This window comes from Podarcis tiliguerta (genome assembly GCF_965153285.1).
Source record: "Podarcis tiliguerta genome assembly, chromosome: 3".
Classification (NCBI taxonomy): Eukaryota; Metazoa; Chordata; class Lepidosauria; order Squamata; family Lacertidae; genus Podarcis; species Podarcis tiliguerta.
Genome location: NC_139536.1, coordinates 44950045 through 45238402, shown reverse-complemented (window position 1 = coordinate 45238402; position 288358 = coordinate 44950045). Strand labels below are relative to the sequence as shown.

The following is a 288358-nucleotide window of genomic DNA, read 5'->3' as shown; positions in this document are numbered from 1 at the left end:
CCAGCAACTTCTGGAATGCACCATTCTTGACCAGCATGGTTGCTGAGTAGGGCACAGCCCTACCATTAGGCAGAATGAGGCAACCACCTCAGGTAGCTGATTCTGAGTGGTGGAAACTGTTAACTGTTTGATTTATTGTTGCATTTCTATCTCCCAGGGAGAGATGCTCGTGGAATTTTGCTGACTCAGGTGCCAAAATAACTTGGCCAAAATAATTTCAGACCTATGCACCTTGTCCAGGAAAGGGTGGCACCATTACCTATTCTGGGGAATGAAATGTCTTGGTCTGGTCCTGCTGCTGGGCAGCTAGCTAGGCTGCTCCATTATTGTGCCTCCCCTCTGTTTCCCCTACTGACCATCTTTCTACCTGAACAAAACAGTATCATATATCAGGTAAACCTAATGCAAGGTCAAGTGCTAAGAAATCTGTCAGCCTGTCGGCTCTGGAAACCCCAGTTATCTACTGGGACAAAATGAGGAAAGTGACTGGCTGTAGTTGACCAAAAGGCAGAAAGCCCAACTTTTAGCATTTACATATTGCTGTTGTTCAATGGACTGTTTTCCTGTAATTGTACATTTGTGTTTGAAATTATTTGGGAAGTATCTGTGAGGGTGGCAATGGGGAGGGGAGGAATAAAAAGATTGAGGGAAAGCTCAGGGACATTGGGGGGTTTGGCAAAAAATAACCTGTGCAATACCTGTTGCATAAACATAGTGCTTACTCATAACCAAATCACGTGACCCATTTTATGAGCCAAGCTGTGAGTGACTTCACTTGATGCCCAGATGCAGGAAATTACTCTAGAATAACTAATTGGTGGGATATTTTAGACTTTGCCTGTGGCAGCTCATGGAACAAATCAACACACACTCTTGTGAATTGGGCAGCAGTTTGGGTGCCTACAGGGTGCAGGCCCGAAAATATATACTAACACGGGGAAAATATGAGCCCTGGTGAGCTATTGTGTTCAGTAAAACCTTCCCAACACTTCACCTGTGATATTGTTTCATAACATTTGTGTGCATGCATAGCTGTTCCTGTGGAACAGAAACTAGAAGAGAGACAGTTCAAAAATCATATGCACATTTGGCTCAGTATAAGTTTTATCTCTTCAGTACAGGCTTAGGAAATGCAAAGAAGCAGTTTTAGTGTCAGTGTGAAAATATCCCAAATGTTCACTATGACAAACAAGGTGCTCTAGCAGGAATGAAAGCAAGGCAGCCAGTGTAAACATATCCATGGAAAAAACTTTCTAATGAAGCAGATGGTAACTTTCGTAGCAGGAATGGCAAACCTAAGGCTGGGGTGGGGAGAGGGCAATTGTGACCCTCCAATCCTCTCCTGCTCTAGCCCTCTGGACTCCCCCCATGGCAAATCCCCTCTCCAGCCACACGCCCTGTGTGGCATCCTAAAAGCCATTGACACCACAGGGTGGGATTGTAGCCTAATATTTCACTCATATGAATTCTGTTTTGATCATCGTATTTGGAATGTCTCAGAATAATTCTTTCTTTATTCATTCTCTCATATCCTTCTTCCTCCTCCCCCCTCCCCCAGCTCGACAAAAGAAGTTCCAAAAGCCGCTTAAAATGTCCAGTTCAAAACTCAATTTACCAAAATTATATTTCACAGACAAAGCAAATCAGCAGTCTGAAAGCCATAAACACAAGACTGGGAAACAGCAAGTCACAGCACAAGCTTTTCTGAAGAAGGAAGGGAAGCTGGTTCACTGGGTTGAAGAGGGGAAGGAGGATCTTGAATCCTCTCGCTAATGGCAAAGCTAATAAAGGTCTGCCAACAGCTGTTTTCCATGGAAGGTTGTCTTGATCCAATGTGCCCAAAAAGCATGAGCCTTTAACAGTGCATTTGTCTGCCTCAACACAATCGTTGAAATGTTTGCCTTCATTATGGCTCCATCAAAACAATACAGAATTAAGGGGGGGGTGAGTAATGTCAGCCAGCTATTGTCTTCATAGGTACAGCCCTGTTTTTATGCCTGCAAACACAAAACCTGGGCTTGTCAGTGAACTGGTGAATTGGCAAATAAGATATCCAACACCTTTGTGCAACATCTGCTAATCCAGGTGCAGAATACGGCATGAGCCCTTTGTTTGTGGATCCGTTAGAGAGAGAAATGCAAAATCACAATTAAGCAATATGTTTTTCTCAGCCTCACTCTTCTTCCTTCACACACACACTTGATGTCTGACATCTCTCTGTTAGCCACTCCTCCTCTTTCACATCCCAGCTCCTCGTTTTCTTTGATATGTGGGGGCTGCATTCCTTATTCCCATTTATCTGGGAAGTTATTCCCACTGAACTCAGCAAGACTTAATTCCGACTACAGTGAATGTGTTCAGTAGGGCAAGGCTGCCAGCGACAAGCAACATATCCGTCAAGGTTCTTGTGCTTTTAACAGAAACCCAGCAAGTAAAACTTTGTGTACCACACTGATACAGTGATAGGAAAGCTTCTCTGGATAAAAGGATACTGTCACGCTCTTGTTAAAGGCACAAGATCCCTGTGATGGCGGGGGGGGGGGGGATGCTGGAAAACCCAGGGGAAGGAGATAAGCCAAGTAGGTAATCCAAATTTATCACCTGCAAGAACAAAATTCCAAATAGTGTGTGCCTGCGTGTGGGTGTGTATATAACAGCTTTATCAAAGCCACCAAGTCTTAGCACCTCGTTTTCTGCAAATCTCAACACCTTTCAAGCTTTTGTGCTGTTTATCAGGAGCAATAACTCTGATCCAGCCCCTTCTGGGCCTGTGGGAAAGGGCAGCAAGGCTCCAGGATCTGAGGATGGGAACGCTGCAGATTAGGGGCAGCCGAGGCGCAAGAGTGAAGGGTAAGGGATAGGCCAGTTGGGGTTGTTATTCCTTCTCCCTGGCCACGTCTTCCCCCCTTGTTATTGAGCAATGGATTTGGATGGTGTAGAGAGTAGCTTCTGCATATGAAAATGGCATGGGAGTTATGGAAAATGACTGAACACAGCTGATGAGAGTGGCCTCACACCTATAGGCTGCATTCTATATTGTTTACCTGTTCAGATACATATGAAATATGGAAATAGCAGGAAACAGAGAAAGACCTTTATTTGGAATGCCCAAAGAGCATTCACATGAACTTCTAATCTCCTGAATACATGTGCTCAAGAACACCCACAGACCTTCACAACTATTGGCTATATTTCTTGCACAGGTGGGTAATGCAATTCAACAGCAGGTTGGTCACTCCTGTTGCCATGACATCTAGTTGGGCCCCACAAGGTGGAATTTGTGAATCACTGATCCATGCTTTGGCTACCACTGAGCATAGGTTAGAAATCTGCACGTTTACTCCCTCTCACCTTTTCTTCCTTTTGCCCCTTCCTTCCCTTTCTTCTCCCCACACCCTCAGATGTCATTTAGATCGTAAGCTCCTTGGGGCAGTCATTTTCGCTTATTATCCCATGAAGACTGATCACACTGCAATAATAATATCAACAGGACATGTAAACATTGGTATGTGCTTTGGTTTAAGACCTACTAGCCCCCCTCTCCATCCCCCCATATGCATTTCTGGGGGTTCTTCCACCCCCGGACATTTGGGGGACATGGAGGTGCACAGGGGAGGAGAGGGGGTAAACCTCATTGCAAGCAGAAGCCCTTGAACAGGGCTTCTGTTGATGGGTGTCATTACTTGAATTTTGCCCACAATAATAATTATTATCATTATTATCTTTACTGTTTCCTATGTAGGCATTATTAAATTAAACAATTAGATAATTTAAGGAGCTCCACCCCCACCCTAAACACAAGAATTGAGTTCTGGAAAACCTTCCCTGTAATGACAAGTAGAAAATATTATTTCACTTTTCCCCCAAAGAAAGTTAAGGGGGTGGTTTATTGAGAGGTGATGAATTCCCCTTGTGGAAAGGAGATTTCTGGTAGCAGATGGCTCTTCAATTTAACTGACAAATATGTAACTAGATGCAGTGGACAGAAGCCAAAATAAACAAATGCATGCGAGGCATGAGGTGTCTAACAATTAACAGTCAGGGTAATAACCTGCCTAGGGATATGATGGATTTTTCCCATGTTCAAAATCGTTATAAATTGATATCTAAGGGAAATGCTGTTCAGCACAATTAGATTTATTTTCTTCATGAAGAAGAGATTCTGCATATTGTGCTGAAGTTTTGGAAAGCTATCTTCTTCGTATTCTTTTTATTTTATTGCATTGGCAGGTCAACGTTCTGCAAACCGAACATTTCAGCATGTGTTTGTAAACTGCCCCAATCTTAAACAAAAAATATTGGCAGAAGCCAACTGTCCTCAGAGAGAGGCATGTGAATAGCATATTCTTTGACATTAATTGGACCAGCAACAAATAAACAGTGAGTTTATAAATAGTAGATTTTCATGGTGGGGCAGTGAACCATTCTGCAAGCAAGATGTTGCAGCCCCTGTGACTTGGCAGAGCTCCATCCAAGAATGGTATTTATGTATATATCCTTATGTATATTATGTATATACCCTGGTATTTATGTTTATATCCTGCCTTTCCTCTGAGGAGCTCAGGGCAACATATATTGTTCTTCCCCTCTCCCTTAAATCCTCACAACAACCCTGTGAGGCTGGTTGTGCTGAGAGATAATGAATACTCCAAGTCACCCACCAAACTGTGTGGCTGAGTTGGGATTTGAATCCTGTCTGACGAAAACTCTAACTGCGACACTGCACCAGTTCAATGGGAAATCTTGAAATCTTGGAAATCTTAGCTTCACTGGCCCTGATCCACAGATGCTCATGTGCAGAAGCAGGCTATAGGAACAAGCCTTATACTGGGTTTGACCACTGAACCATCTACCCAGCACTGTTCACACTGCCTGACAGCAGCTCTTCAGAGTTTCCTACAGGGATCTATTCCAGCCCCAGCTGAAGATTGAACTGGGACATTTTCCTTGCAAAGCAGATGCTCTATGCTATGGTCAGAGATGGAAAAATCTGATAATTTCTGTTTCCAGTCTTAAACTCAATTCTACACATTTCTGTATCAGTTTGAAAACTTTTTTAAAAAAAAGGCCTCATGAAAATTCATCAGCATGTTAGTGTGCATTTCTCATATTATACAACTTTAATGCTCCACTGCAAAATTCAGAAAACTGCAAATTTCAAAAGATAGGTGCTTTTTGGTTCATATATTATTTCAGGAAGTATAAATTAGGTAGCTTCACATTAAAATAGGACCTGACCTGAAACATAATTCCCACCCCCAGTTATATCTATGTGAATGCTCCTGTGTGCGAGGATCTGTGTGTGTGCCCCCAGCAAACATTTGGACAGCACATTCAGAACACTTGGTGAATGCAGAGGGGAAAGGTGGCCTGAGATGCAAGCTGAACAGGCCTTGCAGAATGAGTGTGTAGAGTTAATTCAGAAGGTTCGTGGTGCAAACAAACCCACACAGTTTTTCTTTTTTCTGCATACAGTCATTATTCTCTCTCTGCGTTAGTGTGAACACACAAATGCTTATAACGCGGAGTCTGAAGTAGAAGCCAGCTTCATATATTAATTCCCCTTGCGGGATTTGGATTAAAAATGTGTTTCTCCATCCAATTTACAATAAAATATTTTTTTCAGAGGCCTAGCCCCAAATGCTATTGTTCCCAGTCCTCAGTGTATACAAGCAAAGTTGTTCAACACAGTAACAGGGCAGGAAACTTGGTATTTTAGCAGGCAGATGGATACATTGGGAGGCTATGTTTTGTTATTAGGTATTCATTTGGTATGCAGAAGCAAGAAAATGAAAGCACTAGAGTTTGACTTCCTACTTTTTATGCTTTGTCTTCATTAATGAAACAATGTTTATGAGGAATCATGAAGACACCTCATGGGAACAGGCAATAATATTAATGATAGAATTCAATGTGGCTTTATAAATACCAGAAACATCTTCATTCAGATCATGCCAGGCAGAAAGAAATAAGGAGAGAAAGAGAGAGAGAGAGAGAGAGAGAGAGAGAGAGAGAGAGAGAGAATCCAATGCAATGCTCCCACAAGCTCCCAGAGGAGAGGAAACACACCTGTATCATGAAGTTTTTAATGTTTGATATTTTACTATGTTTTATATATGCTGCTGTAAGCTGCCCAGAGCGGCTGAGAAACCCAGGCAGATGGATGGTGTATATATAATAAAATTACTACTACTACTACTACTAATGCTACTACTACTACTAGCAAGAGACTCAGTTAAGGCAGAGTATTCCTTTTTCACTATCACATGCAGTTGAGCAAGATCTAGATAAGCCTATTCTCTTCTTTGTAACAGTCAGTCAGTCAGTCAATCAATCAATCAATCAATCAATCATATTATCTTACAAACAGTATGTCAAGGCATATACAAAATGTCTTGGAATCTATTCATGGGCATTTTAAATAATACTAACTGTGACCTTCTGTGTGTCTCCCCACCCTTTGGAAATAATAGGGCTTTGGAGAGAATGTGAAAGAAAAGGTTAAACACCACCAACACCACCCAGCTCCCTGATCAAATTAGAAGCTACTTCCGGGTGAAGGGGAGAGATCCTTTTGGATATGAATTATAAACCCTTTAATGAATCTTTTGACCCTCAGAAAGAAGTGCTTGAGGCCCTAAAAATATGTTCTATCATGCTACGTTTGGGTAAACTGAACAGAAGTATACACTGAACAGAAGTATACACACAGCTTAAGAGGCTGTTTTAGCACCTTTTTTCATGTTGTTGCCATGATTACAGAGGCAGCCATAGAGGACCAATTGGCATAGAGGGAGAGATTGGCCAAGCCAGCCCATAACAGCTTCTGAACAAGAATCTAGTGCAAACTCAAGCCTCCCAAGTCTCATGGGTTAACTTTCAAGAGGCACCAAGAACTTTCAACATAGCTTTCAGCTTAAAGGGACTTAAGGTGTTGCACAATTTTCAAAGAAAACATGCCCCTGAAATGCTGCCAAGTAAATAATGGAAGTAGGTGAAGCAACACAACCACCTGGCTGTCAGAAGTGCAAGGTACTCTTTCTTTAGTAATAATAGAGCAATCACAAAGTTCTCAGCAATGCAAATAAGGATGTCTGTTTAACAGTGGAGTTTTGTTTTTTTAATCTATCGAGAACAGACACGTCAAAGAAAGTGATAGTGCAGGATTGCCCTGCACCCTTTTCCTCTAGGTATAATCCCTTAAAAACCAATCCTTGCCAAGGACAAGTATTGCACACACTCACACACAGAGAGATAATTAAGTGGGTACTTATTAACAAAGTGAAATGAAGCTTGTACTTTAAAGCAGCTATCCCATTTTCTAGTGTTTCAATTGGAGCCCAAGCTGAGGTGAGGCGATGATGTGTTCAGTGCTGAGTAGATAAAATAGAGGTAGATTTTAAACTTGGAGAACCTCAACCCAGCCAAGCCAGCAAAACATGGGGAGGGGGCTGGAAAGGAATCCCAAAGCGTATATTTCATGCAACAAAATACAATGGTTTGAATCCTAGCTTCCATTCTCTAAATGGGACAGGGTCCCTGCGCGCGCACACACACACACACACACACACACACACAGCACCCAAAAATCTGGGGATGCTGTTGTCTACCTGTCAGGAGCTGGACAGAGGAGGAGGAATGGTAGAGACTGCCTCTCCAGCCTGACCCTTCCAGGGAGGAGGAAAAGACAGTATAGATTTACAACAGGGGTTTGAGGGAGGTGGCAGCTCAGAGGCAGATGAGGGGGAAAGTTGGGAAATAATGGGAGACCCAGAGCAACAGCCAGCTGACACGTTGTCATTAGAAAGTGTTCCAGACCCTCCATCTCCCAGAACCTGGCAAGCCTTAAAAGTAGGAGAGCAAAGAGCTCAAAGACAGAGGGCATGTAGCAGCATCCATAGGAGATACGATGAAATTGACGAATGAGGAAGTGGGAGAGATGGGAGGGTGGATAATCACTCGGGACAACATCATTGTCCAAGAGGCTGGGTTCTATAGCCTCTCTCTGTAAAGACTGAAATAAAAAAGGACTGTAAGAAACTTTTCCTTGTCTTTATACTTTCCTGGGCAATCAGCTGGGAGCCACTGACAGCATCCTGACACTACCTGGCTCTTTACCTGCTGTTTTGTTATATCTATCTATATCATCTATCTATCTATCTATCTATCTATCATCTATCTATCAATCATCTATCTATCTATAGCTCTCTATCATCATTATTATCATCATCATCTATGTTTTAGTGAATGTTCGTTAATGCTTGAATCCATGGACAAAACATTTTCCTTAAGTGTATGCACACAGCTAAACAAACACCGATGTGCATGGGAACAATGGACCTCAGTTTCCAGAACTTGCAGAGTGCAGGGAAGTAGTAATTTAGGGGAGGGGACAATGCACAAGCACATACAACCCATCAAGCACCGTCCACTAGTATGAATGGAAAACTTGGAGGGAGATTTATATTGAAAGTGCTCATGTGTCGATAAAAGTGCACAAAAGCACATATGGAAAAACGGGAGCTGTGTGACTCATATGGGCATTAGCACCCTGGTGTGTATACAGCCTAGGTATCAACCCTCTTGATGCAGGCAGACACAGGACACCAGTTACCTTTCCCATGCGCCAATTTATCAGGCACCATTCAGAGGTATGCACACTTTCCCCTTTGTCTGCAACTTGGCAATAATGGTGGGCCCAAGATGCGGAATACCCACACACTCTCTTTACAAGTACAGTGGTACCTCTGGTTACAAACTTAATTCATTCCGGAGGTCTGCTCTTAAGCTGAAACTTAAGCCAGTGTGGTGTAGTGGTTAAGAGCGGTAGTCACGTAATCTGGGTAACCGGGTTCGGGTCTCCGCTCCTCCACATGCAGCTGATGGATGACCTTGGGCCAGTCACAGTCTCTCAGCCCCACTCACCTCACAGAGTGTTTGTTGTGGGGGAGGAAGGGAAAGGAGAATGTTAGCCGCTTTGAGACTCCTTAAAGGGAGTGAAAGGCGGGATATCAAATCCAAATTCTTCTTCTTCTTCTTCTTATCCTGAGGCGTGCTTTCACTAATGGGGCCTCTGGCACATGATTTCCGTTCGCATCCTGGGGCAAAGTTCACATCCAGGAGCAGCCACTTCCGGGTTAGCAGAGTTCATAACCTGAAGCGTTCGTAAACAGATGTACCACTGTATGACTGTTTATCACCATTCTTGCTGTTAGAGGGGAGTGCTGCTCCTCTGTAGGACTACAGCTAAGTACTACGTCCTGAAATGTCTGAGTTAGCAGTAAAAATATTTGTTTGTCATAAAGCCATGGATATAAACATGCAACTTTTTTTTCTGCTGAGCTATCACAGTCAAGCATTTGAAGTGTGAATAAACACAGAATGCAGTTATTGCTGGCACATTGTGCTGAGCTCCAGCATGGAATGAAACGTCAGGAAATATTGATAGAAATGGGCCATAGGGGAGAAAGCAGACTTAAATTCTAGGGGGAAATGTTGAGGCTTAGGGTCACTTTCTGGTGGTTTCCCTTCATTAATGCTATTGCAGGGCATTTCTTGACAGAAAGGCATCCTTAAAAAGTTAATAGCAATTCTTAGCATGGATACAGCATTTCAAAGTACAGTATTCAAAGAGCTCACAGGGATTGCTTTATTTATAATCTCTACATCAACCTTGCAAAGTAGGCCAGTATTATTATTCCGCCTATAGGAGATGGTGAAATGAGTCTGAGAAAGTGGCCCTCTACAAATGAGCAATACAGGTAGGAGAGTCAGGATCATCAGTCAGTGTGATCTTCAAGATGCCTGACTTCCAGCTTCCCAAGTACATGTCTACACAGAAAAACAGCTTCTTCTTTTCAGCAGCCTCGTTTGCTTTGAGCATTCCCCCCATCCATTCCTCCTTGTTCTCAGAAACATAAAGGCTGGTTATTTTATTAGCTTAGTGGTTTACCAGTTTCCAAATGCTGCTTTGCATACTGTTCCAACAGCTTACACAACTGGGAAATCTTGAGAGAAGCTTTATGACAAGACTATTCCTCACACCATGGCTATCAGTGCCTGGTAAACATAAGATGCAGCTCCCAACAGAAAGAACCTCTTTAAGTTTAAAACATGCAGTTTGAGGTATTCTTATCTAACACTTCTACTTTTATTCAAAAGTGTCAGTTATTATTGACTTAAAGAAGATTTCCCTTGATCTCTAGATGCAGTCCCAGCAGAGGTGTAAAATTACAAAACATGCAGCATGTGGAAATATGGGCTGTTAGACCTTTAAAATATAGCCTTTTAAAGTTGCTTTCAAAGCTTTCCCTATAGCACGGAAAAGACCACACAGCTTGGTAAGTTTAAAAAAATGGTTTACTTACAAACTTTTCAAAAGTCAGATTCATGTGCTTTTCCATATAGCAGCAAGAAAACACAGGCAGAAAAGCTTAGTTACAAAACTTGGTAAAATGTTTCTAAACAAGTGGCCTGGGCTTGTAGTGATCAGTCCAGACATTTTCTCTGGTCAGATTCACATGGTGGAAGAGAGTGAACAAATAGAAATTCACTCATCAAGAGGGGGCATGACCTAGTCAAGTCTGACAAAACAGTTTACAATATGGTTGTAACCCCTTCATGCATTAACTAGAGCTAAGCATGCTGGTTATATAAGGGAAAGTAGGTACGATGGAAATTATATCAGATACAAATATTCAGTGCGGCAACCAAGGGTGGGAGACATTTTTGTGCACTCTTAGTGAATGTCTCTCCTCAGGACTTTCTTCGCCAACCCATGTTGTCATTAACTAACATTTGCTAGGCCTTGGGATTCATCTCCTAAATATGTATTTAAGGAACACAGTTTTTCCAGAAGACTTGCAATTCTAAGATACATAAATTGCAGAGCTGTTCTTCCTCCTTCCCCTCCCCACTTGTCCAACTGGGATTTCCTCTTTCAGGTCACTGTAATATGTTTCATTCTGAATATTGTCTGAATGGAAATTAGCTGTCTGTACCACATATCAACTGATGACTAACAGATGTCCAAAGTCCTCCTGACAAATTTAACTTCAGAGTTCAGTTGGAAAGATTAAGATAGTAGGTCATAAATCATGTCACTCCACTGACAGGACAGGAAGAATGCCAGTTTACCTTGGTGAGGAGCTTGATTGTAAACATGTCACTGTGATTTCAGAGGCCACACATTGAATCATGCCTTCGATATTTTCCTGGGGGCGATGCACTGAACCACAGGAAACTGAATGGGCCCTCAGTCAGTGCTGTTAACTCTCCGTGTGGGCACAGAATTTAGGACAACCCATTGCTTTAATAAATACGTTGTAAAACGGAAGAATGAAGCCATTGATTAATTCAATGGGATTTTAATTCAACACTGAAAACATTATCCAACTCATTTTACAAGTCATTTGATCTCTATAATGGTGGCCCCTGAGAATTCCAGCTTCCTTAAGGACCACAATATAAGGAGGAATACACTCCTCTTGAAACAGCATGAGCCTTTTAATTTCCTGTATGCAATCTCTCATACTGTTTCTTACATTATTCCCCCTACCTCATTGTTCTGTTGCATTTTTTAAAAAAATAAATTAATGCACTCTGCTGGATCTTTCCATATAATTGCCCCCACTAGGATCTTGTTAACTAGAGAACTTTAGGTAACAATTAATCACGTAGGAAAGACTATAAGGCTGTTGCAGTTTTTTAAAAAAGTGGCACTGTCTGGACCCATTTCCACAACCAAATAACAAACTCACTCCAAATCCCTTATTTGTTTTTTACATCAAGAAGTTACACATAGAATGGTAGCAAGCTGAATAAAAGAGAATAAAATATCCAGTACAATTTGGAGCTTTGACCAAGGGCACAAACATGTGGAAGACAACATGTATACATTACCAAAGCCTGAGGATCGGGGTGGGGGAAAGAGACTTGTTCAGGGGAAATTGAAACTAAATTGTGGGTTTATATATTTATAGCAACTTATTTTCCTATATCTATACGGAGGAGAGAAGGAGCGCAGCACTTACAGATGTGTGCTTCCTTATGTGACAAGTAGGGATGGGGAGAAATTCAATTCAGTTCATGGTTAAATGTGGGCTTACCTAATTAACACCTTCCCACACAATAGGCCAACCAAACTACAGCCATCCTTCAAAATTCATGCTCCTCTGAATTTTGCAATACAGTTCTCCAGGCAAGTAATGTGTACAAACATGAGTATGTGAGGGGGATGTGTGCATATAAATACATACATTAGTGAAAATAAGATTTTAAAAATGCATTATAGTAGGCAACATTGCTTACAAAACTGTGTGTGTTAGAAGGATTTCGCACTAAACTGCTGATGAATTTTCATGAGGACTTCCAAAAGAAATTCACAAACTGATGTGGAAATGTGGAGAACGGAATTTAAGAATAGAAATATGAGAAGCCTGAGTGAAACCCAAATTTACCAAGTCCCTCAAGAATGGCAAGTCCCTGATCTCCTTAGTTCCTGCAGGCATTTCCTGTGCTGAGGCAGAAAGAAGCAACCAAGTGTGATAACTGACTAACTAACAAGCAAGCATAATTCCTCTGGGCCTGGTACAAACTTCTAAAATGGATACCTTTCCTATACAAAAAGGTAATGCCTGTTATGAAAAATTAGAGAACGCTTAGCTTCTTTTGTTTCAGCTCCTTTCATTTCTGGTTACCTGAGTTAGAATCATAGAACTGTAGAGTTGGGAAACACCCCGAGGATCATCTAACAATGCAAATATTAACAGTGAAAACTATGTAAAAACAAATTCTAAGATTGGGCTAAAAGTCTCCACTTTAAAAGGCTCTTTAGTAGGCGCCAAAAAGACCACAGAGGTGGCTGCCTATCGGATATGTAATGGGAGGGAGTTCCAAAAGGGAGGTGTCACCACACCAAGGGCCCAAAGTTGACATCGTCTGGAACATACCTCCTGATGTGGTGGTATCTGCAGAAGAGGGCCTCTGATCAGCTGGGTAGCAAGGTAATTTTATAGATATGAGTCTGACAAAGCAATATAGCATATTTGTATATTAATGGGTTTTTCAGAGAAACAGAACTGAAAGGAAAACCCTCCCACCACTTTTATGAACTACTTTGTAAGCATCTGCTTGCTGTAGAAAGCATGCTCTGGAATGGTTAGAATTCTACCAGGTTCATTTTGCAAGGCTTTGCTATGTGCCCTTAACACAGACGTGCAGTTTTTGTCTAATTCCTCCATCCCTCCCAGGAGTGCTAAGTATCCCACCACTGCCACCACTCTTCTGTCCTCAATTTATCTCCTTTCTCCAGACTGCCTGGAGGCCCTGCACCACAGGTTTATATTGTCTGTTATTATTTTTATTAAGAACGATGGGGTATTGGGCAGGTAGGAGACCCCCAGAAACTGACAAATGTGATGGACATGTCTGGCACATGTCAACAAAAGGAGCAAGAAATACCAAGTGTGGCCCAGTTTCCAGAAATTCTTAAAAACCTGCCACTTTCTCTCTTTGATTTGCTTATTTTACAAGTCCAGAGAATAAAATATGGGATGCTTCACAGCAGCTGCCCCAGGAAATAATTCACTCATTCCACTACTGCAGACTTAAAGGAGAAATAAAACCAGCAAAGGGAGAAAAGCCAATTTCTTTCCAAAAGATCCTGTTTCCCAACAGCTTTAGCAGGCTCTCGTTGAAAAGAATGTTTTTTGGCTTGGTGTCTCTCTGATTCTGGTGGTTTAGCAGAGGATTTTGGAAAATGCATTTCCTCCATTGCTGGCGGCTGGAGCAGATTTATCCTGCAGGCCTGACTTGCCATGTGCTAAATAATTATTCAGGCCTGCAGGGAATCTGAACACATAAATATTTACTTCATAAAAGAGATTCTCCAGACAAGAGGCCAGAGACAAGTTAACTCTGGGTAATCGTTTATGTTTCCTTTTCTTTAAAACAAACAAATTATTATTATTATTATTATTATTATTATTATTATTATTATTATTATTATTATTATTTTAGGTTGCCAGAAACTATATAAGAGGGACAGACATATTTCTTTATCCCAAACTCTTCCTATAATGGAGGGTGTTTTGTTTTTGTTTTTTTCTTTAAGCAACAAAGAGAAATTGCCTTTTTTTCCCTTTGAGTTTTTGGAGTGTGGGCTGTCCCATTGATAGGGACATCTTTAAACATGAAAGCATTGGAACGCTTTGGAATTTTTATGTTGCTCTTGTCTTCACAACAAACCTGTGAAGTAGCTCCTAGTTATTCCCAGGCTCTCTATCAGAACCCACTCCTCACTGACCTGCTTTGCACTTCTCTTCAGTACTCTTGCTTGGTGAGAATGTGTTATTGCCTTGTGATATACAGTGGTACCTCTGGTTATGAACTTAATTTATTTTGGAGGTCTGTTCTTAACCTGAAACCGTTCTTAACCTAAGGTACCACTCAGGCCTCCCACTGCGCAATTTCTGTTCTCATCCTGAGGTAAAGTTCTTAACCCGAGGTACTACTTCCGGGTTAGCGGAGTCTGTAACCCAAAGTGTTTGTAACCCAAGGTGCTTGTAACCCGAGGTACCACTGTAATTAATTCTGCTAGCATGAATGGAGAACGGAGGTAGGTGTGTGTTTGTCTATGGGTGTAGAATTCCCCGTGAAGATGCACTGATTGTTAAATCACTCTGGGAATTGTAGTCTCTTAAAAACTCTCAGCACCCTCAACTAACTACAGTTCCCATAATTCCCTGTGGGAAGCCTCAGCTGTTTGAAGAGGTGTCTTAGTTCTTTAAATGTATGGTGTGAATGTGGCCTTAGTTGTACAGCTGGAAAAAAGAAAAGATGCTTCAAATTCAATTTTGGACTTATTCCAGGTGCTTTTTGGAAAGAACACTGACAGCGTGAAAACAGGCAACAGCATCCAAAATTACTGGATATGTACTCAGAGGACATTGATTCTGTTGTTTTTAAAGATGTATTGTGACACTTCCTGTATTTTTTTTGTCAACAATTAGGACTTTATATCATCAAAGTCTCCCTCATAGTTGGTGATTTAAATTGCCATGTTTCCAATTGCTGAGACAATTCTTAAACTGTTTTTAACGTTTCCCATATTGATGCAATGAGTCAAAAATTAAATGTTTTGCACTTTGTTTCAAAAGCATTTAACAAGTTCAACAGTTTTCGTGACTGAAAGTCCTGTACTACAGGATGGTACTATGACAGGTTAATCAATGATTTTCTTAAAGAAAATATTGAAGAAATCACATAAATGTAATGAATATTGTATGAAAATCTTTTGAGTGTTCATTCATTTTGTTCCTTTAAATAAAGCTTATTTTCGGGTTGAAGATAAGTGTTTCCTTTTTACCTCTATATATACGTATATCATTAAGAAGAAACAAAAAATACTGTTAAATAATATAATAGTAAGAAAGATAGCCCAACTAATCATTATGCGTTTAGCTCCATCGTTTAAGACACAGTCACAGTCAAGATAAAGATTGGTCCTCAGCAAGCCTGGATCAAGGGATGTATTTGGGCTCTTGGCAGATCATTTCCACAAGGCATTTGCAACAAGGTGGGAGTGAGATTAGGAACCATGGGAACTGACAAATACTGAGTCCGAACAACAGCCCCTCTAGCTCAGTGTTCTCCCTTAGCCCAACCTGGAGATGCCAGGAATTGAACCTGGAACCTTCTGCGTGCTAATCAGATGCTGAGCTCTGGCTGCTCCTTGAAGTTGTAAGACTCTGACCCTATTGCTGCCATCATTTGTTCTTGAGCTACTCAAATATTTCCATTTGTGAGGTCTTTATGGGAATGTATTAGCCATAAGCTAAATAAGACCAATAAGGGACATGGGTGGCGCTAGGGTCTAAACCACGGAGCCTCTTGGGCTTGCCAATCAGAAGGTCAATGGTTCAAATCCCCATGACGGGGTGAGCTCCCGTTGCTTAGTCCCAGCTCCTGCCAACCTAGCAGTTCAAAAGCACGTCAAGTACAAGTAGATAAATAAGTACCGCTCTGGCAGGAAGTTAAACGGCGTTTCCGTGCGCTGCTCTGGTTTCACCAGAAGCGGCTTAGTCATGCTGGCCACATGACCCAGAAAAACTGTCTGTGGACAAACGCCAGCTCCCTCAGCCAGTAAAGTGAGATGAGTGCCGCAACCCCAGAGGCGTTCGGGACTGGACTTAACTGTCAGGGGTCCTTTACCTTTTTTAAAAAATGAGACCAATAACCACACCACATCTGTGGGTAAAGAAACCCACATTTAGTATATGCACTCGTGGTATATTCATTTCACTTTGAAGATCCATTGGGGTGCTGGTTTGCATTGGAAAATGTCCTGCTATTATTCAGTGCACAGATTTCCCAGACAAGTCAGAAAAGGCTTTGCAATCGGATAGATGACAAGACTTAATACTTTACATGGAATGTTTTGTTGCATGATCCATTTCTTTCTCTGCCATAAACACTGATGACTATAACAGAGAAGGCATCACATCCCTCAAACAACACCACACAAACCCCACAAAAAACACACCATGTAGTATCAGAACAGGAAGCCTCTGGTTTCACATTCAGGCATTAAGATTTCAGCTTGCAAAGGAGATGGTGCCATGCCATGCATATTTCAGTCATGTGTCTTAAGTTTATCACTCACTGATTTGTGCAGGATGGGAAGATGATTGTTTTCCAATATTTTATTAGCCATAATTTCCTAAAATACATGAACAAGTTATACTCAGATGTGGGAACCAAAGACGGGATCCAAGTTTAGATCTGTGAGCATCATGTAGTCTCACCACCAGATGTGTAACATTGTAGATTAGGTTATTCCCTAGGAGAACTATTGGAAAGGATAAGAGTACATCCACAGGGGATGACATAATGCATTGAGATACAGACAGGAATGACATTTTGATCCTCTGCTCTGCTAAGCAGCCCAGTGCCAATAGCAATCAGTGTTGCCAAACAGCAATACTGAGATCTGAACACAGAACATTAATCTTGTAAACTAAACTGTGTATTTATCCTGATATCTGCGGCTGACTTAAGCGACTGCACACAACAATGTAAATAACAGTAATAAGGGGTGGGAGAAAGGGCATTGGATAATGTGTGTCACCCACCCTCATCCTCTAAGTTCACAACAACAAATGATTAAATTATAACTGCATCTGTGCGTGATGTAATATGGGGCTGCTTCACTCTTACATGCCAGAATACAGATCAAGCATTCTTGTATCTGCACATTCATGGGGGGGGGGGGACGACTAAGTGTGATTTATGGTAATTGCATGACCCCAGCATCTTCCTGTTCACAATGGGATTCTGCTTGTAACATTAATTGTAACAAGACTTACAATAACCATTGTGAGATCTTTATCTGTGCAAAAAACACCACCAACATGGTGCCTAATTTTCTGTCCTCCACCCATTGTATGGATGAGGGACTGCTTTTGACATGCTGGTGCCCTCCTGATCTCTGCTGTCGGAATGAGGCTAGAAGACTCTCTGTGTTGCTGAGACTACATTCCTTGCATTCTCTACTGCCCAGCCAGCACTATCCTGTGTTCCTGCTTGCTATGCTGGCATCTGCTAGACCACAGTTAGGCTGGTCTTACATCTGTGTAGTAGTCCGAAACCCTATGTCGTCTCAACAGCAAAATATATAGCAGAATAAAACTGGTAAGTAACATGACACTCCCAAGCAACATTCCCACAACAACATCCACGAATCACAACATTGCACCAACAATACCTATGCATAGAAGGGACCAGTCAATGCACATTGATGGCATAACACACCCAGGATAGTATGCATATCCACAATACACAAGGTGGTCAAGGAGACATCACATTGTCTCTGACTGTACAAATACATTGGTGCTGTGCACCAACTGACAGCAATATGGTCTTCCTACTGACTATTTGTTGCTTCTGCTTTGTGCGGAACGCTTATTGTTTCCATTTGTGTACTTGGCTTTATGTAGATGCAACTATAGGTATGGTTATGAGTGACTAGAGTCAGTTCACACTCTTTCCTTATTATGGCTGCGATGGTGGATAGGCAGCAGGTGTTGATGAAACGTGAATTGGACAGTCCAGGGTTAGGTTGCCAATGAACCAGGAAAAAGATGGTATGTCCAGCTTCCTCCCCCTCCTTTTGTGCCAGTTGCCATAAAAGAAAGGTTTGAGGCCATTTCCTTCTCTTTGGTCAGCTTTTCTTAAAAAGAAAGAAAGCTGTATGCTGTAGATCCTTTTGTGCTGGCCTTCTTTCTTCTATCTCTGCCTTTAGATCTGTTTGAGGCTCTGTCCCTGGACCCAAAGAAACTCGGCTCTAGGGCCTACCCAGGGACGTATTTCACAAGTCGGCAGCCCTAATCCAAGATTGCTTTAATGGTGTTCCAAGCAGCTTTCAGTGTCTTTGATGGAAAGGCAAAACAAAAATATTTTTAATAACACTATTTCTGAGAACGCATTGGCAACCACATCCTAAATTGTGCTGCTAGCAAGTGGTGGCCTATTTCTATTTTAGCCTGATCTTTACCATCAAAAGAATCTAGGAAGAAGAAGGGGTTCTCATCTTGAAAGTGCCTCCGGCTGAGCAGCAGAGCCTATTTTGGATGCCAGAGCTCAGCTCTAGAACACGTTAAGTAAAAAATAAAGCAGAGTGTTTCACCTTGGGTTGAAATTTGCTCTTTTGAGGCTAGGTGAGTGTTTATTCCTGGAAATGTGCCAGTTACACAAGATTAACCAGTGTTTGGCTTAACTTCATAAGGCAAGTAAACAATTAGGGTGGGGAACAATATTTGTATGTGTTCCTCTTATGATTTCATTCTTACGCTCCTCTGTGGCTGAGTCTCATGCTGCTCCAGCAGTAACTAAATCATAAAATCATAGGCTGTTTGTGGATCACCTCTGACATCGCTACCCTCACACCTCATTATTTTTAAAATCAAGCAGTATTAAAAAATATGAATTCCCCCCCCCCCTATATATGGCAAAGATCATGGCAGGCATCCATGATGTGTTATTTGCCTTCCTTGTGAAGATCCCACAATGGTGAGCCACTGATATCACAAAGGAAAGAGCAGGTTCTTGTCTTGCCTTTGGTTGACTTTGGCCATATTGTCATCCCTAGCACATGTTCGACGGCAGAGCAGTTGGACGGCACACCTGGCTGTAGGCTGCCAACAAGTAGTCAATTGTGCAGCCTGACACTGCAAATTCTGTGCTGTAGCTTGCCCATATCCAGACTACCTTAATGAGCAAGACTGGTACCCGGCCTTCTTTGGTACCCAGGATGACATGGGCTGCCTTTTCCCAACTGAGCTGCTGCTTGAGACAAAGGTGGTGGTGATACAGGGATACAAATGTTGGTTGATGTCCTGATTCTTTTGAACCACTGGTATGAATGAGCAGGAAGAGACTGCGTCTGTTTGCAAATACATTTATATAGACGCCATGTTCCTGTAGTAGGTGAATGTGATTTTATTTTGAGAAGCTTTTGCAAGCCACCCTGAGAGTTTCTCAAAGCTAGACAATGGGATATAGTATTTTTAATAAATAAGAAATAATTGAACGTATTATCCAGTTCCCCACATATTTGGTTGGCTCAGCAAAACTGTCCCATCAGGCTGGTCCTATGGAAGAAGAAGAAGAAGAAGAAGAAGAAGAAGAAGAAGAAGAAGAAGAAGAAGAAGAAGAAGGGGAAGAGGAGGAAGAGGAGGAGGAGGAGGAGGAGGAGGAGGAGGAGGAATTTGGATTTGATATCCCGCTTTATCATATAAGGAGTCTCAAAGCAGCTAACAATCTCCTTTTCCCTTCCTCCCCCACAAAAAACACTCTGTGAGGTGAGTGAGGCTGAGAGACTTCAGAGAAGTGTGACTGGCCCAAGGTCACCCAGCAGCTGCATGTGGAGGAGCGGGGAAGCAAACCCAGTTCACCAGATTACGAGTCCACCACTCTTAACCACTACACCACACTGGCTCTCTATGGAGTGAAGCTGCTGATTCTGAGTGTCATGAAAAGGCAGAAAATTGCTAATTGTTGCCTTCCCCTCACTCCCTGGCTAAAGCTGAGTCCTTAAGAAAAATCTCATCTGAAAAGCAAACATTAGTAGGTCAGAACACACAAGTCATATACAGGGTGCAGAAAACATTTTTAGTATGTGTATGTTAGAGAGATGCTGAAAATTACCCAAGCCACAAAGTTCAAATCTGCCTCAGAATGTTGCCAAAGTTCATGACACTTGAGGTCTGGATAGAGCCAGTCTCTGTAAACAACAAAAATAAACCCTATTTTCATTTTCTCTCTCAAACATGTTCACCATAATCTATTGAGCGAAGACAAACACCAAAATTCAATGAGACTTCAATTTGAGTGTATAGCAAAAAAATCCACACTGAAGAAGAACATCTGAGTCCTTTACAGCTGCATCAACATTATCTGTAAAATGGCATGACACCAGTTGAAGCTTTGGCAATGAAACCCAAGTCCCAGAGTCAGCCAAGGTCTGGAATTCGGCCATTTCCGAATTCTCATGTAAAATGATGCTGCCATCTTGCTTACTTTCCACTGAGGTTTCCCACAAATTAACAGCTGTAGCAGACTCTTGGAAAACATGAGCTCTTTCCAAGCCTTTCTTCTTTCAAATGTGTCTCTTCCCCCCCCTCCCCGCTCCTTAATTTCACTTTGCTCCATATGGAGAGGGAGAGAGGAGGAGAGAGAAACGAAATCACAAATAAAAAACAGAATATGGGGGTGGGGGAAAGCCTGGAACAAACTTCTGTTTGTGTTTCCTTGGGGGGGGGGAGAGAACCCAAGAAAAGTGTGTACAGAAAGGTTGATCTCCTCACCACCACTATCTCATAGTATAGAAGACGACATAACCAAACAAAGATATTTAAAGGATGTACTTTTGGGGGCATTCTGTTTATCTGAGAATGTGTTTTAAACATGGTCAAATTCCCATTAAAACCAAGAGCTAAATTCTCACTTACTGTTTAAACCCTAATATTAGGCCAAAGTGACATGTTTGAAGAGCTTTAATCTATATACTGTATAATGAAGTACATTCCTTTTTAATGGTGTTTTATGTTCTGCATTTTTATTAATACTATTTTGGTTCTAATGGGCACAGTAACCCTATTCCGAAACGGACTTTGGACATGCCTGGTAACCGTTAGAGCCACTTGGATGATTACACGGTAATGACAACTGTCACATTAGAAGTACATCTTTTGTCCTTTTCGGACATTAGAGGGCTTTCATAAACATGTGAAGTGGGGGGGGGGGAGAGCTGCATGACAACAGCAGGCTCCTCCCCTGCCTAGCATTATTAACATGCAAGAAAAGAGCCCTAAGCTGTCCTAGCCGACAGGTGAATGTATGATAAAGAAAGAGAAATCTATCCCAGTTAGGAAACTTTGTGACAATCTCGGAGAAGCGGTGAAAAAGGTCAAGTGGCCTTTAGACTGAGCTAAATTCATTGACCATTCTCTGAGTCTAACCCAGGGGTAATCAACCTGGTCCCTACTGCCCACTAGTGGGTGTTTCAGGATTCCAGGTGGGCGGTGGGGGGTTCTTACGGCACATGTTACTGCAGCACTGGTGGGCGGTAAGGAAATTTTACCATCAAGAAAGATGCATTAGTGGGCAGTAGGTATGAAAAGGTTTAACTTTTTTCAGGTCAGGCTATGAATCTCATTGATGGGATTTTGCATGAATTTTCTACAGTCATGGGCAGCTGTACTATCAAGAGCTGCTGGGATCTGGGGGCAGCAGATCACTGAATCCACTGAGTTGCAGGTGGCAGCTTCTCAGCAAAATAATATCACATTCTGGACTGACTGTACCAAACCAAACTGTTCACTGGATCCTCCTAGGCTGATAGGAAGGAATATGAGAGTTCCTGTTCTAGTTAAGTTTTGCTCGGATAACAAAGTATTCCTGAGCTCTGGTGTGGGGTTGCATCCTTTGGTTGTCCTTCAGTCCAGGCTTGCTTCTTGGTCCTGGGTGTCCACTAATAATAGACTTGCTCTTCAGTCCTAACTAGCTTGGTCTATGGCTCCTGTTTTTTGGCTGCTCTGCCCCAGGTGAGTATTGTGTTATGTTGTCCCATAATCTCTGCATCAGAATGGTACACAGTAGAGACAAAACTCTACTGAGCTGAGAGTATCTCCAGGACGAAAAGCACACATTATGCTTAATAGGAGTGACATCAACACCATACATTTAAAGCACATGAGTTTCCCCAAAGTATCCTGGGAACTGTAGTTTACCTCTCACGGAGCTACTTTAAATGTGCTTTAAATGTATGCTGTGGCTGTGACTAGGACATGCCACTAGTGCAATAAATCCATTTCTTGCAACTGTGTGAATATTTAATATATATGAATTGAGGAATCAATGCATTTTCTCAATAGACTACTGAGCGTATGGGAGAGCAGAGCACTGCATTACTTTGCTTATGGAAAAATCAACTGAATGAAGTCAAGGCCAGTTGTTGTTTTTTAATTTTAAAAAAAGTAAATTTGGAAAGTATAGAACCGGGTCATCCCACCCATTTGTGCTATTTAAAAAAACAAACCATTGCATGTTTCAGGTATTCACAAATCCAACATCACTAGGAAAGAAATGGACCGTCAAAAATGCTTTCCAGATGATCACAAAACCCAACATGATTATTTCTGGCATTTGGTTTTGTCATAAAGTGACACTTATTTTGTCAACCAGTCTCAAGCAAAACTGTGGCTCTGCCACTTAAGGACCTGTCAGGCAGATACAGACTATTCATTTAATTTTTTATAAGGCCTTTCTAGATCTGACCCTGTTTTGCCACACCAGACACCCACAACTGCCCTTCCTGCCTGTTCTGAATTTGTGACAGGATGACAGGAATTCTCAGAAAGGTACCAGTCAATTTGAAGACTCTTGGGATAGAGCTGGAGTTATTTGTATGAAGAATAAACTTTTGTACCTTAGCTGTCAAGAGCAGTCAGGTTCTTACTGTGGCAGGAAGGTAAACAGCGTTTCCATGTGCTCTGGCACTCATCACAGTATCCCGTTGTGTCAGAAACAATTTAGTCATACTGGCCACATGACCCGGAAAGCTGTCTGTGGACAAACACGGGCTCCCTTGACCTGAAGTGAGATGAGTGCCTCACCCCATAGTTGCCTTTGACTGGACTTAACTGTCTAGGGGTCCTTTACCTTTACCTTTTTTATGTTTACTAGCAGGTAGGTTAGGAGGGACGTGGGTGGCGCTGTGGGTTAAACCACAGAGTCTGTGGTTCGAAGGTCGTGGTTCAAATCCCTGCGATGGGGTGAGCTCCCTTTGCTCGGTCCCAGCTTCTGCCAACCTAGCAGCTTGAAGGCACGTTCAAGTGCAAGTAGATAAATAGGTACCGCTCTGGCAGGAAGATAAATGGCATTTCCGTGTGCTGCTCTGGTTCGCCAGAAGCGGCTTAGTCATGCTACCCACATGACCCAGAAGCTGTACGCCGGCTCCCTCAGCCAGTAAAGCGAGATGGGCGCCGCAACCCCAGAGTCGTCCGCGACTGGACCTAATGGTCAGGGGTCCCTTTACCTTTACCAGGTAGATTGCATAAATGAACATGATTTATAGTTAATAAAATGTTCTTTTAAAAATAAAACAGCAACTAGTAATAAAAGAACACTGTTCATCTCAAAGCATGCATATAATCCCAGGTCAACATATCCCTCCCCACGGCCATCTTTGGTTGCTTTTCGTTTGTAATTTTCTGTATATGTTCAAAGAGTAGCTGTTAAACTTTCACTTTTAAAGCCCATAATTGTATAACTGATGAACAACGCTATTCATCTTTGCATTCCAAAATGCTGTAACCTTGCAAAAGTTACAATATTTGTAGTGTGAGTTGTACCAACATACCTGAAAATCCATATTGAAATTGCTTCTTTCCAAGCTAGATATTTAAGATTAGGGCACTAAGTTATTGAATGAGAGAGGAAGCTACTCATGCAATGAGGTTCTGCTGAGACGCACAACATAAAAACACAAGACAGAAACACAAAATACAATTTCTCCCTCCGTTGTTGGCATCCGTCTGTCTCGAGAGACAATGGAGTGTGCCTCCGGGGTGAAGTCAAACCACTGTGTTAGCAGCACCCAAGCAGCACCCTTTGGCGTGGAGGGGAAAAACTGAATGCAGGTACACAACATGAGTGGAATGGGCTGCAGTCAGTAAGAGGTGGTAAGACAGTCTCATTTACGCCAACAAGCCCCTGAAGTAGAAATACATCACATTTCGCAAAAGTACTTATCAAATGCTTCCACACTGAGCATGGGCTGTATAATTACCACACTTTGTTCATTCGCTTTTTAATGTGATATCTACTAAAGCTGGGGAAGATGCAAGGATTTGTTCCAAACGTCATGAAACTGACCAAGTAATTAAAGGAGAAACAGTTTCGTGAAACTGCCCAACCCCAGTTCTCTTTCTCCAGAAAATTCCACTGACACTTCATGGGCCTGACTTCGGATTGGACATGCTTAGAACACTTTGGTTCATTCCTGACTCCTTCTTCTTTTAAACTTTTTAATAAAAGTACCTTTGGGTTTGGTTTGGGTTTTTGACCCAATATATATTTCAAAAACTACTGTTCAGGAATAAGAATACTGTTGCGTGGAGTGATACACTGTGAGGTAATCTTTTTAACAAGTCTGCTTCAGTTGCTACCTTGGAGTTGTTGAAGAAATGATCCACCCACTCTGTAGAAATTTGTTTTGGTTTGTAGTTATTCCACTGCTGTCTTGGGTGTAGCCAGGGAGGTACAGGGGGACAGATGCCACCCCCAAATCAAGTAAATAAATAGAAAAACTAAACTAACTGACCAATTGCATCGCAGATATCTTGGTTCTGCCCCCCCATAAAGCCTGCCCCCCTAAAATAAATTCTGACTATGCTAAAGTTGCCAAACATCCATGAAAACCTGGACATGTCTTCTTTTGGGGGCCAACAGGCCCATCAAGGAGGATTTTTACATTTTAAATGAAATATCAATTTTGGGGGATCAGGCTCAGGCACGGGCTGATCTGCATGCCATGGCTGCCAGGTGGTTGCCCCTCATGCCCACACCCAGGCACCTCTTTCCCTGGCTTGGGCTAGCAGCGGCTAGGGCCATCCTCTTATTTGCTCTTCAAGATATGGCAACCCATAACTGCTGACCACTATAATGGTGGCCTCCAGTGAGTGGCAAAGGAGTTGGCCATTTTCTTTGCAGCAGCCATTTTGAATTTCCCAAAATTTAAAAAAGAATCTTGGAGTAGGTGTTGCTGAGAAAAACAACATGGCAGCCACTCCTATTCTTCTCCCCGCCAAAAGAAATTCACCTCACCCTGCTGAAACAAAACAGCCAGTTTAAAGGTGGGTGAAGCAGCCATGGCATCTGTTAGCATCAGCATCAAATCATTGTTTCCTATATTCCTCTTTGTTACCTCTTTTCAGACTGCAGTAAATCTACCACTTTGAGAAAGAATGGTAGACTCATATAATCTCTGGAGGTGTAGATCTCATAGACATGTAGGGCCCCTTTCTCACTAACACTGAACGCATGACAAGTGAGCATCTCCATTCAGGAAGGACAGGGCTGGTAGGCACATTCCCACCATCCATCCCATCCCATCGCATCGCATCGCATCGCATTGCATCTCCACTGAACATGCAAGGGGGTTTATTTGAATGGCTAACAAAATGAGCTCTGCTGATTGAGGCCTAAGTCAAAAGCTATGCCTTTTGAAGTGATCAGCAAATCTTGCCATAGAAGCCTTCTGGAACCACTTCAATCTATTCTGTCAAGGAAAACTCATTCGGTCAATAAATAATGCAGATAGAGGAGGCTCACTCCTGCTTGTGCATTACAATATCGCACTACAAACCTACCTATCAATCATTTACACTTTTCTACCACCTTTCAGGAAGGCAATTTGGGAGCACTTTACAGGCCTTGCTGTCAAGCAACCAGCTAAAAGAAAAAGTGAAATGGATCTCAGGACATTTAATTCACAATAGGAAACAATCCAGCCCTGACAATACTAAATTCTATTGCAACACTAATTTTATTCTACAGTAAAATCTATTGCAATGGGGATTGAGAATCCATGGACTGGATTCAAAGTAGAGCAAAACTAAACATCGCATCAGCGCAAGTATTTCTCCTTTGATGGTGGAATGTTCTCCCCCTCTCCTCTCCCCACATCTCCTAAATCTGATTGGGGAGGGTCGCCCTACACTCTGGAGCAGTTTGGAGGATGGCAGAAGGGGGATTCCTTTGCATGATTGCAGAATTTTAGCTGAATACAGCCCAAAGTCTTTATCAGCCCAAAGTCTTTATCCTCTTTCACATACTGTGTTTGCAAAATTTCTCAAACTTGTGTTTTGAGATAAATCTAGCACAGGTGCTATTTGCCTAAAATTTGGAGAAGAGCGTAACCCAACTGCAAGTTCCATTCCATTTGAGTTCTTTACTTCAAGAGGAGAATCCACTCCTTCTTCATCCCTACTCCAAGCATTCTGTTCTCCACCTTCAGGCTGGAAACGAACCCCATAAAAAGTATCCAAGTAAACATGGTAAGTGGAATCCAATTTGACATTGATGTGAGTGATTTTGTATGCAATGTACTTTGCAAAGAGCTCCTGAGGGTTTCTGCAACTCCTCATGGAGGCTAGACTATAATAAGCCCTTCATTACGTGGAAGAGATCTTCTGGACAGCATTATGCAGACACAATGTTGGTGGAAAAGTAGACTCTTCTTCCCACTGTCTTTGCCACAAGATAGCCTCTAAAATGTGATCTGGCCTGGGTTGGGTTGGAATGGTCTTGAGTCTTTCCATGAACATTCTGTGAATCTAGCCATTTCTTTGCCCCAAGTCCTTATATTACAAGGTGCTGACGGACACTTGCCAGTGGGAAAGGGTATCGAAACAATAATGTCAACCACATAAGACATCTCCCCATTTCAGAATCTGACTAGGCTTCAGCTGCTGGTGCCCTTCCACTATTCGGATTCTGTTCTTAGACTGAGGTAAAGTTCACAAACCAGGACACTACTTCTGGTTTTGCGGAGTTCGTAAACTGAATCATTCATAAACAGGATGTTCTTAAACCAAGGTACCACTGTAGCATTATTATCATCATCTTCATTATTTTTATTTTTATTTGTGATATCATAATGATGATGATGATGATATGGGTGTCTTTTCTCTCAGTGCCCTCATCATGTTAACACTGCTTGCCTTCCATGCAACGGGATGAAGGAGGAATGCATGATACCCAATTTATTTTCCTTTCGGGACTGAGCATGAGCTGGTTCTCAACCCACAGTCTGTTATCTTTTGCTCACACAGCCCTTCTGAACTTAAAAAGGCTGTCATAGATTGTGTGTGTTCCCTGACTCATAGGGAAGTCCCCGTGGGGTTTCAGCTGCAGGCTGTTTTAAGCAAACCAAGCAATATAGTGGAATCCAGAGGGGGGAGGAATCTTTACAAAGTGGGGAATTTGTACTCTGAGGGCAAGGTTTCCTCCTTCTGTCTGACATGTACTCTGAAGGAAAGTATGATTACAGCCACACCACAGGTTTAAAGTGCTTTGACAATCAAGATCTCTTCCCATGCAACTCTAGGAACTGTAGTTCTGTGTAGAGGTCCTAAAAATTCTCAGAACAAATCTCTTTTCTTATCACATCTTTGGCACTTTTGTGCAAGGGCACTGATCAACTTCAGTTGTGCAACCTGAATTTGTCTGCATGTGATTGAATCCCACCAGAAAAGAGTGACAGTCAGGAAGCATCCTGAATGTCTACACTTTAAAAAAAAAATAATTCGGTAATATTTCTCCTCAATCTTAGGGTTACCATATGTCCTCTTTTTCCAGGACATGACCTCTTTTTCATGGGTATGTAAAATGAGAGTCATCATAGAGATCTATAGTTAAAAGTAGAATTTGGCAAATGTGTCCTCTATTTTGCTCTTCAAACTATGGCAACCCTACCAATCTGAGGTTCACTCCTCATTAGCAGACTTTCTGTTTACACAGGCTAAATCTTTCACACATAAAAATCCAAAATGAAAACACTGAAAAGCAACTGGCGCCTTATGGAATGACGAATAAAAAGTCAGTTTCATAAACACTCCTGCTTCTATATAATACATTTCTATATTCCTCAAAGCTATAGCTAAGGCCATTTGCATGAAAACAGAGCCTTTGTTTATTTAGCATTCAACTATTACTGCTGTTCATTTCCCACCTTGGGTAATAATCCCTTGAGTGTGACATCACTATCATCCCCCCTGCCCCCGGAAATTATTATGAAGTCACCAAGAAGGGATTAATACTGAAACTGAGAAGTACCGTATAGCACAAAATAATTATTAGATAAAATGTACTTTTTACTAGATGGGAATTTTCTATTTCTCTAACTATGCACCCAAATCCATGTGGGGACCATCAGTATGTAGGAGGGTTCCAGGCATATCCTGGCCTAGTTGCATAAGAAACCACAGATGGGTGCAGCGTACACTATAGTCACAGGGTATTTCAGCTTGATCCAGATGTTGAGACTGCATATGGAGAACTCTGGTTGCATCCACACCATGCATCTAAAACACATTTAATGCAAATTTAAAGCACATGGCTTCCACCAAAGACTTTTTTTGTTAAGGGTGCTAGGAATTGTAGCTTTGTGAGGGGCAAACTACAGCTCCCATGATTCTTTAAATGTGCTTCAAATGTGCCTTAAAGGTATGGTGTTGATGCAACCTAAATTATATTTATAGCTCATTTTTCCTCTAAGGAGGAGGAAACTAAGCTGTTCAAGACAGCATATACAGCTTTCTCCACCCTCCCCATTTTATCCTCACAACCACCCTGTGAGGTAACTCAGGCTGAGAAAAAATTCCTGGTCCAAGGACCACCACTGAACTTTAGGACTGATTGGGGACTTGAACCTGGCTCTCCCCAACCCTTGTCTAATCACTACACCACACTGCTCTCTTAAACGTGTCTGTCACATGTTTTGGAAATGAGTAGAGGTTCTGACCTTAATTTCCTTCTGCTTCGCCCTCCCCATCAGATGTCTGGTCAACACAATTGCCATTTTTTGAAGAGGGCTCCAAGGGCATCTATGCACAGTTAGGTGGGTCCATGATCTGTAGCATTATTACCTGGGTGTTGTGGCAAAACAAAAAACAAAACAAAAAAAGATATTTGTTCCAGGGTATTGCATTATAAAAGTGAGAAACAAATGAGATGCAAATAGATATAAATGCCATGTTTTCAACATATATAAACTTCACTTAGTACCTTTGTTTCTTCTCTTTCCTTTTATGTATGTGTGTAAAGGTAAAGGTAAAGGACCCCTGACAGTTAAGTCCAGGCACAAACGACTCTGTGGTTGCGGCACTCATCTCACTTTACTGACCAAGGGAGCCGGCGTTTGTCTGCAGTATTTCTGGGTCATGTGGCCAGCACGACTAAGTCGCTTCTGGCGAAACCAGAGCAATACATGGAAACGCCGTTTACCTTCCCGTCAGAGCAGTACCTGTTTATCTACTTGCACTTGGCGTGCTTTTGAACTGCTAGGTTGGCAGGAGCAGGGACTGAGCAACGGGAGCTCACCCCATCGCGGGGATTCAAACCGCCAACCTTCTGATCGGCAAACCCTAGGCTCAGTGGTTTAGACCACAGGGCCATCCGCGTCCCTATTTATGTGTGCATGTAGCCACAAAAACATCCTTTCTTAAAATGTATCGGCTCAGTAAACACCGTTTCAAGAAAGTGGCCTGCAATCATTTGCAAAAGCCTGGAAGATCCCCACAGAATCCTGTTAGCGTGTCAGAGCTTCTAAAATTCCATTGAATCCCCAACCTTTGGAAAACCACTGACTGAAGGCTATATATAGCAGATGGTCTTGAGATTTCAGTAGAGTTGCATCAGTATACCAGAGTAGGATTTGGCACCAATTATACACACAGACTCTTTTTACAGCCTACTTTGTAAAATAAGTCTGAGGTATTATCTTACAGGCCTACCCACCTCAGGCCCCCGACTGCCTACTGCGCTTCTGTACACTTGTGCTTCATTCATTACATGCTTGGCAGCCATTCTTGTTGGTATATTTAAAGCATTATAAACAACTGCCCGATTCTGTACTTGAAGCAGGGCCTCAGGCTATTTTAAGGACACAAAGTATTTATTTAATGCCAATAATGACATGGGTAGTATCACATGACTTTTATACACATGGACATCTGCTGGGGTTTTTTCAGAGCCTAGATAGTACCGGTCCAATTGCAAATTGTGCCACTCCCATTTAACCTTACAAAACATTTTATATATGATAAATGTACTCCTTTCTTTGAAGATTGGCTTATGTAGCATATGGTTCCCAATTAGTCTTCCCTCCACTTGGTCTATTAGTTCAATTAGCTTCTGCAGAGGCCTTCAGACAACAGCTCTGGAGTCTGCTGTGGGGTTTCTTCCATTATTCTGCACTCTTAAAAAGACCAGTGTACTATGCAGAGAGAAAAATCTTCCTGATTCTGTTACACCAAAGAACTGCAAACACTTCCCATTCTGTCATACCTCAGGTCCGAAAGCTGTAGGCAAATAGTTACTTGCTCAAGGCTTTTTTTTTTTTTGTTTTCTTGGCTAGATAGGGTATTTCTCCCTCAGCTTTCCATTAAAAAGGTAACTTTCAAGATGGTTTACAATAAAATATTAAATAACAATATAAACTGTCAAAACTGTCATGAAATATGAAGTGGTTCATGCCATTGAGTGCCTTGATGAGTTGAGTTCATTGATCTGGAGTGTTATTGGGATGCCAACTGAGAGCAGAAGAGAACTGATGTAGCTAAAGGAAACCATATAGGAGTATATAGGAGTATAATGTCTCATTTTGGACTCATGCCACATACCCTCATCTTTCCTTACTCAAGCAAAACCAAATGTTCAAGACTGCTATTGCAATCCCTTTTTATTCTCTTATTTCCCATCTTAACCACTGCAACCCAATATTTTTAATTTCTTTATTTAGAAGACCAACAACACAGATCATGGGAGTTTCAAGGTGAGTTGCAGTCTGTCACCAAAGTTTCCTGCTTAAGAACAAAGCAGAAAACTTTAATATATGCTGCAGGATTTGCATTTGTGCAGATTTTGTTTGTGATTCAAAGAAATAAACTTGTCTACCCCACAACCCCTCTTCAAACATAATGGGATGGCAGCCCTAGCACACAATTCATCCTCTAGGCATTTGAATTGAAGGAGACCATTCCTATTTTAGATGAACACACCATGGACTTCTGCAAATTCTTTCTTGGGTAAAAAATTATGAGCTGAGATTATTTATTTAAAACTTCCAAATATTGGGAGCAAACTAGAAACAAACTATTGGGCAGGGTTCAACTAAGTTGTTGAGCCCCTGCACTCCCCAAATCTACTTCGGAGGGTTGTGGGAACTCCCAGAACAGATTTAGGGGACACAGGAGGAAGGGGTAGCCACATTGTGCAAGCACACCTTGTTCCATTCATGCACTTTACCACATTGAGTTCCACCCCATTGCTTGTTCTAGTCAGACTGTGTGTGTGTGTGTATGAATATTTAATATAATGAAATGGGTTGGTGGTGTTAATCAGATCTGCAAATAATTTTCAGACAAGCATATAATCCTCCTTTACACCAATCTGGCATGCTACTTATGAGTAACAATGTATTTTAAGCTTTATTTTTTAGCATATATGATCATGATCAGAGTCTTGTTTACATTGGTTTAGTTCACTGTCAGCAGGAAAACAATGGTGACTATTTTTCTTGGATTTCACACGCAATCCTATCCCACATTGCACTTCCTCCATAATGAGTGTTATTTTACAGGATACTTTTGATTATCTTGGAGAGAAGTCCCCCCCCCTTTCATTTTTAACGAGAATTATATCAAAGCTGATTATGTTGGCTGCTTTCACTTATTTTTACTGGATATCTTTTTGTATGTGTATCAGACTCAGAGCTAAGCAGCCCCCAAAGACAGACACAGAGCTATTGTTGCATGCAGCGTGCATGACCACTATCCATGCAAACACAGGCCATAGGGTGGGATCGATTCTCAAAAAGGGCTGATTAGCTTGAAATGATTCAGAATCCACTCACACAGATTTAAAAGTTCATCATAAATTTCCAGTGATCCTAGGTGCTCTGAAATGCAATGTATGCCCCAGTGCTGATCAGTTGGCAACTCTATTTTGTGGGATTTTTTCCTTCAAATTTCCAAAGGACAACTCAGCCTAATGAAGCACTTTTCTATCATACTGATTTCACTGTGTGGGTTTTAAGCATGTGCTTTAATTCTCCCACTAAAAGCAATGATTACCATACAATATTTGAAAATGCTACTACCCCTACAGGGGTGGCTAAGCCGTGGACCTACTGGTGTTGCCATACTGCAACCCCCATCCCTAGCTATTGGCCAGACTCACTGGGGCAGGTGGAAATTTTATTCCAACACTAGGAATACAACAGGCTTCCCATCCTTGTTCTACAGTGAAGATTGCTAATGTTGCACCCACGAGTGCAACAGCACCTTTGAGGTCTTCCTCCAGCACTCATGTAGCCTCTGAACATGTTTACCCACTGCCCTCTTGGCCATAAGATGGTGAACATGGTTACCTTTTTCCTCCTGACACTCCTTCCTACTTCCTCTTTGAGTTCTCTGTGCTTTTCAAGGCACCAATTAATTTTACTGAATTCAACTCTTACCCTGATCCCTTGGGAAAGCCAAGTGTGCTTATGTACACAATCTCTCTTTCCATCTCTGAGGTGTGGGCTCTTTCATGGTGGCAGCTTTGAAGGAGGAGATTGGTGCTGCTCCAAAGGATTGTGGGGGAAAGTCTGGTGCAGAATGGACAGAGGGTGTGGTGCCCATGACACTCACTCAAAAATCCAAACATAACCACAGGCTTTAAAAGGTTGGTGGCCTCTGTGGAGTCTGCTGGTTCCTGTTGTACCACTGAAACAACAAACATCAGGTATGTACCACCTTAGAGAAAGGGAAATCCTTTGGCAAGCTCCCTTACTTATCTCTGCATCATATTTGGTTTTACTCAAGCTGTTAAAACTATTCTCTGTTACTTTTGCAGAATATGAAAGAAGATGAATAAGCAAGGTAAGTCATAGCATTGCCTCTCTAGCTATTGTATGACTCCATTATTTTTGGAGTCATCTAGGGATTTCTCCTTTTCTGTGTCTTTTCCTTAGGAAAATCCACCTCAAGAGCTTCCCATCAGCCTAAAATAATGCCTACAATAATTCATTCTAAGGGTCATTGTTGTTTTGCTTTACAGAAATAAAACAAATGGTTCCTTTTGCTTTTCCTTAAGCACTTCCCCCAACCTAAGACATTAACGTGGTGTAAATCTTCAAGGTCTTCCACCCGCCTGGGTCTCTAGACACTGTTAAATTAGACACAACTTCCTTGTTTTCTAAGGGGCAAAGGGGTCATATGCAAATATGTGTAACAAAGCTGTGACTTTAAAAATAAAGTAACTTGTTCAGACTCATACCCAGGAAATTTGGCAGCCAGGATAAAACTACATCTGATGCTAGTCACTTAGCTATGCCTTTAAGTGCATGGCTGGGGTGTGTGTTCAAACAGATAATGTTGCAGAGAGGGTGGAGTGGGAGAAAATCCAAATCAGGACCCTGGTGTGGGAGCTAAGAAGCCTGAAATTTGCATTACACCACCCCCTCCAAATCCCTAACAAATGGGACTTTGTTTGGGGAATCACAATTGATGGTGTAGATCTCCAATATGAATCTTTATCACATTCTCAGGAGGGCAAAGGGTTAAAGTTCCCCTATTACCCCCACCCCCGCGCTAGGGTCTTAATCTGGATTGGAACCCCCACACTAGCTGTGAAAGAAAATTATAGCAGGACAGCATACAGGTGGAGAAAATGCCTGGCCTGAACTTGTTCCCACAATTCTCCTTCCCTAAAAATGGCAAGAAGGGAAATGGAAGCCCGCCCATTCAGGAGGAACCAGGAGACTTGAGGAACCAATTGGCGCCATGCTGGCCTTATTTAAGAACTCTTCAAGGTTTCTGCTCTCCTCAGTCTGAGCAACAAGTCTATAAGGATGGTTCCGACTGGCCTGTCTGCTAGAACCTGGTCTCCAGGCTGTTGGGACCACACTGTTAGACTCTGACCCCTGTCATTTTGAGCAGAGGAGGCGGGAGAGGTACATAACCGCTATGTCATTTCCTCCAAAACTACTTTCCCTCTCTTGTGGTTTCACATTTCGCAAGAAAGAAGGTAGGTAGGGATGATGTGGTACACTATATAGCTGACAGAGAAATCTCACATTTCCACTTACTGTATACTTCTTTGCTCAAAATCATAGCCTAGTGAGGCTGCTTTTCCATTTAAAAAAAAAAAAAACCCTGTCAGAGCTTCATTGCACACATTTATGCATAATATGCCCACATGTGCCTCATCCTCACAACAATTAAATCATGTCTTTCTTCTATTTTCGATAGGGCTCCTGGCAGTCTGGACCTTGCTGCACCACTGCATACATGGACAGAACAAAAAGGGTAGGGGGCAAGTGATGTCGAAGAGGGACAAATAAACACATCCCAGATAAACATACCCACTGGTATGGACGGCAAGTGGTAAAATAGCAATGGCAATGGTTGAAGAAAGCAATGTGTGGAAGCCAATTAGTGCCAATTATACATGCAGTGGCCGCTCCCAGTCACTAGTCTAGCAACCACATGCTGGATTAGTTGCAGTGTCCGAGCTACCTTCAAAGGTATTTGGGGCATATTGCAGTAGTCGAAGCGGGAGATAACCAGAGCATGCACCACTCTGGCAAGACAGTACGTAGGCAGGTAGGATCTCATTCTGTGATTACCACTGTTCCCTTCCTTTTACAGTGATTGGAATTCAGATCCTTTACTGATTATAGATGTGCAAGAAAATGCATACAAAACTCTCTTTCTCTTTCTTACACACACATGCATGTGCACATGCACAAACCTCCCGCAGTAGCATCAATGAAATTTACTCAGAGTCGCATAGTGATTCCATGCTCTTTGTTGCAGATTGCAAAACAGTGAGTGAATTTCCCCCCAAACCTCAGGCTTTATATACATTATTTACACAATAAGTCCCATTTGATTGTCTGATTCTGCTTCCCTCCTGGAGCCTGATTGGGCTTCTCCTGCAGGCCAATCAGTTGTTGCATTCTAGGATCCTACTGGCCTAACAGGCTGATTAATTTCCTCCTGGGTTCTGATTGGGCTGCTGCTGCAGGCCAATCAGGTTGTTGCATTCTAGGATCCTACCTGCCTATTGTTTTAGGACCCAAGCTTGGTACATAACAGTCAAAGTAGCTGTGCATACTAAAGGAGAAAGTTTTCTTCCCATGGAAGAGTTACGATATTTTAACATATGGCCCTGATAATGCCTTTAAGCCTCTTTAGCTACTTGGGCTAAACATGTGGATGTTGTTAAGGCGGGAAAGAAAGCGCAGGCTGAAAAGCAATTTCTACACCAAGCATTCACATGTAGCAAAAAAAGGTAGGACTAGTGTAGGTTTTACATTCACACTACAATATTTAAGCTTCATGTATGAAAGAAATGCCCTTACTGCTTGACATGTCCATAAATAACACAGAGCTGAAGTTGATAGCATACACTTCTGTTTTGTCTGGGATGGTTTTCCTCTGCCTGTCAGCCATCCAAACAGATGGGCTTGGCCACTGTCTCTGCAGTGTCTGCCACATTCAAATACACAAACATTGTTTTTGTTTGTTACTATGGTATGTATTTTTGAGTTTTTATATTCTAAATTGCCCTGTGAACCTCAGATGAAGGGTGCTATAGAAATTCATATATATATGAGAGAAGCACTGAGGTAAACAATTGAACTTGAGATTTACTACATGGTGAGTCAGTTCAATGGAAAACTATGAAAAATACTGTTCTAGAAAGGACAGTGCCCTGCTTGCTTCAGGAAGAAGGAAAACAGATTTGTCAGGCAACTTGCTGTTTTATTAACAACATAACAATAGCCTTGTGAAATTTGAGAAAGATCTGGCATTCTCTCTCCAACAGGAGGTAGCCATTTAAGTTCACAAACAGGTGACGGCATCTTCTGTTATTTCTCTCCAGCTTCTTGTAACCAGGGATATACTGCATCTCAGTGATGGACCTACATTTTGGTGTCCCTGAAGCTTGAAATGCTAGGAGGGGCCCTTCACAACCAGCAATGAGGTCTGAGTAACCAGTGTTCTCTCCTTCAGTGGGGTTGCTCCACAATAGATATCACCACAAATTTTCCACAAGTTTGCATTTTTCAGTATCCACTTAAGTATTTTCATGAACTCACTTTGTTATAAGGGGGGGGGGATAACAATAGCCACAGCAAAGCAGCCAACTTACTGCAACACTCCACTTTCCAACATCTGTGCTACTGACTCTCAAACTTTGGGATTGTTGAAATATACACAACAACAAAAAATAATCAATTTGAGTCATACTAGAACCTAATTCATAATAGGTATCAACAGGCCTGTCTTGCATACATTTGTCTAATCCTTAAGGCCATCTATGCTGAAGGCCATCACCACTTATGTGTTGTGTAAAAAGAAGCACTTCTTCGAAATCTCTCCTGGATGTTTTGTGCCATGAGGAATGTTTCTGTCAAGGGTAATTAAAAGATAAAGGACGGTCTGTTAGTCCTGGACTGTTTCAGTAATTTGCATGGATGTTGTCGTGTACCTGTTCTGTACCCTGAAAAGCAGAGTGAAGAGAGTACGGTAAGTTGACTGACAAAGAGGAATATCCAGCTTGTCACAGCATTGTTTGTTCATAGCAACGGTGTGTGCTTTGAGCTGCCATCCATGTCACAATGATCCATTTTTCCATGCCTTTCAGAAGACGTTGGCCAAGTAGCTTTCACAGGAACTTGTCAGTGCACCAGACACTCAAATAATTTGGCACGCACTGAGATCCCCAGCAGTAGCATTTAGATTACTCTGGTACAGTGACATTAACCATGTACTCCAGAGCATGAGGCTTATTCGTGCATCTCAGTTACAGCCCGGTCAGGCTGACGCTCCTTCCCGTCAGACACGAAAGGGCAGAGAACTGTTTGCATACTTAGCCCTTGGCCCTGAACGTATTTGTTGCATGGACTCCAAGGGACTCGTCTGACTCAGGCGTACTTTCTGTTGGCAAGAATGCAACAACACAGAGACCACAGTCCCCTCTCATCTGCCCAGAACAGCCCTGGAAAAACTTCACAGTTGCCAGAGTGCAGTTCAAGAGATTCACTCCATCTTTTTAGACTTTACTTTTAAGCAGGAGACATAGTAGCTGGCATTTCTCCTACCCATTTCTCTTGCACACATCCCTTTGTCCACACTATTAGTACATTTGTTGTTGTGAACAGGACTCCAGGCATATTGTTTAACAGGTAGTTTTAAACAGCAGTGCAGTAGAACAGGGGCGCAGGAGAAGGAACCTCTGGGGGATTCTTCCAGAACAAAATTAATGACATCATTTGCTGGAGTACAAGGGTATTTCAGGCACCCTCCTTGTCCTGACAAGTAAATGAAGTGGTAACAGCTTTCAGGTTCCTTTTTCTTTTGATGAGGTTCCTGCTTCACACGCAGTTTTAATGATAGAACTTCTTTGCAAGATGGTTGCATTTCTAATTAAAAGCTCAAGCTGTCTGAAAAGCTTTCCTTACAGCCTGGTTTAGATGTCACGATAAACCATAGTTTAACTATGATTTCACTACTGATAACTAAGTTGTTTTAATGAGGTTGTTTTATTGCATATTCTAATCATGGGTGTTTATTTTTTAAAGTTTGTGCCACTGGATGTGGCTACAGATTTTTAATCGCTTTACTAAAAATATATTAATAGGAAATCACAGGCTTGGGATAAAAAATCAGTCTATGCAGCAGTACAGCTGGGCTGTTTGTGCAATGTGCAAATGTGTTAGGTTTTTTTAAAAAACAGAGCAAACATGCTTAAATTCAAGATAAGATTTATGGTCTGGTTTAGCCGAGATGCAGTGTTTGTTTTATGCATACCCATTAATGGGTGTTCTATTCTACACACATGTCCTCCTCCTCTCCATGTCTGCAATGTCGATAGTAAGAACAATCCAAAGCATTAAATGTAGTCTAAGCCACACTTCCTCCCTCGAGTGCTAAACTGCAGCAAGCAGAAATCATTAAAGTGGGATGAGGGGGAGAAATGACTCTTGGCTTTGTCTGAGCCCTCCTGTCAAAGTTAGTCTACAATCTCTGTGTCGGATGGAAACTATTTCCTTTCCACAAGCTCTAAACTTGCAGACAAGGTTTCCTGCTTTCCTGTTAGTGCCTCCACCTACCCAGACAGCTTTGACACTTTTGACTTACTGATCAGTTATTTTCTACCACAACTCTACTGAAAAAAAAGTTTGTGTGCCTCCCTAACAGCTGACTAAGCAGTAAAACATGCCCTGTAAGTGAAGGAAGCAAATGCAGGCTGCCCTCTTCGACAACTGACAAATGTTCTTGGTCTCAAATGTTTCAGGGCTTACTGTTACATGTGTAATTTCTGCCAGATGGACGAGCCAGCATTTCACTGAGCTAGCAACAGATATATTCTATTCTCTGCCCCGCAATTTGGGAGGGGAAATGTGTGTGGGCTGGTGAGAGACCACAAGGCACATCCTCTGCAGTGCTGTTGTACTGATCATTAAGAAGGATAGCTCAGTCGACAGAGAATGAGACTCAGGGTCGTGGGTTCAAATCCCACATTGGGCAAAAAGATCCCTGAATTGCTGGGGGTTGGACTAGATGACCCTCTTGGTCCTTTCCAAACCTACAATTCCATGATTCTGTGATCAATTGAACTTTGGCAATGTACATATCCTGCACCAAAGTATTCCACTTTAATGACATGAACTGCACTGCCTTCTGTGAGAATATCAAAGCAAGGTGAAGCAAAGTAGATCAGGCCAAATCCTCCCCAGACAATCATAGTCTCCACTCCCTAGTCTGCACCCTTTTTTCAGTGTCTTTCCGTATTACTCCTTCTTGAAAAGGAACAGGGAGATTGCTTCTTCCATGCCTTTTAGACGGCATCACAGTGCTGGAGAAAGGGACGAGGCTTCTCTCTCACCTGCACATGGAAAATCTGAATTCCTGGGTCAAGGACAGTTGCACGCTGGAAATGTTCTGAAGCCCAGTGGAACTGCAAGGTTCACAGTCATTTGAGTAATCATGGTCCCAGGGTCTGCATGTCCTTCAAAGCAATGTTGACATTTGTTCAAGTAGCCAGCTACCAAATGGTTATTATTTAAAGGAGTGGTACAGTCTGTGTGAGGCCAGATTCAGATCTGAGGGAGCCCTGAACAAAATATCCTCTGATGGTGCTTTTCCTCTGTTTGGTGGGCCATGGTGGGCTTACCAGCACTCTAAGCAATACTTGGTAACTGGGCCTGGCCACCCTTTACATTTCCCACAATTCCCAGAGCAACACTAGGCCAGGGGAATTATGGGAAATTAAAAGTACAGCTAGATCCAGCTGACTGACATTTCCTCAGAGTGATGGGTTGGGGGTGGCGTTAAAAGAGATGCACAAGACAGGCATTTGTAGTCTTCTTTCTTCTTTGGTGATCACTTGTAGCCAAGTAAGATTGCCTTCCATGAACACGGTCTTAACAGTGAGTCTGTAAGTGTCTGTGGAGGCCAGTTCTGGATCCACATGTCCTTCCACAGTGGGGACATAGGTTTCTGGGTGGGAGTTGATCACAGTGAGGGTTTGCCAAACGTGTCTTCCTCTTAGCTTATTTCTCCTTTTTGCCCTAAGTTTGTGCTTTTTCAAAGTCTTGGTAAAAGCTGGAGCTCTCGCAGGCCAGTATTTCCCAGTTATCAGTGCTTATGTTACAATTTTTTAGATTTGCCTTAAGATCGTCTTTAAACCTCTTTTGTTATCCACTGGTATTTCACTTTCCATTCTTGAGTTGAGAATAGAGCTTTGGAAGACAATCATCAGGCATCCAAACAACATGACCTGTCCAATGAAGTTGATGTTGAAGAATCATTGTTTCGACACTGGTGATCTTTGTTTCTTCCAGTACACTGACATTAGTTCCCCTGTCTTTCCAAATGATGTAAAAAAAAATATTGGAGGCACTGTTGATGGAATATTTCAAGGAGTTGGAGATGGCATTTATAAGAGGTTCATGTTTCACAAGCATACAGTAAAGTTGGTAGTACAATAGGTTTTCAAATGAGCATTTTGGTTTCCTTACAAATATCCCAATCGGGAGAAAGTTGAGCTCACAGATGCTGGATGCTGGATTTCCGCATCAGTGTCGGCCCTTGTGGAAAGATAACTGCCCAGGTAAGAAAAGTGATCAACACTTTCCAACTTTACATCAGTAAGTTGGATTTGTGGCATTGTAGTGGGGTTGTTTTGTGCTTGTTGGTGCAGCACTTTGGTTTTTGGGATATTGAGCGATAGGCCAAGTTTTCCATAAGCTTCTGCGAAGATATTTAGGATGGTTTGGAGCCCATCCTCTGAGTGTGCACACACTACATTGTAATCAGCATACTGAAGCTCTATGACGGAAGTTATGGTAACCTTACTCTTTGCTTTCCGCCTACTCAGATTAAAGAGCTTTCCATCTGTTAAATATATTTCTACCCTGGTGGGGAGTTTCCCTTCAACAGAGTGTAGGATCATGGCAATGAAAATAATAAATAGAGTTGGGGCGATAACACATCCCTGTTTAATGCCTGATCCCACTGTCAATGGTTCACTTTGAGAGCCACTGTTATCTGTGATAGTTGCTATTATGTTATCATGGAGGAGCTGAAGGATGTTCACAAATTTATTTGGGCAGCCAATTTTGTAAGGAATCCTATGCTGGGTGCTGATGCCAGTTCTCTGCATGTAAGAAGTGTTCAGGCCCAGGCACTGGTGACAGTGTCTCTGGTGCCCTAATTCTTAGAGCTTAGATCAGTTCTAGGAAACCAGGGGAAGTAACTCAAAGTAGCTACATCTTTGTGGCTTCTTTGCATAGTTGCAGCTTAAGTTGTAAATAGGACAGGCTGTACTCTCTATATACATGAAAAACACATCCAAAATCAGCACAGAGACACGACATTTTGTGCCCAGAAAATGCTTCGTAAATGTACCTCTGAGTCATGAAAGTGATTCCAAATACAACATTTGGTTATCCTAGACATTTTGGCAAGGCCAGAGATAAAGGAGGACAAAGGGTCGGGGTGGGAGGTTGACCACGTGGGAGAAGAATGGAGGAAATAGGAGCAGAGGGTCAGGAAGCCATGGGTGGTGCAGGGAGTTACCCAGAACATAACTTGGGTTATTGGAAACTGTCCATTTGCTTTTGATCCTTAACGTGACCCTGCCCATATGTCTTTTTTGATTAGGGCAAGGAACTTTCTCTATTTAAAAAATGACAATTAACTGAGATGCTCAGAGCACATCTGTGTTCAGAGTCTAAACTTCCTTCGCACTGACACACAGAATGACACATGAGCATGCTTGCAATAGTTGGAGCTTCCACTCTAAGCATTATTCATGCTTCAGGTTGAGCAATATCAGACACACGTCATCACATCTTGTTTTGTGTTTAACAGTATATAGCTCTTGGTTATCTAATCCAGAAAAGTCACCTTCTTACCAAGCCGCTAGTAATTGCTTTATTTGTCGCATGACGCTTAACAGCGTCTGAATGGATTTGGATTTGCAGTCCCTGAACCAATTTCACCAAGGTTTTGTGTATTGGCAGTCAAGGCATATAAAAAGTGACATAACCTGGGAATGAATCCATGGTATAAGACATATCTAAATTCCATCCCAATTTTCCTCAGTCTTGAGTGAAAAGGCAGCATTACTTCCCATCAGAATAATAATTTTGATTTGAATAGGGTGATTTGATGAATAAACATGAAACATAGCAGGGATAACTCAGGAGAGCATGAAACTCTTCATCTCAGGTTCATGGGTTCAAGTCCCACATTAGGCAAAAGATTCCAGAGCCAGTGTGGTGTAGTGGTTAAGAGCGATAGACTCGTAATCTGGGGAACCGGGTTCGCGTCTCCGCTCCTCCACATGCAGCTGCTGGGTGACCTTGGGCCAGTCACACTTCTCTGAAGTCTCTCAGCCCCACTCACCTCACAGAGTGTTTGTTGTGGGGGAGGAAGGGAAAGGAGAATGTTAGCCGCTTTGAGACTCCTTAGGGTAGTGATAAAGCGGGATATAAAATCCAAACTCTTCTTTTTCTTCTTCCAGCACTGCAGGGGGTTGGACTAGATGACCCTTGTGCTCCCTTCCAATTGTATAATTCTATGATTCTATGTTATAGATGAGGAAGTGTGCCGTGGTTCCAAAGAATACGCAAGGGCTTAAACTGGTGAGGGGGAGCAGGTAGACACACGCATACCAGCCAGCCTCCATCACTGCTGAATGCACCAGGCATACCCTCGCCACACTGAGGGCCTGAAAAGAGCTGTGGGGAGATGAGAACCAACCGATTTTTCAGTCACTATACAGTGGTACCTCGGGTTACAAATGCTTCGGGTTACAAATGCTTCAGGTTACAGACTCCGCTAACCCAGAAGTAGTACCTCGGGTTAAGAACTTTACCTCAGGATGAGAACAGAAATCGCGCGGCAGCGGGAGGCCCCATTAGCTAAAGTGGTACCTCAGGTTAAGAACAGTTTCAGGTTAAGAACGGATCTCCGGAACGAATTATGTTCTTAACCAGAGGTACACACATCCAGTTAGCTTTCTGAGAAATATTCAAGGTGCTGGCATTAGCCTTAAAAGCTCTTCATTTCCTTCGCCCTACATATCCACAGGACTGCCTTTTCCCATAAATCTTTTTCAACCAAATTGAGATCTACGATGAGTGCCCTTCTCTGTACTCCATTAATGTGAGAAGTCAAGTTGACCTCAAGAAGTAGCAGGGCTTTTTTGCTAGTGGCCCTGAGTCTGTAGCATGGCCTCCCAGGGGAGATTTTCTGGAACACATCGCTGATGGCCTTTACAAAGAAGCAGGAAGGAGCTCCATTTAAGAGTTGAGGTCAGGTGATTTGAGATGCTTTCTTGTTTGTTTGTTGTTGAAATGTTCTTTTTACTGCTTTTCATGATGTTCTTAGCATTGCTGTGAGCCATCTCACAGGATGATGTTAAACCCTATACAGATAGAGACAAAATTAATTTTGGTAAATAAGTATAATTTTCTAATAGGAATCTCTAGAGGCTTGAGTTTGCTAAGTTGTTTAATATCACCAATTGCCCAAACAATTAAAAACTGATGATGATCTAAAAAAAAGAAACAAGAATGAAAATGAAACAAACCCAAAACCAGCGAGACGTTGGTTTTAAGCAAGCAACACCATTTGTCACACATATATTTATATTTTTGGTACGCAAGCATAGCTTTTGATATTTTTATTTGTGGTTAGTAGTAAGAAGTGGTTTTATAACTGTTTTTTATCAGCCGTGTGTTAGCGATAGTATTATAGGCTTTCAACCTGTTTGACAGGCTTGTTGGAAAATAAAACCATAAATGTTAGAACCAATGCTGATGCTGTGAGTTATGGTGTGTGACTGTCAAAAATGTGTTATTTTTGTTAGCTCTTTTAAGCATTACACACCACACACACACACACACACACACACACACTTCCTTTCCACCTGTGGCTCTTCTTCAGAGTGTTTGAGAATCTTAAGATAGCATCAAAATAAAATGCAATTAAAAACAAAAGTAAAATTGAGGGAAGAGAAAACAGAAATTGAAAAGAGACTTAGCAGCAGTTTTAACAACACTTTACAACAGTGTTTCATTTTTACCAGCAGTTTTTTTCACTTGCTTCTCAGATTGGCCAAGCTCAAGCATAACTGTACTACAGTGAAACAAAACCTCAAGCACAACCTTGTTTTCTAAATCCAGTTTCTGGAAATTTTGTTCAGTGCACATTAAATGTACAAAGATAAATGGTGTGATTTACTTATTTTGTTTTCTCTTGTAAGATGCCTTGTTACCAGAGTTTGGCCCTGAAATGTAGGAGAATAATGAGTAAGGGTTTTCTGGAAGGGTGTTTGCATGGGACACACCAATCCTAGAATATTCAGGTTTTGTGCAGTGTCTGCACAACATGGTTGGCATCAAAATACAAGCACATATGCCTCACCACTACCATCTTTTAACCTGGATCTACCCTTTCTGAAGGGAATCGAGCAGTTTAAAAAATAAATCTGTTTCCAACCCATTTGTGACATCTGAATAACCTGCAGTATTAAGCACACATCTAGACGTATCCTAAAATAAATAAATATTGATACCTTGGGAATAATTTTTTTTAGTATCGTGCATTTTAGCATCATTGTGCACCTTTTTAAAAATGGCAGTGTTAGTCATTAAAAGCAACACATAGGCTCATTTGCACACTACATGTGGGATGAACACCTGTTTAAAGTATATTCTTAAAAATTTAATTTTAGTAAGTTAAACTTTAAAGCACGTGGACAGGTTGTGTGGCCAAAGCATCTGTAAGCAAACATGTTTTATACATATTGTTACATCTGCTCCATTTCTCCAAGCAGTGAGAAGCCCAGGGAATTTCCTAGGTTTCACTTCCTTAGCATGAGGTCTGTGGAGCTGTCCTGGGGGGAGGGGCACATTGAATGCTCACTGCTTTATTTTGGGTTCCATGGGGGAATATGCTCAATGTGAACCCAAACTGAAGATAATACAGGCAAAATGGCAGCTCCAGATTTATTGAGTTTTGGCCCTTAGTACAGACTAAGCAGTTCGAAAGCATATCAAGTGCAAGTAGATAAATAGGTACCACTCTGGCAGGAAGGTAAACAGCGTTTCCGTGCACTGCTCTGGTTCGCCAGAAGCAGCATAGTCATGCTGGCCACATGACCTGGAAGCTGTCTGTGGACAAATGCCAGCTCCCTCGGCCTATAGAGTGAGATGAGTATACAACCCCAGAGTCGTCCACTCAGGACTCGTTTCCCCAGTCAGTACAGTCCCAAATACCCACAAGCTATTAGAGCAATAACAGCTCCTTCTCAGTGAATTATACCTCACCTTTCTCTGTGCCTAGGTCCTCTCAGTTAACCTTAGTGTAGACACCAGGAATTCAGTCCAGTCCTGGTAATCTTGCTTGGTCTGTGATAGGGTCTCTCAACTAGTGAAGCCTGAGGCACCCCAATGGCCCCTTTCCTAGAGCCATGGGAGTTGCGAGAGTGATAGGTCCAGGGGTTCTGTTGGTGGCCCCTTCCTAGCATATCCTGTGGCTACACCGTGTTACCAGGTCCCCCAATTTGCTCTAACAAGAGAGTTAAGGTATTCAGGAAGTCCCCCTCTCTGCTGATTGGGGAAGTGCCAACAAAAGATGGCAGTCTTTCAGGCCTGTGCTCTTAGAGATGGGAAGGAAATTCGATTCAGTACACACTTTTCAGCCAACTTACCTAATTCACACTTTCCAAAACAAAACAGGCACCCACCCAGCCCACTTATGCAGGGCTTACATTCTTGGCCCCCACATGAATAAGTGAAATTGTGTAAAGTGGGGAGCACTCCAATTTAACAGGGAGGGTGCACGGGGTGGAGAGAGAGAGAGAGACTAATATGCACTGCTGGGGTTGCTGCCTGGAATTCACTTAGTGCCACTGCCTGTCCTGTCCCAAGCCTTCCCTCGCTCACACCACTGCCTGGAGGCCACACTGGGAAAACCTCACTGGGGAATGGCCCGGTGTGCCTTCCCTTGCTCACTTCTAGGCAACAGCCCCAAGTGAGGGAAGGCCAATAAATTTATTTCCCAGCAACCAGTGTAAATGTCGTTGCACACAAGTGGAATGCATGTAAGTGGGGGAGTGAGCTGTATGTGAACTGAAACCCATACATCCTTTAAAATTTGCACTTCCCTGAATTTTGCTATGCAGTTATTCAGTGGTCTAAACCTCTTGGGTTTGCTGATTGGAAGGTTTGCTGTTCGAATCTGCACAACAGGGTGAGCTCCCGTTGCTCAGTCCTAGCTTCTGCCAACCTAGCAGTTTGAAAGCATACCAGTGCAAGTAGATAAATAGGTACCACTGCGGTGGGAAGGTAAACAGTGTTTTCATGCGCTCTGGCTTCTGTCACAGTGTTCCGTTGCGCCAGAAGTGGTTTAGTCATGCTGGCTCATGACCCAGAAAGCTGTCTGTGGACAAACACCAACTCCCTCGGCCTGAGGCGAGATGAGTGTTGCAACCCCAGAGTCGCCTTTGACTGGACTTAACCGTCCAGGGGGTCCTATACCTTTTACCTTTACATTACAGACTTGCACTTGTAATGTAAGATGGACATATAAATGGTCATACTAGTGAAAATAACATGCAATCATTCATTATATTAGGGGGGAATCTCTAGTTTAGGGGATATTGCATACAAAAAATGTGCATCTAGGACATGGGTGAGCAACCTTTTTCAGTCGTGGGCCAGTCCACCATGCCTCAGACCATGTGGTGGGCCGGACTATATTTTTTTTGGGGGGGGGGGGATGAACAAATTCCTATGCCCCACAAATAACCCAGAGATGCAATTTCAATAAAAGCACACATTCTACTCATGTAAAAACACCAGGCAGGCCCCACAAATAACCCAGAGATGCATTTTAAATAAAAGGACACATTCTACTCATATAAAAACACGCTGATTCCCAGACTATACGCGGGCCGGATTGAGAAGGCGATTGTGCCGCATCCCGCCCATGGGCCTTAGGTTGCCTACCCCTGATCTAGGATGAATTTCACACAAAAATATTGATGGATTTTCATGAGAATTTTGCAGGGGGTAATCGCTAACTGATGTGTAGATGTGGAGAGCTCAGCTTAACGTTTGAATAATGAGGAACTGAAATGGTCAGCTTCACCTATCCCCATCTGCCCCTCTCTTTCCATCTTGGCGAAATAAGGTCATGATCTCCAAGAGTCATGGTGGTGCACTTGTTGTTCTTGTGCCTGGGCCAGCTGAGTTCCAGCAGCCTGGCTCCTGTAGGGGTGGATTGGGGGCCTCCTTAAAGAGGCAGTTCCAGTAGAAACCATTCTGCCTGGGGCAATCCCCTACAGATCTTCACAAAGCCACTGGAAGCTTCAAACAAACTGAGGAAAAGAACACCCTTGCTGCATTTTAAGCCAAGAATGTGTACACAGCCTAAAACTCAATTGCAGCAGTGATATACATATATTATAATTCTGCTCCAAATCATGCACTGAAGGAGACAATGTTTCCACTTCTTCTCTGATTCATAGACAGATTATTCATCCAGCAGGCAAGTTTTTATTTTCCTTTTCCTTTTGTTTTGGAGGGCTTTTTGTTTGTTTGAGGTATTTTCTTTGACTGGGGATAGGGTTTTGGCCAGCTTTAGATGGACCTAGCCTGGTGTTCATTTTCTGTGTCACAATACTTTCCAGCCCTTAGTTCTTATTTCATCATTTCCTCCCCAAACCTCTGCAGTTAATGAGAACTATAAACAGCTTGATTTTGTTGTTGCTGTTGTAAAGGATTACATGTGACTCTTTGCCACTCCAAGTTCATGGAACTTTTAATTGTGGGGTGTGTTTTTTTGTTTTTTTTTTTTTGTGGGAAACATGACTTTCCCTCCACTATTTTGCATCTCAAAGAAGCTTAAACTGTCTAGGGAGAACTCGAAGGAACATATGACATCCTTAGTACTGGAGCATGTTCATCAAATGTCCTCCAGCTAATTTACCGGAAGATTCTAGGAAGATGACAAGATACAATCCAACATACTAAAGAGTGGGTGGAAACAAAGCATTTTAACATTGGGCCTACAGGCCCACAAAATGTAGGGCTGCCACCTGGAGTGAACTTTTGTACTTCAAGGACAGTGAACACGATTGGCTTCGTACACCAAAATGTATGAATATGCAACCCACCCACTTATCAAGTGACAAATTTGCCATTTAAAAGGCAAACAAAAGATATGCATGTGGAATATTCTTCATTAAAATGTTGCAGTGTAAGAAAAGGTCATGGCTGGAGATTTCCAGTTTCTCAAGTTTTTTTTGGAGGGGGGGAGGACCCTGAAGAAAAGACAGTTTAAACTACATCTCCAGCCCATATTCAGAGCAACGTTGTCTGACTTGTAAAACCTAGAATCTGAATAGCTTCCATGCCTTCATATGTTTTCACCTATTAAGAGCACAAATTATTCCACCTAGAAGTTCCCTATAAACTCTCCAGCCAAGAAGTAAGCACATATCAAGGCAATGCTGACTTGCTATGCGATGCCTCAGTGAAAACTTCGCAGCATACACACCATACCTTTAAAGGACATGGTTTCACCCAAAGAATCCTGGGAACTGTAGTTTGTTACAGGTGCTGGGAATGGTAGCTCTGTGAAGGGCAAGCTACAGTTCCTGGGATTCTTTGGGGGAGCAGGTGAAACTCTGTTTACCCAGACAGCAGAACCATCTACTGCCAGTATCTCTGTCATATCTAGAATGAGTTTCAGTTTACTGGCCCTTGTTCAGTCCATTACCACAGCCAGATATCCTACCACACCCAAAAAGGAGAAAGAGAGTTGTATGTCATCAGCGTAGTGTACTCTAGATGACATCACACAACAGTTTCATGTAGATGTTAAACAGCATGAAAGATAACATCAGGCCCTAGGGCTTGCAAGGAGCCAAACAATACTTTCCCAGCACCACCTTCTGGATTCGGCCATGCAAGTAGAAAGGGCACTGCTGCAAAACATTACCACCCAGCCAAACACAGGCAACCACTCTAGATCAAAACCATCCCAAAGCCTTGACTGAAATGGATCCAGAAAATTAAGGACTTCATTGCATCGTTTCCTATTTTGCATACATTATTAAAAGATTATGATATGTTTGCACAAGCTGGTTGCCACGTTTAGCCTGCAATCCAATATTATGTGGAAATAATCACACTGAACTTATAGACAGTGCTTTTTTCGGGGGGGGGATGCAGGGATACATATACCCCTAAACATTTTGTGAATCTACTGTATTTTTCACCCTATAGGACACACTTTTTCCCCTCCAAAAATGAAGGGGAAATCTGTGTGCGTCCTATGGGGCGAATGCAGGCTTTCGCTGAAGCTTGGAGAACGAGAGGGGTCGGTGCGCACCAACCCCTCTCGCTCTCCAGGCTTCAGGAAGCTATCAGCAAGCCTGGGGAGCCCGCGAGAGTTCCCGCAGGGCTCCGTAGGCTGCGGATAGCAGCCTGCTGCACTGAGCGCAGGGCGTGCTGAAGCAGAGCTCCCCGCGCTTCGGGCAGACATCCGCAGCCTAGGCAGCCCTGCGGGAGTTCCCACCGGGCTCCCTAGGCTGCGGATAGCAGCCTGCTGCATGGAGTGCGGGGAGCGCTGAAGCAGAGCGCCCCGCGCTTCGGGCAGAAATCCGCAGCCTAGGGAGCCCTGTGGGAATTCCCGCAGGGCTCCCTAGGCTGTGGATAGCATCCTGCTGCATGGAGCATGGGGCACGCTGAAGCAGAGCACCCCGCGCTTCGGGCAGACATCCGCAGCCTCACAAGCTCGGGGGACAGCGGGGAGGCGCAGCGCCGCCATCCCGCTGTTCCCCGACCTGGTTTGGATTCCCCGACCTGGTTTGGATTCCCCGACCTGGTTTTGGGGGGGAAATAAAGGGGGGGAAATTTTCCTTTATTTCCCCCCAAAAAAACTAGGTGCGTCCTATGGGCCGGTGCATCCTATGGGACGAAAAATACGGTAAGTTTAACCTCATTGAGGGGCAGTATTTCAATATGAGTAGAGTACCTCTAAACATTATTTAGGGGGGGAGCACTGCTTATAGACTTGCATAGAATTGCGCTGTTAAGGTTTTTTAGTGCAGCATTCCAGGTTCTCAAAGGTAAAAGAAAAACTGTGCTGATCCCCATTGAGCAGTATTTACCCCCTTGGCTACTGTGGTTGTATTCTGCGTTGCAGATCCTGCACTTAGTGGGGGCAGGACTGCATGACCTCCAAGGACTCTTCCAACTACATGATTCAAAGCTTGGGAGAAGAAGCGGAGTGCAATGCCATGACAGATGGCTTTGGATGGAATAACAGCAGGAATGTGGTATCATTGCTAAGAGGATGCATCTTTTGTCCATCGCTGAGCTGCCAGCCTTGTGACACTTCCATCATAGCATGGCCAATTTTCCTCTTAGAAGGATGACTAACAGGCACAGAAGAACCATCTGAAAGCCATGAATAATCCAGCTATACTCTACGCCACGTAAAGCTGCTCACTTTGGAAAGAAGAACAGAGAACTGATTTATGCAAAACAGCCGATAGCTTTCCAACAATCTGAAAAACAGGTTTTTTTCCAGGCTTTCCCAACAAATGGATACAAACTTGGAAGCAAAACAAAATACTATAACTGTCTCTTAATGTCATGTGGGATGCTGATGAAAGAATTTTGGAACAGCCACAAGACATTTGGATGTTTGAGCCTTGAATGACTCATGACCTCATCTGGGCTCTTCTGAAGAACACTTTAGAAAACAAAGTAACTGGCTCATAACAATGTGATGCAAACTTTATTTTTAATTTCTGGAAATGACTGCTCAGTTTTCTAAAATACTTTCCATTCTCTTATGATGTGTCTATATATTAACTTGGACACAGGTAATATTAAGTAGCATTTAAACACTCTGCACACTTGGTAATATTATTTGTACATGTAGGTGTTACAACTAATTTCAGTAATCAGTCATTTACCAGCAGAAGCATAGCAGCCAAGAATATAATGGAAAGTAAACTCTGTAGACCTGCCTGGAACACCCTCAGAGTTCTACTTCTTCAAAATGTCCTGAATTATAAGCATTCTGGGATTTAGTACTGGACAACAAAGGTCAAACTGAAGCAGATGTATCCAAATATTCACTCTTGGGTGAAATAAGTTCAGTATACGACTGCTTCGTGTAGCCCACACTGAGTTTGCACTACTGTTTTTTATGGTGGCCAAGACTGAAGTGTCAAACGTCTGGAAACAGTCAACACTACCTTTGAAATACCATTGGCTTGTGTTATCATTACCTTTTAACCTGGCAAATTTTGAACAGTCTAATTATTCACTATATCAGTGGAGCAAGATGATGCAGGAATTCAAGAGACTTATTGTCACCCAGTACATCTTTAGCTAAAACTGTGCACTCTGCTTTGTACACATGAAAGGTCATAGTGTAGTACTGTGCCCAAACTACAATATTGCAATCACTTAAGGACACCATTTGAGGAGGTAGGTAGGTAGATAGGTATGTAAGAAGTCCATTTTCAGCAAGGTTCAAATGTCTACTTTTCCAAGACTAGGAGCTTATACACACTTAGCTTATTTACACTTAGCTTTCCTCCACTCTTTACAGGCATTGTCCATGATTTAAAGCTCATGTACCCAAGTGTACTTTTTTTGCTCTGAAGCTTTCCCTGTGAAAACCCACTCTTTAAAGCTCAACTGGAGCAAACATCAATCTGCAGAAAACCCAGACTGACGTTTGCTCTGGTCGAGTGCTAAAGAGTGGGTTTTTGTGGGGAAAGCTCTGGGACAAAAAATTACAGAGTACCTGACGAGCAGATTCTTTAATAGGCCAGCAAATGGCCATCTTTGTGTACACGGCTCAAGCCAGATCAAAGGCACTAGCAGCAAGAATGAGCTACAGAGTGGCCACTTTCCTGACCCAAAACAGTGTTGAATGTCAAAATAATAGTAGTAATCATAATCATATTAATCATAATAACTTGTTAAGATTTACAATCTTAAGTTTCAACAACATGCATTTTCCAAAAAAGGATACCTTTAACTTACCTTTGGGTTTTTTACTTTGCTTTTCTAAATTACGTGGTAACAGGTATTGGCTACAAACAATAAAAATCTGACTATCAGTCAAAGTGTAGAACCAGTAAGATGGACAGAGATAGAGGCGCTTCTGAGGATTAACTGTGTGCGGCATGTTTTGAACTATTAAATGGGGATTCTCACTGCTCTGAATGGCCCCCTGCATACACTTCTGATCCTCTTTAATAATGACTTGCCATCTTCACTACCAGCTGAAGGATGAAAATAACAGCAATGCAGATGGGAACTAATTTTGGATATGATCTAAGACACCCATTTTATCCTTTACTACTCTCCAATCGTTTAGGACACAACAGAACAGGTTGCCTAAAAGCTTCTGCAGTCACTATTCTTTGGACAAAGTTTTTTTTAAAAAACTGAGCTTGTTGGAAGCATGGCGACAGTCATTTGCGCGGTGATTCTCTTCACACAATCTGCTTTCACTGGGTTTCAATCATGCAATGATTGCAGAATTCATCGTATCATGGGGAAATATGAGGTTCTTTGAAATCTAAACTGTACAAACGTAAGAGAGGAGCCAGGCTGGCTGCTGTGCTTCCCCCACCCCCACCCCACCCCTGGAGTGCAGTAAGACTCACACCAGCAGCTGGACCATCTGGGGTGTTGAGTCAGCAGACCCACTATCATTGTCCTCCCCAGCACTTCCCTTTTCCTGGTGTCAACTTCCCCTAAAGCTGTGGTGAGGGAGGCGGCTATGAACCTTCTAGCCTGATAAGAATTCTCCCCAACCCTGTTGACTCAATACCATTGGGTATAAGCAACCTGCCCCCAATCGGTAGAGGGCAGCGTTGAGACTAATGGGTAGTCAGAGAAAATACATTTGGTGGTGTCCCACTAAACATCTAAGTTCCGCCCCTTCCTCCTGCTCATTCTCTTTCTTCCCTCTCCTCCTGCATGAGGCATCTATGAAATCTCATGAATCTATGAATTCAAAGCTGCCTTTGTGAATATTAAGTAACTGTACGTAAAGAACCCCTTTTCCCCTTTACCAATGGGTCTCCTGATGTTTTGGCTTGTTTATTTGTTTGTTTGTTTTTACCCTTTTTTATTAATGCTAGTGACAGGTCAAGCAGACAGTGGGGGATGGGAACAGCTCTAGGGTAGCTTTATCTTCCAAGCTATTTTTACTCTTCCAAATAAACATATGAACCATAAGCCAATCATTTTTATTTTTTAAAAAATCTCTCAAGTACTTTCACCAGTCTGAAAGGTGATATGCCTCTGAACATCAGTTGCTGGTGAGCAAAAGTGGAGAGGGTGTTATTGTGCTCATGGACCTTCCCATAGACATCTGGTTGGCCACTGTGATTAAGATGATGATGACACAGGCCATGGGATCTTACATTTGATTTTGCTCTCTACTTTAGATTATGTCTTTGTAATATTGAATTTATCCTGTTTGTTGAATTGATTTTGTCTTAATTTGTTTTATTGATATGTTTTGTATTTTCCAATTGTTTGCATTATTGCTATGGGAAAGTGGCATATAAATAAACTAAACTAAAGCTTTAAGCGGAAAAATAATAATCTGTCAGAGGTGGCAATGCACCTTGAGTGAAGGAGAAGATTCTCAAGTGATGATCTAAGCAGGTATTATTTTAATCAAATATCTTGTGTGCATTAATTCTTTAAAGACACTCCATTTCAGGAAGGTCTTCCACCAGCCTGATAATTTGTTTAATCTCAAATGCTGTCTGTCAATCTAGTACAGAAGGACATTCTTTTTAAAAATAATTTTAAAAATCCAGACCGGCAGTGGGGAAGAATAAGAATTAATTAGTTCTGTCTTAAAGATGCCCCATTTCTCAAGGAAGGAACCAACATCTTCAGTGACCAACTTGAAGTTTTTTAGGTTCCTTTAGTTTACAAAAGAACAAGCAAAAAAGACAATGGACATTGGAGATTCTTGGAAAACTTGGGCAAAAATTTGTAAAAGTTTCCTTTTTAATGACAGTTTCCAAGAACTTCTGCATTAATCCATTTAAACCACGACAACAAAAGAGTTGAAGGGCGGAGGGAATTCAAAGGGAAACTTTTGATTTCTCATCTCTTCCAAAAGTTCCATGGCCTGTTTCAGAACTTTGTCATCGTAAGTAACTGTTGGGGTTTGTGGTTAGCAACACTGCTGTCCCATGATGCTTTGCACCACCTAAATCATTATGCTAGTAAAGAAAGTAGAATCATATAACCACAAAGGCAGTTTCTTTTTTCCTTTTTTTTCAAGCTCTTAGTGTTGCCTCAGAAGCTGATTTTTCTTCTTAAAACAAGGCTCTTTCCTGTTTTTGAAACCCAGGCATCTGCATGGCTGGCAGGTTACTCAAATAATCTTATCACTTAAAATAACACGGGCATGAATTTCAAAACTGCTTACACCAGTTGCCCCCTCCCCTTTCCACGCACATATCTGTTTACTCACAGGAGGGATCCGTATTTACAGTACCCCCTTGCCAACTGCTGACACAGAAGAAAGACAAAACCCGGTTACACATTAAGCTTTATTGTGCCAGGTACTGTCTAAACAGAGTTTTCTGTCTGACCTTAAACCAAGGTAAACCTGAGAAGGACACCATTTCCAAAGGCAATCTAAAACCATTATTTCTGATTGCTTGTTCAAAAACTCCCCTCATCTCTTTTTGGCTAAACAGAGGCAGTCAAGTCCTTCGCAGAGATGTGGAGTTTCATTTTTAGAAAGTGAAATAACATGCAAGCAGTTCCTTCTAAGGTCACCAGGGAAGGGCTGAGTGGGGGGGTGGAGAGCCGAAGCTGTCTCTAGTAAACATCCAAAGAAGACATGAAACTGTCCACTGTATGAATCTTGACCTTAAGTATATATATACACACATACACTCTGCAAGTCAGGACATGTTTTTCCATTTCAGAAGGGAAGGAGAGGGAGAGGAGAGGGGGGGAAATCCCAAGGATAAAAGTATGCGTCTAGTAAATCCAGAAATTAGCTTCAATATGTCTGTTTTGCACAGCAGCTTTGAGAAAAGCTGCCAGATATAACAGCTTTGTTTGATAGTCATCTCCTGGCTTAACTCCTGAGCTGGCCAGTAGCCATTTGACATTGCACAATAAATGCCTGCAAAATTAATCATAAGCTCTCTGCTTGGAACTCAGAGTGCCGATTTCCTGGAGTGTACCTCAGTCCAACCAGGAGTCCCGCCAGCAGTTTTCAGATGCTGTTTTCTTTAATGACCCTGTCTGTGAGGGCAAAACAGAACCAACTGGATGGACTTTATTCTTGCTCTTCTGCTTTGCATTTTCAAAAAGAAAAAGGAAAGGGAAACTTTTGAGGGGCAAACACTCCCCAGAATTACACACGGCAAGAGTTAAGGCAGCAGATAGCGAAATTTCACACTTCCACATTCTTTTTTGGCAGAATTAACACTTAGCTCAGGAAGCAAAGAACATGTGTTCTTTAAAAAGAATTGTTGTTAAAAGTGTTTCGTTCTTTGCCTACCAGACAAACTTATTACCGATGCATCTTAAAGCTGTCGGTGCTTCTTGTGCTTTGAATGTATTCAGTCACGCTGGAAACGTTGACTGAAATTGGACTGTTTTATAAATAAGTATGTGGATTCCAAATGCAAAGGGCCTATTTCCTTCCAAGCAAATTGAGGTGTAAGGCTTTTTTAACATTCACAGATGTAAATCCTGAGGGAAACACGTGAATTATTCGGAACACATAAGCAGTCATTCACTTGCACTTCCACCATAGCTCTGTCTGTGTCCTGTGCAAAGCTGCCTTGACTGGTTGTGAGCAAATCACTCTTGGTCAAACCTTCCTGAAACAGTTGCTAACCAACCAGGAAACTGGGACCAGAGGGTAGCCTCACTGGGTTTAAGGGGGGGGCGGATCTGTTTTGTTTGGCTTGGCTTCAGGATCATTTATCAAAAAAGCATGAAGCATGGCCATGTTGTTCCCTCCGTGTTTTATCCTTATAGCTCTAGCCCTTCTGGGTTTGTTTTTTAAGGGGTTGCTCCCTAGAAAGGCCTGAAAGCAAGGAAGATATAGGAAAATGGTGGGAAGGGGTGGAAAGGTCACATCTATCTATCCCACACATTAAAAACACTCTTACACCACTTTAACAGTCCTCTTATACCAATCCTCCCCCACAAAAAATAATAACCCTGGGAACCGTAGTTAGTTTGGAGTGCTGAGAATTGATTGGCAGCCCCAAAGTCACAATTCCCAGTACAAACTACAGTTTCCAGGATTCTACGTATATGAGATGACCAAAGAAGTCATACGTTGCATGAAAGACTATGTGGGAAAGGGGGGGGGCAGCCTATTGTCTCTAAGCTTTGCCTCCAGAACCAACCTTTCAAGGAATGGAACAAAAATCAACCAGTTTGAATAAATAAACAAATCTCTTTTAGACATACACTAAAAATCTGTTAGATCCTGTTCCTGGCTCCACCCACAGATTTTCCTCTGGGCTCTACCCCAGCAGATGCCACCCAAATACTAGATTATTATTATTTATTCCAAAAATTCACATCCCTACTCTCTGACAAGGGTGTTGGGAATTTAAATGAGACAGAAAGCAAACCAATTTTGTTAGATAAAATAATTGTGTTGCTACTGATGCAGTAGACTATGGCCGATGACACAAGCCATGGTGGTCAGATAACTGAGGAAAGGCTTTAAATCCTCAAAATGACAGATAACACGATAATATATTTGAACAAATTCATATTATTTGCATAAAATAAAAACAAATTCCAGATACTGATAATAAAGTAAACATGAGTATAGTAAATTCGACTGAAGCTAGGAGAATATAATTCATTAAATCGTTCGTTGCTAGATTACTACTTTTGACCCCCCATTTTAACTGAAATCACAATAAGTTGCACGCATTCAGTCAGGAAGTAGCTGGAACTTTGAACTCTGCCATCTGGAGAGTAGAATCTGTGTTTTCATAGCCTCAAGTTACAGGTTAACCTTGCCAAATTGGGTTATTTGCGTAGATAGCTGGGCGCTCTCAGCGATTTTTGTAGACTTTGTCACTGGGAGGATTTCTGTGGAGTAGTAAAGCCAGGATGTTTGGGGAGGGGATGGAGGCAAGGAAGGGGAAGGGAAATGTCAAGGCAGTTTCAGCTCGTCTAAAATTATCCATTTTACTTCGCGAGAAGAGGTTGCAACATCGGCTGGAAATTTTGCTTCACACTGCAAGTCAGCACTGACAGGGAAGCAAAAAATAAAAAAATAAAAACCACCCTCCAAGCTTAACGGTGAAGATCAAGCCAGAGCATGCTCAGCAGACCAGGCTGAGCACGTGATGACAACACAATCCTGTTCCATCTGTTGATGTATTCCTGGGGGCCCCTGGGCACTTTTCCATCCAGCCTTGCAAGCAGCTGGATCAATTTACTCTTGCCTACAGTGCACTGCACAGGCACGGCCTGAATAATTACTCATGGAAATCCCCCTTCTGTTTCAGACCTTTGAAGAAGGAATCAAGTAGCTTTCAGGCTCCTGGCAATTAATAGCCTCTTTGGTTGAAGGGAGAGCAGCACAAACATGAAATTTCAAGCACCTCCCATGGAATTTTAGCATACTGGAGGGACTGGGAGACCAAGACACAGAGTAATGTGAACGCAGTGCAGCGTGGGCTTCATTGACGTCAATAGGTCACCCTTCCTCTTGTCTCTCCCATCTACCAGAGGCTCTGAGAGCATAGTTTAGTCAGTGACAGGCTATGCCTCAGACACTTAAGAGGCCCTCTACTTCTCCAATAACACAGCTACTGTTTACTTTGCCATAATGTGAGTTAGACACACACACACACACACACACACACACACACACACACAATGTGAGTCATTTTGAATGGGAGAGGGTGGAAATCATCTGGAAACAGGACCTTTGGAACCAACTGAACACATTTCTCCCAACTGGTATGATTAACTGCTGTGACTAAGGAAACCATTTCCCTGTGGTTAAGAACACATCCGCATTCTCAGATTTAGCTAGAAACAGTTGGCTTGCAGGTGACGCCTCCCTCACTATTTCTACTCTGGCATAAGGATGAGGTTCTCTTAGCCTGCTAGAGAGATCATTGGTTTCCTCTGGTGACAGCAACCTTGTGTAGAAGCTTATGCTGCCATTTTAAACCCCAAATCAGGGCTCCTGGAGGTCAGGATTGGGTGGAGGTGGCCCTCTGCTGGCAGAGGGTGTTCTGATGCTGTGGAGGCCCCCAACCCAAAAATGGGCAGTTGGAAATTATTATTATTATTATTATTATTATTATTATTAATACCACGCCCATCTGGCTGGGAAAGCAACTAGTTGGCGGTGTTCCCACCTTTGGTAGCTAGCACAATGCCCTCAAAAGGGACATTAATAAGAGCAGGGCCAGCTATAGCCTTGCTTGCTTGATCCAAAACCTGCCCATTGCCAGATGGGGGACCCAAACCAGAGTTGGTGCAGCAAAACACACACACACACACACACACACACACACACGTCTTCTGTCCTGCCTGGCAGGAGCCAGCAGGACTGTGGACACAGCAGTGAAGAAACTGCTGTTTCACACCTCCCCAGGCTCAGTTACACCTCCCCAGCCCCTGCTATAATTGCTCTGATCATCAGTATGGAATACTGGATCCAACAAACCATAGAAGCTAGTCCCAGGAGTCCAATAGATCGTTACACTTGTTGTTTTCCGCAAGCAGCATGGCAAGCTGCATTTGAAACTGAGATACATTTAAAAAACATTTTGTAAGATACAGCATGGGGATCTGCCCTTCAGAACTAAAAGGTCAAAAATTCCACTGGGCTTGTGCAAGTCTGTAGGCAAGCCTCAAAGCTCTTTACCTACTGGTCAATGAGGAAAGCAGCAAAGGTTAAGTGTGCAATCCTGTGCACGTCAGCTGAGAAGTAAGTCCTATTGTGATCAATGGGACTTACTCCATGGCAAGACTCCACTCTAAGTGTAATTCTAGTGCAATGTTTGTACCGTTTATTTTTCAATATATCATTAAGATGATGCCTATAATTCATCATGTGCCATAATGCCCCTGCAGAAAATAATTGCATTTACAATAATGTACAGAATATGAGAGTTATATAGCATGGCATTTAGGAGATAAATGGAAGTCCTGCACAGCAAAATTATAATCCAAATAAAGTATTATATTTAAGTGGACATGCATCAACAATTCTGCAGTCTGAGCCAGGGATTTCTAAATCTCTCAGAGACAAGATAAAGAGGGTTAGCTCATCCTCCTGATACCTCTGGTCATCCATCAGCTCAGCCTGCCCAGATTTTTTGCCAGGTCTGGAGAAGGCTATATTGTAATTCCTTGGCAATGGTAGGATGCATTTCTTCAGCAACTTCAAGGTCAACTTGGAAGAAGAATAAGAATGAAGTAAAGTTATTGGTTCTGTAGGTCACATATATGTGAGGAGGAAGAAGACTGCATCAACCTCAGGGGATGCCAACACAGCCCCCTCCCTGAGCACATGCAAGCATAGAGAGAGCCATAAAGACACAAATAGCTTAGCCCTGTACACCTCTAAGGCACATGGACTCCTTCTGCTACATATCGTAGGGCCAGTTTCAGCAACAGCAGTAATAAGAGAGGCCTGGGAAGAGGATATTTACAACAACCACAGTGCCTCTCAGTTGCTGACTCTGTCTTTTTTGTACGTTTGTTGACATGTTCTGGAAATGGATTGTTATTTGAATGATTTTGAAATGTGATGCTATGTTTTGATTTAATTTTTTTATTGTTCCTGCAAGTTGGTGTTATTATGAGCCCCTTTGTCAAGACTTGAGCCAGCATACCATCAATGGATGTGGCCAGAGTCAATAGTGGGGAGGGTCACCTCTTTCCCCCCTCCTCTTGTTTCTGTCACCCCTTTCACCTTCTCTGCCATCCATATGGAATTAGGCTGAGGACTTAACCACCCCACCTTCCACAAACTTCACTTACATACCCAGAAAAGCAGCTACACTGCGTGTGGCAGGCATGTGGTCACTTTAAGCTTCGTACATTTATGAGGCAGCCCTTCCCAGGAGGTTCAAGGTAGAAATGCCTTGCTGATCTCCCTCCCCTTCCTTCCTCAGTGTATTGTTTGCGATGACTTCATGGTGGTGGGTGCTCTTCCAATTACTTCAGCGCTGACTGATGATGCTGAATGCCTGAGGGATGCCTCTTATTTTTTTACTGAGGGCGGGGTGAGGGGTGGGCTTTGCTTTCTCAAGCCTTTCATCCTTGGACTTGAAAGCATACCACATGTGCCATGATGTTGCCCTGTTCTCTCTCTCTCTCCCTCTCTCTCTCTCGTTCATTCTCATTCTCTCTCCCTCTCTCTCCCTCTCTCTCTTATCCTGCATGCTTCTGCATCTAAAATGAGAGCAAATCATTAACAGTTAAGCTGTCTGTGTTTCATTTCTGTAGCTATCGCAGTGATGTACAGTCATTGCGTGCTTCCCTGGTTTGTGAATTATTACCGCCATCATTGTCAGCGTTTACTCTGTCAGTCTTCATAAAAAGTTCCTAAGATGGAATCTTTTGCGACCAAACAAAGGTCAGAGTTTTGCCTGCGATAAATCATCAAGAGCCAGCAAGGAGGGAAATTCAGCTGACAAGAGTCATCTGATCTGTGCAGCTGTGTACCAAATTTGAACTAGTCCCCCCCCCTCCTTGTATCTCTTTCAAGTTAAGCATGAAGCCCAGACATCTGTTAGTTCCTAAGTTACAGTGCACTTGCATCAGTGGACAGACCCTGCCCTGCTGAGCTTAGATTGTTTTCCAAAATTTGTGTCAACTTCAAACCTAATTAAACTCAACTGAATCACTAAGAGCAGCTGGAAGATTTGCTGCAAAGACTAAAATGTAATTTCAACTACTACTCCCTTATGCACAAGGTTGTGTGTACTCTAAAAAATGAAAAACCTGTGCCTGCATAACGCTGATTTTGTGCCAAGGATTTACATTTTGGATCCAGTACTACAATATGCTTCCCCCTTGCCAACCCCCCAGTGCTTCAGCAGAATTGTTCGATGCATACATTCCAGCAAATCTGTCACTGGGCTCTCTGAGGCTGCATCTAGACATGCTGCCTTTCTTTCTGTTTCTAATGTGTGTAAGGGAAGCATCACAATTCACGCAAGCTGCCAGTGATCTAGTTATTAGTCCTCTGCTCCTTGCTTTTTGTGCATGTTAGAAGGGTAATTAGGTACAATTCCTCCACACCCACAATCAATCTGGGAAGCAGACTTAAGTTGTTCCTTTTCCCAACCATTGTCCTAGCTTTCTTCCATTGCTACTGCACTCCTTTAAAATTGTTGGTGCGGAATTTATACCATTGCAGATGTCCAAGGTTTTTACCCATAATTTTGTGGCCAGTCAATGGATAAATTTTATCAGAAGCTGAACCTGGTTACTTTGTGATCCTAGAACATGGCTACTGCCCACCCTTTCCTCATCACACTGGAGCAGATTTATTTGGTGTGTGTGAATAGCATTGTTTCCGTAACACCTTTGTACTTGTATTTCCTAGGACCATAGGAATCTGCTTTATACCAAGTCAGACCATTGGTCCAACTAGAACCATTGTCTGCACAGACTGCCAGCATCTCTGCAGGTTTTCAGACGGGGTGTCTTCCAGCCAAACCAGCAACCTTCTTCATGCAAGGCAGATGCTTTGCCACTCACTTCCAGCCCTTCTTCAAGACTAGAAGACTATAAACTAGTTTTAGCATGCATCATGTTATGGCTGATTTAACTGGGCTTAATATTACTTGATATTCTTCCCTTCCACTTCTCCCTTGAGCCTTCATACAAAATGTTTGTCATAAAGAAAGAAAGAAATGTGCTCATGCCCTCACCCACCCACCCACAAAAACCCTTTGGGACTCTTTGACATATTAATACTTCCTCTTTTCATGCATCTGATTTAATGTGCAGAGGGGGAACTTGTACAACAGTGTGCAATGTTCCTCTAAGCGGAGTTTGCACATATCAGCACAGGAGTGATGAGCAAGTGAAACTTTCAAATGTTACAGCAGAATCACAAAAAGAGGAAATTTGGGAGCCAGTAAATATGACTCAAGTTGTGCCACTTTGATGAAGGGTTATCTGCAATTTATCACAATGCCAAAATGGATTTGGCCATTGTGGAAACTCTCCCCTTGCCTTTCACCCCACTCAGCTAGTTAGTTCCCACTATTTTATTCACAAGTATGTGTCACACACAACAACACAGTCCCATGAGCTCCATTTTACTGGGGTTTTGTGCCAACAGTGACTCATTAGGAAATACCGCATTGCTGAAACCCTGGGACCACTTCCTGCAACATTTCATTGCAAGTCTCACATTTAAGACTCACCTAACTAGCAATTATGTCTAGCTGATGCCCCACTCCACCCTTCACAAGCCATGCAACCTTACTCTGTCATCCATCTCCATTTAGCCTCTGCTGACTTATTTTGAATTTCTCTGCAGAGGATATGATGTCCTTTTCAAAGCCCGCTGAATCATCCTTTCACTGTGTGTCTACATGGCCATCCAATGAACCAGGAAACTATGGCATGCCAAATTTAGAATCAACATGTTACAAAGCCGTTCCCTCCTAAGTGGGTGTTCAGTGCAGGCCAGTGTTTTTCAACCTTGGGTTCCTAGGTGTTGCTGGACAACAGTTCCCATCAGCCCCAGCCAGCCTAGCCCATGGTCAGGGTTGATGTGGGTTGCAGTCCAACAACATCTGGGGACCCAAGAACACTGGTGGAGACTACGGTTCATCCAGGTCACAAGCAAAATCAGGCAGGAACACACACTTACAGAGTACCAGCAACATAAGACAAATCCCAAACAAAACTTTTTTTTGCACAGTTGGCATTGATGTTACACCACCGAAGCTCTGGAGAAAGCATGTAATCCACTTTCCTCTCAAGCCAGCATTTTTTGTATGCAGGTTGCAATCCAGCAAGCAACATTCATGCACATAAGGAGCCTTCAAAGATGTGGGTGGAGATGTGCATCTGGGAGCACATCGCCATCTGCACTGAATTGCTCATCAAGCCCCACTGAACTGGCTGACGGGATCCTTTGCTGTGAATTGAAATGTGTGGCCCATCCAGAGCCACCAGCTGTTATGCGTGAATACTGTACAAGGGTGACAACTTAAATAAAATATGGGGAGGCAGGTAAGCCTAGCCCCTCATAATCAATACAAGACAGAGCACACACATGTGCCATTTGAATGGCAATGCCCATCAATGGGGGGCAGCGCTCAAATAGTTTATGAGGGGGTGAAGGGATCTCGGCCTCTAGGAGTTGGCTCCTTTGAAACTGTAGTCTTCATGCAATCCTTAGATCCCAGTCCTTCCTTGCATCCTGCGACTCGCTACCACCTTTCAGTTCATTTACAGCATTCTGACTTTGAGTTTTCTCATGGAAGCTGCTGATAAAAGAGCCACAAGCTTTTCTGTTCTTGGTCTAAACACCTCGCATTTGCCATTTCCCGGCACAAATTCATCAGATGTATCAGACTCATATGAGCACATAAGAGCTACTGTGCGATGTCAATGCTATTTAAGAATAACAATGCTATTTTAAAGGTCCAAGAGGAGGAAGTGCTAATGGACAGATTGCAGGTGAAAATAAGTTACACATGGGCTGTTGGGAACAAAGCGACCTTAATTACAGGAGCGCAGGTCTGGAAACATGCCTTGTACATGTCAGCAACCGGGAGCAAAGGAATACATTTCAGATCAGATGTGTGTCCTCTTCTTGCTACCATTTTTCTAAGGGTTCATCCACACTTAATGTTTGTCCTGCCTAGAAAACACAGGTCCAAGCCGTTATCCGTTTGTCTCATGCTTTCTAAGCAAGCATGCAGGCGGTTTTGTGTTTGCCCTACAGCTTTCCCCTGGAAAACACACTCCATACAAATGAATTGGGGGGAAATGGCTATCCACGGAAAACCCAATTGCCACTTGCTCTGATTCAGTAGTGAACTGGGGTAAAGCGGAGGGGGAAATGGAGGTGTGAATGATTCCTAATCTTACCCTGGTAAAAGTCATTTCCCTGCTGCAAAGGGCTATACTGCTTTGATCTTTCCAATATTTTTTCATTTAACTGTCAGCCCAGCTTTGTCCTTCCTTTCCCCTCCCCCCACAAGAAGTACAGGTTGGATTGACCAGTAAATCAAAATAGAGTCTGTTTTTAAAGGTCAAAGTGCACAGCTTGCAACTGTCTTTCTTAGAACAAACAGAGGAGCTGTGTCATTGCCATGGCAATCACTGCAATCTCTGGGTGCAAACAGCTCAAATATAACTCCTATTAATATAAACATTCTAAGATTACTCTTCAGAAGGTTTCAAAGTAATGTGTTTCACATATTCCCCACTAAGACGAGATTTGGAGGTAGATTTTCCAAACCAATCTTCCATTCATCAGAGCAAATAATTCGCTTTTTTAAATATACTGCTGAATTCTTCAGCTCACACTTGGGCCCATTTAGAACAAGATCAGCCATGAGTTTCAAAGGCAGAGCAAAATGCAAACTACTAACACACACTTACATATACACACACGCATTCCAGTGGCTGACAACCACCCTGCCTTTGATAGAATGTCAATGAAACACTTTGAGCATTTCACAGCTGATGCTTATGAAAGCCAACCCCTAACGCCACTAGCTGATTAAAGAAACCATGTTTTCCATCAGCACTGTGAGTTCATTTTCTTTCAAGGGCCTTTTTATATCTGTGCGACTGTTGTTGTTTTCAAACTTAAGTAATTTTAAGATTATAAATTGCCTGCCTTTAGTATAAGCAGATGGGACGCGGGTGGCACTGTGGGTAAAAGCCTCAGCGCCTAGGGCTTGCCGATCGAAAGGTCGGCGGTTCGAATCCCCGCGGCGGGGTGCGCTCCCGTTGTTCGGTCCCAGCGCCTGCCAACCTAGCAGTTCGAAAGCACTCCCGGGTGCAAGTAAATAAATAGGGACCGCTTACTAGCGGGAAGGTAAACGGCGTTTCCGTGTGCGGCTCTGGCTCGCCAGAGCAGCGATGTCACACTTGCCACGTGACCCGGAAGTGTCTCCGGACAGCGCTGGCCTCCGGCCTCTTGAGTGAGATGGGCGCACAACCCTAGAGTCTGTCAAGACTGGCCCGTACGGGCAGGGGTACCTTTACCTTTACCTTAGTATAAGCAGGGACTTTTTTCCAACTGGAGCACAGTTCTGGCACCTCTCAGGTGGGTGCAATTGCCCTTGTAAGAGAACAAAGGAGAAGTGAGCTCCTGTGCCTCCTTTTCTAGAAAAAAGTAGCACTGGGTATAAGCGTATAGAAAAGAAAGACAAATTCCAGTTGGATTAATAGGAAGGTGAGTATAGATCTTGAAATGGCTGAAGTCACAGCACGCATTGAGAGTGTACTGCTGGAATCTGGTGGCTTGTTCAAAAGCTTTGGCATTTAGCAAAGAAAAATGTTAGCACCAAAAGCATGAAAACATGCACATCCGCTATGAGCTGAATGCCCAACAATCCCTGGGGGTCTTGGGTAGAGCTTCTGCTGTAGTCAGGTGGGGATGAAGGCTTTCCATCATGCCACACTGCTTGCTGTTCAGCTACATCACCTTGTAAAAAACTTCATCACTAAATTACTTCAGGCCTTGTATGCTAGCATAAAACTAACACCTCTTGCATCACTTCCTTTTTCTCCCTCCATGGCTGGGAGGTGAGACTTTCACGTTTGTGATCACCCTTGAAAGTGCAAAATCTGATAGCTCTATACTAGTGTTCATCACCTGAAGAATCTCATCTTTAACATAAAATTTAAAATGGAAATCTCTTGTTCAGTTCTTTACAGTTATGGAGGAATGCTAGAAAAAGTAGGACAATGCCTGATGAACTCTCAGAAGGCAGTGGGGGACTTCCAGCAGTTAGAAAATGTAAGCTTTCGTATTCTGATAGTTCCTTCTTTCTCTCCTTGACTCAGTCATTCAGATTGGTTGATTCAAACCCCTGCAGATCTGTCTGATTTCTATTCTGCATTCTGATCAAGGAATTTGGCTTCTATCGAAGCACAGAATGGGTTTGGGGTGGAGAATGTGGGCCTAGGCGGTGGGACTCACTGAAGAGGCTCCACATGAGGCCGGAGGAACATTGCCCGGCTGTGAGGCGTGAAGGCTGCTCCCTGCAAAGGCCCTTTCCACCTGGCCTAGGGGGCAGGGCCCACACTCGCCCAGCCCTATTATGTTAAATGTGTATTCCATAGTTGACCACCTTTGTAATGTTTTATTTTGAAATCTTTAAGATAATATTTTAGTTTTCTGTTACGTTGCTTTTACTGTATACTTTATATTTGACTTTCTTTGGATTGTTTTATTTATGTTTTATTGATTTTATATGCTGTAAACTACTTTGAGATTTTTCTTAAAAATATAAAGCGGTATAGAAATTAATAAAATAAAAATAAAATATGCACAATCATAAGCCATATCAAGCATGAAATATGCAAGACGTGCCCTCTTCCCAGTTTATCAATTAATATAAATTGTCCTTTTCTCCCTATACAGTGGTACCTTGGGTTACAGACACTTCAGGTTACAGAGTCCGCTAACCCAGAAATAGTACCTCAGGTTAAGAACTTTGCTTCAGGATGAGAACAGAAATTGTGCTTCAGTGGCGCGGCAGCAGCGGGAGGCCCCATTAGCTAAAGTGGTGCTTCAGGTTAAGAACAGACCTCCAGAACGAATTAAGTACTTAACCCGAGGTACCACTGTACATACACCTTAGATTTGTAATTAAGACAGGGCAAACAAAAATTGACACAAAACAAAAACAAGAATCAATAGGCCAAAGGTTGCCAACCTTTTAGGACTAGTGGGAGCTTCCATTCTTCTTTGCGCATGTGACTCTCTCTCTTTTGCAAAATGCTTTCCCCCTTCCCATGAATGTGCTACGCAGAGTGACTATTCTTGCAAGGATACTTGTACCTTCCTTCTGGGCAGGAGGACACATTGGTTTCCCATCCAGGCCTTCTATTAACTGGCTATGGTGCTGGAAAGTCCATCTTTCCTTCGCTACCGGGCAAAATGTCCTCACTCTTTTTTAGGTGGCTGCTCTGCTTGCTACCAGGTGATTCCAAGTTCCTGTCTGCGTTCTGGAACTTCTGAATACAGCTGCCTGTTGTTTTCCCCGTATCTGCTACACAGAGGGCTCGTGTGGCGAGAGGCATTGTGGTGTCTCCCTGGCTGCTTTGTGATGTATGTGAAAGAGGTGCATACCAGGCATGGTGTATTGATCGGTGTCTTTCACAGTGCATGGGTATTGAGGGGGTGTTGATACGGAATGGTGAGTGGCAGCCAAGTTGCCATGGACTCTGTAGGAGTGTCAGTGTTGCTACATTATTTCTTGTCTTACTGGTATTGCTTTGCTTTCCATTTTGCTGCCAGAAGCGCATAGGACTGTAACTTCCATTATGCTGAGGTAGCAGTAGCATTAACTCTACTGTAGCAAGATGACTCTGTCCATCAGGAGGCAAATGTCTGGGATTTGCTCCCTTTTCCGAAACATGCCTTTGATGTTTCTAATTGGCATCAAGTGACTGTCAGAATGGAGCTTTGATCAATTAATATGGAGTACAAGGGTGTTCTTTTGCACATATGACAGAAACATTTTGATGTAACAGTTCACATAATACAAGACTTCTTTTAAATCGATTGATTCCATCTCTGGCTGCATACAGTTGCTGTGCCAAAGGAGGAAGCTTATCCATGGTTTGTTGTGCTGAGTGACACCCAGACTGGCAAACCATGGTTTGCTAGTGATCAGCAAACCAGAATCAGAAAGTGTGATCTGAAGCAAAATTGCAAATCATGGTTTATGCTAACTATTGACATGACATCTCAATTAACAGCCTGCTCTTTCACACATAGATGTTCTTAATTTTAGTCTAACACTAAATAAATAAGGTTCTTGCATTAAAAAAAGAAAAAGGCATTGTTGAACTAGTCATAATAAAACTATGTTATATATGTCTATATTTGCAAAATCTAAATAGGGAGAGTTAGCAAACAAAACCTCATTTTGTTGCTCATTTTTAATACGCTAATATACACACATTTTCTCACCTTTGCAGATTAAATTTAGCAGATGGAAGCAGAGAGCCTGCTTAATCCTTGTCCCAGCTAGTGCTGGGGCCCCTACCAGGCAATTTTAAATAGGCATTTTCTCCAGCCAGGCTCTGAAACCAAAACTGAGCCCAGCAGCATTGGCAGAAGAGAACCAGCAGGCACCTCTTCCGCCTGCTAGTTCACATTCCCGTGATCCCTACAGACATAGAGCTAGGATCACAAATTCCAATATGCAAGTTCCATGACCCCACCCCACTGCACCCAACCAGATCAGTAAGTGCCAAGGGGGAGCCTTCAAACATTACACACATTGCTTAAGCGCCACCATGTGGAGGTTTTGTGCAGCACCATCAACAAGTTGTGGGGGAGGGGCGGTAATGAAAACTGGGCCTTAAGCTGATGAGTGAGAAAAGAAAATGGAAAGCTGGTGAGCAGCATTCTCTGACTAGCCTGAAACTGGCCCAGTGGCAATCTTATCGGCCTATTTCATTCCACTCCAGAATTGACTGAGAGGCAAGGGGAGAGTGACATTTATTGCATAATCAATACTTCTTCCTGTAATACTCAGGGATTTCCTTGAAGGCCTCCTGTGCAGATACTTAGAATTAACTCGGTTACTTCTCAAGCTGAAAAAGGACTTGGCTTGCTTTCAGGTTCCAGCCCCCACCCCCCTGAAGCAGGCGTGGCTGTTCTTGCAGCAAGCACGATCAGTGAGGTAATGGCCTGTGGTACAGATGAAGTCTCAATGTGCAACCCATTGAGACAATGCGAAAATGATCTTAAAGTGGTTAGTCATCTGTAACTTTTATGAGGAGATGCTCAGCTGCGGGTTACTGAGTGCTCTTTGATGCCGCCTTACGCTTTTGTGATAGGAGTGGAGCATTCTCCACCAAAGCAAGCGGAGCTGACTTACATCAACTAGCTGAAATGACCTACGCTTTGTATACTAGCTTTCCCCAAGCTGCTGGGGACTTCCAGATGTTTTGGACTAACAACTCCCATCAGCCCCGGCTGCACACCTGGAGGACAAACGTGGACCAGAATCATAGAAGCCCTAGCTCACCCAAGATGATAGACTTGATTGTATTAGTTAATTGATTTTAATAGATAGTGTCACAGGTGCTCAGGGTTGGCCCAGAACAGCGAATGGCACCCCAGCCCAAGTCAGGGTGCATATATCTAAGGCCATCCGAGAGTTATTCTGGCACTTCAGCCAGAAAAGCCCACCAGCATTTTTCTCCCTCCCTGACAGCAAAACTACAGTAATTAACTAACAATTTCCTGCCCTTTCATGAAAGCCAAAATCAGTTGTCTGAGGCAGCTGCCTCATTCTGCCTAATGGTAGGTCCAGGCCTGCTGGTGCTCAGAGGTCCTCCTTTGACGGGTTAATTGTAGGCATGACAACCAGATAACTGGCTGGTGGTTCATCAATGGAAGTGAATCACGGGAGATCTCTCCCTAGCTTTTGAAATGTGATATCCAGGAGACTCTGGGAAGATGGAACCCTCGAGCAGGTAACCCGGGTTGTTTGTGGTTACAATTCATGGTTAGTGAAGAGAGATCTTAACCACAAGCCCCAGTCCATATGGCATGCCAAGCCAAATCTTGGTTTAGCTCAGCAAATAGGACTGGGGAGGCTGCAAGCTCCTCCCTAGCGGTCCCACTAAGCAAAGATTGACTTAGCATTAAAATCTAAACCAGCCCATCAGGCACCCTCCAGATGTTTTGAACTATAGTTCCCATCAGCCTCAGCTAGCATGGCATCTAAATCATTGGGAAAAGCTGGTCTGAATTACTTTTCTCTATTAGTCTGTTTCTATTCTGGTATCATAATGATTTAAAAAATAATAGTCCTGGAGATTTTGAGTAAATGGTCCTATTAAATGGTTAATTTAAAATCTAGCTTGGACAGGGCACATACAGAAAATCACTTGTGAGTCACACTGATGCAACATTACAGAATTAGGAAATCTGGGAGGCAGCCAACACATCTTCTGAGCAACAAAACAAACATCTGGATGCTGACATATTTGTGCAAGAGTTGTTGTGAGAAGGGAGTGGGGGGCTTCTGCAAAGGCTGGACATCTGGGTGTGTGTCCTAAAAGTCGTTGCTGAGATATCAGAGGCCACTTTTCTTGGAATGGCTGCTGGTGGGAAAGACAGATGCTCCATTTCAGATTGCCGTGGTATGGAATAACTATTATTATGTTTTAAAAGCATGGTCTAAATTATGGGCCTGTAGTTCCCACTGGTCTCTGGACAATGATGTTTTTCATCTTCTGGTTTTATAACACCAGCGTAAACTCGTCTATAGACTTGCAGAGAACAGTAGGATCTTAAAGCTGGAAGTGATCCATGGGTCACCCAGCCCAACCCCTGCCAAAGTCTTCCTGACAGGTAAGTCTACAGCAGTCAGACTCACTAGCAGACAGTCTGTGGCCTGAAGGCTTAGACTGGTCCTTTGTCAATGGGTTAGCAACTGGAGTGACGGGCAAATAAAGTCCATGTTCACTTGTCATGAGTGATTTCAGAAGAATGCATTTTGGTCCTCCAGAGGAACATTTGGCCCTCCAAATGTTGCTGAACTGCAACTCTCATCAAGCTCAGCCATTATTAGTAACTAGATGAGACTTAGCCTTAGCTACAACAGCCCTCTATTGGCATATCACTGCTGGAACTAAACCAGACACTCTTTCACCCAAAGCGAAAACAAAGCAAAACACCTAACAGCCAACAGTAGAAAGCAAAGTTTAATTCTGAAAGCATCTAATACCACCTCCAAAAAAAAAAAGGTGCTTCAGTGAAGTAGATTCCACAATCAATCATGCTAAACAGCTCATTGAAATGCCTGTGACAGTTGCATCATCACCACATTTACAAATTTGATACATGATCCAATTCATTCTAACCATTGGCAAGTGATCAACCTAACAAAGGATAGCCAGCAAACCTCCATAATGGAATGCAAATTACATGCCTCTTTTGTGAATGATTCACATGGAATACAAGTGTGGTATAGTTCATCTGTAGAATATGTTTCTAGGCTGTGATGAGTGAGGATCAAAGCTCTTCTCTCCAGTAATCTAAATCAAACATTTCGTCATTGTAATACCCACTAAGATGGTGACCAATTGAGTGCACATCAATGCAGCATCCATGGGCAGGTATACACATCCTATTTCACCAACACTTGCCATTTCTTTTCCCTGTAGAGTATTCAGGGTGCAGGGGCAGCTTTCCATTGACGTAAGAAACAAATAATCTTCTTCTCTTCATGGAAATATTTGTCTTCATTTCTTTATCTGAACCAGTGCTAACCATGAAGACATCAGGGAAGTAAATAAAAAAAGATGGAGAAAATGCCCGGAAAGTTGGGTGCAAGAAAATGTCCACTGGGAATCTGTATCTTAAAGCAGTGCTTCACTTGGGTTTGTGGCAAGCCTGGATCTGTTTTTAACTCAGGCAGCAGGAATTAATGAAGCAGCAGCCCCTTCAAGACTGTGATTTTGCATTCTGCTTTAAAGACTTAACCATTCAGAGTAAAGTTACAATAAACTCACCACATTAGTTACATTCTGCAATATACCCGTTTCTAGTCACATTTGCCTGTCTAGCTGGCTTGCATTTAAATTGCCATCTTCAGCTGAGATGCTAAATCATTATGTGCCTGAAAGGCACTTCCACACGTGCACTTTCTTTCTTTCTTTCTTTCGCGCGCTCTCTCTCTCTCTCTCTCACACACACACACACACACACACACACACACATTTCTACTTTGCTAGCCAGCTAGGAGGAAGCTCAGATTGCTTGGAGTAAAGGAACCACACTTGATGTTATACTTGATGTTATTGTTGACAGGAGATCAGATTTGTAGGATCTGCTTCCTCCACACTGTGGGGAACTTTGAGGAAGGTATAAAACTGACATTATGATTGGCTTGTATATAAAAATTGAGGGAAAGGCAGCTTCCAAGCTAAGCAATCCTTTCTTATTGAACCTCATCCTATCAGATGTTTCCAGCGCTCATTGAATCAGTGTAAAACCATTCTCTCCTTGTCATGGTGAAGAGGCCTGAACAACTCAGAGAAGATATGAGCTATGCCGTGCAGGGCCACCCAAGATGGGCAGGTCGTAGTGGAGAGTTTTGACCAAACGTGATCCATCTGTAGCAGGAACTGGCAAGCCACTCCGGTATCCCTGCCAAGAAAACTCCATGTACAAAGACAACAGGCATATAAAAGTTATGATGCTGGAAGGTGAAATCAGCCCTGAGTGCTCACTGGAAAGACAGATCCTGAAGCTGAGGCTCCAATACTTTGGCCACCTCATGAGAAGAGAAGACTCCCTGGAAAAGACCCTGATGCTGGAAAAGATGGAGGGCACAAGGAGAAGGGGATGACAGAGGACGAGATGGTTGGACAGTGTTCTCAAAGCTACCAGCGTGAGTTTGACCAAACTGCAGGAGGCAGTGGAAGACAGGAGTGCCTGGCTTGCTCTGATCCATGGGGTCACAAAGAGTTGGACACAACTAAACAACTACAACAAAACCATTCTAAGACACAGGGTCTCTATTCCGGAAAAATATTGTTGTTTCCTTCCTTTGAGGTTAAACAATGGGTGGGCAACCTGTAGCTGGGGACCTACACATGACCCCTGACCTCACTTTATGAGGTCCCCATCACCTTTTCTGCTACCACTTTGGGGTTTCTTCCTTCCTGTTCATTTGCTCCTTATTTGCAATCGCTCTTTTTCATTGCTTCTTTCTAATTATTTTTATAACAATTGGAAGGGGCAGTATTTTATTTGATAAATATAAATTTATTTGATTTTTTTAAAAAAACAACAGTTGCCTGAGAACAAATTAGTAGGCTTCTGCCAATTGGTGTGTGGGTGTGTCACACTAACATCAGAAAGGAATAGCTTTCACTTGCACCAGCAACTCTCCTGAGCTTCTAAATATAAATAAATAAAATGATAAACTCTTTGGGTACAGACTTTTCATTGCTTGCTTCTGTTTTTATGTAAAGTGTTATGTAAATCAATCAGCCATTATCATCAGGAAATCTGAAACAGGAAAGAAAACACCCAGAAGCTGGTAGCAGACAATAAAAGCAGAAGCACCTTTCTTTATTCTTTCCTTGTTTTTCTATTCTGGGAAGTTAGATTCATTAGGAAGGGTGAAAACAGATTTGCTTTAATATCACTTAACTAAGACCTGTACAAAATCCTGGGTAGGTGAAATAGGATGAATCATAGATATATCAGCTTCTAGGGCAGTAGATCATACAGATTTATGATGGTTTGAGCTTCCTTCTTGGATTATTTGGACTTTCTAATAACAAAATTGAAAACAACAACTATCCTCCAGGAGGTTAGGTTAGGGGACACAGAGAAGGCTTCGCAGCTGAGTCTACTACATGAACCTCATCATCTACTTTCTGAGGCAGCCACCTCACTCTGCCTAATGGTAGGGCCAACGCTTGGATCCCATCGGCATCCAAGTGAAAGAAAATCACTACACCAGCTCTAAGGCTGGCAAGTTTCGTGTTCTGCTTCGGAACATACTGGGGAAATGGGGTTGGTGGTGTTGGATCCTGTGGGTCCAATGCATCCCATGATCTGCCCACTTTTAAACCCTCCTGCAGGTGAGGGAACCCATGTAAAATGCAGAGATTAAGCTTGCCTTGTAGACTCCACTGCCAATATCTCTAATCTCTTGTTGATGGAGACAAGAGTGGAACAAAGAGATTTTTTTATCAAGCTTTTATTCATGGGTACCAACCTTTGAACAATAATAAATGAAACATAAAAACCTTTCAGAAATGCTGGGTTGGCGCTTATGCACAGTGACTGAGATAAACAATGAGTGCTGATTCATGATGCAGCTTGCTTCATTTGCCAAACAACTTATATAACTTGAAAATATGCATGCAAATAGTAGCAGTTTGCTGGCAGGGGATGGGAGTGCATTTTTACAACAACAACAACAACAATTTTAAAAAGGTCAAGATGCAAAGTGATAGCAACAGAATATGGAATAAAAAGGGCTTCCCTCCCAAAATGATGACACACACACACACACACACACACACACACACACACTTATTCCTAAAGAAGGAAGAACTTAGAAAAACAGCTGGGCCAGCTGTTTGATGAGTGGGTCATTTGCTCCATATATCTAGGCAGGGACACACAAACACACCGACAACCACCTTTAGAAGTGACCTGGAATCGGTTGATGAATGTATCCAGCAGTGGTTTATCTTGCCCTGGAGAAGAAACAGAGGCAGTCACTGAAGCAAGCAGGAGCATAAAAAGAGGGACCAAGCCCAGTCTGCTACTGTGTCTCTTCCTACTTCACAGCAAGCTAAGTTGCATTTATTCAATGGCCACTGGACACACATTGGTTAGCTACCTTCACGTCGCTTCCTGGGAGAACGTAAGTGCATTCTGACATTTCTTAGCTTGCCCTCTCCACCAGCATGTCAAGCAAAGCAGCCAGCCGAGCCACGGATGAAGCCTGTTGATGGCAGCAGTGTGAAAAGTAAGGAAACCGAAGAAGAGAAACAGAAGGACAAGCAACATAGCCGCAACAGAAGAGGACTGAGGAAAGTAGGGCTGGCCATGGGTCAGGAAGTGGGGGGCAACAGGAGGTAGATAATGGCGGGAAAGTAAACACACCAAACCATGGTGATGCATACCAGGATTTGGAAAAAAAAACTGAACACAGCAAGAAAAAGCAGCCTTGTTGTGCGTTAAGCCTATAATGTGTATATACCCTATGATTCAAGACCAAGTAGAAATAAAAGAAAATGCAAAGTTCTACCAGAAGCCAAAGGAACTCCTCTCTGACCAACCCCAAGTTCCTTGAAAACTACTATATATGCAACACAGTCTATTTCCCATGTTTCCCCATGATCCTTTGCACTGGGCCATACAATTTCTAAGACCACTTCTGCCTTCAGCAGAGCTCACCCAATCAGAGAGGAAGACAAGCTCTGGTGAGGCAAAATCAACAGCAGGGATCCCTTTTCCCACTGCCCACAACATAATCAGTGAGAAAGCCTTCATGTAATTGTGGCAATGATCCATGATAATTTATCACATGATGACAACACTTGGATATCTTTAGATTATTATTATTACATAATAATGAGATTGTAAACTAACCCTGATGTTGTGCAGAAAGCCCCAAAGCCTGGCATTCTGATACTGCAGAGACCTCTCAGGGCTTTGTTAAAAAGATGAACAATTATCAACATTATGCAGATGTGCGTCAGATGCAGATATAATTTAGTATATCTCTATCTCTAAAAAAGGCGGTGCATTGGCTACATTCCTTAATATATATGAACTGCTGAAATGCTGTTGAGACCAGTAGAAGACACCTACATGACATATTGATGCAATAATCATCCATTCAGATTCTTGTTGCTGTCACCACACAATCCAGATGTTTGGCTAAATATTCAGATGACATATATTGACACAGAAATTAGATTTGGCATTTGCTACTCATAAAATGGGAGAGGGACAAATTAATTAAACATGGAGATTCCTAACCAAGTTGTTTGGGAGAGTTATAACATACCCTAAACACTGAATTTCCCACCAAGAGTCATGCAGTGCATAGAGGAACTCTCCTTTATAAAACTTTCAATAACCCTGGGAGGAGTTGTGCAGTTAAATTGAGCAGCATGGGGATTGCCTCTGCTTGCTGGCAAGGCAGCCAAATCAGTTTCAGCTGGAAATAAGTGCTTCTATGTTTCCCAGAACCGAGCCTTAATGGAAGGCAATATACAACTGCTATGATGAAGTCACTAATGTTGTTATTATACAATCATTTGGAAAGCAGTTTGAGATCCTAAGGGGTGAAAACATTGATATGCATGAGAAAGCCGATATTTATTATTATGACACTAACGGAATGGAAAGAAAGCTTCGTGTAAAATATGAATGGTAGCTCCTTCCAAGAAATGTATTACAGCTTTGGAAAAAGATAATTCAGGTTCTCAGCCATGGATGCAAACTATTTGGAAAAAAAGTACAGAATGTGGAAAGCAATGCTTCAGAACAGCAACCTGCTTTTCTTCAGCCAAGATTGTTGGCCCTTTCCGACTCAGGTGTCTTGAGACTCTCAAGCCAAGGGCCACATGCCCTTTTGAGTAAACCTGCGGGGGCCACATGACAGTGGTGTGTGGGGCCAGAGGCAAAAGTGGGTGGGGCATTCAACATGAACGCTACCTCTGTTCAATAGGCTAATTTCTTCACACACAGTCCCTCTCTGCTCCATCCAAGGAAGCCAGAAGCATTATCAGTGCTCAAGGACACGTTCCAGTCAGGCAAAAACACTCAAGGAGGTGGCAAAGCAGACTAGTGAGGGGTGTTGTTGCTGTGGAGGGCAAGTGTCTTGAGGAGAATGCCAAGATCCAGATAGAACTGGAGGGCCACATCTGGAACCTGGGCCTCAGGTTCCCTATCTCTGACTGAGGTCATGCCAACCTTTTCATTTGGAAAGTTCAAACCTCTGCAGGCCACACCCCTCACCACTGACATGCATGCTGACCACACCTGCTTCAGCTGTGCCTCCTAGGCTTAAGCTTCTATGGAGGAAGGTCGCCATTTTTAACTGAGACTTCTCCACACACTCACAAAGCTATAAATCCCAGCATTCTTTGGGATGACAGCTAAGTGGCTGTGTTTTCTGTGCAGCCGTAAAACAGACCTGTCACCAGTCAAAGGTGGTCTGAGTGTCTGGGAAGCAAAAAAAAGAAAAAAAGCTTTAACTGAGTGGCATTGGTACCACTCCATTTGCCTTAGGATACGGAGCATTTCTTCAGTTAGAACCTTTCCTATCTTTGTTAGGCAGATCAGCAGCCTTCTGGACAGCAAGAAGGTCTGTGTGTTGGACCTTGTTCCTTCCTGACTCCCCAGCTGTTGGCGCTGTGTAGAGTATCTCCTGCCAGGAATCCTTTGCATATTATTCGCAATGTGTCCTGAATGCACCTCTCCTCATTCCAAGGAAAATACAGCCCTTTTCTGCTTCTATATGTTGAATGTTCATCCTTGTTACCAGTTATGTGATTAAATTCCTCAACAAACCTTCACAGAAGTATTACAGTGTGTGTGTGTGTGTGTGTGTGTGTGTGTCCAGCTTATATATCCAGACATAGCATAATATTGTGGTGGATTCTGCCTGAACGCCAGTGCTGTTAATGTAATCATATTTTTGATACTCCAGGCAGGAGTGGGGGTTGCTGGCAGGGTCTCACAGAGGATAAAAGAGAATCCTTGGCCTCCATTTCATTCTAACCTACTTAGCCCAACTGCGGCTCCTTGCGCTTGCTAACTCATCCTGTGCCTGTTGCTATGGCAACACTGCAATATGCCATGCAAGGATGTAGCTTGCCTAGTGCTCACCAGCTAAATCTGAGACTGTTTGAGGAACACACACTCTTGATGAGTCATATAATAGGTCAAACAAAAAACCAAAACACCAGGGACTGATTAAGGTGAGGCCATTTTTTCTGATACTTTTAACAGGAGGAGATGGTTGTTGTTGTTTTACTTCACTCAAATAATTAAATTCCCTTTCTATTTGTTGCAGGTGTTTAGACATTTTTATTTGCCCAAGATTTTCAGTCACCTAGTGTATGTTGACTTGAGCCCCCTCAGTATTCAGTATCACACCATTTAAACAGTTGTGGCTTCCCCCAAAGAATCCTGGGAACTGTAGTTTGTTAAGGATGATTAGCGTTGTTAGGAGGCCAGAGCTACAATTCTCAGGGCAGCTTAACAGCCAGTCTCTCTTCCCAGGGAACTCTGGGAACTGTAGGACTCCTACGTGCTACTCCAACTGTGTGATTGTCACCAGGAAGTCAAACTTTATGGATTATAATCTACATAGTAGGCTATCCATGTGAACACCCACACTGGTTGGGCCATTTTCAACTACGCCAAGGAAACACCTACTTATCAATAGAGAGGAGGTTCCCTTGCGTGGTGGGAAATTGCTGGAACCATTTCCCATAATGAACTTATTGCATTGATAGGAGCCCACACAGATTGGTTTCTTGGCAGCAAGCATGGTACCTAAGAATTAGGTCATAGCTGCAATTGTAAATGGCTGAACACCATTTTGCATAGTTAGTAGCAGAGTATTGACTGTGATATTAGAACCCTAATCTACCAGCAAATGCACATTTAATATAGACACAGGGCTGCCATTGTAAGCAAATTTACAAAGGTTGAACCCAGTAGAACCAGTTCCCACATAAGTATGATTAGAATTCTGGCCTAAAAACTCTGACACATACTGTATTGGTTCAACAAAAATATCATTACCTTACATTGAAGGGGGTGGGGAGGAAATATAAGTAGAATTTCTGTAGGAATGTTGGGTATGTGCCAAATGAAGGATGGGGGCTTTAACTTTCCTTTTAAATTACATTCTTAAAGAAACCATTATGCCAGCTTCATGATAAAGATCTTCATGTGTAATGCATTACCCTCCGGTCTTTACAAATGTGGGTTGTTACAACCAGATAGACCAAGCAATTTGAAACTGCAGTGTAAGATGCAAGTTAATGAAAAATGCAGCATTTTTACAGACACCAACACATGAGGAAACAAGACTTGTCAAAAGAATTGTAGATAACTACAAGGCAGTTTCTTCCATTTGGGAATTTAATTCTTCCAAATATGAATCTATATGGAAAATAACAGTGTTGGCAACTTCATCATGGACCAACGAAAGATTCATGAGATACGCGTAATGAGTAACTTGCCAACTAATGTTGTTACGCAAGGTAGCTGCAGGGAAAGTGAAATTTGAATAGTGTTCATGATCTGCTCCCAAATGGGTGTGTTATGTTTTCGTGTGTCCCAGATCTTACTAGTGCCTCCAGCAAAGAGTTGCCAGCACTGTCAAAACCAGGATCTGCAGAGTTATTTACCAGAAGTTTCTGAGGACTTCCATCTTTTCTCCACAGACTTAGCTTTGGGTTTTATCAAATGATGGCCAGGAATAAGCAGGGGTATTAAAATGAAGTGGGGTTTGGCTTATGTGCAGTCAAAGAAAGCTTTGGAAATGATGAAGGGAAATGTGGGGGGGGGCAGCCCCTTCATTTAAAATTTTGTGGCCTGGGCACCCACGACCCTGGGGAGTTGGTGCATATGAACTACAGGATAGATATGGATTGTGGCTCAAACCAGTGTGAGAGAGCACTGGGTGCAGAGTAAATGGGAGTTTGTACACTGCCTAATGGCAAGGATGAACATGGCATTAAGGAAACAAAGGCTCACAATGGGTGAAATCCCCACTGAATTCAGCAGAACTTACTTCTGACTGGATACATTTCACTGAAATTTACTGAGCAGGATAATTAAAAGCATTGTTAAGGAGTCTGCTGGCAGAGGAACAAAGAAGGTGAGCTAAGCTCCTAGTAAGGCACTTTTTTCTCTGGCAGGAAAAACATACCTGTGCTCACACACCTGTATAGGATTTCTGCAGAAGAGAGACTCTGCTGTACTTTTGGTCCAGGTGTTCTTCTAAAACTTCTTCCCATATACATCTGGTTCGCCACTGTGAGAACAGGATACTGGGCTTGATTGGGTTTTGATCTGATCCAGCAGAGTTATTTTTATATAATTATATCAATAACAGTGTTTATTATTGACATAATGTATTGAGTCCATGTAGATGGCATGACTAAGCTTATATTTTAAGTTCCAGTAACCAATCCCAGGTTTGGATGAAAGTGAAATATCTAGATCCAATTTGTGATCCTCTTCTACACTGCTTTCCCAATAAAAATCCAGGTTTCCAGTTCTGGATACTCAGGTTTTATCTGTGGCTAGGAGTTCCTCATGCATGCAGTCTAATCCTATCAACGTTTACTTAAAAGGAAGTCCTACTGTGCTCAGTGGGGTTTTCTATGCACCCTAGGTAAGTGTGCATGGGACTGTAGCCTTAAACTGACTTGTCAACTGCAGCTGCTTTTAGGAAAGGAGAACCTCGCCTCCATGATATACGTCTTAGAAATGTTTGGCATGGACTGCTGCAATGTGTTCTACATGGGACTGCATTTGAAGACTATGCAAAGACTGTGTTTATAAATTAATCCATCTAACTGCTGACAGAAGTGAGCCAGAATACATATAATAGCATTGTTCTGAAAGTCCTGCATTGGCTCCCTGTTACTTTCCTGTCAGAATCAATCAAAAGGTGCTGACCATTAAAGCCCTAAAAGACTAGGCCAAAGTTATTTTCTACCATATGAGCTCCCAGTAGACTGGGGTTGCCAGGTGAGGCTCAGCTCTGTGTGCCAACTTTGTCTGAGGCTAGGGCACCTGGCACAAGGAGCCCATTCTTCTCAGCTGTGGAGTGAACCTACTCTATAATTCCCAGTCCCAGCACGTCTACTTATGTGCATTAAGAGGATCATAAAACCTTCTGTTCTTGCAGTCTTACAGGGTCAGCAATTGATCTGGCTTTATATTTTACCTGGCAGTTGGGGTTACTATCCAGTAACTTATTTGCATGATTTTCATGGGCATTTTGGGGAGAGTTGCAAAGCTTCCCACTACTCGCTTGCTTTTTTCCCCTTCCTGATTTCTGTTTTATTTACATTTTCATTGTTGCAGTTTATCTCAGTAGTATCATTGTGAGCTACCCTGAGGAGCTGAGGGGCCCATGTGGGCTGGTATTTTAACATCCATCCATACGTGCAAAAATAAAAAAGGAAGAGGGGGGAAAACCTCCCATGCCTTTTCGTCATTTATCTCTCTAATCGCTACAGCCAGACATGCACAACAAGCAGCACATGTTTGAAGAAGCAGAGTCTTCCACTTGCATGGGCAGAGCAAGTTCTTCCAGATAACATAATGCCAATTATAGCATAATCCCTAACTTGCCCTCCCACAGGCTACTACATTATTTTAAAATCAAGCAGCAAGCGTCCTGTGGAGGTGTGAGAATCTCTGCCTACCTGTTCTTGAACAATGGTTTCTCAGTTGTTTCCAAGCTAGTATTTATAATTAAGATTCCTCACTGGTCAGTAGAAGAAGATGAGAAACATATCATTGCCAGATACGATGAACAGAAGCAGAATCGCCCTAGGGGCATTTTGGTGGTGGTGTTTTTAATAGATAGTAGCTTCCACCTAGGCAGGAGTGGGGAACCTGTGGCTTTTGAGATGCTGTTGGACTCCCATTCCCATCAGCCCTAGTTAGCATGTTCAGTGGTCAGGGATGTTGGAAGCTGTAGTTCAACATCTGGAGGGCCACAGGTCGCCCACCCTTGGAGGCGTGGCACTAAAGCCCTTTTCTGTTGATGTTTTCCCATCACAACTGCAATGCCTCAATAGGGCTTATAAGGCTTCCATAAGTGAACAGCCTGTTTTGTTAATGGACAGAGGCTACACTCTGTGTCCCCAGAAAGCTGCAAGTCAACTCCCCTGGTGTACCCTTGCTGAAGAGGTGCTCCACACTGCTAAACCAAATAAAAGTCCTATCCATGTTGCAGTCTAGGCCTGAATCTGTGACGTCTTTCTTTCTTTTTAACCCAGTTGATATTTGGTGGAGCTGGCGCTAATTGTGGTTTATGTCAGTGAAGCACATGACTAATTATACAAGCGATGATGACAGATAAGAACTTGCCACACACCAAGTTTGGCGCATAGGATCCTTTCTGTGACTGGTTCCACACATGTATTGCTCTGTGGGCAAGTTATCTCATCTGGTGGTGTGTTTGTCTTGGCCAGACTTTCTTTTCTTGTGGTTTAACAGCTGTGGATTCCATTTACCCCTCTCACTCATTTTGCCATTCTTTCATACCTTCCCTACCATGAGTCCAAGTGGCACCCTGCCAAGATGTTGCCATAAAACTGAAGCAAACATGGCCTCGTAAGATGGAAGGAGTGGATAAAAAACATTGCTGTGATCAAAGGAAGCTTTAAGAGTATCTCCCTATAGCCAGTTCTAGCTTCTTTGTGTAATTATGAAATAATGGGTCCTTCTAGACAGCAACAAAAAGCTATTTTTTTTCTACTGCTCTTCAAGCCTTAGCCCAGTTCAGTGCTAGTCCTTCAAAGTGCATCTCCTATGCAATGGATCCCCCTTTTCCAGGGGGAGAGCCACACTGGGAAACTTCATCCATCCCAAGCCATTCCTCAGATTGAGTTCCCTCTGCCACATGAAATTGATGAGCTATTTATTCATCTCTGAAGTCCAGGTACAACTGTGAGGTAGGTAAAAAATGAACTTGAAAAGATATTCGTCAATTGCACCTCATTTCATCTTGAAACATGTTCTGGGACTAGCTGCAGGTTCAGTCGCAAGAACTCTGCAGCAGTAGGATGTCATATTAGGGCAGGTTAATTGTCAGTAGGCAAACATGTAATAAAGATTGACAGCATTGCACTCTTATCACACAGCTCATCAAAAGCCACACCTCCAAAGAGGTGAGGTAATAGCACTATGTCAGTTCCTACCAGAAAGTTTGTGCTATCACTGTGACAGAGGCTTCAAAAATCAACACAAACCAGTCCCTTAAACGCGTGGGACAGAATGTGACTGCAATGAGACAAACAACATCTGACTTATCAAGAAAGAGAATAAGGGATCAAATGCTAGAGAAAATAGTGTGGATGCAATTTTTCTGGAATCCAATAATTAAATGCTATCAAAGGTTTTTTTAACAATACATCAGGGAATGATGCATTTGGATGGAAAAACATTTATCACATCCCCTTTAAATAACACTACAAGTGCTGTCTAGTTATCTGAACATAATATGGAACACCAAATTTCCTGACCATGTTTTTTGCTCAGTGGTTATTGTGACACATTTGGACTAAAATGTCAAAGGAAGTGTAGATAGATTAGATATAGATAGATAGATAGATAGATAGATAGATAGATAGATAGATGATAGATAGATGATATAGAGATAGATAGATAGATAGATAGATAGATAGATAGATAGATAGATAGATAGATAGATAGATGATAGATGATAGATAGATAGATAGATATAGATAGATAGATTATAGATGTGTTCTCTGAACTCTCCTTTAAAATGGATTGATGCTGAGGGCACTTGGGGTGACCATTCTCTGTGAAGAGAATAGAAAAATAGATAATTTACCTGTCATAGAGCTCCAATTCCCAGCACTCTTAACAAACTACAGTTCTCGAGATTATATGCAGGAAGCCATGAGCTTTAGATATCTGTTGTGGATACTTCTTGCCATAATGGCTGCGTTCTGCCTACACTGTCAAGGGCAGTATGCTTCTGAATGCTGGGACTCCAGGAAGTAGGGAGAGTGTTGTTGCATTAATGTTCCGCTTGTGGGTTTCCCATAGGCATTTGGTTGGCCACTGTGAGAACAAGATACAGAACTAGATGGGCCTTTGGGCTCTGATGTTCCTATGGTTTTAACGCTATTTGCCCAATGTTCTGAGAAAAAGAGCTAAGCTAGGCATTTTTTATTTTATTTTTTGTGGCTGGTTTTTTCAGCTGAAGTAAATGGAACAGGTTAAAATTTTATTTTCTGGCAAGGTTAGCCTTTGCGCTTCAATAATTTGCAGTGTTCTCATAGCAGGAAACCTGGGAGACATGGGGAGGACAAATGGAGTGAGTGTGACTGCCCTTCCTGGAAGACTGAAGTAATTGATGCCACACTGAGCTGAAGTCTGAAAGCCATGATGCACTTTGGGCCTGCAGAGAGCAAATTACAGAATATAGCCAAAGACAATTCCAAAGTGTAAAATGTCTAAATGAAGCACAGTTTCTCCTTTACCTATCATCATTTTTCCTCTGTGAAAGACGCCTTATACATTCTAATAAAAATGGAATCTGGGATCTTGCAGCAAGCCCAAAGTTAAAACAGCACGTTGGCTGCGTGTTGACACAAGCCAATTGCTTGTCGTGTAGAAACTCAGAAGGCTCAAACAGCAGGTATGTAAAATGTGTAACAGTTCCTCAAACTTCTAAACAGTTATTTCCTGCATGAATAAAGTGAATTCTCTACTTTGGGATGAAACCTGGGGGAATCTGATGCTTGGAGAAGCTGGCTATTTGTTCTTTTACTGTGGATTTCATAGGCATTTGTTTTTCACAGGCTTTGGATGCAACCAAGACAAGGCTGTAAATTGCGAAGCAGCCCAAACATGTTCATCACTTGGGTTGCAGTCCATACCCACTCACTGGATTCTTAGCCCACTCTTCCTCCTGAAGAAGAAACCAGCAACAAACAGCAAAGTAATACAAACAACACATTAAAAACAACATTTTTCAAACAAACCAAGTAATCTCACAACTAATAATGTCAAAGTTGCCCAAAACAATGTCTTTCAGCCAACAGATAAACTGGGTGAACAGAAATATTTTAAAATCCACTCTAAATGTTAGTAATGAGAGGGACACACCCACCTCACCAATGAAGGCATTCCGTCAGCAGGGGGCTACTAGCAAAAAAGCATGGATATGGGACAGTGACAGCACATTTCGACTTACTTTTTTAATATTTATATTTTATTAAGGTGATTTCAGTTGAAAGAAATAAAGAGATACGGGGGAGGGAGGAAAAGTGAGAGGGAGAAAAACAACAACAACAAACATACATACATACATACATATAAAGCGAAAATACGCCCCCAAAAAAGGAAAATATGTACCGGTATATATGATATTCCCATACCTTCTTGTATAAATTGGTATAGTGTCATTGTCCTAGTGCTTATGCAAATACTAATTGCCTACCACATTTTATATAAACTCATTGCAAATGTTATCATATTTATCCACACAGAGTCTGTGTCAGTGATGTCATAGCGTCAGTCCAGTATCATATCTTTATTTTTCCAATTCCTCAAGATCAATTTCTTGGCTACCATTATGGCACAGAAAATCCATTTCCGTCGTCCCAGTGATAATTTCCGTACTGCAGGTATATACTTCAATAAAATAGTCTCTGCTGAAAAATTTAACTTTTTCTGCACAGTCATAATTACAGTCTAGCACTTTCTCCCAACACTTGTTAAGCAAAGAACACTGTACAAACATGTGTTTCAGAGAGGCATTGCCCTTGCCACATCTCCAACACTGAGCTATTCTAGCTAAGCCTTTTTTAATACAACCTTAAACGAGTCCAATAAACTCTAAATATTATTTTCTGTTGTATTAGTCTTAATTTTAAATCTAATGAAACCTTAGGTATTGAACCTAATACATTTTCCCACTGTCTAGGTAATAAGGAAAGTTCCAATTCTTTATTCCAATCATCTCTTACAGTCTGCATATTGAACTTGTGTATTGTTAATAGATATCTATAAAAAGTAATTGCTGCCTTTTTATTTTTGAATGAGTTGTCCAATTACTTCAATATCTCAGGTATCTTGGAAGCCACACACCCTATTGAGAAAAAGGAAATATTGATTTAATGCAGTGAGCAAGGATCTGTGTTGACAGCATTGTAACTTAAGAATATTCTACCCATAGGCAAGGTGCAGCAACAATGCAAACTGCCTCATGACATGTCCTGAAACAGTGGCTTCCAGAGAGAGAAAAATAACTGAGAACTGAAGATCAGCAATAGCAGACAACCTTCCACTTGCCATTCATCTTCCCTGATAAGCATAATAGACTGCACTTGTAAGTTTACCTACACCCTAGAATAGCCTTTCCAACCTGATGTTGTTCAGATGTTGGCCGTGCTGGCTGGATCTGATGGGAGTTGTAGTCCAGAATATCTGGGGAGCACTAAGTTGGGGAAGTCTTTTCAAGAACATGCCCTAGAATCTTCTGCAACACCTGATTTCCATGGCGGACACTGCAGTTATTTTGGAATTAATCAGCATGGGGGAAGTTGAAGATTATTGTCCTAGAACAATGAAAGCAAAAGTAAGAATACATCTCCATTCTTAACTGCACTCTAATACTCCTTTTCCTTATTATTCCTTCCCTGCACAAAACTATCTGGTCACATACAAAACGATCACAACCAGAAGCAAATCCTGACCACATGCTCACCCAAGACCAATCATTTATATCATGCTGGACATGGTAACCTGTATCATCTTCAAAGGGTCTTGTGCTGCATCTCAAGATAATCAACTTCTGCCTCCAAATAAGAACACTTTTTTCATTATTTATTGAAGACCAGCTTCATTACATCTGCTGATTTTGCTTGCAATGACATATTGGATCAGGTGAAGTTGTTACCTAGTCCCACTGGCCTACCTCCGAGCTACTTGGTCATAGTGTAAGACAGCACCACACAAATGGCATGCAGTAAACCTGCAGGCATTTCATTTGTACCTCTGTCAGCTAAACACCTTAATCCCAACACATCAAATAATCTAGACAAATGGAGAAAAACCACCACCACTGAAAAACAACACATGAGCTGTGGGATTTCCCCCACATCATGTAGGCTTCCTGGTATAAAATGTAACACAAATGTTGCCTGCACCTTGGAATGCAGAAAGAGCTTTCGTTCGCCCTTCAGCCACATTGCAAAAGAGGCTGGTGGTACAGGTTTGGACTCAGCAAAAAAAAACCACAACTCTGAACAACCCTGGAGGAAGGATTATAGCTGTCTGCGTGTCTCATAATTCACCCTGCTTTCTGAGTGATGTTATCTGTGCATCTGTAAGAGTGAAAGGGTGTTCGGAGAATGGAAAATATGCAAAGTAGTATCAGTGACCTCCTAATTCTTTTTTAAAAAATGAACCCCCTTCAGAAAAAAAAAAGCTTTGGCACAGGATGACACTAGACCAGCAATGCCGTGATATAGATCAGTGACATGATCTCACCCTTGTGCAGTAAACATAATGGTCAGGTCTGAAAGAGAAATTGAGTCCATAGTGGAGTCAATCTGTATGAAAGTAATGGTAATGTGTTGTTGTTGTTTTTTAAGATGAGTTGGTAAGATTAAAGCAGCTAGTTAAGGAAGACCATATCTACTGTGCATGCTATCCCAAGTCTCTGAGCGGTGTGAGATTGCAGGGCTTCCAGGCGTTTACCCAGGATTCATGTTTCCTTTTTGGAATGAGGCACAGTGGAGACTGTGGTGTTTTCATTATACAGTGATACCTCGGTTTTCAAACTTAATCCATTCCAGAAGTCCGTTCTTAAACCAAAACCATTCTTAAACCGAGGCGTGCTTTCCCTAATGAGGCCTCCCGCCACTGGCGCCCTTCCACCGTTTGGATTCCGTTCTTAGACCGAGGTAAAGTTCACAAACCGGGACACTACTTCCGGTTTTGTGGAGTTCGTAAACCGAATAGTTCATAAATAGGGCTGTTCTGAAACTGCATATGGTTTATTTCCGCATATATACAACCTGAGCCTGTGATGAAGCTCTGAAGGCAGCCCTGTTTAGGGAAGCTTTTAATGTTTGACGGACTATTGTATTTTAATATTCTGTTGGAAGCCATCCAGAGTGGCTGGGGAAACCCAGCCAGGTGGGCGGGGTATAAATTATCATCATCATCATCATCATCATCATCACCCCAAAAGGATCTTGTTTCTCTCATAGCCACAGCCTTGGATTCAAGCAGAAATCAAACTTTGCTCTCAAACTTTGCTCTGACTCTCTCGCCAGCTTGTTGCTTTACTTCTATGTCTTATAACCTCACACTCTATAAACTTAGCCTTTGTCCTTCTAACTATCCCAGCTATCATTGAGACCCCCAAAGCATTACAGAAAATACCTTGCAGGTACATGTGGGTATTTTAACTAACCTTTCCAGCTGCACCCCAAAGAAAAGTTTCCCTGAAGGTCACCACCCTCAGACACAGCAGCCAATAAGATGCAACAAACCAACTACTACCTTTTTTGTTTGGACAGATGCATGGGCCTCTCGGGATCCCAGCCAGAAGGAATTTTAACCTCACCACACCTACAGCATCACAGTTTCCTTGCTGCAATACTTGGTACGCCTCTGCGTTAATATGCTTAATGTCATTTTCTCTCTCTCTCTTCCCTCCCACTCATGTCCCATTTGATGGGAGGAGCTTTTCCACAGAAATGCACTCTTTGCTCCACTGAAAAGATGACAGGTTGTTTGGAGATAATTCAGGCTCAGATTCAGTGGGATGGACCACATATTCCTGTGCCAATTGGTTCTAAGGAATCTGAAGGGGATGCAACAGGCAGTTTGCTTTCATCTGGGTGAAGGACAGAAGAATGGTGCATGGCGCCATGTTTGGGATTAGAGATGAGGGCATTTGAGCTCATGGTCACTAGAAGAGAAATTGCCAAGCTCAGTCATGGAGAAGTATCCTTCGATCAAATAATAGATCTAGCATTTTATTTGAACCTCAGGCATCCAAGAAGTATGAGGTTGAATGCTTACATATCACATTCCCACCTGCCCTCTAAGAAGTGTAAATAACAGCTTATACAAGGCGTAATACGAAATGTTTTATTATGTTTTTATATACATTGGAAGCCACCCAGAGTGGCTGGGACAACCCAGTCAGTCAGATGGGTGGGTACAAATAACAATAGCAATAAAATAATAACATTTTGAGGGACGCGGGTGGCGCTGTGGGTAAAACTTCAGCACCTAGGACTTGCTGATCGCATGGTCGGCGGTTCGAATCCCTGCGGCGGGGTGCGCTCCCGTCGTTCGGTCCCAGCGCCTGCCAACCTAGCAGTTCGAAAGCACCCCCGGGTGCAAGTAGATAAATAGGGACCGCTTACCAGCGGGAAGGTAAACGGCGTTCCGTGTGCTGCGCTGGCTCACCAGATGCAGCTTGTCATGCTGGCCACATGACCCGGAAGTGTCTGCGGACAGCGCTGGCTCCCGGCCTATAGAGTGAGATGAGCGCACAACCCTAGAGTCTGTCAAGACTGGCCCGTACGGGCAGGGGTACCTTTACCTTTACCTTAATAACATTTTATCTGTGGAAATACCTACACTCTCATATTGTTTTTGGTACTTGCCAAGAATCCTTTTGTTTAGAAAAGCCTACCCAGATATGTAAAGTTGATATGCATTTTTACAGGTATATTTTTACTGATTTTATTTTGGGCAGTTTGTTTTGAACTCCAAACTTCAATGTATATTTTCCATTCCACATAAACTGCTCAGAGGTTCTGACAACTGAGCAGCATACAAATTCATAAAACAAACAAATGAAACAAGCACCCCCTGAGATAGGTTAGGCTGAGAGATATTGACTGGCCTAAGATCATGAAGGGAGCTTCCAAGTTAAGCTGGGATTCGAACTCAAATCTCCCAGGTCCAAGTCCAACATTTTATTCACTGCTTTGTACCAACTCTCATGACCATTGAATTATGGACTTGTCTGAATAGCCCACATTTTCATTGGAAGACAATTCCTGGTGTAAGATATTCCTAATTTTTTTATTTAAAAAATCTGTGTGAAAAAGAAGAAAATAAATTTGACAGTACAGTACTAATGCTCAATTTTGTTCTGTTCAAAGGGGAGGAGAAGGAATCAATGATTTGGGGGGAAATGTTGAAACATCAGGCACATGTTAAAAAGCTCCAGGTAGCTGGCATATCAATGGCCGCTAGTCCCCCTGCCCCCATAGCCAATTGATAAAATTATGAATAGCACAGTTCTGTTTCACTGGCTTTTTAAAAGATGCAGATCATTCAGGAAGAATAGGAGAGTCCTTTGTTGTGCAAGGTGCAGATGGATGTCTCCTGAGGGTATCTGTAACACACCACTGGCACTTCATGACAATGGAAAGCCTTACTGCTGAGCCCTGCATCCTTCCCAAATATCTAATGATCTTGCTTCTGGCTCAGATTTATACAGCATCATTGAGTACAAAATTACAGTGAGTATAAAAGCAAGTCTCTTTTCAAAGTCAGTTTCCAAGAAACCTACTGAGCATGGCTCATGAAAAAGATCTTTGAAAAATCTGTCAAGCAACTCTTCAGCAAAAAAAAAAAATGCTATTAATGCTGCCATTTTACGCAATTTATTTGTCACGTGATTTGGAGTGGGTGGGTTCAGGAAGATGAAGGCGGAAGATGTGAATAGAATTGGGCAGTATTCTCCCACCGCCCTCCTAATCTTCTCCAGCCCACCTCAAATGTGAAGAACAGATAGCTTAAATAAACAGACAATGCATTTATTTACAGTATTGCTGCAGGAAAACAAAACTTGGCTGACAGGCAATGATGTCAGATGAGCAAATAGGTAAATTAATACACTTTTTGTGGAAAGGGAAAAGGAGAGGAAAATGCAAGCGGTAATTTCTGCTTTGCTTACATATTAAATCACCTGGAAATTGAAGAACACGTATTATATAGAATGATGGGGGGGCGTGTCCTGCCATAGATCTCCTCTCTCTCCCTCCCTCCCTTTTTTGGCTGCCTGCCTGCTTTGTTGAGCAAGTGACCCGGAGGCATTAATCACCACCACCTCCCATGTACGATGTCATGGTCCAGGAACTGACATCAGGAAAGATCCTGAAAATTAACTTTGGAAAAATATGTCACACAGCCAATATTCATTGGCTTTGTTTGTTTCCTCACCATCAGGGGAGACTAGACTAATTTTGAAAAGAGATTTCATTTTGGCTGGAAAAGGGAGCCTCATCTCCAGCAATTACACGGTGTTGGATTCTTCTACTATATTGGTTAAAAGCTAAACAACACCCATTGATTTCACTGTATTTATTCCCAATTTAGCCTGGGTGCAGTGAATTTAATCTTCTGCAATTTTGACAGAGAACTAGCAGGAGTCAACCCCACCCGCCTTCTGCCCTTTGTTATTGCCTGCCTCACTATTCTGGGACATGCCAGACAGAACCAACTCCAGGACCGTTTAGCTTTAAAAAGGTAATTCTATGTACAGATCACTGTGCGGTAGAGTAGCTTTGGTTGCAGTATTAACTGGGAAGGAGCAGCTGTTAGCCTCCCCACCAAGCCTCTCTATTCTGCAAATGAAACATGGAGAACTGGGAACAGATTGAAGTTAGGATTCTGCCAATTTGAGTCATCCCTAGTAGTTGGAGACCAACATTTGCATCTGCCAGATCTCTGAGCCAACTTAGCTATCCCAGGTCCAAAACAATGAGGACAGAGGCAGGCTTGCCAGCCAAAAACCTACACCCTGTTCCTTCCTTGAATTTCCAAGTGGTTGCAGCAAATTGGTAATGGTCACCATTCAGGTGACCAGTGGTCAGTGATGAAAATTACTAATACAAAACAAAAATTTAAAAGGATCTCGATCTTGGTTCTCTCCCATCTTCTTCCCAGCATACCTTGCTAAAAACACTATTTCCCCTTCCCGTCTCTCTCACACACCCCATCACCTTGGCAACCTCTGTCTTCCAAGGCCCAAGATGCCTCTTAGATGGGCCATCAACACATTTTGCCATGTTAACGCCTCTATTCCAAGTGTGGAACTGGCTTAGAAAGGAAGCTTAGCTCGCATTTTTCTACTGGCCTGCACTTCCCTCTTCAAATAATCAAAATCCTACCATTTATTAATTCCTTGGGTTTAGGGAGCCGCCACGCCCCCCCCCAACACAACTCACAATGATAGGAAGAGGTGTTCCTTTTGGTACTGATGTCCAAAATTGTGTAGGGCTTTGTAGCACTTTGAATTGAGCCTGGAACAAACTGAAATCCAACGAAGGTGAGAAAACACTCAAGTAATGTGTCCATATTCCCTAGTCCCTATTAACTGTCTCCCCCACCATGTTCTGCACCAGCTGAAATTTCTGGACCACTTTCAAAGGCAGTTCCACAGGCAACACAGTAATGTAATCCAAACAGGAGGCTCTCACAGCACGAACACCAGAAACTGAATCTAGATAGGGATGTAGCTGGGATACCTGCCTAAGCATGTGACAGGCTCTAACAACACGGGCACTTGTACTGCCAGGGACGATGATAGGACCAAGAGCACAACCACCACACCAAGGGGGAGTGTATGGAAAAGGTCCCATGTTCAATCCCAGAATTTTCACGTAGGACTGGCCAAAATTCCTTTCAAAAACCATGGAGTGACACTGCCAGTCAGTATTGACAATGCTGAGCTAGACAGATCAGTAGTTTAAATTGCTATAAGGCAGCTTCCTAGGTTTTACCACCATGCTTTCTTTGTTGGTGTCCTATGTTCAGGAAATAAGCCAGGGAGGAATGCCACCCCTCCCCCATGATGTTTCACCAGTCCTATACTTGACCACTCCCACCCCACTTTAAGAGCAATGATTTGATCTTCCACAGAATGATTTTTTAACTTGGCCATCGTGTGGCACATAGTGACCGATACCAAGAAAATCTAAAGAAACCAAAGACTGTGGTCATTAGAGATGGAGTTAATAGCAAAAACTGGAGTGAATGCTTTTGAGGGGAAAATTTCAAGATCTGTCATGGCTACTCCAGGGTGCCCATGAGAAGGAGGAGGAGTCTTTCATAGAAGATGGTGCCTCCAGGACTGGCCTTTTCAAAGGGCAGGGGTTGTTCAAATTACTATCAAAAGGTAGCAGGGGGAAATATTATGTCTGGTGTGATACAATGATTTATGATGCTTATGAAACTCACTTCTCCTCTAGGTGAGGGTCTTCTTCATGAAGGCAAGAGACTCTTCTTATTGTTCAAAAGGATCTTGGCCTCAATATTCCCTATGTATGGTCCCACAAGTAGCAGCAGCATGCAGTTCCATTACCGTAAGGATGCTTCCAGGAGAGTTTGTTGCAGAATCAATGCTCCTCATGGATGTGCGGGTTTTGCCCCATCCACAGCACCAGAATGCCAGCCCAAACTTACTCTTTTTAAAAACATGGTTTATTTGTATACCATTTTTAGTGGAAAGGCTCCCATGCAGTGAACAATACAAGTCCATAGTGTTGAGAGCAGGATTTGGGGCGCAGGCAGTGGTGGGTAGTCTGTATACCTGAGTCTCTTCTAATTCCTGGATCCATCAAGGACTTGATTGTTGAAATAACCAGGCCAGCTTCTTGACAATGGCCCCCTAAGCATGGGTCTTTAAGGTAACAAAGGAAGAGGGCAGATGGGGGGACCCTCCTCCCTCAATTGGCTGGTAGTTAGAATGACTAAAGCAGAGTTATGTGTGTGAGCTGGGCTAGAAGCAGCAGCAACTGGAGAGACAGAGCCATGCTTGATTTCTGTTTGAATATTCCCTATGTATGGTCCCACAAGTAGCAGCAGCATGCGGTTGCATTACCATAAAGCTGTGGCTGTAGGAAAAACAAGACCGCCTTGGGGTATTAATGCTGTGAGCCCCTCCATCATTGGCTCAGGTTGTATATATGTGTGTAAATAAACCATACTACCATAGAGATGCCACAGTCTCTGCTGTCCCTCATTCTGAGGAAACTGAATCCTGGATAAGCGCCTGGAATCTCACATCGCTCAGAGATTGGGGTGGCATACAACAATATCAATATACAGGAAATATGCAACAAGAATACAGTGCAGTTAATACATCAATCAAAACAACACAATAGCAAAGATTTTCAGTGGTCAACGCAAGTAAAATAAAAGAAAGGGGGGGAACAGAGCAGAACGTTTCGCATTTAATCCAGATTTCCTCTTACCACAGAAACTAATTTGTTATACAGCTGCAATCACAGCTGGGGTGGAAACTCATTAGCAGAACATTTTTGGCAGGCAAGATGTTGTCTCTGTGGTGATGTTTTGCTGGCTCCCATCTATCGCCACACCCCTACCTGTGTTTGCTCCTCAGCTGAGCACAACCCAGCCATTTTGTTTCCAGTGGCCCAAATGATACAAGGGTATTTCCACCAACTACTGCAGGCTGGAAGGCACATTCAAAACTTCAACAAGCCGGTTGGGCAGAGCTATTCTCCCCAAATCTCCACACAACGCGCATGGAGACTGTAACTGCAGAACATACATTGAACTTAAAAAACAAAACAAAAGCCAAATACAGCGGTCTTGTTCAAGACCTCTTATTCACTCTTGTGCAAGCCTTGGGGCAGCAGTGGGCATCTCAGACCCAGGAGCCAAATGAGAGGTAATGTGGTGTAGTGCTTAGTGTTAGGCTAGGATCTAGGAGATCAGGGTTCGAATCCCCCTTGGCGTTGACGTTCACTGGGTGACCTTGGGCTGATCGTTGCCTCTGAGCCTAACTTTCTGTGGGGATTAACCATGAGAGGGAGAAACATGTTAGCTATAGCTGGTAACATTTGCTCTTGCACGCTTCCTATGATTTTATAATTATTTTTTATTTTTAAGTGTGCTGTGCATGCGTGTCTGTAATGGAGAAGAGGAAGTGTAGAGCAGAGAAGGACTGCTTGAGGAACAAAGTAAAACACAACCCAGAGACATCCTGTCAGACTCCGTCCCCCAGTGTGGATGGCAAGCAGCAGAATAGCAACAAATATCCATGACTGGGAAAAAAAATATGAGAATGCTTGGAAGCTGCCAGGGAGCCTCCTCCCAGTATAGGGCTGGCTGTGCTGCAGGAGGCAAAAAAATAAAAATAAAAAACCCCATTCAGTCCAATGGGAACGCTTTGCCTGTCAGAGCCACACACCAGGGGCCCACACATGACTCATTTGACCCAGGATCACAGCCCCTGCTGCTCGCTGAGCTTGCCAGCACACTGGAGCCTTTCCCAAGTCAGAGCCTCTAAAAGGACGATTACTTGGCTCTAATGTATCAGATTACTTTGTTCTTAGAGTTACATTTTAACTGAGAAAGTTTAACAGCGATGACTTATGGGCTTCTACAATTGGCAGCAGAAAAATGAGGAGAGGAAGTAATGGAAAATAACCACAAGCAAGGCCATTCCACGCTGTGCACAATTCCTAGGCTCTTTGTCCAAGTTTTTTTTTTGGAGGGTGAGGGGGTGGGGTGGGGGGTTGTGGAAAATATTTTCCAGATACACAGGCCTGGCCTCACGAAGTACTTATTTATGCCAAGTTTATAAAAAGCAGCTGCAGACGGGACTGAATGGAAGGGTTACACTGCTGTCTGCCTTCCAGAATGTGCTTTGGTTCACACCCTGTCCCAGAGAGCGAAGCTGATTTCTCAAACCTCCGTAAATTTGTGTATACACATGTTTGGATGCTCAAAATGTGTGTGAGAGAGAGTGGGGAGGGAGGGAGATTGAGATTGTGAAGGCCCCTGCAGACGGGTCCTTTATTGGAAATGTATTCTGCAACAAGTTCTTAACACAATAATAGTGCCTTAGTGGTAGATTTATTCTGGTTTGGTTTGGTATCCTATGCATCCCCAGTGCTTCCCCATTATTGCTGTCCAGAGGGACTTGAGCACAACAAAAACAGGACAGAAATAAACAAGAACCTTTGTAGACTAAAAACTTACAGGATTTCAGCAGGAGGTTACAAGAGCTGCACTGATGGGCAGTGAAGCAGAGTGACAACGCCAAAACTTTTGCAGGCACAAGCTCTTTGACAAGTGTGATTGTGTGTGGCCACCCCAATAGCATCATGAGCACAAGTCATCAGGAAAACACAGCAAAAAGAAGCCCAAGAACTGTTCCTGTAGAAGAAAACTCATCCAAATATACATATTCAAAGGGTTGTCAAGTTTTTTTGGTTTTTTTCAAAGCCCTGCTCCAGTGCCTTCAGCACCAGTACGATGCACAGAAATTACGCAGATGAAGCATTCCACCACGGCTTTAATTCCACGCTGGGAAATTTTTCCAATAGGAAGTTAGCAGATTAATCAAATGCACACAGGCTTGCTTAACAACTCTGTGCCAAACATCAGAAACAGCATGGTTTCAAACGTGTATCATGAGGTCTGGAAACATGATGTAAGGACACTTCCACAGTGTCTCTGTGTTGTGTGTGGGATTCAATCACTTGCCAGCCAATTGAGGTTGCACAACTAAAGAAGATGTGACGGTCCTGCTGGCCACACCTGCTTCAATAAAACTGGCCATTTTGCAATAAGCAAAGGGATGGGGAAATGCACTTGGAAGCATGGGATAACGATGGCTTGATGCGGCAACATATAACCTTCTGGCAATCAATTAATGCTCAATAAACAGTTGGCATTGTATAACCTCCCCACTGAAGTTTGTGCAAAGAAATCAGGATGGCTGCTCAGTAAACAGGTCATCTGGAAGCAACCTAATAAAGCAAAGGGAAAACTAAAGACAAGCACTGTGCCAACTATGATATGATATTCTGCGCTGAACAGAGTGTGCCCTGAATAGTCAAAGATAAACAAGTCACTGTTCCTTACCTTCTCACTGTGTTGCTAAGCCCACATTTTGATCCAGGACATTTAAGACAGAATGAATGGACTTACAGGATCATGACTTTAATACCGAACTTGGGACTGGATTACTCTTTCCTGTTTTTAGTAAAGTTTCTGCAGTTTCCCTCCCTTTGTTTGTACTGCACACTGCAAACGTCTGCTATAGGCCGCAGGCTGTGCCAAGAATCCTTTGGGGTTTATTTTCCATATTTCACTTGGAGTGCAGTTTAAAACATCTATCCTGATTCCTGGCCAGAAGAAGTACAGTATGGCTGCTGTACATGGCAGAAGGTGATGTCAGAACAAGAGTCCTTACAGCAGACATTTTCTTTTAAGTTTAGATACCTAAAATGTTCTTGTCAAAGAGCAGCAAACCCAGAGCAGATTCCATCGAATTTTGTCCCCAGTAGGCTGGGAGAGAGTGGTGAGGAAGGAGAGAGGGTGGGAATCAGTCAGTTTGTGTGGGAATATATATTATTGTTTCCAAAGATAAAGCCACCTTTGCTCAAACTAATTGTTGTCTAATGTTTTAAGGTACCCCAACTAGGTGGGCTGAGGTGACAAAAATCCTCCATTAGGATTCTAGTCCAGGGCTCTGAGACCTTGGGCCCAAGGCAGCATGCAGATTTGAACCCCTGTGCTTTGGAATCACTCAGAATAACAATGCTGAGAAAGCCGACATTGCATCAGAAATATCGGTCAGGACAATATTTCCTGGCAATTGTTTGAGAAAAGCTTTTCTCAGAACTAATTGCTCCTAAGGGGGTTGCATTTACCTGTTTTGGGAGAGGGAGCAAGGATGGATTTTGAACCATTGTTTCCTACAATGAGACACAACGCTGGGAACGGGTCCAAAACTACAACATTTGTAATGGATCATCAAACAATCTCCCCCTCTGTCTTCATAAGGTGGTGGATGAAATTATCAATTCGTGAGAGATAAAGTGAGGGGGGTGGGAAGAGTTTTACAGGAAAGAGGGGAAATAATTTATCTAACTGCAAGAGTGCCACATTGCCATCTAGTGGTAGAGGTGTAGAACTCCTGCTTCAACCTCCGTGTGGAGTGGTCTCAGGCCTTGATATATCAAGGTTTATATTTCCAGAAAATTTGGGTATTGTCACATATTCTTACATCTCCAGAATGGGCGATAAGTAACTACTGGATCTGAATGTTTTTCCATCTGTAGTCCAACACTTTCACCACTACTAGTTTTATCAAGACTGCCTCACCAGCGGGGAATCTGTTTAAATTCTGGGCTTCTTGATTTAGGTTTTTTCCTTTCAGGAGTGGTAGCAGCCATGGCTACCCATTTTTAATTTTGTTTTAACCCTGTTACATAATGTTTCCAGTCAGCCTGTAGCACATAATGCAAAGTGAACGAAAGCTAGTGGATATCTGGAGCCCCTTCAAAAGTCTGAATTAAAAAATTCTGTGATGAACCAAAACTTGCTTTGCATTCTAGTGATTTCTACTCTTGAAGTACTGTCATATACATCCGCGCCCCCCATGCCAAATCATCACTTTTGATTTCAGGAGGAAATCTGCTATCCAACCATCACCAAGCTGTTCCTCTCCAGCTTCAGACTACAACTCCTAACTGGCTTGGGCTGATGGGAATTATAGTCCAAAACAGCTGGAAGAGATCAGGATGGTGATTGGCATATGGTACCTTGGATAGCTACGATTTCTTGTTCCACCATGACCTACACAAAGGATGCAGACCAGGTTTTGTGTATACACCTTACAGCCAGCTCAGTCACCACAGCTGTCAAATGCAGTGAACTGGCTCGGATTCTTAAAAGAGGGATTTTGCTAACATTGCTTTGTCCCTCATGGTCCTTCGCCCTCCCCTCTGACCATTGAAGAAGCTGCATAACTTGTGAAGAAAGACCCTTTGCATGAGTATGCAGCTCCTAGAGCTGACGTAGCTAGTTCTCCAAAACAAGCTAGCTCTCTTTATTTTCTTAAAGCACCATCATGCCCCCCCCAAAACCTTATTCTTAATAAATTATCATAAAAGTGGATAGTGGGGGGGGGGTTCTTGTGTGCATTTTGACTGGACACAAAGGGATTATTTCCTCCTCATGTGGCTAGGCTATTTGGCTTCACACTATGTGTGTCTATCAGTAGGGTCAGACAGAGAAAAGTAAGCTACCTTGTGCCCAGGTAAGAGACAGGGGAGAGCTGGATGCTCTGTCTTACTTTCTAAATATTTGCCTTGCACCCTGGGGCTTCACTTTTCCCTGAGGCTGAGGGGATGTAAGGGGCCTGCGGTGGGAGCCTATTTACCCTGCATGACTGGTGTGTCCAGACTGCTAGCTGAGAAAAGCCTTACATTTACAGCCCATAACATTGTCTCTCCATGTAGGGCAGTTGTGAGGATCCTTTGGCACTCCAGATGTTGCTGAGCTCCTATCATCCCTGGCCATTGGCCATGGTTGCTGGGGCTGATGGGAGTTGTAGTTCAGCAACATCTGGAAGGCCAAAGGGTCTCCACACCTGATACAGAGTTCTGCTGGGCCTGTTACATTACTGTCTGACATAAAAATCCAAGAAGCCTGTGCAATCCAACATCCTGCTTTCCACAGTGCCTAACTTTACTGGTCTTTTAAATAAGATTTCTATTAGCATGAGCTGAGAGCATGACATAACTCCACAAACTACAGGAGGCAGGGCATATGTGCAATAGCCTTTTCCTACTCCTGTTCCCCAGCAGCTGGCATTTATTTTTAATTATTTTTAATTTGTTTTTATTGAAATATTTTCATGGATAACAAGGGTACATAAGTCTGTTTTCAACCATAGAGTCCTTTCTACAGATCAGTTATATTCAGTTTTAGATACTGCTGTCATAGACCTTGTAGAAGAGTTTGGATTTGATATCCTGCTTTATCATTACCCGAAGGAGTCTCAAAGCGGCTAACATTCTCCTTTCCCTTCCTCCCCCACAACAAACACTCTGTGAGGTGAGTGGGGCTGAGAGACTTTAGAGAAGTGTGACTGGCCCAAGGTCACCCAGCAGCTGCATGTGGAGTGGAGACGCGAACCCGGTTCCCCAGATTACGAATCCACCACTCTTAACCACTACACCACACTGGCTCTTGTGAAGTTGTGGGGGAGGGAATCAGGGAACGAAGAGGTGGGGATAATGATAACTGGCATTTAGAGGCCTGCTGCCACTGATACTGGAGGCAATATATAGCCATTGATACCCTTGTCCCTCCCATGTATTTGTGCCACAAGTCCCCTGTTATAGTGGGTCATGGTAACATACAATGACCAGGATTTCATTGGGGGTTGGTGTGTGCACTAGCTAGGACATAGTAAGATTGGTTGGCCAGCCCTATATCCCTTGCAGCTAAAACCACCACCAGAACCAGTCACCTGGTGAGGAGGCCACTTCCCAAAGGAATTATATGAGCTGGCACTCAGCAACAATTTGTGATGGAAGATGGAATAATCCAAAATAGTATTGTTTATACTGAACTGCATCAATCATTGATAGGAACCTACCTGGACCCTCAGATCTTCATCCCAGGTCTCTCTCCAGATCGCTCCTCTAAGGATTATGACACGGGAGAGGGCCTTTTCCAGTTGCGGCTCCCACCTGTGCCATGCTCTTCCCAGTGGGGTCTGCCTGGCACCTTCACTGACATATTTTTGGAACCAGGTATAAACTTACCTCTCCCCCCCCCCAGGCCTTTGCTGGGCTGAGCTGATTATGTTTTGTTAGTGTAGAACCAAAGCTTTCTGTTGTTGGGAGGGATTGCTATAAATTTATTAAAAAGTTACATATTTTGTGGCTTTTCTTCCTTTCATGGTATAATGTATTTTTCTTTATGTCTATAAATGCATGTCATTTGGAGACCTTTCTAGGTAACAAGCAAGTAATGAATAACAATATTTTTGCTGATGTTACGATTTTTAAAAATATACTGAGACAGAAAGTAGTTGTGAGGAGGAGACAAGTTGATGCGAGTCCACAATACATGCCTTGATAAATGCTGTGCCTAACCCTAACTTGGACTGATACATCTGCAGGGCCGAGTCATGATTAGCTATAGAGTTCATCTTGGAGGCAGGAGGTGTCAGGAAGAAGCTGGCAGACCATCGAGCTAGCGCTCTCCACTTACTTCAGTGGGAGAACTGCAACATTAGTTTCACAAGGAAAGCCTTCTACCGGCATTGGAGTTGAGCAAAACTTCAGTGTGAGCATAGGATTCCAACTAGCCTCAACTCCTTGCCCCACTGCACCCCAACCTCTGTTCCCTTTTTGGCTCTTGTACCAGCAATGCACCACCGCTTGTAGTAGCTACAGCAACATAAGAAAACTAGTCGAAACAAAATAAAAAAAATCATTCTAGTAGCACCTTAGAGACCAGCTAAGTTTGTTATTGGTATGAGCTTTCGTGTGTGCATGCACACTTCTTCAGATACACTGAAACAGAAGTCATCAGACCCTTATATATAGTGAGAGGGTGGGGAGGGGTATTACTCAGAAGGGTGGTGGGAATGGGTGATTGGCTGATAGGTGTGGTAAACCTGTTGACGACTTAACGACTGCAAATGGTCTTACAAGAAAAAAGCAAGGGGTGAGATGGCTAAAAATAGCTTTATCATGTATGAGATAAGAATCCAATGTCTCTATTCAGACCAGGTCTCTCCATAGTTTTAAGTTTGGTGATAAGTCAGCAGGTTTACCACACCTATTTTGTTTCGACTACGGCAGACCAACACGGCTACCTACCTGCAACTAACAAAACTAGGTCAGCGTTTACAACGCCCGCAAAGCATTAAGGGATTTAGTAGCGATCCTTTCCTCAGCGAGCACATCTAACCAGTAATCTGAATTATAGTTAAGCTTGGTTTACATCAGCTGCACTGCAGTCTGTATTCACCCCTCCCTTCAAGCAATGAGTTTAAGATTACCTTTCATTCACCATCTCCTCCTCCAAGTAGCACCACATTCCAAGCCCTTTTCAAGACTCCCCCAACCTTCAGGAGAAGGGGGCAATGAGGGTGGCAGTGGAGAGAGGGGATGGAAAATTTTCCCTAAGGTAACTGCTGCTTTGGAGGCAACCCAGTGTGTGTATTTTATTTGGCTGGCTAATGTTAAGTAATGTTAAATAAGCAGAAAAATATTTCATAAAGGAAATATGTATGGACACAGCTGGGTCAAATCAATGATACAGAATTCTGAAGGGAAACAAGTACATAATGTTGACTGCATGGTCTGAATATTTCCTAGATAACAAAGTTGTTCACTATGTAATTCTGTCACTAAAAAAAATACAGCAAAGTTGTGCATCCTGTAAAATTTGGACAAGGTGCTTGGCAAACAATATTTAAAAAATCAGCCATGGCTTCCTATAAGCTGTAGAATACAAAGCCCTATTACTTGTAAAGAAATAGTCAAGTTGGAAAAGACCACCATAAATATTTTCTCTTACATTTCCGTTCTCTTAAAAAGAAAAAAATCAGACTGCCTGACATTCCTGCCTATAATAAAAAGAACCAGGAATGGCTTCAAAACAACTTAAAATTGTAAGTAAAACACTTCTGTATGATAAATTTTATATTTGGCTTCCTTTAGCAATGTTTTCTTTTGAAATGTTTTAATTATATATATGTGTGTGTTGTATATATATGTACATTCTGTAGTTAACCTCTTTTGTAATATTTTATTTTGAAATCTTTAAGATAATATTTTCGCTTCCTGTTAAGTATGTTGCTTTGAATGCATACTTTATATTTCTTCAGCTGTAAAAAGCTTTGAGATTTTTCTTTAAAATATAAATGGTATAGAATTTAAAATAATATTATTATATAATAATAATAATTTAGTAGTGAGGTCCTAATGAGTTAATAGGAAAATGATTCTATGAACCTCTGAGTTGTGCCCCCATAATACGTTTTTCTTCTTAGTTATATTTTTTGAGATTGATTACAATAAAACTGCATTTTAAATGATTTAGGATTTCAAAACGATTGTTTTAGTTATTTTACTTGGTGTAAGATGCCTTGTAGGTCCATTAGATCCAAAGAACCAAAGACAAAATAAAGTTAATAAGAGCTATCTGAAAAAGAATAGTCCTGGGCGCTGTACAGAACATGCTGAAATTTGTCACTATCCCTTTGACATTTGAATGAGAACACATACACATGGGAGGGCAGATAAGTCTTTTAATGCCTTAGCTTTGGGTTTTTCAAAAATGAGCGCAGGGTTTTTTTATGTTGTAGTTATACATCTTTTATATGTACAATGCTGCAACTGTATCGGTAATAAATGACATTAATGATACTTTTTATAACTCAACATGGTGTATTTATAAAATGAATTTATCAAAATACACTTTGCACTAGATAATAAATAAAGTCCAGCCAAACCAACCCACTCAAAGTTAAAATTAACTTTGGTCGGTTCAAATGTGGTATACAGTTCATGAGTTCTATGCTTACTCCTTTACCCTGCTCTCCCCCCCCCCCCCCCCAGTGATGCTCATATTTTGGGCTAAGGAAACACTTGTTTTTCCAGCTGCAATTTCTCATTCCACATCATCTTCAGCCAAGCACTGTGCACTTACAATTCTCTGTAAAAGAAAATATTTGAATCATCTTAGAGTAATAAGACTCTCTCTGATCAGGTGAATTACAGAATGAGTTGAACCTGCAAAATTAAATTTAGATTCTCCCTCTTCTGTGAAAATCAACATTAGTAAGAAAACAGCAGGTAAACAGCAAGTGCAGCAAGGATCTAATAAGCTTCCTAATCAAAATACAGTATTTATAATAATGAAAATGTGCAATATTTGGCAAAGCAAACATCAAGCAAACTTGATGCACCTGAGATCCAGTAATTAAACTTGCATCTATTGCTGCTGTTAATATTTTACTCCGCTTGCTTTAGTTAGCTTGAAATTAACTAAATGAAACAAATACCAAGAAATCTTGGTTATGCAGGCCCCTTATGTTAAGCCAGAATGAAAACACTGAAAAAGCCCTTTAGCAGTTATGGTGTGGCCCATTTTCCAAATTCTGATTGCAGCTGCAAGCTCTTAAGAACCCCAGGTCTGATTTGTTTTTGTCTGTTTTTAACTCAAGTTTTAGATCTGTCAGAAATGTCTGACAAGCAACAGGCTGTGGGTGAAATCCAAAGGTGTCCATTTGCCAGTGGAAGCAACATCCAGCCATGCTATGGGAGTCCACTTCCTGTCCTCTGCAACTGAGTGCTGCCTAAAATATGCTCAAGAATGTTGGGGGACCCTCCAGAGTAGGTTGGGGGCATGGAGAAGAAAGGGGAAGCCTGCTTGCATGGCATCTAACGTTACCCAGTGGTTTCCAACACAGGAACTCATGAGCAAATAAGGGTTTTTACTGCTCCTCATGGGACGCGGGTGGCGCTGTGGGTTAAAGCCTCAGCACCTAGGGCTTGCCGATCGAAAGGTCGGCGGATCGAATCCCCGCGGCGGGGTGCGCTCCCGTTGTTCGGTCCCAGCGTCTGCCAACCTAGCAGTTCGAAAGCACTTTCGGGTGCAAGTAGATAAATAGGGACCGCTTACTAGCGGGAAGGTAAACGGCGTTTCCGTGTGCAGCTCTGGCTCGCCAGAGCAGCGTTGTCACGCTGGCCACGTGACCCGGAAGTGTCTTCGGACAGCGCTGGCCCCCGGCCTCTTTGAGTGAGATGGGCGCACAACCCTAGTGTCTGTCAAGACTGGCCCGTACGGGCAGGGGTACCTTTACCTTTTTATGGTGCCGCAACCACTTTTAGAATTCCTATCTTTCAGGAATATCTTGTCCAATTCATACTTCCAGATATGCTCACCTGAACAATATGGTTTGAACTAAACTCCTGAACAGATCAGGCTGTCAAAATGGTATAGGGAAAGTTCTATAGTGAGGAATCCATCACAAATGCTACCCTGCCCTTTATACCACCCGTTGTCAGTACTATTATCAGGTGGCACTGACAATTAAAGCAAGACTGTACCACAGAACAGGGGTAACAAACATGGTGGCCTCCAGGAAGTTGGACTAAAACTGTCATCAGCCACCACCAGAATAGCAAGTGGTCAGGTATGATGGGACATGAAGTTAAGGGCAAGCTCTGAACCCCAGTCATTTAGGATTTGGGAGCTGGGTGGACAGCTGCATCATGAACCAATTGAAGTTTACAGACAATCCTCAAAAGCCGCCTTTCACAGAACACATTTTCAGAGGACATCTTGGGAGCTAGGAATACATAAAACTGCTAGATCATCTTTTCCCTTTAATTCTGAGTTATATGTGAGTTTATTCAGACACAGTAAACCTTTCTTATTAAAGGGAAGCAAATAATTGCTCTTGCAACAGGGTTGCATCAAACTGTGTTGTTCCACTCACAGAAGGCTCACTGATTCAATGAAAGCTTCTGTGACTGGAAAGCAGGAGGTAACTAATTCCCCCGCCTCCCTCTGCAACCTACTTCCACGCTGCCCAGGAGATGGCCTGAAGGCAAAACGAGGCCACTAACTTGCTGAAGCTAAGCAGGTCTGGGTCTGGTCAGTGGCTGGATGGGAGACTGCCTGGGAACCACGTGTGCCATCTTGGATTTCATAATGGAAGAAAGGCAGGATAGAAAATAAATTCCCCCTTCCTTCCATTCACAGAGACATCAAAAGAGTTAACAGATACACACTTCTGGATATAACCCAGAGTAGCTGCATATAGTAGGAATTAATGTTACGTGATTTGAGAGCTACAGTTGTTCTGACAAGCAGTCCTTGGTCTCAAGGACAGCAAGCAAGCAAGCAGGCAGTAGGCACAATTGCCAGAAACGCTGCTTGCATGAGCTGCTTGAGAAGTCAGAATCGTGCCATAATATGAGACAGGCAAAAACACCACTATGTGCCTGCTTCTGTTCCCACTGGACTGATCCCCAGGGCCTTTTAACACCAATTGCCTTGTGGGATGCTAGTTCCTGCTCAAGTGAAGCTGTTTTGTATCTTCTGAGCTGCTTTGAGGACTAGAGTTGAAAATGGGATGTATTTGCACTAAATGAAGCAAAACAGATCCACCACTTGCTCAATTCCAGTTAGAATACCTCCCTGATTTTAAAGTCAAGTCTACTAATGTGATGAATTAGGCAATTGTCTCAGTATCAGCAAAACCACCAAAACCTTTTGTAAAGTTGCAACACTGAGCACACTTTCTTGGGAGCAGCAACGCTGTTAAAAATCAGTGGGAACAAACATGCACAGGAGCAGGCAAACAATGTTGATTGCAACTACTCCTATTTCAAAATACGAAAAGGAGTGCATAAAACAGCTTTCCATACCTGGCTAATTGTGGGGAGTTTAGTGAGAAGCATCTGGAACACTGGCGGCGGAAGCGTCTGCTGCAGAACTTGTAGTAACTGCTGCGGTTGTCCACACACAGCAATGGCATTCGTCAAGTGATCAACACCCTTTTCATATTCTCCTGTAAAATACAAAGCATGTTAAATTGGCAATCATTAGCTTTGCACTTTTAGGCTTCATTTGTCACTCATCTTCAGTTAATAGCAAATCTTACTGTATATCCAAGGGAATTTAAGTCAATTTACCAACACTTTATTCCCAGATGCCATTTTAAAATAGAAAATAAAATAGAAATAATTCCTAACTACCCTTCAGATGATATTTGGGTTGTTTGGATGGCTTAGTATCCCAGAACCGAGAAGGATTTCTGGTCAAGGTACTCATTACAACTAGAATATTTTTTTCAAGTAAATGGAGGACAGTAAACCTCCATTTGCTGACTGATAACGAAATACATTATTGACTTGAGACTTTGAGAAAGGCAGAAATGCCCAATTTGACACCATTTCACTGAGTGTCATCTTTTTAAGATAGGGTGGTTGTGATGATAATGTAATCATGGTAGGAAATTTCTGACTTTTAACAAAGCAATTTTAAATATGACTGGTATTTGGCAGCCTGGATCAGGGTAGCCAATATGGCAATGTAGCTCCAGATGTTACTGACTCCAATGCCCATCATCCCTGACCACTGGCTCTGCTTACACGAGTTGCAGTCCCCACATCTGGCCAATATGTAGGTGATTCCCGGTCTGGATAGGGTACTAAATCTGTACAGTGGTATCTCTGGTTGTGGATGGGATCCATTCCGGAGCTCCGGTTGGATCCTGAGGTTTCCGCAACCAGAGGGACCACTTCTGCGCATGCAGGCGGCACGGTAGACCACTTCTGCACCTGTGGTGAAACCAAGAAAAATACTTCTGGGTTTGCCACATATGTATCCTGAAGGATACGTAACCGGAGGTGAATATAAGTAGAGGTTCCACTGTACAGTGGTAACTCAGGTTACATACGCTTCAGGTTACAGACTCCGCTAACCCAGAAATAGTGCTTCAGCTTAAGAACTTTGCTTCAGGATGAGAACAGCAATTGTGCTCCACCAACGCGGCGGCAGCGGGAGGCCCCATTAGCTAAAGTGGTGCTTCAGGTTAAGAACAGTTTCAGGTTAAGAACGGACCTCTGGAATGAATTAACCCGAGGTACCACTGTATTAGATTTATATGACATGACAGTTCAGATGTGCTATCTTGTTAAATAATGGCTGTATCCAGATGATGATATCTAGGCTTATTAAGCTGAGATATAAACAAATCTCACTGACTTACACATAGCCACTTCACATGCATACAAACCAGGAAGTCCTCAGTTAACTATTGTTCCCCATTATGTCCCATTTCAAAAATTAACATTATTTGAACTGTAATATCTTTTACTCCCCCATTCCCCCACATTTGTAAAAATTTCAACAACCTTGTGCTAGCAGTTCCTCGCCCAACTGTATCTCTTCAAGGAAGAACTTTTGAACAGCTTCAGCATCTTTTAGATCAGGCAACTGTAACAATGACATTTATGCAATCAGCCATTTATGTCACAACATCCCGTTCCTCACATATGCTTTTAAATACAGTACTTAAGAGCATTCTAGTAGGGGTTTTTTTAAGTTAGGTTTTTAAACATTGGCAAGATGCCTGAACTCCTGAGATCACCTCCACATCAACATTTCTTACAGAACTGAGCCACACTCTGTGAATCTCCTTTCCATGGAAATAATTAATTTAGACATATATCCATGGAAGGGGGACTATGGAAAGTGCTGTCCCCAGCCCCTCAACACTCCCCCCCCTCAAAAAAGCAGTCTTCTGAGCAGTGGCGTAGCATGGGTTGTCAGCACCCGGGGCAAGGCAAGTAATTTGCGCCCCCCCCTGCACTGTCCCTTCCCCAGATAGTCCCCCGCTCTCTCTCCGCACCGCACGCCTGGCACCCTCCCCTTCACAGTGGGCGGTGACCCGGCGGCTCAGATTGGATTTGCACAGCCAGCACTGCAGTGAGAGAGAGTGAGCCAGGTAGGGGCAGAGAGCTGCGAGTGCGAGCGCGCCCCCCCCCCCAGATGTTGCGCCCGGCCCCCCCTGCACCCCCCACGCTACGCCACTGCTTCTGAGGGTCAGTAATTCTCCTGAATTGCCTATGATTTGGGGAGCAAGGGCGACTGCCAGAAAACACGAAATACACTTTTGGTGAGTGGTGCAGGAAATTATCTGGATTCAAGTTGACTAACACAGTTCAAAAAAGCTGTTAGTACAGACAGCAACCATTTTACGTGTCCAATTATTGCACAATCACGCACATGCTTGTCGCTGCCAACCCGGAAGTGGCCCCAAAATGGGGTGGAATGGGGCAGGCTTATGTGTGCTTTGTTGATGCGTGTGGGGGTCAGGAACAGAACACTTGTGCAAAATGGTCACTGCCTGTATGATAATTTCAAGCCAAAATCCAATTTGAAATGAATTCTGTACACCATGTATAATGTACCACAACTAAAACTGAACTCAAGACAACAAGGTATCAATACCTTTGAAAGTCCTGCTCTTTCTTTGGCGAGTTTCTGCTTCTTCCGTCCTATGAATTAAACACACCACGCATTTTCAGTTTCTATATTTTGGTAATCTACTGAAAAAAGGATATATTGATCTTTGAATCACAATACTATTTGCACTCCAAACTGACGTGGGGGGAAGAACAATACTTGGACATTTCGAATCTACAAAGGCCTGTATGTAGAGAATTATTTATAAGAACTTACGCAAAATTACATCTTATACTGCCTGGAAACACACTTCCTAGGATAAAACTATTTCCCTGAGCTCACTGCAGGCTCTATACAGCAGGAGGACCACTTCTACCAGGAGTGGAGGTAACATTTTAATAACTGTGAGAAGCCCTACCACCTAGTGGCATAATTAAATACAATGTTGCCTTGAAGGACACTTCTGGAGTGGGGGAGCTATTCTGCCTCAATTTGTCATATGCCCTATAAGAATAGTGACAGAATGGCAGGAATACTGAACAGCTACAGAGAAACAGTTAACATATCACATGTCCCAACACCACTTGACTGCCCCATCACCCAGAGACAAGTTAACTGCTTCCTATTGCATTATCATGTTCTACTGCAAACCGTACTGGAAGAAAATGTTATCAAGAAGTGAAGACAAAGCACAAAATATTTACATTGTTTGTATAAATCCCTGAAAAAAATCAGCACAGAAAAGCTACCAGCTCAATTCTGAGAACATGTTTCACAATTTGGCACTTAAAACAGTTTCTGTGAGCGTGTGTTTTAAGGAAGAATGATCACGTTAAAGAATGTGAGTTTTTTATTGAAGAGGTGAAATAATGCAGAAGTACGAGAGAACGTTCTGCATTTTGGATAACTCTACATTTTTCTCTTGCATCCATCCTTATCCTGGAAGTTATAACAGCAACAGTACCAGGAGGGTTTGAGAATGCGTAACAGTATAGTAAGTACCTAAGAAGTCAGGTTAACTTTACAAAATTCGTTCTCCCACTCCCTGTGAGTCCACTTCCTCCATCTGGGCTCCTTGGAGGCTTCATCACCTTTCAGAGGGTACTTGTGTAATAGGGGACTTTGAACTCTCTAGGATTCTAAATCACATGGGAAGTCTACATGAGTAGAAAAGGCCGCATATGTTCACTTTGCAACACCTGAAAGGTGACAAACCCAATCACAGCGTGAGAGGGATGAACATGGGACAAAATAACCTAGGTGGTCTTTAGTCATTTTTTCACGCAGGAGGAAAAATCTCAACAGCTTGATTAAGATACTTAAGTTTTTGGAAACCTGTGCAAAACAAAGTATCAAAAATGCAACAAGCTTCTGCACTCCCAGGGACCCTTCTCAAAACACGTGGCAGGAAACACCGTGCATATCCACCGCAGAATGCTACAGCCTATCCCAAATTCCAGGATTCATGCCGCAGGGAGAATGTGTTTGCTACACACACACACACTAGGTTTCTGCGTGCATCCAGTAAAAAACACACACTAGGTGGGTCCTAAGAGCGTGTGAAGCGATCCTCATCCAAACACCTGCAGCTTGTGACCTTTGAAATGAAGGCCAGCCTGGCGATGCAAGGGAGCATGGGGAAGAAGGCCGGCCACGACAGAGGCATGCCCAGTTGGGAGGCCTGGTTTTGCTTTGTCCTCGGGGCCACCGCAAAATCCCCGCGCCCGCCCATGGCGAGCAAGGACCCTCCTCCATCGCGCCGCGGAAGGAACCACAGCCTCGGAGGCAGCGGGGCTTCCCCGGAGGGCCACCCTGACAGGCCCGGCCGCCAATGGAGCGGGGGCGGGGAGGGGGGCAGGTCGGAGGGGCGACCCAGGGCCGGCTCCGCGCGGGGTGGGGAAGCGGCTGCACGAGGAGGCGGGCGGCCGAGAGCGACTCACGTTCCCGCAGCCGGTTCTTGAAGTTGGGGTCGCTCCTCCTCTTGCGGTCGAAGTAGATGCAGTAGCCGATGAAGAGAGCCCCGCAGAGGCCCGCGGCGATGGCGCTGCTCTTTCCCCCCATCATCCTGCCTGCCGAGCCCGCCTCGTACTTCACAGGCACCTTGGAGCCAGCAGAAGAGGAAGACCCCGCCCACCGCGGCTCCTTTCGCTCACATACACACACGCTCGCTTCGGCGGGCGGAATGCGTCATCAGCCCGCGACCGAGACCCGAGCGCATGGGCAGGAAATCGAGCCGTTTCCCAGCGGCACTGCGCACGCGCGCATCGCTTCCCGCGGGAGCGCGGCGCATGCGTGGTGGGTTCGCGCGGGACTCTTCCTCCCCCCCGCCCCCTTAAACTATGTGGAAGGAGTCACGTCTGTTTTAGCGTCCCCGGGAGTCCGTTTACTCTAAGCGTGTCCCAGGCTAACCTCTGCGTAAGGGTGTCGCGAGCTCGCTGCATTTAACCGCCGCAGAGGCTCTTACGTTGCAGGCATAAAACTGCTAGGATACAGTACCAGCAAATCTTGTGGGATCAGCACTGCTGCAGTTTCCATGCAATAGGTTTGATGGCTGGTACAGAAAATTCCCCAGTAGTTTCCTGTACAAGATTAGAAGTCAAGCAGGTCGTCTTCAAAGAAACAGATGGCTTAATCAAAGTTTACTTACATTAGACAAATGCCTCTTAAGTTTCGTTAATAACCACTCATTTCCCCTATAACCTGTCACTGAACTGACCAAAATCATAAATAAATTGTTTACATGTCTCAGCCAGCTCTGGTGGCAACCTGGGAGTCAGTTTGGGTTCATGAACCAAGTCTATCGAAGAAATCTGTTCTGTTACACAACCCACAAAAATCCATTATTAGCATGGCCAAGTTTCTCCTGACTAGATGCTACATGGACCTTTTTGGGATACCCGCTGCAAAGATAATGATATAAATAAATAAAAACTTATCCTTTTCCCTTGTGGGGTACCCAAGAGCCCATATAAAGTCCTTTTGTAGGTTCTCTATCGGTAGGAGAAAATAACAGCGCAACCAGAGAATATTGAGAAGCAAAGCAGCTAGTAAGCCTGATCTTTATTGACTGCTGCAACACGGTGCTCCCCCACACACAGGAGAGAGGAGGACCCCGAGCCATATGCGCCATTACCCCCGAGCCATTACCTGATTTCATTATCTGGGTTTTGGCCACTCTTTTGTTATAACTACCGTATTTTTCACCCTATAGGACGCACTTTCCCCCCTCCAAAAATAAAGGGGAAATGTGTGTGCGTCCTATGGGGTGAATGCAGGCTTTCGCTGAAGTCTGGAGAGTCCCACCGCCAGCCCCACAAGCTCGGGGGACAGCGAGGAGGCGGAACGCCGCCATCCCGCTGTCCCCCGACTTGGTTAGAAGCTCGGGCCTCCCCCTCCCCCAGCCCTGCAAGCTCCCAGATGCAGCTTCGGCATCGCTCTGGGTCCTGGGGGAGGAAATAATTTTTTCCCCTTTATTCCCCCCCCCCCAATCTAGGTGCGTCCTATGGGCCAGTGTGTCCTATAGGGCGAAAAATACGGTACTTAATTCCTGAATCTAGGTCACAGGTCACAGGCTCACACCCTGTTCTTATCTCGAATGTGCCCTTAAGAAAGGATTTGTGAGGACAGGATTTGTGAGGAAAAAGACAATGGGGAGGTTTCCCACTTTGACCTTGCAGAGAAATATGAGGTCAATTTGTTCAGGACCTTTTTTGTGTGGGTTTCAGACATGTGGTTTATATATACAGTTATGAACATTTATTTTTTATATATATGACCTTAAAATTCTTATAACAATACAACAGGAACAGTTGCAAGTTTGAAATACAGGAATGAAGTAATATGCATTCTCTTTAAAAGTATTTTCATCAATTGGTTCACATACGGGAAATCTTTTTTTAAAAAATATCCAGAAGCAGGAACATTTAAACTTGGACATGGAGATGCAATTTGATAATGTGGTGATTTTCAGCTTAAAAGCATTGTTATGAGTTTTGGGTGGTGGAAGTAGGCTATATGCAGAGACCCTTATAATTCTTGGATCCAGCAAGGGCTAAAATCTAAGGAAGGATTCAAATTCCTGGAATAGCCAGGCTAGCTTCCTGGTTTGATAATAGCCCTCTAAATATGGGTCTTTAAAGTAACAAAAGAAGTGGCTCAGCGCCAGAGGACAAATAGGTGGATCCTCTCCCTCCAGCGGAGCTGGGGGGCATCAAATGTTGCCGAAGGCCACCCAAAAAGGCCTTGAGGGCAGCAGATTGCCTTGAGCTAGAAGCTGGAAGCAACAGGCTGGGAAGCCAGAGACAGAACACTATTGGAATCCACGGCTGCAGCTATGGGAGAAGCAAGAATCTCTTGGGGTGTTAATGCTGTGAACTCTTCCATTGTAGGCTCGTGGTATATATATGCAAACAGACCATATATCATGAATACACCTTAGTCTCCACTTTAACTCATTCCAATGGAAGCACGAACCCTTGTTGTTGTTTAGTCGTGTCCGACTCTTCATGACCCCATGGACCAGAGCACGCCAGGCACGAACCCTAGGTAAGCGCCAGGAACCCCTGAAATTTTACACTGCTTGGAGATTGGGGTGGCATGCAACAGTATACTGCTGAAGGTTTGGAAACAAACATAATGTAACAGTAGAAAGGACAATCACTAGTAAAAACAGGTTTGTAAATGATCAAATGCTTGTGGTTAGCAAATCTTCTTTAAGTAAACTTTACTGGAGTAGATTGTCTCTTTCCCTTTTAGACCCCAAATCACTACATAGTGAGTGAAGATGGGCCAGTAGAATTGTTATGTGTTGAACTTTCTTAGTGTGACTTCTGTTGTTAATATTATGAATTAATCCAGCTTAATTTATAAACTCAAACTCTGGAGACAGAATATGCAGAACTCCCAAAAGACTATGAAATAAAATTTATTTAAAAATACAATTCAAAACTTGCAGCATAACTATTTCAAATGGATTTTCTCGGTTTCTTCTTCATTATGTGTTTTGACTTGGTTTTTTTGCTCTTTGTCACTGGGGTTGCTTTTTCACCAGCAAAAGAGTTACTCGATAATCCTTTTGCATTTTTCAGTGAAGAAGACTTTGAATATTTCAGTCCAACAGGGCTCTTTACATTCTTGACTAAACTCTTCTGTGGAGCTTTTTCTTTTTGAACACAGTGTTGCACTCGTAGCTTTCTTCCTTTCAGTTCAGAGTTGTTTAGCTTCAGTGCAAGGTGTACAGAATCTGTAGTCTTTAAGGAAAATAAAGGGCAACATCTAAAATTAGGCATTCATCTTACAACTTGTTAACTAATATTTATTTTCCTTTCAGAAAAATTCACAAAAATAAAAAACCACTTTACAAAATAATCAATAAACAATAAAACAAAAATATTTAAAGCAACTAAAGTAAAAAAAGTGGGGTTTGGTTTTTTAAAAAAATCATGCCAGCACATCCACTTTAAAACTAGGCAAATACAGGTCTGCCCCAAATGCACAGTAAATAGAAGCAACATAGCCACTGGAAAGCTATCAAACTGCCTACAATTTTCTTCTTTCGCATTAAACTATTATTTGGAGCATGAAATGGATGCAAATTTTCCTGCTTGCAAACATGTCAAGTATGAGCAAGTCTGTGCTGCAAACAAGGTTTCCTACTTCAACTTTCTTCCTTTAATCCCCCCCCCCATGAACATGTCACTGAAAAATTAAATATAGATGGCCCAGCACATCAGCTTGGGAGTGTGTTGAAAAATACTGACTCTGTGAAGGTGTTAGAAGTGAGACAGAGTAAAGACACCATCTGCTAGCAGCAGGATTTGAACGTTGTTGTCTCCGTCTGCAATCTTAACTCCACTTACTTGGAGGTAAAGGTAAAGGGACCCCTGACCATTAGGTCCAGTCGTGGATGACTCTGGGGTTGCACGCTCATCTCGCTCTATAGGCCGAGGGAGCCGGCGCTTGTCTGCAGACAGCTTCCGGGTCATGTGGCCAGCATGACTAAGCCACTTCTTGCAAAGCAGAGCAGCGCACGGAAACGCTGTTTACCTTCCCGCCGGAGCGGTACCTATTTATCTACTTGCCCTTTGACGTGCTTTCGAACTGCTAGGTTGGCAGGAGCAGGGACCGAGCAACGGGAGCTCACCCCGTCGCGGGGATTCGAACTGCCAACCTTCTGATTGGCAAGTCCTAGGCTCTGTGGTTTAACTCACAGCGCCACCCACGTCCCTACTTGGAAGTAAGACCACTGAATTCAGTAGGACTTGCTTCTGAATAAGACATGATGAGGACTGAGCTTTTAGTTCTTACAAGAACAATTCTATTTGCTTGGCTACAAATTCAATTATAGATATTTCAGAGTGGAGAGGTGATACTCAGCAAAACTCAGGAACCATGTTGTGTGAGACTGCTTGCTTTGAACTGTGTTTTCAATTCTGTAGAAGTTATTGAATGTTAACTGGTGCCTTCCCTACGCCAGGGATTGGGAACCTGTGTCTTTGGACTCCAATTCTCAAAATCTCCACTCAGCACAGTCAGTTGTCATAGATGACAGGTCCCCAATGCTGCACCATTCAGTCGTAGAGGTGTCTAGCTATGATGTCACCCTCAGTGGAGTTGGCAGCAATTTCTATCAACTCTTTAGAAGGTGCATCATTGTAACTGCCATAACAGTTTTAATGTTACAATGTTGCTAACAGCTGAGCATATGACACCAGCTACCCTTCAGTCAGTGTTAATACAATGTTAAGTTTCTGTCATCACAGATACTGAATAGCTATCGACGTACCTCAAACAGAACGTAACCAAAACCTTTGCCAATGCCTGTGCTCCGATCTCTCACAATTCGTACACTGATTACATTTCCACATTCAGAGAAATGGTCTCTTACTGTATCATCATCAATTTCTGTAAGGAAACATTTTTTTAAAAAAGTATGCTGATGTTAAAACATAATAGTTTTAGGTATGTGGCAAAAATTCAAAATATTTTCATTTAAGACTTAAATGTAGGACTTTTTACTACCAGCAACAACTACTTTAATGTGAACTGTTGCAGTGTATCTATTTCTGTTAAGCTGTAACAACACATCATGTGCATCGTCTTATTGTTTGTGGCAAAACAAATTATTATTGATATATCTGAAAGCAGCTTTTAAAAATGAGTATATATTTACAGTATATTAAAAGCTTTCTAGATGCAGTCTAAATCTTTTATAGTCTGCAAAAGCTACAAAAATAATGTATTTCATAAGGATCTCTGAAACTGTCATTTTTCTTCAAGAGAATTCTACATAGATTTGAAAGGAAGAGTGCAAAATTTCACCGAACACTTACCATAAGGGAGATTTCCCACAAAAATAGATCTCTTGTTATCGTGCTGTAAAACAAGTGAACAAGAAGAATTGAATCAACAGTCTAAGGAAGCAGTGGGGGGGGGGAGGGTTCTTCCTACAGCAACTGAATTACTTACACATGCAGATTTTGAAGCAAGGTCAACTCTTATGTGGAATCCACTGGTAAATTCTGTTCCATTACTATTAAAGCCACAACAGGAAAAAATAATCAGAAAAAAAACAGTCAGCTACCTTCCTAGTTTACACAGCGTGTTACTTCAGAAAAGGTATTTACAATTTAGGATACGTCTTTTGTTAAGATTTATTTAATTAAATGCATATCGTAATACTTTATAAAATCCAGCATCAAGTATTCTTTTTAAAAATACCATTTTAAGGCGTTATTGGCTGCACATTCCTCCTTGAAAACGACATAAGCATTAATGTACTTCATATTAGGATGCACCATTCGCCTGAAGGGGGAAAAAATGAAATTTACTATACATTTAATTACAAATTACATATGTATGTTTGCAAGCTGAATGGATGGCTTTAGAACAGGGGTGGGGAAACTGTGGCCCTCCAGTTGTTGTTGAACTACAACTCTCATCCTCCTTTGAATTTGAGTCCAACATCAGAGAACCAAAGGTTCTCTACCCCTGCTTTAGAATATATTGCACAATCCTCAGAATGTTTGCTAAGACACAAATTCTACTGAATTCAATGGCACTTAACAAACTTTTTAAGGAACTGTCTAGTTGTATACATTCTTGATCTGGAATACACAAGATCAGTCTCTCCTGATATTTCTTCATCAGTACAAAAATGTAAGACAATTTTGCTGGAATGAGAGACAGGGGCCCTTCCTGCCCCATTGGGAAGCATCTTAAGGAGTCTTCATTTGGCTAAAAAATGCATTATTTTGGCACAATGGATGTTGAAATCAATCAGCAATAGTAAGGAATTGGGTAGAAAAATAGTTTCTACCTTTTCCAAGTAGGAAGTTGGATGTGGCTTTATTATGCCACACTTGTAGCACAAAGTGCTACTCACTGCTCTACCATTTATACCAATCAACACAATGAATGGCAGAATAACCTCAGTTCCCAATTTGTTCCAGAACAGTAGAAAGAACCCCTGGTCTTTAGCAAACCTACTGAATGTATTTATTTTGAAAATAACAATTAACAAAATTTAACTGCTAAAAAGAAAAAAAATGAAATGAAAATGTGTAGAGTTTCCCCAATCAAAAAATTAAACACATTTTATAAAAAAATATTTAAAAATTATAACTTACTTTATGGCTGCCATTTTTTTGGATACAGTAGCCTCAGCTGGAATCTGGAAAGGGAAGGGGAAAAAGTAGTGCATTAGTTGGTAGGTGTTGTTCTGTTATCATATCACATTATGAACTCAACACCACACTAGATCCTTCCCTAGTCTCTTGCTGGAGGAAGGACATGGGTTTCTGAGGTCACGCTGATGCACTTCCTGCTAGCTACAAAGCCCAGCACTATTTGGAAGAGTGTAGATACAGAACTTGGGAGGATGTGTGCTAACTAGAAATTATGCCTTGGCTAAGCCAAGCCAAAACTGGTTTACACTGGGTAAGATGCTTTTCTGCTCCTATCCTGCCATATTCTCCACCTCCTTTGCTTCTCCAGCTTTACTTCTTCCAGTTCCAAATGGCAGCACCATCGCAGCTGCCTGTTGTGGCCCTTTAATACTGGAACAAGCAGGAGGTAGGTAACAAGGAAAAACCAGCATCTTTTCTACTGTGACAAATTGCCAGGCACAAAACTAACCCTTTTGCTATGGAAGCTGTATGAGAACAAAGTAGCAATAGCTCATGGGTAAAAGTATAAGGAGCCACTACTTTCCCCACATACAGCACAATTTTGCTTTTCCCCAGAGACTCTCTCCCCATGAAGATACATGCAGCTAATATTATAAAAATCAACAACCAAAACATACCAAAGAGCGGAAACGAACTGATTCAATTTGCCCATATTCTTTGAAAAACGTCTTCAGCATCTAGATTGAAACAAGCATGCGGTGTAATTTGTCAGAGCAAATGTGAGCAAAAATAATAAGCAGCAAATATTTCATCCATACAGCATGATGGTCCCTACACAACTTTTATCTGGCTCATGGTATTAAGGACAAGAAGTACAACGTCTTCTAAAAAAATAAATGGGAGGGAGTAGTAAAACACAGAACTGGGAAATCTGGTTTATCTGAAACTGAATTATATAATCTTCAGTTAGGTCAAAGAAGCACAGAAAAATATATGGTGCTAAAACTTCTACATGGATAAAAAATGCCATGCAGATACCGTATGTGACAACAAACTCCTGAACACATGCTATACTGGGGACCATAACTCCTCTGCCCACAAACTTACCTGTGCCTTACAACTAACAGGTAAATTGCCCACAAAAATTGTTCTTTTATTCTTTAGCATTTCCTCAGCCAGGTTAACTTGTGTTTTCTTTTGTTTTAGTCCAGCATCTTCATCTGAAAGCTTTTGGGAAACCAATTTAGAACGTCTATTTTTCAGTTTTTGTTTAATTTGTATTTCTTTTTTCTCCTCCTCTTCATCTGCTACATCCAAAGCACATTCCCTTGATAAACAATGAAAACGTACAACTTTGTTAGCAGGTGTTTTTTTAATAGTCACAAAAAATCTATATTTTACCTCTACTAATCCACTGTCTGGGTAAGGAGCAGGTGGGGGGGGGGGAACGGACAACATTGCTAGAGAGACTGACAACAACGATATTGAAAACATGCAATTACTGTCACTCAAGCAACAAGCAGTCAACAAACCTTAGTGGGGCTGAGCGTGACAGAAATGAAAGCTACAGTCTTACACGCTTATAAGGGAGTAAATCGCACTGAACTGAATGGGACTAAATGGGATTTGCTTCTGAGTAGATATGCATACAATTTATACTCTTAAGAGCCAGTGCATATTTCACATGCTTATGCTGAAATTCTGTGCATATTTACCTGAGAGTAAGTCTAACTGAACTCAGTTGGGTTTAATTCTGAAGGAACATGCATAGTTCTGTTCTATTAATCATTGTTGGCCTTCAAATTGTTTTAATCGAAGACAGAGTACCTTTACTTCTACAACAGTGCCACTCTATAAAATGTACACTGCTCAACGAAAAAACCCAAAATTTATTATGTGCCCTAATTCGCTCTATATTTCTAAATTCTGACCTAGAGAAGATAACCAATCAACAGAAATGACAAGTATGATAAAATTTGGTTTATATTAATTGCTGCAAACTAAAACAAACAGTTTAGACTGTAATCCTAACCCTACCTACCTGGGAGTAAATGCTATTGAATTTGGTAAGACTTACTAATGGTCTTCAAGTCAGACCATGGGGGAGTGAGGACAGATGGTTGCCTTTAATAGATTATTCTGAACTTAATCAGTTTTAAAGTGTTTCACTTACCTGCTTGCTACTCTTTCCTCTGCAAGAGAGATATCCTTCTTTTTAGCTTTTAGCTTTTTTTTAAAAGGCTCTCCTTTACTAGATGAACTCTGAACTTCTGTGGCAGTTTCTTCTTCCGTAAGCTTCCGTTTCTTATATTCCTTTTAGAAAAGTGATTTTAAAGAATTAGTTAGAACATGGTCCTACAAGGGGTTGGGGAAATACAAGGTCACCGGACAGCAATAAGATAATATGTACTTTGGGGACAACTTAAGTTTTATGTTACCCCCGCCCCACTCCTTTATACATGTAATTTTTATGTGAAAAAATACCTTAAGCAACTTCTCACATGTGATTTCAGATACAGTGGTACCTTGGTTCTCGAACTTAATCTGTTCCGGGAGTCAGCTCAACTCCTGAAACCGTTCAAAAACCAAGGCACGGCTTTCGATTGGCTGCAGGAGCTTCCTGCACTCAATTGGAAGCCGCGGCGGATGTTCGGCTTCCAAAAAACGTTCGCAAAACGGAGCACTCACTTCCGGGTTTGCGGCGTTCAGGAGCCAATTTGTTCGGGAGCCAAGCCGTTCAAGTACCAAGGTACCACTGTATAAAATAATCTTGAGGATCTCACACTTTTGAGATGGTTTTTGTAATAGTTTGCAATTTTAGAATGGGAGATAATTGCTCAGGGAAAGGTATTTTTAAACAGCTATTTTTAAAAGGTACTGATGATTAGAATTAAACTGAATCAGGTGTAAAGGGCTTATTGACTCTTTTTTTAAGGTTTTTTACTTCACACAAGGGTCATTTCATAAGTTGCATCTGTATAATCAGAGTCGATACTACATGGGCTATTCCCATACTACAGAAGCCCCGCAAGAAGCAGGTGAGTTGGGTTTATAATGCAGTTTCTACAAACATGAACTGTGCAGCATTGGACCAGCCTTAGTGAAAACAGTTCTCATGCAACACTGGTGAAGTATTAATCAGGCCTCTACCAAAACTGAAAAAGACATTTATTTATTTTAAAAAGAAAATCCTATGTTGTTTTGATCGGTAATCACACAGCCAACAAGACTGTATTGGGTGGGTGGCAGATTTTCATCAGGTAATTTGAGAGAGGGTGGGGATGAACATCTGGATAAAATTCTGCTTTCAGAAGCCCAATGTAACTTAGAGGCTCTGTCTATAATACTTGTTGGTGGCAAAGCACTCTGCTGATTCTTCTCTGCCAGAAAAAAAGATGAAGCATTACCAATGACAGCTGACAAATATATTTTAAGAGCACCTTTAAGTTTCATAAGCTTTCAATGAAGGAACAATCATTAAAATATTTTATGGCACCCAAGACCTATCATGATGGCACAGCTTCTGTTTTTGAGAATCTTTTTAAAAAATATATCAGCTGCCTGTTCCTCCGCCCGCAACACCAAAAGGGATGTATCAACAGTTTCAAACAAGAACATAGTGTGAAAAATAAGGGTGCTATGACCATCCTTATGTTAACAAAATGATCTGTCATCTTCAGTGTCTGTAACATGAATGCAAACAACAGTCTCACAGCCTGGTTAAGGAGTGGAAATATGGAACTGTTAACAGGTAACATCTACAGTCTTATTTAAGGGACGTCAAGCATTCCAAATGCTGGCATACTTCAGTACCGGGAACTGAACTCACATTTTGGGAATTACATAGGTAAAGAAATGTGCTTACTCTTGGCACAGCAACATACACTGGCTGTATTTCAGCCTCAGGAGCACTGAAGAGCTGGAGCAGGGAACCTGTGCCACGTGCGGTGGGTTTATTTTGAAACAGACTGTTGGCCACTTCACCCACAACATAATCTTCCTTTGATACAGTGGCAGCATCTTTCTCACATGCTTTGCTATTAAAGAGATAAAGTTGATCATCAGATCCCATTTAGTACTGTCCTATAAAGCACAAACTACAGGTAAAACAAACCAATAATATCCATGAAAAAAAACCAAGCAGATTGTGCATGTCATTACTTTTGAAGAATTAGTACAATATGAGTGTTTCATTTGCTGTAAGTATACAGACGGAGAAGTCTCTGCACATATGTCTGCTTCCAGAGCCAATGGGCCATGGGCTTCTGGAAAAATAAACACATGGCACTTCACAATCAACAGCCTGCAGTTTTTCCTACTTTTGCTTAGATGTTTCTACCTTGCCTTTCAATCTTACAAGATAATTTCCGCAGCAGTTTTCCAATTAAAGGAAAATATAATGCAAAAATCATAGACTGCAAGGAGATAATCACTATGTAGGAGGAGAAAAACAAACAGGAGACAGCTCGGATTCTTGTATGATTACTTTTACATTGCCAGAAATCAATGTCAGGTATGCATTTGAGAGAAGGAGCAATTATACTGTCTTTCCAAAAATACTGCAAGTGGTTTGTCTCAAAATTATTTTTATAACAAAACTTTATTAATTTACTTTGTTGTGTGATGTGACAAATATTAAATTTAAGGGGTACCAGTCTTGGTATATTAGAAAAGATTCATGCATCATTGCAGCTCATCTGCCGGTGCAGGTAGGTCCTGCAGATGTCTGTGGGAAGGGGCGTATTGTTTTGCTGTTTTGTTTTACTTAGTTACTTGCTTTTATTCTTTATTTTATTCTCTGAACTGCCCTGAGATCTTATAATGAAGGGCGGTATATAAATCTAATAAATGAAATAAAGTTAGAAAAATATTTGTCAAGAGTGAAAGGCTACAGAAGTGCATAAATCTCCCCTAGTGTACCAAGTCTGGTACCCCTTGAACTTAAAGCTTTGTCACATCTCTGTCACATCACATAACAAAATAACTTTTTACAGTTTTGTTATTTAAAAAATAGCAAGTCAAACCACTTGCAATATATCTGCCATACATACTCAGATTAATGTGTAACTTTAGCATTTTACTTCCTCTAGCTTAAAGTGCTAAAAGCCTTCTAAACTACACACTAACCTGAGTATGTATGGCAAATTCCTTCATTTAACTATATTTAGGTAATTTATAGTAATCAGAAAAATCAAAACAAAGGCAGAAATGAACTACAGTAAGTCCACAATTTATGCACATTTAACTTGTGCACATTCAGCTTTACACGCATGCCAAAAAGATTTCTAAAAAATAAAAAGCGTGGTGGGGATCCAGGGAAAATTATTTTGGCAATCCCACCTGCCACTGAACCCAATGGGTTTATGATTATACATGATTTTAGCTTTAGGCACAATCCCCAGTAATGTAACCCCCTCATAAACTGCAGACTTGCTGTAACACAATTCCACAATTTTAATCCCCAGCCACACACAATTAGAAGATTGCACAGTGGGTTGTGCCCCCCGCCCAAGGCCTGCATGGGGGTTTCCCATAAGTATCTGGCTAGCCACTGCCAGGACAGGATGCAGGACTTAAGATGGCCCACTGGCCTGATCCGCCAGGCTCATCTTATGTTCTTAAATGCTACAGGAGTTACAACTACCAACAGCATTATTATGTTTTGTTGATAAGGAGCAAGCTAACCATGCAGACGCTATAGGAGGTGTTCATTTTGAGAGACTCCTGTTGTGTGTGTGTGTTTCTCTTAGTCAATCTTGGAGACCAATCTTGCTTCTATGAGAACTTTGGGGGCAAACTGCTGAACAGATACATGGCTGCTCCCATTATCGACCCTCTGTGGTGAAAGGGGTCAGTGCGTTTGGCTGTTAAAACCAGAAGGTTGATGGTTTGAGCCAATCCTGGGACGGCAGTGAGCAGGAATCCTGCATTGCAGGGGATTGGACTAAAGGACCCTCAGGGTGCCTTCCAGGGCCGGATTTAGGTTTGATGAGGCTCTAAGCTCATGGGGCCCTTTATATGTCCAGCTGTCCTTTGTCAACAACAAACTGTCGCTGTTTTTTTGTGTTGAATATATGCTATATGGTAATTTATGGAGCTAATAGGTATCTAAAGCCACTTGCACATGCAGAATGTAGGCACCTTATATATAGAAATGAGCAAACCAGTGATATTTTAGGGAGCAGGCCTGGTTACTTACATCACAGGAGCCTACAGAACACAAAACACTGTTGCTGTATGTAAGTTTTATTTTATTTATTTTATTTGTTTTTTATCTTATTATTTTGGAAATGTACGTCCAGGGTTTTTTCCTTTAATTTTTTTTGGGGGCCCCAAGAGAGTCTGGAGGGTCGGCAGGCAAACGCAACGGCATGGACCGCGACGCCGGCGCGCAGGACTCCTCTAGCACCCGAGGTGAGGGGGGGCCATGGGAGCCGCGGGGCGGAGGGGAGAGCGGGCATAGCGCGGGCCGCGTTCCTCACCCGGTAACGGGGCGAAGCTTGGCCGCCTTGGACTGCTTCATCTTCATCTTCGCCTTCGACACGCTCCCACGATCGCCGCCGGTCGAGCCGCTTCCGCCCCCGCAGCGCCGCGTGAAGCTCAGAGGAACACTCGGACGTAAACTTCCGGTTCTTTTACGCCATTTTACTTCAGCCTCCACGTAACGTGGAGCCCTCCAGCTGTTCTGGACTTCCGTCAGCCCCCGCCAGTTTGTGGGGGGCGGGATAGGAGATGCAGTTCAAAATATCAGGACGTCATCATTTAAGTGTGTGTGTGCGCGCGCGCGTGCGTTGTAAGAACATAAGCAAACATTACTATGTTGTTGAATTAAAGCAAATAAGGCCCGGCGCCCTGTTCTTCTCACTCTGGGAAGCCCGCAAGCAGAGCACGACAGCGCTCTCCCCCCGCTTCTGACTCCCAAGCACGGAACAATGGGCTCTGCAAATGCTGCTGAACTACAAGTCCCATCACTCCTGGTCATTGGCCATGTGCACTGGGGGCTGATGGGAGTTGCAGTTCAACAGGATCTGGAGGGCCAAAGGTTTCCCCACAGTTGGAACAGCCTGGGACTAGCTTTCGAGTAAACTTGCATTGGATTGAACTGTGAAAAGAGCAGAGTGTCTGTACGGAAACCAATGGGGCACGAGCATGTAACTTTGGGTATTGGATTTGGGCCGGGAAGGTGTAATTTCAGGAGGTTGGCCTTTGCTGCAACTTGAGGCGTGTTCGGAGGAGGGAGCTTTGACGGGAAATCCAAATCAGGCTCTAACCTGTACTATTTTTTATTTTTGATCTTTTATCGTGTTTTTAATGATCTGTTGGGAGAGGTGGGGTATAGAAATAATAAATTATTAGCATTATACTAAGATTGAACTACCTTGCAGGGCTATTGTAAGCCACTTTTTCCCAGCCACGGTTTCGTCAGTCCTAAAGTGCACTATGGGTGCAATCAAGAACTGCATTGGTTCTGACACTAGCAGGACAATTTAATACAGTATACGAATTAGAAGGAGCTGCCACCTTTGTCACTACTTGCCGCTGTTTCTGTGTAGAGGCAGTGTTGTCCAGTCACAAAATCCCAATGGATAGACAAACATACGGTTTCCAGGGTAAACCCGGAAATTCTCTAGCCAATTAATAAGATGGTTTTCTTCATAATTTCTTGTGCCTACAGCATGCTTCTGACTTTTATTTCGTCTGCTTTTGCCTCCATAGTTTAATTCAAAGCAGTATCACACTTGCGCCCTCTGGACATAAACGGGAGGAAAAATCTCAGGGATAAGCAGAGTCTCCTCATCTCTGGGTTGGAGGTTTTCTCTTGTTTGCACGTCCCCTGCAGTCCATGATGCAAATAAAGTTTCTTTAGCTGTGTGCTGGCACAGTCCCTGTTTAATTTGACTTTCAGAACAGGACAATTCCGATGGTAAAAGTCAACAAAAGCCTGTGTCAGCTCTTGTCCTGCAAAAGTGGAAGCACTCCAAACTCCACCCAGCTGGCCCAGCCCATCTTGGTCTTCCCACAACTTCCCTGCAAAGGCTGGATTTTTAAAGGACACTGTTATATCTGGTTAGTTATTTCATAAAATGTATACATTCCTTGATTGTAAAACAACAACAACAACAAAATCCTCAAAGTGGTTTACAAAAGGCCAATACAATAAAATTGAGAAAACAATCACAACCCTACTTTACAACATACAGAACATTAAAATATTAAAACATTAACATTACCTCAACTTTCTAAGCATCTGAGTAGACTTGTCTAAATAAAAATGTTTTTAGCAGGCACCAAAGAGGAACACATATTATTTGGCACCTGTAGCAGTGCCAATTGCACCAATTGAAACAGTCAAGTGGGCACGTGTGGGTAAGGCGATCTCGTAGGTAATCACTTAACTGTCCTGAAATTGTTTGAATAAATACCGTAAGCAAAAACTCTGTGTGGCTGTGAGCATGGTGAGGTGCTTAAAGGTGAAGGTAAGAAGTAACTTAAGAAAGTTATTTAAGGAAGCAAGCAGTCAAACAGCTATGCAGGAGTGCTTATTAGTGCATCAAGGGATTAAGACCAGAGAGTTCTGTTCCCAGACTGAGCTAGGCCACGACCCCCCCTTCTCCATTAGGGAGCGAAGCTGCTTCTATTCCTTTCATCAATCTCTTCTTGCCATGGATCGATGTGTCTGAATTTGGGAATAGGTAGTTCAGACTATATACGGTATTTTGCATCCAAGAGTAATCTACCAGTGTTCTACTTTCTGCTGCACAGAATAATGCATGAACCAGACTTTTGGCTATAGTAAGTAAAGCTTTTAAACTTAACAGTGTATGATTTGTTCATTGCAAGAGGGATAGGCAGAGTAGCCAAGAACTGTAAGCAGACATGCAAAGCCTCACATTTTGAATCTAGGCGCCCAGCTGATTCCACACATAAATCAGATACAGTGGTGCCTCGCAAGACGAAAAGAATCCGTTCCGTGAGTCTCTTCGTCTAGCGGTTTTTTCGTCTTGCGAAGCAAGCCCATTAGCGGATTAGCGCTATTAGCTGTTTAGCGGCTATTAAAGGCTTAAGGGATTAGTGGATTAGCTGCTAAAAGGCTATTAGCAGCTTAGTGCCTTAGGAAAAGGGGGTGGGGAGCGGGAAAAAACCCCCAGGAATCGCAAGACATTTTCGTCTTGCGAAGCAAGTCCATAGAGAAATTCGTCCTGCAAAGCACCTCCAAAACGGAAAACCCTTTCGTCTAGCGGGTTTTCCGTCTTGCGAGGCATTCGTCTTGCGGGGCACCACTGTACATTTTCCTCCCACCAAAATAAATTCAGTTTCTGATGCTAGTAAGTCATATACTCTGCGAGGTACGGTACATATACACTTGCGGTGGTAGGATTATAGAAGTTTCATTGTTTAAGAGGAAAGCACAGATTTTCCCATTCATGCTTTTGACTCTTGTAACAGGTAGCACACCTCCCACCACCAGTGAGGAAGGCTGTGTAAGCTCTGGCCATAATAGGGACTTAGCTGCAGCATTAAAACTGGAAGCTGGAGAGGACACTTAGGTAAAAACAGGCTGCTCCTGATTCCTTGTGTTGCAAAGAAACAATTACCGGTATTTGGAACTCACTCAGAGTCTGCAAGGGCTGCCAGTAGCTCCAGCACATCACCCTCAAGCTGGAGCTTGTCTTTAATTGTAGCATAATAGAAATCACTGGGTTAAACTGTTATTAAGCTACAAAAGCATTGGGGTGGCGGTAGTTTATCTCTTACGCCATGGGCTGTAATCAGGCCAGTGCAAGTTGCAAGAGCATCATCCACTTGATGAGTACTGAAAAGAAATGTAAACGTCTTAGCATAAGGAGTGATATATAGCCATGTCTGCAGTAATAGGCTTAAGACTTGAAATCTCCTGTGAAGTTAGGCTGAATTTTAAGGACTCATATTCAATAAAATACTATTCTTTGGGGGAGGGGAAAATTGAGTGCTTGATCCCTCAATTTAACTTTTCACAGAATAGGGCATTTCTGCTTCCTCCTTCCTGCCTCAGCTCCAGAAAAGCCGCCCATGGGAACTGGGGGACCTGCAGACCTGCAGGTAGGGGAGCTGGTGGAAATGCCTGCACTGTTGTTGCTTTGCTGTGCTGTCAACAAACCTACTGTAGGCCTATCTTCATAACCTTCTGACCCAACACTCTCATCCAACCCAGCACTCTTTTATCTGGCTTTAAACAGAAGGGTGCCAAGAAAAGCAAAGGGAACATCAAGAGGATCTGTAATAATTAGTTAAAAGACAGCTCTTTATATACCACAACTGTAAACAGATGCAATGCACAAGTAACAGTTTAAGTTACATTTTCGGTGCCAGCTGTAAAATCTTCCTCGTTCTTCCAAGCCTTTCGAGTATCTTAGATGTATGGACCTGTGGATTAACATGATGACAGATGGATTTATTGTTTCCTGGTACTGAACTGCTTATTTGTTAAATATATCTATTCATTTAAAATCTCAAGACAATATGCAGTACTGTATTTCGTTTTATGTTCTTGCTGGTTTGATGCTTCTGCTGGGTTAATGTAAAACGTAACTTTAAAAGTTGTCCCCTGCCCCAAAATGATCTATGATGAAGGGTGTGATACAAATTCTACAAATCAAGGACGCTTGCTGTGCTTCTGTTCTTGGGAGCTCTAAGGACTGGGCCCAGCCATAGGAGAACCTACAGCAAGTAGCCTCTCTGAACAGAACCATAGTCAGCAACTGTTCTGGAATATTATCATTCCATTGAGGTAAAGAAGGTGTCAGCCTATTTTAACCATACTATGTTCTGATTGAGGGATGCGGGTGGCGCTGTGGGTAAAAGCCTCAGCGCCTAGGGCTTGCCGATCGAAAGGTCAGCGGTTCAAATCCCCGCGGCGGGGTGCGCTCCCGTTGTTCAGTCCCAGCGCCCGCCAACTTAGCAGTTCGAAAGCACTCCCGGGTGTAAATAGATAAATAGGTACCGCTTACTAGCGGGAAGGTAAACGGCGTTTCCGTGTGCGGCTCTGGCTTGCCAGAGCAGCGATGTCACGCTGGCCATGTGACCCGGAAGTGTCTCTGGACAGCGCTGGCCCCCGGCCTATAGAGTGAGATGGGCGCACAACCCTAGAGTCTGTCAAGACTGGCCCGTACGGGCAGGGGTACCTTTACCTTTACCTTTTTATGTTCTGATCAGTGGTATGCTGGGCAAGGGGACATTCCTAGGTGTACTGCACATGAAACAGCATTTTGTAGTGTATTAGACATTTTTACACAGTGAAAGATCCTGTTAGGTGCTGGTGTGAGTGAGTGCAACATCAGTGTCTGCAATGGAATCCAATGTTACCAACTAATAACCAAAACAGTAAATATTAGAGCCCATCAGATACTTAAAAGTTAAACTGCCCCAGCAAAAATGTCTCTGCCTGTGCCAGAGGGCCTGGAAGAGAGGTGTAGGTCTTCTCACTTCTGCTTTGCAAAGAGGATAAACAGTGAGAAGGACCCTGCTGTTTTTTACCTTCTCCTAGCCACAGTGCACATGGGAGAAATTCTTGCTTCTCCTCCAAGCCTTCTGCATATGCCAAAGGAATTGGGAAAGAGGGTTTGATTGCAAGCACAAATACTGGCTGGCTAGCAAGCCTTGACAAGATCTGTGGAATCTAACGCATCATCAGTGACATTGGTACCAACACTGTAGATTAGATTAACTTGAAATTTGGCTCAGAGGTACATTTGTATGATGATTTGCTCCCAAACAACTGCTCCCAACTTACACTTGGTATAACTGACTCTCTGGCAGAAGTTGCATGCCTAAGATACTTTGTTATCTAATTTTTTTTTATTGCTCTGGTTTTATATTTCATTTGTTTTCTCTATACTGTATGGAATCAAAAGGGAAATGATAGAAATGTTTACCAAAAAACACCCCCAGGTAACCACCAATATATTAGCTAAACTGAATTTATAGCTGGTAATCCTGAAGACACTGAAATGTCTTAATTAAACTGTTAGAAACAGAATCCAATATTCACAAACTATGGCATTTTATTTCGGAGGCCTTTGCTTACATTTATACAATATATTACATAATTCCATTGTCTGCAGAACCTAATATATATTTTATAGCTTTTCTTTATATGTCTTTCCTTCAATGTTTGTCAACAATTTTTTACAGTCCTGTACATATCTGAATAGCTTGAAACCATTTTCAATAAAATCAGTTACCTTTTAAGCACACACTACTAAGACTGAAAATGCTTTTCTTAGAAAAGTCGAATGTAAAGATTCTGACACTCTAGCATCTACAAACAGAAGGTTTGAAATTCTTACATGTTGTATTGCCAGAAAAAGAAATAAAACAAAAAAAGAAAAACATGCCAGCCCCCATAAGCCCAGCCAAAAAAAGTACACAGAACTACAATTAAAACAGTAAAACAATCTGTACAATAAAGTACTGTGTATTAACAGTGCCAGGTATTAAATAGCTTGAATGAACACTCCGCAATATACAAATGTCTTACAAAGTTGTGTAATTAAATACAAGTGCCAACCGAGAGAGGGCTTGGGATCCATACAACATAAAGTCAATAGAAGTGAAAACAGTTGAGTTGATTTGGGGTTTTGTACAAGGCAATTAAAAAAAAAAGTATCTACCACTCAGTTAGCTATTTATATTATAAACAACTATCCCTTCTGTGGCAATGTTCTTCTCGACACCCATGTATAATATTAACACAGTTTACTCCTTCTTGAAGACCTCTCAGTTGTAGCTCATAATAAAATAAGCATTACAAATGAAATATTTGTTGCTTTAACTGAAAAGAAACTTTTACAAGAAAACACAAAAATATAAGTGTTATAATTCATTATGAATAAATATACACTTTAAACTGGCTAAATACAATCTTTATACATTAAGATTTAATACAGTTTGTTAGCCATTTTCTTCTTTTTTTTCACAATGTATTTTTATCAAAATTAAAAAAAATACTGATTCATAGAAAAATGGCAAAGTACAGTAGTTTCATTCCAATTCCTGGGTTATTTAAAAACCCACAGTAACCTATTTAGCCTAATTCAAACCTGTAAACATTAGTCAGCCTTTTAAACAGAATCCTTATATTTGGTTATCAGGTCTGATGAGAAACATCCTATTGATGGCAGGTTTGGAATTAAATTACATGTGCTTGACTTGTACAGTTATAGCCACCGTAAGGTGACTTAGTTAAAAAACAATTGTCTTGTAAAAATGAAAATAGGTTCATTTTTCCTAAATAATGGAAAAATATCAAATGCTCCAGCTTTAACAAAATACCAGGGAATAGGTGAACAGTAAGCCACTTTTAACACATTAATTAGGCCTACCCAACAACTGTATGCTTACCGTATCCATTCTACTGGCAGTGAACAGCCTTCATTTGCCACAGTGGAAGGCCTTCAACTCACCACACAATTCCCAGACAAGTTGGAAACAATTATTGCTTGAGGAAAAGCAGTTTGTTGTACTTTTTCTTCAAAAAAAGTGCACTTAAGTGCAAAGTTAGCTTGTCAAGAAAAAATTTAAATACAAAATAGTGCTTGTCTGAATTTTGTGCCACTGTGCAGTATAAAAAGTGGCCCTCAGCAGCCATTAAGTGCAAAGTGCTTAGGCAAGTCTTGCTGTCACCTGCACTCAACTGACATTCCATTCTGTGATGAACTCGACATGGGTGGATCTGCTAAACTTAACATAACTGCTGCTGTAATGGAACTGGAAGAAGGCGAGGAAGAGGATGACGACGTGGTAGCAGCACCTGTAATGTAGAGCAAAAAATTAAATACTCCCTGAAGAGAATAGTTACAGAAATCAAGTAACATTTAGGGCATATATTGGCATTTTGTAACTACCTCCTGAGTGCTTTTATAGTTGTGGTCGTCTCTTCAGTGATACGTGTTGCTTTATTAAGCAATCTTAAGGGCATTTACAGCACAATCATTTAAAAGTTTATACTGAAGTAAGTCCCCTGGATTTCAGTGGGGCTTAGTCACAGGTAAGTGGGTAAGACTGTAGCTTCACTTCACTTTGGTGCACACAGATTGACACAATTTAAGAAGGTATACTTCATTTTAATGGATTCACTTCTGTTACCAAGTTCATTTTTGCATTGAAAAAGAGCTCTATGAAGCCCAGTCTTGCAACAGAAGCCCAACCAGGATTACCAATTTGCCCATCTTGTATTTTGGAAGGATTTTGCCTTTGATCTTAAGTGAAATAGTAAATGTCACTGAAATGAAAGGAACTTGCTTCCATGTTGGTGCACTTAGGTTTGGGGTATTTGTCTGAAACATAGTAGTTTTACTTGCTTCAGAGTTAATTTTCCAAATGAGTTTAAGACTGCTGGGTGAGGAAGATCCCATGTTCCAATTACTGCATTATCTCCCAGTTTAGACATTACATTTGAAGGAGGACGAGCAGCAAGGGAAAGGAAAATATGATCTAAAGATCCACTTCCCATCACACACTATACATAGGCTCACACTGTTGCTTTGTAATAAGTCCTTTTTGTGCATCATCATTATATAGATCAGTTTGCCAGTTCCTCCTCCTGGCCTAATAAACAGTACAAACAGGTAGCATTTGTGGACTGAGCGGTTGCAATGAGATAATCCTAACTCTCTCACAAACGTGTTTGCTTCCTTGTGATTATTTTAATGTACACTGGATGGGAAAGAGGTCTACATGGAGCAATTCCTGCACTCTTCCTTTACAATGCCTGCCCATAGAGAAGGGATGAGCATGAGCTTTATTAATGCCCCCCCCCCCCTTTAACTTTGCTCAAGTACAGAATCAAAGAGGCAGCCACTGAAAAATAATGTGAGAAGCAAGGGACAGCATTCAGGCTCAGATTAGGATAAGATTGAAACGGTCCCTTAATACTCACAAAATAATACCTAATATTTTAAGAGACACCCAAGAGTCAAATTCTAACTTCGTCAACATGTTCAAGACCTAATTACTTACTTTCCCGCTCTTTTTTCTTCAAACGTTTTCTTCTTCTGTCAATGGAAGCTACTTCAGATTTTAAAGACAAGTAATGTTTCCTGATTTCTTGTAACTTTTCTTGTAGGATTGCTATGCGCTCTGTGCTGCTCATATTTTCTAGCTCAGCTGCAGAGAAAGCAACATTCATTAGCTCAATGCAAAATCTTAATTCTTCCACCTTATGAAAAATAACACAAAATGAGGGATAGACCAAAACTGAAGGAGTTGCAACAAATTTATACAAATTCTAGATTTAATTAAATAAAAGTCGGGCAGTGTTAAGAAATAAATGATTCTTTATAGAAAACTGGGAAGACTGGATGAGTCTACTTATCAAGGTTATTCTTGTATCAGTAGCTACTGCCACTAGGAATCAAATAATCACCACCCACAAAAACCAGCCAACCAACCACCTATGTATATTTATTTTGCCCCAAGATTTCAAGGCAAAGAGTCTGCTTCATTAGATGCAACATGAAAGTTTATGCTATAAAAAATCTCTTAAGTCTTTAAAATACTACAAACGTCTTTGCCTTTGTTGCAAAACAGGCTAACATGGGTCACCTTGGGGTTGTTGCAGGCACAGCAACAAGAAATCCATACTTACACATCTGAAAACTCCATTTGTAAAGTTTTGGCAAGCGATTGTTCTGTTCCTTGAGATCAGAATCCTTCTCTCCATTTTTGCCACACTTTCCTGGAGACTGTGTTCTTGCTGGAGATTTGGTATTCTGAGACTTCATTGCTGCAGGAACTGATTTTGCTGGCTGAGATTTGATGATACTTTCTCCAGCAGAAAGTTCTTCACTATCACTGCTGTTTGCTGAAGAAACACATAACAAATACAGGTTTATCATATTCCTAAACATCTCAGCACCCCTTTGAATGTTTGTTTCCAATTATAAGACGCCTCTCTTACTGCGGGGTAAAACTAATCTTGACGCAGACAATCTGGCTGCAATCTTCCAATAAAAACAGAATGGCAGTTTAAAACAGGTAACTGGAAGAGAAAATGTAACACTTGTTTCCATAGAAGTGAGTGAAATCTGGCCCTGGTGCCAGAGGGCAAGGAAATCCACAATTTGATATGCGTTAGGTAGCCCTTATCACTTATGAGAACTCATTCTTGGGGGGGGGGGGGGAAGGTACAGATATTTTTTTTTGTATGTACAGATTCTATAACTTCTTCTTTCCAACAACAATGCAAAATGCATTCAGTCCTGAGAAACATGAATGATATTAAGGTTTGAGCCAAAAGCAGGCCCAAAACTGTTGTGAAGACGTTTTCTAAAGATTGAAGCTGAAGCTTGCTATACTTACGTTTGCTTTTCTTTTTGTTGTTCACCACAGATGCTTTGTGACTTCTTTTTTGCTTTTTTGAGGAACCACCTCCCTGGACATCTTTGAGCCTTTTTTGGCCAGGACAAGCTTTAGTAAAATAATAGCAAGAACAAGATATTACACAATGTATTTTACACACCAGAGACACCAATGTTTACTTTTTAAACGATGAAGTGGAATTAACTTAAAATATCTGCTTCCTGCTTCAATGCAAATTCTCTAAAGTAAGTAGGCCTAGACCAAAGAAGAGACATACCCATGTGGGGAAAAACCGCACGCACAACCTGAGCTTTGCTTGCTGCTTTTGTCTCAGCAGTTGCTACTGAAGAGGCAAACCACTGTTCAGTTTAGAAAGCATCTTGCCTCTAAGGCAGTGGAAACTAATGTGGCAAAAGCAGGATGTGAAGTTGCAGCTGTGTGTGTGGTCCGTTCCTGCATAGCCATATCCCTTTTTTGGGTCCCAGCCATAGAAAATATGAATGGTAGATACTCTGATTTATTCAAAGCAAGGATTTTGTTGGATGATTCCTTAAAACTGAGAAAAGGAAAAACAAGACATATGTTATTAAAATAAACTTTCAAGCAAAAGTCTGTTCGATTTAATAGAATGATAAAGTAATGGCCACTCTTAGTTTAGAAATCCCTTTAGAAGATGTGAAAAAATATGCAAAACTCCTGTAATAAAATGCCTACCATACTATGGATGGAATTTAATAGAATAGGAACACTTAATCATGCTTGTACATTTTTGAAAGATTTGGTTATTTTCAACTGTCTAGTAATCTAAGTCTGAGACAATTTTATCCTCGTTTCTAAAGACAGTAATCTACATTTCACAGGACATGTAAAACTACTATGCTGAACAACAGATAACATGAACAGAGCAGAAATGGAAGAATGCTGTAGAGCAAACCAGGATTGGTTGGCAGTGACAAGTGGATAAAGAAGATCAAATGTGCAGTCTGATGTCCTCTTCAGTCAGCTGCACCATTCTTTAGCAAAATATATAAATATTGTACTGTAGTTAATACTGTACTGAAATTCAAAACAATTTTGTTAGATCCCATGGTCAACTATAATCTACTAGACCATATAATCTATTAAGACTGTAGCCATTCAATTACATTTTCTGGATAACTTTTGAGATAACAAAATATTTTCATTCTCATTTGTGAGATAAACTTGTGCAAAGAATAGTGGCACATTCACATAGTTCAGTATTAATATCAGATTCCTAACATCTCCCATTTTAAATAATAAGATGCATTCTTTCAACTCTAAAATATATGGGGATGAATCTCTACCCAGAAGGGAAGCCTTGGGTCCAACCCACTGATAATTATATTCCATTTTCTGAACAGTACAGTTTTCACAGAGATTTAAGACATCTTGAAGACAGACAGAAACCTTGGAACTCAACACATTAATAACGAATTTGGAAAAGTGATAAAAGCTAAACGGCACAATGTTTATACCTTTCTCAGCGTGTTCTGGTTGATTGCTGCTGCTGGAGCTGACACTGGCATCAAAGCCTGTAGGAGATATATTTCCTTCAGATTGCAGGTCCTGCAGCTCCCCTACAACACTGTCCACCTCAATTGTGCTATCCGTTTCACTCTTGATGCTTCGTACCTCTTCTTGATTTGGTGCCAGTGGTTCAGACACAGACGCGCTGGACTGATGTCTGCTGGATTCTGCTACTGTTACAGACGGGGGCGATTCAGGTGTTGTGGGAGGGGTGTTTAGTACGGAATTACTGCCACTGCTTGGGAATTCAACTTTTTTGTCATTCGTTTCAGCTGGCTTCTCCTCGACAGGTTTCATTTCTGTGCTGAGTGGCAAAGGTCTTTCAGATTTAGAACTGGGAAAAGAAGTCTCTTCTACGAGAGTTTGCAGGTGTTGCTCCGGAGTAGCATCCTCAGAAGACACATGGGGCGGAGAAGCTGCTGCCTCTGTGTCAGAGTCTGAAAAAAGCTCCTTGAGGGTTTTTTTAGGCCACTGCCCCTGAATACTCGACCAGACATCTTTTCGATCTTTAGCTCTGGTATTCTGAAGCCTTTCGTCAGGGTTAGTTAGAAGCTTTACTCTCTTCTCTGCCACTTCAGAGAAACCTGAATAAAAAGCATTTGTCCGTAAGGATTTCCTCTTCTCATCCAAACCATTGTACTTCTTGGTTGGTGTTATTTTTAATTTAGTTTTCCCTTCATCTTCATCTGAGGAGCTGTTGCTACTGTTTTCCAAACTTAACATGTCTTTGCCATTTGATTTTTCATCCTTGATATTAGGTGACCCAGTTTTTACACATTCCTCTGGGACACAGTATCTTCGTTTTCCACGTTTCACTGGGGGCTTTGTTTTATCCACTGCCTCTTTTTTGACGTCTTTCTTCTTCTTGGTGGCTTCGTTCTCTCCCTCATAATCAGTATCATCAGATAGTTCTGCCAATTCTTTTCGTAGTCTTTCTGGAGATTTGGATGCTGGTTTGGATGCTGTGGCATCTGAAAGGGATTTGACCTCTTCTGGAAAGGGCAAGCTGTTCTGCTCTTTTGGACAGAGTTCATTGTTACCTTGGCTCAAAGCCTCATCTTGCGGTTCTTCCTTACCATTATTATAAACACTTGGAGGACTTTGGTCATCATCTTGCTCGCTGTCATCAGAGCTTTCAGAAGCTGGGGGAGGAACCAAGAAAATCAAATGCAAAAACCATCATCCTAACTATATTTCTGGATATATTACAATTATATTGATACAAAAACATTTGTTTTAGGCTTCAAAATCTTTATATCTATTAAAATTAGGCATTCAGTAATCTTAAAAAGCAAATCAAACATGATTTTTAAAAAATGCTAGAGCTATACTGGTGGCAGTTCTTGTTTTGCAATTCTCACAATGCTGGTGGGTAATTATACCAAGGAACTTGTATAGTATTTTGCAACTCTATTAAGTGATTGAGGCCCTGATAAATACATCTTCACTCATAGGAGCATGATGCACATATGGATGCATGCAAAAATCTTCCCAGTTAAGCATACAAATTACATGCTCATCTCTTATAGCACTGATAACCTGATGGAGATAATGGGATGCCTAGGTTTTACTCCTAATATGCAACCACATATAAGTAAGAGTGCTAATCATGTGTTTGGCAATGTGCATGAAATACATGGGGTTTCCTCTCATGTGGCATTCTTTTGAGAGAGAGTGGGTTATGGGTTTGTTTTTGCTCTTGTCTTTATTGTGCATTCTGTTTTTTTATATCTTGTATTTTTATGTTGTGAACTGCCCCGAGATCTATGGATGAAGGGCAGTACAGTGGTACCTCGGGTTACAGATGCTTCGGGTTGTGCGTTTTCAGGTTACGGACGCGCTGAAACCCTGAAGTACCGGAATGGGTTATTTCCGGGTTTCGGCGCTCGCTGAAACAGGCCCATGCAGATCTTGTCTGAGGACTCAGGGCAGGAGTCTTGTTAGAATAAAGTTATAAACTCAAACATGCTAAGTACAGCCAGCCCCTGGCAGGCCCGCCACCCCCCACCCAGCTGGCTTAGCCCTCTGAGGTCCTGGGCAAGTGTACCCAGCTGTTCCATGCTCTGTGTGGGCCTGGGCTAAAATACCTTACCAGTCCTCAATCCAGTTGTGTAACATCAGCCTCTGTTTATTTTTTTAAAAAATCATTTAAGTGGACACTGGAAGCTGTAACAGAGTTGGAATATTGGTCCATCTGGCTAAGTATTGTCTAAACTGATTTACACACGTCTCCAAGTTTACAGGCAGGGGTCTCTTCCTCAGCCCTAACTGAAGATGCTGAAGATTGAACCCAGGTACTCCTGCACACAAAACTTGTGTTTTACCAATGAATGAGAACACTTCAATGGGTTGTTGTTGGTTTTTTTTGCAAAAAGTAATATTATTCCTGCTTCTCCACAAGTTTTTGCATCAAAAACCATACTTTTTATGTTTATTAATGCAAACTGGACCTTTAGATACAATTAATAAAAACCTTTACGCAAACACCACAAAAATAAATATTCTTTTCTCAAACAATCTAAGATAACTTGTAACTTGCAATACAAATGATGAAACAGACTCAAAGGAAAGTGCACGAGACGAAAAGGAAATGAGGATGGTTTCAAAAGGCTTTATCAGAGAAATGGCTTTAAAAAGGAAATGCAATATTCTTTGGAGGATAAAAGTGAATCAATCCCACATGTTCTAAGACTATAGAATTAGAAAGGAAAGGAGAACGAAGACTCCCTAAAGGAGCAACATAAAGAGTATGGTTCCATTGTGAGAAATGACAGATTGATACCATATTGTATGGGACCAGGTCCAACATTCAAACAACTGAGCAATCAATTGCATGAGCCCAAGGGGACTTTATATTTATCTTCTTGATCAGCAGCTTGTTGATCAAGATGGCTTTTAAAACTTCGAAGATTTTCATGGAGAGCGGCTGTTCAGAAAAATCAGCCAATAATTCCATTCAGCAAACACAAGCCTTTGGGCTCAGCTAAAGTAGTTCGTTGGATTCTGACCCAAGACTAGAAGCCACAAGTTTGTTTAAGGAGGAATGGAACTACTAGGATGTGGGTGAAATGAAATAAAAAGTTAAAATGTGAGTTGCTATATCTAGTAACAGACAGAAAAGCAAAAATGTGTTGATGTCCATAAAAAAGGAAAATGTTAGGACAAACTAGGAACAGATGAATGTAGATGGTAGGAAACTAAAGAACAAAAAAGAAGAGGGGGCAACTCACTCACACAAAGACATGATTACTTACTCCGGCCTGCTATAGTTTTCCTGTTTCTTAATGAGCCTAGATTCTTATCCATACTTTGTACTAAGTAAACGAATGATCATGCTTAAGCTAGTCACCAGTACTATTGATTTCAAAATACATGAATGTGCTTCCCTCTTTCTTCTTTATCAGCTCTTATCTTTGCCTTCTGTTCTCTCCTTGGGTGAGATCCAACATTATGTTAACACAAGATGTTTGAGAGTTGACATTGTCATGTGAGTCGCAACACACAAGCTTATGTGTCACAGAGACTAATAATAATCATAGCAGTGGCGCTAGGTGTTGCACTACATCTTACACACAATACTAATTGAATTTGGCTTTTGTGCTAAGCTAAGAACAATACTTCCATGATGGAGAAATAATTTCTAGATCCCTATATTTAAACAGATTACATCAGTAGAGATAATTTCCTCAAGTATTGTAATTCTAAACATTCATGCTAATGTGGTAGGAGTAAACATATCAGTATTGCCTTGATCACTGCAGCAAAATAAGCAACATTTGCTCCATTTTACCTTTGGGTTCAACCCATGAAATGTAAAGAAATAAAACAGAAAATTTAGAGAAAAGTATTTGCTCCAAGAAATAAAGACTGAATCTCCACTGCAGATAATCCTTATACAAAAGGTTACTTCATTGCACAATGCATGCAGCATATGCACACAGCACAAAAAAGTTACAAACTAATTCCAAAAACTTAATAAGAAATAGCTATTTTCTGCTCAATTTTCCATTTAGTGTTGGATTGTTTGTTAGCATCAACCTCACAAATGTGTCCACAGAATTTACTAGTCCACCAATGGAAAAATTAAATAATTGTTAACACGTATTCTCAAACACATGTGTTTGCATAAATGTTACCCTTGACACTGATACATATCACTACCTGAAAACATTTAGAGATGAGTGCATGTGTTAGTTATTAATGGCAGTTTGACAAGGCTCACCAAGGCTTTCTTGTCTCCCTGTCTGAACAGTACTAGAAAAATGTTTGCACAATAAACTGTAACGTGTCTATTACCTTGCAGTCCATTAAGGATAGAAATAATCTCTGAAGATTTATTTGGAGCAGTTTCAGAAGTTTTGGCTTCAGCGCAGTCTGATTTGGATGCCATCTCAGGTGATATACTGGCATGAAAAGGTGGTTTTGATGAGCGTCGCAATTTAAACGTTTTAGGAGAATATTTTTCATCTTTCTCTTTGTCTGCTTTATTCTAGTGTATAAGAAAAATATATTCAGTTAATTAAGCCATACTATTTATCTTAAGAGTTTTGAGCATAAAACTCTGGAAAGGTATCACACATGCTATGGAGAAGGAAGCCTAAAGGAGCAGATATTAAGCTTTCTACAAGAGTTCCATAAGTGGAATTTTATCTTTTTTAGATAATGAATTTCTGCCAACAAACAAACAAGAAAAATACAAATCCCAAATATGTGCATAGACACATATACACACTTTCCAGTGAAATTGGTGAGGGTGTACCTTCTGAAATTTTGGAAACCGTTCTGCTGCTGCACAGAAGCTTTTCACGTCCCTCCTCATAAATGAACCTGGTGTTGAACCTCCAGAATGCTAAGAATGTGAGGGTTGCATCCAATGGTGTCACTCAGCTGACTAAAGCTTCCATCAGTGGAATGGAGAGGGAAGCGTTCTTTGGCACCCCCCCCCTACAGACCCTCTAAATCTGTTCCAGAGGTTTGGGGATCCTTCAGAGCAGATTTAGAGAAAGGGGTCCTGCAGTGTAAAAGGGAAATAACCAAAAATGGCTTTCCTCCTTGTTCCACTGATTGAACCGTTTGTCTACGGAATGACATCATTGGATACAAGCCTGCCAAGACAGAGCATTATTAGGACCCATGCTGAGTCCTGCTCACTCTCTGGGTGATGGTCTAACAAGGTGATTGATTCTAGGTCCCGTCGAGGGATATCTCAAAACAGTAAGTGAAGAGCTTCATTATATGTATGACACTGGAGATAGTCTCAGTGTAGTCCTAAATGGAATCTGGGGGTTTGCATTATTAAATTGCACTTTTTCTATCATGGATTTCTCATATTTGCTAGGAAAAAAGCTCTATGATATTGGAAATTGTGAATGTTCCATACTGGATAAAAGGCAGTATATAAATCTATACAACAAACAAACAAACCAACAAACAGTTATCTAACTAAGCAACACTGGGCCAATAAAAAAACACCACACTGCCTACTGTTGTGTTTTGATGAATAAGTTGCCAAACACATAATATGGGTCTGATATAGGATGACTGGCTTTGTCCTTCACAGTCAACAGTATTATGTTAACTCAGATACATAATGACAAGTAAATATGAAACAACATTCTTGTGGCACTGAATTTCCCTCCAACTAGAACAGCTGCTATCATAAATGAGTATGTAGTCTTTTCTCTTCCACTTATTCATATGAATATATTCAGCAGTAGTCCAAAGTCAACTACCTTTATTTTCTTCCGATGCTTTATTTTTGGCACATTTTTGTCAGCTGGTCTCACTATCTTGTCTGCTTTGATCCATTCATCATATCTACAAGGAAATAAAATACATAATGTTACATTTTCGGAGTTATTCAAAGCATGGTCTTCAGCAGGGGTAGCCAATATGGTGCTTCCAGATCTTGTTGGACACGAACTCCCATCAATCCCAGCCAACATGGCAGATGGTCAGAGATGATGGGAATCGGAGTCCAATAGGAACTGGAGGGTCCAGATTAGTTTCCCCAAGTCTACAGGAACAACAAGTAGAAATACATGTTTTCCACTAGAAATGATATTACATGAATAGCAACAGCAACAATAACCTAACATTTACAGAGTACCTGAAAAACATAGGAGGGCAATCTTCAACTTCCTGGCATTAATATGCTTTTTTCTCTAGAACTCCAAGGTCTATCAGAGCCAGAAACAAAATAATGGTTGACGGCCTGATGCAACTGATAGCTCAGGTGGGATAAATACCTACTTCACTTCATAAGTCTTTCACTGGGATAACTGGCAAATGCATGTACAAATCTATATATGAGTTACTACAGGTTAAGGGTTCCAAACAAACCCTAGAACTGTCCAGCAGAGCTGCAATACTCATTTTGCAGTTGAGGAATCCTTGAGGCTTAGAGATTAGCCAGCCAAAGCAGATTTTTTTTTAATAAAAACAACTACAACAACAACCCTGAAGTTAAACAATTCTGAGCCAGAAATCAGAGATCTGCCAAGACCCTGGTGCACCTTTTACCTGCCTTACTTTGAAGTATTGAGTTTCACATATATTCTTACTGAAAACCTTGTAATAACTTTTTAAGGCAGGGCAATTATTATTATCTCCATAGTGCAGCTGGGGGGCTGAAACAAAGGACTTGTTCCCACATACTGCTATGGTTTAAAGATACATGGATGAGTCGAAATAAGCCTGAGCAAAGCACAGAGCTCACATTCTCTCTCTCCCACATTGCCAAGAGGAGGGCTTCTACTAAATTTATTTTGTTTCAAAGAACCTCCTGACTTAAAATGAAAAGTGGTTAGTTGTTAATGAATCTGGCTTGTTCAGCAGCTAACCACTATAAGGCAGGATTCCTGCTTTGCACACAACACTAACTAACTGGTGAGATTCTTTGTAACTGAACAAAACCAGTAGAAGCCTTCCTATGTGAGTGGAGGGAGAGCATGTAAGTCTTTGGGATTGTTGAGGCTCATTCATACAGCACTAAACCATAGTGTTATGTGTGATGAACCCAAAGAGAGTGAGTAGCTTGCTTTAAGACAATCCAATGAGTTCATAGCTGGTACAAAATCAATACTTTAGAGTTCCAGAGCTCAAGCTAAGTTCTAAGCCACTATACTATACTAAATCTCTTTGTATTCTAGTTCAGTTTCCTGGGACACAGAAGTACCCCCATTATTTAAACATGGAATATGGAAAGCTGACAATTCAAGCTAAAGACCACTGAGCAGATTTACATGACGGAGCAAGTTCTTGAGAGTAAGAATAACAACATTACTAGTAGTTTAATAATATCAGGAGTTTATCTTCATGAACTGAACCATTTACAGGTTTTATTCTGAAGGCCAGAATAAGAATTATTATTATTAACATCCAAAAATATTGGTTAAAAAATCCTTTAAGATAATAACTTTTTAAGCACATAAGAAGAGCCCTGCTGGATCAGAACAAAGTCCCATCTAGTCCAGTATTCTGTTCTCACAGTAGTAGGCCAAAGCACACGGGAAGCCTGCAGGCAGGACATGAGAGCAACAGCACTCTCTGCAGTTGTACTTCCTAGGAATGGGTGTTCAGAGGCATACCAACACCATTACTGGAGGCAGCACGTACTTGGTTATCTTCAGTAATCATTCTGAAATAACTCAGAAACTTTTCATGGCAATTAAATGTAGCTTATGCTTTGATTAACTCTTACAAAATGAAAAATAAAATATTCAAAGGAAGAAGAACCATAAATACATTATTTTAACTTACTGACAGCATATCATACACAATTCTGGCAGTCATATTCATCCAACTCAGGAGACAGAATGAAAGTGGCTTAACATTTAAAATTCAGCAGAAAGAGTATGAATGAGTCGCCACCTTGTTAGCACTAGCACTGTTGAACACATAGTTAACAGCTGTTTCAAGCTGAAGGCCACAGTTCCCTACCTCAAAGAAGTGTCTAAACAGAAATTGTATGAGTCAGGCTATGAATCAATGTTATTTTCTTCCACAAAAGAAGACTGCAGGGTCTACATTTGATTGACAGAACTGAAACTCCTAGCTGTCTCTTTCCTTCCAACAACTCCAATCACCAAATAACAAACCTTCACCTATTGCTGGCACCTCCTAAAAATAACTATCTACTCACCTAAGCATTCTTAGTCTCTTAATGCACAAATGCATGTAGACCCTCCACCCATTCTCTCAGGTCCTGTAGCAATTTAATTCGGATTATGCAAAACTGACAATTCCTTGATTTGCTTAAAATCACATGGGATCCCTAGCCTAAATCATCTGTGTAAATATTGATGTACAGTAAACATATGTAGTCTGTCCAAGGGTTATAGAATTACAAACCAACAGTGAAGGGTCTACAATTATGATGTGAGGCATGCATGATATATTATTAGTTGAAAGACAGATGTGAAAGGCATCTCTATCTGCTATTGCTTTTTTTGAGTTGGAGCGTGGAGGGAGGATACAGAGAACCACAAAGGTGCGTTTTTATTATTAAATTGCTTTGAAGAACAAGAAGCCGCAAAAGCAATGAAAAAACAACTTATTAGGCGCACACACCCTAAATATAACCACCAAAGATCTCTCTCTCTCTCTCTCTCTCTCACACACACACACACACACTTTTGCATGCCTAGATTTCAGGACAAAAAGTTCTACTCTGTTTTCTACTGAGGCTGAAAAGTCCAATCTACAGACTTAGGGTTTGCATTTCTTGTAGGGAATTAGCAAGAGCCTCAGGGCACGACCTCTAGGGGAAATTTAAACTAGTGTCAAGTGGCTTTATGTTGATGGTCTACTGATGGTCTAAGGGTCACACGCAAAGTTAAATATACATAATAGAAACCCTTCAGTAACTAAACAATCACATGAATTAAGAGGATTCTCTAGCCCTTATAAGTATTATCTCAATCTTTCCCTCAAAAGCTAGAGTTTCAAACTGGAATACATTCAACAGGAATCACCCAAGCCACAATTAAGACTTTATAGTCAACCGCTCACAAATCTATCATTTCTACATACTAACACCAATATCATTTCAAAGCTTAACTATAGCTGCTCTTGGATCTCTTATAAATAAAAATAGTCTAAAGCCTATAAATAAAAGTTCTCTTTCACAATAAAGCAAGTAAAGCCTGAGCTCAAATTTCAACTTCTTTCTAATGCTAGGGAAAAATAAAGTGTTGATTGAGTAATCTAAAATATACATCCTTTTCAAAGGAAATGAAATACAAAAAAATCAAAGGCTTTGTACACGTTCATTACATCAGTTTGCAGGTCATATGTTGTGTATTCACTATTTACACTTGAACATAGAAGGCAAAACTCTTATTATTTTGCAATACATGCTCAACTTGGTTTGAAGACACATGTGAGCAAGTCAACAGTTAAGGGAACTAAATACTGCAAGAAAAAGAAAAACAAAATCCTACAATTCAAAATCTTTACTAGCAGTCTCTTATTTGTCTGATAAGCAATGACTTCATTGAACACAGCTCCATTATGAAAATAGAGAAGGTAGCATGACAAGAGTTTCCAACTATGACTCATGATGGCTGACTTTGCCAACATCAGAGAAGTCTAATATGGCCTCTCTCCAACCTTCCGAGACAAAGATAACTATAAAAGCAATGCAGATCCAAATGGCAAGCAAAGATGATAAGAAGGTCTACATGAGTATTAAATGAGAAATATGGGGCCTGTTACAAAAGCCCTTGCAAAACGCATATCCATAAAACAAACTTTTGAAAGAGCCTGAGGATGCAGCAATTTGAGAACTGCATGGAGTAGAAAATTCAATTAATGGCATAAAAGACGTCAAGAACATTTTGGGCAAAAATTAAACCCACCATTTCCCCAAAGCACTAAATTACAGCAGCAAGCCATAATAAGAGGAAGATGCTCAGACATAAAATCAGTGACACAAGTAACTATGGCAAGATGAAAGTTCTTTAGAAGTGTATGGTAACAAGAAACCAGGTCTGGCCAAGTGAAAGTCAGCTATTTACTGTCCACAAAGATGCACATAAGACTCCTAGGTGCTCGGAGAAGCTGGTCATCTGGTTTAAGTGCTGAAAATGAACGATAGATTCTTGCATGCATGCAATCATCCAGATAGAAATCCAGTTATTGCAAATGAAACCTCACCTCTACTTCATGGTAAAATGTATGCTTTGCTTTTTCATGCTAGACTTTGAGAAATGTGTAGAGATCTAGCTGTGTGTTGCCCAATACTATATGATGAGCAGAGCCATACGCTATTTCTCTGTTATGTACTACTTAAAATAATGCTGAGAAAGGAGTCCGAACAAGATTATTCTTCTTGATCTATATGCTATTCAGTTGCTGTGGTTATATCCTATAATATAAATAATTTTATACAGTACAATGATCTCCAAAGAGCAGAAATATTGAAAAAAATTCAATATTCAGTGTGTTTTAAAACACACAAGTGTATTTTAGAAGTATTTTAAAGGAAGTAATCACTAGCTAAATCTCAATTACCTCACATTCCATCCGCAGTAGTGCACCAAGTAAAGGACTTCTCCACCTTCAATATCAGAATCTTTAATACTAGCTTCATACATTTTTTGATTTTTCCCTCGTCCATACCGCACTTGGACTTTCATGCCTGGTGGATAACACTCAAATTCTTCTTCTTCCTCATTGTTGTCATTGTTGTCATCTTCCTCTTCTTCCTCCTCCTCTTCTGCTTCTTCTTCATCTTCTTCTTCCTCCTTAATGGTGCCATTGCTTGAAAGGTTTAAAAAATGTCAGTTAATAAAAAGATTGGAAAAAATGTTCTGTGCCAAATGGCGTATATTGATTAATACTGCGGATGCATAGAGGGTGAAGAACAGCAGGCTCCATATATATATGTAAATATATATGAAATCCCTTAAAAGATGAGAATTTTTAATTTATATTGTCAACTGACAAGAATATAGACAAGAATTTAGCAATCAGAATAGTGACAGAAAGAAGCTTAAAAACTTACAGAAGATTTTAAAAAGATGACTTGTTTTAATGAAAAAAACGTTTACCACCATCTATGAAGATTAAAGATGCAGTCATAAGCCAAGATGCTACTGAAACTGTCTATCCCTAGCTGAGACCTCTTCCCCCCGCATCTTGGGCCCATATTTCTCTGTCTCTCCCTATAGAATGTATTTGAATTTTTCACTTTGTGCTTCATACATAACTAGTTTTCAGAACATAGAATCCTAGAGTTGTAGAGTTGGAAGGGACCACAAAGGTCATCTAATCCAACCCCTTGCAATGCAGAAATCTTTTGCCCAATGTGGGGCTTGAACCCACGACCCATGCTCTACCAACTGAGTATACACTGAGGTCTTTTTTTTTTTGTTTTGGAACATAACATTAATTGGCAAAGGACTGCTTTAAAAGCACAGGTATGCTTTCATTGCTAAGGCCTCAATTCAAAAAATTGTGCAATTAATTTCGCACACTGAAAGCAGTAGCAACCCAAGCCTCATGGTTAAAACTCTTTTAACATTGGGATGAATTTCAAAATGAGCTTGTGTAGAAGAAGGCAGGTGTGTATCTATTTAAAATCTCAATGGGCACACCCACACCCTTGGGCACATATAAAACAGCTCTTTGGATCCTGGTCATGACACAGAAAGTAGTGGTCTAAGTTTTCAAAATTAAAAACTCGACCCAATATTTATGAATTTTAAATAACAGATATTTTTTTCAGGTCCTCTCCCTAGAAGTCATGGGCAGGAAGTATGGCACATTTCCCGCTGAATTTAATCATGACTTTTGAAGAGGCAAGCATCCAAAATTGGCGGCTATTTTTCACAAGCCTTGACAAAAATCCAAAGAGGGAGAAGTTGGATGAGAGAGAACCACATGTGCAGCTGAAGCTCTCCCTAGCTGCTTCTGCCGTAGCAGTTTCTGCTGCTGAAGAACCAAGCCTTTGTTGAGTATAAAAAGCAGTTTTTCTCATACCCAGCGGCAAGTGCTGTGACCAGAACAGATAGTTTAAGTTATGCATGTTTTCTCTCCTATGTTACACACATTCATTCTAATTTGTCTCCAATAATATACTGGATTTGGCAATGTGCTTACTTCATTACGCTTAATAAGTAAGCACTTCTTGGAGAAAATTCAAAACCATAGTAAAATGTTTTTGAACAAGTTACAGCAAGAGAAAGAGGCTTTGCAAGAAATTTATAATCTAAACTTTAATTTTTAGTATTTCATATAGAAAAAGCCCTTTCTCATCTAAATGAATGTAATATGGTTTCCTCTCCCAGTGTTCCAAGGATACAAATTTCATTGTAATTCAGATGCTTTTCCCACATAAAAAGGGATCAATCTCCAAGAAAGAACAAGCTAAACCTTAATTTGCCAATGTGTCTTCAATGGGAATATCAATGAAACAACTGTAGAGATTTTGAGCTCAACAAGCATGTTCTCCCCCATTTCAATTGTTTGTCATACAACAGTCTCCCCCCCCCCCCCGCCCCATGCAGCATATTCAGCCACACCTTTTCAAAGAATTGGAAGGGACCCTGAGGAATGATCATCTCAAAATGTATTGATTTTGTTTTGCAGCACAAGGGGTAGGAGCATAAAGCCATTCTGTAATTTAAAAAGCTAACAAAAAAGCACTATTGGGTGTGCGGGGTTAGTAACTGAATTTCAGTTTCTCATCTAAAAGGGATCTAGGAACACTTGCATAGATTTCAGCATTTCTCTCTCATCTGTCCCCTGCTTTCCAACATCAATTTTAAAACATCAGTGCTTTCAATTCTTTTAAAAAACACAAATCTATTAAATATTAGGCAGCACACTAAAGAATAAGTTCCTGTTAAACAGAAAATTCTATTTTTTTAAATATTATGTGCATTTTTCAAATTAAGTTATTATGAAATCTTAATTATATAAATCAGGAAAAGGCAAAACACAGCCATTGGCACCCTTTAGTTCTCACTCTTTTGCTTTTAAAGTGAGTATCTAACCTTCAATGCAGCAAAAAATAAAAATAAAAAATAAAAAATTTAAAAGCTTGAAAAAATTATGGAAGCGTGAAAATCTCAGCAAATTAAATAATCCTCAAATCCTCAGAGCAAATTATAACATCTTCTGGAACCAAATACCAGGATGCATAAGAAAGTTAAAGCGGAGATCATTTATATATATATATATATATATATATGTTTAAAAGGGGTGAAGAGTGATTTGCAATCACAGATGGAAGATACAAAGATGCAACCAATGTCAAGAATATTCACGTCAGGGAACAGCAGAACTGTCAAGAATACATGCCTCCAAGTTTTTCAATAGATTTTTTTAAAATAGATCTGTACTATGAAGACCACAGCATTCTATTCCCAGATTGAAAATCTTGCCATACAGAAAAGAAGCAAAGCACTGAATACCATGAAGCAGAAGTCTTGAGGTAAAATGTTGCCAGGATGCCTTCAAGAAACCTTACTTTACGTATCTGCATACAGACAGAAGCTAGATTTCTTGTATTCCAGACATTGGTAAACCTAATATAAAAAGCATTTGCATAGCAGATGATGATGTCTATACGCTTTTAAATAGGATTTTTAAAACTCCAGTAAAGTGAAGATTTTGGCTAAATGGTAGTGTTGTAAAGCAGACAACTGAAAGGTCAGTTCATTAGAACGATGGATCCCAAAGTACATCAATAAGATAACACAGTAAGATGATGATGCAAGCAGTTCCCATATGTAAGCTGCCTCAAGCAGTTCAAGTAAAAACTGTCCCAAAGAACAGGAGCTTCAACCTTCAGAAAAGCAAAGTGAAAGAAACCAGCCAGCGACAACAGAAAACTGCAACTACGTTAAAAGGTTTATAGGGAACAGACACACTTGATAATCATCAAAGTAAATACTGTTAAAAGGCGAGCCTGAATATTAGTTAGTGTATAAAGGATTTACTATCACAATGTAGTAATCGTTCTGATCATATTTGAAAGAGGAAAAATATTAATTGTCTCTGGAGTCTGCTTAGGGTAAATCCCTCTTCCAAATTTCAAACTACTCTGTTACTTCTACATTAGTGGCCATTTTGCATAGTATACATCATTTACTCCGATAATTGCTCTCTTGAGAAACATCTTTTGAAAATCTCCAGAAACGCAATCTAAGGAACCGAACACTTCACTCCTATATAATCAATAATGCAATTCAACTGAAATAAGTATATCAAGCAGCACTTTGATATGCCTAACTAACTTGAATCCCTCCCCCCCAAATCATTGTGAGCATAGCACAGTATCCTGTGAAGTTTCCTCATTTCAAACCAAGTACACTCAACAACAGTATCTGGTAGAAATCAATGAGGCTCGATCAGCGTAAGTCATTTTCTATTGCCCCTTACGATACTCATCTTATTGGTCCTATAAATGTGATTGTACAAAATGATTAACCAATGATGTCATCTGTGTGAACGGCACAGGCTTCGACTTGCACAATGGGATTTCCATTTCCCCTCTTTACCCATTCAGTACACTCCATGCCTCCAAAATCTTCTCTAACATTTAGGGAGTGGGGGGGGGGAGGCTGCAGAGGGGGGGTGGGAGGAAGGGCAAGTCCCATCATGGAAGATGAAGTCCATTTTGCTCTTTGCATTTTTAGGAAAAGCAGCTGGTTCTTCCTGCCTAAGTGCAGAACCTAACGTTTGTCCCTACTGCAATACATTTTGTTAGTTTGGGCCCAGTTCCCCAATCTGTTAATCTCATCTTGAATCCCGATTCTGTTACTCAGCAGCATTGGCTATCCCTCCCAGTTTGGTGTTACCTGCAGATTTATGAGCACCTTAATCCAAATTACAATAGGCCCAGGACAGAACCTTGAGGCACCCCACTTGTCACTTTTTTCCAGGATGACGAGTAACTGTTATCACAGTTTCACAGGCTAACCAAATAGCATTCGGAAGTTTTCTGCACTTTAAAATGTATTCCATGAAAAGGAAGAGAGAGGCAATGTCTGCACAGCTACACAAGTTCTGTCAGTCTTTTGGACTATCCTTAAAAGGTGGTAGTGGGGACAGATTGTGGCAATTTTGACTTTGCAACAATTAACTAATTTCCTGATGGAAGCACACCATAGCTAATCTCAAAGACTATGTAAGAAGCATAGCTATACTGCTTAATTTATTAATTATCATTATCATTACACATTCCATAGATTTCAATCACTGATTCACGAAGTCGTATCTATCATTAGCTTTATCAGATTGCCACCCCGCCCCCCGTAACTTGTAAATCTGTGTCCAAGCATTACTATATCATGAGTCACAGAAGCAAAACACAAATATAGCAAAGCATAAGAAATCTGTTCTGTAGAAAAAATATGACGCCCATCACTATTGCAACTCACAATTGTAATTGTCCCAGACCAAACACTAATAAACTTATAGCCTAAAGAACCAGGGCTTGAGGAATCAGAGCTTTCAAAATGTTAGAATTTATATATTTGTGACTAGAATACAAGAGGCAAAATGTGCAAAACACAAGTACTGGATACATGATCTACACATTATTTTAAACCCATTTGTAACAACCACATAAATTAATGTATGTTCTGGGAAGAGCAAAGACAACAGAACAACTTGTACAAAAGCCTCCTTTTGTATCCCAATATGCTAAAATGCTCTTCATTTCAATGAAATCCAAACAGCCGTGGTTCTCTTTACTACCTTATCCCACAATAGCTATTTTATTTCAATGAAGCTATTTAGCTAAAAGTTGCTAACCTCAGGATTAGTGGGGGTTTTTAAAAACAAAACAAACTATACTTCCATAAGGTTTTGATGAAAGTAGAACCACACAAAAGACTCATGTCTGATCTATGCATTTTAACAGTATGGTCATTACAGGCCGCAGATACAATCTTTGTATGTAGTTGTTCCCGAGATTATTCAATGACATGTGTAACTTGCAAGAAATCAGATAACAGTGTTTGAAGATATGAAAGAGTGTACAAAGCTGAGGGTTGTCTTGATAAGTATTTTTATATGTGGGACTAAACAGCCCACTGCAATCCTGACTGAAAGCCACCACAGAATTGAGGCAATGCAATGGCTAGCATGCTCCTGAACAAAAAAAGTGGCTAACAGCATAAGACTGCCTATTCTAAGGCAAATCACTAGTGAAACGAAATTGCTAAAGAGGTCTCCCTCCTCTGAGGGGGAAGGGTAAGGGGAGGTGTTAAAGGTGAGATTATAGGTTAATATTTTTATAAGCTAGAAATAGAAAGTAAGAGAATGAGAGGAAAACTGTTGTAGGAGGAAGAAATTAATGCGAAAGGATTAAGGAGGAAGGGCTGAAAGAAACAGCAGTTGGCTGGGTATGTGTGAATAAGGTACAAGTTGAGTGTGAAAGGAAAATGGGAGAAGATCAGTAACTGTGGTAAGATGAGACAGTAAAAATACTTTAGAGGCATGTGGGAGTGTGAAGGGGGAAATATAAAAGAAAAAACCTTCTCCACTTAAAGAGCCTCTGAAGAAGCAAACTCTGCCAAAAATAGGGAGGCTGAGTCACAATACCTACAGAGCAAATGTCTCTACTTAACCTGAGGAAAACTGAGCTATGGAACTCCTTGCCACGAGGAAAATGCTGTGACAAAGATGTCAGCAATTTCCAAAGATGGATTCGATATCAGTAGAAAATGATGTCAGCAACTGTCAGCTGATTATGCCAAACTGTTCCACCTGTCACCATTTTGTGACATTTTGTGACTGGCTCTGCCACTGCACCATTTTGTGACTTGTGGGCCTCAAGAAATTTAAATGAGCCTTGTGGGCGGAAAGTTTGAGAACCCCTACTGTAACTTTTTTTTTGCCCACAATTTATTGTTTAGCTTTCCCCACACCTTTTTCTTTTAAATTCTCCTACACAATTCTTCCAGCTTTCAATCCTACTCCACGCATATCTTTCAGTATTGAAGTCCATGATTACCAGTGTGAAGAGTGCTGCTGCAACCCGGCCCTGACTGCAGGCCTATCATGGGTATCTGGATGACCGTGAGAACAGAATGCTGGACCAGAGAGGCCTATGGCTGCTTCCCCATCACTCTTAATTATCTTTTTATCAGAAGACAGCAGATGGCTTCTCTTACACAACCTCTATAGTATTCAGAATAATGAAGCAATTTAACTGGACATCTCCGACAAAAAGAAGCACCAAAATAAGATGGTATTCATTGAGCTTTTTGACATAAAGGCTGCTTTCCTAAACAAGTTGACAAAAGTAAGTCTCAATGAATTCAGTAAGACTTACTCTGAGGTAAATGAGGCTGGGATTACAGCCTAAGTTATCTAGTTCCTCTTAAATTCTAGTTCCTCTTTGATCTTTTAGAGATCAAAGGCAACTCAGATTTGAAGCCCAGTATTGCTCCCCTCATACATAGGTTTTAGCTGAAAAGAAAATATTCTTACTTTTTCTCCCTCTCTTCCGTTTCAAGACTGGTATTCTGATTTTCCAAGTCCTTACTCTTCTCATCCTCTTTATGTTCCACATTGGCTTCATCTGTTTTCAGTATTCTTAATTCCTTTTCCTGGTCAGTGTGTGATTCCTGAAAACCTTTTTTGCTTCCCTAGGAGAAATAAAAACATTGATATAGCTCACAATTGGGAAAAAAAACTGTTAGTTTTCAATTAGGAAGAATCTGCACCAGCCATTTTCTCTGTTGGTATCTATACTGGATTTGAATTGATTTTATGTATGTGCTAATGTTGTTTTAAACTCTCTGTCTCTCTCTCTCTCTGTGTGTGTGTGTGTGTGTAAACTTTTAAAAATTGTTTTTATTTATGCAATTGTTTAACTGTTTTTATATATATTGCTGTTTTATATATGACTTATTATATTGTAAATCACTTTCATGAAATAATAACACATCTCTAAGGAAGTACTGCTGCAATTCACATTGGATCATGAATGTTGTCCCTTGATCTATGTCCAGGCTGCTGAAACAGAACCATTGGTTTTACCTGTGAAGGGTATTTTTTAGTGAAAGGATGTTCTAAAGTAGAATGAGAGCTCTCTCAAGCACTTGCAAGCACCACTGCAGCTAAATTAGAGATTTATCCTCTCAGCTGGCCCCCAAGCTGAGAGTGCAGGCCCCCATTCTGCACTCAACACACTAGTAAGAAAACATACCAACAACATGTAGCAACAGCAACATACATTGAGCAGTTCCCTGCTCCAACACACAAGGCAATCCAGATACATATTCAATCAGATAAGAAAAAACCAAATAGTGAATGGTAGGGTAAGGCTATAATAACATCTTTTCACTCAAAGAAAAGTACTATTCATGTGTCCAAGTTACCCAAAATAAGGTGGGTCTTGGTTGCCTATATCCCTGGAAACACATGGTGAAGCGTGTGTCTCTCAAAAGTGCCCCTGCAGAGATGTAAGCATCAATATGGCAATCTCTTGTAAAGGAACGAGGGCTCACCCAGGCCGGAGCATAGCACAGAGCATTTAAAGGTAACGCTGCAGTCTCATGTATGCACTAAGGTAAAAGGTAAAGAACCCCGGACAGTTAAGTCCAGTCAAAGGCAACTATGGGGTTGAGACGCTCATCTTGCTATCAGGCCAAGGGAGCTGGCATTTGTCCACAGACAGCTTTCTGAGTATGTGGCCAGCATGACTAAATAGCTTCTGATGCAACAGAACACTGTGACTGAAACCAGAGCGCACGGAAACACCGTTTACCTTCCTGCCGCAGAAGTACCTATATATCTACTTGCACTAGTGTGCTTTTGAACTGCTAGGTTGGCAGGAGCTGGGACTGAGCAACGGGAGCTCACCCCATCGTGGGGATTCAAACCGCTGACTTCTGATTGGCAAGCCCAAGAGGCTCAATGGTTTAGACCACAGCGCAACCTGCGTTATGTATGCACTATTGGTATGACCGCAATACTCCATGACTTAGGGCACCTCTTTCTTTTGATATGTTTGCATATCTGAAAAGTGAGTAATACAGATAATGCCACCTCAAATCCCCAAAAAATCCTCTTCAGAGGAAGTTTTCAGAGGGTTCTAAGCTGCACCCATTCTTTACACAGAGGTTCCTTATCACAATCAATCTGAAAAGAGTGGAAACTGAACCAGACATCTTTGGGTGGCCCATCTTACGCATGAGTGCTTTAGCAGTATCAGTCCTCTCAGCCATGGTATCCATGCCAACAGAGACAGAACCAGGTTTTGTGCCCGTGACAGTAAAGGTCAATGCCATCCAGGAGCACAGTGTTTATGAGCTGATTTATACGCTGCCTTAAGGGCTTTAGCCTTCAACTGCTTTATCTTGCCCATAGTAAATGGGTGATCGAATGGGTGATCAGCAAAAATATTAAATTTTAAAAAGCTACAGAGCTGCTGGAGGAGAACTGTGAAAAAATGTCGGAGTTCCGGAGGGGAGGAAATATCCCCTCCATTGACCAAAAACAAAATTCGGACACTGGGGGTGGAGGGTAGTTCACTTTAAACCAGGGACAAGCAACAGGGGAGGTGGTGAAGGGAAAATACAGAGCAGAAAGTGGTAAGGCAAATAAGAAACCCAAAAACTCACACACAATCAAGCACTGTACATCAAGACAAAAATTCACGGGACTCCCTAAGAGAGAAACAGCATCAACGCAACCTTCCCCCAAATAAGCACAGAAGCACGAACAACAAATGATAAGCAACAATGTCATAAAGATAAGCTCCGAAAACTGTAGACAAAACACAACTCTGAGCAAAGCTGAATGGAGAATGTGAGATACAACCTCACAACGTGAAAGCAGTAAAAACTGCTGGGAGCTGAAGAGCAGAAACCTCTAATTTAGCTGTGCTAGAGGGAGCTCTCATCCCACCTTACAACATCTCTGCTCAACGGAAAAAGGAACATAAATATTGTAGGAAACACTGTTCACCCGTAACTTTCCAGATATTTTTGACCAGGAGAACATCAGAAACATGGAGCTCTGATTTTCCACATGGTGCAAATTATAGCTACAAGGAATTTGTAAGGTCATGTGAATGTACGGAACTTTCAAACTGTGTTATCAGTTTCATAGCTTGAGACTTCCTAGCTTAACGGAGCTTAGCAAAAGGAGGCGCAAAGGGGCTGGGTGTGAGGACAAAAGTCTGGTTCGGATCTTGGGACACAATCTCCAAATGTGGTCTAGATATAGCAGACACAACAGTGTTTGATTTCTGCCTAAACAGAGTTTTTAGGGCCTTCTTTAGAACTCTGCAAGACACACACAAAGGTATTTCTTCTGTCAAAGTGAATCTGGACTGCAACAGTTCTTATCAGCTCTGAAAATGACATTAATACTTTGAGAAATGTAGCAAAACTAGCAAACAGTATATTAATGCTAGAATAAAACACTTTGCTTTATAGGCACAATATCCACTCAAATGATATTTCAGCTTACTTTAACAGAACACAAAGATATATTTTACAAAATCTACAAAAAATAATGGAACAGCTCTTACCAAGGAGGACGTATCATTTTCTTTTCTTTCACTCTCATTCTCAGCTTGTGTGTCTTGTTGTTTCCTCATTACTTCATCGTCTCTTTCTTCAGATTCCACCTTTATTTCTTTTATATTTTGCTCAGTTTCTTCATGCTTCTTCATATCTTTTTCAAGGTCCTTACAGGGCTGGCTCACTATTTTCTCTGGTAATGCCATTTTAAATTCAACATTAGCTGATGTACAGTACTCTTCAAAGCCATAGAGGTATCTAAAAGATGACAGTAACATAATGATTAGTTCACCATAGTTTGGTTTATGAGACAACTACACTTTTAAGGATGTAAATTAATTTGCTAAATAATGGTTTAAGATTGCTTTGTTTTTTAAAAGAAACCAACAACATGGTACCAGCTCAAAATTGTGTTGTTGTTGTTGTTTTAACTGTCCCCAAATGTCAACTTGTTTTTGAAAGAAATACCTGAAAAAAAGTTATGTTGAGTCTGGTTAGTCTAGCAACATGGAAGCTCAGGAATAAAATTTAATAACTTTCCAAACAAATTTGAAAGAGGACTTACAGTTAGCTGCCAGAACAGCAGACCTGATTTGGGTAGTTACTATTACACATAGCATGATACAGCCAAAATAGATAAAGACACCTTAATTAGAACTGTATCCTCCTATTTGGGAGTAAGCCCTGTTGATGTGACTTATTTCTGAATGAATACACACGAGTACAGTATTAGGATTGCACTGTGAGAGTACTGGGTTCTTTGCTCTGTGGATGTTTCTGGAAATGCAGGAAGGATATGATTTTTGCAAATCACGCCTTTCTCCTGAAGCCCCTTATACCACCTCCCATGCTGTTCCATGGATCGTCTAACCCTTTAGAGCAAGGGTTGCAGACAGAAGGGGGAATCGGTGAAAACTACTTTCCCCATTGTATTGTTCATGGAAGGCTCCACTGAAACAAAGCTGTTCGTGACTGAAGAAACACAACTGAATATAGCCTATTATCTTTTTATTTATTTATTTAAATAATGACAGCTTTAAAACAGAATACCTACGCAATGTTTCTTTTGGCTGAGATGAAGCATTCAACATTGAGTATCAAAGCAAAGCACACAATTTTATATATAGAGATCTACTTACTTTTTGTATGCACATTTAACATTATATCCAGCGGCGGAGTTCAAGACAGGGATCCCAAGATCCTGATATACTTGCTTCCAGACTGCTCCACTTTCAATCTATAAAGCAGAATGAAAGTTGTTATCCCAAGAAAAAGCATTATGTCTATGTTTAAATGAATAATTCTGCACAGGTGTCTAAATAAATAATTTATTCTGAACTTTAAGGGTCTAAAATAGCACACACAAAAATTAGACACCCATACTTTAAGAGTATTCAAATTCACTTCCATCTCCTGTGCACAGATAATACCTATGTATTTTGAAGTAAGCCTGTCTTCTATGGGGTTAACACTCAGATAATTGGGTATATGTAATGACTGCAGACTTCATACTAAACTACTATTATAAGCTGCTTTCTTTTTTAACCTAGAAAGAGAGTCTTAGAAAAATTAATGCATAAAGAGTCCTTAGTGTGATGTCCGCCTCATCATCTACAAATCTCCTCTCCTAGTGGTTTTGAAGCTGCACTATTAACTTTTCTTCAAATTGCAAAATTATTTCTACTCTGATTAATAGTACTTACATTATCAAATCCTCCAAGCTTATGTACAAGTCTGAATAATTTGAAGAGATTCAAGTTTCTGTATCCAAGAACAGGTCGTTTATTAATCGGAGTCCCTGTGAAAGAAAGTATTTTGAAGTGTGGCTTTTTAGCTTGTAAAGAGCAACTCATATTGGTGTTAATACACATAAATCAGTTCAGTGTCTCAATCCCAGACTATACCACATATATATGCTGTGCAGCTCAATACTCTGCATATTTCCTCAGAGGTAATTCCAATGGGGCTTACTCCAGGGAAATGTGCATACGATTGCAGCTGTGGCCTTATCTTCCTAGTTAACAATCATGTAACAGAACTCATACTACACAGTTTTTCCAAGTAATTGGAAAAGCCATTATCAAATATGTGTGGGCTCCAAAAGTTGCTAAATGGTACAAAGGGAACTTCTTTGCAAAGCTGAGATGAATTAATTTAATTCAGCTTTCTTGTCAAATCCATTCATTCTGCCCTATGATTACTAAAGGGCAGTTGGACAACTGGCATGATACAGTTCAAAATCAAAATATAATGAAATAATATTTGCCCTGCAATCACTCTTCTCTTCAGGCCTGTGCAACCTGTAACCCACAAAGTTGAAAACACCACACCAGCAACATATGGTAGCCATGAAGAGCTTGATAATCTTCCAATTTTAGCTGCCTGCAAAGGATTGCAAAAGCTACTGGCAGGCCACAAAACTTGGCTGGTGAGCTGTGTTTGGTTTTGGTGGGTTACAGGTTGTACAGGCTTGTATATAATACAGACACAGACTGCATAAGTTATTAGTTACTCTGTTGTTTCTTTACTTCCTGCATTTTTCTTCCGTTTTAAAATTGGTGTTCTGTTCTTACATTTTTACTCTGCTATAACCTGTCCAGGGAACACTAACTGGATGTACATGTAACAGGATACATGTTTTAGAAAAATAAATAAATAACAGGTTTAATATATATAAATGAAATATTTTGCTGTACTATACCAGCCAGAATTCATTTTTATTTCCAAAAAGATAGTGCTGATTTTTAAAAGGAACAACTTTCAACTGGTCTATCTGATGTAGTGGTTGAAATGGGGCGGGAGAGCCTTTTTGAACCTTATGGCTGCATTCCCTTCTGGGCAACTTTATGAGGGCAGGACTAGAAGCAAAACACTGATGTAAATTTTATCTTTGTACATACGCACAACACCCCTCGCCATCCTCCATCCAAGCGAGGGAGAATGATTATCAGAGTTCAAGGATGCATTCCAGCCAGGGGAAAAGCACCATAGGAGAATCTGAAACAAGGCCGGTGTGGTCTGGCAAGGCCCCCAAAGGCTAGAAAGAGGCTTGAAGAGTCACATTTGACCAGAGGTTCCTCACCCCTGGGCTAGGACCTAGGAGACCAGGGTTTAAACCCCAACGGAGCTTTGAAATTCACTTTATGAAAAGCAACAAGACAAGTTTTCAGGGGTGTACTACATTCTCATACTGTAACATCCCCTATAGCGTAAAACAAACTATATGATAAATATAATGACATGCTTACCCCTGTCTTCCATGAATTTATAGAGTTGTTGTAAGAAGTTTTCTCTTTCCTCTGGAAAGGGTTCTATTTCTTCCTAATTTAAACAATATGGTAACAAAAGCACATGTTAGATTGCCCTGTTAATCACCACAGTTTTCTTTAAAAAGTATTGCAGGGAATTACATTTATATTTTAAAAGTTCAGGAACCATTACATAATGCTTTGGTACTTTGGCTTTGAAGGCAAACACCATTTCTCTGTATCTTACAATAACAACTGTTTTAAGTGTATTTTAATTGGAAAACGTTTAGTTTCACTATGGGGAGCCATCAAAATACAAATAAACGCATATTTATAGCATAATCTTCTGCATGTCTACTCAGAAGAAAATTGAATGGGACTTGCTTCCAAAATAGTGTATATAGGACTGCAGTCTTAAAGCGTCATAATAAGAACATAAAGCAAATCTGAAATAGCGAATTAATTGAAATTTGTTATCTGTTATTTAATTACAGCAGTCAAACTGAAATTCAATTTTCCTCTCCAAGAGAAAAATATTTCATTGTGGAGATGGCAACTTTTGCAGAAAGTTAAACCAACTCATTTCCATGGATGTTCCACATATATTTTAGCACCATTTTGAGGGAAGTGGCGTTTTGGGTTGCACTTTTTAAAGTTTCTTTCTTCTTTTTAAACCAACAAAACAACTCCAGTAAAAATTTAGAAAAGCAGATGTTGCTGATGTTCCAGTTAATCATGTTTGTTAGAAGCGGGATTTAGCAAAACACAAAGTTAATATTAAGGAGGATTCTTAGTCATTCAATGCATGCCTGTGCCGGGTTTGCAGATCATGGTGTGTGTGACTAACTTTTCCCCTACTCGTATATGCTGCTAGTTCAATGTCTTATCCCTAAAGGATATCAGCTGTGTTATCAGCAGAATATATATTTTTTTTACAAACCCAAATAAGAGATAATGTCCCTTCTTTATTCCAGTCAAACATGCTCATTACCACGATTATTCTGCCTATTTCTTGAACTTAAATAAAATTGCAAAATATAGGTCATATACCACCCCTGTTGGTAGTTTCTTCCCCACCTTGCAGACGTTCACGCTGATCACACGCTAGTTTTCTTTGTTGCATAAAGAAAACTGGTTTCCTAGACTAATCAGGGTTCACAAATATGGACAATATACAAGGAAGAGGTATGCTAAAGACAATGTAATAAAAGGGTTGATATTGTCTGTGCCACTACTGTAATTCAACAATCAATATACTCCAAACGGGAAATATTTCATGGCTCAACCAAATTACAGTGCTGTACTTGCCTCTTCTTCACTGCTGTTATCTTCCTTTTCTTTTTCATCTTCCTCCTCCTCTTCTGCTTCGCTACTGGAGCTTTCCTCTTTCAACTCAGTCTTCCAGTTACTGGGAACAGTTTTGTTTTTACGGAATTCTAAGGCTTGATCAAAAGCTGTAAATTGAATGAAACTTATTAGCACTGAATGTCTAGTTTGCTCCTGCATGTAAAAAAAATATAAAAAATTGGCCCGTTTGGTAAAACACACAAAAAGAGAAGAAATTGGGCTTGTTCAAGTTTTCTCCTTGGGAACGTACTGGTGCAGGCCATATGCCTTTTCCTTGTGAGGAAAAGATGGTAAGTGTATGATGTGATCCTACTTTTATTTGAACATGGGATTTTCCTCACCCTAAGAGATAAAAAGCCCACCGTTCTTCCAAAGGGGTTTGGCTAACACCTCACAGTAAGCACATTCACCGATCTATGCTTTTGGCATTACAAAACTATCTGCTATATCTAGATACTATTATATCACTTTCAAGAAACCTTTAGCAGACTGCCTTGGAGCCACAAGTCCATCAGCCATGGACAAACCCCTGGTAGAAGTTCATAACTTTTGTGCATCAAAGTAGTGCCATGTGCTCATTTAATCACAGCTCACCTCTCACTACCTTCTATGATAAAATGGTATAGTTTTATAAATATACAAAATTAAAAGTGCCCTCTATCTTGATATAGTTTGCCCTGTTCAGAATGGAGTTGCACTTCTCCCTAAAGGATCAAGTCTGCAGCCTGCGTGTGCCTACTGATTTGGTCTTGCAAATGAATGCTCTGTGGGTCATATAACAAATTCTTGTGGGATCTGGCCACTATTCTTATGATGTGTTTGAAGACACTTGGAACTTCAGTTAGTTCTGAGTAGCAAGCATACCTGTTAATTGCCACAAATAGCAGGGAACATACCTTGTCACTACTTGAAAAAAGACCACTATCTGCCTATTTATTTCTGTACATAATTAAAGGTGCTGGCTTTGACTTATTAAGCCTTAAATGGCTTGGGATCACGGTATATGAAAAACCACAAATTCCCATCAAAACATGTCTGAGTATTAGGATCAGATGCCCTGTTCACAATGTCCCATCTCCTGAAGTATGGTGGGTAGCAGTGAAGGACAGTACCTTTTCAGTTGTGGCACTTCATTTATGGAACTCACTCCCTGTCCATTAGCCTAGCAAATTGTGATAGCTTTCAGGGTTTTTTTTACAAGTGAGGTAACACTCAGCTGATTTATTCAGGCTATTTAAGATAGTATTTAACATGGTCTTGATTGTATTTAATGATGCGTCTTGTATGGTGTTGGTTTTTGTTCTTCCTAGTTCAATTAGATTATTAGCACCCTCAGAAATTATAACTGAGAGGCAATGTGTACATATTTAAAATAGATTAAAAGAATAAGTAATGAAAATTCAGCTGACCCCTATTTACCCCTTCTCTGATATTACAGATTGGGGGTTGTTGTTGTTTTTTTTAAAGATCCCAGCTGGGCTCAGAAGGTGTCTGCCGGATTCATCTCCTGGCTGTCCCTATAGCAAAAGCCAGAGACTGCCAGTATGGTTATAACGTGAAGGATCTGTGTGGGAGAGATGTAATGGAGCCAGACAGGACCAGCATATCAGGTGGCTGCTGACTGGAGAACAGCTGCCAGTCTGAAATTTCATGCTTTTTGTCGTCGTTCTTGAGCTGCACTGCAGGCTGGAATAGAGGACTGCTAATAGTTCACAGAGGTGGGCAACCTGTGGCGCTCTAGTTGGTGCTGGGCTACTACAACCATCACCCCTGTCCACTGACCATAATGGCTGGGGCTGATGGGAGCTGGGAGTCCAGTAACATCTGAAGTGCTACAGATTCTCCACCCCTCCTGTACAGGGGCTTTGGGAAAGCACAGGTGAAAAATACATTGAGTTTTTCTTTCTTTGTGTGAATGCCCAAGGGATGAATGTATGTGGTGTAAATTAGCTGAAGAGGGACAGATTTGGGAGGTAACCTAATTAAAGGAAAACTTAACTGGGAAGGTGAACTTACTTGGCTCACCTCAGGGGACACCAGCCTGGAGCCTGTGAGTGCCATGGTGCCCACAAGAGTCTTCATTTGTGCTCCCATGCAGGGGCCCCAGACTGAACTTACTTACTTTTTACGCAAGTCTCCAGCCCTGCTAGAAACATAGTTATGAAGCAAAACACACAGGAGCACTCTTCTAAGGAATGTCTATAAAATGAGCAAGCCTGGCTCTCCCACCTGGTCAAGTGTTTTTAGTCAATGTGTGAAGTGATTGATACCAGGCAGAAGGAATCCTGAGGTCCTAAAGAGCTGCTGCTTCCACTCCCCTTTAATACACTTTTCCGGCCTGCCTCATTTTCTATGCAGAAATTCAACAGGTTAAGCACTCTCTCTAATTTTATGTGAGGCCATGCTCCCCATGGCAGCCATTTTGTGCTTTGTTCACACCCCTAAGGCAGCCATCTTATGACAGAACCCTTTCAAAATTCAAAATGTGTTCCCTGGTCCAAAAAGGAAGGCAACTCTTGCTCTGCTTTATACTTGGGTTCTGGTTTCGGGTAAGTCACCATTCTCTCAGCTTCAGACATTCACCTTCTTTAAAATGGTTTTTGTGAGATCACAGAAGTAGTCTGGTGTTTAAGAGTTTCTGCCTGATATTTTCTTTCAAGCCTTGGGCAAATCACTGATCTCCATTTGGTCTAGCACTCTTGTTGCAAACATTGGTCAGTCAAATACCAGTGCGAAGCTTATAAAGAGGTCGTGAAAGGAACAAATTCCTCTACAGTTTGTCCCCAGCATTCAGTATTCACTGAGTGTACTCAGTGAGTATACAATTCAGAAGTATACTACCTGAGAACATGAAGGTTCCATTTAGCTATCATGGCTAATAAGAGGAGCTTTCTAGGGTAGAACAGGAAAGAGCAACTTTGAGTGGGCTGAACTGCAGGAAAATATGGTAGGAATTGTTTAGCAGTTGGTGGCACATATAGCACCCTCATGTTTTGGTAGCACAGCTGCCCCTCATAGTGTGTGCCAGATTTCTAGCCAAATTAGCTGAAAATTGCTATCTTTTCTTAATTCTATATTGTCTTTACCTTGCTTTAATGCAGCATCAGGCTTTGGTGAAGAATCACTAATCTCTCGAACATCTTTCCTTGGTACGGAAGAGCTAATAATAATAATAATAATAATAATAATAATAATACTGTATTACAAAACTTTTAAAACAAAAAATTTAAAACACTTTATAACAAATAATTCTTTCCATCCATGGATCAAACATACCACCCTGGTATTTAAAAAAAAAACAGGTCCATAACCATTATAATTAATGTAAACCTTGTCTGCTGTTATTATGTTCATTTAGCAAGAGTATCAAGAAGGTACTGGTTCCTGGGTCCATTACCAGAGCAGATTTAATTCTGTGCAAGAGCTTTCAATCCAAGCTTTCTGTGAGCGGAAAGCAGTGGGAACAGACAATTGTATCCATGGCAGCTGCTTAACAGTGCAATCCTTACAAAAACCCTGCCTTCTTGTGTCAAGCAAGAAGACAAACGGGAGATGGGTGAGTAGTTCACACCTCTCAAAAAATGGCTCCTCAGTCCTGCCTTCCAGAGGCAGAACCTAACCCACCTAGGAATGTCTGCCTCTCAGTGAAGGGAGAAAAATGACTTTATAAAAGGAGACAAGACTGACATTTCCTTGCTGCAACTTTCTTAAAGAAAAGCAATTCTTCTCAAGTGAAAAAGTGGTAAGAATCAGGTCAGAAATGGGTCCGCCATTTACACTGTTTTGAAGCCAGCTGAAATAATACTGTGTTGCTGTGATTTACACTGATACACAGGCATGTTAACCAAATCAAGAACAGACTATTTAGAAATTGTCCATCACAAAAACTAACTTTGACATATAGAACAAGTATGTAAAGCGGCCACCCTTTGACTTATACAGCTGCACAAAATTGCAACCTGATTCCTAACACATATGCTAGGCACTCCATGTAAGTGACATGAGTGGGGTGGAAGGTAGAATGAACAGTTGGTTTGTGCTTCCTGTCCCTCCCTTTTACTGGCATTTAAAAATAAAGCCCTATATATGTCATGTCAGTGAGTAGAAATGACAGATTGTATTAGCTAGTTGGTATAAATAATGACACTGGAAATATTTCTACTCACAATTTGCCATCCTTGAAAGAACGAACCAGAATGTTATCCTTTTTGACTGCAATTTCATCACTGCAGTCTGGACAAACCACCTGCATAAAAAGAAAGGAAGTATTTAAAATATTTTATATCCATATTTGGTACCATTCTGAGATATTTCAACGAATATACTTTTTGTTCATATTCTAGAGTCCAAAAAACTGGTCACAGAGGTAACTGCCCGCCCCTGTCATGGATGCTTAGCACACACAAAAATCCTGCCCAGAGTTCTCTGAAAACTTCAGGGAGCTTGTGTGAAGGCTGCCTTCCATTGTGCCATGCATGGAAAACAAGGGTTTGCTCCTCTCCAAGTGTTCTAACCTGTGCAGAGAATTCAGGGAAGGGGAGATGATGTTGTCTTATTCTGCAGTGAGCTTTGAAGAAACAGAAGCAACAAGGAGGACAGGACTTGAATTCTACCTTCTCTTTAAGTCCAGCACTGAGTGAGATAAAAGGCACACACACATTTGCCTGAGTCCTCTGTATACACAGAGGACTTGGGGGAGAGCCCTTTCATCTCAATTCGCACAGAGCTTCAGAGAAAGAAGTGATGCTCCTTTACACTGCTTCCTCAGTGTCTGGTGCAGAAGTGAGAGAAGGCAGAAGCCCCTTGCTGCCTATGCTTCTGAAAAGCCCAGCAGCAATTGAGATACCAATCTTTCCTCTCTTCAGAGTCTTCTAGAAGACAGTGGGTTAGTAAGCTAGGAAGAAATTTGTGGACTCCTTTTCACTACTGATTTCACAAAGAGTTTAAATTGCTCAGCAACTTCAGCCAAATATAATCACCTACATCATATGAATTAAGCCACTTGTTAAATTACCTTCCCTATTTAAAACTTGCACATTGCTTCTAAGATCTTTGATCTGCCTTATTTCAGTTTCTAAAAATGTGACCTTATGGTGCTTTTGGCTAAGTCACAATCTTCCATTAGAAGCACGAACCTAATGCAACCTTCTTCTAGAACATTATCAGGTAATATTTCATGCTTCAGCCATTCTTTTATAATGGATGTGACATGTGCATTGCTTTTGAAAGCCAAAACAATAAATTAAAAATAATGATGATTTATTTAATGTCAACCGTACAGTTTAGGATCTCATTACAGTTCTGGAAATATTTATTAAAATTTATGAACAAGTTTTCTACCTGCGACCACTTATATGCTTGTAATTAATGTGACATGATTTACACAATTTTGGGGGAGGGGGCATTTTATTTTAAAAATGTTAATATTCTCAAGTAAGTAAGTGTAAAAAGAATTCCATGCAGCAAAAGGATTGATAAAAACATTCCTGACTCAGGGTCAATCTAGTCTAGCCTGTTTTCCTAACCATGGCTAGTCAGATGCTTTCAGGAAGCCCACAGGGAGGGAATGAAAAAAGTAGCCCACTGCTGCTGTTTCTCCCTAGCAACTGGTACACCACTTCAGAATACAGATCCAGCAATCTGTATGTTTTGTAGCATAAAATAGGAACAATACAGCAGCTTTTGTCTTTGACTTTCTTATGCAACTGGAAGCTGGACTAAAAGCATGGAAAATAATAGGGACCAAATAATAGGTAAAAAGAAAAGAAGCAGTGCTCTGTTTTACATTTTTAAAAAATTCTGCTTTATTGTATACAGACTGACTGGGCACTTACATGTTGTTAAACTGCACAGTTTTTACAATATATGCACATTACTGCCCTAGGTGTGCTCAAACGAATTGTAGATAGTAAGGCTATTCTGACCCTACTTGTTTAACATGGTGGTTTTAAATTATGAAAGAGGAATATCTCAAAGTGCAAAATATAATTTCTAGGTACTTTTCTCTCTCTTCAAAATAAAGCTATTAAGCAATATAAAAGTGAAACGCTTACCAAAGCTGGGAACCAGAGGTTTTTCTTTTTATCCGCACTAACATAGTCTACACAAACAACTTTTCCTAACAGTTCATCAGTTTGTTTTCTGTCATCTTCATCTTCATCACTTGAGGAGGAGGAAGATTCTTCTTCTGGGCTATAAGGAAAAGAGCTCCAAGTTAAATTGTGCTATATAGTTCAGAATGTTGATTAGGGTCAAACTACAAATGAACTTTAGCTTGAATTTTGGGAAGTGGGGACTGCTATGGGGTCCATCCCTTTCACTCTCTCTTTTCATTCTTTCCCAACCCCCAACAGTGGTGGTACAGTGATAGCAGTCTCCCAGGGGTGTGAAAGTAGTCTTCCATGCTGGTAGCCACCATGTTCCTCATAATGTCTTTGGAATGACACTACACCACATAGTATTATTCTGAGGGGAACTGCGAGCAAGTAACAAACGGTAGCCACCACTTTTTAAATCTGCATGTGAAGGACGAATTCACATATGATGGTCAGCCTCCTAGTGACTCAGAAACCAATCAGGGTTGGGTGGATTGTCAGGGGAGAGGAGCAAGTTAATAGTTAGAACCTGACAGTTTAACTGGGTAACCATTTGAGGCAAGTAACTGGACAAAATACGTATGTCATAATTATTGGAAATAAAGGAATCAGTCTTGTTCCCAAAGCTATTCAAGTCTCACTAAGAATCCTGATACAAACAAAGTAGCAAGTGAAAGAAAAACCTGTTGATTTCAAGCTGTATTAAAACCAACTACAAATACACTGTGTCTGCAAATGAGAGGAGAGTACAGATGAAACAAAACTTTAAACAGTACTATTAACAAAAACCAAGATTAGTCAAGAATAAGCCATTATCGAAGTGCTTGTATTCACAGTGCAATTGGCAAGGATTCTTCAGTGGAAAGGTTTCTGGTACAACTTTGCAACTTTTTGAAAAAAGATATAAACAGTGTTTTGCCATATGCAAACACACACAAAAAGAAATATATATTCTAATATAGGTGCTTCATTACATTTGCATTGATGTCTCTATTTCAATGTTTGATCTGCTGAGTTAAAATTCAGAGAACAGCATCTCTGTCACCTGTGCCCCCCATAACCTAAATCCATAACATGGTATCAATGACTACCCCCACTTTTTTCTGAATGTGCGCAACGCCTGCCATATAGTATACAACAAAAAATATTTAAATAAAGAACAGCAGCAAGATCCAATACCCATATCCAGTAGTACAAGCAAGCATGGCAGACTTGAGCAGCCTCTGTTCAGCCCACTACTAAATACAAGGGGAAAGTTGTACTTACACTAGGAGTTCAAGGCTGATTCTACCTTACAACTACCAGCACGTGAAGCCAACCTCCAAAAATAACAAACAGTCGATTCAGGACTGTCTAAAAAGTACCTCCTTATACAGACATATCTTACTTATGACTGGGCATTCACTGCCACAATATCTAATTAATGATGGCCACTGGCTTAGATAATTTTAAAATGAGGAACTCATGCAAGATCTTTTTACAAATGGCCAAACTTCTAGGTTCAGAAGCAGTATGCCTCTGAGTACTAGTCACTAGGAAACAGAAAAGTAGTTTTGTTGTGTTTATGCCCTTTTTGTGTGTTACCCTGAAGCACTTTATTGTCCACTGTGGGAAAGAGGATGCTGGACAAGATAGGCCTTTACTCTAACCCAGTAGGATTCTTCTTATGTCACTCTAAGATACAGTGGGCCAGCTGTAGCCTTGTCCCACTCCATTAACAAATTTGTCTGTGGTTTGTTTTAATAGCCCTTATGTCCTGCTTCCAATACACATTGGGCCACATAACAGCACTTTCCGTGTAAATTATGCGGTACATTTCTACCAACTTCAAACCACCTGCTGAAAATTTAGATAACAACAAATCAACAAACAATTACAAACAAAAACAACTTACATGTGATTAGATCTCCTTCCTCTATTTGTTTTCTTTCCTATGACAGGAGTCCCAAAATGTTCAGGGTTGGTAAGTGGGAGCTGATCTAGTGTCTGTTGAAAAATACATTACATTTATCACCATTTGAACTGACTCAGGAATTTTCATCAACAAAGTATGTCTGAATATTAATGAATGCATTACACAGCACTGAAAACTGCAATTAAATTAAATTGAAAAGTGATCTTCTGGAGTAGGCAATGGCTCGGATTATACGTAATGCTAAACCACAGTTTAGTGCTACACGGACAGAACTCCAATAGCTTGAGAGAAATGCTTCCTTATTTTCCTTCTGCACAGTCAGGAGGAGGACTTCCAGAGAGTAGGGTGTTTCCCCCCTCCAACCAATTTTGGTTTAGCATAATATATAAAATCATGAATGCTAGTTTAGAACAAAAAGTAACTAACTAACTGCCAAACAAGCCAACTTCAAACCATGGATTTATTGAGACTGACCAGAATATGTTGTAACCCAAGACTCCTGGCCCAGACATAATGCTAAGCCAAGATTCTTTGAAAGTGAAACTACACTTGGCAAAAGTCCTCATGCAGCAGAAGAAGAGACGAGCACACAAGAAGTCTAAATGGAGCATTTGGATGTTAGGCAATTCCAACAAAATTTTGGAAGTGCTTTCCATAGCACTAGCCTTTTACAAGGTTTTTTTTTTAAAAAGTAAATTTTCATTTATGAGTTGCTAGGCAACATACAACAGCAAAAGAAACAAAATTATAAACAAAGCAATTCAATTATAAAACAATAAAACCAGCCCAGCGATACTTCAGCAATAAGATCCAGTCATAAAATCCAACTCAGCATAAAACAGATGTAAACCAGCCACCAGCAACAAATTCAATTAGCATATTGACAAGATTCATCCCCAACAAAGGCTAAAACTGACCAAACTATCATCTCTCTGCAGTGACTGGAAGAAATGATAAATAACAAATAATAAATGCTGCTATAAGGCCTGGGAGAACAGAAAAGTTTTTGCCTGGAGTCAAAAGGACATTAAGGTAGGTATCAGTTGAGGCTCTCTAGGAAGAGCATGCCAGAGATTGGAAGGAGAAGCACTGAACAATATAATCTGCCCATCAAAATACCTAACATTTGGATACAAATGTGTAAGTACAGTCATTCCTGTTTTCTCTCCCCCATACTCTCTATTTAACTTTTGATTCTACAGCACCAAGATATAGTACTCTCAATGGCATCAGCTGCCCTCCGCAGCAGGATGAAGAACCATCAAGAGGAAATAATTAGAAAGCAAATAAGAGCAGGGTTGTAGGGATACAATGCACCTAGGGATCCATCTTGGAGAAATTTTAAAATATCTGCTTCTTACTATGCTAAACAGCAGCAACATTCTTTTTAAAATCACTCTTGCAGCAGAAATTCCAAAATATGGCATAAACAGCATTGAATTAGAGTCTGGGAACAGATTAAGGGCTACACTCATAGCCACTCACCTGGAAGTAAGGCTCATTGAACTCAATGGGACTTACTCTTGAGTACACATGCATAAGTTTGCACTGTGAAGAGCAACAGTTCTCAGTTGCTTATGCATTTTTTGTTTTTCTGGAGAGGTAGCCACACATGTTAGCAATTTTCACTTGCGAATTCATAGACTCTGGAGTTACTTACCAGGTTACCATGATGTAGAATGGTGTACACAAACACATCAAAGTGTAGAGAGACTATAGCTTAAGAAGTTAACCAGAAATTAACTTCTCTCTTGATAGAGCAGTAAATATTATATACGTTTTCACAGCTAATTAAATGCTTGGGTTCCCTGTTATAGAAATTATTTGTCCTGTGGACATGCTGATGTTAGCTATTTGTTTTTAGTCTGATTTACATAAGCATGCTTGTATACATTTAACATATACATTATCATCACTGAAAGCAAACATATTTAAGCATATTTTGTGTTAAAATTTGTATTGTACAAATGGCCCATCTTCTCTGCTCCACTTTCCATTCTACAAAAAACTAATCTGGGAGTAAAAGGTATTTTGGCTTAAGACATGGTAGCATGAGCTTATGACTTCAACAGCAAGGTCTCCTCAATAAGCAGTAATGATTTCTTAGACTCACATCATGATCCATTATTTTCAGAAAGCCATGTTACTACATTCCTTTAATTGGTGGGATAACATGCCAGATTCCTTCAACATAACTAAATAAAATTCAGAATAGCATGGATCTACAAAAAGAAGCTAACTCTCATTTAATCAGAAATACTTACTTCACTTTCAGCAAAATGTCTCTCTCCTTTCAGGCAAAGCGAAGAACGTCTAAGAGTTTTTTCATCTCCATCATCAAATACTGTTACCAAACGTAAAAAGGAAACACAAATTATTAATCTATTTATCCAATTACAATTAAAAACAAGCAAATATTGTCTTATGACTTAAAGTTGATTCAGTAGAGACCAAGTACAATTTAAGTCCTATTCACTTAAACAGTAACTAAGAATTAACTATTCCTAAATGTGCTTTGGCTTCTACCCAAAGTATGACAGGAATATATCAAACAGAGTGTACAAATTTAAAAAATGTGTCTGTGCATGTGTATATATAATTTTTAATTGTATGTTTAATGAAACCAACCCCTATGCAAGGCATAATACTCTTAAGAGGATTGATCAGTGATAAACTGATGAAGGCCAAACTATTTATTAAAGTAAATCAACAAAGAACTCAAGGCATTCTCTTTCACTTTTAAATAGGTTTTGCCAATTACTATAAATTCATTGCAATCTATCAGGCATAATTTATGAACTTTCTAAGGACTCAACCATTAGTTATTTGTATAACCAATTGTAGTAGTAGAGCTTAAAAGAATTATTGGCCTATATTTTTGTGTCATCTGGCAATATCTTTTATAGAATTCAAATTAAGTGACCAGGATCCAAAGGACTACGATTCACAGGCTTTTCTGCTCCCTTACTACAATCCTCCTCCTTTCCCCAAAAGCAACTCATGAAAGGTCAAGGGATCCCCTGGAGCACAATTTGACAAGTGGATGCATCCAGGAAAGATCAGCAACCTGCCTATTTCTGGACAAAAGCACTTTCTGCTCATTCAACAAATTCCCAACCAATATTTATATCATGCACTTAGACAGTACTCTTAAGAGCACATTCTTCTAAACGACTTGTCAACTTGAAACTGCAATTCCAATTTATAAGATTACAGCATCCAAAATCAAGCCAATGCTCCATGGAGCCCATAATCCTATTATTTAAACTGGTGTCTAAATACTTCTCTATTTTTAATACATCCTTAAAGGGAGTTACTGAAGTGTAAAGTGTAGATGACACAAAATATCACTAATTTATATAAATGCACTATACTTTAACAACATGTTTCTGCATTTTCTACTGTCTTAATGCATTCTGTTTACAAGGTTGACATGTATAACACACTGAACAGATATTTCAATGGTTGTCCGTGAATAATAGCTGCCTAGACAAAATCAGATTTTGAGACGAAAAATAAAAATTCTCTTTTCAATGTCCATCACCAATAATAATTCCCCATATTAGTCAGTCAAGGCATTAAGATGTACTTTGGCATTCAATATTTCATATAAGGACAAAATTTTAATAATGGGAAACATTCCATATGAAACTCTTGCAATCTTAATTTTTTTTTGCAATTTCGTACTCTAGGGAATTAGGCTGTGTAGGTATTTTTCTTCTTGAGAGTTTTGCAAAGCAGAGTCTGGAGATGGCTCAGTAAGGGACAATATTTCAGTTTATCAATAAAATACTCAAGAGTTTATCTGCGTGTTGCATTATCTTTTTGCAGACATGTATATCAGCAAATAGTATCTGCTAGGTCTAGAGATTGTTTCCCTTTTAGGTACTGAGGGTCCCTTTTTTGTGTACCACAGACTAATTTTGATCAAGGGCCCCCCTTCTCTTGATGCAGACCTTGAGTGCCCATCTTGATCAGGAGATGATGTGCCTGTAGAAGGTGAGAGTAGAGCAAAGCCAATCTGATCATCTTGAGTTCCAGAAGGTTTTATACTCCTGAGATTATGCTCCTCTGAGATCCTCTGGTGATCACAAAATCAATGCTTCCTTGTAGTGGGCCTCCCATGTGCTCAGATCAGCATTTGTAGTTTAGATGTAGTTTGTAGTTTAGATGTATTTGTAGTTTATATCAAGGGTAACCCTGAAGTCCACCAACCTAACAATTTTTCTATCTTGATTGGAACTGAGATCTCTGAGTTAAGGCTACTGGTCATCTGCAACTATTATTGTTGGTAAGAAGATCTGCTATCAGCCTTATGCAGACAATTAAGAAAGCATCTCTGCAACAGTTAGCTGATGATCTCCAATTTCAAATTTGTACATGCTTCTTATTGTATATTTGAATAGTTGTTGTAAACTGTATAGATGATGTAAGTCCAGTCAGTAAGGAGCACAGGGTCTTTATGCAGTATCTGCACTTCTGCAGGTGACAAAGGGTTCTTTGGAAGTCCAAAATTTAATGTGTTTCCCTTTTCCTGAATATAACCCCCTGTACTTTAGTGAGATGCTAGCTTAATGTCTTTAATGGAGGAAATGCTGAAATGCTGAGGTGATCCTCTGATATTTGGACAATAGACAGGAAATAACTTCTGAAATTTCAAGGCATGACATTCTCCACTGTTTTCAGAACTCTTCCAAACATTTGAGAATCTCTACAGTAATCTCCAACCGTGATTGTGGGCTTGTGCTGCCACTTCCATCTTGGCTTAGAGTACTCGGAGGGCTGCTTTTAAAAGAACTTAGGACTGAAGTTGTCCTCCACTTTGGGATTGACACAGTCTTTTTCTTGTCCTTGGTTTCATTTAGGCCAACTTCTAGAGAATTTTCAAATACATTTTCTTTCTTGGTCTTGTCTCCCCAGTTACATAGCTGGAGGATTTTATCTGGCTTGCATGCTGGAGGCCTCTGGAGATCTTCACACACTAGTTATCCATCTCTACTGGGGGAGAGTACTGGCCAGGTACTTATTTATGGTAGAAATGCAGCCTCTAAACAGGGCTTTTACAAATCCATTCACCTGGGTAATTATGGTGATAGGCCCTCTCTTCTTTGGTAAATGGGAGGGTGCTTTTAATTTTTTTACTATTGTTTGAAATGTTGAAATCAAACTAAAAAAGATGTGCGGAGACAGAGGAAGCCAAGCCAGTCACCCTGTGGGAGAATGCTTGCTCTGTTATCCTATGTATACTAATCCACTGGAGCAAGAAGGATTGTAGCCTAAAGAAACTGCTGGTGAACATGGAGGGTACAGCTTGATCTTCCCTTTCAATCTTCGGCCTTTTTGCATTCACTCAGTTTTAACATTTCAAACTATTTTGAACTGCAAAAGACTAAATACCAAAAAGTAATAGAAATAGAAAATAAGAGTGAGGAAAAGCATCAACAGATGCTGGATACTTCTTTCCTTTTCTTTGGAGGGGTTACTATTTCAGACCAAAAATTAGTCTATGTTTGCACATATTTCTAAGCCATAAGGTTTGGTCGATTAAACAGTACTGTGAATGGGGTGCATGCTCATGCATACAGCCCTAGTGTTCCCATTTTGCCTCTCCCTTCCACAAGTGGATAAACAAACCAACAGGCTATATTATATTATATTATGTTATATTATATTATATTATATTCATTTATTATTGCATGCATTCATTGCTTTATACAAATATAATGAAATGCAAACAAATAAAATCAATTAAAAGCCAAATTTAGGCTTGGTCAGTGTAAAATCTACACCTGGGATCATGGTGAGTTTCAGCCAGACAAAACAATTAACTTGAAGGTCATGCTTTGTTGTTGGCATAGCAATCATGGTTTGCTGAGTGAAACAAACCAGAATCCCAGGTTTGTATGTACCTCTAAGCTTGACTGTTTGTGCTTTGTTTATCTACTGTAGAAAGAAGGAGTGAAATGGGAACACTAGGGATGTGTGCACTAGCACACAGCTCATGCCTGATTTGTGTGCAAAAGCAGCCTTTGTAATATTGTTTGCATTTTTAATTAAAAGCAAAAGGCTGCACTTCTTACTGAAAAGTCTTTGTTAAACAAATGATGAATGTATGCATGTTTACTCAAAACTAAGAAGTAACTGCAAGTGGAGCTCACTCTCAAATAAGTACACTTTGCATTGCAGTCTTAAAATCAAATCTGTAAACTAGAAGCTAGGCAGTGTTTTACAGGAGAAAGATCTACTGGATTTTTCCTATCCAGCCCTCCATGAATCTGAAAACTATACTCATAAAAATATAAATAAAGGAACAAGGCTTATGGAAATATTAATTAACTCTGGAAATGCATGCAAATAAGTTTTGCATCTTGAGAAATGTTATCTTTTCTTAGTAGGCATCACTATTAAAGTGATACATACTTGTCATGTAGGCTGTTGGAGGAGGAAACAAATCACCATTCTGAAGGCCCTGAATGAGCTTACCAACTGAACTATAGTTTCATCATTAATTCTAATTTAAAATGTAGCTCAGAAAAACCTGCATCTAAGAAGAAGGCACAATGTGATTTCTCATATGTTAATTCTTTAGTCTTTTTTAAGGTACCACAGGACTCATTGAAAATCAAATGGTCCCTTTTTCTTGCCCCCTCTTTCTTAGACGAAAATATGAACATGTTATTAGTCAAATTCTACACTTTCCCCACATGTTGTGGTTGTAACAGAAAACAGCAGTATAAATACTATTCAATATTATAGATTTGACTAAAACTGTGTATTTTTGTGTGGCGGGGAACACTCTTAAAATTTCAAAAGGTGGGGGAGACCCTTTCAAACGTTGTTGAATAATCTCAAACTAAAACTAACCCCCCCCCCACCAATTTACATAAACCTGCATTATTCTATTTTCTTCTGCCATATTTTTTTCATTTTCCCCATTCCCATCTCCATGCCTACTGCCTGTTGTTGTCAAGCAGCAAGTCCAAGAATATTCTTAAGAAGCCATATATATATATTTCAATTAAAGAAAACACTCACTAAATATAAAAAACAAGAACTCAATTCCACTACTTATTATGGAAGAAAAAGCACATATTTTTCCTGACCTGTAATTTTTGGATTGGTGAAAAATGGAGTTGTTTTTCCTTACCTACAGTGTACCAACTAGCATCTGTTAATTTGTTGATGACAGCCTCCTGATATGTTCCATCTGGATTCCTTACTTCCACCACAGTTCCTACCTAAAACATAAAAGCCACTTAGGTAATCTCCAAGGCAATAATTAGAAAATATGGAACATTTCATTTTTTATTCTTTTAAATTCAGTTTCTGCTCTCAAAAACCAGTCTACACATATAGTGTGTGTGGCTGCATTTCGGGGGAAGGGGAAATCTGAAAAACATACCATCTTCACACAAGGCTTGTAACATGTCTCTGAGGCAATCTAATGTATGTCAGGTTTTACTTTTCAGACTTCAAAATATATATCTATTTGTACCAAGAAGGTGCCTTTTAGAACTCAAACCAAGAATATCAGAACATATAAAATATCAGAACATGCAATGTATAAAACTATATGAAGGCATCTTTTTAAAAAATGACAAAATATGTTCTATGATGAAGATTCAAAGAGAACTGTGTGCAAAGAGATAGGCAAATGGGGTAGATGGTCGGTTTTCTTTTCTAGCTGCAGCCCTTCCTGTTACACTGGCCAGGGATGATGGAAGTTGGACTTCAGGGGGGGAAATGGGAGGACCAAAGGTTGCCCACACCTGCTATGGAGGGTGATGATCTCCTGACCTTCAGGAGTACCTGGGCAGGGGAGATGAACAGCCATGGTGCACTCACAATACACTTTGGACCCTGGCCTACAGAAGTTGCAGTTTTGAAATTCTCCTCCAGATGTTATCTTATACCTTTAAACATAACTATTATAACCAATAATCCGGAACTCAGATTTTAAAAACACTAGTACATATGGCACAAGTTCATGAAAAAACAGAGACATACATTACTGACTTCCACCAAAGTGAACACATAGTAACGTGACTGCTCAGACATGGCTGGAATGTATAACACACCTGCCTAAACATTCGGTGAAGTTATTATTTATAGGACACACCACCTTTGGTTTGATCCAGTGAAAAGAAGGGCTTTTTGGGACTAAGATCTAGTGGAAGCCACCACTGGAGGAAGGAAAGGAGATAATTATCATCATTTCCTCTTGCAGTCCCCTGTGCTACCTATTCTGAAGGGTCCTTCAACCCAGCAGAGCGGGGGGGGGGGGGGGATATGAGGCTGAAAGGGGAAGGATAAATCAGTGAAAACTGTATTCCCCCTTCAGAATGTCTTATGAGTGGAGCTCCACTCATGGAAAATCTGGAAGTATAAGCCAAAGAAAATCAATTAATTAGCATAGAACTGCTATTCTGTAGTAGACAAAAATTATGCCTAGAAACAAGGTTTTTTTATAAGTTGGTATGCCTAAATTATTTTAAAAAGACAGCTTTCCCAACTTTTACCCCAAAATGCTTCTAAAAGGCACTTTTCAGAAATGCTGATCTTCCTACTTACTACTTCCTTACTGCCAGCAGATGGTGAACAAGAGCTAATGGTCAAAGTTATTCCCTAGAATAGTTGCCTAAAACAAAAAACAAACTTCTTTCTACCGTGTCTTAAAAGTCTAAACAAGTAGGCACTGATGTTTCAATTTCTCTGAATCTCAAAGATTAAAGAAAAAAAATCTCTAATCATTATAGCTATTAGTTTTTTGAGGATGGCAGAGTGAGAAAGTCACCCATTTTCTCTCTAAAGCAATATTTTAAATATTCCTGTTAAAAAAAAAAAAGCTGCATGCCTCTTTAAATTAACCACCATATTTCCGTTCTGTCTCCTTTCTTATGCTACCCGGAGAGTTCATATGAAAGGAGCAATTAATATTATAGAAAACAAAAAGGAAACTACCGGTACATTTCCTCCATCATACTGACTACCACTTGTTTTACATTTTAATGGCAGTTACCATTCATTGTTCTCTAGAAGGAGCAATATTTTTCTGCCGTGTGCTGTTTTCACTATTAGACAAGTGACTGCGGAGCTTTATTCAACAACTTAAGGAATCAGCAAGTAAAACACACACCATTTCAGTAAAGTCTAATGGTTACACTTGCTTATTTTAGGGTAGGGATGAGAAACCTCTAGCCTGTTGGCACGCTTGGCCCACCAAGCCATTTCCCCCAAATCACCTCCATCTGTCCATAAGCTGACATCATTTCTGATGTCACCTGATGGATAGGAAGCAGAGTTAAATCCTGCATTGGCTTGTTGCTCTTATTTATATTATTTATTTTGCACCTTTGTTTTAGATACTATGATTTAAGCGGATCTTTTTCAGTTTGGTTTTGTACTTTTTGGCATTTTCCTTATTGTTGATGACTACTTTTGTTTGTGATTACGTCTTTTTCTTACATCGTAAGGTGCCTTGAGCATAGCTTTAACTATGGAAAGGCAGCATATAAATAAAAGTACTGAAGTTTATGAGAAGTCTCTAAACTATTCATCTGCTTGGAACCAGGCATATGGTCTTGTTTATGCAGCACCAGCCAGTGAATCAGTGAGCTGAGCAGCATTGCTAGAAGCTGATGACGGGCAGATCGGATAGTTCTTGTCATAGACATTAGGAGCTGGTGCTGAAGCAAGGGGTCTCACAGTCTGCACTGTGAAAGTGTGTGTGGTTGCTGAATGCCAGTATAACAACCCCTCTTGCCTGTCAGCAACAGTGTACTTCCACAGTGCTGATCACAATGCTCCCCTGCCTCCTAGCACATGCAGATAACAACAGGAATTCCCTTCTCTTTTCACTGCTCTGCAGCAGCAACCAACAATTCCAACTAACAAACAGCTTTGCTGGCAGCTACTGGATTTAAGGAAACCTTTCCAACAACTGTGGGAGTGAGCAAAGTATGCAGCTGCATCAATACGGTCAAGGCCACTGTGGGCAGCAGTTACTGTCTGTCCTATCAAAACAAAAATTTTGATACTGCTTAAAATAATAAATTCATTGTTAATCTCAAATCCAACATTATATATTCCATAAAAAGTAATATTTGCAGGCATGCAGTTCTGAACGTAGTTAATTGCAAACTATGTGTTTTAGATGTGCCAAACAACTGGAAAACAGAAAAAAATACATGGATTTTAATGAAAGATCTGTGAGGAGAAACTGACAGGAATTTAAGTATCCTGCTCAATTGTCTTCAAGGCAAAATTCACAAGATTACCCATTCCCAACACATTTTCCTACACTTATTCACCCACTACAATAATTTCAAGAAATTTTTGTAAATAAGAATCATAGAATCACAGAATTGTAGAGTTGGAATGGACCACGTGGGTTATCTAGTCCAACCCCCACAGGCCAGAATTGTCCTGGACTCTAAAAAATTACCCAGCCAGGCACTGTTTCCTTAACATGCTCAGTCAAAAATCTAATAGCTATTAATGGGGGCTCAAGACTTTTGTCCTTGTACAGCAGCCCCTGCACCACATGACAAGCACTTTTCAAACTGACGGGTGTATCAAAAGCAGTTTGTGATAAGGGATGGGGATGTGGTCCAGCTGTTCAAAGGAGGTGCGGGAGACTTAAATTCAAAAAGACTAACACAGGTCCCTTGCGTGACTCTCCGCACAGCATACTAGACCTGGCCAAAATTTTTCTTCATCAGAAGAAATGGCATAAGCTACGCCAAGACACTGTACAGGACACTTGATCCGAGATCCAAAGAGGCCCATAAGTGAACAGAAGACACTTCCACGTGTGCATAGCAATGTGTGCTGTCAATTCCTGGCACACATATTGCACACCATTCTGTACTTTTCCCTGACCCTCAGGAGTGGCTCTTCTGGGCTGGGGAAGGGGAGCCCAGGAAGCTGCAGTGAAAAGGGGAGGCCAGAACACTGTGCGTTATCCTTTGGATCCCAACCCATTTGTTTGCAGAATCTGTTCTATCACTGTAAGTATCATGCCAGAAACAAACTACTCTACTTAAATTCTATCGATCAGAACAGCTCAGATTTTAATACTATGCAAACTATATTATATCCTGCTTAAATAATAACTGTTCATTCTTCACAAGGTAATTGTGGTGGAATGTAGTAGGATTATTCAATGATTACACCTAACTTTATATCTATATATACATCACTGTAAATATATTGATTTGTTAGGAAATATTTTTCATGGTTAATCATTCAAATATATTACCTTTAAAGGGCCTTTTATGTGATCATCCTGAACTTCCACAGTTGATGAATCATGCCTAAATGTTACCTGCAAAGCACAATTTAAAGGATTGTTAAAGCAGAGCAAGTGTACATATAGCTATCTTTACTATTTATTTATTTAGGATGTTTCTAGTCCACCCTTCATTATAACCAATCTTGTGGTGGTGAACAATACAATTAAAACTCATCCAAATTGCAATTTTAAAAATCCACTTCATAATAAGAGCAAATATGATTAAAGCCCAAATCATTAAAATACAGGCCTTTATTCAAGGACAGAGTGGGCCTGCAACCTCCAGCAATAAATAAAGCTAATATCCTACAATTGCCTGGGCAAATGAATAGTTTTTTCACTTGGCAACAAAATGAAAAAATAATAGGCACTAAACATACATCTAACAGAAGGGCATTCCACAACTAGGGCACATCCGTTTTCAACATCCCCACATGGTGTACAGATATTTCTGAGTTTGAGCTTAGACAGTCTACAGTTGCTGCAAATTACGCCACTAGCAGACAAATAACTATATATAGCATGTCTCCCCTATTTATGGCCCTATTTGCCACTAAAATCTAAAATATTAGAAGCGCCACCCATTTTATAATCTCCATTAACTTATTTTGCTTTTTTAACCTTATAAAGGATAACGAGACGTAACGCAAAGGACACAGTGCTGGACTTGGACTAAGAAAACCTTTGTTCATATTCCTGCTCAGCCATGAAGCAGAATCAATTGATGTGAGATTACCACATGCATGCTTCCCTAACTCCTTGAAGGAAGGGTGGCACAGAAAAGTAATCAGTAATAACATCATTAGCTTAGGACTGAAGTATTACACACAAACAATAGAAGATACATACATTTATACTGTCTATTTGTAGAAAACTGAATCCCATAGAACTTGAGTGTTTTGAGCAGGAGCTTTGGATTTAACTGATTAACTAAACTGCTTAAAAACAAACAGCACTTTACATTAATACAAATGATTATTTTATAAAAGCAGGGTTTTGAAATACACAGGGAACATCCACCACATGAGGCTTCCTGCTTCAAAACTTTGCCTTCCAACTTGTGAAGGGTGACAAAACAAGGAGGGAAACAGATGTAGTGTGCTTATCCCTGTAGCCTCCCCAAATCCTAATCAGAACACCTGAAGAGGGCTATAGTTTTTCTTTATTTTCAGATATATTGGTGGCATAATGAAATTTAGCAGGATTATTAAATGATTATGCAACGTCTACATTTTGGTGTTGCTTTTAAAACAACACTAATGGCATTTTGGTGCTGCTTATCATTTGTGTCCCTCCCTCAAAGTGATCTTAGAAACTGTTAGGAAGTTAATCTACTGGAGAGGGAGAACAACTGGGCACTCAGTCCTAGTGAAGTACTTCACTAACTCACCCCTCTTAAAATGCCTCACTTCAAGACCCATACATTGTGGAGTGCTCTGAATATATGCTATTTTTAAAATGAAAAATTACACACATACATACCTTGACTTTGACCAGTCTTTTTGTTGTCTTGATTTTGGCCTCACAGAAGGCCCCTCTATATTTTGCACTCACATCTGTGCCCACTGTCAAATATGGAGGCTCATCAAGGGCCTAGAAGAGAAGAAAAAGGAAAACAACTGGCTTTTAATCTCTCCCCTGATATTTCAAAAGAGGCAAAATTATTACACTTATAAGAATAAGCAATCCACTACTAAATTTCAGTGAAAACGTTTCAATGGGAATACTGAAATTGATAGCCATCTTCAAATATCTAAAGAGCTGACACATGGAAGATGGAACTAGCTTGTTTTAGTCTGCTCTGGAGGGTAGGACCCAAACCAATGGCTTTAAGTTACAAAAAAGGAGATTCCTGCTAAATATCAGAAAGCCTTTTCCGTTGATAAGAGTTGTTCGCCAGTGAAATAGATGCCCTGAGGAGGTGATATACTCTACTTTTTATGCAGAGGCTGGATAGCCATTTTTCATGTATGATTTAGTTGAGATTCTTGCATCATGGGGTTTGGACTAGATAGCTCTCAGGGTCCCTTCCAATTCTACAATTCTATGATTCTATATGGAACTTTTGAAAAAAGAGTCCTCATATTGTTCTAAGTAAATTATGAATCATGCTCATGATAGTTCTCCATTCATTCAGTTCCCAAGCATTATGCCTGGCAAATTTCATCTCCTTCTATCCTTGTCAAACAGGACCTGTTTAAGCAACTAGAAACCTAACCTGCTTAGACCTTGGCTAGACATTGATCACATCAAAAATAGCTAAGCCAGTCAATATTAATCTAGATCCTGACCCTGAGACCAAGGAAACTTCCATAGAGATGGTATAGAATAGTGTTACAGAAATTACAGGGGGGGGGGCACGTCTTTAAAGTTGTTAAATGTTACAAATATTATGCCTGAATGTATCCTTTCAACTTGACAGCTCAGGGAAGTTAACCTAGCTTTAAAACTCATATAAAATCAACTCCTTTGCCAGTTTTTTCCATTCCAACGCTATTTTGCCCTTGAAAAAAGGACTCCAGGTGGTGATAATTGCCAAGCTGATTGTTGGCCAAGGAAAGCCTAATCCCATCACCAGACTTGCCTATGAAGTTCTATTATACTTTGGGTGGTGGGACTTCAAAGGTGTTTGCCTATGCTAATCTTATACCTGGGTCTTGCCCTTATGCTAATCTTGTACCAAGGACTTGTCTGCACATTTTTGCCAAGGTTAAACTAGTGTAACCCCTGTCTACCCCTCCCCTTTTGTGACATGTCAGTGATGTAAAGATGCTGCTGATGCTGCGTGAACAGAACAGTATTCTGGGATATGGTGGGAAGTTTTAAAAGTCAATGTCGCCCCATGCTCTGGGTTCACTCGCTGCTGTTGAACCTGTTGCGCAACAATAAAGGATCTAAGTCTACTGACTGCTGTTTTGCTCCAAATTGCTGGGCTGGAATTTCATTCTTTTACTGACTCGCACCCCAATGAGCTGGGCTGTTGAGTAGTCTCTCAGCCCAGAATTTTCCTTAACAATAGAAACCCTATGAAGCCCCTGATTCAGAGAAGACCCCCCCACAACCCCTGAAGACCTACGAGAACTCAATCTGCCCTCATCCAAGGAACAAGAAGAAACCATACCATTTGCCTGCACCCCCAATCCAGTTCCAGAATCCCATCCTTTATCCCAGGCTCCTAGCAGAGACATATTTATGGTAGGGAAATCAGGGCAAATTTGGGGAGCCAGTGTTTAAATTGAACTAACTTCAACCCTCTTGGATGCTGACCTCCTCACGGAAATCAAAAAAGAACCCTCTGCCCAGTCTTGAAAGAGAAATCCATTTATGTTCCCAAATGCACAATTACCAGAAAGGGGAGGAAAGAGAGGGGAGATACACACACGTGGGTGAGGGTGAATAGGCGGAAAAAAATATTAAAAGGGCATAAGGCTATATACCAACAACATGGATGCCTTAGCTCAGACCTACTGTATTTTTCGCTCCATAGGATGCACTTTTCCCCCTCCAAAAATGAAGGGGAAATGTGTGTGCATCCTATGGAGCGAATGCAGGCTTACACTGAAGCCTGGAGAGCAAGAGGGGTCGGTGCGCACCAACTCCCACTGCGCTCCCCGGGCTTCAGGCAGCTACCCGCAAAACTTCGGAGCACTCCCCCAGCCCGCAAGCTCCGGGAGCGGAGGCAAGTCTGCGCAACCTTGCCTCCGCTCCCGGACCTGTTCTGGGGGCTGGGGTCAGGGGAAGCTAGGGCTTCCCCCGCCCCAGCCCCGCGGCGAAAAACGAAGCCATGCGCAGCCTCTCCCAGCTGGAGAGGTTGTGCGTGGCTAAAGAGGAATAGATCCCGCTGGCTGTCTTGGCTTCTTTGCTCTTTGGGGTTGGGGAAGGGGATTTTCTTTATTTGCCCCCCTAAAAACTAGCTGTGCCCTATGGTCCGGTGCGCCCTGTGGAGCGAAAAATACGGTAAGTGCAATAACTCAGGCTGTGTCTTTGTTGGTTTTACCTCTGTAACCCTAAACTAACGCACAAAACAACAGAATAGACTGAAGAAGGGAAGGAGGCAGGCAGAGATGGGAGAAATAGGTGCGGGGGGGGGGGAGAAGGAGCACTTATGTGAAGAGACAAGCTTGGCTGCTCCTGTTTCCTCCTGGGCATCCCCCCCCCCTTCAAATTTATCCTCTTTGGTTTAATGGGGAAGCAAATATATATGGCTTCCCTGCTGAACCAGCTGTGTGCATGTTGAGAAGCTGCTTTTCCTAGAGCTAATCAGAGCTGCTCCCCCCCATTTCCCCTGCCTTTTCTCCCCACTCCCACACCTACAGTAGCTGTGCACCTGTCTTGCCCCCAGCCGCAATATTTTTCAACAGAAATGGATCTAATGGGACAGTGTGTGATCATATGAGGTGTCAATAATGAGGGCTGCTGAGGTGGTGTCTATGGCTGCTTCCTGTGTGTCTCTAAGCCCCTAACTAACATTAGTGCAGGGATCCAAGGGCAGCAATGACAGGGGCAGCACTCAGAGCTCACACAGCGGCTGGAGAAGGAGAGAGAGAGGGAGGCAGCAAGATATGCACAAGCACACAAGGAAGAACAAAGAGGAAGGTGCTCCCAGGCTCTTAGGCTGTACTTTATGGGCTGAACTGCAAGCGCTCTTCTCTTCTTCTGCCCAGAGGTGGCAGACACCATAAATACACAGCTGGCTCTCATGAATAAACCAGGCTCAAAGCCCTGAACCAGCAGTGAGCCAGACACTTGCCTGTCTCCTTATGGTATCCCTTCCTGAAGTTAAACTCAGGAGGAGGGAAACTAGTGCAGGTGTAGGCCCTAGATCAGGACCCATCAAGGAAGAGGTGGAACAGCCTGCTCTGCCTAACTTCTGTTGGTGCAACAGATTCCTCAGGGAGCCAGTTTCCAAATCTAAACTGCAAAGCAAGGCCCTCCTTTGCTGGGCAAGGGGCTAGACATTCAGGCACAGACTGCTGAGGGACAGATGCTATAGGCAACATGGGTCACCTGTTTCCCAAACAGTAAAAGTGCAGGCCTCTCGTCACAAATAACTTTTGCTTCCTGTATACGCTTATTGCTAATTCAAAGCTCACACAATCTTTCAGATTTTTTTTTAAATCGGAAAAGCAGTAAGACATGGTGTAAATCTAAAAAGTTGTTTGTTTCCATTACCTAGGAATCTATAAATATTGGTGCACTTTTTAAATGCACCAATCATTCCCTACCTCTCCTATTTTTTCCCCAAGGAACTGTGAGAATCAACTTGGTGAATAAGTTGTAAAATTATTTTTCTCAAAAACTATTTGCTCTTTTTTTTTGCATCGGGCTCTTACACTTATCAAGAGCACAGAAATATTTCAACAGGCACTAATTCTGCTATCAACGTGCTTCCCCTAATAAACTGTAAGATGAATAGATCTGTTTCAGATGGAATCAAGAAACATTAATTTGGTGTGTAAAAACCCAGGTTTTGATATCTTTGTTTGGGCCAATATCCTTTTTAAAGCTTCTGAGCTTGAAGTATTCTATAAAATATTGAAGTCACACTGTCCAACAAACAGAATTTGATCTCATTTCTTAAAACCACTTTTAAGATTTCTATAGATTTGGCAAGGAAACCAACCAAACTTAGGCTGTTTACAAGGTGGGGGCTCAGTTTGAACATGAATTTTTTATCCAAGCTTTTATACATGAAAATGAAACACAGTGCAACATAATCCTTTGTAGAATTAATGATGTACATTGTGTTGTATAAAATATAGCCTTCCTTGAAACAGGAAATAAAAGGGCCAGTTGTGTACAGAAAATGGTAGCTGCATACAACTGTTGGGAAATATAGCACAGTGTTATTTATCAGACAATTACATTCAGTCACTTGCGGCTTGCCTTGTGATTACATTGTTTTTTCCAACAAAAATCACATTAGATATGTTAATTAGCATACCTATGGCAGAATATTTTTGTTATCTGCCTGTTAGCTTAAAAGAGCTAGGAGTTCACTCATCATAGTGCTCAGCTGTTGCTGCTGGCAATCCTGACTTTGAAGAACCAGGCGTTTTCTAAGCATTATGCAGCTGTGGTGTAAGTACGCAAAGCAGAGAGGGAAGGAGAAGTGCTGCTTTGCTACTGAGCAGTTTCCCCAAAACCAGTTGCTAGCACACTACAGCCTTCTGTGTAAACAGTTCTGATCAAAGAAGATAATTTAACTATCAATCTATCAATGAAACACATTTATATACTGCTTCATACCAGAACAGTCTATGAGCAGTTTATAAAAAGACAGCAAACACTACACACACCCCACACCAGAATGGAAATCTCCTCTCCTTCCATATCCCACACATCCTCCCTAAATCTGCTCTGGAGGGTTCAGACATAGACATAGAATCATAGAGTTGGAAGGGATCCTGAGGATCATCTAGTCCACCCTCTGCAATGCAGGAATACGCAGCTGTCCCATACAGGGATCAAACACTGTAGGAACACCCCAGAACAGGTTTTTGGGGAGGAGGGGAGGTGCAAGAGGAGAGCAAGGGAAAGTTCCTCTGCACAGTCAAAAGTTCTTGTGTTAGCGGAAAACAACATCACTGGCTAACACCCAACAGATCCAAATGGAACAATAAAATCCCAGAAAAGCAAGAACTAAGACGTGCATGGTTTTTCTGGTTACAATTTTTTGCCCAAATAAAAACCATGCCAACTTTGCCTAGCCTTGTGATACAAAATTACACTGTAACCATCATAGATGTTTCAGACTTATGAAAGTTGTTATATGAGGTTCCAATCCAATCCACCATCAATTTATACCAACTGGGCTGCAGTAGTGCAACTGACACCCACAAGCATTTACACTGTAAAGTGTAAGACCTGACATGACTGAATAGCAGCGATGCTATAGCTAGAGACTTTATCTCACCTGCACAAGGGAGGTGTGATGCCACAGCAAAGCACAACGCATGTATTTTGCTGCTGCACTACCCTGCAGACACCCTAATTCTCCCGGCAGGTGTGGGTTGTTTTTTTGTTTTTGTTTTGCACTGTGAGGCTGCCTGGTCTGGTAGCGGGGCAGCCCCCCCTCCAAGATGCCTAGCCATTTTCATTTGCCACCCACAACCTAGGTCCCAGGAGCCACAAGGCTCCTAGTGCTCCCCAGTTTCTAACACTGAGTCCTTCTATTCATAGAGTGTAAGCCAGGATTCCACCTACTAGATATATTTGGGAATAGAGGGAACTTAAAACTAAAGTTGCATGCACACGAAAGCTCATCCCAATAACAAACAGTGTTCCGCTTTAACTACCAAAAAAGATTCTTCTAGTTTAATGAGAATTATTGGCTTTTTAGGAAAGTACTTTGAGTTCCACGATTATGCAAAAGATTAAGGAACACCAACAGAAACATTTGATACATAATAAATAAAAGACAATTTATCTTCCCGCACCCCCCCCCCATGTAGCATCTACAAGATATATTTTTCAAAATCTTAACTAAAAGGTGTGATTTAGAATACTAAGGCTTATTACCACTACGGTACTTGGTGATCCCAGCCAGCTGAAAGACTCAGCTGGTGAGAAGGAACCCTTCACATTCCAACATGCCAGGAATTGTTTCTGCCAAAGAAATCCCACAAAAAGACACAGATAAAAATATGTGGCTTATGGAGAAAAACAAATGCTGCTAGACCCAGCAACTATACATTTCACTGAAGGCCAATCAGCCTCTGAATAATTTCAAATGAATTTCATGTGGGTTACAATGTGTGTCAAAAACTTCTTTTTGGCGCCGTATACACACTTGCCAACAAAACTAAGAATGCAAACTAAGACATGTATAAACATATCGTCATCTCCAAAGCATTCAAAGACCTGACATGGTATAACATTTCAGATGACATAAGAGAGACAAGGTGAAACAGGCAACATATCCTCCTGTCATGGCTTAGTAATACATTATGTTTCACACATGCATTCACATTAGGTGTTAATGGGGGGAAAGTCGCTACTCTTTGATTAAGGCTACACAACAGGAATACAACTGGAGATGCACTCAAAAATGTAATTTTAATATGATGTTATACCAAGGAGTTCATTCTTGCTGCCAATTTAAGTCTGCGCCAGTACAGTATCTGCTTCAATGAAATCCCATTTTGTCTGGAAAAATGAACTAAACAGGTGAAATTAGGGGAACCAGAGCAAGCTCATCCCTTACCATCTGCAACAGGAGTGACTCTCACAAGTTATGCAGAGAGGTGACAACTGGAATGTGCAGGGGTCTGCCTGATTCCTGTGGCAATCAAGCCATACAAGGTGTATCTACTAACTGGCCATCTTACAGCTTTGAGGAAGGAAACTTGATGCCTGGGGCACTCTGAACACCAGTAAACATATCACTACTAATTAGCATTCATCAAAGTGAGGAATGTCAACCCAAATGTTGCCCGTGGAACCTCTCTTTCATTCTATCTGCTTTGCACTTATCTCTCATGGTGGGAGAACTTGGGTCCTCCTAGGACACCAGGTCCCCTTCTCCCCTTTTTGATGCAGAAAAACTCACCCCACCTGTAGCTGAACCTGCATGAAAAGTAAACAACTAGAACTCTGGGAAGTATTCAACTTTTTGTGCAAGCTCAAGGATTAGCACTAGCACAAAGGGATTCTCCCCTCTTCTCCCCCTGTGCAGTTTGCAAATCTGCTCTGGAGGGTTGGGGAAACATCCAGAACAGATTTAAGGGGCAAGGCACGGGGACAGTGTTCCATCACACAAGCAGAAACTTTTGTGCTGATAGAACATTCACTTTAGCATCATATGGGATACAACCCCCTGTGTTCAGTTGAGCTCAGTCCAGATAGGTTTGCTCTAGTCACCCTCTTACCCTCTTCTCCGCCAGTTCTCGTACTTCAACTGCATCTTTCTTACTGGTGACTATAGTGTGCTTACACAAACAGAATTGTACTGACTTAAATTTGGGGGCTTCAGCATGGAGTATTCTTAACATGATGCAGCTGCAAATACAATATTTATTTATAAATTAATATAAATAAATGTAAAGATCATATGCCAATATAAACAAATATGATTATAAACAACAAGACAGTTTTGTGGCTTAAAATTCTAGTACAGTGGTGCCTCGCAAGACGAAATTAATTCGTTCTGCGAGTTTTTTCGTGCTACGAGTTTTTTCGTCTTGCGAAGCACCACTGTGTATTGACGGTTTCCCGTAGGAATGCATTGGCGGTTTTAAAAAAAAAGGCGCAAGACGTTTCGTCTTGCGAAGCAAGCCCATAGGGAACTCCGTCTTGCGAAGCAACTCAGAAAACGAAAAACTCTTTCGTCTTGCGAGTTTTTCGTCTTCCAAGGCATTCATCTTGCGAGGTACCACTGTATAGGAAAACACAGAAATGAGTTAATAACTATGCTTGGGCCATTCGCTTAATCCAGGGGTCAACCAAGTTTTTCAGCAGGGGGCTGGTCCACTGTCCCTCAGACCTTGTGGGGGGGGCAAACTATATGGGGGGGGGGATGAACGAATTCGTATGCCCCACAAATAACCCAGAGATGCATTTTAAATAGAAGCACACATTCTACTCATGTAAAAACACGCCAATTCCTGGACTGTCCATGGGCCGGATTTAGAAGGCGATTGGGCCGGATCCAGCCCCCGGGCTTTGTTTGCCTACCCATGGCTTAATCACCAAGATGAAGGGGAAAGAGTAAAAGTGAAGCTGAACTTTACTATGGGGAAAGAGAAAGAACCAGGAACAATGACAACAACGAAAAAGGTTAGTAGCTGTCCTCTCTCTTAAGATCAGAGAAATGTGAAGAACAGAAAAGAGTAGGAAAGCTGAGATGCAGGGGTTACCTGTCCTGGTGAGGAAGGGATGAGAAGGTAATGCTTATCTCAAATTTACTGAGTTTTCTTTGTGATGGGAGGGGATCCTTCCACAAAAGGGCACAAGGGTAATCACACATCCTTCATGATTGCTTTATGCATGTTGTGGGAAATGCTCCCTCTCTCTGATAAGGCTCAGGCTGTGATGGAGTGGTGAATAATGTAGCCCATGAGCCCAACTCACTCACCTTCTTTTATAAAGACACTGGCTGGTGCCTTTGTACAGAGGTTCATTAATATCAGTGAAACAAAATAACAAACATGGTTTGGAGGCAATTGGCAAGCGTGTAAGAGGTAAGGAATCTACCAAAAAGGAGCAAGCTTCTGCGGTCCATTGAGGCAAGGGGACTAAAAGAATACTAAAAGAGAGATTGGAAAAGACTTTCCAGGAGTGCTCCAAGACAGCTGAACTTGTGTGGCAGCCTCCTGAGTAAGAGACTGGCATGTAGAGGAGCAAGGATCAGTCTGAGTGGGGAAGCCTGAATCCAGCGGGGATGACTCATGCCCCCAGCTACAGAAAAAACAATGTTAAAGGCTGTTTTCAGAGAGGGTCCAGTCAGGTACCTGAGTAACTTTTCATGACAAAGACAAGGGTAGAGAATTCCTGGGACATCCTGAGTGTAATTAATTCAATGTCATGCCACAAGGAAGAAATCCAAGCCACAGGATGTTTCTGCCCATTCAAACTGTTTTCAGCAAAATAATCTTGCTTTGCCGATAAAAGAGGTCAAGCTTGAAAGTCTTTAGAAAATGCACACAGGCTTCTTTTTTCACTTCATTAACACAGACTATGAGTAATATGTCTTTGTCCTTGTATAAGGGTATGGGGTTTGGGTTTCTTCTGAAAGTCAACAAGATTATTTTATTTGGGTTAGAGTGGGGCATGTTATCAATATGCTAGTGAGTAGCATGTGTTTTGATTATCACCAACATATATGCTAGAGCTTTCCCTGTCCACCACTGTAAGCCTCCTTCACTTCATCTTGGAGAGTTCTAGTTGAACCGAGAATCTCAGCAACAGGCCCACTGGACTATGCACAACCTCTTGTGGTCTTTGTTCAAAAAAATATAGGAGCAGAGCCCAAAGAGGTGACTGTTGCTATCTAAACTTGGATTAGTGGACTCCTGGGTCCTGGATGGTCCCTGGCCACTATTAGTTGTTATGCAAAGCTCTACTGTGGCTTCAGGTGGGTAAAGAAAGATGGGTGGAGATAGCCTTCTTGGATTCTCAATTAACTCAAATTGACATTTATTTTTTTGCCATTAACTTTATGCAAAGGGAGAGAGGATTCCAACAAAGCGGGCCACTTCTAACTTCTTTCCCCACACAACCACAATTGTCCTCCTGGGCCTCTCCCTCTCCTCCTGGCTCCAAGGTCCATGGCAAGAGCAAGGGAAGTGGCCAGCCTGAACTAATTGTGGATTGCATAATCCTATCTATATGTTGAGTAGACTTTAGTGTGATCAAAACAAATTACGAAGATACAACAGAAATAATTCCAGACTAAGAACAACTTCACATTACCTTTTCTAACAAAAAACAAACATGTAACAATAAATATCTACAAAAGTTACTGTTTACTTCAATACAACTGCCACCTCCATGTATTCTAAAAATTGGTCAAGAAGCAAGAGAAAGCCATTCATAACCAAATGTATTCACACACATGGTTTCTTTCCCTAAAGCAGGCATGTCCAAAGTCTGTTTCAGGAGCCTAATCCAGCCCGTCGGTCAGTTTAATCTGGCCCCTGTGGCAGTTTATTACCTGGGCTAAAATCCTAAAAAAAAAACCCAACAACAACCTTAACAACTCCAACCCCAAAGGAATAATAACTCCAACCCTAAAAAAGCTCAACTTTAATCCTAAAAAAAAGGTCAACAACTTTGGTTGGCCCTTTAGTCAGCCCCCACGGCCTTTCACTTCATCAAATCTGGCCCTCTTTGAAAAAAGTTTGGACACCACTGTATGGGTGTTTATTCCTCTGCAGCATGGGAAGCAGCTTAAAATAGGACCATCAGTATCACTGCATTTTGTACTACTGTTTTCAGCAGTTTTGCCCATTTTTTTGCAACGCTTAGCATTTATGAAATAATATATAATTACTGCTATGTATTACACACGTTATTCTATGTGCTAGAATGACAAAATCATGAGTATAAAATAAGTTCAAGCAAATGAAAAAAGTATGAATTACAAAACTGTGATTTGTTACTTCACATGTGTATACTCACACACAATTCAGAATATTGTCCTTTTTTGAACAAATGAATATTTTAACCATATGTTCCCAGGACATGATTCAATACAGTTAAAAATATAAAACAATTCCAACACCATTAAAGGAGCAGGCAAAAACACAACACATCTGTAAAAAATACAGTAATTAAAAGAACCATGGACATGCCTAATGACCTTTTTCTACTTTAAAAAATAGCACAAATATTATACTTTCCTGTCCCCTCACTCTTCTGCCTTGGCCAGCACAAATGGTTGGGTTGTGGATGTAATGTTGACTGCTCCACTCCTAAAGCCTTGCTGTTGTCAGTCACAGTTTAGGGTTACAGCCTAACTCAGTAGCAATCGACAGACTGCATCAAGTGTAGGCTTCACAAAGGGAACAACTCAGATATCAAAATGTAGCATAGGACTATATAATTGTCTTTAGAAAAAGCAGACAGTGATAACTGTGTACAACCAACAAACACCTAGCAGCCTAGGAGAAACAACAGCAACGATAAAAAAGGTAATGAGTGGATGAAGAACGGTCTTCTGAAAACCTGTTATGGGTACCCTGCCAAAGGATTCCAGATACAATACAAACAACTATGAGAAATCCGCTGTTGTGCCCAGGGCTGCAAGTGCAAGGAACCCTACAAAAGGTAAGCAAGGGAGGGTGGCTTAGAGGACGTTGGGCCATACCATGAGTCAGCTGCCTCAGGCAGCAAATTCTGAGGTGAGGAAAGTGGTTAGAAATGTGTGCCACGTGGGCGCACCAATGAAGTGACCTGAGACAACCCGCTCAGGTGGCATGCTCCATAGGGGGTGGAAGATCCCAATCTGGCCCTGGCAACAGTGGCTTCCAATACAGGTAAGCCAAAGAAACAGCCAAAAGCCAAAGATAAGGAGAACAGGAGCAATACCTTGAGGAACACTCCCTTTCATCAAGACTCTTGGAGAAAAGGGGGTGTTCCCCAGTGCTTTGCCACTGGTCTCCTCCCACCCCATGGGGCATGGATGAGGGGGCCTTAGCAGCAAATCTTGCTTGAGGCGCCCAAAGGATTCAGGCCAGACCTGCTCAAATGAGTATTCCTGCACACTCTCCTGTCCTGTTCCCCAGAAGGGAGATAGGTATGCAAAAAAAAAAAATCAAATATTCATGGACACACATTGTTTCTCCTTCCACTATTGTGTACTTGCTTAACAAATGAAACTCAACAGATTGTAAAGGTAAAGGACCTGTGGACGGTTAAGTCCAGTCAAAGGCGACCATGGGGTGCAGTGCTCATCTCACTTCAGGCTGAGGGAGCCGTTTGTCCACAGACAGCTTTCCAGGTCATGTGGCCAGCATGACTAAACTGCTTCTGGCACAAGGGAACATCGTGATAGAGGCCAGAGCACATGGAAATGCCATTTACCTTCCCGCCACAGCTGTACCTATTTCTCTACTTGCACTAGTATGCTTTCGAACTGCTAGGTTGGCAGAAGCTGGGACAGAGCAACAGAGCAACTCGGTCACACGGATTCAAACCGCTGACCTTCTGATTGGCAGGCCCAATAGGCTCAGTGGTTTAAACCAGTGTATCACTTAAACAAGGGATAAAAAATGTGACACATGTGCTGAAGGAGAGCCAACCAACCCACTCTTTCACACTGCGCCAGGGAACACTGTGGGGAGCCCAAGTACTTTTACTGGTGAACACTTCCATCTACTACTATTTCTAGCCAAGCACTAATGGCTCCTTTTCTTTGCAGGATAAGAGCTATAGCATGTGGAACAGAACAGACAAACTGGATAGAGTTAATTACAATCCACTACACTACATAGGTGATTTAATTACTACATTATCTCCTTCAATGGGTAAATAGCCTAAGTAGCCAGGTGGACTCATCAGGTATATGGAAATAGCTCCATGTCATGATAATAACTCACAGCTACTGCCAGCATGGTGAATGTGCTATTATTGTGGAAACTAGCACTGCCAAGACACCTTGGGGCATGGGTATGCCTGCAGTTACCTGAGAAAGTCTAATGGGCTATTCATCAGTCACTGTAACTGGCTACCACACCTGCCTCCTCTTGTATGTGAAGCCTGCACTTTTTCATGGGGCAATAGCTTCCCCATATGGTCCCTCTTCAGGTCTCTATGGCTGGTATTCCTCAGGGTTATGCACACAGGGTGGGGAGATGAAAGGAGCATGAAATTGACTGGGCTCTTGGGAGACTCCAAAGAACTCACTGTGTATCTCTCCTTCCTCTATTGCTGTGGTTGTGTGGCTATGGTGTTGTGCTTTGGAGAAGGAGGCCTAGGTTGTAGGAATGCTGCCTGATACTTTTCCAGTTTTTTTCAATTCCTTCACAAAGGCACCAATCAAAACATGTTGGAGATAGTGTCCTCAGCACTGTCTATGTAGAATTTCTGGTATCACACTGGGACTCAGGTCCTTCTGATGGGTCTATGGCTGATGTGTTATAGAGAGAGGCTTATTGATCACTGAGATAAAGAGTTGTCTGTTGTGACTGAAAAAGTTTAGCACAAGGTTATAGTCCAATGCAGATGTAATGATGGCTCCCTACAAACAGTAAACCAGTCTAAGGCATGCTTATAAGACCTACTTGCCTACTTTGGAGCAAATACAGCCCTCTCTTCCTGTACAGTGGCACCTCAGGTTACATACGCTTCAGGTTACATACGCTTCGGGTTACAGACTCCACTAACCCAAAAATAGTGCTTCAGGTTAAGAACTTTGCTTCAGGATGAGAACAGAAATCGTGCTCTGGCAGTGCAGCAGCAGCAGGAGGCCCCATTAGCTAAAGTGGTGCTCCAGGTTAAGAACAGTTTCAGGTTAAGAACAGACCTCCGGAACGAATTAAGTACTTAACCCGAGGTACCACTGTACTTGCCTCAACCATGATTTAACACATCTGTATCACTATTAGCCATGGCCATGATAACTAGGATTCTCTAAACCAGAATTTGTTTGTAATCCTTGCTCTATATGAAAGTTGATTAGCCTTAACTATGGTTGTCACCAGTTGATGAATCTAAACCATGTTTAGAGCAAATAAAGGAGGGAAGGGAGGAATTCACTCCAGAAAGAGAAGGGAAGAAGGAGAATATGCACACATTTTTGAAGCTGGCTCATGGCTTGATAAATCTGCATTGGACCCAAATTGCTTTCCTTGAAATAAGTTGAACTTGGAAGTGTCCACCCTTGGTTAGAACATGTCCATAGATATTTGCTTCTATTACTGATTTACAGTTTGACAATTATATTGTGCAGATGTGGGAAAACTTTGGCAATCCAGATGTTCTTGAGCTGCAACTCCCATTGGCCAAGCTTGCTGGGGCTGCTGGGAGTTGTAGTTCAGCAACAACTAGAGTGCCAAAGGTTCCCCAAACCTGACATGGGAGGGTGCAGATGAAATAAATATACTGATAATAAGCCATGGAAATTGAATCCCCCCCCCCCAATAAAGTGCCCCATAGTTCTTAAATCTCACAGCTCTCCATTGGCGGGGGGGGGGGGGCACACACACACAGAGTAAATGAACAGTTTTAATCATCCTGTTTGTAAAAATGGTATATGCCGTTATAAAGCAACATTTAGGATTATTACAACTGATGCAAGTTTATTCACTTTAGGCCTACATGAATTTATTGTTGTGTGCGCTGTGGTTTCTGCTCAGGGCCACTGCAGTGTCTAGCCTCCGTACAATACAGAATGGCTCTCCAATCTGCCAATATGCTGGCATTCTATTTAGCCTAACAATCAGCCTTCTAGGGCCTTTCCAGAAGTTTGGCTTTCAACTTTCCCAAGCTACACTCCTGCTCCCTCATGTACCAACCTTCAACTCCTTTCAACTTCCCAAAGCATTTTGAGAAACTGCACCAGACTTTTCCAGCTTCCAGAACAAATCAAAAGTAACATGGAGTTGAGCCAGCTGCTGTGAAGCCACAGCTGTCTTCAACAGAATAGAGGAGCAGGCTTGCTTTATCATCAGTAATTATGTCTGAGTGGGTCCAGGAACAAATTCTCATGGGTTCCCTCCTTACACAGGTGTTTCCTATGTAAAAACCTCCATGGAAGAATAGATAGTAAGCACATTATTTCTCTAACTCCCAGTCCCTCCCCCTTGATCTTAGCTCTTAATATTTATTTTATTTGAATGCATTTCTAAACCACTTAATATTTCAAAAATCTCTAAGCAGTGCACACTATGTAGTACATAAAAACAATATCCATTAAAAGAAAAATACAACCTAAAAGCAATAAAACAGTATAAAAACATATAAAAGCAAGAAAAACAGATATTTGTGCCTTCTCAGCATCCCATATGTCACACACAAGCACTAATAAACAATCCCATTCTTTCTTCTCATATCTTGCTTGCTAACACACCTACCCAACATTTTTACCATTTGTAGCTAAGCAGCTGGGAGAAGCTGCAAGATGCGACACCATTAAACATTTCATCTTGATTCTACTAGCTGGGTCATATCATGAAAGACTAAACAGTTTCAAACAAGGAAAGTACATAAAACAATGTCTTTTTCTTCCTCTGCCCTATTAAAAACCTATTTATTAATTAAATTTATTCTCCATCCTTCCTCACAAAAGATCCCAAGACGACAAACATGGCAGTATTATTATTTTTAGGTTTATTACCATCCCTTCATGAGAAGCTTCCAGAGTGGGTTACAGCAGTATAAAAGACAGCATTAAAACACTTTTAATATGAAGGAATAAATACATTGTTCCACAAAAACGTGACAGAATGACACACAAACTGAATCCCCATAGTGTCTCAAGTGTGTGAATCGTTTAACCTCTGCAAGCATCTGCAATGTTAACTGAATTACTTGCGAACTTAAAATACTATGGATGATATCAAGCTAGGCAGTTCACTCAAGTTCTTAATGAGTTTTAGCTGCACAGTGGAAACGGGATTATTAGAGTGGTACAAATTGGTCTTCCTGTAAATTTATGTAGTGGTAATATTACAATACTGCTAGAGATTTCAGTTGAGCAGAACTGTCTCCTACTAAAATTTCTATACCATTGTAATCTTTGCACCACTTGTCCCTCCCTTGTAATATTAAATGACTTTAGCCTAGCTTTCCACCTTGTTCAGTTCTTCCTCTGAAAAGGAAAAAAAAATCTGTCAACTATGAACAAGGAAAGAAGGTATATACTAGAACTAATTTCTCAGAAGTATTTGCTTCACTATGGGCCACTAATATAAAGCCCATAAAGGTTCTCTTCACTGCATAAACTTTGTTAGTTACCGTATTTTTTGCTCTATAAGACTCACCTTCTCCCTCCTAAAATGTGTGCGTGTCTTATGGAGCGAATGCAGGCTGCGCAGCTATCACAGAAGCCAGAACAGCAAGAGGGATTGCTGCTTTCACTGCGCTGCAATCCCTCTTGCTGTTCTGGCATCTGAGATTCAAAAAAAAATTTTTTTCTTGTTTTCCTCCTCCCAAAACTAGGTGCATCTTGTGATCTGGTGTGTCTTATAGAGCAAAAAATACAGATTTATATTCTGCTTTCCTACCCAAAGATGCTCAAGGCACCTAATACAGTAGACTAAAACCTTACAACAGAACCAACTTACATTAGAATACCCAAAAGCCACAATTACACCATAAATATATTTGTTGTAAACTACTATTTTTAAAAAATGAATAGCAATATATATTTTAAAAAATAAATAAATAAAGTCAGATTTTGCTACACCTAATCTTATAAGAAGGAATAGCAACAGTGGATATTATCAGCCCAAGGGGCCAGTGGATAATTCTTGCAACTGGTCCATCAGACCCTTTCTTTTCCCATGCTTGACCTTACAGAGAGGAGTTCCTTTTCCTCCTCCTCACTAGGACTGTTTATTACTCAACATTAATGCACCTAGTGTTAGAAACTCAGATACATAAGCTAGGCACCAAATGGGTTCGTAAAGCATTGTAGTCGCCAAAATGGAATGTCTAGTTGCCATTTTGGGGCAAGAAGGCTCTAAAGCAGGCGTCAGCAAACTTTTTCAGCAGGGGGCCGGTTCACTGTCTCTCAGACCTTGTGGGAGGCCAAACTATTTTTTTTTGGGGGGGGGGGATGAACGAATTCCTATGCCCCACAGATCACCCAGAGATGCATTTTAAATAAAAGCACACATTCTACTCATGTAAAAACACCAGGCAGGCCCCACAAATAACCCAGAGATGCATTTTAAATAAAAGGACACATTCTACTCATGTAAAAACACGTTGATTCTCGGACCATCCACCGGCCGGATTTAGGAGGAGATTGGGCTGGATCCGGCCCCCGGGCCTTAGTTTGCCTACCCATGCTCTAAAGTCTGACTGTGATTGATTCTCAGTTAAGCATCTGGCTAGTTCAGACAACAACTTTGAGCTAGATAAAGAGCTTTGAGAACTTAAAGTCACTTGATCCAGGGACAGTCCACATATATTTTGACCTATTCTGACCTCTTTTTTTAATGGTGACTGCTCCTGCTCAGGCTACAGAAAAAGCAATTTGATTACAAAAATTCATTCCAATTGAACAGGTAAAATGTAACTGATATAATTCCATAGGATGTGTTTGAAAACAGTCCAAATCCAATGATCCCCAGGTGGTGGTGATGTCAGGCACTATCCTGGCACCCAGGCTATTGCAAACAGATCTTAGATTTGTCCCAGGAAAGTAATCATCTTGCAAAAGGGCTCCTTCCTTTTCCCTTTGTGGAAGGATCAAATTTAAATTAATCCATATTGTGTTGCTGTATCACTAGAAGTACTCCTATTAAATGTGCTTTTCTCCTCCCGGTGTTATTAATATTTTGCTGCTTTTAGCTGTAAGTTGTTTCAAGAACTTTTCGGTGATTGGATAAATTCTTCATTAGATCAGGGTATTTTGGAAACAATGGGAATACTTGTTTCTTGTGTGTATTTTATATTTGCAAATTCTCCCAGAGTATTTTTTTCAACTCACCATTAAATATGCCATGTAGTATACCTGTTAATAACTGGGAGAATTTGAAAATTCTTTTAATTACTTGTGATTAGCAAATTATCTGGTATATGAAACAGGAGTATCTAAATTTGTGCTACTAACTGAAGGCATGGGTAAAAGCTCTTGAAATTGTACACTTCTTTTGAAGTGTAATTTGTTACAGGCACTTAACGGGTATGAGGGTTTATCTGAATGGAATAATCTGATGTGAGGGGCGGGGGGTGGAAGAAATACATAACTGGATGACAAGTGCAAGAGGGGCGAGAGGAAACCTGTTTCAATCATTACAGACAATTTAAACTGTGCAAAGGCATGTGCCAAAGCTGTTCCTTACATATTACATATTGGACCTCCAGCAGTTTAACAGACCAAATGACAGAATCAGAAGTTGTGTAGATAGCATAAGCATTGCCAACAACACGGTCACATAAAACAACAAAAAACTGAAACTAGACATTGCTTTGAACAATTTAGGGATATACAAGTCTAAGTATTGTAGTTACGCTTTAAAATAATCTAACAGTTTTTAAATTAGTATAACACAGAATTAAGTTAGCTTCCAAACACTATGGAATATAATGTTATTAATTTTTCTCTAGGGTTAGAAAAATACCCCTAGAATTCACAGAAAAAACTGTGAATTATTCTATTTAATTGAAACTTAATTGAAATACAGTATCGTGTATTTAACATTAGGTCCTCATGCTTGCAATTTATGTTTCATTACATTCTGGTTTAAAGTACCAGATCCACAATACAGGAAGTTAGAACAGGAATGTACTTTCATAAAATATTTCCTACAGAGAAGATGGAGAATGTTTGCCTTACAACATATTTTATCTGCAATATTACTAAGTATCTTAGATGAAACAAAAGTTATTTGAATCCAGGATGTTCACATGTGATATGATTCTACCTTTTTGTGCATGTATGTTTATCATATGAGAACTAAGTGGCCCTGGTAGATACAAAAACTTGATAAACTGTACTATCTTAGGTGGAGATTAAAGAGGAAACTGCAAGGTAAGTTATTTTTGAATACCTACAGACACTGTACTTCCTAGTTAAAGCAAATCATGCAAGACAGTTAACCAAACATGAAATCTTTGTAGAAAAGTTATATAACCTGAAAAGCTGTTACATTCTTTGTACAACAAGACGATCACTATTTATGTGTGCACGCTCCAGCAAGTGTTAAAATTCATATGGGATATGAATATGCTAGCAAGAATCCCACGATGGACCAACAATGGCTATAGAAAAGCTGAAAAATGAGTAAGTAGTGCATAAGGTGCTCTGAGAATGGTAAAATGAGTTAATTTTATATTATCAGTATTACTATTATTTCTCATTATTGGATTGAATTTATTAGTTGCTTTTTCACAAAAGTAACCCAAAACAACTTAAAAACCTAGTACATTCATTAAAATGAAGTATAGAAGCCAAAAAAGAATAAGAACCACTATACATACATGAGAGGCCATAAATACCTGAACTACTCCAGACTAAGGGCTCACAACCTGGATAATAGGAAATGTTTTTGCATGGCACCTGAAAATAGATAGTGATGGTGCCAGGCATGCCTCCCTTGAAAGAGCATTCCACAAGTGTGGAGCCACCACTGAAAAGGCCTGTTCTTATGTTCCCACCCTCTACTCCTTTCTCAGAGAGGACACATTGAGAAGGGACTCAGAGGACAAACACAGGGTCTGGGTTGGTTCATTTAAAAAACAACAACCTGATCTGAACAATTATTTACAAATTAACTGAATTAATCATACACATTCAAGAAAAAGAATAATCTTCCGATAATGTTATTCTAGCCACAAATCAGTTTAATACAACCCTGGTGATAGGGTTTTGGCATTACTCCTTTTAAAGAAAAGCATGGGTGAACCCTGCTTAGATATTTTCTGTTTCTGGAACTGTATAGCCTAGATTTAGAAGCCAGGCCAATACATAAAGGACAGACACTGTAGCAGCTGGCTTTGGTCTCTATCTTTGCAAGGAATAAAGGAACAAACGTTCTAAGAAAAATTGAGTTCCACTTCTCCTAATTGCAACAGTATATAATTTACACTAGGCAGCTTCTTCATCATTTTAAGTAATGATTTTAAGTTAACTAGGCACTGTACAATATTTCAAGGCACAGGTTCCTGCTCATGATCTAGAGAACGTGAGAAAAGAGGGACATGATTGGAGGGATAAAGCTTTACACTTGTTGAGTGATTTTACACAGAATCAAAAAGAAGAGAAGCTAAACAACAGGGAAAAGAATCAAAGGAATACAATAGATCAAAAGGGAAATTCAAAAGGAACTTTAAATAATTTAATAAAAGAGGGGCAAATATAAGGACTACAAATGCCCCAAGGGAGAGAATTCAATATATAAAAGGTGACAAGAGAAAGGTTAAAGATAGCAGTTGCCATGCCAGAGAGAATAAACTCGTACCAGAGACCACTACTACAACTTAAGTGCACTACTTGCCTACAAGCAAAGTGACGGTTATTTATTATTGCCATCAAAGGATAATGTAATATGTTTCACTGCTGAGAAAACAAGTCCATGTTCTGATAGAGAAAGATCTAATTTACAGAAAGCCATTAGAGAGCAAAATCCTAAGACCAACGCCAGCAGTGGGTTTTAAGCTTGTGAGACAACACTGAACAGGTCAAAAGACAAAACTATAGGATTAACCTATCGTACCTGCAAGCAAAGTACAGAACAGATGGGGAACCTCTGCCACAATGAGGCTGTTTTCCCCCCAACCATGCCCACCTGCCTGGCATCTGATGGCTGCAAAGGAACTACCAGGAGCCTTAGGATGTGCTCCTGATGGTTCCTCTGCAATAAGGGCTTAGATTTAGCACCTTTTAAATCTGACACAAAATTCTAGGCCCACTAATTCTTAGACATGCATGTCAGCCTCTTCTGAGATAACCTGTAGGGTTGATATTTCTGAGGGTGATATTTAATGTTGCACAAGTGGATTTTCCCTACCTCCCTACCCCCACATCCCACCAAATCTGCTCTAAAGTCCTTCAACTCTTCAAAGTAGATTTGGTGGGTTGCAGGTAGAAGAGATGAAGGAAAAGTAGATGTCAGTTTCACTAGTAGACAGACACAATTGGATATTACCCAGCAACTTGCAATTTTAATCGTTTTTCAGTATCCCCAGACTTGCAAACCTGTGAATTGTTAGGAAAACATTTGCCATATTTTCATAGCAGTAAGTTTAACTCTAACTTATCACTAATAACCATATACCATTTACTAAACTATACTGCTCAACTGTTAATTAATTGTGAACATGTTAGGGACTAACTTTGAATGAGTCCCTTGGGGTGTCCCTTTGTTTCTTCATTAATTGAAGACATTTACTGCCAGAAGTGGGGTTTGAATGGATTACTCCCTATTAGTTCTTTGTTTCTTACTGATAATTTACAGAGTGAGACTGCTAGAATACTGGTCATGCTGGCCTTAGAAGCCAACAAGACTCTGCGGACATTATAGGTCAGGAACCACTCCACTCTCCAGCTCAGAATGGAAGTGGTAGCTCATCTTTGTCATACTGTGCTTCAGAGCCACTTGAAGCACTTCTGAAGTACTGTGTAGCTGCAGAGCTAATCTCTCGCCCCCTCCCCAGCTACAAGTTTGAGAGGTTGCCAGAGGGGAGAGGAATGTTCAATGTAGTAAGGTAATTTATGGGCCTCTGAAAAGGAAGTTCTCCAGGTTGTTGTTATTACAGGTGGTTATTTAAATGATTGCTTTCCCCCAAGGTTTTTAGTTATTTTTATCTTATGTGTAAGCCACCTTGAGTCCATGTCAGGGGAAAAGGCAGGAGACATGGACTCAAGGCGGCTTACAGACAGGATAAAAATAGCTAAAAACCTAGGGGAAAGCATTAATTTAAAAAAAATAAACATTAATAAAATTGAAACTATCTATATGATCTATTTTAAAACATACAGATAATTACAATAAAAACAGCATGGCACCAGCCTTTTCTTTAAAAGTTATGACCTGGTAATTCTACATACTATCTGGGTTCATAGGAAGCAGTTATATGGTGTATGAATTTGAAATATCTGCATCTAAATTTAAACTTAAAGTTTGTCAGATTTGTTCTGCAAAATCCTTACATGCTTCAGCATGTAACAAGACAGTGCTAGTAAACTGCTAACATTCCACAGGCTGCATTACACATATATGTTTTCAAACAAAGTAGTCTTACACTATACAAGTATTATTTGTGGTATCCAAATGGAAACCCTATGAACTATGCTGGGACAAAATATGTTTCAAGAAACTATGAATATGCAAAATAACTGCATCCATATTCAAATTCAGTTGTTTTTCTCCTAGGGAAAATGACACTTCCAAGAAGAAAGTGTTAGCATATCATTGTCCAAATATAAAGGGAAAATAAGGCACAATTTTTTTTCCCTGGTTTTTTCCCTGGTTTTGTATTCTATGACAATTCTATGACATTTTGTTTAAATTCACAGAGAAGATACCTGCTACATCTGTCACTCTGGATTCTCTTGCTAAGTTCCAAACATTACTAAGACATTTTCCCCTTCTGACCAGAAGATAGAAATGATGAGAGCTGGGGTCCAACACTTCCTGAAGGACTGCAGTTTCCCCATCTCTATTTTATTATTTTCATTATTACATCTATCTATCTATCTCTCTCTCTATATCTATATATCTATATATATTTATATATATCTATAAACCCACACAACATCAAAACAATGTCTCTTATTTAACTGGGATAAACCCCACATTTTCTTCCAGGTATTTGTCTATTTCTTGTTAGTTTCTTCTGTAGAATAAAAAATCAGAAATACGGTAACAACTTCTCTACTCAACCCTTTAAAAATTTGGAATTTTAAAAGAAGTTTAATGACTCACTTTCCTATAAACTAAACTTACTCAGTTGACTCCAGAATTGCCCTCATGGGAGTTCCACTCACACAAGAGGAAGAGGGCAGGGATGCAATTTTCACCAATTCTTCCTCCCCTCTGCAGCCACCTGCAGTGTTAGAAACTCAGATATACAGTGGTACCTCTGGATACGAACGGGATCCGTTCTGGAGCCCCGTTTGCATCATGAGCAGAACGCAACCCGTGTCTGCGTGTCGCGATTCGCCGTGTCTGTGCATGCGTGTGAATTCATTCAGAGCGTCTGCGCAAGCAGCGAAACCCGAAAGTAACCCATTCCGTTACTTCCGGTTTGCCGTGGGACACAACTTGAAAAGATTTAACCTGAAACAACTTTAACCCAAGGTATGACTGTATGACTGTATAAGCTAATCTCCAAATGGCACACCTTAAACCTAGGTTATGGTGCTACAACATTTGTCCAGGCACCTTTTTTTTTTTTTGCAATGAAATTTAATTATTACTATTACTATTACTATTATTATTATTCATTTCTACACCACTCTATGTTTTAAAGAAAAAAAATCTCAAAGCAGGTTCCAACACATTAAAACATCAAATAAAACAATCCAGAATAAAACAAAATCAAGCTTCCAAGAAAATATTTCATATCCTTCTCTAAGTGAGATTTTGCTTTCCCCATATTTATTTACCTGCTTAATTTATATAGCTGCCCCACAGCAGAAGTACTCTAGGAAGCCAGAGTGGTATAGTGTGGTACAGTGTGTTGGACTAGGACATGGGAATTCAGGGTTCAAATCCCCACTCAGTCATGAAGCTCACTAGGTGACCTTGGGCCAGCGTCTAGTTTTTGACCATTTAAGGCAGAATAATTCTAACTGGGGATCCCTTTCCTAACGTACATAAGTCAACAAGGTTCCAGACATTGTCTTGTCTGCCTCTCTAGTACAGAAATCTGCACTTCCAGCAATTTTCTCACCCAAAGTCAGCATGGAGGAAAAGAGTTCTTGCCTACTGTATAGATAACTTGGGGGACTTGGGATCTTTCTGGAAGCTATGCTGCTAATGACCTCTCCTAAATAATCCCAGCATACAGAAGAGAAGCTCACCTCCCTTTCTCCACAAAGGAGGAAGGAAAGGAGTAGTTTCTCTCGCATTCCACTGGATCACTGTATAAGGTAACAGCAGTCAAGATACTGTTCGTACCATCCACTGAAGTCTACTGCAAGGGCAAACAACTTTCACTTCTATGAGTTCTCTGCAATTGCCACAGGTCTCAAGAAAGCATGTGGTGGTGGCAACCACAAACAGATTTGTGAACTCCTAGTAGCAAACAAACTAAACAAAATTATTTCAAACATTTCTTCATCACAGTGTTTTGCAATTAAAGCAGATCTCTTGGATTATTCTTTGTAAAGCAACAGACCTTATAAAATAGCACACAATAGCTTTGTGTAAGTATTTTGTTTCTGTTATTGCATTAGAGTTATGTAAGAAGATGGAAGGGGGTGGAGAGAAAAAAATAGGGCAATGGCAGGTTAGATAGGTTATGAAAGTAGCATTTCTTTAAAGAAATGCTTGTTTACATACTCTAACAATCAGTTCTAGAGATAAACATCCCATAAGTATTTCCTTCCTTCCTGCTTTAACTTACTTGTAGTGCATGTACTCTTAAAAGCATTCCTATTCTAATCCTGTGTTTGCTTCTACACAGTTGGCAAGAAAAGTAAAACATTACTACATTCTTAACTAGGTTACAGCACATTGTCTGCAAGAACAATTGAGCTCTCAACCAATGCATGATAGTACTACAGTATTTGTCTTCAGGCTGTTTGTGTAGAAACACCACCACAAATGGCTGATATTCCTTCATAGTATTATATTACAAAAAGACAGCACTGAAAACAATTACAGCCTCTCTTATTCATTACATCAGTGATATGCATGGTGGCAGAGGTCATTTTTTATAATAATAAAAAATAATTGAGCAGGGAGTTGGTAAAGAGAAGGAGTGTATATATAAACTAAATAAATGTTAGCATACACTCTTCACAAGCAGGATTAAAGATATTTCACACAATCTGTGCCACATAACCACCTTTAATGACTAAATTTTAAGACAAGAGCAACAGCACATGTCCATTTGTCCTTAGTACTTTATGTTTTATTTTTATGTGTCTATTATGTGTCTTTCAGATATAAAAAAGAAAGCAGCAATAACAATAGGATCAAGAGCATAAAGCATTCATCAATTCATTCACTGTGCTATCCATCAGATTTGCAGATTATCCAAAGTTGTTTTCTACTACTACTACTAAAAAAATTGTGCCCCACCCATCTGACTGGGTTGCCCCAGCTACTCTCAACAGAATATACGAGAACACAACAAAACATCACACATTAAAAGCTTCCTGATACAGCTGACTCATATGTCAGTAGCAGATCACACCCATGTTCCATGTTAGTAACCAATTTTTATTTTATTTTTAAAATTTATAGACTGATTGTCTATATATGGATCTAGATTAATTATCTGATTGGTGGCTTTATCTGTCTCTATGATGCCTGCAACCCAGAATGTCTGAATGAATATACACTGCCACCAGATATGAAAAAATGTTCCCATCGCCACACATCCTCTTCCACATGCCAGACATATGAAATTTCCTAACATTTTCTAAAAGAAGATGGGGCACAATAGACATTTATGGAGGAATCAGAAACCCAACAATCCATTTATACTGTATTAGTTTTTATACTGGAAAGCTGCATATACTGAACCAAACCTTATAAAAATTTGACTCAAAGACTGAAGACTGCTGCTTCTACCAAATGCCTCCTATAGTGGAATATATGTTGCAAGCACTGCCTCTGATATTAGATAGTTAATATATTCATCAATAAGAGTTGTTCTATTGAAGTACACTTATAATTTAGCATGAGTGGCTATTTGTGAAGTCAAGGGAAATGTGTAATAATTCCCATCATACATACTGTGAAGGCCAAAGGAAATATATAATAATTCCCATAACAAATAAATTACTACAGTTTTTCATGCTGTCCACTGGCATACTGTGCTAATCAATATGTAGTTATTAAAGAGCACTATGTGATTAAAATGGGGTAAGATATATTTAACACATATTTGCACATCCACTGTTTCAGAATTTTCAGTTGATCACAAACCTATAATATATGAGTTTTGATACCATGCATTCATTCACACAAAGGACTAATTGTCTTGGAATTCATACAGATGCTCCTAGGGAGTATCAATAAATCTTAATAATAAAGGCAACTTACTAAGCCATAAGCAGGAATGTGAAGCTATATTTTTACCTACTTTACGATGCCTAGATGCAAGCGTAATTATCATCAGGTTGCCAATAAGGGCTGCAGCACTTGTGCAACTTCAAGCAATAGCAAAACAGCAAGCTGGGAACAGAAATGGGAGTTTCCAGACTGATACCCTTGAACATGAACCAAAAAAGACAACACTGCCTCCTTCACTTAAGGGAACAGCCAGTAGCCCCATCAGTCAGAGCTTGTGGCATTTGTTCTAAAAATAATTTCAGTTCCTCAGAAGTACCTCTGTAGAGCTCTATCACACAATTAAAAATTTCACTGCTTACTTTTATCCACTGAAGCACTACCTTCAGCATCACTTTACAGATCACATTCATTCTAGTAAAACACTGAATTAACAGAAGCAGAAAAACAACCACCCTTGCTTACTGACCTATTATTCTAGTTAGTGTTGCCCTTACAGTAGTAAAGGTATACTATAAAACATTCTTTAAACATGATATAAAGGGAAACAATGAGTTCTTTTCTAAAAGTTTAGAGCTGAAATTTTAAACAATATGCTAGCCATTTGCAAAAAGGCAGACCGTTAAATTGTGACACAGTGAAACAGAAGAAAAGGTACTAGAGGATATATACCACAGAGCCTGGCAACTTCTTCCACAGTACAGGGCAAAAAGGAGATGAGTCACAGCGCTAAACATGCTACGGGGTGAGCTCCTGACTAGCCAGCTCTTTATTTTTCCTTCTGTGCACATGTATCACAACTATTAATCAAAGCTCTGACATGCAACAGAATGAAGTCTGAAGCAGGATATGCAGAATTCAATGCTGCCACAGCATACTGAATGAACAAACTATTCTCTCTCTTATACTACAGCTGTCAGCGACCAAAGCCATACGGCAGCTAGTCCTCTCGATGGAGTGGCAAAAGTTTGCAGCTTTTTGTTTTAGCCAAACTATACTTTCACAAAAGGGCAGAAGTTACTTCAATCTCTTAAGAAACTCATATGAGAATCAGGGAGGAAGCAAAGTGGGCATTTTCCAAAAAGTAGGTTTCGGTCATGATTTTTTCTAATAACATCTGAACCTCTTTATAACAGAGTGATCTATTTTATTTCAACTCTTTCAAACCAACCCTATGAACATTTATTTGGGATTAAGCTCTGCTGAACACAGTGAAACACAGTGAGTAAACATATCTATTCCAGACAAGTTTTTAGATGCTAAAAGCATTGGCCAATACAGAGAGAGTAAGCATGTACAGAATCAGGCTGTGCCAAGATTGATATGACCAAAACTATAATGTTATGGTACTAAAATGCTAAATGCCTGACTATATCCATTCTGAAGTATGAAATACACTGTAACTTTCATTTTACACACATATCCTAAGAAACTGAAAAAAAGCACTCAGCACTTTCGAAAGTGTTTATATTTAACACCGACAGGGTTTTAAGTTGTTACAGAGTGAAGACTGCAGTACATTTCTTACATTTTCAACAACATGTGAACTGCATAGTTCCATACTTCAGAACTCCATGGCTTGCTATAATCACAATATCTGATCATGAATCTTTCATCTGACATAAGACTTGCATATATAAAGAAGAATGAGTGCTGCATATTTTTAAAACAAATAAGTCTTTAGATGAAAAAAACTATTCTTTCACTTTCATTATCAAAAGAAATCTTAATGTAAAAAAACAGATTTGGAATCAACTCAACAATTCTCTGAAAAACAACTATTTTATCAAGAGAAGACAGCCATGGAGCTTATTTCCAATTTAAATTGTATGAAACATTTGATTTTAAGTTAGTGTTTCTGGCACTGCTGATGTAGCTTTCCACATCCCTCAAGAAAGGCCTTATTCAACAGAGGAAGTAGCTTACAATATTTAATAACAAATATGGTAGGTACTACTTATTATTCAAGTACTGTGCAATATTCCATTTTCAGTTATTCAGTAAGTGCCTCTAACAGGTTTGTAAAGCCTTGAAAGCCAGATTTGGCCTTTGATAAGGGGCTTGTTCTGGATGTTTAGATAATATGCTACACCAGGTTCTGTGTTCGTGGACAGTACAGATTTAAAAATAAGGAACGCATTATTAATATTTTTTCCATCACATTCTCTTTAAGACACTGACCACCAGCTGTCAGCGCCTTTCAGTTAACGGGCACATGTCATGCAAACACTTACTGCATCCAACAGTGAAAGGCTGTTTTAAATTTCTTTCTGCATCTTGCAGCAATTTTTTTTGCTGCAGCTATTCCCTCCCAAACATACCCCTTCAAGCAGCCCACAAATATCAATTCAACGGGGCTCGTACGATAAAAGTAAACTGAATCTATTGTTTAACCCCAACTGATTAAATACAACTGCTTAGTGGAGCTTCCCGCCCCACTTCATACTTTCCGATGGAGAGCAAATGCCCCCTATTCCTCCACCAAACTACCAAGGGCTGGCCCAGGCAGACATGTCCTCAATCCCCACGGAAAGGGTGTTGCAGAAAAACTCCAGCATACCAGATTTATATTATGCTCTCAGCACAGTTCACGGAGGGTTTACCAAAACCGAACCAACACACATTAGCCGGAGGGCAGAAAACAGCCTACAGTCGATGTCTGGAATCGGCTCCAGTCCTCGCACCGAGGCAGACATAACCCTCCGCCGGTTCCTCACCCCCCGCCCGCCCCATTAGTGCTTTTACCTTCATGATGAACTCAGGCTGCAGTAGAAAAACCAGAAAGAGGTTGAGCTGCCGAGGCTGGACCTGAAATTTAAAACAAAGCACTAAGCCACCGCACCACCCCTTTTCCGCGGTCCGCGAGGGAAGCATTTCTGCACGAGCTTCTCCCCCCCCCCAAATACTCCCCCCTCCCTCACCCCCTGCCTCTCCTATTCCCTCTACGCAGGCCCCTCTTTTCTCCACCGCCACAAACCACGACCTCGCCGCTCCAGCTCCCGCTTCCTCTCGGAGCCTCACACACGGCGGCTCGGCTTCCCCCTCACTCGCTGCCTTTGACGCCATTTCTGTCAGAGGAGAAACTTGCCACAACAACAACCGCTTCTTAACCCGCCCCCCCCCCGCTCCGTCCCCGTCCCTCCTCCTCTCCGTCCGCTCCCCCTCTCCGGGTACCGCCTGAGGGGGAACGAGCCCTTCGCCTTCGGCTCTCTGGGAGCGGCTCCTACACCCCTAGCAGTCTCCCCCCCCCCAAACAAAAAAGTGGGGAGGGGGTGCCGCTGAATAAGGGAGACGCGAGAGGCAGGTTGCGGGGTGTCCAGCCTGGACGGAGAGGCGCTTTCTCGTCCATGCAGACACACACACACTCTCACTCTCTCTTCCCTGCGGGAGGGGAGGCTTCTCCATTGTACTAGGACAAGGAGCTAAGAGTGGAATGGGGGGGGCTCCTCCCCATGCCGTTTAAAGAAAAGCGGCTCCCCAAAATATCTCCCAGCAACCTGTCTCGATGCCCCTCTCTCTCTCTCTCCGTGCCCCCCCCCCCAATGCTGACTCCGCGGCAGGAGTTTCGGCAACAGCCGCAGCTCCCCTGCTCAGAGCTGGTCAGCGATCGAGGAATCCAGGGAAGCGACGGTCAGCGAAGGAGAAACAAGGGACGCCTTGCCTCCATCTCGCCTCCTCCAAAGGCGGCTCCCGGACCAGTATCCTCCCACCCCGCTTGCCCGGCTCCGTTCTCCGAGGGACCCAAAGATTTCGGATTCGGGAGAGGAGGGAGGGGGGCGATCGGCGAGTCCCGCCGCAGCCTCAACAAGGAGAAAAACAACAAACCAGGAGCGCTCTTTCCCCCCTTTCTCTCTTTCCCCCCATGGCCCCTGCAAAAGGCTCTCGCCTGCACGGAGCGACCCCGCCGGCCACCCGAGGCCACCGGGGCCAGGGAGATCTTCCCCGGGGCTACGTTACCTTTGTTCCTCGGCTGTCGCCCGCTTGCTCGCTGGTCCCCCCTAACCTGCGGAGAGGGGGGGCGAGGAGGATGGAGCCTCCTCCCAACGCTGGACCTGATCCCCTGGCCGAATACCACGCTTCTACCGAGCAATCGCTGGCCTGGCTCCGAAGGCAGGCGAGGGCTCCCGCCCGGCGACACCGGGGGCCAATCCCGCCCGTCCGAACCCCGGTGGCGACGGCGACAGCAGCGGCTCCTCTCCAAGCTGTTCACTACCCTCCCCCAAAACCCGAAGCGTGAGTGACAGCTGCAAGCCCGCCCTCTCCCCGCCTTGCCTCTCCGCCATTGGCTTCAAACCAGCAAGGCCCGCCTACTTCTCAGCGCCATTAGCCCCGCTCTCCGAAACACTGATGTAATTCTCTCGCCAGTTCTATGGAAACGGAGACTCGGGCGGCGCGCGGGCTTCTGGGTAGCGTGGTTTTCCACCCGCCCCTCTGTCGCAGCCCGCGAGGGGACATGCTCCTCCTCTGTACTACAATTCCCGAAGTGCATCGGGAAGCAGCGAGGAAAATGAGAAAATGGAGCGGGGCGGTGGCGGTGGAGGGAGCCGAAGGGAGATTATGGAAGCGGGGGTAGGAGGAGCTCGCGCCTGCGCCGACAGGCCCCGGTGGCGCATTTTCCCCCCCATCAGGCGAAGGTGGCGGTTGAGGCGGAAGGGGGTGGGGCTCTGTGCCCACCGCCACACTGGGCTGAGACGGGCGGAGAGAAGGGGCTCGCTCCGGGCTGGCGGAGAAGCGGCGGAGACCTCGGAAGGTGAGAGGCGGCGCTGCTTAACGGGCGGGGGGAGGCTTGCCTCCTCCTCCTCCCCCCGGGGCGGCAGAAAAGGGGTGTCGGGTTTCCCGGCTCTTCCTGTCTCCGGCCCCCGCCCCGCTCTCTCCTCACAGGAGGCTCCTCCCTTCCCGGCTGCTATAAAGCGGAGGCCGCGGGGCCGCCCGGGAGGACGAGCAGCTGCGCCTTGGCGGTGGCGGGAGAAGCAGGAGCTGCTCGCCTCAGAGCTCGCCTTTCCCTCCTCGGCCTTTTTCTCTATCGGTGTTCGCGTTTGAGGGAGGCTGCTGTCCTCTGAAGCGGGTTACCTGTCTCTCTCCGTGGTAAGTGCCTCCTGGGTGCTGGTTGAGAGGGCAGGAGACGGGTACAGGTGACTTTATGTTGCTATTTGCTTTGGAGTTTAGTTTTGTTCGCCTTGCAGTGTTCTTGGTAAGCCGTCTTGAACTTTTGACACAGGGTGAAATAGGAACTCAAGCTTTTGTTTAAACAATTGTGTGTATTATCACTTGGCTGTAGGGGGGCTTGTTGTAGGGCTCTACAGTATTTAGAAGTGCCTGCTTTGGAGAAGTTGACGTGCTCTAAGATATGAGGGAGGGCTGCTCTGTTTTTCCTGAAATAAGTGATTTATGTTTTTTCACTGTGTGTAATGTACAATACTGTAATGTAACGCGTTGCTACATTTTGATATAAAACTCAGTTTATTTATTAACCATGTAAGCAAAAGATGGAACCCTAATAGTTTCTTGACTCGCCGCTTTAGTTGGCCGTTTATGGAATAATCTAAGTTATAATGGCAACCATTCAAATGTGTACATATATGTTGCTCTGGGCACCTGTTACAATTCAATAATGGAGACATATATGCATATATATGCTCTTTTCCCCTTTATTAATATAACCATAGCTAATATAATAAATGAAATAATGATTGTGAACCTCTTCTTACTGAGAGATTCCGGCTTTAAAAATGAGATCATTATTAGGATGCTGGCCCAACGTGATTTAGGCATTAAGTGGCCTGCCAATTCAAATTATTAAACAGTGGCATGTTCATTACCAAAGATGTTTAAACCCTTCTTTGAAATTCTAGGTCAGCATTGTAACACAATTAAAATTTTATTGACATGTTAAGGCATGCTTGGAGGAAGCTGATTACTTGGCTCCGTTCCAGTCTGGTTTCAGGTCTGATCAAGGCACTGAAAGTGTCCTGGTCACACCCTGGTTGATGACATTTCTTGGGAGGGAAATCAAGGGATGCCTCTTGGAGACTTTCATTTCAATCCTGTTGATCAGTTATAATTCTCAAGCCCCTCAGTGCTTCACTATTTTCACTCCTACCTCCAGGGCTGTACAGTGGTACCTTGGTTCTCAAACTTAATCCGTTACGGAAGTACACTCCAAAACCAAAGCACGCTTTCCCATAGAAAGTAATGCAAAATGGATTAATCCCTTCCAGACTTTTAAAAACAACCCCTAAAACAGCAATTTAACATGAATTTTACTATCTAATGAGACCATTGATCTATAAAATGAAAGCAATAAACAATGTACTGCAGTCACACAATCAATTAATCAGTAGCTGAACTGGGTTCCACACAGTCACAAAAACAAAACAAAAAGAGCCACAAAAACAAAATTGCAAAATAAACAGCAAAAACAGACAGACCTCAGCGTAACACTCAAATCGGAAGCAGCATAACATTCAAAACAGAGCACATTCAGCTTCCCAAAAAAGTTCGCAAACCGGAACACTTCTGGGTTTGCAGTGTTTGGGTTCCAAGTTGTTCGAGTACCAAGGCGTTTGAGAACCAAGGTACCACTGTGTTCAGAAAGTAGCCATGGAAGGTTACTCTTTGGCACCATGGAAGTTGTCCTGTGGTGCCCTGGAGAGATCCTCCTTGTCCCTCATGCTATTTAACATGTATAAAAAGCCCCTGGCAGCTGTCATTAGGGAATTTGGAGTAAAGTGTCATCAATATGTTCAGGACACCCAGCTGTGTCTACCCATCTGAATCAGGAGAGGTGGTTGAAGTGTTAGATCAGTGCTTGGAGGTGGTGATGGGCTGGATGTGGGCCAGTAAACGGAAACTGAATCCTGAAAACATGGGTGTTACGTCCCCCAAGGGCTAACATTCTGGTGGTATGTCATGCACAGGTTTGCACTCCCCTGGAAGGAGAGTATTAAAATTGGCAGTAGAAACCCTCTTCATTTTTTCACAGCATTCAGATGTTTGGGGACAGGTAGCCCAGGAGAGGGCATTCTGTGTGGTAGCTGCAAACTTGTGGAACTCCCCACAGATGTGTATCTGGCATCTTTTATCATACAACTTTCACCAAATGCTGAATATGAACCTCTTTACTCTGGCTTTTAACAGTTGAGATCTATATTTATAGGACCCACCTTATTTCTGTGATTAAAAGCTGTTTTAAACTCTCTTTAAAATCGTGTTTTAATTACTGTACTTGTTACCCATCCTGGGATCTTAGGGTGAAGGGTGGGTAATTAATAATAATTGATATATAAAACTTCATTTGGGCTTTGCTATGTAGAATATACATCAGTATTAGTATTCTGTAACTTTGCACTTTCCACACAAAGTCTGTGAAAGTGCTTTGTGGATTTTAAACTGGAAAGTAGCATTTATCATACAATGATAGATAATGATTTTACAGTGGTACCTCGGGTTAGACTCCGCTAACCCAGAAATAGTACCTGGGGTTAAGAATCGTGCTCCTGCAGCACAGTGGCAGTCGGAGGCCCCATTAGCTAAAGTGGTGCTTTAGGTTAAGAACAGTTTCAGGTTAAGGTACCACTGTATATTTGTTTTTTGCCGCTTAAGTGTTTCACTATTTCTGTTAGACAGAACATTGGTGAAGCTTTCAGGAAATTATATGTTGGGCCACAACTTGTTATCTGCATGCTAATCAACAATGGCTGCAGAATTAATTTGGGACGATGATACTACTGTAGTGTCTGTATTTAAACTACAGGAGACAGATTGTTTCAGTTTGAAGCAGTTGCATCTGCAGTGCAGCAAGAAACATTACAAATGAGAGGGAAGAAAAGAGATTTCAGTAAAGTCTACAGAAAAACAGGCCTACAAAACATGAGATTATAGGTTTCCTAAATTTAGGAAGACCTAGATAAGGAAAGCTGTATAGGACAACTAAGAATGTAGTGTTACACCCCACCCCGATCTCCAAGCAGTGCAAGATACCAGGGGTCCAGTGCTTACCCAGGGCTTGTGTTTCTTTTATAAATGAGGCACAGCGGTAGGTGTATGACAGGGGTCAGCAACCTTTTTCAGCCCTGGGCTGGTCCACCGTCCCTCAGACCATGTGGTGGGCCAGTCTATACTGTATTTTGGGGGCGGAATGAACAAATTCCTGTGTCCCACAAATAACCCAGAGATGCATTTTAAATAAAAGGACACATTCCACTCATTTAAAAACACGCTGATTGCCGGACCGTTGGCGGGCTGGATTGAGACGGTAATTGGGCCGCATCCGGCCCACAGACCCTAGGTTTCCTACCCCTGGTGTATGACATATTGTTTATTTACACATATATACAACCTGAGATGATGATGGAGGGGCTAGCAACATTACACTCCAAGAGGTTTTTTCTTCTCCCATGGCCACAGTTTTGAATGCCAGCAGAAATCGGCCATGATCCTCTATCACTTTGTTCAGTTTGCTATGTTTAGCAGATCGTAACCCTTCCCAACTAGCTCACATCACCACTGCTGCAATCCTAAACTCAACCGCTCCCCTCCCAACTCTAAAAATTCTGCTTCAAAGGCCTTTGTTTTTCTAACTAATTCTGAGTTGAGGGAGGGGGCCCTCCATTTGCCCTCTGGCACAGAGCCACTCCCCCACCTACTATACTTTAGTGGGTCATTACCAGACTGGCTCATGTTTTGTATATCAATATGCTAAATCCAGCATCTGGCACCCAGAAATTAGAAGGGGAGCCAAGGCACGCCCCCCCAAACTCACAACAGTAGATTTTAAAATGATAGGACAATGTTACAGTGGTACCTCAGGTTAAGTACTTAATTCGTTCTGGAGGTCCGTACTTAACCTGAAACTGTTCTTAACCTGAAGCACCACTTTAGCTAATGGGGGCCTCCTGCTGCTGCCGTGCCGCCATAGCCCGAGTTCTCTTCTTATCCTGAAGCAAGGTTCTTAACCTGAGGTACTATTTCTGGGTTAGCAGAGTCTGTAATCTGAAGCGTATGTAACCTGAAGCATATGTAACCCGAGGTACCACTGTACTTTGAAATTTTAATATCATTTAATATCATTTTTGTTAGAGTTGTGTATAAATAAGTGTGTGTTCAAGAAGTTCTTTTAGTGATGCTTCCTACTTAAAGTGACATACTACTAATCTTGGGTACTTTGCACAAAATTCTACGTACTACTTGGAATGACATGAGTAAAGCCTGCAGTGACTACCAGCTTAGATTTTTCACTTGTACATCCTGTATATTGGCCCACTGCTTGTATTGAATTAGCATCCGTGTTCTGTTTTCTCCTTGCCATATTCCACAGTGAGAGGTTTCTATATTTTAAAATATGATGACTGGGAAGCAGAGGAAGCTGCTGCAGGGAGTGAAGGAAAATCTGGACTGTGTTTCTGTGAGTGAAGGAAGGGCTATTTCCTAGCCTTTTAAACCCTGATTATGCTTGCTGGATTGGCTGCTTTGGCACAAATTAAGACCTTTGTCAGGGTGGGTGCAAAGAACAGAAAGCCTGCCTAAAGCAAGGGAGTTAAGAGAATTGGCACAAGGAGTATTTTAACTGTACAGTTTTTTATGGATGTTTGGAAAACCATGACTAAATATTTCGGGATTGTGTACCCCCTAGTCACTACCCTAGCAAAGGTGTGGCTGTAATGAACTTGCATTAGGCAGTTTCCAGAAGGGACATGCAGGGGACTCAGGCTTATGGGAGAACAATGTCATCTACATTATTAGGTCTTCTCCTTAATTCTATGGAAGGGGTAGGGTACAATTACCATGTAATCTCTTACTATAGTCTTGGTGGTTAGTAGGACCTAATTTTCAGACCCCTGGTCATTAATAAGGGTTTTTCTTAAACAGACTGAACTACTCCAGAAAATTTTTAAAAATGGAACAAGTAGAAGAGTCATCCAAGAGAATTCTGTTGGAGCCATACAACTACCTACTTCAGTTACCAGGTAACATTTCACTCTTTTAAGTTCTTTGTTGTTGTTGTTGTTTAGTCATTTAGTCGTGTCCAACTCTTCGTGACCCCATGGACTAGAGCACGCCAGGCACTCCTGTCTTCGACTACCTCCTACAGTTTGGTCAGACTCATGTTGGTAGCTTCTAACACTGTCCAACCATCTTGCCCTCTGCCGTTCCCTTCTCCTTGTGCCCTCAATCTTTCCCAACATCAGGGTCTTTTCCAGGGAGTCTTCTCTTCTCATGAGGTGGCCAAAGTATTGGAGCCTCAGCTTCACGATCTGTCCTTCCAGTGAGCACTCAGGGATGATTTCCTTCAGAATGGATAGGTTTGATCTTCTTGCAGTCCATGGGACTCAAGAGTCTCCTCCAGCACCATAATTGAAAAACATCAATTCTTTGGCAATCAGCCTTTATGGTTCAGCTCTCACTTCCATACATCACTACTGGGAAAACCATAGCTTTAACTTGAACATAACCTTTGTCAGCAAAGTGATGTCTCTGCTCTGCTTTTTAAGATGCTGTCTAGGTTTGTCATTGCTTTTCTCCCAAGAAGCAGGCGTTTTTTAATTTCGTGACTGCTTTCACCATCTGCAGTGATCATGGGACCCAAGAAAGGACAGTCTCTCACTGCCTCCAGTTCTTCCCCTTCTATTTGCCAGGAGGTGATGGGACCAGTGGCCATGATCTTAGTGTTTTTTGATGTTGAGCTTCAGACCATATTTTGCGCTCTCCTCTTTCACCCTCATTAAAAGGTTCTTTAATTCCTCCTTACTTAATTCCATCAAGGTTGTGTCATCAGCATATCTGAGGTTGTTGATATTTCCTTCGGCAATCTTAATTCCAGCTTGGGATTCATCCAGCCCAGCCGTTCACATGATGAATTCTGCATATAAGTTAAATAAGCAGGGAGACAATATACAGCCTTGTCGTACTCCTTTCCCAATTTTGAACCAATCAGTTGTTCCATATCCAGTTCTAACTGTAGTTTCTTGTCCCACATAGAGATTTCTCAGGAGACAGATGAGGTGATCAGGCACTCCCATTTCTTTGAGAACTTGCCATAGTTTGCTGTGGTCGACACAGTCAAAGGCTTTTGCATAGTCAACGAAGCAGAAGTAGATGTCTTTCTGGAACTCTCTAGCTTTCTCCATAATCCAACACATGTTTGCAATTTGGTCTCTGGTTCCTCTGCCTCTTCTAAATCCAGCTTGCGCTTCTGGGAGTTCTCGGTCCACCTACTGCTTAAGCCTGCCTTGTAGAATTTTAAGCATAACCTTGCTAGCTTGTGAAATGAGCGCAATTGTTCGGTAGTTGGGGCATTCTTTGGCACTGCCCTTCTGAGTTTTCCAAACTTGCTGGCATATTGAGTGTAGCACCTTAACAGCATCATCTTTTAAAATTTTAAATAGTTCAGCTGGAATACCATCACTTCCCCTGGCTTTCTAAGGCCCATTTGACTTCACTCTCCAGGATGTCTGGCTCAGGTCAGCAACCACACTACCTGGGATGTACGAGCTATCTATATCTTTCTTGTATAATTCCTCTGTGTATTCTTGCCACCTTTTCTTGATGTCTTCTGCTTCTGTTAGGTTCTTTCCACTTTTGTCGTTTATTATGGTAATCTTTGTACAAAATGTTACTTTCATATCTTAAATTTTCTTGAACAAATCTCTGGTTTTTCCCATTCTGTTGTTTTCCTCTATTTCTTTGCATTGCTTGTTTAAGAAGGCCCTCTTGTCTCTCCTTGCTATTTTTAGGAAATCTGCATTCAATTTCCTGTATCTTTCACTATCTCCCTCGCATTTTGCTTGCCTTCTCTCCCCTGCTATTTGTAAGGCCTCATTGGACAGCCACTTTGCTTTCTTGCATTTCCTTTTCATTGGGATGGTTTTCGTTGCTGCCTCCTGTGTAATGTTGCGAGCCTCCATCCATAGTTCTTCAGGCAATCTGTCCACCAAATCTAAATCCTTAAACCTGTTCCTCACTTCCACTGTGTATTCATATGGGATCAAACCATTATCGTGCCAACTTCTCGAGAAAAATAGGAGCAAAGTAACTTACAGCATGAACTGAAAAGGGGAGCTCCGGCAAGCGCGTCTTACTTCGTCGCCATCTTCTTAGATTGTGTCTTACTCACCCAGTGGTTTTTCCTACTTTCTTCAGTTTAAGCTTGAATTTTGCTATAAGAAGCTGATGATCTGAGCCACAGTCAGCTCCAGGTCTTGTTTTTGCTGACTGTATAGAACTTCTCCATCTTTGGCTTCACCACGACAAGGCAGTGATCCAAGAAGGAGCTTTAAGTTCTAGTAATGTCTAAAACTAGTATCTAAACTGATGCCCGTAGCAATCACTTTTGTCTATTGCATGTTTTCAGCTTAAAGCCTAGGGTTGGTGTCACATATCTTTCAAACCACCCTTTAATTTCTGACCAGTGCTATACAACCATCACATATCCTGTGCTTTCTCTTTTTAAATTATACTCTTATCCTGTTCTTAACATTAGTGTTATCTAAACTTCTCCATCTAAATTTCTGACCGGCTCTACATGTGATTAGCTTAAGCAATACTGTAATCTCTTGAAATTTCCAGACCGCTCACTCCCTGTGTCTGATCATATGTTTTCTCAGTGTTCTGGTTGAAGAAGAGTTATAAATGGCTGGGCTTTTGCTCCTGGGTAAATGCTTTTATAATACCTGATTCTGATTTGTTTGTATCTTACTACCCACCTTCCTTTCATCTCTGTACTTGCTGTCCACTATAGCTAGCGTATTTTAAAGATCTTGGATTTTTAATATAGATTTGCACATGTTTGAAGATTACCTATCCAGATCCTAAGGTCATCTTCAGAGGCCTTTCTCCAGGTTCCCCCAGCAAATGAGATATGATGGGTGGGTGGCTATATTTTATATTTATTCATGTAATTTTTTATTGTTAACCACCTAAAGAGTATGTGTTTGGACTGTGTACAAATGTTGCGTAAATATGTTTAACTATTTCACTGTCCAGTTTTCTGATGCACATCAGGGCAATTATACTGTGTAGTACATAGATAAAGATGCATAGTACATTTAGTACATAGATAACACTCATTAACAACTCACTGATTCAAGCTTGCTTCAGTAACATTTAATGTTACATCCAAACCAACAACTTCACAAACTGACAAACTGCAGTTACGGTAATTTAAAGCAGAAACTATGTTACTATGCTAGAGGAGGAAAAGGGAGAATAAAAGCCTGAGGTTCAAGTTTGCTCATTCATGTACCACTAAATATGGACTAGGGTTGTGTCCAAACCAGATCACTATGTCTTAATAGACTTGGTGTTGAAACATGTTTTCACTGCCAGTACTCAACTTAAGCTTCATGCAAGCGTTAAATTACAGGGAGTGTTTACTCATGCCATTCCACCTACACTGGTGCCATTCCACCTACACTTTTTTTTTACAATGGGGTGTCTTGGGTGTGCATGCTCAGTTTCCTACTTCATATCACCTCAGTTGAGGGTGGTTATTGATCTACAAGCTATATTCAGGTTCCTGAGTTCTGCTGGCTCGTTTCTGTTTTTAAGATTGTTTGAATTATGAGAAATAAGTTGTTGACGAAATAATTCTCTGGTATTTTCAATAAAGGTAGTATATGTGGGAAAACATTTGGCTGCTAGTGTGCCACAAGCTTCAAAATACCTCCCTCCCTCTCAAGTGTTTGTGTAAGCTTGGAAGCCTAAATAAAAATCTCAACATAAGCTTTCATAATGCTAACTTGTTTAGCACACGGCAGCAGGATGAATACTAAGTTGCTCTCATTTTCTTTTTACGCAAGAAGTAGTAACTCCTAAGCAATGCATTCCTATATGTTACTCATAGTTCCAAGATGCTTTGGTGAAAACACTGGCTGTTAGATTAAGGTTGCCATCTTCATGTAACTCTAGAGAGGAATTCAGTTGTCTTTTATAAAAAAACGCAAGAACACAGTATTATCTATGCCTGAATATATCTAGTAAACTGATATGAAATTGTAGTTGCCTACTTGAAACAAAAGTAATCAGTTATTATGATTCTTGCACCCTCTTTATTGGACATCGGCTTTTTCTTTGGACCATTTTTCAATTTTAAAGTCATATCAGATATGCACCTCCAACTCACTATACATTTGAGGTGGTAAAACATAATGTCTATGTTAATTTAAATTCTTTCAAATAAAGATTTAATTGAAAGCAAGAACAGGTCATACAGTATGCGATAGGTGTAATCTATCCAACGTTAAAATTATTAAGTCACATTGCCTTCTGTGGGGGAGATCAAATATGTGCTGAAATTGCCTGTTTAAAATATGGGATTATAGGTGCTTAACCTTGTGTGGAATAGTATTATAGTTTGACCATTTAGATGTACTGGCACATTATGGTTTGCCACATACCAGAGAGGGAGAGAATCACACTTACAAGGGAAGAAGAAAGCTGCAGGCTTTGTGCTCATTCCAGGATCCTTTGCATTGTGCCAAACCATGTTTTGGTATTATGTCTGCACCCAACTGTAAATAATATTTATGACTTGATAAAAAAAAAATCATAAATATTTATTTCCCTTCTTGAAGATAAGCATATTTTTTGCTTATAATTACCAGTGCTTATTTCTGAAATGTTCTAGAGGCTTTGGTTGAAACCCTGTTGAGTCCATCCTCAAATAGCAGACGTCATCTTGAAAAATGAAACTTCACCTTCCTCTTGCATGAGCCCACAAATCCGGCCCAGGAGGTCCACTAATCCTATAGAGCAGATTGGGGAGCAGCAGGGGAGGAGAGGAAGGGCAAGTCCTAAATGAATTCAAATCTCAAGGGCCTGAATCCAAGAGTACTAAAGGAACTTGTGGATGTAGTTTCAGAGCCTTTGTCTATTATCTTTGAGAATTCCTGGAGAACAGGTGAGGTGTCTACTGACTGGAGGCAGTCAAATGTTGTAACCATCTTCAAAAGGAGGGGGGGGAGACCCAGGTAACTACCGACTGATCAATACCAGGGAAGGTCCTAGAACAGATAATTCAACAGTCTGTCTGTGGGCATTTAGAAAAGGATGCTGTGATTACTAAGACCCAGCAGGAATTTCTCAAACATATGTTATGCCAGACCAATCTGATTTCTTTCTTTTATTTTTGATGGAATTACAAACTTGGTGGATCAGGGAAATGCTGTGGACATGTGTATCTTTATTTCAGTAAGGCTTTTGACAAAGTCCCCCATGATATTCCCACAAGGAAGCTGTTAAATTTGGATTGAATGAGGTAACTAATAGGTGGATTTGTAGCTGGTTGACTAACTGAGCCCAAAGAGTACTCATTAATGGTTCCTCGTCATCCTGGAAAAAAGTGATAAGTGGCATGCCGTAGGGTCCTGGGCCCGTTGTTGTTCAACCTCTTTATCAATGACTTGGATGAAGGAATTGTGAGGATACTCATCAAATTTGCAGATGGCACCAAATTGGGAGGGGTAGCTAATGCCACAGAAGACAGAATTAGATCAAGGGTTGAAGGAGGCTCCTCCCTCCCCGGCTGCTATAAAGCAGAGGTTGCAGGGCTGGGTATGTTTAGCCTGGAAAAGAAGAGACTGAGAAGAGATATGATCGCCATCTTCAACTATCTTAAGGGCTGCCACATAGAAGAGGGAGCATGCTTGCTTTCTCCTGCTGTGGAGGGTAGGACTCAAGGCAATGGCTTCAAGTACTATGATTAGTACTATGTGTTTTAGGAAATGATGTTTTGGGTTAGGAGAACTTCTAGTATGTGCTTTTAGCCATGATTTGTGTATCATAGAATTGTAGAGTTGGCAGGGACCCTGAGGGTCATCTAATCCAACCCCCTGCAATGTAGGTACCTCAACTAAAGTATCCATGACAGATGGCCATGCAACATATTTGTAGTTTGTATTAAAAAGGCATTTTTTGGCTAATGTTAGTGAATTCTATCTGGTTCATTATTCTGCTGTTGCTAGGCAATGATTTCTGGTCAGTCAGCCTCCAGATGTATAGAAGGTTGTTGTTGTTGCTAGACAAGATTCTCCCATACCAAGCCCTTGAAGAGTTTACAATTGAAAAAGGCCAAAAGGGTAGAGGTTACGTGTGACAGGTAGGAGAAATTGCAGGAGAGGAGTTAAAAAGTTTGGGAGGTGAGGGGTGAATGCACAGCACTGATGTGCAGCTTTTTAAGGCACAGAAAAGGGGAAGGGGATATGTGTGTGCTGAATCTCTTATATTTCCATTCCATTCTTTAAAGGCTAAGCTTGCCAGTTAACCTGAAGCCCTGTTTGACATGCTCCTATACCTTTAACAACTATACAACAGGCAGAAATCAGCCAGGGTGATTGTAGGGCATGGGAACAAACATGACCTCCATAATGAGCCAGTGGTTGGAGGTAGAGAGTCGGTCCGGATTTTCACTGTTTGAAAAATGGCAACCCTAAATAAGTTGCATGTGAATTATTTCCCTTCTAAATGGTATAATTTATTATTTCTTCCTTTCTCATTTTTGATTTCAAGTTGAAGCGTTTTAAGCATAGACGCAAGGCATAATCAAATTAAATTGACGAAAACCTTTTGATTTAGCTTATATGTCACCTTTCCACAGTGAGCTGTGCACTTCTGATGTTAGCATGCTGGGATAAGGGATTTCCATGTTAACTCATGTTCCAAAATTCTGGAAAACTGTGGCTGTTAAGGGCCACACCATTGGCAAATGTGTTATTTAAGCGATATTGTATGGAATCCTATCCTGTGATTAGTTCCAGCTTCTCTACTACAGTGGTACCTCGCAAGACGAATGCCTCGCAAGACGAAAAACTCGCAGGACGAAAGAGTTTTTCGTTTTTTTAGTTGCTTCGCAAGACGAAAACATCTTGCGCCTTTTTTTTAAAACCGTCAATGCATTCCTATGGGAAACCGTCAATGCACAGCGGTGCTTCGCAAGACGAAAAAATTCACAAGATGAAAAAACTCGCAGAACGAATTAATTTCGTCTTGCGAGACACCACTGTACTTTGGAGCTGGACAGCTGTCAGGGGCAGAATGGTGAACTTAAGCCCCAGATTCAATTTTTTTGTTAACTGAATATTTTAATCATGGGAAACGCCTCTTTTTTCTTGGTAATCTGTATTGGTCTACCCTGGAATTGGACGCGGGTAGCGTTGTGGGTTAAAGCCTCAGCACCTAGGGCTTGCCGATCGAAAGGTCGGCGGTTCGAATCCCCGCGGCGGGGTGCGCTCCCACTGTTCGGTCCCAGCGCCTGCCAACCTAGCAGTTCGAAAGCACCCCTGGGTGCAAGTAGATAAATAGGGACCGCTTACTAGCGGGAAGGTAAACGGCGTTCCGTGTGCGGCTCTGGCTCGCCAGAGCAGCGATGTCACGCTGGCCACGTGACCCGGAAGTGTCTTCGGACAGCGCTGGCCCCCGGCCTCTTTGAGTGAGATGGGCGCACAACCCTAGAGTCTGTCAAGACTGGCCCGTACGGGCAGGGGTACCTTTACCTTTTACCCTGGAATTAGTAAAAAGCCCATCCCCCCACCTTTAAATTTCCTTAGTTTGGAATGCTTAAGCGATGGGATCTGGAGCCCAGTGTGCATGCTTAGGTGCTGTTTTATCCTTTTCGTCTTGCAACCACAATTCTCAGTACTGTTTGATACCACATAGGGATTCCCTAACATCCAGTCAGTTGTTCAAGTGGGATGGGAGCACATGTTGCAGGAAGAAGTGGGAGCCTCAAATGCTCTCCTGTATGCATAAAGAGTTCCCATACCACATTTTGGAACCTAGCAAAAAGCTTCTGAGTGGATTTAAAATTAATCCTAAATTTATTGAAATATCTGGTAAGATAAAATTGGCATGTCAGCCAGCAGTGCTTTGGGGGCAATCATGATCCTCAGAAATGGTGTCCAGATTATCTATAATAACATGTCAACAAAATATTTGAATTATCTACATTCCTCTGGCTTGTTTTAACAGATGCATCTGCCTTATATACAGATTTGAACAAATGGCTGCGCAGAAGTAGTGGATGGTGGCTACAACTGGGAGTGGTTTTTTCACAATTTATGTTCTCTACCTACAGCCTTAGTTCTGAAAGTACAAAATTAAAACCACACCTTGATACCTTAATGCTATAATCAACGTATTGTATAAGTGTAATAATTTTAGGATTACCTATGGTAGTGTTCAGTAGGTAATGAAATTGTTAAGCAACATGCAGGTGTGTCTGTCCTGGACTTCTCAAATCCCAATATGTTAAGCAACATGCAGGTGTGTCTGTCCTGGACTTCTCAAATCCCCAATACTCCAGCTAGGCCACACAGCATGTACCATCCACTCTACCCCATACTATGAAAATAACTTTTTCTAAACTTCAGCAGTATTCATTGGTGAGCTACATAGCAAAGTTTTCCTGAATTTGAATAACTTGCACACACACAAACACATGTTCCACTTGACCTAGTGAAGTATAATTACTATGAGAAGAGTAGTGGCTAGGAAATTCCACAGACTTTAATGATTTCTCCAGGTAATAATACCTTTAACTTTTTTTTTAAATTACAGGAAAGCAAGTCAGAACCAAACTCTCCCAAGCTTTTAATCATTGGCTGAATGTTCCCGAAGATAAGCTACAAGTAAGTTGCATTCTTAAATTGATTTACCTGTAAATTTATCCTTTACAGACCGAAGCTACCAAGTATTTAAATGATCACAATACTGAATTTTACATGTACATGGTTTTCACACTTGATAGGAGGTTTGTGCTTTTTGTATACCAAATCTGGTTCGTTTCTAAGGCTAGGTACTGTAACTATGCAGTGATCCACAATCATGCATGCTGTGATCACCGTAGGCCCATATATATTATAGGATTGCAAACCCTTTTGGGATGGTGAGTACATCTAGAGTCTTGAGTGGAGGGAGACACAAAATGACTGACACGGTGGGCGTAGCCAATCACAAAACACCCTTTTCACAGAAGGCAAACTGGTGAGGTTGAAATACATTCCCAAGATCATGAGTATGTCAATGATGGGGTCTTAGCTCCCCAAATCAAACCACTCCTTTAAACCAAGTTTCCTGCTCCAGTAGAAAACCCATTTCATGCAAACCAATTTTCTTAATGTACCTCTCGGTAAATCTAGATGTACTCCAAATTAATAGAAAGATCACTTCAAAATAATTTACTGTATTTTTCACTCCATAAGATGCACCTGACCATAAGATGCACCTGACCATAAGATGCACCTAGGGGGAATGCAAGAAAAAAAATATTCTTTAAAGGGAGCGCAGCGATCCCTCTCGCTGTTCTGGCTTCTGGGATAGCTGCTTGAAGCCTCTTCAGGGCAGCAGGATCGGGATGAAGGCTCCCCGTGCCCTGAACAGGCTTTGCAAGGCGAAGCTAGAACAGCAAGAGGGAGCGGTGCGCAGCGGCTCCTCTTGCTGTTCTGGCTTAGCCGCGCAGCCTGCATTCGCTCCATAAGGCGCACACACATTTCCCCTTACTTTTTAGGAGGGGAAAAGTACATCTTATAGAGCAAAAAATACGGTACTCTGAGTTCATTAGCCAAACCTATTCCTGTTGACTCTTAATTTCCTTAGTCAGACACAGGGCTGGGCGATACCAGCTATTCAACATCGCGGTGTATCGCCTGCCAAACATCGCAGTTTGGCGATATACCGTGATGTTGAAAAAACAAGATGCATTGGCCTCTGCCCACGAGACACCAGGTGAAACTGCCCAGCTCTCACCTTAAAAGCCAGGCTCGCAGGATGGAACAATGCAGCTTGTTTGCGCACCCTAGTGCTCTCACTGCTTGTGCACAAGTGGCAAGAGCATCGTTCTCCGCCCGCCCCGCCCCACTGGTGAAACTGCTACCGCTCCCAAATCCCTCTGCTAGCAGTGCCCACTGGAGAAAGGAACTCTTGACTCTCTCCAGCAGATGCTGGCACAGTGGCAGGTTTCACCAGCATTATATCGCTGAGTGAAACCAGCATCGCGGTCTGCTCTTCTTACTGGTCCTGGGCAATATATCACCCAGGCCTGGTCAGCCAATTAACTCTGCTCCCAGTCTCTTGTCTCTTCCTTCTTACACATTTTTCCTCTTAAGCAGGTCCTAGTTGCTCTGCTTTTTCTTTCTTGCTCTGCCCCTGGCTGCTTCATTTTTCATCCACTCACTCGCTATTCCCTCAGAGTTGAGTTACTCACTTACTAGAACAATCCAGTCAGAATGGTTCATTCTCTTCTTTTCTGTGTCTGGTTGGAGGGGAAGTATGGGCAGCACAAGGGAGAGAGAAGAATGTGAGAGTGAGCACCACCATTATATTTAGTGAGCACACAAAGAAGTAGAGAGCCTGGTGTGCACTCTGCTTGCCCTTTGGGTACACTGGAACCCACAAGTACCAAAGCCATAAAGCAAAGAGTTGAGAATAAAATTGATACATTGGGATCAGAAGTTGAGATCTGCAACCAGGCTAAGGGAAAGTCAAAAGCTATTGAGTTGTTGTAGAAGAAACTAGTAGAATGCAAGACTTGATTACTGTTCTCTTTTTTTATTAGGTTATCATTGAAGTGACAGAAATGTTGCACAATGCAAGTTTGCTTATAGATGACATAGAAGACAATTCAAAACTACGGCGAGGTTTTCCAGTGGCCCATAGCATCTATGGGATACCATCTGTAATAAATTGTGCCAACTTTGTGTATTTCCTTGGCTTAGAAAAAGTTTTAACACTTGATCATCCAGATGCTGTAAAAGTGTTCACCCGACAACTGCTAGAACTTCATAAGGGCCAAGGCTTGGATATTTACTGGAGAGACACCTATACTTGTCCTACAGAAGCAGAGTATAAAACCATGGTTCTGCAAAAAACAGGTGGCCTTTTTGGACTAGCTGTTGGCCTCATGCAATTGTTCTCTAGCTATAAGAAAGATTTAAAACCACTCCTTAACACCCTTGGGCTCTTCTTTCAAATTAGAGATGACTATGCAAACTTGCACTCCAAAGAATATAGTGAGAACAAAAGTTTTTGTGAAGACCTAACTGAAGGGAAGTTCAGTTTCCCAACTATCCATGCCATATGGTCTAGGCCAGAAAGCACTCAGGTGCAGAATATTCTGCGACAAAGGACTGAAAATGTGGACATAAAAAAATATTGTGTACATTACCTTGAGGATGTGGGTTCTTTTGAATATACCCGGAAAACATTAAAAGAACTCGAGGCTGAAGCTTACAAACAAATTGAGTCTCTTGGGGACAACCCTGAGCTTACAGCACTACTTGAATATTTAAGCAAAATGTTCAAGGACGACGAGAACTGATACAATTGCTGATTATATTTGCAGGAAACAATTTTGAAATAATCAAGGAAACTAAACTACAATATTTCTATCACTGCTTCATAGGAAATGCTCTCAAGCATGTATTAAGGGGTTATGGGGTTTATATGTACCCTGAATGAACTTTGGACTTCTACTTTCAGCTGTGTATGCAATATTGCTGCACATTTCCATTAAAATAAAGCTGCCAACTACAACTTTCATCTATAATCCTTTTTGATTCTGAGTTTATTTTAATTTTGACTACAAGGCACATTTCCAAAAACGACTACAGAAGAAAATGAAGTTCTTACTTTATTGGTTTATTAATGTTGGTTTTTATCTTGTTCTGATTTGTCCTAACATGTATTCTTAATCACTTTTACATTTCCTTTCACTTAGCCTTTGGGCAATGAATTAATGCAGTGCTGTTTTTCTTAAAAATGTTTAGGGGTTCTCATTTTGACTCAAGAAAATACCATTTTATAGTTCAAATAGGGAAAAGTAAATACAGTAAGTGGACAAAAGTACAAAGATTCACAAAATGTTTAGGGGTATGTGTCCCCATGTCTCCCCAGAAAAAAGAACTGGATTAATGTATGCTTTAAAATGGAAATGTGTTGTCAAAAAGGCTGAAGAAGGCAAGTAAAGCAATCCAGAGTCTAACTGTAATGGGTAATAGCCACCCGTCCCAATTGAGCCAGTGACTGGTTTTGTTGAAGCATAGGGACCACTGAGATATAATGTGAGAGAAAATAGACTTGGTAGCCATGCAGTTTCAATAGCCCACTCTTCCCATGTTCATCTATATTTAAGCCATTTTTGTCCTTATCTGCAGTCTTCTAAAAAATGGCTGTGTGAGGTCCTAAGATTTCATAGTAGCTTTTGGGGTTGCATTTCGGGGGACTGCAAATGTGTACACACAGGTCACACTATCCAAACATGAGGAATGAGTATCTGAAACCGGTTTTATTTATTTACTTATATATTACATTTGTATATACACACCACAGATTCAGATCTCCAAACAGCCAGACCTGTGTGTAGTACTGTAAACCAAAAATGTAAAAAAAGTAAAAAATGCTCTTCAGTGCACAAACCTGCTTTCTAGGAGAGAACGGAAGTTTAGCTTTGTTTATTTATAACTTTGTTACTTAACAAGTGTACTAGAGAGCCTGTTGTTCCCTGATGACTAACACATCCCATATTGTTATACTAGACTGATGCAGGAATGGAATGTAAATAGCATGCAGCTGCCCTCTGACCTGTAAGGCCCATGAAATAAGTAGGTCTGTCCTCTGTATCCATTAGGCCACTCTCACACATCTGGTTGACTGAAAACCACTGATTTCTCCCACCTGCTTTTAAGCAGTATTGTTGTGAATATCTGAGCTCTCCCAGATATTGGTATGTGGGTGCGCTTAAGAAATACACAGTAGTTCTTAGAAGTCCAGATTTGTTATAAAAACCTTTCATGTTGGTGACTTCAGAAAAAGAATTTCATGCGGGAGATGTGAAAATTTCAGGAAAGGTCTGTCTAATGTAAGAGTGGGAAGTTTGTCATTAATCACAGAATGATAGAGTTGGGAGAGACCCAAGGGCCATCTAGTCCAACCCCCTGCAATGCAGGCGTCTGCTTTAAAAAAAAAAAAAAAAAGACACAAACCATTTAACAACTTTAAAGTGTTTAAAAGCCCGGCGACACCGGGGGCCAATCCCGCCCGTCCGAACCCCGGTGGCGACGGCGACAGCAGCGGCTCCTCTCCAAGCTGTTCACTACCCTCCCCCAAAACCCGAAGCGTGAGTGACAGCTGCAAGCCCGCCCTCTCCCCGCCTAGCCTCTCCGCCATTGGCTTCAAACCAGCAAAGCCCGCCTACTTCTCAGCGCCATTAGCCCCGCTCTCCGAAACACTGATGTAATTCTCTCGCCAGTTCTATGGAAACGGAGACTCGGGCGGCGCGCGGGCTTCTGGGTAGCGTGGTTTTCCACCCGCCCCTCTGTCGCAGCCCGCGAGGGGACATGCTCCTCCTCTGTACTACAATTCCCGAAGTGCATCGGGAAGCAGCGAGGAAAATGAGAAAATGGAGCGGGGCGGGGGCGGTGGAGGGAGCCGAAGGGAGATTATGGAAGCGGGGGTAGGAGGAGCTCGCGCCTGCGCCGACAGGCCCCGGTGGCGCATTTTCCCCCCCATCAGGCGAAGGTGGCGGTTGAGGCGGAAGGGGGTGGGGCTCTGTGCCCACCGCCACACTGGGCTGAGACGGGCGGAGAGAAGGGGCTCGCTCCGGGCTGGCGGAGAAGCGGCGGAGACCTCGCAAGGTGAGAGGCGGCGCTGCTTAACGGGCGGGCGGAGGCTTGCCTCCGCCCCCTCCCCCCGGGGCGGCAGAAAAGGGGTGTCGGGTTTCCCGGCTCTTCCTGTCTCCGGCCCCCGCCCCGCTCTCTCCTCACAGGAGGCTCCTCCCTCCCCGGCTGCTATAAAGCGGAGGCCGCGGGGCCGCCGGGGAGGACGAGCAGCTGCGCCTTGGCGGTGGCGGGAGAAGCAGGAGCTGCCCGTCCTCTTGCCTCGGCGTCTCTCTCCCTGGAATGTACCTGTGGGAGGGTGGCATTTATTTATTTGCAGTTGCTATTGATTTTCATTCTCTTTTGAATATTTTTAAGTAACTATTTTAAACTTTATATTGATAATGATCGATGTTTTATTTTTATTTTTCTAAACCGATTAGTGACTTTGTTAAAATCAAGCGCGCTCTCTCTCTCTCCCTATACAGTACAGTGGTACCTAGGGTTATATACGCTTCAGGTTACAGACTCTGCTAACCCAGAAATAATACCTCTGGTTAAGAACTTTGCTTCAGGATGAGAACAGAAATCGCAGGGTGGTGGCATGGTGGCAGCAAGAGGCCCCATTAGCTAAAGTGGTGCTTCAGGTTAAGAACAGTTTCAGGCCAAGAACGGACCTCCGGAATGAATTAAGTACTTAACCTGAGGTACCACTCTGTGTGTGTGTGTGTGTGTGTGTGTGTGTGTGTGTAGGGTTTTTTTTAAAAAAATATTGTTGATTTAAAGCAGAGGTTTCCAACCTTTTCCAGTCTTCGGTGCCTTTGACCAACTACATTCTTTCTGGGACTCAGGAGACGAATTATGTCACCCCTTGCCTGCAGAGCTGGCAGCCTCTCACCCTTTTATCGAACACCCTCCCGTGTGGCCTGTTCCCTCAATCTCCTCTCCTTGAGAGCTGCAGCTGCCACCCTTGCTCCAAAGAGAGGTGCCTCCTCACATTGCCCCACAAGGGCCTGGGAAGAGGATGCCCCCAGCCTTAGTGGCCCAACGGAGGCTGGCCAAAGGTGAAAGTGAGGCTGGCACCTTAGGTGGCAGCAGTGTCAGCAAGGAGTGCTGCCGGGTATGCATGGTGGAAAGGCTCCCCTTCAGCCCCAGGCAGGCCTTGCACACAGCAAGCCCAAGGAAGGTCAGTGCAGCATCTGCCTGCCTGCCTGGCCTCCCACTTGCCTGAACATTCCCAACAATCAAGGGCTGGTGGGATCCCTCACCCACTTGCTTGCTTACTCTGAGCATGCCTCAGTTCTGGCAACCAGCACCTCCTGGCCCAGCCCTATTGGGACCATTTGCCTGGGGAGCTTGTAGCCAGTGCTGCTGCAATAAACAACTGCAAGCCTTTGGGAGGCAGACGTGCAAGAGGGCATTGGATAAAAGAGGGACAGATGCCAGTGTTGCCTGTAGTACCCCAGACCATCCTTCAAGGAACCCCAGGGTGCTGTGGCACACTGGTTGAAAACCACTGATTTAAAGTGTTGTAAAGGACCCCTGACCATTAGGTCCAGTCATGGCCGACTTTGGGGTTGCGGTGCTCATCTTACTTTATTGGCCAAGGGAGCCGGTGTACAGCTTCTGGGTCATGTGGCCAGCATGACTAAGCCACTTCTGGTGAACCAGAGCAGCACATGGAAACGCCGTTTACCTTCCCACCGGAGCAGTACCTATTTATCTACTTGCACTTTGACGTGCTTTCAAACTGCTAGGTGGGCAGGAGCAGGGACTGAGCAACGGGAGCTCACCCTGTCGCGGGGATTCGAACCGCTGACCTTCTGATCGGCAAGTCCTAGGCTCTATGGTTTAACCCACAGCACCACCCGCGTCCCTTTAAAGTGTTGTAAGACATCCTAAACTCTTGGCACTGCAACAACAACAAGAAGTGTGTTTTTATTGAGCTTCAGCGATGCTTGTAGTGTGGCATGGGTGTAGCCTGGGGGGTGGGGGGCAACTGCCTCTTCCCTAAATCAAGGAAATCAATAAAAATATTTAACTAACTGTGGTTCTGCCCCACTAACATAAATCCTGGCTATGCCAATGTAGTGTGGTATTGAAATGTGGCTAGTTTGCAGGAGTTGATCTGTACAAAAGTCTACTCATGGATTTTGCACTCTTCAACATTTTTGTGAAGCTGTATGTAGTGGGGGTGCTCTCTAACCCTGTGTCTTATTTGCCCTTATGGTAGTGTGGGCACATATGGTGGATTGACACCCTTAGAGCTATCATAATATAGAGTGCTCTTGAGAGTTCCTTTAGTAGTTCATCATTTGGTGGAGGAAAGACTGAGAAAATACAGTATAAAGCCTTCTTGGAACTAGTTCCTTTGAGTTTTGTCTACACTGCCTCTTTACCAGCCTCTTTATATTTCTTTAACATACCTTGGTTGTGGCATTTAACACTCGTTAAAGAAACCATATTGCTGTCATCCCCTCCCCAAACTTGCTTAACTATTTTAGACTGAAGAGTATGTTATCAAGGAGCTGAGCTCAACTGGAACTCTGTACATGCCCTAAGGCACTGCATGTGATTTGGGCTTGCTCTGAGCAATGACAGCATTATTGTCACCAGGGAAGGGTGGATACATCTTTGCTGAGCTGTAGCCCTATGGCGGCATGACACTTCACTAGCATAACTTGGATTGCCCCAGAAAACACTCTGCCAGTGTCTTTACGAATATTGTGTGAAACAATCCTTTCAGATCCAGAGAGATAAGATGCCCCCTCACAACACCTATAACTGGAAATGGAGGTGTTGACTTCATGGATGAAAAGAATTGGGTTATGCAAGTTTTTCAGACTCATGTTGCTACAGAATGTTGCCCTAGTACTTCATGTAGATGCTTCTAAGTGTCAAAACTGTTAATGTTTGACAGTTGCCTTATAAGTGTAACAGAACCTGAAGCCAAAAGCTTGTATAATAACTGTTGTTAAATATACTGTGTGTAGTTATTGCCCTCATCTTTTTTCCTAGACTGCAGCTATACTAATACTTTGGTATTAGTTTGAATTATTGCAGCTGCTTTTATTTTTATTAATAATAATAAATCAATGGAACCATGTCTAGTAATAGCCAGGGTGTCTACTGATCTTGGGTGATAGCCAGCTACGTCCTCTTCTTCATGTCCCTCCTCCACAAGAGGTCCGGAGGGTGGCAACACGAGAACGAGGCTTTTCTGCAGTGCCTCCCCATCTGTGGAATGCTCTCCCTAGGGAGGTTCATGTGGTGCCTTCATTATACACCTTTAGGCACCAGGCAAAAATGTTCCTTTTTAACCAAGCCTTTGGTTGATTGACATCCTATGTCTTTTTAACGTGGTGCTATTGGGTGGCTCTTATTATTATTTTGATTATGTATTTTGTGGTTTCATACTCTGATTTTATCCTATGAACTGCCCTGAGACCTGCAGGTATAGGGCAGTTGTCAGGGGTTCAGGAGCAGAGGCACAGGGAAGGGAGGAAATGGAGAGCGAGGGGGAGGAGTCCGAAGGAAATGTCAGCGATTACAGCGGTCCGAGGTCTCTGAGTCTTTCCAGTGAATCGGATGATTCACAGAAAGGGGCTCCCATGGTCAGGGGAAGGGGGGTGCCCAGGGGGACACCCCAGGAAGAAGAGGCCAGAGGGGACTCAGAGAGCAGCAGTTGGAAATCCGGACCAGCGTCCACACCAGAGTGCAGTAGGGGGGAGGAGTCCCAGGCATCGGGATCAGGCGGCGCGCTGCCAGCAGGAGGACAGGAGGCAGGACTGGCCACGCCTACATCGGGGAGCGAGGAAACGGTCGAGAGGAAGGTTGAAGGCTGGGCGCGCGCGCCAAGTTCAAATGTACAGGAGGGCGGAGCAGTTGGCAGCCCGGATAGGGAGCCAGGTCCCAAAGCCCGCCGAAGAGAGAGGGAGGAGTCAGGGGGGTCAACGTCTGCGTCGGAAGAATCCAGGAAGGAAGGGACCCCGGGGGGTAGCAGGACCCAGAGGAGAAAGGAGAGACGGAAGAGGTGGAGTAAGGCTAGAGTCTTAAACTGGTGTACAGGGGGCGGAGATTCAGATGGAGCTTCGCCGGTCTAAACCCTAGACGTAGAGCTGGGGCGCTACGGCTTGAGAATGGAAACTGTACTTCAATAAAGACTTTTGTACATTACTACCGGCTAGCGTTGGTCCTCTGTGAGCTGGGACCTGGAGCCAGCTCTGACAGCAGTATACAAATTTAATAAATTAATAATAATAAATAAATAATGCTCAGCATAGCATGAGTTCCTGATATATTGGGGCAACTGCTGGAGGCCACATTGTGCAGTAGAACCCACAACCCCGTTGGGCCTTTGGTCAGCATTGACATCACCACCAGACATACATAGCTCACCTGTTACTGCCACTAGTCACTTCCTCACCCTTCCAACTAGAGTTACTCAGCAGGCAACAGTGGTGCTTTGGATGCCAGCTGAAATATTGCTCAGTTCTAGTATGCACTAGCCGCTGACATATTCGATTCTTCAGATGTAGGGGCTGTCCAAAGTACTGCTGCTCCCTGCCAGGTAAACATGTCCTACTGGTGTGGGTGTGGGTGAGAGAGAGAGACTGACTGACTGACTGATTGCAGCACTAGGCTAAGGCTGATGATGGCAAGGGCGGCAGCAGTGCTGGGTGGAGCCCAGGATGGTGCTGGGGGTTTGTCTGCAGCACCTTGATGATAGGACATTAAAGTCGTCTTCTAGGCATGCTTCTTAGGAAAGGTGGGATAGAAGACTTGCAAATAAATAGGGTATCTAGATTATGTTTTCCTGGCTCACACATAGTTGTGGTCATATTCCACAGATTTTTAAAGAAGTATCTTGAACTCTAGTTTTTCATGATGACCAGCAGCATTCCTTCTAATCCAGTTGGTCGAAGAATCATTCGTAATGGTGAATATGGAACTGTGCTCTATGCTGGCAAAGTTCCTCCTACAACAGGTAGGAAAATCTTTTTTTATTTCATCATATACTATCACTGGATGGCAAGGCAAACAAAGCGATAAAACATTAATTCCTTTTGGTATGTTGCTTCGGAAGGTTAGCATACTATGTTTTGGATAGTATCAATCTTATATAGGGGTTCAATGGAGCCCTTTAAAGTCCTAGCTGGAAATAAAGTTGATTGAATTCAAAATGATACACAAACATTTATTTTAGTGGTGCTGGCACAGCAAAAATGAGTGTCAAACTACCCCTTTCACATTGACTGGCAGGATTTGGCTGGGCCTTGGATATGGCTGTGGCTGTCACTGACTGTGATTGTGATTGCTCTCTGTAGTAGACAGTTGCTTCCAGTGCTTTAGGAAGAATGGACTGTGAAGGAAAACTTAAATTAAATGTTCAGGCCTGATTCGTCATTAGCAAATTGAGCTTAATTTCTGCTTTTGCAACCATTCTGCAGCATGATTTCTAATTTTAGCAAAAACATATTGGAAAATGCTAGATACAGGTAGGTATCCGTGTTGGTCTGACACAGTCGAAATAAATAAAAAAATTAAAAGATTGTCCAGTAGCACCTTAGAGACCAACTAAGTTTGTTCTGGGTATAAGCTTTTGTATGCATGCATGCATCTGAAGAAGTGTGCATGAACACAAAAGCTTATACCCAGAACAAACTTAGTTGGTCTCTAAGGTGCTACTGGAAATTTTTAAAAAAACATTATTTATTTGGAAAATGCAAGTTACTCATGTTATTATACAAATAATACTAAACTGGTGTCAGCTTTGAGGCAAAAAGCAAAAAACTCATCAGATGGCTTTTTGTTCATTCCTGAACCTTCAAGGGTTTGGGCCTATTAAGCCCAGAGCAGAGAGTGTGGTGTTGATTAATTTTGCTCACTCATGTCACATTAAACCATGCTTTAGCTTGTCATGCGGACTCTGCCAGTATTTGCGAATTATATTATGGGCAGATTTCTTTTCATGTTGAGTTTTGCATTTGTAAAAGCAAAGTTTATAATTACTTTAGGATTTTGGCTTGGAGTGGAATGGGACAACCCTGAAAAAGGAAAACATAATGGTAGTCATGAAGGAATACAATATTTCAGATGCAGGTGAGTTAATATTCACATATGCAGTACTTTTTTTTTAGCAAACAGATGAACCAGAGGATATGGGGACAAGATTGTGTGTATTTATTTCATAAAATAAATTGTAAAAAAACAAACAAACCTCAAAGCAGCTGTCAAAAAGATAAAACAATAAAGTGAAGAAAAGTTTACAATAGTACACTAGAATATACAAAGTTAAGATACTGGGACAGATTAAAATTACCTCAGCTCTCTGAGCATCTGAGCAAGGCGGTTGAGTGGGCAAATGTGGGGTAAGGCGCTCTCCTGGGTAAGGGATTTATATCTGATAGAAACACCTTAAACCTGGCCTGGTAGCAAATCAGCAACCAGAGCAGATCTCTAGAGCACAGATGTTATATACTGACAAGGCCTGTCAGCAATCATGCTGCACCATTATGCACTAACTGTAGCTTCCAGATCAAGCGTGAGGGAAGCCCCACACAGAGTGCATTGCAGTAATCCAGTCCTGAAGTAACCAAGTAAAGAGGAAGAGGAAGATTTTTAGCAAAAAAAAAAAAAAAAGACATTTAATATAATGTCATGTTGCGTACAAGAATTCTGAATATCTGCATAGTATTTTTGTGGCAAATGTTACTAAACTGAGAAATGAATGAAAGAAGAGTTTCCATCAGCAGTCTTTGTCTTTTTCCTAAAAGCTCTCTTGTTTTAGGCTGTCTGCAATACTTATTATTAGGTTTGGAGGGGCGAAGACTAAGCAATTGGCCTATGAATCAGTTAGAGTCAAGTGTCTCAGTGCCCCTGAACAAGTGTACATTTATTAATTTAGGACAGCTCTGTAGATACAATAATATTGACACCTTGCAGAGCTACTGTAAGGATTGCTGAGCGTGTATGTGAAGCTCTGCAGTGCTGGTAAGTGTGTTTATTGCATTATTATCATACCCGCCTCCAAGAGGTTTAAAGCCCTATGCGGCCTAGGACCCTTGTACCTATGGGACCGCCTCTCCTGGTGTGTCCCGCGGAGGACCTTAAGGTCCACAAATAATAACACTTTGGAGGTCCCGAGCCTCAAGGAGGTTAGATTGGTCTCAACTAGGCCTAGGGCCTTTTCAGCACTGGCCCCGACTTGGTGGAACGCTCTGTCACAAGAAACTAGGGCCCTGCAGGACTTGACATCGTTCTGGAGGGCCTGCAAGACAGAGCTGTTCCGCCTTTGGTTTGGCCTTTGGTTTGGACTCATTCTGACCCTTAAGTTTCCCTCCCCTTATGGTTTTGATTTATGGGCTACTATTAAAATGAAGCTGCATTTTAAATTGTATTTTAATAAGCTGGTGTTTTATTTGCCCATCCCCCCCCCAATTATGTTTTATTGTAATTTTATTGATGTTAGCCGCACTGAGCCTGGCTCTGGCCGGGGAGGGTGGGGTATAAATAAAAAATTATTATTATTATATTAAGAGGCTTACATTTCTGAAACAAAGGTATTACTAAAATGTCAACAGCAGAAGCTTATTTTTTTGACAGAAAAGTGGTTTATAATTCTGTAATTTTCTATATTTTCCTTCCAGGCACCCCACAGGTGGATCCTTTATCCGTCCAAGCAAGGCAAATTTTGGAATAGATTTCCTTTCTGCTGTCAAGAAGCAGTATGGATTGAATGAAGATGAAAAAGATGGCGAGGGTGGGACAGAATCATCATTAGCGTTTGGAAGCAAGATCGTAGAAACTGTTGGGTTTGATTCCATTAAAGAAAAACAAATGCAAGTATGCTTTCTCTGGCAAATGAACAGTATATAAGAATGTCATTTAAAGTGTTTCTGGCAGTTAAGGGGGGTACAGAGCAGGGTGGGCTGGGGTGGGGGCAGCATGACCTAGGGAGAGACTGTGTTTGGTCCATAGTCTGAAGGTTCCTCACTCCTGCTTTTCACTAAAGTGCTCTATGCTGAGACACTCTTTTCTTGCAGGCAATTGAATACATTAACTGACATCTCAGTAGACGAATGTGCAGTAAGCCTTGCTGGTCCAGAAGGAGAAATCAGAAGAGCATGCCCCAGTATCCTTTTTAAAAAAAGAAAACTGCTGAATTAGTTGCTATCAATTCCCGCAAGTAATTTTTTAAAAAAATTGTGAAAGGTTTATCTGTTGCACAGTATTGACTGCAAGCTGTGCAGAGGTTTAGAGAAACAGGAAATTGTCTTACGACAAGTCAGTCTGTTCGTCCATGTAGCCCAGAATTTCAGACTTGGAGATAAATGTGCAAAAGTTACTAGTCTGGATAGGAGGGGAAAGATTATTAGCCTGCATATAGACAGAACCCAATTGCAAAAGGTGTTACTCAGAATAAAGTCTCCCTTTATTCACCTGGAAAAACAGTCATGGTTAGCGGTAGGTCTGAATTGGTTTGGAAACACAGGTTCAGAAGGCAGCACTTCTTAACTTTACAGCAGAGGAAGAGGTAGCATACTTAAAATCAACTAGATAAAATATTCTTATTTTTGCAGCTAGGATCACTTAAAGTGAGAAACATATCAAAATGTCAAAGAATTGGGTGTTCTACTTAGGAATGATAGAAGGAATGCAGATGAGTGAGAGCTAGGGTGAGAGCTATACCTTTAAGCAGTACCTCTTTTCAAGGTGTTTTACTAATGACCTGTTCTAGAAACATTGACTGCAAAGTAACAAGATGCAAGGTCCTACTACTTGAACCTCACAGTTCAGTTACATTTTTCTTTAATGTTCATGCCCAGATGTCAAGCAAATAAGTCTATCGAAAAATCTTTTGTCTTCTTGGAAGGAAGTGATAGGCATTGCAAGCCAAGTTGAAAATCTAGAAATACTTAATCTCAGGTACTTATGCAGTACTTCATATTTCATAGTATGTAAGTGGTTATCAGAGTAGTTCCATTGAAATCAATTGACTAAGTAGGACCAACTTGAGTCCTCTAATTTCATTTTTTTTTTTAAATAATATTTATTAAAATTTTTCAAAAAATGCATAATCACTTATGGGACTCCCCCCTTCCCCCACCCCCACCATATTCCCATTTCACATTGTTGGCCGCACAAATTCCCCTTTCAAATTAAAGCTTAATTTGTTTTACCCTTAATAATAATAAACAACCCAATGTTCTTTCCCCAGGACCCACCCCCTTTCATTCCACAATTTCCATTTTTGATAAAAAAAGCACCCCAGATAATAACAATAGAAAAGGTAAAAAATAAGAGATATAATGAATAATAAAAAAGAAAGACCAATTCAACAAAAAAGAACAAAGTTGGCAAGCCTTTGGAGTTTTAGTTCTCCCCCCCCTGTCCCCGGTTTAATTTCCCCCTGACCATCAACCCCTAGTATCTGCCTGGAATTCTTAAGGCCATAAATCACAACTTTTCCCCAACTCCAGCTGGCTTTCCCTTTTTTTTTAAAATTAGAAATAAATTTTTTGATAATCAAAATTATTATTATTATTATTATTCTCCAAAGCTTTAACTTCAGTCTTTAAGAAAACTGTAGTAAAACTCCCTCCGTTGTTCTTTCCGGTTTGTAGTCTAATTTCCTTTTGTTCCGCTGCTTAAACGTTGTAATTCGCAAGTTTGGTAAGTCTGCAGGGATGGTTGTTGTTCAGGGGCAAAACCTTACGTTCAGTCCCTTCCTTTCTTCAATAGAAAAGTCTATTGTCTCCTTTAAAAAAAAAAAAAAAAAAGAAAACACCCTGCAGACGAGATGTTGTTTCCGTTTTGCAGCTTTCCCAGAAGGTAACCAGTTCTGTAAAATTCCATTGGTGTTTTTCCACTTTCCCAGTCCTTGTAATGTCCCGAAGCTCCTCGAGGGGGATTGTTATAACTTTGTTTCCTCTAGTCCAAAAATCAAGTTGTTATCCATATTCGCCATTTTGTATCCAGATTTTAACAAATTGTAGCAAATTGAAGCAAATTTAACCAGCCAAGTTCTCATAATAAAATCCACTCCACTTTCCGACTTTGACAGCTATTTTGAAAACTGTCGAACTCTCCGACTCCTTTCACCAGGCTCTCTCTTCAATCGCCCCGGTTCCCAGGGGGGGGGGTTGTGTTTCCCTTCTCCAGTTCCTCCTCCAGCACAGTTCTTGTAGTTCCCCATCGTGGAATTGTAATTTTTATCAGCACTGCAAGCCTTTTTGGGTCTTGGTTTCCCCGTCTTTGTTTTAGACAATTTACAATAGGGAGGGGACTGACTTCCTTTTTGAATCCCCCCCGCTCGTATCCAATTCGAAAAAAAAAATTTCTTTTTTCCTCCTTTTGAACCCGATTTCCAGATTTACTCACGGGTTATTGTTGAAAAGTCCGAATTTTCAATGGAAGAAGTCAGCGCTCTCCGCCGGATGGCATGCGGCTGCGCTCAGCAGGGGAAGCAGAGGACTCAAGGCACCACGCTTCTCCCCGGCACCCGATCCGTAGCCTTTAAAAAGGCTCCTTCACGAGTCGGGAGGGCGCTAACGGTGCAAGCCGAGTCTCCATGTCCACGGCCTCCGTGGCCGTGGTTTCTAAGGGTCCCCGCATCGCCGGTGCGGTAGGACCCAGCCCCTGCCGAGCAGACTCCCTCCGGAGCTCGGAGGGAGTCCGCCATTCGGCGATGGCGCCAACCCGGAAGTCGAGTCCTCTAATTTCAGTGGGTCTCCTCTGACTGATTAAGACAGATATCACTGAATGTGTTTATCTTTGCCTTGCTTTATTTTATGTGGTATATTCTAATTTTGTCAAAGCCCATGAAAATAACCATTTAAAAGTCCTACCCTTGAATGATGATTGGATTAAAATGGGCACGAGGATCCCCTTGTAGGCTCAGCTGAACTGTCAGTGCTTTGCAAATAATTTGTTGCTGACGTACAATTATGTGTTTTTAAACTATTAATTATTTGATTTTCAAATTAGAAAATAATGTTGAGGTTAGTGTGTTTTGAATCTAGATGTTGGCAAAGGAAAGTTGATTCATTAACATATTAGCAACAAAGAAACTGAAATCCTTTAAAGGCTTTGTAATGTTGATATATAACAGGCATGTCCAACTTGAAGTAGGCTGTGATATACGATCCAGTATAAAAACTGGCAGTGATATAACCACCCAGGGATGGGTGCAGGGTGGGTGGGCGCGCACCGCCGACTGCTTCCCCTGAGCGGGCAGGGATGTGGACAGGTGGGCGCTGGCTGCTGGCTGTGTCCCCCGAGATGGGTGCAGGGTTGACAGCAGCGGTAGGTGCAGGGAGGAATGCGCACGCCGCTGGCTGCCCCCACCCGCCAGCTATGTCTCCCCGCCATGGCTGGGGTGGGTGCAAGGTGTTGGAAACATACCCGGGAAGGCTGCCAACTTCCCAGGTCTTTGGGGCGTCTCTCCGGTGGTCCTCTCTGGCCGTAAATCTCCCGCAGTCCAGAGAGACCGATAAGACGCGACCCCTCTCTCTTGAAAAGAGCACACTAGTCTTCTGGCTTTTATCATAGCAGAAGAAAGACTCAATCAGTAGCTCTAAACTACTTCATTCACAGTCTTATAATACAGAGATTCCATCAGCATGTTCTGAACACCAGTACAGAACTGCATCACATACAGAAGTGAAACTAACTTCCAACAGTACTCAGACTTCCTGTCTCACGCTCACTCAGACACTCACATGATGTATACAAAACATAGTACAATAATACCACTCGCTGGAGCAGCTCGGATAGATAAAAATCCTAACACAAGATGGGTGGGCGGGCACCGATGGAAGGTGTGGGTGCGCACACAGCGTCAAAACAGCCTGCTTCCCCTGAGGTGGTGGCTGCTCAGGCACATCTCCAGCAGAGGGGGCATGGCGATCAGCCAGAATTCATCCCAGGATCGACTAGTCGATCGCAATTGACACCTTGGACATGTCCGATATATAAGAAGTAAGAATCTTAAAAGTGTTTCATACTTATCCATTCCAAGCTGACAGTAATGTGGAGCAGCATAAAGAATTTAATGTGAATTGGGCAAGGAACAGTGACGCTCTGTTGCTTTCTGGAAAATCTAAGAATCCGGGAGCTGAGATTCCAAACTGGGGGTATCTACACAACATGAGAAATCCAGGGTCAGATCTCCCAGAGTTTGTCTTTTTAGTAAAGCATCAGCAAGAGGCTCTTATTTGTAGCAGCAGGCGATGTTTTCCCAACACTTTCCCTGTGCTGTTTTCCTGATCTTAAACCTACACACGTCCCAGCTGCCATATGCTCTTCTGAGGAAAACATGGGGAAATGGCAGAAGGGAAAGGATTAATCCCTTCACATGCAGGCACCACTGTTCCCATCAAATCTGAGACCCCTTCAACTGCTTTACACTAAAAATAGAAATATTGGGAGAGTTGATCATGAATCAGATTACTGGCCCTTGGTTGAATGATTTGCCAATTGGTTGGCACTTTGCTGTGGCTTACTTCACTGACAACTTATTAACATTTGCACATGCATAAAAAATAGTTTGGCTTAATCTATCTCTGAAATACAACATTTGCACAATTTGTTTAAAATATACAGTGGTACCTCGGGTTAAGAACTTAATTCGTTCCGGAGGTCCATTCTTAACCTGAAACTGTTCTTAACTTGAAGTACCATTTTAGCTAATGGGGCCTCCCGCTGCCGCTGCGCCGCCGCTGCACGATTTCTGTTCTCATCCTGAAGCAAAGTTCTTAACCCGAGGTACTATTTCTGGGTTAGCAGAATCTGTAACCTGAAGCGTTTGTAACCTGAAGCGTTTGTAACCCGAGGTACCACTGTAATCTGACTACTTCCAGTTGATACTTAAAATATGAGCAACTCTCAGTTACATGAGGGTTACTTTACAGGGTTTTGCATTAAATCAAAGTTGTGTATAGTCAAAATGCATTCGGTACAAAGACAGGTGGGATTGCTGAAGTTTTTTTCCTGGACACCTGCCCCATTTTTTTTTTATTGCTAAGCGTGTAAAGCTGAATGTGCACAGGTTAAATGTGCATAAATTGTGAGTTACCTGTATTATCTTAAACATGATAGTAATTTACAGGAATCTAACAGAAGGGTTATAAACACGATTTAAAATGTGTATTAACCAACAAAGATAATTGATTTGAACTTGTTCCATTCACTAAAAGCAAGACACCTTTTTCTATTTTTACATAGTCAGAACAAAATGAAATTTCCATCTACTCCACCACCTGCTTCAACAACATTTTGTAATCTCAAGACTTTAGCACTTAATCAAACAGGAGTGACATGGACAGAGGTAATGTAATTTAATATTGCATTGGAATTGCTTGGTATGACCGTAATCATATGGCTTTGTTTTTGTCACAAAATATTTAAAGATTCTTATGGGTCTTCACTTACAAAATCATTTGTAGTTTATAGGCAACATGAGTTCATCAATACTTATGTTCATAGCAAGAGCACAAATAAGGAAGGAGATCTTCAGTTGCCTTCAATTCGCAAATACAAAACTAATCCTCCTGTGAGATCCTGAAAAATTATCCTTATCAAAACTCCAGGGGAAGTGCTCATCTTTATGTTAATAGAAAATTTGATTGTACCCAGGCAGTATCTGGCTGAAATATACCCTAAGAAAGCCATACAAACAAGATACCTGATAAAAGTTATTAAAGATGACACAATTTAAGACCTTCACTTTTTTCAATCCAGCAATATTGCTGCACATAAATAACTGGTGTCAACAGTACTGCACCATGTGAAGTACAAAATCCTAATAAAATGGATTTTATTAACTTTCACCTAGACAAATCATGTGTGTTTGCCTTTCTAATCACATTTAACTTTGAAGTTCTACTGAAGCCACTGGAACCTATCAGCAAAGATATTTAGGGTTGAGTTGTATGCTGCGAATATTAAAGCTGAAAATACTTCATTGTGATGAAACACTTCCAGTTATGTTTGATAATTGCTTTTAGACACTTTAAACATATATATTACTAAAAAATATAGCAAAACATAGTATTGGCATTTTTTATGTGAAGCATAAAAAGGAAGGTTTCTTAATACCTCTAAAGGAAAAAAGATATTGCCTTATGTTACCAGTTGTGAGACCCCTGAAAGTGGCTTGCAGTAGAATCTGAACAAGGGCATTCATACTAGAGAAGAACTTCCCTAATCTTTGAAATAAGATCTAAGCCAGTTTTGAGTGGTCGTGAAATAAATAAATCTGGTGCTGTTTTGTTCTAATGTACGTCTGTTAAGGTATACCAGTATACAATGTATATAAGATATACAAAATGGTATTTTTGTGCTAAGTGAGGTTTTCCCATTAGGTTCTTTTATGTGCTACTGGGTGGCCAGCTCTTGAAGAACTACATCTTACTGCCAATGACATTTCACTTTTAAAAAGGTATGAGAGTAACTGTAAATGCCATAAGCATTCTTGAATTGTGATATTCCTTATTAGAAGGCTGGTTGAACATTTAGTATTATGCCATGCTAATAATTTTGAATGATGGTGCTGAATCCAATTGATTCCTGAATGTTCTAGAGGATTTTCCTGTTGAGAGAACATAAATGTTTTCAGCTTGGTACTTCGTACAATGGGGAATTTTCAGTTTTGAGCTCCTCAAGTTGTGGACCTTGGGTACCAGGTTTGGGGGGGGGGGGAAATATGAGACTGACCAGCCATGCTAGTTAGAATGAACAGTACTGAGCTAGGATGACCCAGTGGTCTGATTTGGGAATCTGCTTATATTCCATTCCTTGCATCTTGTAGATAAATACCTCTAAAAGCTGGCGAGAGCTGGCAGCTTTTGAGTTCTTCATCAAGCACAAATTCATGGAACCAATCCTGGATAAATTGTTCTCTGTGGTCATTGAGCTTTATATAGCATTCCAGTATTACAGGGGCTAAAGCAAACAGTTAATTCCCACGTCGTATAATGTGGCAAAGGGACAAGAAATCAGTTACATTTCTTAATGTTTTTATTATACTCTTAAATATGATATCTTCCCTCAGACCTATTGATGTCCTACATAACTTGAAATGGTTAAACCTTTCAGACAACCTGTTAACAGATGAAAATCAGCTGCTTCTACTTGCAGATCTCCCAAGGTAAATGTTACACTGTACTATTGCTAATTTCACCGTTTGTGTAAAACTTAACCATGGGTTAAGGCCAGCTGGATGAAGACATGCTAGAGCCAAAGATCTGAGGGGGGCAATTCACAATCTTGTGTCCCCCTCCTGATTTTTTGGTCATGGAAGCTTTAACATCTGTGGTGGACCAGCCATATAGAATGATCAAGAGTTACATTTTTTGCAGAATGTATTGGCGATTCCTCCAAAGAACAGATGTAGTTCTTCTACTTTGCTCTACCACATAGCCATTTCATTTCTACCAGGTTCCCATTTTGAAGACAGAGTGTCTGTAGTCTATAATCGATTTCTGTCCATCTCTCTTTTTTAAAGTAACTTAATGGGATGCCAAGTAAGATGTTGTGCACTGAGCTTAAACCATGTTTTGTTTATACCAGACAAAAACTCCATGAATATTGGCTGCAGCTTACGCACTGTGGGCATCAGCAAACTTCTACTCATTCAGCTGGATTTCACCTTCCTGTTGTCTCTTCTAGATGCCCCTAAATCTGTTCCAGTCCCCTGACCTGCCTCTGGAGCATATTTTGACGGTGCATTGGGACTGGAGGAAGGTGAAATTCCTGTGGTACAAGCAGAGGTCTGCTCTAGTGATGCAACAGACTGCTTTAAATACAACTTATACCATCAAAATGTGTTTGAATCTATGCCTTGAAGCACTTGCTGCTGATGGCTTCCAGGTGTCCTTTTCTCTAGATCTGGATTTGCTTTTCTTACCTTCAGTTTTCTCAAGCAATATTTTCCTTTCCATAATTTTATTTCCATTGAGGAATCTTCTTTCTTTCTTTTTTAGGATTTGATTAATCAGAGCATAGTGCCTGCTTTAATACATGCTTATGTTATATATTATTAACTTATATTTTAACTGCCTTACTCTGACTTTAAATTTCAGATTAGAAACACTAATATTTTCAAACAATGGAATTTCTTCCATACATTTTCCTGATGTAGAATTTGGTAAGTAAACTGAAGGACACTGAGCACCATTATCATTTTTTGTGTGTATTCATTTTTCTTTACAATTATCAGTTTATTCATTTTTCTTCTTTTTCTTCTTTGAAGGTTGCAAGACCAAAATGTTCCCTTCTTTAACACATCTTATAATAAAGGACAACAGAATAGCAGAAGTAAGTAAAATATTGATGTAATGCATTGAATTGTGCATAGTAGGGTGGACACTGGTGTCTTAAAACTTAACACTGCCTTTTATCTTTTAAACTTTCAAAACAGACTTTCAGTCAATTGAGAATACACAGTGAAAATGTTACAATGTCAGGCCAGGGCATTTGGCTGGTATATTTGTGGCATATACTATGCAAGGGGTTGATGTAGGGACTATGCACTGTGTATTGTATCCATCCCATAATCTGCACCCTAGACTGAAATAATAATAGAGTACCTTCAAAATCAAGAACTTTGCTTTTGTTGAATAAGTTGCTGGCTGTTTTTTCTTAGCAATATGAACTGTACAATATAAAATGTAAAGGATTTATCTAAGTCATAATTAGAGCAGAGCCATAGAAACCAATGGACTGAAATTAGCTATGCCTGTTGATTTCAGTGAGTTTCTCTGGGTATGAATTGTGTGTGTGTACACACGCGCGCGCACACACACACACACACACTATTCTTGTTTTCATTAAGCTTTTGCTATGGAGCAAGTACCACAATAACAGTAAGAGGTAACAAATTAAGTCACTGCCTCTATACACAGCCTATTGAGATTTTGAGCCCCTGATTGTTGCAAGCTGATTTCTGGGTTAGTTTAAGAAAAATCCAAGCAATTTCCTCATTTTAGTTCCCTTTGCCAGAAACAGAAGAATAGAGTTAAAACTGCTTCAGAATTATGACTCTTTAGCTGTAGAAGTTGAAATATACTAGTGTGAGACCAAGCAAGATTTGTTTCCCCAGCTTTAGGGTTTGCTCTTAGTTTCTAAGCATTATGTAGATAATTAAGTGAAATAGCATGACTTACTTCTGTTTAATGTAATACATTGTCATTCCAATAGTGGCCATTATAAGAGCCTCGTGTAGCATTTAATATGCAGCAGAGGAAATTTTTGTTTCAATGTTGGCATATTTTTTCCATTTTCTTGTTTCAGTGGTCCGTTATCAATGAACTTGATAAACTGCAAAAGCTTCAATCTCTAGATTGCCGGAATAACCCTTTAATGGATATAGACAAAAACACAGCGACTGTGAAGCAGCTTATTATTGCCAAAATAGGCCAATTACGTTTTTTGAACAAGTCTGAGGTATGTCGTTTCTTTTCAATTAGCAGCGCTGAGGAGCGTGAAAAGTGTTTCTTGTGCCTGAGAACTTTAGACACAAACCATAACATGGAATTAATTGTTCTTGGTGTGATCAGTTTTCTCAGATGACCAAAAATGTGATCCCAAAGAAGAGACTTCAAAAATAACCTTCAACTTTTGATTGTGTTGTTTACTTTTTGTGAATTTGGGTTATTTAAACTTGGATGCTGGAAAAGCATCCCATTGCTGAAGATTGTGTAACTTTTGACAGCACACAGAACAGTTTGCACCAGTGTAGCAGAAACAAGGCAAGGGTAGCATACGCCTACTGCAATGTTGAAATTATATGCAGTAAACCGGAATTTGCACGTGGGTTGCATTCTGGGGATCGCACCTAAAGCCAAAATTGCATGAAGTCAAAGCACAGGTTCAGTGGTGGGTGAAATTGCCAAAGCCCCCCCTTTTTTTGCCCAGGTGCCTGTCCCCCTACCACTTAAAAAAAAAAATCATTTGTCAAGCATATAAAGCTGAATGCGGACTAGTTAAATGTGGGCTTACTGTAAATACATTTTAAATCTTAGTATCGTTTGAACCATGCTGGTTCTCTGCATTTCTGATTCATGTAGTTCTGTACCTTTTGGTACTGTACCTTTTACTAAACTGGGTGAAGCAGCAGTAAACCACCCAGGATATTCTGTTGCTCAGGGTCAGCAGTTGTTATACCCAATGCTGGCTGTTTCCTTTGGCGTTGATGCTTAAGACCCCTTTCTATGGTAATCAAATGATGTTTATAGGTACCTCAAATGAAATTCGCTTACCTTTCTTTCTGTGAGATGGTGGGCTAATAGTCTCATTACAGAAACTCTGGCTTCAGGCACTCCCAGGGCTTGAGAAATTTGCCTTATTTTCTTTTTGCCACGTTACAGACTGTTTTCAGAAGTCTTTTTAGTGTACAGCAGCAGTTTGTAATGTAGCAGGGGTGAAGGCTGCTTGAGAAATCCAAAGCCCAAAAGCCATCTATAGTAGAAAAGGAGCTGTAGCTGTGTTAAGTTGTGTCGTTTGGTAATTTGAAAACCCTGCTGGAGTTGAAGCCATTCCCAGTTGCTTACATGAAAAGACCCGGCGGTTTTCATGGTCCACGTTACAACCAGAAATGACATAAACTGTAGCCTTCTGATCTTATACACTTTTCTTTATATAAAATGGTAACGGCTGTTCTGGTGATATGTTGTTTTGTCACAGATCACCCCTGAGGAAAGGAAAGGAGCAGAACTTGACTACAGGAAAAAATATGGCCTTGATTGGTTAAAGGCTGGTGGTAATCAGGATCCAAACAAAAACAATCCAAGTGAGGAATTCCTTGCTGCTCACCCCAGGTTCCAGTTACTCTGTGATAGTAAGTATAGTGTCAGTAGAAGGGTTTTTCCTCTAGCATTTTGACTTGTTTTAAGATGCCTGCCTGCCTTGGTATAATCCTTTCACAGATCAGTAAGGAAGTGCATTTTACTTTCTTGGAGATGGCAGGGGAAAGCAATAATCATGTCTGGGAATATCATCACCTCTTGCTACAAGCAGGGTCAGGTTTCTAGGCAAAAAGTAGAGTGACTATCCCTTTCACTATTTCCCTGGGCTAGTTGAATCCAGCCCAACACTTCCACCACTTTCCAGCATCTTTGGGCTCAGTAGTATCTAGCCCACATCTTTCAAGGATGGAGAGGGGGAAGCCTGTCTGCCACCAACCTGAAACGTGACTTGTTTCCTGCCATGGGAGAGGGAGGAGAAAGCATATTGCCACGGAACATATCTTTGCAGCTTCAAAGAAATGTGGCCCTCTGGTCATCTCTGTTTGGCTCTCAAGATTCTACAGACCATGCCCATCCACAGGCCGTATCCTTCACCAGCCCTGCTCTGTGCCCTCTTCGGTTGCTTTTGCTTGGCTGGTATGTGTCCTTGAACTGAAGTAATACCTTTTTGTTGCCTGGGGGAGATTTTGGAGGTGAAGCCAAGTAGAGACCGCTGGCTTTTGCTGTAGCTGGAATGTAGCCTGCTGAAAAAAGTAAAGTAATATCCATTCTTGCACCTACTTTTGCCTCTGGCTCAATGCAGCACTGGCACGCAGCTCTCAGAAAGTTGTCCAGGAAGCAATGTAGTCCAGGTTCAAGGTTTCCTGCTCCAACCCCTTGGAACTACAGTACAGAGAATAAAACTCAATAGTCTTTATTTTTGGTGGGGCAAAACCCAGTTGCCAGCATTATCTGGAATGCCAAGTGACTGCATCTTCCTCTCAGTATGCTTGCAGTGTAACCTGTCCAAGAGGAGATGCTCTCCCAGTAACTGCCTCTCTCTTGCACCCTGGCAGAATTCATAACGTAGAATAACAAAGCATTGGCTTTTCTGATCCTCATGTGATATGTGTTTGCAAGGTCAGTCAGTGGAGGACACACCTGCTCTGCACATGAGCTTTTTGATCTGAGCAAAGGTTTAATCAGGGCTTATAAGTATGTTCTTTCTGGTAATGAGGGATTCCTGGGTGCATGGAAGCTTCTAATTCATTTCAGATGAATGTGCTTATGAGCTCTTTCAGGCCTTTCTACATCAGATCTTTTTCTTCATTGTTCCCTTTGTGTAGCCATTAATGCCCCAGTCAGAAATGTCTGAACCTTTGAGAAGTTGCAGTCCCTCTTTTACCTGCCAGCATTAGCGAACCTACCCACAAGACTAATAATTTGTTTTAAGCATTAAGTGAATTGCTATTCTTGTCATTTTTCCGTAACAGAATATGGTGCCCCTGAAGATGGAGAGCTGAAAAGAGAACAGCCCTTCTCACTAAAAAGTCAGCTGTTGGGTAAGATATAAAGCCAAACTAAAAAAAAGGATTTAAAGAAGTTTGTAATGCTACAGTACAGTATTTGCAGAGCAGGTGACTTTTTTAAAGGATGTCTCAGTTATGATGTTGTACACATCCCAAACAGACTATTTAACTGATGACTCCTCCCCTCCTCGCCGTATAGCTTCTGCAGCCTTAAACCAACAAGGATGTGGGGTGTTGAGATCATGATAATAATAATAATTAATTTTATTTATATCCCGCCCTCCCCGCCGAAGCCGGGCTCAGAGCGGCTAACATCAAATGTATAACACATTAACATAAAATCAGACAATCAATTAAAATACATCCTCAAATCAGATCAGGAGCAGAATAAAATCCAATGAGATGGCAACCCGCAGATTAGGGTTGGGGACCTTAAATGCTCACCAGGCCCAACTGTTTGTGCTGAACTTACATGGGCCTGTGAGAAAAATTGGGAGGAGACTTTCATACAAGTTCTTATGAAAGGGGAGAGGGAGTCAGACTGAACCCCAACCAAAAGCCTGGCAGAACCTCCGTCTTGCAGGCCCTGCAGAAAGATGTCAAGTCCCGCAGGGCCCTAGTCTCTTGTGACAAAGCATTCCACCAGATTGGAGCCACAGCCGAAAAAGCCCTGGCTCTAGTTGAGGCCAGCCTAACCTCTCTGTGGCCTGGGACCTTCAGGATGTTTTTATTTGAAGACCGTAAGTTCCTCTGTGGGACATACCAGGAGAGGCAGTCCCGTAGGTATGAGGGTCCTAGGCCGGATAGGGCTTTAAAGATTCCTATTACTACACATCAGGGTTATGGGACCTGTCTCTTTCCAGAGGATGTTGGCCTCTGAACTCCCATCAGCTCCAGCCGGCATGGTTGGAGACAGGATGATGTGTGTTGTCTAGCAACACTGGGAAGATTGCATGTTCTGCACCCCTGCTATATGTGACAAGCAGCATGTGATATTACAACTATTACTTGAATCTAAGTTTAATTTTTCTCAGCACGCTCAGGATTCCTGGTGAGGCCAGAGTTTTTTAAAAAATGCTTTCAGAGGGATGTGCTTATTTTAGAGGGGAAGGAATACTCTTAGTGTATTTGGTAACAAGTAGGCATGGTGACATCCACTTTCCCCTGACCCAAAGACATTTTAAACTCTGTTTATATCGTTGTGGTGTGATCCAGTTATATTAAGCAAAGTTTCTCAGTTTCTTGGCACCCTGAAATTGTTTCTTAGGATATACTCATGTCCAGGTATTGTAACTTATCAGTATTAATCTATTGCCTTTGAACTTGCCATACACTTTTCAGTGTCAAGAATTCTTACACCCAACAGTGCATTAGGGGTTAATTGGAAATATGCATAAGGTTTCTCCCCTTGCCTATAACTAATATACATTGTATAAAATGTTAGTACTACATCAGCTTCTCACTGTTCTTTATTTTCTAAGCTTTGACCTTTAAGTGTCCTGACAGACCTGATCAGAAGCCTATAGAGAAGAAACTGCCAGGTAAGGCAAGAATAAGTGTTGATTTCAGGCATGATCAAATCCCGGCTTAATAAGCGAAGATATGCTTGAGTTCTGTGCACCAACATACAACTCATTCAGGTGACTAGGGAAGCCCAGGAATCCAGAGTTAACTGTAACTTCCCATTACATGCGAACCAGGGTTAATGGCTTCTACACAAGCCAGCTATGGCTTAAGTTACCATATTTTTTGCCCTATAGGACACACTTTTCCCCCTCCAAAAATGAAGGGGAAATGTGTGTGCATCCTATGAGGCGAATGCAGGCTTTCTGCACACAGACCCCTCTCGCTCTCCAGGCTTCAGGAAGCTATCCGCAAGCCTTGGGAGCCCGCGGGAGTTTCTGCCGGTCTCCCACGGCTTGCGGAGAGCTGCCTGCATCCCGAAGCCTGGGGTACGCTGAGCAGTTGCGCCCGGGCTTCGGGTAGCTCTGCGCAAGCTGTGGGAGGGCTCCCACGGCTTGCAGAGAGAAGCCTGTTCTGGGAGCTGGGGAAGCCCTGCGCCTGGGGGGGGGGAATATTTTCCCCCCTTTATTTCCCCTCCAAAAAACTAGGTGCGCCCTATGGGCCGTTGTGCCCTATGGGGCAAAAGATATGGTAGCTTAAGAATCCAAGCTTCTTTGAAAGTCATAAACCATAGGTCCCATTTGGCATGTAATGGGTAATTTACAGTTAACTGCTGCTCCCTGACTTTCCAGCTTGCACAAAGCGACTGTATGCTGGTGCACAGAACTTAGGTATATCATTATTATTTATTAAATTTATATCATGGCATATTAAGCCAGGATTTCATCATTTGACATAGCATGTCAGAATTATTTTGTTTTTCGTGGCTACCTCATATTTAAGTGTTTTCACTTAAGTGGATTAAGTTCTTCAAGGGTACATAAAGCGCTATCCAACAAAGTTAGTTGGATTACAGCAAGGATTTTTGTTGATTTAACAGAACTTCTCCCTGTGCATCCCTGTCACCCTTCCCAAATCTGCTCCAGAAGATTTCAGGGGAAACCCAGAAGAGATTTAAGAGATGCTCAGGGACAGGACCTGACCTGGAAGTTCTATTGCGCAGCCAAAAGTCCTTGCGTTAACAGAACTATTTCACTGGATACCACCCAGTTTTCCTTCTATTGTAAAAACGCATTGAAAAACTAGCCTCACTCTGCCTTTTTGAAGGCAGCAGAATCATCCTCAGTCTGCACACTGATGTAAGAAGTATCTTTAAAAGAGTATTCCTTTGAAGCAGAAGAAGAGAAATTAGGCTATTGTAAAATTTTTACAGAGTACCCTAATTAGGATTCCCCCCCCACCCCGTTAGGTTGGATGACTGCTTAATACATTCAAAACTTCAGTCTAGTTGTTCAAGTATGTATTTTGATTAAATGGGGAATCCTCTTAAAGCAGCATCTGCTTAACAGGGAGTATTTGTGGGAAAGCTAAATAGATTAGGAATATATGCAAGATTATCTTTTGTGTAAGATAATCAGCAACATTAGAGGGTGGTAATTCCTGTCGTTATTAGAATACAACATTCAGATTCAAGATTAATTTCTGCACCTAGAGGGTGCTGCCTTCTTAAGAACATACAAGGCCATCATTTTCTTGCCTTATGCCGGCTGTCTGGTGATCTTGTTTGGAGACATTAGGAGCAAGTATCCCATGTCTGCGGTCCTTTAGCTTATATAAAACTTAAGGCTGCAATTCTGTACTCACTTAAATATGATTGAACTTTAATTGGACTTACTTCTGAGAGACACGTATAGAACTGCAGCGTAAAGTATTTATACTTTTGGGTCTGCAAGCTTTTGTATGCTTACCTGGGCTTTACTTATGAGTAAACATGACAAATAATACCAATTTATATGCTAGCTTAATGTTAAAGCAGTAAAATAAGTTTGAAAGGAAAATTGCATATTTCAATTCCATGTCCTGTTTTCCCTTAAAAAGTCCAGTTCTCAGCCCTGCTTCAAAATTTTACACCTTTAGTACTTACTTGATGAAACAACATAGAGTAGTCTCTGCTGACTTGTTACATTGGAGAAAAGCATTTAAGCAGCAGCTTACAGAATTACATACAGGTCCCAAGTAAAATAAATGCCAGTGTAACAAAGTGGAAGTATTTTTCTGGTGGACAGGGACACACAAGACCCATTTCCATTCTTGTGTAATATCCCAAGGTAGGCAAAACTGACCTGACTTTTGAATCTATCTTGTGGAAGAAGAAATAGCATATATTCCATGGATACAAATCCCATCATTCTCCATGGGAATTTCTCAGTGGGGTAGCAGGAATACAGTTTAACACACTTGTATGACTCATGTGATCAAATAGTCTTAATGAATTTGAACACTGTATTTTGAAAAGTATTTATTCTAAAATAAAAATCACATTTATCACAAGTTGCATAAAATATACAGCTTTTCCAAAAAGTTAATAGAAAAATATTTTTCTAAGTACATTTTGTGACAATAGAGTAACTCACTATTGCTGTGCCTTCAGATAAAGCTTTAAATGAAAGGGGAAGGGGATTACCCACAATAGCCAATATCTTGCATTGCTCAAATTTAGAAGGTAGTTTTAAAAAACTAACTTACTCCTTCAAGTCTCATTACAAAAATACACCTCCATGTTCATATGTATTGGTTTGTAATGCAAGCACATAAAGCTAGTGGTAAACTAGAACTAATCAATATACACGATTTTGGACCTTGTCATAAGTTCCTAAAATGACAATCATTTTTTGCAGAGGGAAGAGCTTCAGTCAAAGTACAAAAGAGCAAATGCCATAAACTAAGTCCTGAAGGTCACTTAGGTCAGTCAGTGTGTTGTATACATAAACTATAGAAACTCCAATTTGGTTTATAGTTTTTATATTATTACCTTTATGTCAAACTGAGGTGCTGCTGCTAATTGCTTCAAGAGAGCAACTTCAGGAAATCTACTTAAATGCATTAAAAGGTCATTATTTGAAGTTGATCAATTTTCTTTTCCCTATACAGAGTCTATGACTATCCAGAAGGTTAAAGGATTGCTGTATCGGCTACTTAAAATCCCAGGTTCAGAACTGAAGCTGTCCTACGAAAGTTCTAAAGTAAGCTCATGTTCATACAATACAGAATACAATTTGTCACACTGCTACTGTCAACACTGCACTCTAACACTATTGAATTATATGATTCCTGTAAAGGACAGTAACCATAACCATAATTTTAGACCTTGTTCGGCTTTCTTTTGAGAGGTAGCAGCTGCTTGATCTCACATCTTTTGCCGTTTTAAAAAAAGTTATGCAAGATTAAAATAGTCTAATATCTGGATCTTTTCTTATCCTAGATGAAAGGCAAGGAATTTGAACTAGACAATGACCTAAAGCCATTGCAGTTTTACTCTATTGAAAATGAAGACTCCATACTAGTCCGATGGTAACTGCTGCCTTCACGTCTTTCAATAAACATTTGTATGCTGCTAGGAAAGCCTCTAACACGTCATATGTTGATTTTTAAAAAAATATTTTCTGGAAGAACCTTGATATGAAAAATGGAACGCTTATTTACTAGACAAATTACTAGGTGTTGTTCTTTGTTAATAAATTTCTCTTTAAAAACAGTGCCATGCCTCATTGAGAAAAGGTAAGCTTTAACCAACAATGGAAATGCATTTAACCCATGGTTTGTGCTACGCTGCTAACTTTTAGAAGTGGATGGGACTATAATAAATTCTACTCTCATTATTATAGATATAATCATAAGATCTAGAGAATTAAAAACTGAGGTATTCTCATTGTCCACCTGGCCTGAGGGCACTGCATTACTAGCAAGCATAACACTACTAAAGTAAACACAGCTACTTACAGCACAATCCTACACCATGTCTGCCCCCCCACCCACCCAGTGGGGTATAGGATCGCTGCCTGAGTGCTCCATAGTCACACCACCACATGGGAGAAAGGAGCTGCTACCCTGATTCCTTCATCCACTGGGGCAAGGAATGAAGAATGCAGAATTACTGCAGCATTCACCACCTTTCTTTAGCAAGTGGTAGACTATATAGTGCCCATAAGTGGAATACTGGTACACTAACTTATGCTTCCCTCCTGCGTTGGCACAGTAGTGCGGGCCTCATTACATACTTACTTTTACAGTAGTACACTTACATTCCTAAGGCTAGACTTAAATCCTTGTTCTTTTTGCATATTAATGCATGAGAGGTCAAGCTTATCTACATCTGTCATTTACTAATAAAGAAAATTGCTTTACTTCACATTTAGCTTTGTAAAACTCCTATAGAGAATATGGAAATTGAAAGGCTCCCTTTACAAAAGAAAAGATGTACAAAAAACATTGTTAAAGGGCCATTTGACACAAAACAAATTACCTGTGTGAATCCGCCTGTGAGAATAAGTGAATTCCATGTATAGTTTGGCACCCACAGCAAACATATTTCCTCTTTTTCCATGTAACCTGGGGGTGGTGGGGGGAGGGGGACATACACACAACTGCCACTTACCCACACTTAATATTTGTCACAAGTGACAAACTACACAGGAGACTGATGTTGTGTCTTATGAAAGGAAATTCTTTTCAGAACCCACTGAGAGCCTTTCCTGTTATCACTGAAAACTACAGTTTCCTCATGCTGTTGGGCAGTGTTCATCTTTCATCACATTTGCAGGGATCGCCACAACGTTCCTTGACTTTCCAGAGCTCTGCAAGTTCCTCTGGAGAATACTGCGGAGAGGACAACATACCACTCTCACATGTCTTCTCACACAACCAGAGATTGTCCTGTTTGAGAGAATTATTTCAGAGACTCTTTAATAGGAAACAAAACACGGCAAACATTGATAAGAAGAGGTCACAGTGATAGTTCCAAAGGCAGTTCATATTAGTTATACAAGTATCCTCTTGTAACAAGATTTTAAAATACAGACAGCAGGGGTAGGCAGATAAAGGGGTAGTGAGAAACTAAAGAAGAGGAGAAGTCAAAGATTTCCTCAATAAATAACTAGGAATATATTGGTGGCAACAGGAACCAAACACTTAAGACTGAATCTTAAGTTACTGGATTGCTTCAACCAGCAAGTCACCAGGTTAGGTGCCACGCAGCAATCAGGAGTTATGGCGTTGCAGGTCTCATGGCCAATGGGTAGGGATGATTGGAACTGTAGTCAAGCAACCTCTGCAAGGCCACAGATTCCCCATCCCATACTCTCTGTTTGGCTAAATATAACCAATTCTCAGACCACTGGAATGGATGCGGTGTTTTGCTACCCTGAGCCAAGAAACTAGGACACTGATGGCGAACCTTTTAGAGACCGAGTGTCAAACTGCAACCCAAAACCCACTTATTTATCATAAAGTGCCAACACGGAAATTTAACCTGTACAGTGGTACCTCGGGTTAAGTACTTAATTTGTTCCGGAAGTCCGTACTTAACCTGAAGCACCACTTTAGCTAATGGGGCCTCCTGCTGCTGCCATGCCGCCAGAGCACGATTTCCGTTCTCATCCTGAAGCAAAGTTCTTAACCTGAAGCACTATTTCTGGGTTAGTGGGGTCTGTAACCTGAAGCGTATGTAACCCGAGGTATCACTGTATATCTCCTTTTTTCCTGTGTGTTTCACGTTTCTTCTTTATGACTGCTGTTGTAATAAATAATCCATAAAAGTTATTGCATTACATTCTTCTTTAATTGTCTTTCCATTGATATATAATGTTATGGTATAACTCAGTGCTTTTTTCCAAAAATATGTTTAGGGGTACTCTCATTTTGACTCAAGAAAATCACCACTGGGGAAAAACAAATACAGTTCAAATTGGGAAAAATAAATACAGTGAATTTCTTCTCCCATTAAATTCACAAAATGTTTAGGGGTATATGTCCTCACAGAAAAAAACCACTGGTATTACTCCAAAACAGAGTTGTGTTATGAGCCATCAAACCTCGGAAATACATTTTTTCCAGAAGGTTCCACAATTAGGGCCACTAGTGTATACTGGAGGGCTGTACCAAGAGCCACCCTTTCCCAATTTTTAATATATGAGAATAATGATTGCATGCACACATAAAAATAAATAAACCCGGCCATATGGGTGGGAAATAAATAAATATTATTCTTCGTGTTGTTGTTTTGCTGTTTCTTCGGCTGCCGTTTGATCGCAGCCTCCACAGAATGAATTTCTCTGTTAGCCCAACAAATAGGTAAACCCAGCAGCCCCTTCTTAGGTTGCCTTCTTTATATGCTTACTGACCTTGGAGTTAAGCCCTGCTGAACTCAAGGCGGCTTCCTCCCGAGTAGGAAAAAGAGACTGGTGGGAGGCCCTGACGCATCAAAAGTCAGTGCGTGCTCAGCCCCTCAATACCCACCAGGCCCTGGTGCCACAAGCTTTGGACGGCGTGAGAGAGCCCTCCTCTCCTCCCCTGCCACCCCCAGCACAGAAGCTATGGCCATGCTGGGGTGACGGCGCACATGCCCACAGAGAGGGCTTTGAGTGGCCTTTGCCACGCATGCCGTAGGTTTTCCACCACTGCTGTAGGAGGAGCAAAGCACGCACACAGCATGCCGTACCAGGAAAATACAGTCATGGGAAAAAGGAAGTACACCCTCTTTGAACTCTGTGGTTTTACATATGAGGACATAATAACAATCATCTGTTCCTTAGCAGTCTTAAAAGTCTTTACAGCTCAATCTAAGCAGATTTGCACTGAGTGAAATGGCGCTGATTCCCAAGTACATGTATGTAGGATTCTCAGTTACTTAACAAATCAAGTAAAAACATACCTGATAGCGTTTTGGCCCAATGGCTGCCATCCAAATACCCATACTCACATCTTCACCCTAAATGCACACATTTAAATCAAAATAAAAACCAAAATGAGGAAATGAGTTCAGTTTCAACAAAGACTCAAGATGGCACACACTTCATCATTTAAGCTTGTGCCGAGTTTCATAAGTAAAAATATGGTGTATAGGTGCGTTGTTGTGTTTGAAGCATATAGATGTCATCACATCCATATTTGAGGTAATGGAGCACTTCCATGCAACCAGAAACCCCCAAGCCAAGTGTTATGCTGTGTAACTTTTGGCTTTGATCTAAAACCTCACAAGTCTAATAACAATGGACTTATTCCTGAACAAGGGAATGAGGGAAGCCCTTGCCAACCTGGGGATTGTGTAGCCACTGCAGAGTTCACATATCCATATAGAAGCTCTTGGAATGGACTCCTCCAAAACAACAACAACTCTCAATCCCAATATTAGAATGTTAGGCTGGGGGAAAATGGAATGTCTGTTTATAAAATAAATAGGATTACATATACACAAACCTATCTCCATTCCTCCTGTGAAAATACTTGCCTGATATATCTTTAATCTCTCTGAGTTTCTTGCAAGCCATTCTACAATGTCTTTGGAAATTACATAACCAGATCCACAAGCAAAGGCTGGGTATGCAGGACTTGGATACTCCAGCTCTTGCCACTTCCCAGTGCGGTCGACGGCCCAATTTAATCTGAAACTTGAGACCAAAATCAAGTTATTTTGACAGAATATTAATAGCTCTTTAATTCTGACTAAGGGGGAGGAAACCCTTTCTCTAGGACTGGCAACTAGACAATTTAATCATCAGGACTAGTCCCTACAGAGAAGCAGCTCACTCTCATGTTGACCCATTTAATCTTTCAGGCAGCAACTTGCAATTTTTGTGCTGCCACCTGTTCCTTTTTTTCAATATACAAGTAGAAAAGTAGCCCCTATGTGCCCCACTTTTTGGCTTTTAAAGTTCTTTACAATTTTATTTTTCTATTTTTGTGGGGGTTTGTCGGCGCTGTGAAATAGTGAAATCATTCACCTTGTAGTACAGGAAAAAAAATTTTTATCACAGGATTCATGAATAAACAACGAAGGCTAGTTAACCTCTCTTCTTTCCCCATCTCCCTGCTTATATTTGCCTCCTTTACAGTATCAAGGGAATTACTGATACCTCTAGAAAAAGCTTTGACATCCACCTTCACTCCCACCCAGCATTTTTGCCAGTCTAAGCAAAGGCATCATGAGGAAATCTAGAGAAATTGCAAGCGAAGACTGATACCAGAAACCAGCCCCGAAAACAAACCAATACATTATCATGCAAATCAATCTCTGGAGCATGTAGGCAGTATTGATTCTGCAGTTCAGCTGCTTATTAAATATACTTCATATCTGAATGAACCCATAAGGAAACTCATAGGGCAAGCACCAGTAGATGCAATGGGACTTTCCTTCCTTCCCTTGCCCAGAGCAGATGTTGTAGATAAGGGGGAGGTCTGGTAGCACAAGCAGAAATCTTTGTACAAGCAGGATGCCACAAATGGAAAACCATCCATCATTTAGGCTATCTATCATTTATGCTATCTATGTCTTTGATTCTGCACTTAGAGGTTTATATAGAATGCAAATCAAAATAGTGGTTCAAGCATGGCTTGGACCCTTAAATTGCAACTAGAGTTGCAAATTTCCTTAAACATACTTTCTGTGATTAGTGTGTTCATGCTTGCTCACTTATACTCTGCAACAAAATGAAAATAAAACAAACATTTAAAAACAATATTTGGTGTTTGTTTTTTGGCTTTAAAATATCCCCTATGCTCCCCATTATTCTTCAACCATAAGCTCCTTCAGTGCAAGGATACCTATTGCCTATGAAACTGTACTGCAGCAGAAACACTACTGGTGTAAACAATTTATTTAAATGCAAACAAACATACTTTCCCCACCAAGTATTTGGTCTGCTTAAGTTTTTAAGCTTTATTCTGTTGAACACAGCCTCCAAATCTATGTAGCAGTCATCATCCGTCTTCAGCAATACGTTGAAACTAGCTGCTTCTACTGTCCTATAGCCAAATAAAAAACAATGAGACTATTATTGGGTTGTTGTTTTTATTTTGATTATGCATTTTGTGGTTTAATATTCCAATTTTACTCTGTGAACTGCCCTGAGACCTGTGGGTATAGGGCATAATGCAAATCCAATAAATAAATAAAATGAGTAAATACTACAAAAGTCCCTTAAAATGCATTGAAACTGCTGTAATAACTACACTGAAACAGGTCTGATGCAATAGGATGATCAATGTTTCAACATTTCAGCTTCTATACCTTTAATACAGGTTTTCCCAGTGCAGCACCCATGCAGCACTCTTACCCTTCCCACATCCAGCCCTAAAGCCTAGAGGTACTCCAGAAAAATAAAGACAGCAGAAAGCTGCACATATCCAGTCACCCTGAAGGTAAAGGTACCCCTGCCCATTCAGGCCAGTCTTGCCAGACTCTAGGGTTGTGCGCTCATCTCACTCTATAGGCCGGGAGCCAGCGCTGTCCGCAGACACGTGGCCAGCGTGACAAGCTGCATCTGGTGAGCCAGTGCAGCACACGGAACGCCGTTTACCTTCCCACTGGTAAGCGGTCCTTATTTATCTACTTGCACCTGGGGGTGCTTTTGAACTGCTAGGTTGGCAGGCGCTGGGACCGAGCGACGGGAGATTCGAACCGCCGACCATGCGATCGGCAAGTCCTAGGCGCTGAGGTTTTACCCAAGCGCCACCCGCGTCCCTAGTCACCCTGAAGAAAGGTGCAATAAGAGCAAAAGGAGCCCCTTCCTGCCAGCACCAGGGGAGCAACAAGGAGTAGGACAGCGGAAGGGGAGAAGGAGGCACGGGTAAGGGAAAAAGACGTCACCCTTTTACTCTGGTTCTTGGGAAGTAACTTGCCTTTTAGTGTCGCCAGTTTGCCTTCTTTCCAATGGGTATTTTGCCACTGGGCATGCCCCCCACCATGGCAGGAGGACACACTCAACATCCCATTGGCCCCAAAGGTTCTGGCCCCTTGCTTTAATGGCTGCATTGAGGAAGGAATGCAACTTTTCAGTTGCCCAGCACCATTGCATGATAATCCACAGGAGCTGAAATTCCCTCTCCGACAGCAGTTAAAAATAAAGAGCTCTAATTCTGAAATGTTTGTCATCTTCAGCCTAATAAGAAATGCTGTCATCTTTCATATTCCTCTTCTGGCACTGGGAGGCAACTGTTTGTTCTAATTAAGACTCACTGAAACCCATATAAGAAAAAGAAAAGGGGGGGGGGCTCCAATAATATTTTATTAATAGTAGGATACTCCTTTAAGATGTGATAGAGGGCAAATAGTGCAATATCCCACCCTTACATTAGGAAAGTGAAGGTGGTAGCCTTCTGGAAAAGGGAAAGCCAGGCTCCTGTTTACCCTTGTAATTGAACAGAAGTATACTTTAGCACTGGAGAGGAGGAATGCAGGCTGTTTTTCTAATTTTGAAAAACCCCCAAAGGACGCATTAAATAGGACAGAGAGTAGAGGGTAGGGAGACTTCTCAATGCTTTTAATGACCCTACATATGGCACTGTGTAGGAAGGAATGCACAACTATTATGATACTTAAATAGGAGGAAAAATAGGAGGAAAAGCAATAATGTAAATATGAAGGATTGGGGAGGGGAGAAGTTTGTCGTATGTATGTAATATAATTGTCAAGAATATATCATGCTGTCATACTTCATGTGGCAAGCATAGCAGCAAAGGACATAGAAATTTGGGGAATCAATTTTATTTTAATATAACATACATCTGTTACTGGGAAAATGTGGCCCCACAAGGAGGAGAGCAATCAGGGAACAGACATGCACATACACAGTGGGGAAATATGCACACTTCAATTGTATTGAAATCTTTAAAAAGGCCCACGGTCATTTCAAGTTACAGTTCATTCACACCTGCAAATAATCCACAACATCAAGGCATTTATAATTCTGCACCAGATAAACCAGGCAAAACCCTCAAACATTTCTCCCAACTTACCATCGATAGAAGTTCAGTAATTTGGCCGGAACATTTCTGTATGTATCAATTACATCAACAAAAACAATATCATCATAAGTGTTGCTTTCTACTTTCAATAAGGCATCTTCCTCTTCAAGTTTATTTATATGATGCGTGAATCTTTCAGGGCGACTCTGTAGGCTTTTTAGGAGTGCCTCTCCCTCTGATAATGAGATAAGAAAATGGTAAGCTTTCAGAAATCATATGTGTCTAACATTGAAATGATCACTCTGTAGAACTGATTATAGGTTTTCTCACATATTTAAAATATCAGCAAAAACGTAACTAGATTGAAAATTAACAGCTTCTTAAGACAAAGACTCATAAGTGAAAATCAGTGAAAATTAGGTTGCGGCCAAGGATGCATTGGAAAAATAATTATCTTTCCTAGATTTTTTAAAAATACACTTTACTTTGCAAAAGGAATATTCCATTCTTAAGCAAAGGGTATTAAAAAAAAGGTCTCTGCAAGATGAGAATTCTGAGATTCTCAAGAATATTTAACATCCAATGTACTTCTACTTCACCTTGCTAAATACTGAAAGAAACGATTATCTTCACATATTGGAAAATGACCCCCCAAGGGCTGTGCTGAAGCTTCTCTGTCCCACAGAACACAAGAAAAGTCCAAATCACACCTGAGAGCTAGGATGCAGTATGGCCTGGCGGCTTTGCGCTTTCTGCCAGAGCTATTTATAAGCTATCAAAGAAGTTGCAACTAGTTTCCGTCAGATGGGGTGTTCCAGGATTGTGGTAGCTGACTACAAGGTGCATAACCCCAGAGTCATACAGTATCTCAGGGAGATCTGTCAGGGGTCAACTAACTTTAAAACACTAGAGGGAGCAAGCATCAAACAGCAGCGCCGTAATAAGAGTATATGTTTTGATGCCTACCTTGAATTGTGTAAATAAAGCCTCCAGCAATCCCTTCCACGCCTTGTGTAAATTCATGTGGCAATGACCCTTCCCCTGCCTATTGTGCACAATGATTAAACAGAAGAGAATTATGTTAAACTTTTGCTACAGAAATATCACTTCTACAAAACTAATACGGTTTGAAACTAGTTACTGTCAAGGTTTCTTCCAACATTTTGTCCAAAGAATTGATTAAATGTTGCAGCCCTAATCAAATGCACGTGTTCAGAGCAGCTAGTAAACCATTACTCTGATGCCATAAAGTGGCAAAATATGGCAGAGATGCAATGAGTTAACTTTTATTCCTAACAGGAATACTAGATCACCATTGCATCTAGTATTAGAAATAGAGATTCCTAAGGTAAGTCAATCTTATGCTTATCCAAAGTAGACCTGCAGTTCAAAAAACATATACTAGAAGATAGTATGATACCAATATATAAAGAGGAATTATGATATTTTGTTATTTTACACTCAACATGCCCAACATGCTTGTTATATCAATTCTTGTTATAACAATTCAAAGCAATTTGTTCCTAGGCTAAAATGCAACTCATAGGTCATTAGCTAATAAGGCAAATGCCCTCCATGACGGCTTTCAAGATGGAAGTAGCCATAAAGAGTTAGAAGCATTAACATTTCCCCTCTGGTGATTCTATTTAAGATTATGAATTTATACAGATATATAAACTAGAAATACTCAAAACTATTATAAGATGATAAAATGATCCAAATGCACCATTTTGATTTCAAGTAAAACAAAAACATATTTAAGAGGTTACTTGAGAATTTGACCTGCTTAAAATGTTTACCAAAATGTTGCCCTATTATAATCATTATATGGAGGAATAAAAGGACAGACCGTAGTGATTCTGAAGACCCCTCCGCCATCATTCACCATCACTTTGTGAAGATTTCTAGAAACTAGGCCTTGCAGATCCTGGCTTTCCCACACAATAGTGCCTTCAAAACTCTGTCAAAAAAGTCACCACTTACTGTTAACAATATATCTGTATGTGTACACACTAGACAAATGAATTTTTTTACAGATCTTTTAGACTTTTTGCAGAAGAGAATAAACTTGAAGAATTGAAGTTTAATTTTCATGTACAAATCCTTAAATACTGGATTTGGAGAGGAGTACAGAAAATGAAGGATAAGACAAATCTTTAATAATTTTCAATCTTATATTGTTCCTCACCAGACATTTTAACACAACTCTCCAAATTTTAAAAGCTGTAGTTTAACAGTGGTGGTTTTTTTAATCTTCTTACATCTGAGATAAAAAACAGTGAAGTACTTGAGAGTTTTTTATGTATCTGCCTAAGGCCACATATCTACTAAACATGAAACACCACCAAATATCAACAGGGCCAAGAATACTAGCAGTGATGTGACCAAGCCTGCTGAGGATACTAAATTGTTTGGGGTCATTAAAGGAAAAAGCGATTGTGAAGTGCTCCCAATGGGCCTCTCCATATCAGCGTTTGAAACTCCCATTGTTCTAGGTGAGTTTTGAGCTCTGGGTGCAGTACTGTGCCTAAGATTTCAGATTAAAATTGCCACTGTTACTCGGAAGTAAATTCCAACCAAGTTCAAGGGTGCTTTCTCCCAAGTAAAATACACATGCATTGGGGACCTGAAAAATTTCATTTCTTTTAAACCCAACATGTTTTGTTTAGGTTTTAGTTGCCTTGTTTAATGTACTTTTAATTTGAAATATACTAGCCAGTTAGTTATGATGGTTTAAGTCAGGCTTCCTCAAACTCGGCCCTCCAGATGTTTTGAGACTACAGCTCCCATCTTCCCTGACTACTGGTCCTGCTAGCTAGGGATCAAGGGAGTTGTAGGCCAAAAATATCTGGAGGGCTGAGTTTGAGGAAGTAGTGCATGTTAAAGTGTTATCTACCTCAGATTCTCACAGTGATGCTTAAAATCAAAACAAATTTTGGAGTGGGATCATTGAATGACCTTTAAGTCTTAGGTTTGTGAACCGGACACTCAATGTGGGTCTCTGCCATCAGTTGCATAGGCCTTTAATGTGTGTTCATTGTGGTGCCCAAAAGAGATATTTATATGAAGGAAAGGGGGTGGAGGAAGAATCCAGGGCTTGTTTGCAGAGTAGAAGGAAAGGATGACCTTTTTCTGCCTCCCCACTTCCAACTACTCTATAAAGACTGTAGAAGGGACCCTCTTTAAGAATATTATTCAATTAATATTAATTCAATAGAGACAAGTCAAAAGTGATGCGTGTTGGGGCAAAATATCTCAGTTTCACATATATGCTCATGGGGTACGTACCAGGAACAAGACCTTGGGGTCTTAGTAGATAGCTCAATGAAGATGTCAACCCAGTGTGCAGAAGCCATGAAAAGGCAAAATCCATGCTAGAGATCATTAGGAAAGCAATAAAAAATAAAGCTGCCTATATCCTAATGCCATTATACAAATATATGGTGTAACTGTTGTTGGAATACTGTGTATGTTTCTGGTCGCCTCGCCTCAAAAATACCTAATCCTTCCCCTGGGCACTCATTTTCCTAGTTAGTGCCTACCCAGTAGTTTTAAGGAATTTTTCCTATTCCAACATTCCCCATTATCTTCAGATGCTTAAGGATGGGATTTCATACTTGCCAAGATATTTTATTTCCACCCTATAAGAGTTAGCACATTGAAGCATATATTAAAACATGGTTCTACTTCGTTTCACATAAACATTTTCCTGTTTAATAGTTGCTTATGAAAAAGGCAGTTCAATAGCTTCTGGCATATTTCTGATGGCCCTTCTCATTTTTAGTGACTCACATTTAGCTCATACCCCAATTTATTCACTGGCTATGGAAGAAGAACAGAAACTTATTCTCCTTTAAAGGCAAACCCCCAAACACTTCTCCCAAGCCTATTTGGGGAGACTACAGAGGTAAGTATCCATCTCTCATCTTCCATTGCAGTATGTTATCATGGTTATGTTTGTGACTGGTTGGAATGGCATGTTACAACAGTAGTGATTTTCCACATGCACTGTTATTTCTCGATCCTGTTTTCCCCTTTATTGGGACACCTTCAAAGCACTGTGTGTGCATCTGCATCCAGTTTACAATTGCATCTAATGTATGTTGGTTTGCTTTATGAAGGGGGGAGTGTAGACATTCAAACAACATTTTTACAGTGAAAAATAAATGGCTGGGGCTTAAAATTGGTAGAGGTCTCTATGAGAAAGTAGCAAAATCAATTATCACGCCTTGCTAACTTTCGTTGAAGGCTGCCTACTACAGCTGAATAATCAAAGAATAAAACATAGACTATATGCAATTTCCCCCAGTGCACTAAGGTCAAATCTGCTGCTTTTATTAATGTGTTAAACCACAGTGAACATTAACCACAGTAAAAACTGAGGCACTATGGTGTCTGTTGTTGTTCAGATTGCTGCTCATTAATAAACGCATAAAAGACATAACTGTGTCAGGGAGGAATAAACGCTGCTTTAAACTAGTGTCTTACAAATTCTTCTTCTTTTGCTATTTATTTTGGCTGTGGGCTCCCTGAGCCTAAAGCTTTAAGAAACAGAATAACAGTGGCCTGAAAAACAAGTGTTCAGAGATTTCCTTCCTGCAATAATACGGATGCAGTTTAACCCCGAAGAGGGATAGACTTTATCAAGTTTTATCAACACATTTATTTTGCAATTCCTCTTCCAGTGCATTGTCCCTGGCACACAATAAAAAAGTCTGCTAAAATTAAATCAAAGATAAAGACACATCAAAACATCAATAATTTAAAACCAACAACACTTTTTATCACATAATCATCTAAATAAAAATGTTTTATGTCATCTAAATATCCGGAATGATGGGCTGAGATAGTTCTCACACAAAGCTAATTCCAGGGGAGTAACAAAAAAGCTGCTGATTAAGCAAGACCTCCATATTCTGCTCTTAGAAGATGAGGAGGGATGGTCAAACTATGTTGACCTTTAGTTATAAGTAACATCTTTCATTTTAACAGGAAAAGTATTGTTTTGTTTGCTTATTGTGCATTTCTTGAATTTCTATCCCACCCTTCCTCCCAAAGAAGCTCAAACCAGCAATAAAACAACGAACAAATGTTAAAAACATGCTCTCCACAGAAGCATTAAATCTATGGTTCACTAAAATCAGGACATATGTATTTTAGAAGAAGTTTGTATTACAGACAACTCTCAATTCATGCGGGGGTTATTTTCCAGGCCTCCCGTTTGTAACCAAAATAACATATATTGGGAGCACCCAGCTTTATCTGTTGATGGACGGCTGCCCTGACTCGGCCCCGGACACACTGACCAGATGCTTGGAAGCTGTGGCTGGATGGCTGCATGGGAGCCGGTTGAATCCTTCGAAGACAGAGGTCCTCTGGCTGGGTCGGGATGATATGGGTTGGGGGGCCAACTCCCATCTCTTGCGGGGGCTCAATTAGTGCTAGCACCTTCTGTCAAGAGCTTGGGTGTAACCTTCGACGCCTCCCTTTCCATGAAGGCGCAGGTTGCAACCACAGCAAAGGTGGAATTTTTCCATCGCCATATTACGCAGTTGTTCCCTTACCTTTCTCGTCCTGATCTGGCCACAGTGATCCAGGCTTAATTATTGTAACTCGCTCTACGCGGGGCTGCCCTTGAAGCTGACCCAGAAACTCCAGCGGGTGCAGAATGCTGTGGTGAGGCTCCTTACAGGGTTCTTGCCGCGGGATCACATTCATCCAGTGCTTTACCAACTGCACTGGCTCCCAGTGGAGTACAGGGTCAGGTTTAAGGTGCTGGTTTTGACCTTTAAAGCCCTATGCGGCCTAGGACCCACATACCTACGGGACCACCTCTCCTGGTATGCCCCGCGGAGGACCTTAAGGTCCACAAATAACAACACTTTGGAGGTTCCGAGCCTCAAGGAGGTTAGATTGGTTTCAACTAGGGCCAGGGCATTTTCAGCACTGGCCCCGATGTGGTGGAATGCTCTGTCACAAGAGACTAGGGCCCTGTGGGACTTGACATCTTTCCACAGGGCCTGCAAGACAGAGCTGTTGCGCCTGGCCTTTGGACTCGGTCTGACCCCTATGTTTCCCTCCCCTTATGGTCTTGATTTATCAGCTACTTCAAAATGAGGCTGCATTTTAAATTGCATTTTAACCTGTATTTTAAATTGGTTTGTTCCCCCCCCCCCCTATTATGTTTTTACTGTGAATTTTATTGGTGTTAGCTGCCCTTAGCCCAGCTCTGGCCAGGGAGGGCGGGGTATAAATAATAATAAATTTATTATTATTATTATTTATTATTATTAGGCATGTGAGCCGGAGGGCAGCAGGGCTTGCTCAGCTGATGTGTGGGGAAGCAGCTGCTGCTGCGCTACCCCGCATGTCAACTGTTAGGTGGGGAGGCCTCAACAAAGCTGCACTGGGCCTTCAGTTCAGGAGACCCTCCTTTTTGGGCTCCAAGGAGGATCTCCTCACAAGCCAGAAGGACTCTCCAGGGTGCTACCCATTTCCAGCACCACACATGTGCACAGTTGCACGCAAATAGAGCTTGCGTAAATGGGGAGTTGCCTGTACTGAAATGATCTGTCCATTTTAAAACTCATTACAATTTTCTTCCATACTTCTCTCTTCACTGGAGGAACATGCAGGAGGGATAATATTTTTTATCTCACTCATTTTCAGAATAGGCCCATGATGGAAATATCTAATATTCCAACTTTATAGGTGGAAAACAGGATAAGAAATAGAATTGTGCTCTAGGGCTCTCTCTATACTTTAATCTACATTAGGATTTGGACCCAAGTCTAAATGTAGAACTCCATTCTCTGACCAGATCTATTCATTCTCTTCCATATTAAGTATGAAACAGAATTTTAGAATGCAATATAATGCCTCTTCTTTTTTACCCCATGAATAAAAGCTGCCTAAAATCCACTGCCTCTACTCACCACGGCTTGGAGACAATTCTCTTGAAAGCTTATAATGCCACCTCCCCATTAAGTTATTGGGATGTTAAGAAGATTTCAGTTACTTACAGATGAGCAGAATGAGAGTGCACTGAGCTACAAAAAGATATGGTTGCTAGCACCGAGTATGTGTGACATTTCACAGTCTCAAATCCATTAATAATTTAATAATGACAGAAAAAAAGCTGAAGAATTCTTAATAGATGAAAAAACCAAATGCCATTGTAAAGAACCAGTTTAGATACGTTCCACACATACCTCAGGCAGAATGAACTGTTCTACAGGTTTATACCAGAGTCTGTTTACTTGCACTCCACAGCTAGCTGGACTAAAGCGAGCACTGAAGAGAGCCTCCTATGAAAACAAAAAGCAACACATTTGTAAGCCATGAATGCCATTAATTAATATTCATGCACTCTTGACCAGTTTACAACATTCAAATATAGTTGTAGATACAGGAGAACATGCAATCACCTGCATGCTTTTTACATGGCCTGCCCACTCTTGAAAAAATCCTATAAAAAGGTAAGCTTCAAAGACTCTACACCTAAAATGCAAATATGCATTGCTAAATAATGGAGGGAGGGAAGCCTTCAAGTCCTTATATCAAGACTTCAGGGCCTTAGCCAACATCTTGCACACTTAAAGATACCCATGTCAGAATAAAAATACCACAGACTACATTTGAAATGTCCACTGAGCCCAATACGATATATTCCAGGTTCACATCAATAATATGCAAACCTTCATTTCAGGATATCTCAAATGCAGTCCTAATAGCAGAACAACCCACATTTGCATTCAAGTGTTACCTATTTTAATCCAATCTCAGGCAAGCCTTTATAGAATTTTTGGAACTGGTTGTAGGATGAGTAAGGAAAATGGTTGTGCTTGTTTACTACCCATACATTAGTAGAAATTATCAGAAAACACTCCTGGGTGATCTGGCATATGCAAGACTCTTCTCTCATGTGAGGGCCAAAGCAAACTATCCCCTCTGTGTTTCCATGCTGATCATAGAAGGAGCTGTCCTCCTTTTGTTGCCAACTTAAAAACCAAGCAGTCTGGCGCAGGAGGAATACAGTGACCTGTTCCTCCTCCACAAGCCTGCTTGGAATTTCTGGCCTCCTGTGGCTACCAGGCGAATTGTTAAATACAAGGGTTTTTGCATACTTCCTTTATTATTATTACTATTACTGCATAAGTAAAGCTAAATGTAATCCCACATATAAAACATTCCCCAGCTGCTAATTTAAACTCTAAAGTACATTGCAAAGCAGTCCTCTGACTCAAGTTGCAAAGCAGTCCTGTGACTTAAGCCTGGACTTTCAGCTACCCTACATAAATAGCTACTTTAAAATCCACTGAAATAATTCTACCTAACATAACTCTCATTTACCATGAGCCTCTGGAAAGCCATTATACGGAATATGCCTTCCATCACAATGGATTCAAAGCATCAGGGCTGGCAGGAAGCAAATTAATATCTAGTTTTAACACCCACTGCAAGGTCGAATCATTTATTTAATATCCCATCTTTTAGGTTGCAACCCCTTTCAATGCATCTTCTAAAATCACCAAAAAACACAACCCATGCAAGCAAGCAAAGGAGCCAAGCCATATCCTACGGCAGAAGAAGACCCACCTAGATTCATCAGCCATTAAAATCTAGACAAAAATTAATTTAATGGCCTAATGAAGAAAAAAGAATCTGTGTTCCCTTTCCCTGTGCCTAGTTATTTTAGAGCAAACAGAAGACTACCAGAAATCATGGTTAAACCATCTTCTTCAATGTTTTGGCACAAAACAGAGAGAGGGCATAGAAATATCTGACTTGTTGCCCTTTTCTATTTATTTCTCCTCCCATATACCCACCCCATAAATCCTATTCTTACTGACTCACAAATGTCAAAGAACTTTTAAGAAACAAATTGTTTGAGAATTGCAGGTTATGGCACTACAGTCCACGCTGTGCGTTCGTTTATCATAGATACCTGTTACCTCTCCTTTATTCTACACTTAGAAAAAGGCTGTGGATTTTGTTCATTCTATTAGGACAACTACAGCAGCATACCTCCTGCTCTGCCTGGTATAGTTTCACTGTTATGTTTCTCTGGAATCCTACACCCTCAGCATCGTAGAACACCCCAAGACTGGTGATGACAATCGGGTAAAGGACTTTGAAATGCACACTGACAACTCTGTCTTCCAAGAGCGCTGAAGTGTCATCCTCTGGCAAATTGAATGCTTCAACTTCTTGATTCAGAACTATTGGAGGGGGGGGGGGTAACAAAGAGCACAACAGAAGTCAATTTGAAAAAGGAGATTGAGAGAAAGCAACTCTTGAACACTCATTACAGAAGACATGGATTTTTTCCATATTAATTACAATCACTGGCAAGTGCAGTGGATAATGTACTTAGAAACAGCTTACACTTTAATCCCTAAGACATTTACTTAAAAGTATATCCAACTGCACCAATTAAGAAGAGTGGGTGTGCTCGATGTAAAACAAAGAAGGGGTCATTGCTAAAACTGTCATAACAGCCTAAAAATGTTTGGCTTAGTATGAGAGATTTTTAGTGTAAAAATAGCTCAATGGGCAATAAACTGCAGCAGTTGCAATGTTCGCAGAGATAATTAGCTATAAGCATATGCTACATAATAAGCAATCCATCCAAAAGATTTCTAAAAGTTTTTACCTGGGTTAGTGATGTTCAGAAGTCTGCATGAATAAGGATCTTCTCTATCTTCTACTGGCACATCACATCCATGTGCACCAATTATAAACTTCACAAGGACACTAAAATATTGTCATTAACAACATTTACTGATTTCTGTTTCATAATTTTCAGAATTATGAAGACTGCTTCACACAAGAAAACCACAACACACTTCACCCACTTTTGTCCATTACAAAAGATTAAGGCTGCAACCCTAAAGCGGGGGCAGGTGGGGACAGGAGAACTGAAGGCAGATTAACTGCTCCATCCACCACACTTTGCCATCTTTTCCCAGGATTTCCTTTTTTTTTTAAGCTCCTGGGCTGTAGTGTTTTCTGTGGTTTGGGGGCATGCAGTGGAGGTGGGGAGATATTTGATCCTTTGGATCCAAGCCATCTGCTAGTCAGGCTAATCTTCCCTGTCACATCCCCTATTCAGCCCTAGTGATGTTCTTGTTTTATACCCCACCTTTCTCCCTGACAGAGACTCAAGGCAGCTTACAGACAAACTAAGAATAGCTAAAACATAGAAAAAGAAACAATAACTAAAAAAACAATTAAAGGCAGCTGAAGTTTCTGCAGTATGGGCATTCAACATCAGAGCTTCCTCTCCAAGGTTGGAGCAATCCTGGAGAGCTCTGATGTTTCAGATGCTTCATGGGATGCTGTCCAAGAAACCACAGAGTTTCAGGGCTCAATGTATAAAAAGGAAGGACTTCCCTGTGCAACTTGTTTACTTGTTACTTACAGAGAGTAGCAATTCTAAGTTCCCTCAGTTATTTGAAAGAGAAAACTAGACACTGGTATTCATTCCAGATTAATTAAAATGAGATTAATGATCTTCTAAATGTTTTTCCCCATAAAGGATTAATAATCACAGAAATGATTTATTAAAAGCCAGTAAAATTAGCTTGGAAACCTATTACATTCACTTGCCTTGTTTTGCTGCCATCTTTTTTCAACAGTAATGCATGTCTTAATATGTAATGAAGTGTTATCCTGGAATATTCCAGCTACATAGGACAGTATTATGACATGTTCATTAAAAGAATAAAGAAAAGCACTGTCAAGCAGATGAGCATTTTAATTTAGGTCAGGACACTTCTTGTTGGAGAATTCAGAAGCAAGCAACAGAACTCACTATAACTTAGCGGGGATTTTTACGTTATTTAAAGAATATTTTGAACTAATTCCACTTATTGAAGATTCTCATAAATGAGCTTGGATACTAGGATTTGAGGTTCATAAGCGAAGAAACAAGCAACTCTTTGGAATTACCGTTGGCTCAGTCCTGGGTGCTGCTTCAAATGCCTGAACCAAGTGTTCCGTATAGCATTCCGCAACCCATCATTATGTCGTGCAGACAGTACCCCTACGATGACATCATAATGTTTCGGTTTCCAATGAGGAAAGAAAGCCAGTAGACCTAGGAAGTAGAAATTAACAATGCTTTACTAGAAAAGCAAGTGCACAAGTAGGGTGGCAAGAGCTATAGGCAGATCATTCAAATGGTGGTGAAATGTTAAACAATACTGGGGCAGTAACTTTAAAAAAACAACACAACACTGGAAGCTGATTTTAGTTTGCATTAACTTGCTAACTCTTCAACCAGAATTAACTAAATACAAGCTAAACAAGCCAAACCTGTGTAACAAGAGAAGAAATCTTAAAAAATAATAAGCTATTTATTAGATTAATAGGTAAAGAACACAAGGGATTTAGAAATGCAATTTCACATATTTGAGGAGTTTGAAGCTTTGGCACAAAAGCACTTTACACACTAAAATGAATGGATTGCATATAATTTGAAGCCTGCTATACTGAGAAGATAAAGCTATTATTGTATAGTTAACATTAATATAAACCAAGGCAGAATTTGGGGAGTCTCAGTGGTTTGTATACAATGAAGTCCCATAAGCTCAAGAATTCCCACTAGAACTTCCCCCTCCCATCCCCAACGTGTGTCCCACACCCTCCCAAATCTGCTCCAGAGGGTTGGGGGAACTCACAAAATACATTTAGGGAGCACGTGGGCAGTGGGGGGAAAAGAAAAGTTTATTAAGCAAGCAAGAATCCTTGTGCTAAAGGGACGCTTACTTAGCACTGCATTGGAAATGAGCCAATACTCTGAAATTTTCATGAGGGAGAAAAGGAAGGTTATATGTTTTAAACTGCATTCTCAGCTAAACATATGCATATCCAACTGCTATGGCGAAAAGCTTCACTCAAAAACTTACAATAAACAAATTTTCCTTTACACTAAGGGATTTTCCTAAACTGAGACTAAATAAACATGGCATAATCCTAGTCAATTGAGAAAGATAGGCTTGTATCTTCAGTTATTCTATAATGGAAATGCTCAGATGTATATTTAGCACTGGCAAGAGATCAGTTTCATCTCACTCTGCTTAATTTGAGATTGCATCCAAAAAAATTAAGATGACAAATCAACTAAGTGCCTGGACAGCTTAGAACAACTACTGCACGTAAGGCAGGAAGAGGTAATTTCAGAAGTCTAATTTTAGCATATCCCAAAAGATTTTCAAATTTACATTGCATGTTCAAGATTTAACAGCATGGTGACATTTCATAATATCACTGTCTTCTATGAGTATCTTATATAAGATATTGTTGCTGGCACACAGTTTCAAGAATGGAATCCTGTAGTCACAAGATTATAAATTTGAATTACAAAAGGTTTACACCAGGCATAGGCAAACTTGGCCCTCCAGATGCGACTACAATTCCCATCACCCCTGGTCCTGTTAGCTAGGGATGATGGGAGTTGTAGTCCCAAAACATCTGGAGGGCCAAGTTTGCCTATGCCTGGTTTACACAATGGGTTCAATCTAAGGAGGAAATGCTCTCTCCGGTATATTACCATTCACACTAAAAAATAGCTGGGCACAAGTGCCACACGTATGGAGAGAGTGAGTTGGTGTTATACAGCCAAGGAAAATTCCCCTCCGAGTCAATTAAGTGAGTGGAAGTCACTTTACACTCCTGATCTCATTGCCATGAGTCCACAATTCCACCCACATCTCTCTGTAAGAACAGGGGAGCGGGCACCCTCTCCAATTTCACACCCCAATTTTAATCTAGTCCTGGTCAACAGCTATGCAGTTGTACAATAAAGGTTGTGACTGTTTAAATATATCTGTCCACCTCTTGCTGCCCCAGAACTCCAGGCTTCCTTTCCAACATGGAACTGAGGAAGAGACAGAAATTATTCCTGCAGTTTCACTCTGCAAATCTACACAGAAAGATTCTGCAACTGAGGGGAAGATCCCCGGCCCCACATTCCAAAGTGGGGCTTGGCTTGGGCTGAGCTGCTCAGCAGTCCAGCACCATTCAAATCCCCTGTTCCCCTGCCCCAAAGGCTGTCCAATTTAGAGCTGAAGAGGAAACCAAAGATTACTGTGGTCCACCTCTGTGGGGGAACAGGGACAAAGAGAGGGAAAAGATCTTAGCTATCAATACCAGTCAAAATCTGTGAACCATGTTTTCACTGTTGCTGGTTTTAGATGTGTTATACACTTGACCTAAGCTTTTGAAGAAAGTGATGCCAACCTAAAAAAAAGTCTGCAAATGTGTTTTAGTACTCCTGTCTCCAGGCTGTTTTTTGATCTGTGGAAAGCATGCTTGTTATTATTTCTGTGGAGAGATTATTCAAGTATTTGAAAGCCAGTATTAGGACAAAGTAAAACCCATCAAATATATCCTGATAATGTCTCAAGGAATCTAAGGAGTTTCTGGTCGGAGAGACTTTTCTTTGTACATTTTACTAGAATTTCTTGGAATATCTGGGTTGCTTCTGAAGCTATAATGTGTATTTGTCCCTACTAGCTATATGAAGCTGTTGGAAGTGGTTATCAGGGGATTTGGAACACTGTGTCATCAGTATGCTGATAATACCCAGCTCTACTTCTCAGTTACATCTAAGTCAGGTGTGGCTGTGGAAGTCCTGGACCAGTGCCTGGAAGCAGTGGTGGGCTGGATGAGGTCCAGTCTGAACCTTAAAGTTCTCCGGGTGTGGTTCTTGGGTGTAGAAATTAGGCAGATTGCACTTGTTCCTAAAGGAACAAGTACCTGGTCTTGGGGTTCTCATTGAGCTACTTTCGTCACAGGAGGCTCAAGCAGCCTAGGAGTCTTTCACCAGCTAAGACCATTTATGGACAGGAATAGCCTTGCCACATTGGTCCATACATCAGCAACTCCAAAATTGAATTGCTGCAGTGTACTCTGTGGAGGGCTTCCCTTGAAGCTGGCCTAGAAGCTTTAGCTGGTACAGACCTCATAGTCCTTAGATTCAGGGACTATTCTACAACTCCAGGTTGGAAAGAAAGACTAGTATGAATATAACTTTGTCCCAATTCAATTCAAACACAGTTTTGCTCCCCAAAACACTAACTGATTTGTTCCTAAACCTCACAAAAACCCACCTTCAATCATCACATGGTCTCTGGACCACTTATGGAGCAGTAAGCCGCCATGCAAAAAGCTCAATGCACTTTTTGTGTCATAGCCCTAATGCCACATCCACAGTAAAAGGCAGGTAACTAATCAGAGGTACAGCAACAGGATGAAAACACTGGTGTTTGCCACTACATGTAACTAAATAGAAACACGAGGGAATTAGAATCCAATTTGTAAAGCTACTTAAGGAGCAGGTCTAACACATAATTAGCTCCCAGTTCTAGTTACTTTTGAAAGCTAAATTGCTACAAAGCAGGATCCCACAGAAGTGGGATCACCTGGACCCCAGAGAAGGATAAAGAATGGAGGCAGACTACAAGTCTGAATGAATCCACTTTGATGGTTTTATGCTGTGAAGCAGTCTATAAATTTATTAATGAGAATAGGGGAAAGCAGGAACTTGAGATCCCAACTATACACCCAACAGTTCACTGCACTTGGCAGGAGAGGGCCTCCTGCAGACACCATCTTACAAGGAGGTTCATTCCACATGATACAGGAAACTGACTTTTAGTGTGGTGGCACCTACCCTTTGAAACTCCTTTCCATTAAACATTAGGCAGGTGCTAGAGACAACAGGTGCTGTCTCATTGTCTTTTCAGTGCCTATTAAAGATCTTCATTTTTCAACATGGCTTTTCAGTGGAAATCTGTTACATATTGTCAGGGGTTCAGGAGCAGAGTCACTGGAGAGGGAAGAAACAGAGAGCGAGGGGGAGGAGTCGGAAGGAAATGTCAGCGGCGACAGTAGTCCAAGATCTCTGAGTCTCTCCAGTGACTCGGAGGATTCACAGAAAGGGGCCCCCATGGTCAGGGCAAGGGGAGTGCCCAGGGGGACACCTCGGGAAGAAGGGGACTCAGAGAGTAGCAGCTGGAAATCCGGACCAGCGTCCCCCCCAGAGAGCAGTAGGGGGGAGGAGTCTAAGGCATCGGGATCAGGGAGCGCGCAGGCAGAGGGAGAACGTGAGGCAGGAGTGGCCACACCCTCGTCAGGGAGCGAGGAAACGGTCATCCGGAAAGTAAAACGCGCGCGCGCGCCAAGTTCAAATGTACAGGAGGGCGGCAAGGTGGGCAGCCCGGGTAAGGAGCCAGGTCCTAAAGCCCGCCGAAGAGAGGGGGAGGAGTCAGAGGGGTCTAGCTCCGCGTCGGAAGAGTCCAGGAGGAATGAGACCCCGGGGGGTAGTAAGACCCAGAGGAAGAGAGAAAGAAGGAAGAGGTGGAGTAAGATTAGAGTCTTGAACTGGTGCACGGGGGGTGGAGATCCAGACAGAGCTTCGCCGGTCTAAAGTCCAGACGTAGGGCTGGGACGCTGAGACTTGTAAATGGAGACTATTCTTCAATAAAGACTTTGATACTGTACTATCGGCTAGCGTTGGTCCTTGGTGAGCTGGGACCCGGAGCCAGCCCTGACAGTAAGCTCTGTCTCAGATTTTAAAGTTTTGGCACCAAGAACCTCGCCACGTGAGTCGGCGCAGCGAGGACAGAGGAGGGGTGCTTACAGAGCTCACAAAACTCAGGCAAGATGACGACGGAAGAGAAGATAAAAGCCCTGCAAGAAGCGGTGACACAACTCAGCACTGAGGTAATTGCATCCAGGAAGAGAGAGGAGGAGATGGTTACCTCCTGCCGGGATCTCCAGGCCAGGTTGGACGTGCTTTCCAAAGAGGGGCAAACGGGAGCCAAGGCAGAAGGCATAGGTTTGGGGAGAAGGGGAGGAAGCCTTGTATCGCATTTCGACGGGAGTTTGCAGCAGTACCCCAACTTCAGAGCAGACCTGCTGTTTGCGCTGGATTTACTTGACAAAGACTTTAGAGATGAGAGAGAGAGAGTGGGGTTTATCTTGTCCCATTTGCATGGGGAAGCCAAAACGTGGCTGCGGAATCTATGGAGGGACAATGATCCAGCGCTCCAAGATGCGAAGGCTTTTATTAAAGCAATGGACTCATGCTTTTTATCAAAGGTAGACGTCGATATTGCCAGGAGGGACATACATGGACTTAAACAAGGCAAAGCCAGCGTGCGGCAGTACCATACTCGATTTTTCGGACTGGTTCATGCCCTGGGGTGGGAAAAAGATTCTGCGCCAGTCAGAGACCTCTTTTGGGAGGGGTTGAATGCAGATGTAAAAGCGGAGATTGGAAGAGGGGAGAGACCAAGGAGCACCCAGCAGGTAGTCCAGAGGGCTCTGGAGATCGGGGTGCATCTGGAAGAACGTCCTTGCAACAGGGAAGAAGGGCGTTGGGGAAGGGCACCAGCCAGAGCACCTCCCTTCTTTCCCAGAGAAGCAGCGCGTGCGCACTCCACACCCTCGCAGGGAGGGGGAGAAGAGCCGATGGAGATAGGAGGTGCCAGGGCTCAGTCAGCTAACAGAGCCCTAACACCGGGAGCAGCCAAAACGAAGCCTCCTAGAGGGAACAGGAAGTGCTACATCTGCGACAGTGCTCAACACATGGCGAAAGAGTGTCCCCAGAGGCTCCACAAGCACACTGCAGCCTCCGCAACAGTCGCTGAAGCAGCTCAATTGAAAACGCAGCAACAGTTAAACGACGGAGTCTGGCTGGAGGAAGAGGCACTGGGGTCCAGTCAGACAAGTCAATGAAACAATCCCCAGCACTTTTGCAACCCACAGACCCCCTCCCACCCAAACCAGTGGTGCAGCTCACAGCGTCTCTCCAACTGCCCAATGGACGCACTCTGGAGGTGCCGATCACCATTGACTCCGGCAGCAACGCTGACTTTATAGGACTGGAATTCATTCAGCAGCACAATATACCACTGCTACCAGCCACGCTGCCCCTGAACGTTGTCACGGTGGATGGCAGAGACTTGTTAGGGGGGCAGGTGGTGCAACAAACGCAACCAATGGTGATGCGGATTGGAAATCACCGAGAAGTTATCAGCTTTAATGTCACACACCTGTCGGACACGCCTGTAGTCCTCGGCATGAGTTGGCTGCACAGGCACAGCCCAGCATTGGCGTGGTACCAACGCCAACTGACCTTCGGCTCCTCCTATTGCGCGGAACATTGCATCCTTCCTAGCCCGGAAGAAGGAGGGGACGACCCGCAGCTACAATTAGGCACGCTGCAAGCAGTGCCTCGCAAGTATGCAGCGTTTTTGGAGGTTTTCTGCGAGAAGGATGCGGACAAGCTGCCCCCCCACAGGCCCTATGACTGCAAGATTGACCTCCTGCCAGGAGCGACGCTGCCAGCCGGGAAACTGTATTCCATGTCTGAGGATGAGCTGCAGGAGCTCAAGGAGTTCATAGACCTCAACTTGAAGCGCGGTTTCATCCGGGAGTCGAAGGCAGCGGGGGGCAGTCCTGTATTCTTTGTGAAGAAGAGGGACACGCCCCAAAAAAGACTTGTGGTAGACTTCAGAATTTTAAATTCCAGAACCAAGCCCGCGGCCTTTCCCATGCCCAAGATAGATGACCTGCTGGCGACGGCGAGGAAAGGACGCGTTTTTACAAAGTTGGATCTGCGAGGGGCGTACAACCTGATTCGCATACGGGAAGGAGACGAGTGGAAGACTGCCATGTTCACGCCCCTGGGCACATATGAATACAGAGTTATGCCCTTCGGTTTACAAAATGGCGCCCACTGTTTTCAAGCTTTCATGCATCACGTCCTGGCGGGTCTCCTCTACAAGACATGCGTCTGCTTCTTGGACGACATCCTGATATTCTCAGAATCTGAGGAGGCCCACGAAGGTGACGTCAAGGAAGTTCTGCAGAGACTGCAGGAGCATCGGCTGTATGCCAAGCTGGAGAAGTGCCAGTTCGACAGGACGGAGGTGGATTTCCTGGGCTACAAGCTGTCGGACAAGGGGCTTGCCATGGACAGCGCCAAGGTTCGCGCAGTGTTGGACTGGAAGAGCCCGCGCAATCGGAAGGAGGTCCAGCGGTTTGTGGGGTTCGCCAACTTTTACCGCAAGTTCATCAAGGGGTTCGCGATGCAGACGGCGGCCATTACTGACACGCTCAGCTCTAAGAAGAAGAAGTTCATCTGGACGGAGCAAGCGGAGCAGTCCTTTCAGAACCTTAAGCGTCTCTTCTCGTCCGAAGGGCAGCTACTGCATGTGAATCCCAGCAAACCGATGAGGGTTGAAACAGACGCCTCCGACAGAGCCGTGGGCGCCGTACTGTTGCAGGAGGACCCGCATGGGAACTGGAGACCGTGTGCCTTCTACTCTAGGAAGCTCAGCAAGTCGGAGCAGAACTACACCATCTGGGACAGGGAGTTGCTGGCCATTCATGCAGCATTCAAGGCGTGGCGACACTTCCTCGTCGGGGCCAAGCACACCGTGCAGGTCCGCACGGATCATAAGAACCTGGAGTACTGGCGCACGGCAAGATTCCTAAACCAGCGGCACATCAGATGGGCGGAATTTTTCGCGGATTTCGACTTCAGGATAGAATACATCCCAGGCGACAACAACATCATGGCGGATGCACTGTCCAGGAAGCCGCAATACCTCGAAGAGGCGGCACCAGCAGCGGCCAAGCACATTTTCGCTCCGAAAGCGTGGGCGTGCGCTGCAGCAACCGTGGACTTGGAGGCGGTCCGTCGAGCACTGCAGAGGGACCCCTTTGCACAAGCCAAGATGGAGGAGGTGCACAAGGGCACGGTGAAGGACGACGAGTTCCAAGTACGAGACGGATTGCTCATCCGCAGAGGGGCCCTCTACGTACCGGGAGACGACCTCCGGGCGAAAGTACTGCAGCAGTTACACGACGCACCCACCGCCGGGCACTTTGGCAAGGAGAAGACGGCAGAACTCGTTGCCAGAGATTTTTGGTGGCCCAAGATGCGGGGGGAAGTCGCGGAGTACGTCTCGAGGTGCGACACCTGCCAAAGGGCCAAGTCAGTCCACAAACCTCCGGCGGGACTGCTCGAACCGCTGCAGACTCCGAGCGAACCGTGGGAGAGGGTGGCCCTGGACTTTGTCACGGATTTACCCAGCTCAAGGGGTAAAACGGCAGTGCTAGTGGTGGTGGACATGTTCACTAAAATGGCCCACTTCATTCCGTGCGCGAAGGTCGCCACGGCAGAACAGACCGCCAAACTGTTCATAGACCACGTCTTCAGAGTGCATGGACTGCCACGGTCTATCTTGTCCGACAGGGGGCGCCAGTTCATTTCGAGCTTCTGGCAGAAGCTGATGGGTTTCCTGAACGTCAAGATCAACCTAGCGTCGGCGAGACACCCGCAGACCAATGGACAAGCGGAACGCGTCAACGCCGTCATGCAGCAGTACCTGAGATGCTACGCAAATCAACAGCCGACGACATGGGTGGACTACCTGCCGCTCGCTGAGTTCGCTTACAACAACACGAAGCACGTGTCCACAGGGGTGACGCCGTTCTTCGCCAACAACGGGAGGCATCCCAGAACCTTCCCGGGATTAGAGAGACTGGGGGAGGGGGAGCCACAGGCAGCGGAAGTCTTGGCGGCGGAATTGCAGGAAGTCCACGAGCAGCTTAGGAGGCAGTTAGAGCTGGCAAAGCACGCATACAAACTGCAGGCTGACAAGCACAGGAGGGTTGGTGAAGACATACAGGTGGGAGACTGGGTGTGGTTAGCGGCCCACGCGGTGCCGACCAGATCCTTAGCTAAGAAGAAACTCGGACATAAGCAGCTAGGACCTTACCTAGTTGAGGCACAGATCAATCCGGTGGCCTTCCGGTTGACACTTCCGGAAGGATCCAGAATGCACCCAGTATTCCATAGGTCGGTGCTCACGCCCTACAAAGCACCTCACCGATTTCAGGCGCAGGGCACGGCACCAGACCAGTATAAGGAGATCCCCCCAAGGAGGGAGTCGCCAAGAAGGGAACCCATCAACCAGGTCACAGAGATTTTGGACTCGAGATGGGGGGAAGAGGGAGTAGAATATTTTCTCGCAAGGGAAGGTACCCCGGCCAGCGCCAACAGTTGGGTGCCGGACTATGCCCTGGACGAGCCTCTCCTCAAAGAGGAGTTTCATGCCTTGTTCCCACACAGGCCCATGCCAGCCGAGTATTTCGACGACTGGCTTTTCACACCCACGCTTTCTACCAGCACGTTCCAGGGATTCACCTCGGACGAAGAACCACCCTTAGACACACGTTCACCGGAGGGCTCGCCCTCGGGGTTTGCCTCAGACCGCTCGTTTTGGTGGGACAATCGAGGAGAGGAGAGGTGGCTGAGGGGCCCTTGGCAGGCAACGGACCCAGAGGGGAACGAGGGTGAGAGGGACATGGACGTGATGGGGGAGGACGTTGGGTTCGAGCATGGCGGCACGGAGATGGAAGCAGAGGAGAACGAGGTCGGCGAAGACATGGAGGACGAGCCGGATTTCTCTAACTGGATGCACGCCACGGGGGACGAACTGTATCCACCATTCACCCCCACAACGACGGAGCACCCAGCACCCCCGCCGGAGGAAGGGGAGGGGGGAAGGGGGGGCTTCGAGGGGGGGATGGATGTCAGGGGTTCAGGAGCAGAGTCACTGGAGAGGGAAGAAACAGAGAGCGAGGGGGAGGAGTCGGAAGGAAATGTCAGCGGCGACAGTAGTCCAAGATCTCTGAGTCTCTCCAGTGACTCGGAGGATTCACAGAAAGGGGCCCCCATGGTCAGGGCAAGGGGAGTGCCCAGGGGGACACCTCGGGAAGAAGGGGACTCAGAGAGTAGCAGCTGGAAATCCGGACCAGCGTCCCCCCCAGAGAGCAGTAGGGGGGAGGAGTCTAAGGCATCGGGATCAGGGAGCGCGCAGGCAGAGGGAGAACGTGAGGCAGGAGTGGCCACACCCTCGTCAGGGAGCGAGGAAACGGTCATCCGGAAAGTAAAACGCGCGCGCGCGCCAAGTTCAAATGTACAGGAGGGCGGCAAGGTGGGCAGCCCGGGTAAGGAGCCAGGTCCTAAAGCCCGCCGAAGAGAGGGGGAGGAGTCAGAGGGGTCTAGCTCCGCGTCGGAAGAGTCCAGGAGGAATGAGACCCCGGGGGGTAGTAAGACCCAGAGGAAGAGAGAAAGAAGGAAGAGGTGGAGTAAGATTAGAGTCTTGAACTGGTGCACGGGGGGTGGAGATCCAGACAGAGCTTCGCCGGTCTAAAGTCCAGACGTAGGGCTGGGACGCTGAGACTTGTAAATGGAGACTATTCTTCAATAAAGACTTTGATACTGTACTATCGGCTAGCGTTGGTCCTTGGTGAGCTGGGACCCGGAGCCAGCCCTGACACATATGAAATTGTTTCTACCTATGGAATTGTTGTTAAACTTATGTCTTGCCCTGTCCTTTCTCTCAACAGCAACAAACACACCTGTAAAACACCTCATAACAATCTGAACATGGATATAGGCTGAGAAGTATCTCTACTAAAAAGGCTTGTTGGAAGGAGCTGAGGATGGTTTTACTGTAATATTGCTCTGGGATATTTTATGGAACAATACATAAATGGAATAAAAAACTAATTAACTAGATGGACAAAGAGCACATGGTGTGTCTTGAACCCTCTTGGTAGAAGCAAATGGGTAAACTTTGTAAACCGAGACTAAGCAAAAGGTCTGAGAGTAGGTGCAACCAAAGTTTAAGTTTCACCACACTCTGAGAGGAACGTTTGCAATTTTGCCCCTATCCTAATTTCAAAAGAGATTTGATGATCTTGAAGGCAGCATGTTTGTCATAAATACTCAAGAGAACAAAGGGACTAGGGTCTAATTTATTGGGCCATTTTTTTTCTTCAGCATGTGATAGACAAATAATTTACTCCAAATTACTCCAGCATTTGGTTTCATTAAATCTGTTTCGTATGATCAGCCCAGTAGATGGCCAAATCACACAGTATTCTGTCAATAATTTAGTTTGCAATTCTTTTTCCCCAGCAGTTTTCTTCCCGTGTTTCTTAGTGCCGACTTATTCCTTTATTTAAATAGTTTTGCTAGCACACATTCTTTTCCAATCTGTCTTGAACCAACAGAGATCCCCAAAAATTAATTTTTAGGAAAGGAATGCCTGGAGGCCTCCTCCTCATCTTTCTTTAGTTGCTTCAATAATAATGGATGACTGGATAGGAGTCCCCACCCTTCAGGTCAATAGCCAGGTTGAGGGTTCCTCCTGCCCACAACACATACACAGGATTTCCTCTGCTACACTCAGGCATGTTAGTTCTTAGCTCACCTCTCACTTTCTCCCCTAGTCTAGATGAGCATTACAAGCCAAAAATGACTTTCTTGAGAGGAAGGCTTATTGAACTCATTCACTTCTCAATAAGAACGCATAAGGCGAGACTCTAAGCCACCTTTTCCATATCTTATTTATGCTTTATGAGGAATCTTTTGCCACTATTCAATTCTCCTACAAACCAAGTGGGGACGAAGCCGACCTCCTTTCTCATTTGCTCTCATCTTTTTCTGTGTGCCTTATTTTTACAGCACTTCCCTCCTACCTTTGTCCCAACTTCTCTCCAAGTGCCTGGGTGAATTATGCCCTTCATTCCCTCAATCTCTCTCCCCCCCCCCCTGCTTCTGGTTGACGCCTGCTTCCCTCATGCCTCCTGATCCACAATCCCCTGCTCTACACTTCTCCCGCGGGTGCCCCATCTCCTAAACTCCCTCCAAAACGAAGGGGGCAAACCTCCCTCCCCACCCTCTGAGGGGGCGGTTTTTGCACCCCACCGTCTCCCGGTTGCTTTCGCCAGTAACCTTGCTTGCCTTGGGGGGGGGGGGGGAGGCAGCACGTCGCCATCCCCTGCTCTACCAATACCTAAGTTTTTTGGGGGGGTGGGGAGGTGGGCACTACCTTCGCCCCTTGCCCTTCTCCCTCGCCCTCAGGAGGCAGCAGCCCACTACGGGCGACGCCAGGTGAGCCCTCCTGAGAGCGGGGAAAGGGGGCTCAACAGGCGCTTGGCAGGGCTCCGTCAAGGGCAGCCTGCCCAGAGCGCCCCCCAAAAGCAGGAGCCGGGCCTGCCTCTACCCGTTGCCCTTCCCTTCCCTCCACACAGGGCGAGAAAGGCGCCCACCCACCTTCACCCCTCCGCCCCCCCATGCAGGCTTCTCTCCTACCTCACCTCACACGCGGGGGAAGAGCAGGGTGAAATGCCGCCCACCCCTCCCTCCTTCCCTCAGGGAGGCGGGCAGGCGGGCGCCGCTCCCCGCTTGCTCCCTCCCTCCCTCCCCGACCTACCTGCCGGTTGCTGCTTCCCGGGGCCACTCGCCGGGCAGCTGAGGAGGAGCAGCCAGAGGTGCAGCACGACCCCGACCACACACGGGCACAGAAAGACCAACCAATTTCGCATTGGCCGCCGCCGGCCCCTTCGCAGCCGTTACGGACCTCTTAGCGGGGACCAGGAAGAAGGGGCTGGGGAGGGGGGTGACCCGGAGGGACAAGAGGAGGCGCCTCGCTTCCTCCCCCGGCTCTCTCGGAGGCAGCAAGAGCGGCGGCGGCGGCGGGGCTCTGCCGGCCGCTTCTTCTCCAGCCCCTCCCGCGGCCGGCCCAGAGCCAGAGCCCCGCCCCCAACGGGGAAACGCGTGTGCGCGCAGCCGGAGCTCCTGACTACAATCCCCACAATGCCTGGCGGCGAAGAGGGGGCCGCCGGGGGCCTCCAGCTCCTCCTCTGGGGATGCCCCGCAGCAAGCAGCCGATCGGCAGAAATACAGTGGTACCTCGGGTTAAGTACTTAATTCTTTCTGGAGGTCCGTTCTTAACCTGAAACTGTTCTTAACCTGAAGCACCACTTTACCTAATGGGGCCTCCCGCTGCCGGAGCACGATTTCTGTTCTCATCCTGAAGCAAAGTTCTTAACCTGAAGCACTATTTCTGGGTTCGCGGAGTCTGTAACCTGAAGCGTATGTAACCTGAGGTACCACTGTAAATGAAGAGTCAGCGCCGCGCGAAATAATAACAACGAATTTCATTTCAATAGCTCTCTCTCTTTTCTGCTTTATATAACCTTTCAAATGGGAGGCTTTCTGTCATGTCAGCTTGAGCTCCCCTCTCTGGACTGAAGCGCTTTACCAGCGTTTGAACGTGGGAAGCCAGCATTTTTTAAACGCCCACGCCTGCGAAGAACTTGCGGGTGGGAGGCGGGAACTAGACCTGGCTCTTCCCCAGCAGCAGCGTCCTGCGCCTCTCAAGGGAAACAAGCAGATGCCCCAGGACCGGCTGTTTCCTGAGATGCAGAGTTAAATCTCGCTACATTTGCAGGCAGGCGGAGTGGTACGTGGGAATGCACGTTCCTTCTTCTGCTGGCAACACGCCTGCTAGCGGTACAGGGTTATCCACTGATAACTCTGAAGAATCCACCAGAATCACAAACGGGACTTAATAAAATTACCTGTATGAGGGGAGAGGAGGGCAAGATGGTGGGGGACTCTTCCTGATTGTGTTTATACACTGAAAATCGATAAAACTTCCTATAATAGAAACCAAAGTTTACAACGATCCACCTCTGTTGCTGAAAAAGCAAATATAGATAAATGTAAATTCCAGTGTCACTGTTGATATCATGAGTCGTTAGTCCAAAGGGCTTCTTCACCAACTGTTGAAATTAGGTTAAATTGAAAAAGCGGGTGGCTCCTGCCTGATGTTTAAATTCACTGTTTTTTAATGATGCTGTGTACTGCCCTGGGCTCCTGATTGGGAAGAAGGGCAGTACAGGAATAAAACATGTAATATTTTTTTCGTGTATGTATAGGGAATGGTCCACCTGTTACAGCTATTGACTCTCTCGCTTAAGTTGGCCTGATCCAGTCATTTAGTCTCCTAACCCTACCACCCTGCACCTACTGCTGCTAATTGCTTTACTGGTACTGCCCCTATGATTTTAACAGCAGCCTGGCATGCAGAAATCTAGCAGGTGAAGCTCTTCCTAATATGGAGATGAAATGATTGTGGGAAGCATCATCTGCTTAATTTTTGCATGGCAAAGACGCAGGAGTAGGACCATTAAAATGCTGGCAAACCCTATATGCGAGACCAAAAATATTTTTGTGTGTGTGTCCACACCTTCTGCAATGAGATTTACACCTTAATTTTCTAGAGTGCACTTGCATTATTCACTGCAATTTATTCCACATTATCCACATGCTGCAAATTTTATAATTCATTTATATATGTACCCTGACTTCTTATCCATCAGGTTTCTTTATAGTTTTCAGGTAGCTTATAAAATACTTTTCAGCTGTCATAGGTAATGAGGTGCATCTTCAGCAAACATTGATAATGCTAAAGGTGTGTCTCTGTAAGGAGTTAGTTCCACGATTTTGGAGCTACCACAGAAAAAGCTCTTGCCTGGGTTGCAAATGGGGGGGGGGAGACTGAAATCTGATTTCTCTAGGCATCTGCATTTTGAAACAAGCTACCATTCCCAGTCCTATGTGTCCTAGTTCACAATTTCTGGTTTCCTCTGAACGTAGGTCTCTTTTCAGCTGTGATTTGTATAGGAAAATTACAGTAAGAGTAATGTACTGCAAATAGTTAAGGTAAATGATAATTCTTTCTTTAGGTGCTATTTCATTGCATGCTTCAGTCCATTGCCAGTCTCTCACAATATAATTGCATGATCAAGCCTTCTCTTTCACTTAAAGTAAAGGTAAAGGGACCCCTGACCATTAGGTCCAGTCGTGACTGACTCTGGGGTTGCGGCGCTCATCTTGC

At 41.9% G+C, this 288358-nt stretch overlaps 6 protein-coding genes and 1 long non-coding RNA gene across 16 annotated transcripts; 3 read left to right on the top strand and 4 right to left on the bottom strand.

The window, feature by feature from the left end:
• The first annotated feature begins 318 nt into the window (after positions 1-318).
• On the top strand, positions 319-1938 carry LOC310674598. The gene is made up of 2 exons (XR_014509673.1): positions 319-393; positions 1559-1938. It is a non-coding gene; the product is annotated as an uncharacterized lncRNA (long non-coding RNA).
• Positions 1939-102472: 100534 nt separating this feature from the next.
• On the bottom strand, positions 102473-110365 carry TOMM20 (translocase of outer mitochondrial membrane 20). The gene is made up of 5 exons (XM_083433938.1): positions 110108-110365; positions 108213-108259; positions 107114-107195; positions 105623-105765; positions 102473-102899 (listed from the first exon to the last, which is right to left on the bottom strand). Exons 1-5 carry the CDS (start codon positions 110229-110231, stop codon positions 102855-102857), a joined length of 441 nt encoding a protein of 146 aa, XP_083290064.1. The 5' UTR covers positions 110232-110365; the 3' UTR covers positions 102473-102854.
• A 2710-nt stretch (positions 110366-113075) lies between these two features.
• RBM34 (RNA binding motif protein 34) lies at positions 113076-123678 on the bottom strand. Its single transcript, XM_083433926.1, has 11 exons — positions 123277-123678; positions 120660-120831; positions 118968-119107; positions 117902-118121; positions 117472-117531; positions 116795-116838; positions 115887-115970; positions 115635-115698; positions 115499-115541; positions 114952-115070; positions 113076-113416 (listed from the first exon to the last, which is right to left on the bottom strand). Exons 1-11 carry the CDS (start codon positions 123321-123323, stop codon positions 113132-113134), a joined length of 1278 nt encoding a protein of 425 aa, XP_083290052.1. The 5' UTR covers positions 123324-123678; the 3' UTR covers positions 113076-113131.
• Positions 123679-128817: 5139 nt separating this feature from the next.
• On the bottom strand, positions 128818-210713 carry ARID4B (AT-rich interaction domain 4B). Of its 8 annotated transcripts, none has more exons than XM_083433881.1 (24): positions 210330-210713; positions 209118-209180; positions 180556-180666; positions 179041-179106; positions 174928-175018; positions 170045-170124; positions 167760-167851; positions 165824-165962; positions 163937-164016; positions 162857-162930; positions 159728-159877; positions 158424-158492; positions 156879-156973; positions 156315-156412; positions 155184-155433; positions 152132-152289; positions 145196-145444; positions 140413-140497; positions 138977-139169; positions 134629-135822; positions 133133-133240; positions 132420-132635; positions 131792-131938; positions 128818-130583 (listed from the first exon to the last, which is right to left on the bottom strand). In XM_083433881.1, the coding sequence occupies exons 2-24, from the start codon at positions 209121-209123 to the stop codon at positions 130453-130455; spliced, it is 3882 nt and encodes a 1293-aa protein (XP_083290007.1). In that variant the 5' UTR covers positions 209124-209180; positions 210330-210713; the 3' UTR covers positions 128818-130452. The 8 variants fall into 8 exon arrangements, with proteins under 8 accessions (XP_083290007.1, XP_083290008.1, XP_083290005.1 ...); XM_083433882.1 differs by having other exon boundaries at positions 158424-158496; positions 159732-159877; XM_083433879.1 differs by lacking the exon at positions 210330-210713 and adding an exon at positions 210034-210054.
• A 74-nt stretch (positions 210714-210787) lies between these two features.
• Positions 210788-227907, top strand: GGPS1 (geranylgeranyl diphosphate synthase 1). Its single transcript, XM_083433936.1, is given in 5 exon segments — positions 210788-211103; positions 211106-211122; positions 216240-216337; positions 224922-224992; positions 226918-227907. Coding segments are annotated over 5 exon segments (1164 nt in total). The 5' UTR covers positions 210788-210887; the 3' UTR covers positions 227680-227907.
• Positions 227908-229665: 1758 nt separating this feature from the next.
• TBCE (tubulin folding cofactor E) lies at positions 229666-255997 on the top strand. Of its 2 annotated transcripts, XM_083433908.1 has the most exons (17): positions 229666-229993; positions 234805-234941; positions 235972-236056; positions 237604-237795; positions 238000-238088; positions 238783-238882; positions 243182-243284; positions 244321-244397; positions 245010-245105; positions 246040-246104; positions 246210-246274; positions 247250-247402; positions 248642-248795; positions 250176-250244; positions 251693-251752; positions 254766-254857; positions 255097-255997. In XM_083433908.1, the coding sequence occupies exons 2-17, from the start codon at positions 234839-234841 to the stop codon at positions 255187-255189; spliced, it is 1596 nt and encodes a 531-aa protein (XP_083290034.1). In that variant the 5' UTR covers positions 229666-229993; positions 234805-234838; the 3' UTR covers positions 255190-255997. The 2 variants fall into 2 exon arrangements, with proteins under 2 accessions (XP_083290034.1, XP_083290033.1); XM_083433907.1 differs by having other exon boundaries at positions 254766-255997.
• B3GALNT2 (beta-1,3-N-acetylgalactosaminyltransferase 2) lies at positions 254119-286254 on the bottom strand. 2 transcript variants are annotated; one of them, XM_083433909.1, is made up of 12 exons: positions 285887-286254; positions 273528-273675; positions 272230-272330; positions 271602-271795; positions 269786-269881; positions 264424-264534; positions 263541-263619; positions 262626-262809; positions 260508-260633; positions 259120-259279; positions 258544-258600; positions 254119-256547 (listed from the first exon to the last, which is right to left on the bottom strand). In XM_083433909.1, the coding sequence occupies exons 1-12, from the start codon at positions 285996-285998 to the stop codon at positions 256413-256415; spliced, it is 1503 nt and encodes a 500-aa protein (XP_083290035.1). In that variant the 5' UTR covers positions 285999-286254; the 3' UTR covers positions 254119-256412. The 2 variants fall into 2 exon arrangements, with proteins under 2 accessions (XP_083290035.1, XP_083290036.1); XM_083433910.1 differs by having other exon boundaries at positions 260517-260633.
• Between the last annotated feature and the right edge of the window lie 2104 nt (positions 286255-288358).

Coding starts and splice junctions, on each gene's coding strand:
- TOMM20 (XM_083433938.1), bottom strand. CDS start 110,231: ATGATGGGGGGAAAGAGCAGCGCCATCGCCGCGGGCCTCTGCGGGGCT. Junction 108,260..110,107: donor CAAGAACCGGCTGCGGGAAC/GTGAGTCGCTCT, acceptor TTTAATTCATAG/GACGGAAGAAGCAGAAACTC. Junction 105,766..107,113: donor CGAGGAACTGCTAGCACAAG/GTTGTTGAAATT, acceptor TGTATTTTACAG/GAGAATATGAAAAGGGTGTT.
- RBM34 (XM_083433926.1), bottom strand. CDS start 123,323: ATGAAGATGAAGCAGTCCAAGGCGGCCAAGCTTCGCCCCGTTACCGG. Junction 117,532..117,901: donor CTGTTAGTTGTAAGGCACAG/GTAAGTTTGTGG, acceptor GTTTCAATCTAG/ATGCTGAAGACGTTTTTCAA. Junction 113,417..114,951: donor TTGGTTACGTTCTGTTTGAG/GTACGTCGATAG, acceptor TTTTCCTTAAAG/ACTACAGATTCTGTACACCT.
- ARID4B (XM_083433879.1), bottom strand. Junction 179,107..180,555: donor AAAGACTGGTCAAAGTCAAG/GTATGTATGTGT, acceptor TGTGCTTTGCAG/GTAACATTTAGGCATGATTC. Junction 152,290..155,183: donor AAAATGATACGTCCTCCTTG/GTAAGAGCTGTT, acceptor TATTTCTCCTAG/GGAAGCAAAAAAGGTTTTCA.
- TBCE (XM_083433907.1), top strand. CDS start 234,839: ATGATGACCAGCAGCATTCCTTCTAATCCAGTTGGTCGAAGAATCATT. Junction 237,796..237,999: donor TCCATTAAAGAAAAACAAAT/GCAAGTATGCTT, acceptor CTTTTCTTGCAG/GCAATTGAATACATTAACTG. Junction 245,106..246,039: donor CTACTTGCAGATCTCCCAAG/GTAAATGTTACA, acceptor TTTAAATTTCAG/ATTAGAAACACTAATATTTT.
- B3GALNT2 (XM_083433909.1), bottom strand. CDS start 285,998: ATGCGAAATTGGTTGGTCTTTCTGTGCCCGTGTGTGGTCGGGGTCGTG. Junction 269,882..271,601: donor TATACCAGGCAGAGCAGGAG/GTATGCTGCTGT, acceptor TTGTTTTCATAG/GAGGCTCTCTTCAGTGCTCG. Junction 256,548..258,543: donor TTGGGCCAAAACGCTATCAG/GTATGTTTTTAC, acceptor TCTCTCAAACAG/GACAATCTCTGGTTGTGTGA.